Source organism: Mytilus edulis, chromosome 11 (genome assembly GCF_963676685.1).
Source record: "Mytilus edulis chromosome 11, xbMytEdul2.2, whole genome shotgun sequence".
Taxonomy (NCBI): domain Eukaryota; kingdom Metazoa; phylum Mollusca; class Bivalvia; order Mytilida; family Mytilidae; genus Mytilus; species Mytilus edulis.
In genome coordinates this window covers 81,975,804-82,264,161 of record NC_092354.1, presented here as the reverse complement: position 1 = coordinate 82,264,161, position 288,358 = coordinate 81,975,804, and the positions used below count along the sequence as shown (strand labels likewise).

The 288,358-nt window shown below is 32.9% G+C and overlaps 7 protein-coding genes and 2 long non-coding RNA genes across 11 annotated transcripts in view; 7 read left to right on the top strand and 2 right to left on the bottom strand.

Annotated features, from left to right (window-relative positions):
• Positions 1-35,391, top strand: part of LOC139496437 (uncharacterized) — a 292,128-nt gene extending 256,737 nt beyond the window's left edge. The window contains exon 6 of the long non-coding RNA XR_011657660.1: positions 35,321-35,391. This is a non-coding gene — a long non-coding RNA (uncharacterized lncRNA). The remainder of the gene's footprint in view (positions 1-35,320) is intronic.
• LOC139495346 (putative nuclease HARBI1) lies at positions 2,510-5,586 on the top strand. Its single transcript, XM_071283650.1, has 2 exons — positions 2,510-3,047; positions 5,222-5,586. The coding sequence occupies exons 1-2, from the start codon at positions 2,510-2,512 to the stop codon at positions 5,584-5,586; spliced, it is 903 nt and encodes a 300-aa protein (XP_071139751.1).
• LOC139496436 (uncharacterized) lies at positions 29,264-33,652 on the top strand. Its single transcript, XM_071285032.1, has 5 exons — positions 29,264-29,393; positions 32,646-32,735; positions 32,993-33,052; positions 33,301-33,366; positions 33,618-33,652. The coding sequence occupies exons 1-5, from the start codon at positions 29,330-29,332 to the stop codon at positions 33,638-33,640; spliced, it is 303 nt and encodes a 100-aa protein (XP_071141133.1). The 5' UTR covers positions 29,264-29,329; the 3' UTR covers positions 33,641-33,652.
• Positions 35,392-65,069: 29,678 nt separating the features above from the next.
• LOC139496422 (uncharacterized) lies at positions 65,070-69,918 on the top strand. The gene is made up of 3 exons (XR_011657654.1): positions 65,070-65,203; positions 67,487-67,621; positions 69,811-69,918. It is a non-coding gene; the product is annotated as an uncharacterized lncRNA (long non-coding RNA).
• A 14,564-nt stretch (positions 69,919-84,482) lies between these two features.
• On the bottom strand, positions 84,483-223,848 carry LOC139496420 (myosin-10-like). Its single transcript, XM_071285013.1, has 45 exons — positions 223,712-223,848; positions 218,638-218,895; positions 215,691-215,771; positions 214,369-214,413; positions 213,563-213,646; positions 212,183-212,379; positions 211,618-211,641; positions 206,696-206,725; positions 204,332-204,417; positions 203,033-203,133; positions 201,488-201,667; positions 199,893-199,916; positions 197,245-197,311; positions 195,199-195,305; positions 158,491-158,601; positions 155,441-155,515; positions 154,251-154,274; positions 144,945-145,022; positions 144,245-144,260; positions 141,209-141,369; positions 140,598-140,651; positions 138,948-139,064; positions 137,830-137,949; positions 132,064-132,270; positions 128,646-128,726; positions 126,057-126,077; positions 124,276-124,299; positions 118,068-118,332; positions 111,029-111,101; positions 109,990-110,093; positions 109,609-109,716; positions 109,183-109,235; positions 108,551-108,723; positions 107,871-108,039; positions 104,634-104,741; positions 104,142-104,244; positions 103,418-103,494; positions 101,519-101,661; positions 99,671-99,830; positions 97,615-97,728; positions 93,496-93,611; positions 92,298-92,428; positions 90,457-90,627; positions 85,177-86,146; positions 84,483-85,142 (listed from the first exon to the last, which is right to left on the bottom strand). Exons 2-44 carry the CDS (start codon positions 218,803-218,805, stop codon positions 86,082-86,084), a joined length of 4,416 nt encoding a protein of 1,471 aa, XP_071141114.1. The 5' UTR covers positions 218,806-218,895; positions 223,712-223,848; the 3' UTR covers positions 84,483-85,142; positions 85,177-86,081.
• LOC139496421 (histone H2A.V-like) lies at positions 113,594-115,209 on the top strand. The gene is made up of 2 exons (XM_071285014.1): positions 113,594-113,765; positions 114,666-115,209. Exons 1-2 carry the CDS (start codon positions 113,693-113,695, stop codon positions 114,977-114,979), a joined length of 387 nt encoding a protein of 128 aa, XP_071141115.1. The 5' UTR covers positions 113,594-113,692; the 3' UTR covers positions 114,980-115,209.
• Positions 223,849-227,964: 4,116 nt separating the features above from the next.
• Positions 227,965-228,528, top strand: LOC139495004 (histone H2A-like). Its single transcript, XM_071283119.1, has one exon. It carries the CDS (start codon positions 228,070-228,072, stop codon positions 228,472-228,474), a length of 405 nt encoding a protein of 134 aa, XP_071139220.1. The 5' UTR covers positions 227,965-228,069; the 3' UTR covers positions 228,475-228,528.
• Positions 228,529-233,014: 4,486 nt separating this feature from the next.
• On the bottom strand, positions 233,015-261,112 carry LOC139496419 (atos homolog protein A-like). Of its 3 annotated transcripts, none has more exons than XR_011657653.1 (12): positions 260,763-261,112; positions 258,618-258,787; positions 257,557-257,753; positions 255,648-255,782; positions 252,216-254,187; positions 251,256-251,372; positions 249,916-249,992; positions 248,637-248,757; positions 246,874-247,032; positions 243,477-243,545; positions 238,118-239,206; positions 233,015-235,559 (listed from the first exon to the last, which is right to left on the bottom strand). XR_011657653.1 is itself a non-coding variant. In XM_071285011.1 (12 exons), the coding sequence occupies exons 1-12, from the start codon at positions 260,776-260,778 to the stop codon at positions 235,092-235,094; spliced, it is 3,357 nt and encodes a 1,118-aa protein (XP_071141112.1). In that variant the 5' UTR covers positions 260,779-261,112; the 3' UTR covers positions 233,015-235,091. The 3 variants fall into 3 exon arrangements, 2 of the variants coding, with proteins under 2 accessions (XP_071141112.1, XP_071141113.1); XM_071285011.1 differs by having other exon boundaries at positions 233,015-235,248; positions 239,040-239,206; XM_071285012.1 differs by lacking the exon at positions 233,015-235,559 and adding an exon at positions 237,983-238,048 and having other exon boundaries at positions 239,040-239,206.
• A 4,384-nt stretch (positions 261,113-265,496) lies between these two features.
• LOC139495003 (perlucin-like protein) lies at positions 265,497-271,830 on the top strand. The gene is made up of 4 exons (XM_071283118.1): positions 265,497-265,787; positions 267,117-267,211; positions 268,742-268,829; positions 271,298-271,830. Exons 1-4 carry the CDS (start codon positions 265,565-265,567, stop codon positions 271,513-271,515), a joined length of 624 nt encoding a protein of 207 aa, XP_071139219.1. The 5' UTR covers positions 265,497-265,564; the 3' UTR covers positions 271,516-271,830.
• Positions 271,831-288,358: the final 16,528 nt, after the last annotated feature.

The following is a 288,358-nucleotide window of genomic DNA, read 5'->3' as shown; positions in this document are numbered from 1 at the left end:
TTCATTAAGTAACACGGACACATTTTAAAGTAATAAACGATATTAACTTGGGATGCAATTGATAAGTTTTCCTATTTGTTACCTGACCATCAATATCTGATGCAGATACCTTGAAGGTAGAAGTTTCTCATTCCTTTACAAAAGTTGAACTTGGATATATTTGAAAAATGTCCTCCATTGTTTATTACAGATCCATTTTTTTTACTTGCACTAACAGTTATATATTTGTTGCTTTTATTTTCAGATCCATATTTGTTACATATACTAACAGGTCCATATTTGTTACATGTACTACCAGATCCATTTTCAACATATACTTACAGATTTATATTTTTTACATGTACTTCTGGTTCATATCTGTTACCTGTACTACATGGTACTACCAGATCCATGTGTTTAACCTGTACTAACACATCCATATAATCATTCGTCGACTCATTTTAGACAAGGCTAGACTATGTGTTTTTGTCTCAAACAGAAAGTATTGCATTTGGGTCACTGTTGTTTTGATGTTTTAGTAATATGAAGAATTGTATTTTCAATACTTATACATATACTCCAGATGCCACTATTTATAACTAGGATTGATGATCACTTTCATGATGATTTGAAATTTGTTATTTTATTTTAGAAAATGCTGTACATGTCTTTGGATCCTTGTGTAGAATTTAAAAATATTTATAAAAGTATTTGGTATACTGTGCCCATAAAGCTTAGCAATATGGCTTCATTCAATACCAATACTGATCATACATGAGGTAACTGCTGAACTTATACCCTGATATATAACGTTTAATGCGCCATTTTCTACAAAGAAAAGTCTGTACAAAGTCAGGAATATGGCAGTTGGTATCCATTCGTTTGATGTGTTTGGGCTCTTTATTTTGTCATTTCATTAGGGACTTTACTTTTTTTGAATTAAGGAATGACTGTAATATTTTATCTGTCTATGAAGACATAACATTAAAAGTAGGTGCACACTGGATAACGCGCGTAGCGGGTTAGTTTACAGTGTGCACCGCATCTGTTATGTTTTTTCGAATAGACAGAAAAAATATTACAGTCATTTCTTATAATTTAATTCTAAATTCTATTTTTAACCTTAGAAAACCATGCAAAAACGTTGATGACATCACGGTCACATGACTTAATTATGTTTATGGGCTGATAACAAAATAACGTCAGCCAATCAGAAGACGCGTTACATCCAACATTAAATAATTTTTCCTAGGAGTTCAGTATTTTTGTGATTCTAATTTTTTTGGAACCAATACATTTTTTGTAAAACCTGCAATTGACTACATTTCCGACATTTTCAGTAAAATCAATAGATAACCAGACTACATTAAGCTTTTCAAAGTATTTTATCAAAACACATCTTTAGAAATTTAGATAAACAATCTGTGTTCATATACATTATCTTTAAATCATTTGTCTTTGTTTCGTTTAGTGTCATATTAACAAAGACTCGAGAGGCGTTGAAATATCATTAAGGAGATGAATAGTATTTGTCAAGCAGTAATGTGAAAGGTGATCACTTTAGATTATTTGTACAAATGATACATTTTTGTAGTACTAAACATTTTAAATGTCTAGTCGTAAGCCTTTATTTTGTCATTTTAAACAAAAACAATAAATACACAAATAGATATTTGGCCACAACTTCTTTTTCCTGATAAAAAAAAACATGAAAGGGACACAATTTCACATTTATATACAAGGGTCTGCGATTGTTTAAGTTTCTATTTTACATATGGGATGTGTTATCATTCTATTGGCAGGGCACGTGCGAAGCTTGGATTATATATGAAACTACATGAGTCCCGAAAACATGTATCTGATTACCTAGTCTTGTTATGTTAAACTTTTGGACAGATAACTAGTGTACTGACAGAGTAGTTCGCTAACTAAATTAATTGAGTGAATGCCCAAATCTTCAAAAGTAGAGGGGCATATTGTTTTGTGTATGTGCATCAGTTCTTACATCCATCTGTTCTTCCGTCAATCAATTTGTCCGTCCATCTGTTCGACCATTTGTCCTTCTGCTCCGCTTCAGTTTGAGTTTTTAATCAAAGCCGTTGATGATGGAGTTAAAGTTCAATGAACTTGCCACTTCGTAAACATGTTGCCTATGATATGTTTTTTCAAATTGCAATGCCAAATTAGGTTTTGATCCCAGTATCTTAGTCCACTAAACATAGAAAAAAAAAGTGCGAATGTGAACTATGGTCAAATTCTTGTTTTTCTATTTTACATGCACTTGATGCATAGTTAAATATTCTTGACAATAATTCCATATTGATCAGGGATCTGTTGTTCAACTTGTCGTTAGTGCTAACGACTCGTTTAAATTTCTTAATCATTCGATTAAAATTAATCATATGATTAGTGTGTTGTTCAACTTGTCGTTAATTTTAACGCGTCGTTAAAAATCCTTACACTGTCGTTAAACTTAATCGATCTCTTTGAGGTGTATTAAATCTTAATTATATGATTAAGATATCAAAAAATGGCTGCCATTGATATGTTTCTACCAAGAGTTAGGAGAGAAAAGCATTACAGAGGTTTTAATCCATTGATAAAAGATTTTTGTGATGAGGAACTACGACAAAGGTACAGGTTTGGACGAGAAAGCATTGAATTTATAGCCAATAAGTTGAGAGCAGACTTGAAAAGAAATGCGAGAAAAAGAACAGCCTTGTCAGTTGTAGAGCAAGTCATGATTGCCCTTCGTTTTTATGGGAGTGGAAGCCAGCTGCAAGTGGTCGGAGATACTATGGGCTATGACAAGTCTACTGTGTCACAAGTAGTCAGAGATGTTACCGACGCCTTGGTAGATAGGAAAGACCAGAACATAAAATGGCCTACAGAAAGACAGAAAAATATAAACAAACGTGCTTTTTATGAACAAGCTGGGTTTCCTAATGTTATTGGGTGTATAGATGGGACACATGTACATATACAAGCACCTACCGAAGATGAACCTGCTTATGTGAACAGGAAAGGGTTTCACAGTATGAATGTCCAGGTTATTTGTGATTCTCAAGGTACGTTTGTTTTTTTTCCTGCGTTCATATTCGAGGACGATAGAAAATCTGGTTCCTTCAGCTATTTCTTATCCTTGATCGACAAGGTACAGAGAATAAGTCTTCATAAGAACGACAACTCAAATGGAAGGTAGACAAAATCGTCCTTACATTTCAACTATCAATTCGCCCCACTCTTAAACAGTATGTCATTCGGCAATTAAACGTGATGATATAATCACTAGACTGATAATATATACTTCATAGGAATAAATTTCTTTTTATATTGTATAGCTACGTTTGGACGTTTTTATAAACAGTTCACATTTTTTTCTAAAGTACGAGGTGACCCTTCCCATTTTCTTGTAAAGTCAGATATTGGGTTTATTATAATACATCTATAAACTGTTGATAATTACAGAAGTTATTACCTTTTTTTTAATTTGACACCCCCCCCCCCCCCCCCCCTCACACACACTTTTGAAAAGATATGACATGAGCCAGAAATAGGCAGTACTGTTCAGCTTTAAAAAAAAAACAAGCAATCATGTTGAAAACGGAACTGACAGATCGACGTTTCGCGCTTAACTTTTAGACCACCTTATTATTACATGTCAACTATATAAGATATCATTAGTCCAGAGACACACAATAAACATGCCGTACCTTGAAAAATAATGGTTTAGTTTGGTGAGTTGTTACTTGGATGTTGGCACTCATACCAAATCTTTATATATCTATATGATGCACTTGTACAAAATATACCTTTAGCAGGTGCGTGAAATAATCTTACAGTACAAGGCTGTATGTCAGATCGCCACCTACAGCACTAAAACTGGAATTATTAAAAATGCTTCAGCGAAATTACTGCCCTGACAAAAACTAGTTTAATTACCTTGAAACAAGATCAAGTTCGCCCTAACAAATACAATACATACAATAAACGACCGTTGTTCACTAATCTTACCAAAATACTGTAGCACGCTCCACCGAAATAACTGAAAACTCACCCGATCTATGATATATTTAATATATATATATATTATGAAACAATATCACGCATGCTTACTTTTTGCAAATACTCCTGTAGCTACCAACACTTCATAATAAATTGCTTACCAGAAAACATGCTATCACAGGTACATCCCACCGAACTTTTGACAAGTTATGTTAAAAAAATTGTATGCTTGTTTCTACTAGACCTTCCGATATTATGGTGCAGTCAGTTTTTATCAAATAAATTACTTTGAATCGACAACGGAATAAACAAGGAGTAATGCTAAAATCGTGAAAATTGAACTTGACCTGTAACTTGTTATGATAAAAATAATTATACCAAATATCAATCAATATTTTTAACATGTTTAAGCATAAAGAAAAAAATGGAAAACTTATTTGTACGAGTGACGAATGGACAGACGGACATACAGAGTGCAAACCCAAAGTCCTATTTGACTTCGTCGGTAGGGGACTAAAACAGTTTTAGAAAAGTTGTGAACCAAAACTAACGTCTGCGAAAAGTCAAACGTTTGATACTGACAAATACTCTGGGTGCTCATTTATAAAATTGAGAAAAATCAGCGGGCTGATATAAAAAAGAAGATGTGGTATGATTGCCAATGAGACAACTGTCCACACACAAGAGACCAAAATAAAACAGACATTAACAACTATATGTCATCGTACGGCCTTCAATAATGAACAAAGCCCATATCGTATAGTCAGCTACAAAAACACACTACTTTGCGAGACTCCAGACAACACTGGCGATGTGTCAGAAGATTCTCCTTCCAGGAGTAAACAATGCTGTCATTCGAACAGAAAATTTCTCAGCCAGTTTATTGATGTCCCTCTTATACCATAATGGTCGATCTTGTAAAGTAGTCAGAGGCGGATTTAAGGGGGGCGCCCAGGGGGCCCGGGCCCCACCGCCTTTTTGGGAAAAAAATTGGTTGCTTATATAGGGAATCATTGGAGCGTGACTGGAGCGGGCCCCCTCTTAGGTTAGTCAGTGGGCCCCCACTTATGAAAATTTATGGATCCGCCACTGGTAGTCGCCTATACAACAACGGACAATGAAAAAGCTTGTCAGTGCAGTACCCCATAAAAATACCTTTAACACAAACGTTTTTTAAGCTGAACATTGTGTCAAACGTTTAGAATATTTTAAACTTCAACCATGCGTTTAATTACAGGAATAATAACGAATGTGAATGCAAAATGGCCTGGATCTGCACATGATGCCCATGTTTTTAGAACGTTAGCAGTTGGAAGGTATCTTGAAGATAACTATCAAGGCATTGAACAAGGACTGTTGTTGGGTGATAGCGGATATCCATGCAGACCTTTCCTGCTTACACCACACAGGCAACCAGCAAACAGAAAGCAGGAACGCTTTAACAGAAGTCATTGTTCTACCAGCTCTACAGTAGAAAGAGTATTTGGAATTTGGAAAAAAAGGTTCCACGTATTAGGGTCAGAGGTAATTCATCTCTTTACTACTTCAATAAGTTTACAGATCAATACTATAGGTGATTTCCCCAAAACTGCAATAGACTAGTAATAGGGAAACATTAGTGGACCACCTAAAACGCTACCACAAAAAAAAGTCAGTGTTCCATTGTTCCGCTATATAGGTCAGGGGCACATCCAGGATTTTAAAGATAGGGAGTTCAGTCTTGCGTTTTCGAGCTGCAGAGCCAGTAGAAAGGAGTAGGTCCGGTAAGGACCGATTTTGGCCTCAAATTTCAGATTCATCTGACGAAAGATTTTGACCACTTTTTAAACACTTAAGTGTCTATTTTATTTGATTCAATTAGTTTATGTGAAAGATTTTTACTGATTTTGTCATTAAAAACGATCCGATTCAAGCTCAAATATGAAAAAGCTACCAAACATGCCAAAAAATGCCATTTTTCAGATGGTTTTTGTCAAAAATGAAAGTGGCCGCATCCGTGTTCATCCTCAACCTTTATATATGTTATGTATTATCATAAAATACAACTTACATTTTAAAATTAAGGATGAATACGAATGCGGCCACTTTCGTTTTACACGAAAACCGTCTAAAATTTAACTAAAATGCTAGAATTGGGAAGCTTTCAGTGATTTAGCATGACTTAATGGATCTTGTACCCGATATATGTGCATTGTATTGTCAAAAACAGCCCATATTTAAGTAACAGAAGCATTCTACTGTTCAATTAATAAATAAAAGTTTACATTTTAACAATTTTGTAAAACTGCTATATTTTGGGGCCAAAAAGGGGTCTTACCGGACCTACTCCTTTAATTTTGAGTTAAAAATTATCGAAATATTCTTTATTAAGCTGAGGACATTCCATGATTAACAAATTTAAGGGGGACGCCCACTAGTTGCGCCTCCGCCTTAATTCCTCCCCAATTCAGTCATTATGCCGGTACAATTGTAGCCTCTAGCTGTTGTCATGCATGTCATGTTAGTTTAACACAATGTGTTTACAGTAAATGATTGAATGGTATGGTTTCAAATGCTCTAAAACTCCTGGTATGTGTTGTTGTCTCCTTGACTTTTGTATTATAAATGTCTTAAGCTATTGTTTAATGGCAATAATTCGAGGCCAAAAATGAAAGGAAAAAATAATCCAAAATCTGGGTCATAACATGGAATATGCTGCTACAAATTCATTTATTACATTAAATTGTCTTAAAGGAGTAATTTTAAGCTTGCATATGATTTTAAAAAAGGAGCAAAAAACTGCCTTTTTCTGTTTCTATTTTTTCAATTGTTTATTCAATGGAGTATAAAACTTATTTGAAAAAGTTTATGTGCATTTCAGATAAGAATTAATTGTCCTTTTAGCACTTGGGCTTGTAATTCACGGATGTCATCGCTACTGGTTTTGCGTTTTCTGGTTGTTATCAGTACATGGCTATAATCAACAACTGCAGTCTTAGTTGATACTGGTTTACTGGGTAAAGTTGTTGGAACAGAAGCAGCTGATGTTGACGGCTTAGGGCTTGGCGTGTCAGTGGTGTCGGTGGTTGGACTGGCTAAAGGAGTTGTAAACAAGTCATCATCACTTTGACTTGTATTGTGTGTTCCTCAAAATGAAGTAATACAAATTTTAGTATATACATTATTGTACCTAAATAAAAATTTCCAGATCAGACAGGAAAAAAAGTGACAAAAGTAAAGATAAATAAATAGAATAAGAATAAGAATAAGAATAAGAATATTTTATTATTCTAATCAAGGGCCCTTGATGGACAGCATAACATGTACACATAGAACAATACATCATGATTTGTAACAGAAAAACTCTTTTATATAATAAAATGAAATATTTTTATAATTAATAAGAGTTCTTCCTCTTTGTACTGGTTATCTTCTGTCATGTACATATTTGTTTTAAATCACATTTAATTATTTACGATTGATATGTATGTAAGATTGGATGTGTTGTTAGTGTGGTTGAACTTTGTAATTTTTATGATTTATATACTCTTTATAGGCCTTTTTATTAGGAATAAATATATTGAATGTGTACGGCCGGTATCCATCAGTGGGATACTGAGATATTATTTTATCTTGCTTAATTTGTTTGTACATATTTAGAAGCACATTTGGGTTTTTTCAGAGAGAATAGAAATACCAATAGGTTTAAGTTTCGGTATACATATATATAATTGGTTAATGTTATTTATTTTCCTCCATGTCTTATATTGTTTCATATAAACTCCTGAAATCGGCGTTTCAGAGTAAATACTGAATTACACGGTATTTGTTTTCCTCATTTTGATGGCCGTTTGGTTAACATATAACACATTTTCTGATTAAAATGTTTTCTTTTTTTTTTTATTTGAAAGAATAAATACAAATGAACGATAAAAGTGCGTGTGCGTTAAAATAGGGTACGAGTTGGCAAAGGTACGAGTTGGCAATGTGGTATGAATCCGATTGGTCCAAGCATTCCCGGGTACCAGATTTTAGAACAGCAGCAGAAAACACATACCGGCGCACGTTTTAAAGCTGTGAATAAATATGAGGAACTGAGGAGTCCTGACATATAAACCCCTCTTAAGTATGTTTGATGTCCCATTAGAAGTGTGCACAGTTCGTATTCATGCATTGATTGGCAAATTCAGTTTAATTTCAGCGACCATGCTTGCGTTATATAAATAGAAATTCCAGACGGGGTGAAGGTCGTACATTTATCAAAAAAGACTAGGGGTTTGCCGGTATACAACTTTTGCAGACGGCGAAATGTTTATGTTTATATTTGATGAAAGTTAATACAAAACTATCATTAAAATTCAATAGTTATGGAAACTCTTAACTTTAACGTTATTTACCGGAAATAAATATGTCTGTTTCAAGTCGTCCATCAATTCTCGTGACGCTTGAACTGTCCTTCATCAAATCGATCAAAGCCTCAAATTGTGGAGGGATAGGCTTAGGTGGTGGACCCCCTCCTGTTTTTGAAACTTCCCTCCTTTGCTCCGTGAAAGCTTTCTTTGCTTTTGAAACAGTGTTCCTCCTTTTATCCCTTATCTCATTTCCAGTTCTGTAGGGAACACCTAGGGAGTTTACTTTGACTGCAATACCATCCCAAATCTTTTTTCTTTTTTTATTTGTAATCTCATTACTATGTAATGAGTAACCAGGGTTTGAGATACACTCCCCTTCGGGTCGTGCACTATTGTCTCTCACCCTGGCTACTATTTTCGCATATTCAATGTTAAACACAACATTATTACAATAATGTTGGCCTCGGTGAATATCATATCTTCGGGTTCATAAATCATTGTATCAACCTCATCAAAAGTCAACAATTGCATTCTTATATGACTTTTTATCCTTCTTTAATATTCTAGTATTTGCTCAAGATAATTCCTAAAATTGCTATTTGTTTTTGTATTATTAAACATCATAAGCTTCTTTTGCATGCAGTTAATAATTTTCAGAAGTCTAAATTATCAATAATTTTATTTAAAACAAATATGCCCAAAAAAACAAACAAGAAGAGAACAAATACACCGAAAACGAGGAGAAAATGAAAAAAAAAACGGGAATTAGCTTGACGTTGTGGTGCTAAACACCAATATACAGTACTGAACCAGTCAATGTTTTATATATGCCTTATCATGTATCCGTGACGTAGTACACAGAACACATGATTCCCAACTCTTCACCTTTAACCACATGTATTGACATTATTGATTGCATTGATTATTTCTATTATTACTGTATTTTATGTATAATTGCTGTATCACCTGAATAAACCCTGGTGAATTTCATATTTATTGTTCTTATATTATCAATTATATGCTCGGATCACATGAACAACGTCATAAATCGACGCCATTGACGTTACCTTGGAACATTTATATTCAGGTACATGGACGATAGTCCAAGTCTTATATTAACCTCTCGTGATTTTTATCGTAATCTCAAGTTCCCTCAGACTGGTGAAAGAAGTCTGTAATTATACAGTTATAATAGTAATCTCAAGTTCCCTCAGACTGGTGAAGGAAGTCTGCAATTATACAGAGTGTTATAATAGTAATCTCAAGTTCCCTCAGACTGGTGAAGGAAGTCTGCAATTATACAGAGTGTTATAATAGTAATCTCAAGTTCCCTCAGACTGGTGAAAGAAGTCTGCAATTATACAGTTATAATAGTAATCTCAAGTTCCCTCAGACTGGTGAAAGAAGTCTGCAATTATACAGAGTGTTATAATAGTAATCTCAAGTTCCCTCAGACTGGTGAAAGAAGTCTGCAATTATACAGAGTGTTATAATAGTAATCTCAAGTTCCCTCAGACTGGTGAAAAAAGTCTGTAATTATACAGTTATAATAGTAATCTCAAATTCCCTCAGACTGGTGAAAGATGTCTGCAATTATACAGAGTGTTATAATAGTAATCTCAAGTTCCCTCAGACTGGTGAAAGAAGTCTGTAATTATACAGTTATAATAGTAATCTCAAGTTCCCTCAGACTGGTGAAAGATGTCTGCAATTATACAGAGTGTTATAATAGTAATCTCAAGTTCCCTCAGACTGGTGAAAGAAGTCTGCAATTATACACAGTGTTATAATAGTAATCTCAAGTTCCCTCAGACTGGTGAAAGAAGTTTGCAATTATACAGAGTGTTATAATAGTAATCTCAAGTTCCCTCAGACTGGTGAAAAAAGTCTGCAATTAAACAGAGTGTTATAATAGTAATCTCAAGTTCCCTCAGACTGGTGAAAGAAGTCTGTAATTATACAGTTATAAAAGTATTCTCAAGTTCCCTCAGACTGGTGAAAGATGTCTGCAATTATACAGAGTGTTATAATAGTAATCTCAAGTTCCCTCAGACTGGTGAAAGAAGTCTGTAATTATACAGTTATAATAGTAATCTCAAGTTCCCTCAGACTGGTGAAAGAAGTCTGTAATTACACAGTTATACATGTAATAGTAATCTCAAGTTCCCTCAGACTGGTGAAAGAAGTCTGCAATTATACAGTTATAAAAGTAATCTCAAGTTCCCTCAGACTGGTGAAAGATGTCTGCAATTATACAGAGTGTTAAAATAGTAATCTCAAGTTCCCTCAGACTGGTGAAAGAAGTCTGCAATTATACAGAGTGTTATAATAGTAATCTAAAGTTCCCTCAGACTGGTGAAAGAAGTCTGCAATTATACACAGTGTTATAATAGTAATCTCAAGTTCCCTCAGACTGGTGAAGGAAGTCTGCAATTATACAGAGTGTTATAATAGTAATCTCAAGTTCCCTTAGACTGGTGAAAGAAGTCTGCAATTATACAGTTTTAATAGTAATCTCAAGTTCCCTCAGACTGGTGAAAGAAGTCTGTAATTATACAGAGTGTTATAATAGTAATCTCAAGTTCCCTCAAACTGTTGAAAGAAGTTTGCAATTATACAATGTGTTAAAATAGTAATCTCAAGTTCCCTCAGACTGGTGAAAGAAGTCTGCAATTATACAGTTTTAATAGTAATCTCAAGTTCCCTCAGACTGGTGAAAGAAGTCTGTAATTATACACAGTGTTATAATAGTAATCTCAAGTTCCCTCAGACTGGTGAAAGAAGTCTGCAATTATACAGTTTTAATAGTAATCTCAAGTTCCCTCAGACTGGTGAAAGAAGTCTGCAATTATACAGAGTGTTATAATAGTAATCTCAAGTTCCCTCAAACTGTTGAAAGAAGTTTGCAATTATACAATGTGTTAAAATAGTAATCTCAAGTTCCCTCAGACTGGTGAAAGAAGTCTGCAATTATACAGTTTTAATAGTAATCTCAAGTTCCCTCAGACTGGTGAAAGAAGTCTGTAATTATACACAGTGTTATAATAGTAATCTCAAGTTCCCTCAGACTGGTGAAAGAAGTCTGCAATTATACAGAGTGTTATAATAGTAATCTAAAGTTCACTCAGACTGGTGAAAGGAGTCTGCAATTATACAGAGTGTTATAATAGTAATCTCAAGTTCCCTCAGACTGGTGAAAAAAGTCTGCAATTATACAGTTTTAATAGTAATCTCAAGTTCCCTCAGACTGGTGAAAGAAGTCTGTAATTATACAGAGTGTTATATATAGTAATCTCAAGTTCCCTCAGACTGGTGAAAGAAGTCTGCAATTATACAGTTTTAATAGTAATCTCAAGTTCCCTCTGACTGGTGAAAGAAGTCTGTAATTATACAGAGTGTTATAATAGTAATCTCAAGTTCCCTCAGACTGGTGAAAGAAGTTTTGAATTATACAGAGTGTTATAATAGTAATAGCAAGTTCCCTCTGACTGGTGAAAGAAGTTTTGAATTATACAGAGTGTTATAATAGTAATCTCAAGTTCCCACAAACTGTTGAAAGAAGTTTGCAATTATACACAGTGTTATAATAGTAATCTCAAGTTCCCTCTGACTGGTGAAAAAGTCTGCAATTATACAGAGTGTTATAATAGTAATCTCAAGTTCCATCAGACTGGTGAAAGAAGTCTGCAATTATACAGAGTTTTATAATAGTAATCTCAAGTTCCCTCAGACTGGTGAAAGAAGTCTGCAATTATACAGAGTGTTATAATAGAAATCTCAAGTTCCCTCAGACTGGTGAAAGAAGTCTGCGATTATACAGAGTGTTATAATAGTAATCTCAAGTTCCCTCAGACTGGTGAAAGAAGTCTGCAATTATACAGAGTGTTATAATAGTAATCTCAAGTTCCCTCAGACTGGTGAAAGAAGTCTGCAATTATACAGTTTTAATAGTAATCTAATCCAATGAGACAACTCTCCATACAAATAACAATTTAAAAAGTAATCCATTATGGGTTAAAGTACAAGTTCCCTCAGACTGGTGAAAGAACTCTGCAATTATACAGAGTGTTATAATAGTAATCTCAAGTTCCCTCAGACTGGTGAAAGAAGTCTGCAATTATACACAGTGTTATAATAGTAATCTCAAGTTCCCTCAGACTGGTGAAAGAAGTCTGCAATTATACAGAGTGTTAAAATAGTAATCTCAAGTTCCCTCAGACTGGTGAAAGAAGTCTGCAATTATACAGTTATAATAACAATTTAATTTAGTTGGTTTACACTCTTTTCAAGCCAGTTCACATTGGAAAAGATGAAAAAGAGAAAAGATCTTTTCTAAATCTTTCCTTTGCCAACAAAGGTCTCGATGGAGTCAACCTAGACAATATCCTTCATCATAAATTAGTTCAATCGAAAATACCTCCTTATTTCGAAGACCAGTCTGTACCAATAATTTCTTATACCTATACCAAACCTATTGCAACAAAAAATTTCAATTACAAACGCGTTTTGCAGAATCTCGATATTGACGACTTCAAGTCTAAACCTCCTGATTGCACTTGTGCTAGTTCCCAATTCTCATATAATTCTGCTGGCCACGTTATTACCGGTGACCTTAACATTGTTAATTACACTTTTCTACGAAATGTGTTATCGAAAGGTCCGAAATATCGATGAAATTTTGATGGATTCAGTCGAGGATTATGCCAGGCAATGGGCTAAACGTGAAAAGGAAGACGTAGACACTCTATCCGAATGGATTAAGGCAGTGAGGTCGTTAATACAAATCAGAATTAAGAAACTGAATGGGTCCATCAATGCCCATGCTACGTCAATCTTTAAAGACCCAAATGTTGCTAAGCACTTATCCGACCTCCATGATACATATGTTGTTGTCCCCGCAGACAAAGCCCCAAATAACATCGTTTTTGTCTGTAAAAGTCACTACATTAATTGCTTGATAAACGAATTAGGTATAGACAATTCATTTGGAAACTCAACATATACCCTCACGACACTTACCAAAGAGGAAATCCTGGATAATCATAGGTCTGTTCTTTGTTCCTTTGGTATTTCAACCAAAGATGAAGAACTGGATTTTCCATCACTGTATTGGATACCTAAACTACATAAGTGTCCTTACAAACAACGGTATATTGCTGGGTCTTCCAAGTGCTCCACGAAAACTCTTTCTAAATTATTAACATCTATTTTATCAGCAATCAAAGACGGGCTGCAAAGTTATTGTGAAACTGCCTATTCTAGAGGTGGCGTGAATCAGATGTGGATACTTAAAAATTCCAAAGATCTTTTAGAGTACATACAATCTAACTCTCTTTCATCTTGTAACAGTATTAAAACATTTGACTTTTCTGCTCTTTACACAAGTATTCCACATTCCAAACTAAAAGACAAATTGAAAGAGTTGGTATTACTTTGCTTCATAAAAAAGAATGGCCAACGTAGATACAAGTATCTTGTCTTAGGGAGGGATAAATCATACTTTGTTAAGAATCACTCTGATTCAAACAAAAAATTCTCTGAAACCGATATTATTAAGATGCTTGATTTCTTGATTGACAACATATTTGTAACGTTCGGAGGACGTGTTTTTCAACAGACTGTCGGCATCCCAATGGGAACAAATTGTGCCTCTACTTGCCGACTTGTTGCTTTATTATTATGAGGCTGACTTCATGCAGGAACTTCTTAGGAAGAAAGATAAGAAGTTAACAATATCCTTTAACTCTACTTTTCGCTATATAGATGACGTTCTTTCACTTAACAATTCAAAATTTGGTGACTATGTGGAACGTATCTATCCCATCGAATTGGAGATAAAGGATACTACAGATACAGTTAGGTCGGCTTCATATCTTGACTTACATCTAGAAATTGACAATGAGGGTCGGTTGAAAACAAAACTTTACGACAAAAGAGATGATTTCAGCTTTCCAATTGTGAACTTTCCATTTCTAAGTAGCAACATTCCAGAAGCACCTGCATACGGGGTATATATCTCCCAATTGATATGATATTCCCGTGTTTGCATTTCCTATCATGATTTTCTTGATAGAGGGTTACTGCTCACAAGGAAGCTATTAAACCAAGAGTTCCAAATGGTGAAGTTGAAATCATCCCTTCGTAAATTTTACGGACGCCATCACGAGTTGGTTGATCGTTATGGAATAACCGTTTCACAAATGATATCGGATATGTTCCTAACGTCGTAACTACAATCCCCTTCTCTTTCATGAATGTAACCTACCGAATTAGACTATTTACCGGATTTGTAATCACATAAGCAACACGACGGGTGCCACATGTGGAGCAGGATCTGCTTACCCTTCCGGAGCACCTGAGATCACCCCTAGTTTTTGGTGGGGTTCGTGTTGTTTATTCTTTAGTGTTCTATGTTGTGTCATGTGTACTATTGTTTTTCTGTTTGTCTTTTTCATTTTTAGCCATGGCGTTGGCAGTTTGTTTTAGATTTATGAGTTTGACTGACCCTTCGATATCTTTCGTCCCTTTTTTATAAGTAGTTGCCTTTATGTTGGTTTTCTAGGCTTTTATGATGGTTTATCGTTATCCATAATGAAGCACCTATTTATGTTGGAAAACACATCTTAAAGTTAGCCAAGGCCTTTACGATGAAAATGGTACCTTGTATAGACCAATAATATGATCAGTTTGGTCCCTAGGGTGAAAATATCCGGGGTTGGTATGGTAAATATTGGCGTGTGGCTATCCAAATTGGGGGTAGTGGTCGATTAAATATTGTTTTGGCTTACGTTCACATATTTTACTATAAATAAAGATTCAGACATGTAGTAGACACCCTACGCATTAATTTTAGCTATAATATACCCCAGTGGCATACCTGAGCGGTGGTGGGGGAAGATGGTCACTCTTATGGGTAGTTGCCTTTATATTGGTTTTCTAGGCTTTTATGATGGTTTATCGTGTTTTCTCCATAATAAAGCACCTATTTATGTTGGAAAACACAGATTAAAGTTAGCCAAGGCCTTAACAATGAAAATGACACATTGTATAGACCAATTATATGCTCAGTCTGGTCCCTAGGGTGAAAATATCCGAGGTTGGTATGGTCAATATTGGCGTGTGGCTATTGGGGGAAGTGGTCGATTAAATATTTGTTTGGCTTACGTTCACATATTTGAAGTAAAGATTCATAATATACCCCAATGGCCATGCTTGGGCGGTGCTTGGGGAAGATATTCACTCTTATGGTTACATTTTTGTAGTTGCCTTTATGTTTGTTTTCCAGGCGTTTATGTAGATCGTATTACCCACTCAAAGGGTTTTTCAAAAGGGTCTTTAACGTATAGATAGCGTGAAACTCTCACTACACCAGGCATCGGATATACGACATTTCTTTTTTTTTTCGACCGAACGAAGCTGCGTATTTATACATTTGAACAGCTAAATCGGACGCATCCTTTAGCAATCTAGGGTATACAGTCTGACGGGAGAGGTCCAGAGATGTCAATATTCCTATACCCAAGTCAATCATTTGGTTTTGAGATAAAATAGATATAGGAAGATGTGGTGTGAGTGCCAATGAGACAACTCTCCATACAAATAACAATTTAAAAAGTAAACCATTATAGGTTAAAGTACGGCCTTCAACACGGAGCCTTGGCTCACACCGAACAACAAGCTATAAAGGGCCCCAAAATTACTAGTGTAAAACCATTCAAACGGGAAAACCAACGGTCTTATCTATATAAACAAAACGAGAAACGAAAAACACGTATATATTACATAAACAAACGACAACTACTGTACATCAGATTCCTGACTTAGGACATGTGCAAACATTTGCAGCGGGATTAAACGTTTTAATGGATCCAAACCTTCTCCCTTTTTCTGAAACAATACCATAGCATCACAACAAAGAAAAACATACGATAAAATATCAATTGGCAGACTTAAAAAGTATATATTAATGCGACAGCAACCCAACGACACAGAAAAATTCAAATATTAAGAGTCAATATAGTGTTTTGTTATAGAAAGATGTGTATACAGAATAATAAGCTCAAATCGTCCCATGACTTAAACAGATGCTCCGCAGGGCGCAGCTAAATACGACCACAGAGGTCGAACCCAACAGTTGAAGCAAGTATGGACACAACATTTAAGCTTGATACAGCTCTTAATTTGGATTGTGATTAAATAGTTGACACAACATAGGTTTCTGACACAAAATGAATGTGGTCTAAGATTTTAAACTTAAAAACTTAAAACTTTTAAATTGGACATTTACCTGTGATGGTCAAATATCCAAAATATAAATACATGGTTAGAATCAGCATATCATAGAACCCCAAGAATTCACTTTTTGATGAAATTAAATAATGTTCAATTTTAGAATTTTAGACCTCAATGTGGACCAATTTGATAACCGGGCCCAAATATTTAAAATCTTAATACATGGTTAGATTCAGCATATTGAAGAACCCCATATATTCATTTTTTGTTGAAATCAAACAAAGTTTTTTTACCCTTTGGACCTCAATGTAGACCAATTTAAAAACGGGACAATAGTGTGCAATTGAATATTTCTTGCTATTGCGCAATATTGTGCAATTAGATATGTCTTGCTATTGCGCAATACTGTGCAATTGAAGATGTCTTGCTATTGCAAAATACTGTGCAATTGAAGATTTCTTGCTATTACGCAATACTGTGCAATTGAAAATTTCATCCTATTGCACAATACTGTGCAATTGAAAATTTCTTGCTATTGCACAATACTGTGCAAATAAAAATTTCTTGCTATTGCACAATACTTAAAAAATAATTTTGGACCCCGATTTGGACCAACTTGAAAACTGGGACCATAATCAAAAATCTAAGTGCATGTTTAGATTCAGCATATCAAAGAACCCCAATAATTCAATTTTTGTTAAAATCAAGCTATGTTTAATTTTGGACCCTTTGGACCTTAATGTAGACCAATTTTAAAACAGGACCAAAAATGAAGAATCTGAATACACGGTTAGATTTGGCATATCAAAGAACCGCATTAATTTATTTTTTGATGAAATCAAACAAAGTTTAAATTTGAACCCTTTTGGCCCCTAATTCGTTTGGACAAAAAACTCCTTAAATCAATTCCAAACCTTCCTTTTGAGGTCATAAACCTTGTGTTAAAATTTCATAGATTTCTGACTATTAACTTATACTAAAGTCATTGTGCAAAAACCAAGAAAAATGCTTATTTGGGATCTGTTTTTGGCCCCTAATTCCTGCACTGTTGGGACTAAAACTTCCAAAATCAATCCCAACCTTCCTTTTATGGTCATAAACCTTGTGTTTAAATTTCATAGATTTATATTTTACTCTTACTAAAGTTAGAGTGCGAAAACCAAATGTCTTCGGGGTCGTCGTCACCAACATTATACCAATATACGACCAACAATTTTTTTAATTTTTGCGGTAGTATAAAAATACAGAGTTAATATAATACTATTTACCGTCAAAGGTATCCCCAAAGGCACATTGCTTAGATATTAATTACCGTTAAAGATATCCCAACAGGCACAAGTGTTTGGTTGAAATATTACCTGCCCTTTTTTAACTTCGATCAGTGGAAATAAATGGAAGTGTAATATAGACCAGCAGAAGAAAAACACTTCCTTAACGATAACAAAAATGATGATAATGAATGACGTCCCGCGGCAACTTAAATGAATATTCAGGACGATTGTGCATGAATACAAAATGTAGAATATGAGTATTAACCCTGCTTGTACTAGACCGACACGCTCAGTCGGTGTTTTAACGCATAAGTTCAAAAGAAATTAGTTCGTAGTAAGAACAGTCACCCTACCTGAAAACATATCTGACTCCGAGCCAGCAAGTAAGTACTCTTAAATGCCGCTAGTTTAGCGTTGAAACAGCAAATACCAAAAATAATGTTAAAGTCTTTGTTTGACCCGGTCGGGATTCGAACCAAGCGAGCTAAACGTATCTAACCTAAATCAGATGCGTGAAATGATATTTGAAACTACACGTAAATATGAATGACCGACTTCAGAATAGATTTCATGGATCAGTGCTCTCTGCAAATTAGAAACTCTTGCGCCAATTATATAAGGGGCGTGAACTGTGGATTCATTTTTACTCGTTGATTACCAATTTTCGTGGGTTTCGTGGGTACAGGTTAACCACGAAATCAAATGTTCAACGAAATACATATTTTTAATAGGCTTAGTATACAGAGATTGTCAAAACCACGAAATCAAATATCCACGAATATGCAAGTTTTCAGCAATCCACGATAATTGATACCCACGAAAATAAATGAATCCACAGTATGTAGCCGGTCATGGCCAGCTGTTGCGAATTTCTCCGCTTATTATATATACCCTCTAATTTCAGTTGTATTCCAAGTTTCACGTCCAACCTAACTGTCGACTTCTTATTGCAAGACCTACCTATTGTATTTAAACATTGTATGTTCTCGTTATGAACATGCATGAACTATTTGCCACTGGACGTAAAGCAAACAATAATCAATCAACTCCATAAATTATTCCATGTATATAGTACACGAAGACAAGATTCTATAATGTTATAACGGAACATTTCCATTTAAATCACTCAATAATAGTGCATTTTTTTATGGTTTTAAAATTTATTAATGACTACATAACAATGACGAACGACTAAAATGAACGTGGTTTTTTTCTTTCATATAGTACAGTGTATTTCAATTTAAGAATGATGACCAGCCTATATATATCTCATCTATACACGTTTTGATCGAGCCACTCAATCCTACATAACTTGATGCTAAAGATGTTACATTTGGGCTATCTAATACGATTTTATTCACTGGAGTTTAAATGCAAAGTTTATATATCAATAAAAACACGCTTTATTAATAAATTGGACTGAACTGACAACTCTTATTATTTCGTTTTCTCATGTAACGTAGTATGGGAAAATTACAGAATCCAAACCAAAAGGAACATTTACCCGAACATTGTGAAGGACCTTATGCATCTAGGTCTGTTCGATTAGAAGTTGTGAAACAAGCTGTTAAAATAGCTAATTGTATGAACAGTTTACTAACTGTTTTCATTTGGTCTGGTCTTTACGAATCTATTATATGATTACTGATAGATTAAAAACATCAAATATACATATCAAGAATTTTTGTGCAAAACATTCACTGGTCAGTTGTAAATGAGTTCTGTATAAAGTTTTGATTTCCTCATTAATAAAATGTAAAATCGTAATAATGAAAATTTGGAATAAAAATATAGATTTACCCCTTAATTTTATAAAACTATCCTATGATGTTATTGTATTGCTAAAAATATAAGTAATTAATAGTTGTAATGCCATTTAATCGGGCCGTTTTCAATGCAATAAGGTAACTGTTATTTGTCTATATCAGTCTGAGTACTGTTTAACTATCATTTGAGTTGACATATTTAGACTCGTCCAATTCAGGGGAATAAACCTTCTGCAAGTGTTTTTGTGTGTGCTTTTCTTGTGTTTTTGACGGTTTGTAACTTGTAAGTCAGTAAAAGTTCAATGATTAAGTTAATATTGACAGTAAAAGACCTCCTAACAAAAAGGGCTGTTCAATAAAATGTCAACATCCCTTTTTGATCAATGTGAAATAGTTACATGGAATTTCAGAGAGAAGCAATAGTATTGGCACACATTTATTGTTTCAGTTCCAGCTGAAGTCCGTCTCCGGTTGCGGGATTTTCTCGCTGTGTTGAAGACCCGTTGGTGGCCTTTGACTTTTTTCTTCTCTTTGATCGGGTTGTTGTCCTTTTGACACATTCCCCGTTTTCGTTCTCGATTCTACATACTTAATATGCAACTGCATATTTAGACAGAGAACATGCAACAACGGTTTGATCTAGGCACTAACATTTAAATCAATGGATGAGCAGATTACGTTTTAGTCATGCATCTTTATGAAGTGCCAGTCTTTGTAATGACCGAAAACAACCCACAGACCTAACCTTTCTATTTTGAAGTTACTCTCCTCCTGAGTTAGAAATGGTAGGTCTTTCGTTTCTGGTTGTCTGGAAATTCACGAAATCTCTAGATAACTTTTGGTTAGAATGATAGAAAATTACATAGTAAGCTCCCCCTTTATTTGTTAATTTCTAGTGCATTTCAACCAAATTATGTCTTGAATTACCAGAACAGGAAAAGGAAATGAATGTCATATTCGTGCACCATTATACAAATTGAACATAAATAAATGTAAGTGTTAACGACCTTGACTGGCTTTTCAGCCCTCACACGGTAGGCTCGGTGCCGGAAGGCGTTTTGTGAGCTCTGTCATATTTTGATGCGTAGGGTCAGGAACAGGTGAGGACGCCATATATAGGCCACCATCTTGGTTTTGGTGAGTTGTTTTTCTTTTGTTGACTATTTTGCTGTTTCTTTTACTTTACAACGGCTGTTTTCAGGGGCAGGTTGATCAGCTGGGCATCCCGCTAACCACAGCGATGTGTTGTTGGTAGATGAATCATTGACTCTGTAGTAAATGACTGCAACCTGCAAGAAGCTAAATACACATAGCCCTCGGACGTCTTGACAGCATATGACATTCACCCATCCACAATTGATTTCAGAGTGTCGCTACCGCGGGTCTACTAGTAAGGTAACATCATAAGCTAGTTTGTCGTTGAACAATCTGACCAGCGTAACATGTTGTAGCCCACAGGTAATTAGGAGCTGATCCAGCACGTCCTTTCAGCTGTAAGGACTGAGACGTGTCAACTTGAGTGGATTTTTGTTTGCCTTGTTTTCACCACTGCCTGATTATTAGACAAATTGGTACTTAACTCTGTTATTATATACTCGATTATCATTTGTTTTCTATGAAAACATTTTCACTTTTAACTCTTTCGGGCATAATGGTTGACGTACGTTGCGCACTTTTGTCATGTTTGTGTCTAGACAACTTATAATTGTATACATGGCAAAATTATTTTCAACAGTTGTTACAAAAGTACGTAGGACATTTACAAATTGACTAATTAATTCATTAAAATTACAAGGAAGCAACGCCATTTTCGTAATTTATTCAGCATTAACGTATGCATCTGTCACTATAAACATGAAACAGTGGATAACATATTTCACAATACATAAAATCCATATTTCAGTTTTATACTAGTCTTGTTCTCTTCTTTGACACCAGGGAGGTATTGCTACAAAGAATCGACGGATATAAGGAAAAATTACATAGATTCACGTCAATTAATTGTGGTCTGTGAATAAGAGGTTCATTTGAAATCAATGTAAATACAAACTGTTTAAAAATACTCCTCTGTAAAATTAAAAATTCGAATAATATAAAATTACAGAGAAATGTAGCTCGACAATAACATATACTTCAAGACAGTAAGCTTACAAAGAAAAGTGTATCCTATGCATTCATGATCATGGGTTATAAGATTATGTTTAAGTCATACCAGTAAACTGTAGGAGAAGTTATGATTAAGTCTTGTTTTGACCCCTTGAAGTGAAAAATTAGTATCTTTTATCAGTCTATCTAATACACTCCAACGCCATTCTTCGTTTATCATAAGACATAATCTCGAACATCAGTATATATTATTGATTTATGTCTTACAAATCGCTTTTAAGGTGGTATGGGAGTATAAATTTTAAATGAAAGAATTTGTTTTTACTTTGTCAAAATGTAGTATATATTGCGGTATGTTCATAAATATAACAAACAAGATAGGTCACCGAGCATTTTCTCAAGCTATAAGTTGTGACAAAGTGACACATTTTGTATGGATTATACAGGAAAAACATCATTATGTGATTAGAACTAAACTAAATGAAAGAATTGTAAAATAAAATACGAAAAGATAACTTTTAGAAAATGCTTTGTGAATATCAAAAGAAAAGATAGGGTCACCGTACGTTTTTTGTTTCCGACTAAAATATAATATAGCAAAATTTCATGTAGATTCCTTCAGAAAATGCACTAGTTCAGAGTAACCTCCACTTAACCTGTTCGCGCTATGTTTTTGGGCAACTATCTTGCGTAAAGTATTGAATCTTTGACATTTGTTTACGTACAGAAGTCGTTGAAGGCAAATAGCACATATTTCCACCAACTATACCATAATGGCAACTTTACTGTTTCTATCAGACTAAGGCCATTGCTTTGACACCAAAACTACATCCTATTAGCCCATAAAAAAGTTTCCACACGACCTTTTTCGCAAGAACTTTGTATTTTTTCATTTTTTTTCCGCAAGTCACGTGACTTTTGGACAGTTAACACGTGACTTCAAAAGACAAAATTTCTGATATATTAATTGTTTTGAAATATTTGATTATTTATCTTTCAACTGGACCCAAAACGATCTTTGTTTGAGCTTCATTGCGAATTCTATATGCGATTGAACTTTGATAGTGTCTTTTCATAAGGTTACGTCCAATTTGGCGGAATGTGAAGGGGTTAAAATACCAATTTAAAAACATTAAAAATCAATTAAAAATATCTCTACGCTTGTAAAAATATTAATATTTATAAGTTAAAATCTTAAAAATATATTTTTTTAAATGAAAATTCACATCAGTTATCTGCATTCCTCATCAAATTTTGCTAATTTCATTGAATATCTGGACCTTAGGTTCTCTGTTATTTAAAATCCAAGATGGAGAAATACAATACTACCTTAGGGTTTCACATTCTTATATTTTGTGCAAAACATCAAAACCTGAAAACAAAGTCTTGTATTTATTTCTTGTCATGAATACTTAGATTTGTACGTGCTGTCAAATTTCGAATGCATATTTAGACAGTTAACATGCAACAACGGTTCGCTCTAGGTATTAACATTAAAATCCATAGATATTCCTATTTGTAGTTATTTTCTGTCAGAACGATGGGTCTATTTTTTTTTTTAAACAACCCGGGCTAATCCATAGATAAGCAAATTAAGTTTTAGTCATCACTGGCGTCAACGTGATGATCGTAACTGCAGTTACGATCATCCAAATATGGTGGACACAAATATAGAGAAATTTTATAAGGCTGATTTCTCCACTTTAACAGGTTATTTTCAGATATGTATTATTTCAAGAAACATCTTTATAAGCATTGCAAATGAAATATGTTTTCGGACTGGATGGAAAAGCAACAAGAAGAATGAAAATCGAGATACAAAAAATCACAATGATGATCGTAAATTTTATTTATTTTTATAAACAATGATCGTAACTTGTACTTAAGATGATCGTAACTGTCTGTTCCAACGAAGCATTTTCTGATAAATAAGGACAAATAAAGCTGTCTAGTATGCGACAAAACGTACGTTATCAGTTGATATTGTGATAATAATGAGGAACGATCACTGAGGGGAGGATAACGTCCTATTGGTAAGTGCACAAATGATTATGACTTCGCGAGATTTGGTATTTCTTATTTATCTAGTTCAATATTAAAATGCATCGGGGTTTAACAGCTTTATATTGATTTCATATATTTTATATAAATAAGGTATTGGACAGTTCATATTAATGACCAGTTTGTTAAAATTGAGGATTTTTTTTCTACACTTTATAAGGACAATAGTAACTTTCGGGGATCTGGTATTTTTGGGGAATTCAGACTTTATAGTTTCTTTTATTAACAGATTTACGATTTTTAAGGGAGAGGTTGGAAAAATAAAGCATTAAGAAGTGAAATCATATCTGTTGAATAATAAAAAAAAACAACAGTGAAACCGTCAATAAAGGGAGCTACTATTTGATTTTTATTTTGGGGGAGGGGCTAGGATGCATAATTTTGTCCTGCATTTTTTTTGTTGAACTCTCTATCCTGTGTTTTTATTTTTACTCTATTCGGTCCTCCTTTTTTTCATCCTGATTTAATTTACATAAATTGTCATACGGCCTTTTTTTACTCAAATCTCATGTCCTGCCTTTTTCCAAACATTCCCCCTTATGGTAGATCCCTTATTGATATGTTTGGTTCAACACAACTTCTGCGACCTACTTCAATGATACATGTCATATACCGTATAAATGTAATAAGTTGTAGCTTGAAAAATCTAACATGAACGTGTATACCATCTATTTTAACTTTTCCTTCTTTACATAAATAGTCAACCCATGGTAAATATAGGCAACAGTAGTTCAGCGGCGTATCCAGAGATTTTCAAAAAGGGATTGGGGGCTGGCTGCCTAAGAGTAGGCCCGCTACAGTCATGCTTCATTGATTCCCTATACAATCAACCAAATTTCCCACAAAAAGGTGATGCGAGCACCTTGACCCTCCCTCGAAGTCCACCTCTGTAGTCTTCCAATTTTTAATAGTCATAGTTTGATTAAGAAAAACCAAGACCAGGTAACAATTTAAAACCGATAGAAAGTCATCAAAAAAATGTAACTTCATGCCCTCCTTTACTTTATTCAGTGAAAGTTTTGGTCTGTATTCTTAAACTGTATTATGAGAATGATATTTATATCAACTTCATGTCCACGTAAATTCATTTTTAATGTTAACTTAATTACTTATAAACAAATAATGTTGGGGACATTTGCGTATAAGTCTGCTAATCCCCCTTATGTCATTTCTTTTTAGAATAGCGGTTTTCATTTATTCTTTATTTGATTTTAAAATAATGTTTTTTTTTTATCGTGACTGCTAAATAGTGTGTTCATTTAATAGAAAAAAACATTCGTAAATTTTGAGTTACGATCATCTTTTTATAAAAACAAGTCGAAGTTACGATCATCTGTAGACGAAGTTACGATCATCATCGTGATTTTTTGAATCTCGATTTTCGTTCTTCTGGTTGTTTTTCTGTAACTTATGAAAAACGCATTCAACGGCAATGCTTATAACGATTTTTCTTGATATAAAACAAATCTGAAAATAAGCTGTTAAAGTGGAGAAATCAGCCTTCTAAAATATCCCTATATTTGTGTCCGCCATATTGGGATGATCGTAACTGCAGTTACGATCATCACGTTGACGCCAGTGAGTCATGCATCAAATTGTACTGACTCTGTCATTATATACTCGATTATCATTTGTTTTATATCTTCTCAATCGGAAAATATTTTCACGTTAAACTCTTTCGATCATGAAGGTTTACGTACCTTGATCACCTTTGTTAATTTTTGTGTCTAACAACATCATATTATTGTATAGATGATAAAGTAATTTTCAAACAGTTGTTTCAAAAGTACGTATGAAGTTTAAAAATTGACTAAAAGTCCAAGGGGGCAGTGAACTAATGGTTAGTTACTCAACTTTTATATATGCATCTAACTATTACACATCAGACAGTATATATTAAAGTTCTTATTGATTAAATGTTCAAGGAATAAGTTGTTGTAACACAAGTGTCTGGAATGTATTTAAATTCACTAATAAAATCATTAAAAGTACAAGGCACCTTCAACCTATTGGTAAGTTATTCAACTTATATGTATGCATCTGTTGCTACGTACATACATCATTCTCTACAAATACATACAATCTATATTTTGAGATTTACACTTGTGTTTTTCTCTTATTTGACACAACGGAAGTTATGCTACAACGAATCAACGAATATATGACAAAATTACAAAGATCCACGTCAATTAATTTGGCTCTGTGAATAGTATTTCATTACAAAATCAACGCAAATAAAGACTGTTAAAAATATCATCCCCTCAAAAAGAAATATAGAATAATATGAAATTACCTCGATAAGTAGAGGGACAAGGACATAGATTACAAGACATCGAACATACCAAAAAAGGTTTACCGTAGGCATTCAAAATCATGAGTGCTCCGAGATACCGAAGGGAAAGTTGAGATAAGATCATTCAGTGACCCTTGAAGTTAAAATCAAAATGTATTATAAATCTTGCTAATACATTGCAATGGCATCCTTCATATGTTCATTTGATATAAATCTGTCAAATATCAGTATCTATATTTGTGCATTTACTCTAACATATTACCATAAAGGCTTCAAACGTCTTACATTTTGTGCAAAACACAAAAACTGTCAATCAGTCTTATATGGGTTTTTTTCTTGTGATCATGATCATGATTATATAGATTATGTTAAAAAAAGAGCCCAAGAAAAGAAAAAAATGAAATTGTCACAAACATGTCTTGAAACGTGAATCTTTACCATGAAGCCTGTGTGTCTATATTTAAAATTATTTACCATTTCTGTATACACCATTCTTCTATTACTTTTATCAGACATATGGATAAACCTATCAAAGATCGTCAGATGCGCGTTTCGTCTACATAAGACCCATCAGGGACGCTCGAAAGAGTATAAAATTGCATTGCTATACGACGTGTCTCGGTATTTTGAACATTGATGTATTTTTTTTTATGTTTCTGTTATGGTTTCGGTTGAATAATGTGTTAGGTCTTATCGTTTGTAGTTCAACTGTTTAATAAAATAGCCTTTAAATGCCATCATTGTCATGAAATGACAAGTATTGTGAAAATAATTGTGTAAAGTTCGTGATTTAATGTTCGTTACGTAAGTGCGTCACTGTTTGTGATGTCCTGTGGTGTCTGTCGTTGTTGTTGTTGTTCTGCGGTTTGCATGTTATGTAGACTATTATATTATTTGTGTCTGCGTTTCTCTGTGATGAGTGTTTTTGCGTGGGTTTGTGCTGTATTTCCGTCACGTAGTGTTGTCATTTTAGCGATATGTTTTAACATTGTCATATAAGCGGGAGGTTTGGCTTGCCATACAACCAGGTTCAACCCAACATTTGTTTTTAAAATGTAGTGTACCAAGTAAGGAATATGGCAGGTTGTTTTCAAATAGTTCGTTTCTTTGTATGTTTGCGTTTGTTTTTGTTGCACTTCAGTGTTATTGTTGTTCCTTTGTCTTCCTCTTATAGTTGATGTTTCCCCTCGGTTTTAGTTTGTAACCCGGATTGGTTTTCTCTCTATCGATTTATGACTGTTGTCTTTATTTAGGCATTTAAAATCATAGGTGATCCGATTCTGTGTAACGTATATACCATAGGGGAATTTATTGCCTTAATATACAAATTATTATGAATTTAGCTAATACTATAAGTTATATGGTTCGCTACTGACCCCCTACGGATCCATAGAGGGTAAATAAAACTCGGAGGCCGAATCCCCTATGGATTTTATGGTCCGTAGGGGGTCAGTAGTTAACCGTATAACGAATTTATCGCACGCTGGACTTTTTCTGCTGCGTTATGTTGAAAAATAAACAATGAAACACAACAATATTAATAGATGACGTCACCATTAACGCGTCATGAACCCCCTTTAAAATTTACTAACCCCCAACATGATATTTTTGAATTGTGTCTTACAAATTGTCATTACGGCTTCATTCTTCTTACATTTTGTGCAAAGCAGCGAAACCTGCCAAAATCATCTGATATTCATTTCTTGTCATTAATATTTAAATTAAAGTAAACTCATTTTAACCTTGGGATAACGATGTGTGAAAAGGGATTTTACAAACATGTCTAGGAAGTGTGAAAAATTACCAATACAATCAAAGTCCCTACTGGGAAGCCCGTGCATTTTTATTTCAGATTATCGATTTTCGATATACACAATCCTTTTATCACTTATATCAGACATATTAATAAACTCATCAATGTGTGTAAAATTCTTCAATTTCAAGAGCTTTTAGTAAGATGTTTTAACGTTTTTATAAACATGATACATTGACATTCACTTCCTTTCAAATCTATACATTTTCCATGTATGTGATAAAATATTAAACAATCCTTTGCATACTATATCACACTGGTTCCCTGGACGTGTAATATTACAAAATGTGTTTTTGTGATCTTAATCAGAGTTAAGATATGCCCCTGTTTTGCGAGAATATTGTCCGATATATTATTTAAACCATTCATTTGTGGTACAATATGGATACGCAATAGAAATGTTTGTATCTGCAGCTAGACAATCGGCGAAACTGGTTGAAATTTCATTTCAAGTAAGATTATTGAAACCTTATAAAAGTATATCAGTATCATAAATTTGAAAATGATACAATAATAAACGTAAAACACTTGAAAATATTCAAGAGTATCTGATTAAAAGCTATATTTTACATATATTTACTGAAAAAATATCTAATATTTGATTAAAAATAGTAAAATATAATGAAAATGATGGCATTATCATGTGGTCTTAGTATACCGAAGTAATATGTAACTATAACTATTGTGTTTATTATAGACAAACACATTGAAAAGATGACAGTTACCATATTTTAATAAACATTTTTTTTTTCCTTTTGCTGTTTAATTAACCTTTGATCTTTTGCAATTACTGTTAACACTGAGGTTCTGATTTCGAACCCCTAACGTGGCAAGTGCGCTCGACTAAAATCTTAATTATTGACTATGGTTGTCATTTTTCCTGCGGAAGGTCTTTGGTTCTCTCCGAGCACCCTGGCAACCGCAACCCATAATAATTGACCATCATGAAATATCACAATAGTGCTGAGAGGCGTTAAACACCAATCAATCAAGAAATATGTGAAGTCGAAAGTAAATCACACGGAATTTGTATGGAGAGTTGTCTCATTGACAATCATACTATGTATCCTTCTTTTGTATTGTGACTAAAATCGTATGAAGTTACCAATTTCATTTAAAGATTTTATTATAATTGTGTAGTTTTCCTATATTTTCAGTTACGATTAAAACTGTCACCTAACTTTGACTTTGTCTACTTTCGTTTTGTAAACATATGTAGCATTGTTAACGAGAGAAAGACTAGTGTTCCACTTGAATAAACAATGAACAAAAACCGAAAATCGTTTTAACAACAAATAAGATTGTCAAACTCTGTCAATATGAATGTAATTATCTGATTGGTCGTCATGTATTATATTTTAATGTTTCTTAAACAATACGTCATGTACCACATGATTTAACTATACATATATACTGCTGTCAGTTGATACAAATCATAAATGTTTTAAATTGAATAAGTAAAAGCGTTAACGATGAAATCATTAATTCTTATCATAGCAGTTCTTATTGGGATGTTATTTGTTCCAGCGATAGAAAGTAAGTTTTTAATCTGTTCGTATACATTTCCAGAAAAATCACGGAAAACATGGAAAAGGCAAAGATTTAAAATCAACTCAACGTAAGAAGCTTGTAAGTTTTGTGTAAAGATGGATAGCCGGAGGAAAAGCTTTCTATCCAAATAAATTGAATTTCAATGCCTCCACCAAGTCAGGAATATGGCAGTTGTTTCCTCCTTATATGAGATGTGGATTTTGCCAATTGTACAGGACTTTCCTTTTTCAATTTGCTCGGATTTCGGTATTTTTGGTGTTTTAGTTTTTATGAAACATGAGACATTACAAAATACAGAATCAGATATCATGAATATTAAGAAACACTTTTTAAATTTATGAAGTTATAATGAAATAAGAAAATATATTACAATTGATATGGTTAAGAATGTTCGCTGTACTTGATTTTGAGTTTTTGCCTTGTATTCCAAATTCTCTTGTTATGTCTATGTAGTGCTTTTAAAAAAAATGCCCCTTCTTTAGTCTGCATAGGTTTATAACATATAGTTTAAAATCCATATTTGAAAATCTTATAAAATTCTTTTTATTTTTTCATAGTTTTTGAAAGAAAAAAGGTGCCAATGGGAAATGTATTAAACATTTAAAGAAAATCATTTCCAGCCAAATTCAAAGGTTAATATCTCGAAAACAAGCACAAGGACCCTTCATTTTTTCTTATTTTTAGTTCCTTTATTTTAATTCTATTAATTCATAACAGTCTTTAAAAAAGCTTGTTAAATTGAAACAGAGTACCAAACATACTTAATGAAATGTTGCTAAAGTTTTTGTACATAAACAGAGTGTTTTCCATTGTTTCCAAGATCTAAAATATTCTATCCAACAATGGAGGCAATGAGTTGTTAGATCTACTTTTGAATATAAAGTATTTTAATGGAAACACAATATTTGTTTTACTACCAGACACAGCAAGCATTTATTTCATTTGTGATAAAAGACAGCCATATAATTATTTCTAATCTAACCCAGTCTGTTATGGATAGCCAGAACATTATATTCCAAAAACACGTAAAATATTTTTTCTCTGATTTCTAAACAAAAAAGTGCATAGTCTTGCATATAAATAAAAATAAATTACATGGTAGAATTTTATGTACATGCGAATGTCTGCTCATGAAATAACAGGCATTGGTAAGGGGAGGGTGGAGGACTCACAAATATGTTAAACCCCGCCACATTATCTATGAGCCTCTCTAAATTCAGGAGCCTGTAGTACAGCGGTGGTCGTTGGTTAATGTTTGTAATATTTGTTTTTGTTTGTTTTTTTGTTAAAATTAGGCCGTTTATACTATTCAATTGAATTGTTTCATATTTTTCATCTCAGGCCCTTTTATAGCTGACCCTATGGTATCTTTTTTTTTCCTCCTTGTTGAAGGCCATACGGTTGCCTATAATTGCTTACATCCATTTCATTTAATCTCTGGTGGATAATTATCTCATAGGCAATTATACCACATCTCACTATCTTTAAGTTTAGTTTAAACATATTCTATTTGGTGAATTAAAGCAAAATGGATTATACACAATTAAATCATACTTATGAAGTCTTCTCCATAATACATTATAAATAAACACAATTATAGTATAATGAGCATGCATTTAAAGCAAACAGTTTATAGAATATAAATACAAGCTTTCATAGGTAAAAAAAAGAAGAAAGGGAGAGAGAAAAAGAAAAAGAAAGTTTGAAAAGTCATATAATTCTGTGATGAAGACGTGGGTGTTGATGATTATGTTAATGATGTTACGTGTCATTATCAATAACACTTTATGAAGGTAAAAAAAATCTGTTTGACCTTTTGATGAAATATTTAATATGTTTTTGAAAATTGAATATTTTGTTCTTTCGAAAGTTCCAAAATTCCGCAAATTAATAGTTTTGTATCTAAAACAAAGTTTTCGGAAAGCCAGTTAAGATTTTCTACATCAAGTTTATTTGGGACAAACGAAGAAGTAATGATGGACATTCTCAATATCTGATCCACATTGGCAAGAAGGATCATTTATAATACTAGCTCGAAAAAGGTCATAATTTAAGAATAAAGTGGAGCATCGCAATTGCGTTACGATAATATTCAATTTCCTCGGGCCGAACAACAAAAAAAACGTTTCAACTATACTTAGTAGACCATCGTTCTTCAATTCTTTCTTAAATTTAGAAATTGAGTCGACACTGCGAATTTTTGGGTCAAATTTATTCTACCCACGTATTGTAGAGCGATAAGCCGATTCAGTATCAAGGGAAAGTCTACAAAATGCAACAATAATAGCATGACAATTTCGCTACGGATAGTGGGTTGTACTTTGACAACAATAATAGCATGACAATTTCGCTACGGATAGTGGGTTGTACTTTGACAACAATAATAGCATGACAATTTCGCTACGGATAGTGGGTTGTACTTTGACAACAATAATAGCATGACAATTTCGCTACGGATAGTGGGTTGTACTTTGCACACATTGAGGTACAACAATAATAGCATGACAATTTCGCTACGGATAGTGGGTTGTACTTTGACAACAATAATAGCATGACAATTTCGCTACGGATAGTGGGTTGCACTTTGCACACATTGAGATACAAGAGTTTTATTATTATTATTAATTTTAAGTGTATACAGTGTAGTGATGGTTCAGTAATTACCACAATGTATTGATGGTTCAGTAATTACCACAATGTATTGTTTTTTTAGAAAACCAGAAGTCCTTTATATGGAGGGGATATTTTTTATAAAATTTAAATCGATAATCTGCATATTAGAAAGTAGTTCCCAATTAACACATGAAGACATAGTCACTTTTTTATAATCCTACAAAAATAATGTATAGAAAAGTAATAGTTGTTGTTCTATTGAGATTTATCTACCAATTAATTTTCAATATTGTCGGGTATAGAACTGGCATCTATCTTACTTTTAAATTTATTTGGAATTGCAGTTACAATATCATAAAACTCCACGATATAAATATTGATAAAAAAAATTTAACTTATCATACATTCTATGAAAATTAGGCATGAATCAATATATTGTAATGGTAACATTTTGGAACTTTTCTAAAATGTTTGCTCGTTAGAATTACATTTGGCTCATTATACCTGTATTGGTGAAATTTTAAAATTGTTATAATAATAATTTAATCTTAATACAATCTTAATAATTTAAATAGAAAAATATTTGACATTGAAATAATGATATTTGAATTATTGTATTTCAAGGTTGGGGTGGAAGAAGATATTATGGAGGAACCCGTTGGCCAACAGCAACCCCTGCCGCAAACCCTGCCGCAGCTGCTGCCGCCTTTCTTAGTATGTTTATTAAAATGATATTCATATAATAATATTTGTAGTGTTAACATTTTAAATTGTTAGAATAATTGTTCAATCTGTATTATTTTGATGGCAATTTATTTGCCCAATTAGAGTTTTGTTAGAAATATTATATTTTTTTCAAATGGTAACATTTTGAAATTGTTAAAATAAGAGTTCAATCTTGATACAATCTTTACAGTTTAATGAATTTTTTTGTCCTTGTGAAAAAAATAATGGCATTTTTCTATTTCAAGGAAATGGTAGAAGAAGAACTTTAGCTGCAGCCTGTGTCGCAGCCGCTACCGCTGCTCAAAGTATGATTAGTAAAATGATATCTAAATCGTAATATTTGTTTTAATAACATTTTGAAATTAGTACAATAATAGTTTAATCTTAATAACTTCAATGCTAAAACTTTCACTCTACTAGAATTATTTTTGAAATTTAATATTTTTATAATGATAACATTTCGAAATTGTGTGAACAATAGTTTAATCTTCATAGATTTAATGACAAAATGTTTGATATTGTAAGACTGATATTGAAAATATTCTCTTTGAAGGTGTGTGTCTTCCAAATGCGTTGGCAGTAACCCCTGCCTGTGCCGCAGCCGATTTACGTGCTCAAAGTATGAATATTAAAATGATATTTGAATCGTAATGTTTCTTGCAATAACATTTTAAAATTGTTACTAGTTCAATCTTTATAATTGCAATGCTAAAATGTTTGCCCTATTAGAATTATGTTTGAAATGTTATATTTCTATTGGTAACATAATAAAATTGTTAAAAAAATAGATAAATCTTCATAAAATATCTATAGATTTAATGAAAAATGATTGACGTTTTAAGAATGATATTTGAAAATTTCTATTTGAAGCTGTTTGTGGAACAAGAATTTAAGCTGGTTTCAAGGTATGTTTATTCAAATAATATTTGAATCGTACAATTGATAATGGAAATGGGGAATGTGTCAAAGAGACAACAACCAGACCAAAGAGCATAAGGCCGAAGACCACCAACATACTTAACACAATGCATATGTCTGAGGAAATTAAATTCATTTAAATTGTACAATTAAATAAAATATCCATATGAATACATTGTACAAGTATGATTTACAATAACCAGTAATTACTATTACTTTTTGTAGAAAATAAGATGCACACACATGAAAGCAAGGTCCAAAATTTAGAAAATGACCTTGTCATTTGACCTTGACACCATTATTCTTAAGGTGGACCAATGACCCAAAATCAAAATACCCGGATGGACCGAATCCATAATGCACCATTTGTGTTGATTATGAAAGAAGAGGACCATAGAATAAATGTATAAAAACTATGGAGTTATTAAATAGAATAAATGTGTAAAGACTATGGAGTTATTAAATGTATAAAAAATATTAAATTAAAGTAGAGGGCCATAGAATAAATGTGTAAAAACTATGGAGTTATTAAATGTATAAAAAATATTAAATTAAAGTAGAGGACCATAGAATAAATGTGTAAAAACTATGGAGTTATTAAATGTATAAAAAAAATATTAAATTAAAGTAGAGGACCATAAAATAAATGTGTAAAAACTATGGAGCTATTAAATGTATAAAAACTATGGAGTTATTAAATGTATAAAAAATATTAAATTAAAGTAGAGGACCATAGAATAAATGTGTAAAAACTATGGAGTTATTAAATGTATAAAAAATATTAAATTAACGTAGAGGACCATAGAATAAATGTGTAAAAACTATGGAGTTATTAAATGTATAAAAAATATTAAATTAAAGTAGAGGACCATAGAATAAATGTGTAAAAACTATGGAGTTATTAAATGTATAAAAAATATTAAATTAAAGTAGAGGATCATAGAATAAATGTGTAAAAACTATGGAGTTATTAAATGTATAAAAAATATTAAATTTTCAAAGAACTTATTGTGTGAAAAAAGGGACTCTTTACCGCGAGGAACCGCATCACGAAATGATTTTCGGGATGTGGTAATTTACAGAAAAATGAATCACACTTCGTACCCCGAACATTTAACCACACATGTGAAAATGTCTCAGCTTCGAAACGAGCTATCATACATATCCAAGTTTACAATATGGACTGAGCTAACAGAAGAAAATGTTAACATTAACGCCTATGGAAAATTCATTAAGCATACTGACCCAGATCTCTATCACTTACGCTTCATGGGTGTATATACCACTCATGTCAAATACTAAAGGGGAAATAACTGTCATATAGAGTCTCGTTATCGTTTCCACTAAAATTTGATAAAAACATTTTGAAAATTTAACGAACCATTTGTGAAAATAAATTTGTCGATTTCTTTAACGGTTACGGACTTAAACTGCCTTGTTGTTAACAAAACAAAACATGATCATACACCAACTTTGAATACATCTATCCGACCTTGTTTTCTATATGCATTAAAAGAGTAAGTCCAGTCCTTTACCAGTAACACTTAATATGTTCTAAAGCTTAATATGTCCTAAAACTTAATTTGTTGATTTAAATTTATGAAAATTATAGCATCTCCATACATATAACTCATATCTTATTTCGTTCATTGCAGGTTTGCCTAATCACCATGACGATAATGAAAAGACAAGAAGAACATATCGTTATAATAAATCTCAAACAAAAATGTATACTTGTAAAGCATTATTTTCTGCCAAATCCCATTTCATCCGAATCTTTGTCTACTGATTTAATCGGGACTAAATAATGAGGAGTTGGACAGGGGTAAGGGGACGTGGGAATGACGGGGAAGAATGTAAGAGATTGTAAAGAGGGGTTTGGATATTCACAAACATGTCCAATCCTGCCTAGTTCGACATGTGGCTGTGAAAAAATCATTAGCATGATTTCATGCATGATTTCATGCTGCAATCAGGTTGTCGTTTTCTTGTTTTGTACTATATTTGCTTTTCGTTTATTTTGTACATAAATCTATGACACGCCGTTGATTTGGTCGTTTGAGATTGTTTCCATTTGTCATGTCGGATCCTTTCATAGCTTGTAATGTGATATGAGTTTTTTCTTATAGTGAAATGCCATTGGTGTGATGTATATTTGCGTCTATGTCATTCATGTCTCTAGTGGATACTTGCAACATTCGTTATAATACCACATCTTCTTATTTTGATTGTATAAGTATGTGACTGGCCATTTGTCTGGACCATGACAATCATATTTAATAAAACTACAGTTTTTAATATTCACCAGCACTATATACATGCATCGATCAACGTTCACCCATATACCATTTTTTCAGAACATTATATGTAATAAAAACATTGGCATGAAGCTGTGGTTATTGGTTTTCTCAGATGTTTGTTCCTGTTAGTTCCTGTTCATTGACTTAAGGTCACCTTAATTTGTGGATTTTAATATAGCATATGTATGTAATATTTGTGTCTGTCTATTCAAAACAACCTAAAAAATATGGTGAACACTTTTTAATAACCAGTATTCTAAATAAACTTTTATTTACACACTTTGATGATATTAATGTTTTAATATACCATACGTTTTGCAAATTGCACCCTCACAAGTCATGTTATTTGTTTTCAGATGCGTCTTAGACTCTTTATAGAATCATAGGTGTAACGGCTCAGGAGAAAGTTTAATTTTGCAACCACGTGCGGAAGGTCAGAAGTGGTTTTCCCAACTAACAAGCCTAAGACTGATATTCATTATATAAATAAAATACCCTTGAATGGAACGATAAATACAAAAAATAAAGAATTATATTAAACGGTAAATTATGACGTTGTGATTTGTTTAACGCCGTCACGTGGTGACCCCTCTATGGATCCGTTTGGGGTTAATAAAGTTCATATATGGTTCATGCCGTCGCGTCTACTGTTTATGGTGGCGTCATCTATTGATGCTGGTGTATTTCATAATTTGTTTTCTTCAAATCGCATCAAAAAAGTCCTTCGTGCGATAAATTAGTTAAATGGTTCACTTCTCAACTCATAAGGACCATAGAGGGTAAGTGAAATCCAAATGAGATTCGGCCTTACGCCTCACCCCCTATTGATTTTCATAACCCTTATGGATCAGAACGGGGTCAGTAGCAAATCATAACACTTATAGTAGGTGGTATATTTTTTTTTCTAGTGATGTGTATATAACCATTTTTAAATGGCAATCGCCAATGGCAGTCAGCAGGGTTAAAGAACATCAGTTGTTCGACCTGTTAGTCAAATGCGTTTTGTTTAAATATACTTTTTCACTTTTTTTGTCTTTTGGAAAATGTTGTTTGTGCTGTTTAGACCCTTCTACATCGAAATTTGTTTTACATGCACACGTATAAAAATTGCGTTTTTTTATCCAACGCAATCATATGTTTGAACGTAGTTTTCAATTTAAAGTCGTTTATATTTTTTCGTTTGGGCTTGTATCATATTTTCCCTCCGGTTTATAAGATCCGTTCATCCTATATTGACTCTTAAAATTCAAGAGTCTATCTAAAATTGAGGGTACATTTTATATGGCCTTCCAAATACCGTTTCGATCCTAACATCACTGAAGAGACATTTATTGTCGAAATCCGGATCTGGTGTACAAAACAAATATTGACACCTTATCTTTGTGGCATAACATCGTGGTCACAAGTTAATTGTTTTCTGTTTAGTATTACATTTACATTAAGATCCATTTTTTTACATCTTGTGATCAATTTTATTTGGTAATCGCCAATGACAGTCAGCAGGGTTAAAGAACATCAGTTGTTCGACCTGTTAGTCAAATGCGTTTTGTTTAAATAGACTTCTTCACTTTTCTGGTCTTTTGGAAAATGTTGTTCGTGCTGTATTTAGACCCTTCTACAACGAAATTTGTTTTACATGCACACGTATAAAAATTGCGGTTTTTATCCAACGCAATCATAGGTTTGAACGTAGTTTTCAATTTAGACTCGTTTATATCATAGCCACAAACATATTGAGCTTAAATATCTTTTGACTGTTCTTTCTTGTTGCCTTTTTGGTGAAACAAGTATGTTGAACCTCAAGTTTTTATAAGACCGTGTACATTTACACCAAAAATATTTTAAATTTTTGTTGTCAATATCATAATTAGAAATTATTCTGTAATTCATAGTTATTCTATAAAAATACTCAAATTTTCTCATTTAAATTTTAACATCAACATTAAAATTCGCATTTGGAACAGATATAATACTTTTATGACAGATGTTATGAATTCGGAATCAAATAATTCTTGTTGCATATCATTTTCATTTCTTACCATTAATATGAAAAATTACAATTGAAAATGAACTTATACAGAATTTGTTTTCCTATTTTACATGCAATTTCAAACAAGTTGCATTTATACGGGTTTTTTTAATTTCTCTTCAAAGACTTTAATAGAAAAAAGAAATCCCCTGTTATACAACATTTTTCATGTGTTTTAAAAAAATTAAAACTTACAAGATAACCATTACATTGCTTATTTTAGTTTTCAACTCAAAAACAAAACTCAGATTAAAAGAAGTCCGTATAAACTCATCGTTTTAATTGACAGTCTATAGAAAAAAAAATCCATAGAAAACTTCAAAGACTAGAATTCTATAAATAGATTAGACATTCTATAAAATAGAAAGTAGTCAACATTAAATAATGAATAATCAAGTAGGCTCCCTGAAATAATTAATAATCAATGCAATCAGTAAATCACTTGGTCAACAAAATATTGCAATCGGCATTTAAAAACTAATGAAATTCTGCTCACCATCTAATGTAAAGTTGGATATAAAGTTTTAAATGTATATAAGTTTTCTACAGATATATACTGTTGATTCATATAGAAAACATTTAATATTTACCTGTGTAATACATTATAATTATATAGGTTAAAAGGGGCATGGTATTGTTTCCTAGTCCATAGGAATAATGATAGCCTTTTTTGGATTTTCACCATTTTCAAACTCTACATACACATTAAACTGAAGTACTTCAAATTTAATATTAAGAAATGAATTGGAATATGTATCATGACCGTTTACTTTTGTTGCTGTCTTCGTATACATAAGGCCATTAGTGCTTTTAAGACCTTTATCATGCAGAGAATACAAAATTTTCATATATTTAATTTTTTTACATGCATGTAAAATTATTTTATATTTTTCTACTCCCACTTAGTCTTGCATCGGACATTAGCCAAATAAATTGTGATTGATAATCTAAATTGTGAAATTTTTTTTAACTTTTATCTAAGTTGGAAATAATGGAAAAATATGAACATATTAGTAAAAAATGGAGTTCATCTTCCACTTCTTTTTAACAAAGATTACACATTATATCCCTTGCAAGAAGTCCCATGTATCTACCTCTCTCTATTTCTAGATCATGATTACTACTTCTGAATGTTGTCATCTAAATTTTCCCATTCCTATTGCGTATAGACAAATAAGGTTTAAAATTAATATTTCTCTTAAAAAGTATGTATGTTCTATGTTTATTTTCGAATGGCATATTTTTTCTGTCATCGTTTAAAGATTAATACCACAACTTATTCATGTTATTATACTTTAATTTTAGTTTGTTTAAAATATGTATGGTTTCATTACACTTTTTCTCCACCGCCGGGTCAACTTTAGCTACTCCCAGTTGAATATCTGTGCCATTTAAAGGTTGCGGTATACTGATTTTTAAGATATATGATTTGCAACAAATGGCAAAATCGAAAGCTCAATAACATATAATTCCTAACTTGGTACAGGCATTTCCGTATGTAGAAAATAATGTGGAAAAAAAGAATTCTATACTTGTTTTTCTATGTTTTGTTAACAATTTTAATTTGTATTTTTTGTATATATAATATATATACATGTGTGTTAGATGGCAAGATAGATAGATGAATAGAGAGATATATAGATAGAAACATTTACAAAAATAGAATGATTTTTTTATTGTCATTATGGTACTCAGTACTTTTCAGTATACTATTCTTGTTCAGATTTATTTGATACCACATAGTTGTGTGAGAGGTTTAGCTAGCTATAAAACCAGGTTTAATCAACCATGGTCTAAACAGGAAATGCTTATACCTAGTCAGGAATATGACAGGGTTTTGCCGTTCGTTAGATGTGTTTGGACCGTTTGATTTTGTAATTTTATAAAATCATACAATATATACATTGTACAATCAAGATGTAGTGTAAACAATAAAAGTCTTGCTAACTCAAAATTACAAGTGAATCAAATAATGTCAAAACCTTTAATTTTCACCATTTTAGATAATAATAAATTATCTTAATTTGTCTTTTAGTTGCTTTTTAATTTGTTATCTTTTATTATCTGATTTGCTACTAAACTGGCTAGAATATCTTTATATTGTAATCTGTTGTATTTAATACTAGGACAAATATCTTCAAATATGGCACAAAATGATTTTATATTCGATATATAATTTTAATATAATTTTTTATCATACTGAGAAGGTCATATGGTTTTTTTTTTATCAATATGAAATGAAAAAGATGTTTTAGATTTTAAGCATTGATTAATATTTTAAGAAGTTGATCAATTCAAATTCATATAATTTGTAAGCCGAAGGTACTTTTTTAAGTTATAAAAGCAAACATACTTTTTAAAAAAATGAAACAACATGAACTCCATATTGTAAATTACACCCATATAAGCATCTATTATTTTTATAATGCTATTGGCATTGACATACATAATACACACACATGTTAATAAGATTAGCTTATAATAATAAACAAAACAAAAGCCATATCTGTATATATAACTTTAAAAGTTAAAAAAATATATATACTAAAAACCATCCACAAAGTGTGCTGAACATAGTTTTATATTAAAACAAAAACAAAAATTCTACACAATATTACCCTTATATATATACTCTTATATTATTAGAGTAAGAAGAAGAAGAAGAAGAAGAAGAAGAAGAAGAAGAAGAAGAAGAAGAAGAAGAAGAAGACGTCACCACCAATTAATAACTGGGCCACACTATGATTTCCAATTAATTGTTTTTCCGATTTAAAAAAAAGTTTTTCTTGTTTTACAATTACTAGGTGCATTAGCAGATTAGTACACTATGGTATAAATAAAGTCATTTATTTCAATATTGACTTGTATGAATCTACACTCTAAGTCTTTATATTGGTCAATAATCTTATAGGTAAATTTGTGTTTTATGCATATTGTGGTGCTGAACACCAATATACATTACTGAACCAGCCCATGTTTTATATGTGCTTTATCGTGTATCCGTGACGTAGTACACAGAACACTGATTCCGAACTCTTCACCTGAACCTCATGTATTGACATTATTGATTATATGCTCGGATCACAACATTGGCGTCGTCGACATCTCGAATCTGTTGATTTTGAAACTACCGCTCTGCACGGTACGTTTCACACCATTTGCCTTCAATTATTGCAAATTATAGCAAGGCTATATTTTAAATTAAAACCTCCATCAATTTTGGGAAGTTTTAGTACTTTTTCAGGCAGTACTACACATCATATTCACTGTTTGAAATGTATGCTTGTCTAGTTTCTCGTTTTAGTGAGTCGCCGTTTTGAATAGCCATTAGCTGTATCTTGTCCAAATTGAGCAGGACGGAAGTTGGACTTCTGCGCATGCTCTGACAGAACTACTATACAGGCATCGTGGTTAACTACAAACACCGTTTCGTGCACAACTACAGTACAGACATCGTGGTTTACTACAAACACCGTTTCGTGCACAACTACAGTCCAGGCATCGTGGTTGATAACAACACCGTTTCGTGAACAAATACAGTACAGGCATCGTGGTTGATGACAAGCACCGTTTCGTGCACAAATAAAGTACAGGCATAGACAAAATACTCACGAAACAGTTTACTAGTAGTTTGAAATAACAACCATAACAAACCACACAATTAAACCAAATTTTTAGAATGTCAAAACTTATTTTACTTATGAATGCCACCTTGGATCAACTTCAATCAGTTGAGGGTATAGACAATGCAATGGCCATACAGATACTTGAGGTTAGAGATGCCTCACATTTCATAGACTTTAATGCAGTGTCCGGCATTACTGGTGTGCCAAAATCAACTTTAAAGAAATATTTCATTGAACCTGGCATGTTATTCTTATACCAGAAACTGCACAATGAGATAGCAGAAAATAGACAGGAACTCAAGCAGGATATTGCTAATGTCACATCAGGACTCCATGAGGTAAACAAGAAAGCCTCCCAAATTGACAACATGACGGAGACGTTTGATGATTTATGTGCTCGCATGACTAAAATGGAGCAAACTCAATTAATGGGGTCAACCATTCAGTTTAAAAACCCACTGCCATTATTGCAGGATGATCATCATGAACAGGCTGAACAATCAGAGAAGAAATTTGGTGCTTTTGGCGCGACAATTGATACTTTGATAGCCCAGAAAAACCAGCAGGTTGAGGAAAAATTTGGAACTTAACCCAAAACATTTAGTACCCCAGCTAGTTCAGCAACATATCCAGATTTTTCCCAAGCTTCATTCAGCATGGACAATTGGACAATCAGTCTAAAGATGGACAGGGGCCTTTGGTCTCCACTTCAAATACTTCAACTAATGAAATACATACAAATGTATCGCAGGGTTACACTGGACAGGGGACTTTGGCCCCATCGTCGTTTTATAACCCAATCATAGTTCAAGGTTCCGCGATACCTAACAAACCACCATTTTAGTCTTACAATGTTCCACCACCGGGAGTACAACAAAATAATGGATCGACTGTACCGTCTACTGCAGTTTTCCATCCAGGTTCAAGTAAAGACACTTCAAACATTCCTTCAATCCCAGTACATTGGAATACTCCAGTAGTTATGCCTTCCCATGTACAGTCTGTGAACAACACTTCTGATCAGACCAAAAGTGAAGCTACATACGAAAGGCACAGAGGCAGGGACAGAAAGCGCTGCCAGAGGGAATCCTCTTCATCAAGTGATGAATCGAAAGACAGGGAATCATCCCGTTGGAAGGAGTTTCATGCTCGAGAACGAAGCAAAAGTCCACAACTGCCGAAGATGCCAGTCTTTACTGGTTCTGGTAATCTATCTTGGGAAGCTTTTGTCTACCAGTTTGAAAGAGCTGCAAATCGCCGTAACTGGGATGACGCAACGAAAACGTACCGTTTTCTAGATTGTTTGTCTGAAGTTGCACTTGAATATGCCCGACGATCGCATATATCAAGATATGACGATTTGCGGAAATATATGAAAAGGCGATTTAGTAAGAAGGAGGAGAAGCTTCTGCAGCAAGAAGACAGCTACAGTACATCAGGCAGTTGGACGGAGAGACAATAGAGGAATATGCAGAGCGAGTTCATTTCTTGACAATGAATGAGTATTACCGAAGCAACAATGACATCATTGGTCAAATAGGTACTGAAGCGTTCCTGCGGGGATGTCAGGAGAAGGAGGCAGCCCGGATCGTTATAGAGAAAAATCACAGAACTATAAACGAATCACTGAAATGGATCAAGTCTTCATTAACTAATCAGAAAGCCATTTATGGAGCCCGGAAGTCTTATTCTCAGTTATATACCCAACGACAAGTTACCTTTTCTGATGTTGGTAATTCTGATCATTCTCCGCAGAGGCCCTCGGCCTTGCAATACAATCAGAGGTTTGATAAAGAAGATGGATCTTTAAAATCTAATATTGAAGACTTAGTGTCTATAATTGGTTAGCTATTAAAAGATAGAAGGAGTAACATATCTACAACCCAACCATTGTCACAATCAAATTTCCGGAGTCCTCAGAATTCACGTTTTCCGTCACCACAAAGAAGACCTAAACCTTATGAAGAGCAGCCCAACATATCACTATCTTTCCAGAGAACCTCGTCCTCGCATACACCAGAAGATCAATATTTGAACTAGACAGGGTCAGGTCATTAGGCTCACTTCTGACCCTCGAGAAAGAGAGCCCACAAGAGCTCGTTGTTAAGACTGTAGGTATATGTGGTCTGATATTTGCAGTAAATTATATATCAGTCCAGAACAGAATTGACACTGTTGCTATATCTTTACTCAGCAGATCATGTATTTTAAACACTCCTATAAACCGTGAACATGTACTTATTAAGGGAATTCGACCTCAACCAGTTAGTTGCAACTTTGTCACAAACACTACCATTTCAATAGGACATATCACTACGCATTTAGATGTGTGTATGATATATATGACCGAAACTAGACTTGATATTTTGAAAGCGTGCACTGCAGTATTGGACTTGGTGCACACATCTGATAACCGTAAAATACATGGAAAGGAAGTCTTCCAATAGAGATCTTTAGAGGCCCCAGGTCCCACAGAATCCTCTTTTACTGCTTTAATTTCAGCAGCAATTGACCTTAAATTGATCACTTCATATAGAAGTCGACCACATCCGTGTTTTGTGTGTGGATTAGTAACACAGGTCAAAATGAGTTGCCAAAGACAACTTTGTCGTGGTATTTTGAACCACACACGACCTGCTGGAGCTGTGAAGTTCGGACAGGTACTTTGACCCACCAACATGCAATGGAACATAGAGAAGAACGTTCCGTATTTGACGAAGACCATATACTTCGTTGGTGCCAGCTTCTGCTGGGTTCACTCCATCAAATTAGCATCATACTATTAGAATATTCCACTCTTGAAGATCTCTTGGATTACATTTTACAGAGAGAACTTTACACTTTCATGAAGTGCCAATTGTAACCTCGAGAATTTCCGTTCGTACGCTATCACGTAAACTACCCGTGGAACCTACCAGTGATTGCCATTGCCTTGAGTTGTTCTATGAATATTCCGTTTTCTGTGTTAATGTTAACAGTTAATGACAGTGTATAACATATCTGTTAGATTCCAAACTAAGGATGTATACCAGTATAATAGTTTCCAGCGTCTTACTCGTCATCTTGTTATTTCGTTTATAGAATTACGTTACTTTGTCGAACTATATAATATACCGTATTATATTATGTTTCCAGAGAGGAAAAAACATATCTTATTGTTAAGTCCGTTTATTTTGTGTCTTTAATGAACTATGAAACTTAACTGGTATCTAACATGTTTAAAGGAATATAGAACTTTTATGATGTGGATTTATTCATGAACTTTTGTGCAACTGTATGTGTAAAATGATACCACGTGTATTCCGAAATTACTATATGGATAACTTTCACAGACAGTGCGTTATTTCTAGTCGTTTTGTTTACCCCTGGTCTGGTTCTACTGAGATGGGGAGATTGTGGTGCTGAACACCAATATACAGTACTGAACCAGCCCATGTTTTATATGTGCCTTATCATGTATCCGTGACGTAGTACACAGATCAGTGATTCCGAACTCTTCACCTGAACCACATGTATTGACATTATTAAGTATATGCTCTGATCACAACAATATAGCCACCCCTCTAGCATTACTTAACCCGTTACTTAAAATTAATTCACATTATACTTCATGTTTTAGTGTTGATTCTAAGGCATAAGTAAATGAGTTTCTTGTAAATGTTGTAGAAATACTATTGTATTATTTTTTGTTCATAAACCCATTTTATAATTTTATTTCTTTTTGAAAATTTTTGTAACCCGTTAGTATTTACAGTGCAGACATGGATACAGTTTTTATGCATCTTATTGTATCAATTTCATAAAGTTGAGTTATTAATAAGGATTGAACATATAAATGTAATTGAATTAAGATTATTATTGTAAATTCTGTTCTTATTGAAAGCAGGTTAAACCCGTAAGAACGCATACATTCAAATTAAAGATTTTATCTGTATGAATATAAGACGTTGTGGGTTGAGTTCCAATGAGACAACTTTCCAACCAAGTCACAATTTATAAAGGTAAACCATTATATATCAAAGTACAGTCTTCTATAGCTTTATTTTTTTTTTAAAATGACGTTTTTTATACATGTTAAATTCCTTATTTTATAACATTTATATACATTCATAATTTTCATTACTATTAATGTGTAAACTTTACACAACATCTAATACACATGAAATAAGTTATATCAAAATAAGATACAAGGTATTGGTAATTAAAATAGGCTTCAAAAACTCAGCAATGCTGTCAAAAAGCAATTATGATTAGATTGATGTTTTAGTATATTGAAAGGGGAATATTTAAATGATAATGTTGTCCATGATTTGGAGCTATGTCATTCGAAACTTCAATAAAATATCCTTAAATATATAGTTATCCTTTAGAAAGATACATTTTTACTGTGTTTTTTGTCACGCTAAGAGGACAAGTATCGACTGTTAACCTCTACAAGAAATTAGCATGTTCGTATCAAACAGTGTAATTGCTAAACAAAGATCGGTAAAGTAAATCCGTATTTGCAGATGGCAGATCTATAAGTACTGTGTTCAATTTCGTTTCGCTTTTCCGAATAATCTCTCTTTACAATCGCTCAAAACAAAGCAATTTGAAGGCGAAATATACGTGTATGCCTACATGTAATAGGCTGACCAAACGTAAAAGTCCATTATCATTGGTATAAACCAAATAATAGAACATTTATCTAACACTATATAAATTAGGTACGTCCAAATCCGCCTGTCTTGACTGAATGAAATATCTATATATGTGACGGGCGAACATAGTTAGTCATTATCTATATATGTGACGGACAAACATAGTTAGTCATTATCTGTATATGTGACGGGCGAACGGAGTTAGTCATTATCTATATATGTGACGGGCAAACATAGTTAGTCATTATCTATATATGTGACGGGCGAACATAGTTAGTCATTATCTATATATGTGACGGGCGGACATAGTTAGTCATTATCTATATATGAGACGGGCGAACATAGTAAGTCATTATCCATATCAGTGAAAGTCGAACATACTTAGTCATTATCTATTTATGTGACGGGCACACATAGTTAGTCATTATCTATATATGTGACGGTCGAACATAGTAAGTCATTATCTATTTATGTGACAGGCGAACATAGTTAGTCATTATCCATATCAGTGAAAGTCGAACATACTAAGTCATTATCTATATATGTGACATGCAAACATAGTTTGTCATTTTCTACATATGTGACGGACAAACATAGTAAGTCATTAACCATATATGCGACGGGCGAACATAGTTAGTTATTATATATGTATGTGACGGGCGAACATAGTTTGTCATTATCTATATATGTGACGGGCGAACATAGTAAGTCATTATCAATATCAGTGAAAGTCGAACATACTAAGTCATTATCTACATATGTGACAGGCAAACATAGTTACTCATTATCTATGTATGTGACGGGCGAACATAGTTAGTCATTATCTATATATGTGACGGGCGAACATAATAAGTCTATATCTATATATGTGACGGGCGAAAATATTTTTGTCATTATCTATATATGTGACGGGCGAACATAGTAAGTCATTATCTGTATATGTGACGGGCGAACATAGTAAGTCATTATCTATATATGTGACGGGCGAACATGATAAGTCATTATCTACACATGTGACGGGCGAACATAGTAAGTCATTATCCATATCAGTGAAAGTCAAACATACTAAGTCATTATCTACATATGTGACGGACAAACATAGTTAGTCATAATACATATCTCTATCACGTGACTAGAGGTAAAAAAAATCGACATTTGCATATATAAAAATTCCATCTTCATGCCTTATACATCATGTCCTGTGTTATGACGCTTGATTAAAACTGACGAGGAAAGGTAACACCCGGCGACCGAAAGCCTTATTATTTTGGAAGCCAAGGTGGTCGAGTGATCTAACGCATCAGATACAGTGCTGTCGATTTTGTGCTGTCGATATTTCAGTAGCATGAGTTCGAATCCCGGCGAGGGGAGAACAAAAAAATTGCGAAAGCAAATTGACAGATCTTACATTATTGGGCTGATGTTTAGACGAGTTGTATAAATATGTGACCAGATGTAATGATACTTAATACATGTTTAATGTGACCACAGGTAACCAAAATCAACAACTGTGTAAGGTGACCCAATGAAACAAAAGTAAACATATGTGTTAAGTGATCTGAGGAAAACCAGGTCAACATGTTTATAAGGTCAACACTAAGATCAATATTGCTCTTAGGTGACTAAAAGTTTAGCATCTTAGTCGAATGACAAGAGTTAGCTAAAGTCAGTACCTATCATGGTTGTCTATGTTAGGTGACCAGAGCTAACGAAAGTCAGTACCTATCATGGTTGTCTATGTTAGGTGACCAGAGCTAACGAAAGTCAGTACCTATCATGGTTGTCTATGTTAGGTGACCAGAGCTAACGAAAGTCAGTACCTATCATGGTTGTCTATGTTAGGTGACCAGAGCTAACGAAAGTCAGTACCTATCATGGTTGTCTATGTTAGGTGACCAGAGCTAACGAAAGTCAGTACCTATCATGGTTGTCTATGTTAGGTGACCAGAGCTAACGAAAGTCAGTACCTATCATGGTTGTCTATGTTAGGTGACCAGAGCTAACGAAAGTCAGTACCAATCATGGTTGTCTATGTTAGGTGACCAGAGCTAACGAAAGTCAGTACCAATCATGGTTGTCTATGTTAGGTGACCAGAGCTAACGAAAGTCAGTACCTATCATGGTTGTCTATGTTAGGTAACCAGAGCTAACGAAAGTCAGTACCTATCATTTTGGTCAATGTTAGGTGAACACAGGTAACCAAAGTCGAAACTTGTTTTAGGTGAATAATAGTAACCAAAATCATATTCTTTTCATTTATCTTAATTTATTTTTTTTACTGTTTTATATCGAAATATCAGTGTCCTCTGTTACAAATTCGAATGTACTTATTTTACACCGACAGCTATTTGCTTTTAATTCTTCAGAAAATGCAATTAAATTTGCAATAAAAAAAAAACATATTAAATTTGTCCTAATTGAAGCCTGTACTAGTCTACTTTCTACAAGTCTTTCAAGTTTGATAGTTGATGAATGTTTTTTGTCTACCGCTCATCCAAAGCGTGTCAGTTTAAAACGCAGTATACAAAATTAAATATTATTTATGATTTTGATGAGTATGAATAAAAAGATGCGGTATGGTACATCTATGATAAACAGGCAATATTGATATTATTCAAATCATGAAATTTCTAGTTTAAACAAGTTTAAACTGAACCAAAACGAAAACGTGCGTATTAATTGATGCAGAAAACTTTAATTTCCAATTAAAAAATAAAACTTCTTCACCATTTATTCATTTGCCAGCAAAAGAAGACAACGTTTATAACGCGTTAGTGAAATAACTTCTAATTGTACTTTCATTTGTAGGAACTTAAGTTGGTAGTTTCGGATAATTTTATAGAAATAACAATAATGGTGAGTTTGAATTTAGGACAAAAGTCCATGGGATAATGTGCAATTCGATAAAAGTTTAAGACAAAAGCCCATGGGATAATGTGCAATTCGGTAAAAGTTTAAGACGAAAGCCCATGGGATGATGTGCAATTCGATAAAAGTTTAAGACAAAAGCCCATGGGATAATGTGCAATTCGGTAAAAGTTTAAGACGAAAGCCCATGAGATTATGTGGAATTTCGGTAAAAGTTTAAGACATAATTACACCTTATGTAAGAATCCTGGGTTTTGATTGGTTAATAGCCAGTGTATTTTTCACCAATTTACTGTTATCAAATGAATATCGTTCATTTTTAACGCCGCCGGGGTATTTGCTAAAAGGATATGCCTTTTTTACCCTCTCTGCCGTGGTATTTGCCAAAAAATACTCTATCCGACTGGACGCTTGTAACGTCACGATCATCAATGCGTTTTAGTACATTAACATTCGGTGTAATTAAACAGATATATCATGTTATTGAGGGGTATTTGCGAAAAATACCCCTCCTTAACATGATATATCTGTTCAAAATACCATGGGATAATGTACAATTCGGTAAAAGTTTAAGACAAAATCCCATGAGATAATGTGCAATTCGGTAAAAGTTTAAGACAATAGCCCATGGGATGATGTCCAATTCGGTAAAAGTTTAAGACGAAAGCCCATGGGATAATGTGGAATTCGGTAAAAGTTTAAGACAAAAGCCCATGAGATAATGTGCAATTCGGTAAAAGTTTAAGACAATAGCCCCTGGGATGATGTGGAATTCGGTAAAAGTTTAAGACGAAAGCCCATGGGATAATGTGGAATTCGGTAAAAGTTTAAGACAAAAGCCCATGGGATAATGTACAATTCGGTAAAAGTTTAAGACAAAAGCCCATGGGATAATGTGCAATTCGGTAAAAGTTTAAGACGAAAGCCCATGAGATTATGTGGAATTTCGGTAAAAGTTTAAGACAAAATACCATGAGATAATGTACAATTCGGTAAAAGTTTAAGACAAAATCCCATGAGATAATGTGCAATTCGGTAAAAGTTTAAGACAATAGCCCATGGGATGATGTCCAATTCGGTAAAAGTTTAAGACGAAAGCCCATGGGATAATGTACAATTCGGTAAAAGTTTAAGACAAAAGCCCATGAGATAATGTGCAATTCGGTAAAAGTTTAAGACAAAAGCCCATGGGATAATGTGCAACTCGGTAAAATTTTAAGACAAAAGCCCATGGGATAATGTATTATGGCTGTATAAATTTAAGACATTAGCCCATGGGATAATGTGCAATTCGGAATAAATTTAAGGCTATAGCCCATACGATAGTGTACTATGGCGGTATAGATTTAAGACATTAGCCCATACGATAGTGTACTATGGTGCATGGTTTGAATTTAAGATAATTGCCCACGGGTTTATGTACTACGGCGGTTCGAATTAAAGAAAAAATTTAAGTTACAACAGCCACTGGATAATGTATTATGGCGCTTCGAATTAAAGATAACAGCCACTGGATAATGTATTATGGCGGTTCGAATTAAAGAAAAAATTTAAGATAACAGCCACTGGATAATGTATTATGGCGGTTCGAATTAAAGAAAAAATTTAAGATAACAGCCACTGGATAATGTATTATGGCGGTTCGAATTTAAGATAACAGCCCCTGAATAATGTATTATGGCGCTTCGAATTTAAGATAACAATCACTGGATAATGTATTATTGCGGTTCGAATTTAAGATAACAGCCCCTGAATAATGTATTATGGCGTTTCGAGTTTAAGATAACAGTCACTGGATAATGTATTATTGCGGTTCGAATTTAAGATAACAGCCCCGGGATAATGTATTATGGCGGTTCGAATTTAAGATAACAGCCCCTGGATAATGTATTATGGCGGTTCGAATTTAAGATAACAGCCCCTGGATAATGTATTATGGTGGTTCGAATTTAAGATAACAGCCCCTAATGTTCTATGTCAGTTTCAGATGGTTTGACTGGGTGTCGGGTGTGGCTGCTTAGTAATACACTAGCTGTCTGACTGGGTTAAGGGTGTGGCTGCTATACACTAGCTGTCTGACTGGGTTTCGGGTGTGGCTGCTTAGTAATACACTAGCTGTCTGACTGGGTTAAGGGGTGTGGCTGCTTAGTAATACACTAGCTGACTGACTGGGTTAAGGGGTGTGGCTGCTTAGTAATACACTAGCTGTCTGACTAGGTTAAGGGGTGTGGCTGCTTAGTAATACACTAGCTGTCTGAGTTTAGGGGTGTGGCTGCTTAGTAATACACTGTTTGACTGGGTTGAAGGGTGTGGCTGCTTAGTAATACACTGTCTGACTGGGTTTAGGGGTGTGGCTGCTTAGTAATACACTGTTTGACTGGGTTGAAGGGTGTGGCTGCTTAGTAATACACTGTCTGACTGGGTTGAAGTGTGTGGCTGCTTAGTAATACACTGTTTGACTGGGTTGAAGGGTGTGGCTGCTTAGTAATACACTAGCTGTCTGACTGGGTTGAAGGGTGTGGCTGCTTAGTTTATACACTAGCTGTCTGACTTGGTTTAGGGGTGTGACTGCTTAGTAATACGCTGTCTGACTGGGTTGAGGGGTGTGGCTGCTTAGTAATACACTGGTTGACTGGGTTGAAGGGTGTGGCTGCTTAGTAATATACTGTCTGACTGGGTTAAGGGGTGTGGCTGCTTAGTAATTCACTGTATGACTGGGTTTAGGGGTATGGCTGCTTAGTAATACACTGTCTGTCTTGGTTTCGGATGTGGCTGCTAAGTAATACACTGTCTGACTGGGTTTAAGGCCGTAGCTGCTTAGTAAAACACTGTCTCACTGGGTTTCGGGTATGGCCGCTTAGTAATACATTGTCTGACTGGGTTGAAGGGGTGTGGCTGCTTAGTAATACACTGTCTGACTGGGTTGAAGAGTGTGGCTGCTTAGTTTATACACTAGCTGTCTGACTTGGTTTAGGGGTTTGACTGCTTAGTAATACGCTGTCTGACTGGGTTTAGGGGTGTGGCTGCTTAGTAATACACTGGTTGACTGGGTTGAAGGGTGTGGCTGCTTAGTAATACACTGTCTGACTGGGTTTAGGGGTATGGCTGCTTAGTAATACACTGTCTGTCTTGGTTTCGGATGTGGCTGCTAAGTAATACACTGTCTGACTGGGTTTAAGGCCGTAGCTGCTTAGTAAAACACTGTCTCACTGGGTTTCGGGTATGACAGCTTAGTAATACACTGTCTGACTGGGTTTCTGATGTGGCTGCTTAGTAATACACTGTTTGACTGGGTTGAAGGGTGTGGCTGCTAAGTAATACACTGTCTGACTGGGTTAAGGGGTGTGGCTGCTTAGTAATACACTGTTTGACTGGGTTGAAGGGTATGGCTGCTTAGTAATACACTGTCTGACTGGGTTAAGGGGTGTGGCTGCTTAGTAATACACTGTCTTACTGGGTTTAGGGGTATGGCTGCTTAGTAATACACTGTCTGACTGGGTTTCGTGTGTGGCTGCTTGTAGTTATACATTCTTTGATTTTGTTCCCGCTTTTTAATTAAAAAATTATCAAAAAACTATTATGAGATCCAAATAGCGCCTAGAAATTAATTAGACCTACTTTATCAAATTACCACTATGCTAATTCACTTAGACATGGAATGTAAATCTAAGTTATTAGATGCTTCTGGTGAACCAAATGTTACTGGATTGTATTTTAGAGAAGTAAAATATAGTTGATGCATTGTCAAATTATTAATAGGATGAAATAATCAAAATAAAAAAAATAAGTGGTTTGATGAGTACAAAATATATGTTATTGAGACAAAATTACATAAAAAACAATATTTCGGATATTAACAATCAGTAAATAGATTTCACGAGCTAGTACAATTAGTTTCGACATTTTTGGTTTGCTAAGTTAGAGATACCAAACTTTTAAAATATAATATTTCAGAGACAGGATTTTTCCGTTGAATTCTTGACAGAAACCGCGCCATAAGAAAACACGGATTAAAATTCAAGGATCACATGGCATAATATGTATTACAATCAACCGTAAATGTCCTTTCCTCTTTTCATGTTACAGTAATTCATTAACTTGCAACGGCACCTCATATGTTTGTACATTGAATATTGTCCTATTAAAACTCTGTTTTACTAGCTAACAACTTCCCAAACAATAGACATTCAACCATTTGCTTTACGATGAATTTTTGGGGTTCGAGCAATGATATTACATAGTCCTTTAGATTTTAAAATGGCAAATTTTAAAACGGCAAAGTTCTCTGTTTTTGGCTTTATTAGATATTAGATTGAAATTTTGTTTTTGCACGGGACGCATTTTACGTCTGCAATTGACTCAGCAGTGACGCTCAAATAAAAAAGATAAAAAGGCCATATAAGCGACATTTATACTCTGAGAGTCTTGAAAGAGTTATAATATAGACGTTCTGGTTTCTCTTAGAGTGTCTAAAAAGCGAAACACAAATATAATATGACGAAACGAAATATACAGGGCGAAATTTTTACTACACATTAATTTGCTTATTCCATGGCTCAATCTGTTTAAAAAGAAATCATAAATTTTGTTGTCATTATGAACTGAAAATCTTTCTACCGAAAAGTAAAAATTGTAAGTTATGTAACTAGTTGTTTGAAAACATGTTTAATATGAAATAACATTACACTGAATCGGGGGGTGTTGCTGCTTAGTTATTTACTGGTTGGTAATTGATTTTATCTGGTTGATCCCTACATTAGTAAACATTGAACAGTTTAAGTAAAAAGATGTTCAGTAAAATGTACTCTAAGAGACAATTGGTTTTGGAACCTAAACTTTAAATGCAATTTTTTTACATTATTTTTAGTTTAGTTCATATTTTATGCTGTACATAATGTTTATTTATCTTATGTAAAGATGATGTCTTATTTTACAATGTACCAATTTTAAGTCTGAAAATGTTTTATGAATATATTTACTTGTCTGTATATATTCATTGCATATGTTGTTAGACGACTTTGTGGATACCCCGTCCGCAAGTGCCCCCGTTGTAATGGGTAGTTTCTAAATAAATATATATATATACACTAAACCTGTGTCTCAAACATGGGTAATACATTACACTAAACCTGTATCTCAAACATGGGTAAAACATTACACTAAACCTGTATCTCAAACATGGGTAATACATTACACTAAACCTGTATCTCAAACATGGGTAATACATTACACTAAACCTGTATCTCAAACATGGATAAAACATTACACTAAACCTGTATCTCAAACATGGGTAATACATTACACTAAACCTGTATCTCAAACATGGGTAATACATTACACTAAACCTGTATCTCAAACATGGGTAATACATTACACTAAACCTGTATCTCAAACATGGGTAATACATTACACTAAACCTGTATCTCAAACATGGGTAATACATTACACTAAACCTGTATCTCAAACATGGATAATACATTACACTAAACCTGTATCTCCTTCTGTCAGATATCTAACATTATGTTGTCAAAGCTATCAATAATACGGTAGATATTACTTTAAATCTCTGCGATATTTTTATAATTTTTATATTAAATAAAGCAACAAAAAAAACACATCAATTTTGTGTTCAGACTATTTATTATGTAACTTGATGTGGGATTGTATAAGAAGTTTACGTGTACTAATCAGTTTGTTAAATAAACCAAAAAATATAGATATAAATACTGTGAACGAAATTAAGGTTTAATAAAGCATAACACATTAAGTTTGTGTTCAGACGATATATTATATAATTTGATAAGATATGGTGAGGTGGGACTGTTAAAAATACAATTTGATTGTTTTTTTTTACCCAGTCTGTTACACAAACATAAAAGATAGATCACTTATTATAGAACACCTGATGGGATGAACCTCGTTATTTTCCTAAGGTGTATTCAGCACTTAAAAACCAAGGCATCCATATTAGGCCAATTAAAATTAATTGATAGATTTTCATCCCCGCCCGCCCCTCTGAAATCGTCCCGCCCCAAATTTTTTTATTTTATAAAATTTACGATTTCCGGATTTCGTTCATTCCCGTTACCGGTAACCGTTAAAATTTCGTTTCATCCTCAAAGCTTCCTGTTTCAAATTTCGGTTTTGAACAAAAATGATTAAGTCGACCTTTCCGCTGCTCTATGATGACAACATCCTCTTCCGAGAGTAAAGGTTGATAACGAGAATGACGTGAAATATTGGTGTTACGAAAAACACGCTGTTTCCAAGACTGCAAATCGCGGTATGTCACAAATTTCTGTGATTACGGAAAACTGCGGACTTTTTTATTTATGCAATGACTTTGTCTCAGGAAATTTAAACTGTAAATGATACCCAAAGCGCAAGATTCGTGGAAACCATTGATACAGAAAACATGACTGGATTAAAGATATTGAAACACAAGCACAAACTTGTCAGATTTATGACCGTTTATTGAATTTAAAAAGTCGACTAACATATGCATTTTATTTATGCAAGCCCTTTGATTTCACCCATGGCTGTCTTTTTATGTTGACAAACAGCTAATGTCCCAATGCACCCAAAAAGAGTCATTAAACAACAACTTTTTTTTATTATAAAGTTCATGTTTTACATAATAATTATATTTTCATCTTGCATATAAAGTACCAACCCTATTATTTTCAACACTCTCTGAGTTTTCATTTTATTCTGTACTCATAATAATTGTGTTGCATACCAATGCATATGCTTCATTTTATGGGAATACAAACCATTGTTTAGAAACCCAAATACATTTGGTGTAGGTAGTCTAACTGAAGAGAGTATTTCTCACACGTTTTTGAAGCGGCAATTAGATATATTCATTTAAGGATTGGAAAAATTATGTAAGATTCCTCATACTTGTGTATATAAAAAAGAAGATGTGGTATGATTGCCAATGAGACAACTACATGTATCCACAAAAGACCAAAATGACACAGACATTAACAACTATAAGTCACTGTACGGCCTTAACAATACATGATATAAGCTTATTATTACACTTGCATATATGAAGAACTCGTCACAAAACATGCAAAAGGGTTTCATATGAAATAAAATTTAAAAAATAAAATCCTCCCACCCGCCCCTTTTTTTTCAAAAATTTGGATGAAAATCTACTAATTAATTTTAGTTGGCCTTATATTTTTGAATTATTTATGTGCGTCAAGACAGAGGAAAAGGGTGATAGGAAAATGGCTAAAATAAATAAGCAATAATCATAAGGTAAGCAGACTCACCTCGTATTTGCCATAGCAAATAATCGAAACAAGTACTCTAAAAAAAAGTTGAACAAAATAACTTTTCCTTGTTCCTTGATCTCCTCTGTCACTTTTAAAGATATACATAAAAGAACTAGTGCAAAAGTTTGCCTAATTGTGATTAAGATACGATACAGTTGGTAAGAAACAAACCAATGACATCTTATAAAAGATATTGGAACTGAATTGATTCAATTTAAGACTAATTGTTAATTACTCCAACTTGGTACATGATAAAGCCATAGGATCTTTGCAAACTGTTAGTTGACATGTGACAATATCAACCGAAAGTGACCTTGAGTAAACCGAAAGTAGCTATGTTTGCACTCATTTTATGGAAAAGTTCCTAGAAACTAAATATTTTTTCTAAATATGCAGAGATAAACCTTTCATTTGAGATCGGAAGTGAATTTCACATAACCGGAAGTACCTATTAATAAATATCTCCCGTATTACAGGCAAAAATATATAGAAACCACATATTTGTGGAATCAGAGTAAATAAACTATCATGTGAGACAAGAAGTGACATTTTTAAACCGGAAGTTGACAATTATCTTCCTTATTTCAGGCAAAAAATGTATAGAAACACTTATTTATTCAATAAGTTTGACGAAATCTATGCTTGGACGTCAAAAGTAACTTTGAGTAAGCTTTAACTACTCATCAATAATTTATGAAAGACCATTAATTGTTCTCTCAACAATTGGTTCTTGGTTTTAATTGTTTCCTTTCAGTAAGATTATTCTCGCAGAATATCTAGCATTAAGGTTATTCTCTCAAAATATCGTGCAGTAAGGCAGAATTGCAGTGTTCAAAAGTTGTTCTGACATGTTTATATTTCTATTTTCAATGAAAACTATTAATTCTCATTATTATGTAAAAAAAAATAATATGACAAACCTTGTGAACTTTAGATAGACAATGTTCATAAAGAATAAACTCATCATTGATGGTCACTTTGCATTAATATCTTTTGGATCTATCACATGTATATACTTTCCAGTAAACCTCTGACATTTTCGAATGGTAAAAAGTGCTGACTATTGAGCTGGTGATCCCCTCGGGGAATAAAAACTCTACCAGCAGTGGCTTCGATCCAGTGGTTGTAAATAAAATCATCATAGATACCAGGATTAGAAGTCCTAAAGTTTTGCCAAATACAGTTAAAGATTTATGAAAGATTTATATCTGAGATAGAAAATTCATAGTATTTCAAAATGATTGGGTTTTTTTTCACAATACTATGCATTTTCACAGATAAGCTGCACATACACACATCCAAGTATTCGTTAATGTACTGCACATTCTTTTGGTAAATGGTTTTTCGTATAAAGGATTTTTGTTTGTTAATTGCAGGTCAATACGTCAGTACAGCTGGTGATATGCGTACTTGCCATTGTAACTATCGAGTTATGTTCAGGTATGATACTTGTATAAACTATCGAGTTATGTTTAGGTATGATGCTAGTATTAACTATCGAGTTATGTCAAAGGGGCACTAGCTACGAAATATCTAAAAATCTATAGTATGATTTGTTTTTGTCCAATCAACAATTAAAGTGAAATAATGAAATAATAATTCGCTTTTAGCAGCCAAAATGGTTCAATTTTGCCTAATTAGGCTAAATAACAATAATAATGAATTATTCACTTGCAAGTGAACATTGTACGTGTACTGGTTATTTAAAGGAAAAGAATGTCAACATTGAAAGTGAAACAAAGGTAAATCATTTGATGACTGATTCGATCCACAAAAAATCTTTCTTATACAGGTAAAACGATGAGAAACATATATGTTTAACCCATAAAATAAAATTAAACAGACCTATTAAAATCCAACAGCACGAGTTGGCTTAATCTATTCATATCTATATTTATGTTTACATCGCTTATACCGTATTCTGAGGTCAACTTGATATTTAATTAGATGGAGTCTACACTAAAATACAAGCGAAACGAAATTTATTTGTTCGACCCTTTGCTCTGTAATTTGTTTACTTTACACTTTTAATAGTTTGGAAAAATGTTTTACATTGTTATAAATAAAATATGAGAATTTGAGTCAAATTGGTGACCATGAATTTGACAGCTAGTGCCCTTTAAAGGTATGATGTTTGTATAAACTATCGAGTTATGTTCAGGTATGAAGTTTGTATAAACTATCGAGTAAAGTTCAGGTGTGATGGTTGTATTAACTATCGAGTTATGTTCAGGTATGATGTTTGTATTAACAATCGAGTTATGTTCAGTTATGATGGTTGTATTAACTATCGAGTTATGTTCAGGTATGATGTTTGTTTTAACTATCGAGTTACGTTCAGGTATGATGGTTGTATTAACTATCAAGTTATGTTCAGGTATGATGTTTGTATAAACTATCGAGTTATGTTCAGGTATGAAGTTTGTATAAACTATCGAGTAAAGTTCAGGTGTGATGGTTGTATTAACTATCGAGTTATGTTCAGGTATGATGTTTGTATTAACAATCGAGTTATGTTCAGTTATGATGGTTGTATTAACTATCGAGTTATGTTCAGGTATGATGTTTGTTTTAACTATCGAGTTACGTTCAGGTATGATGGTTGTATTAACTATCAAGTTATGTTCAGGTATGATGTTTGTATTAACTATCAAGTTATGTTCAGGTATGATGTTTGTATTAACTATCGAGTTATGTTCAAGTATGATGGTTGTATTAACTATCGAGTTATGTCCAGGTATGATGTTTGTATTAACTATCAAGTTATGTTCAGGTATGATGTTTGTATTAACTATCAAGTTATGTTCAGGTATGATGGTTGTATTAACTATCGAGTTATGTTCAGGTATGATGGTTGTATTAACTATCGAGTTATGTTAAGGTATAATGGTTGTATCAGTTATCTCATATTTACCTTCTTTTTAAAAAATGATCGGAGAAATTATTGAAATTTCCAGATGCATTTGTATACATTTTAGTTCATTTGTATTGTTCCAACAATACTTACATGGACTTTACTTCTTTTTGATAAATGAGTATCATCTTAAATATATATATATTATTTCTAGCTTTTGTGAGTTGTAATTGTAACAGTTTAGTTGTATTTTTTTCCTTATATTCTTTTTTATTATTTTGAATGGTCAAACTGTTGAACCTAATCAAATAAGTACAGCACTTTTCTCGTCCTATTCTATTACAAAACGATACATGAAAACTCACAAAGTTGCAGTTTGCTTTTAACTTATTATAGCTGCAAACATTGAATGCACAGTAGTGAGTCCTGTCCTAACAGTAATGAATGCACAGTATTTGACTGAGAATGTTTTCTTTATTATAGCTGCAAACATTGATGAGTCCTGTCCTAACAGTAATGAATGCACAGTATTTGACTGAGAATGTTTTCTTTATTATAGCTGCAAACATTAGTGAGTTCTGTCCTAACAGTAATGAATGCACAGTATTTGACTGAGAATGTTTTCTTTATTATAGCTGCAAACATTGGTGAGTCCTGTCCTAACAGTAATGAATGCACAGTATTTGACTGAGAATGTTTTCTTTATTATAGCTGCAAACATTGGTGAGTTCTGTCCTAACAGTAATGAATGCACAGTATTTGACTGAGAATGTTTTCTTTATTATAGCTGCAAACATTGGTGAGTTCTGTCCTAACAGTAAAGAATGCACAGTATTTGACTGAGAATGTTTTCTTTATTATAGCTGCAAACATTGGTGAGTCCTGTCCTAAAAGTAATGAATGCACAGTATTTGACTGAGAATGTTTTCTTTATTATAGCTGCATACATTAGTGAGTCCTGTCCTAACAGTAATGAATGCACAGTATTTGACTGAGAATGTTTTCTTTATTATAGCTGCAAACATTGGTGAGTCCTGTCCTAACAGTAATGAATGCACAGTATTTGACTGAGAATGTTTTCTTTATTATAGCTGAAAACATTGGTGAGTCCTGTCCTAACAGTAATGAATGCACAGTATTTGACTGAGAATGTTTTCTTTATTTAAGCTGCAAACATTGGTGAGTCCTGTCCTAACAGTAATGAATGCACAGTATTTGACTGAGAATGTTTTCTTTATTATAGCTGCAAACATTAGTGAGTCCTGTCCTAACAGTAATGAATGCACAGTATTTGACTGAGAATGTTTTCTTTATTATAGCTGCAAACATTAGTGAGTTCTGTCCTAACAGTAATGAATGCACAGTATTTGACTGAGAATGTTTTCTTTATTATAGCTGCAAACATTGGTGAGTCCTGTCCTAACAGTAATGAATGCACAGTATTTGACTGAGAATGTTTTCTTTATTATAGCTGCAAACATTGGTGAGTTCTGTCCTAACAGTAATGAATGCACAGTATTTGACTGAGAATGTTTTCTTTATTATAGCTGCAAACATTGGTGAGTTCTGTCCTAACAGTAAAGAATGCACAGTATTTGACTGAGAATGTTTTCTTTATTATAGCTGCAAACATTGGTGAGTCCTGTCCTAAAAGTAATGAATGCACAGTATTTGACTGAGAATGTTTTCTTTATTATAGCTGCATACATTAGTGAGTCCTGTCCTAACAGTAATGAATGCACAGTATTTGACTGAGAATGTTTTCTTTATTATAGCTGCAAACATTGGTGAGTCCTGTCCTAACAGTAATGAATGCACAGTATTTGACTGAGAATGTTTTCTTTATTATAGCTGAAAACATTGGTGAGTCCTGTCCTAACAGTAATGAATGCACAGTATTTGACTGAGAATGTTTTCTTTATTTAAGCTGCAAACATTGGTGAGTCCTGTCCTAACAGTAATGAATGCACAGTATTTGACTGAGAATGTTTTCTTTATTATAGCTGCAAACATTGGTGAGTCCTGTCCTAAAAGTAATGAATGCACAGTATTTGCCTGAGAATGTTTTCTTTATTATAGCTGCAAACATTGGTGAGTTCTGTCCTAACAGTAAAGAATGCACAGTATTTGACTGAGAATGTTTTCTTTATTATAGCTGCAAACATTGGTGAGTCCTGTCCTAAAAGTAATGAATGCACAGTATTTGACTGAGAATGTTTTCTTTATTATAGCTGCATACATTAGTGAGTCCTGTCCTAACAGTAATGAATGCACAGTATTTGACTGAGAATGTTTTCTTTATTATAGCTGCAAACATTAGTGAGTCCTGTCATAACAGTAATGAATGCACAGTATTTGACTGAGAATGTTTTCTTTATTATAGCTGCAAACATTGGTGAGTCCTGTCCTAACAGTAATGAATGCACAGTATTTGACTGAGAATGTTTTCTTTATTATAGCTGAAAACATTGGTGAGTCCTGTCCTAACAGTAATGAATGCACAGTATTTGACTGAGAATGTTTTCTTTATTTAAGCTGCAAACATTGGTGAGTCCTGTCCTAACAGTAATGAATGCACAGTATTTGACTGAGAATGTTTTCTTTATTATAGCTGCAAACATTGGTGAGTCCTGTCCTAAAAGTAATGAATGCACAGTATTTGCCTGAGAATGTTTTCTTTATTATAGCTGCATACATTGGTGAGTCCTGTCCTAAAAGTAATGAATGCACAGTATTTGCCTGAGAATGTTTTCTTTATTATAGCTGCAAACATTGGTGAGTCCTGTCCTAACAGTAATGAATGCACAGTATTTGACTGAGAATGTTTTCTTTATTATAGCTGCAAACATTGGTGAGTCCTGTCCTAACAGTAATGAATGCACAGTATTTGACTGAGAATGTTTTCTTTATTATAGCTGCAAACATTGGTGAGTCCTGTCCTAACAGTAATGAATGCACAGTATTTGACTGAGAATGTTTTCTTTATTATAGCTGCAAACATTGGTGAGTCCTGTCCTAACAGTAATGAATGCACAGTATTTGACTGAGAATGTTTTCTTTATTATAGCTGCAAACATTGGTGAGTTCTGTCCTAACAGTAATGAATGCACAGTATTTGACTGAGAATGTTTTCTTTATTATAGCTGCAAACATTAGTGAGTTCTGTCCTAACAGTAATGAATGCACAGTATTTGACTGAGAATGTTTTCTTTATTATAGCTGCAAACATTGGTGAGTCCTGTCCTAACAGTAATGAATGCACAGTATTTGACTGAGAATGTTTTCTTTATTATAGCTGCAAACATTGGTGAGTCATGTCCTAACAGTAATGAATGCACAGTATTTGACTGAGAATGTTTTCTTTATTATAGCTGCAAACATTGGTGAGTCCTGTCCTAACAGTAATGAATGCACAGTATTTGACTGAGAATGTTTTCTTTATTATAGCTGCAAACATTAGTGAGTCCTGTCCTAACAGTAATGAATGCACAGTATTTGACTGAGAATGTTTTCTTTATTATAGCTGCAAACATTAGTGAGTCCTGTCCTAACAGTAATGAATGCACAGTATTTGACTGAGAATGTTTTCTTTATTATAGCTGCAAACATTAGTGAGTCCTGTCCTAACAGTAATGAATGCACAGTATTTGACTGAGAATGTTTTCTTTATTATAGCTGCAAACATTAGTGAGTCCTGTCCTAACAGTAATGAATGCACAGTATTTGACTGAGAATGTTTTCTTTATTATAGCTGCAAACATTGGTGAGTTCTGTCCTAACAGTAATGAATGCACAGTATTTGACTGAGAATGTTTTCTTTATTATAGCTGCAAACATTAGTGAGTCCTGTCCTAACAGTAATGAATGCACAGTATTTGACTGAGAATGTTTTCTTTATTATAGCTGCATACATTGGTGAGTCCTGTCCTAACAGTAATGAATGCACAGTATTTGACTGAGATTGTTTTCTTTATTATAGCTGCATACATTAGTGAGTCCTGTCCTAACAGTAATGAATGCACAGTATTTGACTGAGAATGTTTTCTTTATTATAGCTGCATACAGTAGTGAGTCCTGTCCTAACAGTAATGAATGCACAGTATTTGACTGAGAATGTTTTCTTTATTATAGCTGCAAACATTAGTGAGTCCTGTCCTAACAGTAATGAATGCACAGTATTTGACTGAGAATGTTTTCTTTATTATAGCTGCAATTATTGGTGGGTCCTGTCCTAACAGTAATGAATGCACAGTATTTGACTGAGAATGTTTTCTTTATTATAGCTGCAAACATTGGTGAGTCCTGTCCTAACAGTAATGAATGCACAGTATTTGACTGAGAATGTTTTCTTTATTATAGCTGCATACATTAGTGAGTCCTGTCATAACAGTAATGAATGCACAGTATTTGACTGAGAATGTTTTCTTTATTATAGCTGCAAACATTGGTGAGTCCTGTCCTAAAAGTAATGAATGCACAGTATTTGACTGAGAATGTTTTCTTTATTATAGCTGCAAACATTGGTGAGTTCTGTCCTTACAGTAATGAATGCACAGTATTTGACTGAGAATGTTTTCTTTATTATAGCTGCAAACATTAGTGAGTCCTGTCCTAACAGTAATGAATGCACAGTATTTGACTGAGAATGTTTTCTTTATTATAGCTGCAAACATTGGTGAGTCCTGTCCTAAAAGTAATGAATGCACAGTATTTGACTGAGAATGTTTTCTTTATTATAGCTGCAAACATTGGTGAGTTCTGTCCTAACAGTAATGAATGCACAGTATTTGACTGAGAATGTTTTCTTTATTATAGCTGCAAACATTAGTGAGTCCTGTCCTAACAGTAATGAATGCACAGTATTTGACTGAGAATGTTTTCTTTATTATAGCTGCATACATTAGTGAGTCCTGTCCTAACAGTAATGAATGCACAGTATTTGACTGAGAATGTTTTCTTTATTATAGCTGCAAACATTAGTGAGTCCTGTCCTAACAGTAATGAATGCACAGTATTTGACTGAGAATGTTTTCTTTATTATAGCTGCAATTATTGGTGGGTCCTGTCCTAACAGTAATGAATGCACAGTATTTGACTGAGAATGTTTTCTTTATTATAGCTGCAAACATTGGTGAGTCCTGTCTTAACAGTAATGAATGCACAGTATTTGACTGAGAATGTTTTCTTTATTATAGCTGCAAACATTGGTGAGTCCTGTCCTAACAGTAATGAATGCACAGTATTTGACTGAGAATGTTTTCTTTATTATAGCTGCAAACATTGGTGAGTCCTGTCCTAACAGTAATGAATGCACAGTATTTGACTGAGAATGTTTTCTTTATTATATCTGCAAACATTGGTGAGTCCTGTCCTAACAGTAATGAATGCACAGTATTTGACTGGGAATGTTTTCTTTATTATAGCTGCAAACATTGGTGAGTCCTGTCCTAACAGTAATGAATGCACAGTATTTGACTGAGAATGTTTTCTTTATTATAGCTGCAAACATTGGTGAGTCCTGTCCTAACAGTAATGAATGCACAGTATTTGCCTGAGAATGTTTTCTTTATTATAGCTGCAAACATTGGTGAGTCCTGTCCTAACAGTAATGAATGCACAGTATTTGACTGAGAATGTTTTCTTTATTATAGCTGCAAACATTGGTGAGTTCTGTCCTAAAAGTAATGAATGCACAGTATTTGACTGAGAATGTTTTCTTTATTATAGCTGCAAACATTGGTGAGTCCTGTCCTAACAGTAATGAATGCACAGTATTTGACTGAGAATGTTTTCTTTATTATAGCTGCATACATTGGTGGGTCCTGTGCTGTGGATAGTAACTGCACCGACACAATAACTGACTCCGAATGTTCAAATGGTGCATGTAAATGTATCGATGCAACACATTACAACTTTACTAACACATGTGTAAAAAGTAAGTGGCGCTCTTATCAATTTTATAAAAAAAAGTAAGTGGCACTCTTGTCAATTTTATGAAGAAAAAAAAGTAAGTGGCACTCTTATCAATTTTATAGAACAAGTAAGTGGCACTCTTTATCAATTTTATAGAAAATAAAATAAGTGGCACTCTTATCAATTTTATAAAAAAAAAAGGAAATGCCACTATTATCAATTTGATAAAAAAAAAAAAGTAAGTTGCACTCTTTTCAATTTTATACAATTTATGTAAGTGGCACTCTTATAAATTTAAAAAAAAGTAAGTGGCACTCTTATCAATTTTATAAAACTTTTCTGCTTTGAAATGCTTCAATGAACCAACTTTTACGGTAGAAGAGACAATTTCTCCTTATTATTTTGTTATCATAAAGTTTATCAAGAAAGCCATTCAACCAAGGCATCTGGTAAAATTAAAGTAGTCCTATTGAAATGTTTACGAAGCCATTTAACCAAGGCAAATATTACGAGTTAAAGTAGTCTCGTTGAACTGTTTACGAAGCCTTTTAACCAAGGCATCTCGTAAAGTTGAAGTAGTTACTTAACGTTGAACTTTTTACGAACGCCATATCTGTGTAATAATCCGTACCATTTGCTTTTTACTACTCAGCTATCCCTTCCGATTTGACTTTCCATGGGCATGACTTGATATAAACATGTGCACCCCTCTAAAACACCTGCTGTCAAATCAAGTTTTGTTGGATATTCTTTTATACGCAGTGTGTAGTGGGCTGTTCATTATCCACGAGTTTGAATAGATTACATGGGGCCTATCGATGGGTTCTTGTTATCCACAAGTTTGAATAGATTTCATGGGGCCTATCGATGGGTTCGTGTTATCCACAAGTTTGAATAGATTACATGGGGCATATCGATGGATTCTTGTTATCCACGAGTTTGAATAGATTTCATGGGTCCTATCGATGGGTTCTTGTTATCCACAAGTTTGAATAAATTACTTGGGGCCTATCGATGGGTTCTTGTTATCCACGAGTTTGAATAGATTACATGGGGCCTATCGATGGGTTCTTGTTATCCACAAGTTTGAATAGATTACATGGGGCCTATCGATGGGTTCTTTTTATCCACAAGTTTGAATAGATTACATGCCTATCGATGGGTTCTTGTTATCCACTAGTTTGAATAGATTACATGGGGCATATCGATGGGTTCTTGTTATCCACTAGTTTGAATAGATTTCATGGGTCCTATCGATGGGTTCTTGTTATCCACAAGTTTGAATAGATTTCATGGGTCCTATCGATGGGTTCTTGTTATCCACAAGTTTGAATAAATTACTTAGGGCCTATCGATGGGTTCTTGTTATCCACGAGTTTGAATAGATTACATGGGGCCTATCGATGGGTTCTTGTTATCCACAAGTTTGAATAGATTACATGGGGCCTATCGATGGGTTCTTTTTATCCACAAGTTTCAATAAATTACATGGGGCCTATCGATGGGTTCTTGTTATCCACAAGTTTGAATAGTTTACATGGGGCCTATCGATGGGTTCTTTTTATCCACAAGTTTGAATAGATTACATGGGGCCTATCGATGGGTTCTTGTTATCCACAAGTTTGAATAGATTACATGGGGCATATCGATGGGTTCTTGTTATCCACGAGTTTGAATAGATTACATGGGGCCTATCGATGGGTTCTTGTTATCCACGAGTTTGAATAGATTACATGAGGCCTATCGATGGGTTCTTGTTATCCACAAGTTTGAATAGATTACATGGGGCATATCGATGGGTTCTTGTTATCCACGAGTCTGAATAGATTACAAGGGGCATATCGATGGGTTCTTGTTATCCACGAGTTTGAAAAGATTACATGGGACCTATCGATGGGTTCTTGTTATCCACGAGTTTCAATAAATAATACGGGGCCTAAAGATGGGTTATCCACAAGTTTCAATAAATAATACGGGGCTTAACGATGGGTTCTTGTTATCCACGAGTTTCAATAAACTATACGGGGCTAACGATGGGTTCTTGTTATCCACGAGTTTTTATAGATAATACGGGGCCTAACGATGGGTTCTTGTTATTCACGAGTTTAATTTCAAAATGCCACTACGCCTCCAACAACCCCGTCCCAAAAAAAACAAGACGAAAAATTCTTCAAATTTTTTTACAATCAAATTGAGTGTTCGCTAATACTGAGAGCCGTTGATTGAAAAAATGTAAAAATCAAGATAAGGTTTTGAAAAGCTTTAATTTAATGCATGTTTAAAGAAATTATGGTTTTACTTTCAGAGGGAAACCATGGTGGAGCATGTAATCAAGATGTAGGAGATGGCACGTGCTTACACTCTCTAAGATGTACAACCAACACGTGTCAATGTGATAAACCTCATCTCGAGTTCTTTTCTAATAACTTGTGTATCCCAAGTAAGATATCTTTGTTTATATTGTCATTTTCTGGATGTAAATAAAATGTTCAGCGTTAAGCCGTGTATCAAAGTCTGTCACGTGTTTTAAAGTATTTGACGAATATCAAAGTAGTTGACGTGTATCAAAGTCTGTCACGTGTTTTAAAGTATTTGACGAATATCAAAGTAGTTGACGTGTATCAAAGTCTGTCACGTGTTTCAAAGTATTTTTACGTGTATCAAAGTATAATTTAACGTGTATCAAAGCATTTTACGTGTATCAAAGTCTGTTAAATAACAGCATCTTCAACATAGACAGAAAATAAAATAAAAAAAAAAACATCTTCAACATAGACGGAATGTAAAATAACGTTTTAAGTGTTTAAATTTCACGGTAGGTATAGTGTCTGGCTATGATTTTTCGAGTGATAAAACATGCGATAATTTCAATTAACTGCTATTTCGTAATTCTAATAGGTTTTTTTACATTTCTACCCATCTTATATTGAATACTATACATGTCTTGATCAACAAAGAAGCACAATTCCTTGCATTTAAACAAATAATTCAGTGTTTGTTATTGTCCGGGTTTTTTCGAGAGCAACTTTGAAATAAATGTTTGTAAACAATGGTCCGAGTTTTTTTTACAGAAAATTTGAATAAGAAAAAAGGTATTCTAGACTTTAAACTTTTGTTTCTTTCTAGTTTATAACTGTTATTAACTGACGAAAAATATCATATATTCCCAATAAACCATCAAAAACATATTGAAATGTTTATTGGTCGTTAAGAATCTAAGTGAAGCAATGCTTGATTAACGCTAGAGAAAGAGTTACACGGATTCAGATGTTTGGCGAGAAAGTTAGTAGCCGGGTCGAAGATTATAGGGGTGATCGTAAGGGTTACATTTAGAGACCACCCCTATGAAGGGAATAATTTATTCGACCACGGGTACATAAGAGAATAAGAACAGCAATCGAGGTTGAGCTGTCATCATTAAACAGTGTTTTTTTTACTATCAATGTGGAACCTCGAGGTTACATTATAGTACAAAAAATCCACTGAAAACGTTGAATTTAAATCAGTGATATGAACCTGTAAATCTTATATTATAAGACTCATGTTTTTTCAAACATAATACGTTGATCATTTCTATTTAAGATGATTTTGATAAACTTCACATTAGGTAATTTGTCACGTATATTGATTACATTATATCGAGTTGTCCCAACGATACACTTGTCGGTGTGATCGATCATACAAATTTAACGACATTTATATAGACAACAATACCCAACTTTGAAAAATTCTTGTGACGGAACTACATATCGGGACACGTTAAAATTTGGATACTCTGAAAGCTACATTATCAAGGTTTGATATATAAAAAAAAGAAAAGAAAAAAAAAAGAAAAATATGCAGTCAAGATTGGCAGTTTTTTTTACACCCTATGTTGAACAATAAATTGTGAAAAGGCTTAGCTTGGCAACTAAAAATTCATATATGAACAAATTCAACTTTAAAATATAGTTAACTTTTATTGGTTGTATAAAAGTTATATTATGGTTTGTGTCTTAGGAGGTATTCCTCCCTATGCATATCGAATTTTGTGTGTTAATTGTATTTCCTTTTTTTTTACCTTTTCCATCTCTTTCATAAAGAAGAGTCACTTTTCTAATTTGTTCTAGTGTCACTGGAAATCCCATTGTAATGTACATGCAATTTAGAAGATGTGAGAAAAAGAATATATACAAATGAACGATTTTGTTTATAAAATGCAAGTGTTAATACACCATTGAAAGTACATAATTTGAACCTTTATTGAATAGTTTTTAAACGTAAATACACTTACACATAACATTTTTAGCTATGAGAAAAATGGCTTTATTCTGTATTTTAGAATAAAAGCATTTTAAGGCTAAATTTTACTTTTTTAACGAAAAACAATGTCAGAATAATAATATCTTTTTATCACAAATACTAACATACCTTGTATATCAAACTCAAGCTTCTATATCACACCTTGTCAGAAAGGAAGTATGTTTGTTAACAATTTCTATCATATTCACTCGAAAAAAAGTGGTCACACTCGAAAAAGCCCGATCAAATCACTCGAAAAACCACGATCCTAGCCGGACACTACACCTACCGTGATTTCAGAGATTGTATTGGACGGACCCTATACTGTTTTAACTTTTTACGTTTTAGAGATTGTATTGGACGGAAACTGTTTCCCTGGTCGTACTGGTCAGTGCTTAGACGACAAAACTTTAAAAAAAAAAAAAAGAAGAGTACTAACTGAATGATAACACAGGTTATTGCTTTATGAGCTCACCTGGCCTAAAAGGCCAAGTGAGCTTTTCTCATCACTTGGCGTCCGGCGTCCGTCGTCGTCCGTCGGCGTCCGGCGTCCGTCGTCGTCCGTCGGCGTCCGGCGTCCGTCGTCGTACGTCGTCGTCCGTAAACTTTTAGAAAAATCTTCTCCTCTGAAACTACTGGGCCAAATTAAACCAAACTTGGCCACAATCATCATTGGGGTATCTAGTTTAAAAAATGTGTCCGGTGACCCGGCATGCCATCCAAGATGGCCGCCACGGCTAAAAATAGAACATAGGGGTAAAATGCAGTTTTTGGCTTATAACTCAAAAACCAAAGCATTTAGAGCAAATCTGACATGGGTAAATTTGTTTATCAGTTCAAGATCTATCTGCCCTGAAGTTTTTAGATGAATCGGACAACCCGTTGTTGGGTTGCTGACCCTGAATTGTTAGTTTTAAGGAAATTTTGCTGTTTTTGGTCATTATCTTGAATATTATTATTGATAGAGATAAACTGTAAACAACAATAATGTTCAGCAAAGTAAAATCTACAAATAAGTCAACATGACCGAAATGGTCAATTGACCCCCTTATATATAGGAGTTATTGTTCTTTATAGTCAATTTTTAACAATTTTCATAAAATTTGTAAATTTTTCCTATATATTTTCCACTGAAACTAATGGGCCAAATTCATTATAGATAGAGATAATTTTAAGCAGCAAGAATGTTCAGTAAAGTAAGATGTACAAACACATCACCATCACCAAAACACAATTTTGTCATGAATTTATCTGCTTCCTTTAATATTCACATAGACCAAGGTGAGCGACACAGGCTCTTTAGAGCCTCTAGTTTTTTTATTTCCTGCACTTCACTTGAATAATACAAAATTTGAATCAAAGATATAAAGAAACCCATTATCATTTCCAGTTTGATGAAATTATAGCAATGATATATACGAATATAAACAGAAATGATATCTATAGGATTACCATAAAACATCTAATATACCGCTTTGTATTCACAGTTGGTATCTATATATATATGATCACTTGAATGCATTGATATCTTGAATACATTGATAACTTGAATACATTGATAACTTGAATACAAATAAATTGAATACATTCATAACTTGAATACATTGATATTTTAAATACATTGATAACTTAAATACATTGATAACTTGAATACATTGATAACATGAATACATTGATAAATTGAATACAAATAAACTGAATACATTGACAACTTGAATACATTGATATTTTGAATACATTGATAACTTGAATACATTGATAACTTGAATACATTGATATTTTGAATACATTGATAACTTGAATACATTAGTAAATTGAATACATTGATAACTTGAATACATTGATAACTTGAATATATTTGTAAATTGAATACATTGGTAAATTGAATACATTGATAACTTTACTAGATTGATAACTTGAACACATTGATATTTTGAAAACATTGATAACTTGAAAACATTAATAACTTCAATACACTTATAAACTTGAATACACTTATAACTTGATTACACTGATAACTTGAAAACATTGGTAAATTGAATACATTGATAACTTGAATACATTGATAACTTGAATACAATGAAAACTTTAATACATTGATAACTTGAATCTATTGATAACTTGAATACATTGATAACTTGAATACAAATAAATTGAATACATTCATAACTTGAATACATTGATATTTTAAATACATTGATAACTTAAATACATTGATAACTTGAATGCATTGATATCTTGAATACATTGATAACTTGAATACATTGATAAATTGAATACATTGATAACTTGAATACAAATAAATTGAATACATTCATAACTTGAATACATTGATATTTTAAATACATTGATAACTTAAATACATTGATAACTTGAATACATTGATAACATGAATACATTGATAAATTGAATACAAATAAACTGAATACATTGACAACTTGAATACATTGATATTTTGAATACATTGATAACTTGAATACATTGATAACTTGAATACATTGATATTTTGAATACATTGATAACTTGAATACATTAGTAAATTGAATACATTGATAACTTGAATACATTGATAACTTGAATATATTGGTAAATTGAATACATTGGTAAATTGAATACATTGATAACTTGACTAGATTGATAACTTGAACACATTGATATTTTGAAAACATTGATAACTTGAAAACATTAATAACTTCAATACACTTATAAACTTGAATACACTTATAACTTGATTACACTGATAACTTGAAAACATTGGTAAATTGAATACATTGATAACTTGAATACATTGATAACTTGAATACATTGATAACTTGAATACAATGAAAACTTTAATACATTGATAACTTGAATCTATTGATAACTTGAATACATTGATAACTTGAATACACTGATTACTTGAATACATTGATAATTTGATCAAATTGATAACTTGAATACAGGGATAACTGGAATGCATAGATAGCTAGAATACATTAATAGCTTGAATACATTGATAACTTGAAAACACTTATAACTTGAAAACATTGATAACTTGAACACATTGATAACTTGAACACATTGATAACTTGAACACATTGATAACTTGAATACGTTGATAACTTGAATACATTGATAGCTTGAATGCATTGAAAGCTTGAATACATTGATAACTTGAATAGATTGTAAAGTTTTAACTCGTTTCTTTCTTTTTATTTAGGTCATGGAGTGCGAGGGATTTCACCAAATCTGCTTTTATCTGTTGTCTGTGTTATTGTTACTGTCGTATACAAGATCCTGAAATAGACCGGCTTCTAGAACTTTATAAAAGTGTTAAATGTCGTATACAAGATCCTGAAATAGACCGGCTTCTAGAACTTTATAATAGTGTTAAATGTCGTATACAAGATCCTGAAATAGACCGGCTTCTAAAACTTTATAATAGTGTTAAATGTCGTATACAAAATCCTGAAATAGACCGGCTTGTAGAACTTTATAATAGTGTTAAATGTCGTATACAAGATCCTGAAATAGACCGGCTTCTAGAACTTTATAATAGTGTTAAATGTCGTATACAAAATCCTGAAATAGACCGGCTTCTAAAACTTTATAATAGTGTTAAATGTCGTATACAAAATCATGAAATAGACCGGCTTCTAGAACTTTATAATAGTGTTAAATGTCGTATACAAAATCATGAAATAGACCGGCTTCTAGAACTTTATAATAGTGTTAAATGTCGTATACAAGATCCTGAAATAGACCGGCTTCTAAAACTTTATAATAGTGTTAAATGTCGTATACAAAATCCTGAAATAGACCGGCTTCTAAAACTTTATAATAGTGTTAAATGTCGTATACAAAATCATGAAATAGACCGGCTTGTAGAACTTTATAATAGTGTTAAATGTCGTATACAAGATCCTGAAATAGACCGGCTTCTAAAACTTTATAATAGTGTTAAATGTCGTATACAAGATCCTGAAATAGACCGGCTTGTAGAACTTTATAATAGTGTTAAATGTCGTATACAAATCCTGAAATAGACCGGCTTCTAGAACTTTATAATAGTGTTAAATGTCGTATACAAGATCCTGAAATAGACCGGCTTCTAAAACTTTATAATAGTGTTAAATGTCGTATACAAGATCCTGAAATAGACCGGCTTCTAGAACTTTATAATAGTGTTTACTCAAACTGTTTACTTTATTATTAATTAGTTTCAACTATATAAAAATTAGAACATGTGGTAGGATTGCTTGTGAGACAATTATTTGCTAGTTCTTTTTTGTGACATGTAAAAGTTAAGGATGTTCGCTACTCTGTTTCAAAATAACAAGCTTTTTAAAAGACTGTTATAAATAAATAAATTATAAATGAAGGAACTAAAAAAGCAGAAAAAGTTAAGGGTCCATGTGTTTTCAAGATATAAAAGTAATTGGAAATTGGCGGGAAATAATTTTCTCTAGACTATTCATACATTTAACATTGGCATCGTTCTTCTTTCCAAAATTTTGAAAAAAATAACAAAAATTTTATAGAAATATATGGCTTTTTTAAACTATAAGTTATGAAATTATGAAAAGAAAAGTAAAGGTAAGTGATTAATTATTTTAATGGTATTACATGGATAAAACCAGAGTTATCCGAATATCTGACACAAATTCAAAAATAAGAGGAAAGAAACGGTGTATTAGGAGGGATTCATATAAACTCTTTTCATCAAATGGAAATACTATGTTTGAAACATGTTTATTTTTCCTTTTTGACTGTTTGTATTTGTATTTTTTTTATTCCTGATTTTGTCTGAAATGTTTTATTTGGCTGTTTGCATTTGGTTTTTTCTATCCATGATTTTGTCTGAAATAATATTTTATTTAGCTGTTTGTATTTGTTTTTTTTCTATCCATGATTTTGTCTGAAATGTTTTATTTGATTGTTATTTATATTTCCCCCGGGCCTATTGCTTCCCTCTTACATTTTGTAGAATCAAATTAAAATATTAATTTTGTTCTGTTTTGTTTGCCATACTATGTCAAATCGCCGTCTTAACGGTAGTCACGTCAACTTCGTGTGTAGGTAAAGGTGATATCTATGGTGAGCCTGCTTGCTAGCTGAACCATTAAGTTATCATAATGTAAGGTATATATACTACCCTCGATTCGGAGTAGCCTCATTCTACAGACAGAAAGATTGGTTATATGTCAGCCTAGTCCACTCTTAAAGGAGGGTAGTTTACCTAACAAAATAATGTATAGTGGCACGTCACTTCACCTTGTATTGTGATGAAAATAGTTTACCTGTTTTTATGCCCCATTTATGGGCATTGTGTTTTCTAGTCTGTGCGTCTGTTCGTTCGTTCGTCCGTCTGTTCGTACGTTTATCCGTCTGTTCTTTCACTCGTCCGTCCGTCTGTTCCGCTTCAGGTTAAAGTTTTTGGTCGAGGTAGTTTTTGATGGAGTTGAAGTCCAATCAACTTGAAACTTATTAAACATGTTCCCTATGATATGATCTTTCTAATTTTAATGACAAATTAGAGATTTTATCCCATTTTCATGGTCCACTGAACATAGAAAATGATAGTGCGGATGGGGCATCTGTGTACTTGGGACACATTCTTGTTTTATTAGGTTTCAACTTATTATGACTCTTATCAAGTTAAAACATTGTTGTGCGAACTCGTTTAGATTGAAAATTGAACAGTTGTCTACGTTCAGTTCTGTTTTGTTTACATTACTATTCAAATTTATAATACTTAGAACAAGGAACGGACAGGTTGTGGTTAGAAAACCCTGAAATATTCTGTAGTTGTAAAAATAGGGGCCGTCATTCAAACGTTTTAGCAATAAGGGTTAGATATTCTATAATCACTCATAGGAACAAGATATTTAATATCGTCCAATGTACAAGTAAATGGTATGGTCCAAAATCTAGTATAAAACCAGATGCGCTGTCAGAAAAAGAGTCGCTTATTGGATAGTTAAGACCTCTTGAAGTAGCAAGAAGGTAATTATTTCATTTATAAAGGATTAGATAGATTGTGAATAAGAATTTATCTGTTGACCTGAGGATATTAAAAGTGCAACATACGCACCGGGTAATAGGTGCATAGGCGATTTTGCGGTTATAGTGCACAGGTAAACAAGTGCACAAGTAAGGCATAAACCAAAGAGTGCACAGGCGGAACAGGACATATAGTGCTCAAGAATAGCAGCGCACAGGTAGAATACACAAAAATTTTTGATAGTGCAAAGAAATGATTGCTACTGGACAAAAAATGTATGTGCAAAGACAACAACACGTCCCACACATTGCTGTTTGGCGACAGAGGCCAAACATAACAAGTTAAAGATAGATATCTAAGAGACGGAGCATCTTCCAATATCCAAAGGTAAATTCTGGTACAATACCCATAAGTCACTACACCGAGTACGTGACAGCGGTGGGATATTGGTAAGTTTATCGATACTTGTTTGAATATGGGCGATTTTCAACAGCATATAAGTATGTTTGAGGAAGATGTAAAGCATAAGATAGAGAAGTTGAGACAAGCTCAAAATTCCAGGCTTTTTGACACCTCAACACTCTACACAAAAAGAGCAACATAGAAACCTGACAGATTCCAGAATTGTTCAGAAGAGGTGCACGGATTTCGGCGATGTCACAGAGCGCACAGCCCAAAAACAGCTTCAACGAGCTGGTGATGCTCCAACATTGTTTGGATCTTACGCAAGTGAGCACGAACAGGGAGTCCGTTCTAAACAATTGCAATAAACAGCAACTAGCGCCGCGCCCGGGGCCAGTAGTGGAGTTTCTTTGGATATTTCTTCTATCCTCAGATATAACCAAAAGAATGCAAGACAGCTTGTCAATAACCAGGGAAAAGTGCACACGCCTAGAAAGAATACTAGGAGAGAAATCAAACTGGACAATTATGATGGGTCTGGCGAATGGGTTGATTCTAAATAGCACTTTGAAGCATGTGCTTTCATTAATAGTTTGAACGAATATGAACAGGGGCTTTACCTTGCCGCTGCCTCTCGCGGGCACGCACAGAGTGTCTCTAGCGATTAACCAACTGATAAGAGACCTTATTGAAATCATTAGAAGAGCGAGCGTATGGCTCCTCAAAATCAGAACGAACTTTACAGAGTTCAGTTAAAGGAGAAACACCATCGCGCAAGTGAAACCTTTGCCCTAACTAGGACAAACTATACGGCGATTAGTAAACAGATCATACCCGCTAGCACCCACTGAAGTCAAAGAAACATTATTAAAGGATTTTTTCTTACTAGATGCATTGCACAATAGTGAGATGAGGATAAAAAAATAAACAATCCAGAACGCAAAACATAAACCTAACAATCAAACTTGAGGCGTTCTGCAAAGAAGAGAAAATACAAGATTTTGTAAAAACTCATCTGGGGGCTACACATGCAGATACTAGTTCACAAGAATTATCTAAGGACGATAAGTTTACAGAAATAAGGGATTCGTTTACATATCAATTAGAATCACTTCGAATGGAGTTAAATGAATTCAAAAAGAGTGGTCAATATTTCACCGATCTGGAATGGAAACGGAATCAGCAATTTTAAAACATGGATTTTTTAAACGAGAAAGTAGGCTACAAAAACAAGGCGGCAATGGCAACGGTCAATACAGGAACATGATAGTGGCTCTGCAAGGCCAGTACATTCTCAAACAAGAAGACAGCGGAGAAAACAAATCAATTGATGCCCAAAATAACTATATGAAAGAAGCAGGGGCATATATAGACGTAGTTATAGGACATATAAAGTCAAGTTTTCTCGTAGACACAGGAGCCACTGTCATTTTTATATCAAATAAACTATTTAGTAGTTTGAAAAAGGAAAAGATGCAAAAGCTCAATCAAGTGGTTCAAACTATTAAACCAGCAAACAGAACTGAACTGAACGTTGCCGGACAAGGAGAATTTCACATCTGGATTGATCAAAATGTATACTTAGCAGAGGCAGTAGTAGAAAGTAAAATCACAAAAATACTAAACTTAGAGGGAAATCTAATCGGAAAGTCCATAATCACATGGCAAAATCAAAATAACAAAACAGCGGATCTTGCTTTAGATGGTATAATTGGTTTAGATTTTCTCAAGAAAAATAGATAGCTGACTACTTTACAAGAATAAATATGGTTTGCTATAATCAGGTGATACCACTGAACCTCACTGGACAGCTTTGTTGTTATAGAGTATCATTAGTTGGAGATACATGTATACAGCTAGGTACAGAAGCTTTGGTCCGAGGTCACATTAAAGAATATCCGTCAACAAAGAATGAAGTAGGCTTAGAAATCATTGAACCCTATGACAAATTCATAGCAAAGGACAGCGCCTTAATGGCTAGAACTTTAGTGAAAGTATCAAAAACCGTACCACTACGCTTTTAGAATGTATTGGATGTAGTGAAGATAATTAGAGCTGGGACAATTATATAAATAAAATATCCTACAGGCAAACAATATTAGTAGGTTATGCTAAGATTGCATGGTTCATGGACAAGATTATCTATAAAACATAAAATATCCTATAGGCAATAATATTAGTAGGTTTTGCTAAGATTGGTTCATGGACACGATTATTTATAAAATACCACTGAACTTGACAGGACAGCTTTATTGTTATAGTGTGTCAGTAGTTGAAGATACATGTATACAGCCAGGTACATAAGCTTTGGTCCGAGGTCACATTGACGAAAATCTGTCAACAACGAATGAAGTAGGCTTAGGAATCATTGAACCATGTGACAACTTCATAGTAAAGTAAAGCGACTTAATGACCAGAACTTTAGTGAAAGCATCAGAAACCGTACCACTACGCTTTATGAACGTATCGAATGAAGTGAAGATAATTAGAGCTGGGACAATGGTCGGAAATATAAGACCTGTCAAAGACGTGATAAGCGACGACAAAAATATTACTGTTATACAAAAGGATCCGGATCTAAGAATTGCATTACAAAAATTACTGAATAATAACAGCAGAAATCTTAGCCAGGAGCAAAAGTGAGGAGTTGAAAATCTTTTAGATGAATACAAGAATCTTTTTGCAGCAGGGGCTTAGGTAGAACTAACTTGGTGCGCCATATCATAAATACATAAATACAGGAAATAATGCACCAGTAAAACAAACGCCTCGCCGCACACCTATTTATATGCTAGAGGAAGTCGATAGGCATATCAATGACATGCTAGAACGCGAAGTAATTAGTCATCCGAGATAGTACTGGTAAAGAAAAAGGATGGTGCTACACGCTTTTGCATTGATTATCGCAAGGTTAACGATTGAACAGTAAAAGACGCATACCCATTAGCCCGCATCGACGACTCATTGGAGCAATTGTCCGGAACTAAAGGGTTCTCTACTTTAGACCTGTGTTCGGGTTACTGGAAGGTGGCAATGGATGAGAAAACTGCATTTACCACCCGACAGGAACTGTTTCAATTTCGACAGGTAACATTTGGACTGGCCTGCGCATCAGCAACCTTCGAAAGATTGATGAAAAGGTATTGGCGGGACTACAGTGGAGTACATGTCTAGTTTATCTGGAAGATATAATTGTAGTTGGAATCTCCCTTTGAGGAGATGCTCAAGAGTCTTTGATCGGGTTTTGATCGGCTGAAGGGGGCTTGCCTAAAGCTTAAGTCCAAAAAGTACACACTATTTGCACAGCAAGTTAACTTTCTGCAAAAATCGTCAAATGTCTCCATCAACTTATAGAAAAAGGACGGAAGTAATTATGGACATAAGAATGTCAGGAAGCTTTCGAAGCCTTGAAATAAAAGCTAACTAAAACTCCCATTCTCGCTCATCCAGACTTATAAAGAACCTTTAGCCTAGACACAGACGCGAGTAATAACCCTATCGGAGCTGTGCTATCACAGGCATTTGATGGTAACAGAAGTTATAACGCGTTTCGGTATACCTACTGTAGTTCACTCTGACCAAGGTGCGCAATTAGAAAGCAAAGTGTAACAAAACACATGGTTATTTGGAACAGTAGTTTATTAAAGCCCGTCTGGACCAGTGTCCATAACGGACGGTCTCCCCATAGCGTAAAATACATAAGTATATATACAGAATATAAACAGTGTCAAGGTTTCTATTAATTTGACCATTATAGTCTTAAATCAAAAGATACAGGGATGAATATCTATTAAGTTGACTCTTATTGGCATGTTTTGACCAACCTGGAAATTGATGTTTGAAAAATACACGTATGTTCAGTGTTTTATTTAATTGTTATTGCTACATGTCACCATCTGGTCTGCATGTAAACATGTTATATGCAACGTAGCGGTCAATTATACAACCTTTTACAAGGTCATGATTTTCTTAAAAGATATTCCCCTGTATTTTATTTATTCAATTTATTAAACATTTTGAGAATATATAATCATGAATATAAATATAAATATAAATATATACTATATATATTTATATATATATTTTAAGCCCATCATATTGTCACAAAAGGACATTGATTTATGTATAAATGTCATATAGTTAAATTTCTTTTATTATCTGTTTTGACATCGGACTCTTAACTGTTTTTAAACTGAATTTACTGTGCGTAGTACTTTGTGTTTTTTAATTCAACGATGGCTAGAGGTGTTGGTGGAGGGTTGAGATTTCACAAAACATGTTTAACCCCGCCCTCTGTCCCATGTCAGCAGTTACTGGCCTTTATAAGTCTTGTATCATTTTTAATTTTAGTTTCTTTTATATATTTTGATGTTTAGTATGTCGTCTTTATCCGGCACTGTACTCGCTGAAGCACGCCTCCGGGTGCGGCAGTTTCTCGCTGTTTTCAAGACCCATTGGTGGCCTTCGACTGTTTTCAGAACTTTGGTTATGTTCTATTTTGTTGGTCCACAGAATTTAAAAAAAATATATATATACGATTCAAAAATGAACTACAAATCGATTGGTGCAAAGACAGTCCTTAGCAACCGTGCTAGTTTTAAACATATTTCCTGTGGAATTTGATTTTAAGCGAAGAAATCGAAATATTCAGTGTTGTTATAGTATGTCGCCACAACTTTTTCGCTTTAATGCCATTTTTCTGTATAGTGTCGTAACAAATTCTTGAATTTTTATCATCCATTTTCCTAATGATTACAAATGCCCAAGGGTAAAAATATTCCTGAGGAAAAAACTGATTAATCATAAAGGACATTTTGCCGCCAAAAAGTAGCAAGTAGGCAAATATATGTACTGCAAGAGAAAGGTAACTGTAGGCTTTAACTCCATCTTTTCCATATAGTACAATATTTAGCAGCTTTTCGTAATGCTTGTATTGTTCTAATTTGCTTACAGAATCAAATTTCTAGTTTCAATTTTGTCCATATTAACACAGACAGAATGATTTTATGTTAACTGGCGTCAAACCCTTTCCCTAACCTGAAATAGTGGTGTAACAGAACACAGACAGAATGATTTTATGTTTACTGGCGTCAAACCATTTCCCTAACCTGTAACACTGGTGTAACAGAACACAGACAGAATGATGTTATGTTTACTGGCGTCAAACCATTTCCCTAAACTGGAACAGTGGTGTAACAGAACACAGACAGAATGATGTTATGTTTACTGGCGTCAAACCCTTTCCCTAACCTGAAATAGTGGTGTAACAGAACACAGACAGAATGATTTTATATTTACTGGCGTCAAACCCTTTCCCTAACCTGAAACAGTGGTATAACAGAACACAGACAGAATGTTTTTATGTTTACTGGCGTCAAACCCTTTCCCTAACCTGAAACAGTGGTGTAACAGAACACAGACAGAATGATTTTATATTTACTGGCGTCAAACCCTTTCCCTAACCTGAAACAGTGGTATAACAGAACACAGACAGAATGATTTTATGTTTACTGGCGTCAAACCCTTTCCCTAACCCGGAACAGTGGTGTAACAGAACAAGATAAGATCTATAAAAATAAATGGAAAACATATTTTTAGGTATATGTTGGAGGAAGGGAACACGTTTTTATACTTAAAAACATACTATATGTTCCTGTCCCCCAAGCCAGGAGCCTGTAATTCCGTGGCTGTCGTTTGTTTCTGTACATCATATTTGTTTTTCGTTTATTGTTGAATTGGTTTACATTTTTCTTTGTGTGGCTTTATAAAATGGAAAACAACACGTTTTGTAATTTATTGCGTCCGAAGCGCTTTTCTGGATTTACCTTCATCAGGAACGATCAAAGCCAAACATTTGAAATCCGAAGATGTTTAATATACGGTATGAGTTTTTGCTTATTGTGAAGCCGCACAGTGACCTTTCGTTGTTAAATTTTACGTCATATGATCTCGGTTGTCTCATTTGGCAATCATACACATTGTTTTTCTAACTATCATTCCAGTTTTCCTTTACATCATACAAGAAACAGAGAAAACCATAAAAAAAGTATCGTTGACCATTTAACCATGAACATTAGTACAATTGAAGATGAAAATCATCTAAAATATAAAGATTCATAAAAATGCATGTATTTAACTCTGCCTCTGCAGCCAGATTGTTATCTTTATGTCTCGATTTTGTCTACTTTTGAGACAAATACCAGTGTGAATGATCAGGAGTGTACACGCTGAAACGGCTCATAACTTATCATGGAATGATCAGGAGTGTACACGCTGAAACGTCTCACCTGTCTAACTTATCATGGAATGATCAGGAGTGTACACGCTGAAACGTCTCACCTGTCTAACTTATCATGGAATGAACAGGAGTGTACACGCTGAAACGTCTCACCTGTCTAACTTATCATGGAATGAACAGGAGTGTACACGCTGAAACGTCTCACCTGTCTAACTTATCATGGAATAAACAGGAGTGTACACGCTGATACGTCTCACCTGTCTAACTTATCATGGAATGATCAGGAGTGTACACGCTGATACGTCTCACCTGTCTAACTTATCATGGAATGATCAGGAGTGTACACGCTGAAACGTCTCACCTGTCTAACTTATCATGGAATGAACAGGAGTGTACACGCTGAAACGTCTCACCTGTCTAACTTATCATGGAATGAACAGGAGTGTACACGCTGATACGTCTCACCTGTCTAACTTATCATGGAATAAACAGGAGTGTACACGCTGAAACGTCTCACCTGTCTAACTTATCATGGAATGATCAGGAGTGTACACGCTGATACGTCTCACCTGTCTAACTTATCATGGAATGATCAGGAGTGTACACGCTGAAACGTCTCACCTGTCTAACTTATCATGGAATGATCAGGAGTGTACACGCTGAAACGTCTCACCTGTCTAACTTATCATGGAATGAACAGGAGTGTACACGCTGATACGTCTCACCTGTCTAACTTATCATGGAATGAACAGGAGTGTACACGCTGATACGTCTCACCTGTCTAACTTATCATGGAATAAACAGGAGTGTACACGCTGATACGTCTCACCTGTCTAACTTATCATGGAATGATCAGGAGTGTACACGCTGAAACGTCTCACCTGTCTAACTTATCATGGAATGAACAGGAGTGTACACGCTGATACGTCTCACCTGTCTAACTTATCATGGAATGATCAGGAGTGTACACGCTGATACGTCTCACCTGTCTAACTTATCATGGAATGAACAGGAGTGTACACGCTGAAACGTCTCACCTGTCTAACTTATCATGGAATGAACAGGAGTGTACACGCTGAAACGTCTCACCTGTCTAACTTATCATGGAATAAACAGGAGTGTACACGCTGATACGTCTCACCTGTCTAACTTATCATGGAATGAACAGGAGTGTACACGCTGAAACGTCTCACCTGTCTAACTTATCATGGAATGAACAGGAGTGTACACGCTGAAACGTCTCACCTGTCTAACTTATCATGGAATGAACAGGAGTGTACACGCTGATACGTCTCACCTGTCTAACTTATCATGGAATAAACAGGAGTGTACACGCTGATACGTCTCACCTGTCTAACTTATCATGGAATTCATGAGGAAGGTCTGTAATATGAAGATTTTACTACAATTATCGCATATACTTAGCATATTTCTATGAAAACAAGGTCACAGTCAGTCTGATGAACTCTGCCAGACAGAAATGTACACTACCATTTGTAGTCCGTTATGCTCTAATATACAAGGATACATTGAATAGCTTATTGAAACATACATTTGTATAACGATAGTTATTAGAACATACTTTTTTGTATTGTGATAGATGATTTTGTGTATTGTCTTTTGTCCCTTTCTGTATAATAAAACACAAACTGACTGGATTTTTTTGTGGAATAGTAAGCTTATTGTTCCATATTGTAAAACTAAGATATGTGACAGTTTTCTCTACTGAATTGTTTTGCATCAGTCATTTCGAGACCTTTTAAAGCGGACTATCTGGCATGGGCATTGCTCATTGTTGAAGACAGTATGGTGACCTATAGTTGTTCTGACTCCTATGATTTGGTGTCTAGTTAAGAGTTGTCTGATTGGCAATTACAGCACATCTTCTTTCTTTTTTTATATATATATACACCTAATATAGTGGTATTATTGTTAATAGTACCTGAGAAACAGATAAAAAAAACACAATATCTTAACATTGACCAATGAACCATGATAATTAGGTCAAAGTCATATAACCCTGCAAGACAGACTTGTACACCTTACAACTTTTCCACCATTATAGCTGACCTATTGCTTATAACTGATTAACTGACAAAATTTATGATAACTTATCTTAGAGCAATGAACCATGAAAATGAGGTCAGATCATATGAACCCTTACCATGCAGACCTTCAAAACTCATGATTGTTCCATAAACCAAATATAATTGAACTATTGCTTATAATATCTGGGAAAAGTATACCAAACCACAAAAGCTAAACAATTGTCCAATGAACCATAACTAGAGGGTCCAAAAAGTCTGTGTCGCTCACCTGATATTTTTGTTTAAAATCCAAGCACCAAATATAAGGCCTCTTTTTCTTATAGTATCAAAGAAATAAACATGGCATACAAAACGTTACTGATTTTATTTACAATAAATTGGTAAATATTCAATAAAATATCACAGGTTTTAGCTCAAAACAAAACAAGGGGTTCACAGGTACTATGTCATTGTAAGTCAAGAATGCAATTGTTTTAAGAATATAGTTTGGTAAATTTCAGATTAGAGGGGTCCTCATTACTGCAATTATTTAGACCCTTCTTCTAAATTTTTAATGTTTTTGGTCTATTTTTTCTCCAGTCATTTTTAAAGAAATCCAAATTCTCTCTTTTGTTAATATCCATTTGTCTACATTGTGTAAACTCAATCTAGGCCTTATTTATATAATTCTTTATAAGATTCTATAATTTCTTCTCAATTTTTTGGACAATTAGAAACAGAATTCAACATTATCAGAAAAAAGTATCAAATGTTGTAGTTTTGATTTTTTCAAGTTTAGATTTGACATTCCATCAATGTTGTTATGGTTGATAAATTCAATGACATATTTAAGAATAGACCACTTTCGAGTTATTTCCTTCACTGGAAAAATTTCGTCAAATTTGTGGGCCTTTATTACATGTATGTCATTTATCAGATAAAGGGGATCGCATGTATCCCTGCTCTATTAAAGTTCATCAAGCGTCTTTGTGTTCCTCATTATGCAGTATTATACTAGAATCATTTTTTTCTATAAATACTTTATCACAATTCCCTTATGATACCAATGCTGAAAAATGTAACATAATAACTTTTTCAACCTATTGCTCAACATAGGAACAAAAGTAAACACTCACCCTGTTCACTAAAACCAAAGTTTTTGACAGATATGCAACAAACTCGAAAGTTGTCTATTCACAGGCTTTTCATTATATAATATATTGCAAATAATCTGAAATTACCAACATTCTAAAGTCTAAAAGTACCAATGAACCTTCAGTAAAGCACTTAAAATATATGAAAAAAAATCTTAAAATATATAACTCTCTAAAATAAAATTCTAGCAAAAAAACATTTGATATCATAAAACATATCTTTGGACGGATTTTTTATAATCTAATTCTTCTTTTAATATAAAATATCACTACTCTGACCAATAAACATAAAGTTAACAAAAAATACAGGAGTTTGTTCATAAAATAATGCAAAAAAAATATAGGGTTTTTTTTGCTGGTCTTTTTATAGTGCATCATAATAAATAAGAATATATAATGTTACTATTGTTCTTTTTATAGATTACAGCCAAAATTACAATTGGGTAAAGAAGTGCAAAGGGAAGTAATTACAAGAATAAACACTCCTCTGCTTCTTACTTTCACTTTCACTTCTTTTTTAGCAAAGTTTCTAACAATAATATGTTTTTTACTTTTACATCTAATAGAAACAAATCTTTTTAAATTACCTCTTAAAAGAGGCAATACAATTTTCAAATATTCTGCATATATTTGAATAAAAATTTATCGAAATTTAAGACAGTAGTAATAATGCACTAAATACTTAAAGATTCTAAATTTAGACTTTTATAAAAAGTAAATTTACTTCTTTTATCATTAAGTCTATAATTCAATATATCTCACTTTTGTAAATGCATTTTACAACTATTAATAAAGTCAGTTCAAAGGAAAGTAATTCATTTTAAAGGGGAGACAACTTCTAGCACTTGTGGTTGAAGAGAGGCTGTAGATATATTCGTCTCTGAAAAATAAAACAAAATAAAATAATTAGTATTTTTCTAAATCTATGCTGTTTCTTATATCACCATAAATTAATAGTTGCAATGAATTACTGTGATTTCCTTGTGAAATAAAAAACAGATCTAGTGTTGTTGATGACATCACATCAAAACAAATTGTGTGATATAGTTCACACATCCTCAGTCAATGTAATGGAATTAATGCAACTGTCATACAAGTGAGAGGCTTACGATACCACATGTGGAGCAGGATCTGCTTATCCTTCGGCAGCACCTGGGATCACCCCTAGTTTTTGGTGGGGTTCGTGTTGCTTATTCTCTAGTTTTTAATGTTGTGCATGGATGATTCCACTATAAAATTTAGGGCCGCTGAGCGGCCCCAAAAAAATGTACATGAAAATGAATTCCCAATTCAGGGAAATAAAATATAAAAATCGATATTTCCGGAAAAGTTTCTGTCACCGATTAAGGCAACTATAATTTTTCATAGTTTGTTGTCAAAACGTTTTAAAATCCGGATAAGAATGCTGTTTACGATCGCATCTTAGTAACAACGATTTAATTATGTCAACATGTGGGAAACAATTTTAGCAGCCAATACAATTAATTAATATGTTATGGGAGTATTGGATCTTGTAAAAGCAGATCGCCCAGCAGGTTGATAAAAATGGGTGTCAAAGCAGACTTCGGCAGAGAGAAAATTCAAATTTTGATATAACATTGATGGATAAGGTTTAATGGACGCCGAAGATGATCCAAATAATTTTAAAGAACTCTGGTTCAATGCTTTAAATATCTTATCAATCAAGTATATGAACCTTTGTAATTGCTTTTCTGAATTCGACAATTGACCAGTTCAATTTGAAATCCATTTGAATTCAGGTAAATTTATAGAGATGACCTGCTGTTGAAAAAATACCTGATGAATGTTTTTTTTCAGTGGTTTATTTTAGCTGAAATATATGTTTTTATAATAGGTCTATTATAGCTAAGATGATAGACTAGTGCATCATGTTCAATGATATTCATGTAATAACAGTAGCCCATCCAGAATTATTCAAAATGTTACAACTTACATGAACATCAGTGTACCGGCATGACAGGTTAAACTTAATAATATACATTTTCCGTTTTTCAGGAAAATAATGTTATTTCGTCTTAGATTTTATTCTTAAAAAATTCCCAATTAGAATAAAAATTCCCAATTTGATGTTCAAGGGACCCATTTGAAAACACCTGGAATCATCCCTGGTTGTGTCATGTGTACTATTGTTTGTCGGTTTGTCTTTTTTTATTTTTAGCCATGGCGTTGTCAGTTTATTTTCGATTTATGAGTTTGACTGTTCCTCCGGTATTTTTCATCCCTCTTTTAGCTAGCTATAATACCAGGTCTAATCAACCATTTTTTTAAATTATGCGCTATGCATAACCAGACGAGAAGAATGGAAACAGGCCAACAATTTTAATATTACACTTATAACAAACAAACTAAGTGTATACAAACCTGTTAAGGAGGCTCCTGGGTATAAATCAAAATGTTTTTTCTAATATAGGATTTCGCTATATTTTTTTATAAATGAACTTTATCATATACTTAAAAGAAAAATGAAAAATAATAAAATGGGGTCACCGTTCATTTAAGGGCATACGATACAGTTTTGATCCTGTATTTACAAGTTCGTGAAAATTTGCATATAGGCTATTTTTTACCTGATTAAATCAAATATGTAATAAAAAATATACCTTCATGTGCTACTTTTTGAGTAAAATGAGGTCGAAATTTTGTATATTTGCTCAAAATTCAGATTTGTGGCCGTAATTTCTTTTTCGAAAGAAAGACATAACTTTTTTGTTATAAAAGATAAACACAAATTGTTTTTTGTTAAATAATCAGTAATTTCTGTATTTTATAAGTATCCTAAAAAATTATGCATTTTTTATTCAGAAATAACTCATATTTATCAAATGTTCATGAATTGAGGAAAGTACATCATTTTTTGCTGCATGTTTATCAAAATTAAAAAAAATCCTCTATTTACAGTTTTATAAAATTTGGGTCTGACACATAATCTCCCTGCAAAATGAAACAAATTGCTGTTTTGAAAAATAGGGGTCCATGAACTCGTTTTCAAATTAAATCAGTTTGAATGATAAAAATCAGTCGAAAAATGCATCTTTTCCCCGATATGTCACAGTTTGACGTCGCGAAAATAACATTTTACGTTAGCAACGTCATTACCTCCCCTGTAACTGTATCGTATGCCCTTAAGCTCACAATCTGCCTCTGGAAGAAGCATACATTTTTGTTAATGTCCTTTTTTTCTGTTGAACTAATAGGAGAAATAGAGGTAATATCGAAATATATCAATAACCTAATTACAGAAATCGCTTAAATTTTACAATTATTTAGTTTATGTACAGCTTATATGAAAACAATAATAAACTAGAGGCTCTAAAGAGCCTGTGTCGCTCACCTTGGTCTATGTGAATATTAAACAATGGACACAGATGGATTCATGACAAAATTGTGTTTTGGTGATGGTGATGTGTATGTACATCTTACTTTACTGAACATTCTTGCGGCTAACAATTATTTCTATCTATATTGAACTTGGCCCAGAAGTTTCAGTGGAAAATGTTAGTAAAAATTTAGAAGTTTTATGAAAATTGTTAAAAATTGACTATAAAGGGCAATAACTCCTAAAGGGGTCAACTGACCATTTCGGTCATGTTGACTTATTTGTAAATCTTACTATGCTGAACATTATTGCAGTTTACAGTTTATCTCTATCTATAATAATATTCAAGGTAATAACCAAAAACAGCAAAATTTCCTTAAAATTACCAATTCAGGGGCAGCAACCCAACAACGGGTTGTCCGATTCATCTGACAATTTCAGGGCAGATAGATCTTGACCTGATAAACAATTTAACTACATGTCAGATTTGCTCTAAATGCTTTGGTTTTTGAGTTATAAGCCAAAAACTGCATTTAACCCCTATGTTCTATTTTTAGCCATGGCGGCCATCTTGGTTGGTTGGCCGGGTCACGCAACACAATTTTTAAACTAGATACCCCAAAGATGACTGTGGCCAAGTTTGGATTAATTTGGCCCAGTAGTTTCAGAGGAGAAGATTTTTGTAAAAGATTACTAAGATTTACGAAAAATGGTTAAAAATTGACTATAAAGGGCAATAACTCATAAAGGGGTCAACTGACCATTTCGGTCATGTTAACTTATATGTAAATCTTACTTTACTGAACATTATTGCAGTTTACAGTTTATCTCTATCTTTAATAGTATTCAAGATAATAACCAAAAACAGCAAAATTTCCTTAAAATTACCAATTCAGGGGCAGCAACCCAACAAGGGGTTGTCCGATTCATCTGAAAATTTCAGGGCAGATAGATCTTGACCTGATAAACAATTGTACCCAGATGTCAGATTTGCTCTAAATGCTTTGGTTTTTGAGTTATAAGCCAAAAACTGCATTTTACCCCTATGGTCTATTTTTAGCCATGGTGGCCATCTTGGTTGGTTGGCGGGGTCAAGCCACACATTTTTTTAAACTAGATACCCCAATGATGATTGTGGCCAAGTTTGGATAAATTTGGCCCAGTAGTTTCAGAGGAGAAGATTTTTGTAAAAGTTAACGACGACGGACGCAGGACGACGGACGCAAAGTGATGGGAAAAGCTCACTTGGCCCTTCGGGCCAGGTGAGCTAAAAATATAGGTCACCGATGAGTTAAAATGATATTTCAAATTTGATGCCAAAAAATGGCATTTTTGCACCAAAGGGAGATAATTTGGAGCTTTTGCAATGATATAAACATTTTAAAAGTCATTTGGGGCCGAACCGAATCGATTTTTTGGATTGATTTTTTTACCATATCATAAAGTAATAACTAATAGTGTAATAAATAAAATTTGCAATGAAAAAATAAAGGTTAAATTTTTTGCTGAAATTTTTGTACCCACGAGCCACCTTCACACTAAACAGTTAAAAATAGCCATGGGTTTTAAGTGAGCAACCTTCTAACACTAAACAGTTAAAAATAGCCATGGGTTTTAAGTGAGCAACCTTCTAACACTAAACAGTTAAAAATAGCCATGGGTTTTAAGTGAGCAACCAGATTTTCAAGGGTTACAAGTTTTGCAGTTACTCTGAAAGTAGTCTAATACCTTTTTTTTTCTTTTTGTATTATTATATGTGAACTAAATCAAAATAAAACTTTCGTATTCGTATGAAAAGAAGGGAATCAGGCTATCAAGTTTTGTATCAGACTAATTACTAAGTGTCTACCAACCTTCTGGTGAATGTCTGCCTCTTGAGCCACCAGATATTGGAGGCAGGGGTGGTGTACTGTTTATTGCTCGACCAACATCTCCATCTGACATACGTACACGTTTCTGTACTGACGGTGATGGTGTATATTGATGTGCTGTCGGTGATGATGGCGGTACATTGTCTTTAACACCTATAATAATACACACAAGTTAATTACAACATACACATATTATGGTATACTTAAGAAATAATTCATGGAAGCCATAGATTTGTTGGAAATTTACACATGGCCTGGGCCATGATATTTGAATTTTATCCTGAGTGTTAGCCAGGGATAAAATTAACGAATATCACGGCCCAGGCCATGTGTAAATTCACAACAAATCTATGGCTTCCATGAATTATTTTGATTCTAATAGGACAAATAAGTTCATTCAAATACTGAAGCAAGGGTGGGTATGCTGTGTGTGTAGCTGTTCTTAATACATCTTGTTAGATAAAGCTCAAATATTCTCATAAATCTTTAGCTTGCATTGATTATTTCATTAATAACCGCTAGAAAAAATATGTTTAATTCTCAAACCCAATATTTTCAATTTTTTATTTACATGTTTTCTTATAAACTACCGTCAAATCCAAACTTGGCATTTCAAAATGAAGGAGCTGCCATGTTGACTCGCTGAAATCAAATGGAAAAGCAAAACAAAACCTACCTCATAATTCCATTTTATTCCAATATTATACGAAGTTCGATGGTTACAAAAAAGTTTATATTTTTGTGACATTGACTTAATATTGTTTTTATACTGCAACTTAAATTAGTATATTGATAGCTTTTAAATCGTAGCATAAATATCAAGCTTATTTTCATCCCTTAATGAACCCCTGATTGTAGAGAAAGTGTTCCATGATGAAATTGACATTGCACAAAATATAGCTGTGTTACTATATTTAGGAAATAAACAAAACTAGTTGCAATATATTAGTTCTTTTTATTATGCATCCGAATAAGAATAAAAGTTCTTATGTCTTTTGTTTTATTTAATGAATGGCTATTATCTATTTTGAATTTATTGAACCATAAAACTAATTTTTGACTCTTCACATTGAATAATCCACGAAGCGGATTATGTAAAATGTGAAGAGTCAAAAATTAGTTTTATGGTTCAATAAAATCAAAATAAATTATTGCCATTCATTATAAATAAATTTCTATCAAAAAAAAGGCTAAAAGAACTTTTTAAATTATTTATATTAACAATAACAACGTTCACACATGTTGGCGTATGAATACACAACGTCAGAGTGGGCGTGTCTCCATCAAAATTGACAACATTATAAATAAAACTAATAATTTTAACCAATCAGAAGACAGTAAAAATATCAAATTTATTTATTACAATTTCTAATACAATAAAATTGGCAAAGCGTTTGCAAAGTAGGTTCAAATACATGTGGATTTACGTGGGAGGTATATTGTAACGTCCATTATTATGTATATCTCTGAGTCTGCGCTAAGTATAGATATATCAAGATTTTTCACACAGTGTTGTTTACAAAGCAAAAGAAGCACGTCATATTAGAATGTAGATTCATTATTATTCGTTGGATTACAGTTTTTCATGGATTTCGTGGGTACAAGCGAACCTTTTAAAAAATTTAAATCAATGTATTTTTTTTTTTATATAGGCTTGTACGCAGACTTTAGCATGTTTGGCAATACCACGAAATTGAAATATCCACCATGCATGCAAGAAAACTTATTCCAGTAGTATCTAATCTGCATTCACATACATTTTTTTGTACATCCAAAATTTACTTTTAATTCATAAAAAAGTTTGTTTTGAAATAATGACTTACTAGAGAAAGTTGATGGTCTAACTTGTCCAGGCGCTGGTGCTGGACGATTGACAGTCACATACGATCGTAAATTGTTCTGTGATGCATTAACAAGTCTGTCGTCTGACACGCCAGGGGAGGTAATTCTGGTACTGAAAATAGTAATGGAAATAACAATTGTTAATGTTTTCTCCTACTTTTTAGTGTCCAAGGTATGGCACTTTTTTTTATGTAGGTATGTGTAACTCAATCTTTGGACTATTTTGTTTGTCTAATCTTTATCCACAAGGGGTTTGTTTGTCCTTCAGCAATTATCGACCGTTTGTTTGTCCTTCAACAGTTATTGACCGTTTGTTTGTCCTTCATCAATTATTGACCGTTTGTTTGTCCTTCAGCAATTATTGACCAGTTTGTTTGTCCTTCAACAATTATTGACCAGTTTGTTTGTCCTTCAGCAATTATTGACCGTTTGTTTGTCCTTCAACAATTATTGACCGTTTGTTTGTCCTTCAGCAATTATCGACCGTTTGTTTGTCCTTCAGCAATTATCGACCGTTTGTTTGTCCTTCAGCAATTATTGACCGTTTGTTTGTCCTTCAGCAATTATTGACCGTTTGTTTGTCCTTCAGCAATTATTGACCGTTTGTTTGTCCTTCAGCAATTATTGGCCTGAGATTGTAACCCCTTGGTATGTGGATTTGTCTGGTAAAAATAGTTATCAATTCTTTTTATATTAACCAGATTTTATTTTACAAATATGTCAACTGCAACTTCAATAGTGTGAAAACAGTCCTACATCTTTTCAGGACTTCCAACAGTTTAGAGCTTTGTTTCTGTCTATTATTCAAGACTGTCTAGATGACCTATAAACTGAGTTTGTTGTGAGAGTTCTGCCTTATTGTGTTTTACCCCCATTTATTAGCTCCTATTATTTGTAAGTAATTTTTTAAGTAATTCCTTTATTAATTTGCTAAAATTAAACATTAATAATAACCTTTGACCATAAAATATCAGGAGTCGATTTCACAAAAAAAACTTACGACTAAGATTTATCGTAAGTATACTAGTTTGTTCATGACTTAAGAGTAATCTTAGTCGTAAGTTTTTTTGTGAAATCGACTCCACAGAAACTCCCCTTATTGTATTCTGACCAATCAGTATCCTGTTTAGATACCAACTATTTTATTCTTACCAATCAATATCAGGTTAAGTAACCTACCTAATATTATTCTGACCAATCATCATTCTATTTATATCTAATTCTAATATTCTAGGTGTGTTCATCATATTTGGATTTTGAAGGTCGTCAATGGCCCGTACCTGGGAAGAACCAATCTGAAAAACAAGACAGATATGAAATTTTCTATGTTTCATGAAAAGGCATCTGTATTAACTTCTTTAATCAGATGAACAAAGGCAAGAGGACTGATATTGATTGTGGCCTGGTATAGCACACTTTACTATGTACTGTTCAATTTATCATAAATAAAACAATCTCAAATAATTCAATCCCTCTCAGTGTCCTGATTTTCTTCCACATGAGGATGTAGCCAACATAGATCAGCGGAATATAACGACTGCATTATTCAGGTTAAGATAAACAAGAGGTATTCCAAACAGTTTATGAAATATGAAATTAAAGTGATATGTGTTTATTGATTGATTGTTCCTTCCTTAATGTCCAGTGGCAATTATTTGATGCATATTTAGAACAATATACACAATATGTAGGTTCTGCTAATGTAGTCTTACCAGGATCAATGGTCCAAAATTTATAAAGGATACTTAGGGGTCAAATTAGTGTTGGTCCGAGGTCTGGGGCTAGACTTTTTTAGGAGGGGACTTTTCATTTCAAATTACAAAAGTCAATGACCTACTATTCTTTATAGTGATGATGTACACAGGACTATTGAGGTTTTTATCGAGGACCTTTCACTGAAAATTTGAAATGGTCCTGGACCTTTCTTTATTTAAATCAAATTTATATCCCTGGGAAATAAGGGTGTGCTGGAAGAAAAGGGGGGTGAAAATTTCAAATGGTTCTGGACTTTTCTTTATTTAAAGCAAATTTATATACCCGTGAAATAAGGGTATGCTGGATGGAGAAGGGGGTGAAAATGTCCAATGGTCCTGGACTTTTCTTTATTTAAAGCAAATTTATATACCCGTGAAATAAGGGTATGCTGGATGGAGAGGGGGGTGAAAATTTCAAATGGTTCTAGACCTTTCTTTATTTAAAGCAAATTTATATACCTGGGAGAGAAGGGTGTGCTGGATGGAAAGGCAGGCCAGAAATTTTGCTTTGCCACAGGCCACTGACAAATTCATAAGAAATTTGTAGCAAGTAGACTTTAAGATACAGATAGCATGGAACTCAGTAAACACAATGCATCAATTAGACATCTGCATTCTGACCAAATATCACTGCATGTTTATACATAGTGCACAGCCAAACAGATGACCCCCATTAGCAAGTGTTTAACTGCTGATAATACAAGATAAGTCCTTGTCACTTTATTTCTCTACCCCCATCCAATCTATGGGTGATATGTACTATGCCATAAAGGTACATGATAAGGGGTCTGTATACCTCAGGCCCCCTTTTGAGTGATACGTGCTATGTCTTAAGGATACATGATAAAGGGTCTGTATACCTCATTCCAATCATTGAGTGACACAGTACGCCCAGAGAGTATGTAATCGCGAACTCTAATCACCGATTTCCGAGTGTAGCGGTGTGACACCGCGAATCACGGATCAAGTGCTATGTCTTAAAGGCACACATAAAGGGGTCAGTATACCACAGTTCTCCCTTTGGTAGGTATGTGCTATGTTTTAAGGGCACATGATAAAGGGTCTGTATACCCCAGTTCTTCCTTTTGAGTGATATGTGCTATGTCTTAAGGGCACATGATAAAGGGTCTGTATACCCCAGTTCTCCCTTTTGAGTGATATGTGCTATGTCTTAAGGGCACATGATAAAGGGTCTGTATACCCCAGTCCCCCTTTTGAGTGATATGTGCTATGTCTCAAGGGTACATGATCAGGGGTCTGTATTCCCCAGTCCAATCTTTGGGTGATATGTGCTATGTCTAAAACTCAGATACACAATAAGGGGTCTGTGATATTGGTTTTAGAGGGACATCAATAGCATACAATTCAAACAGTGTTACTGGCTAAATATGTGAGATAAATACCAATTCATACCTGTGTGTTGTATTATTTCTTTTCAATTTTTATAACATACCATTGGATTAGATGGATTATTATGAATAAATCCCCAGATTAGACAATTATAAATCCCGACAGGATTAAGATTTAAACTTTTGTTTACATGTTATGCAATCAATTACATGAGTAAAGTAGTTAAGGTGGAGAATTAAAACAATGGACTTATGTACATTTAACTTGCAGAATTAGATTAAACAGCAATAAAGGTCAAGTTACATTAAATGAGCCATGTCATAGATTTTGGTAGAATTTGGTAAAAAAAACTTTGGCTCTCGAAGCAATATCTGAAAATTGTTTAAATAATGATTGCATTTATATTTTTTATTATATGAAAAATTACTGATTTAATTACACCTTATGTAAGAATCCGGGGTTTTGATTGGTTAATAGCCAGTGTATTTTTCACCAATTTACTGTTATCAAATGAATATCGTTCATTTTTAACGCCGCCGGGGTATTTGCTAAAAGGATATGCCTTTTTTACCCTCTCTGCCGTGGTATTTGCCAAAAAATACTCTATCCGACTGGACGCTTGTAACGTCACGATCATCAATGCGTTTTAGTACATTAACATTCGGTGTAATTAAACAGATATATCATGTTATTGAGGGGTATTTGCGAAAAATACCAGTCTTGAGAATGAATTTCCCTCGCCTTACGGCTCGTGAAATTTAACATTCTCTCGACTGGTATTTTTCGCAAATACCCCTCCTTAACATGATATATCTGTTCAGAATTCTTTCAAAATAGGCATGGTTTGTGAAACAACTGTATTTACAAGGTGTAACCTATAATACACAGCCAAGGTTATATATAAGATCTTATATACCTATATGGAGTTATTTTCTTTCAGAACGACAGGTCATTCTTTTTCAGAATCAACCCGGACAATACCATGTTTCAATGAAATATGCTCAAAGGCATAAAATAATGACCTAAAATGCAATCTATAATTTACTTCAAAATTTTATTCGTTTGATAGTTTTTTGTTGCCGATTTGGAAATTAATTTTTTAAAGTTTAATCGATGATAGTTGTAAAAGAAACCTTCATTGCCCTCATTTTAATTTTAGAAACAAATAACGTGAAATGATCAACTAATAAGATAATAATTCTATTGAATAACATTAACGTAACTCAGAAAAGGGTCGGGTGCGGAGGGTATATAATTATATTCTGATTATCTGTTAATAAAATGTATTGCTTTTCAAAAGACAATCTTTCTGAATTTTTCATTCGATTCAATTAAAATTGTTAAAAAAATAACCACTTTTCCGCGATAGAAATGACATTACAAATAGAAAAAAAATATACCCCTCCCCCTTTTCCATAAACTAAGTGGTACAATAAATTACTTACAATGTGTCTTGTATTTGTCATACACCGTTATCGGATGGTAACAATACATTTGTGTCGTACTTCATGCAGTTACAGTAATATTTTTATTGTGTATGGATAATATTTTTTCAAGGTTTATATCTAGATTCATTAGTGAGTTTTATTTCACATTCTAAATGAGCCTTAGGGCGTATTAAAACATGAACGCATTAGAACACTTTAGTGTTGTCGGTAAAATAGGATACTAACTTTTGCAAATCTTTATAAAAAAATAAAAAACATTTGACGGTATATAAGTCAGATAATGCATATTTTGAGGTTTTTCTTGTCGTAGAACACACATCGGGGTGCTCTACGACAAGAAAAACCTTAAAATATGCATTATCTATAACTTATCAAAATCTGTGACATATCCCACTTATTGTTTCTGGACCTTAAACACTAGGGATTATTATTATACCAACTGCAAAAATCGGCCGGTGAGCTAAAAAGGGAAAGTAGGAGGGGATTCCTGGTAAGATTAAATCTTATACACGCAAAATAAAGGTCCAATACTGTCGTCCTGAAAAAAGTCCTTTATCCCCTCAAAAAATGGTTTCCTCAAATATGTGTTAACAAGAAATCTTAAGGAAAGGATAACACATTGTCTAAGACACAGCTCTGTGTTATATGGTTAATACTCTTCTTTCAGGGTTTGAAATAGAGATATATTGTTTAATTTTACTATGCCATGATCTAGATTTCTTTATTCTATAATCTCTAAGACTTACATTCCACGTAGATCTTGGTACAGAGCCTACCCAGACCATTCCTGCCCCTGTTATACCACTATCGTCTCCCACTAGAGGGCGCAGTGGTTCCGGACGGACCTCTTCTTCTGGTGCCTGAAATGTATTTATATCTTTACTGTTATAATCTGACTGAAATGTATTTATATCTTTACTGTTATAATCAATCTGTAACCCTTTCGACAATCAGTATTGTGTTTCATTTTACAATATGGTGAATGTTTAACAAAACATTATATTAATACCCAAAATTGACAACAACACTTCGAATGGTCTGCAATTTTATTTGCTATGGTCTACATGTTTCGCCTGCAAGGCAGGCTTCATCATGGTCCTGATGAAGCCTGCTTTGCAGGCGAAACATGTAGACCATAGCAAATAAAATTGCAGACCATTCGAAGTGTGACCATGATGAAGCCTGCCTTGCAGGCGAAACATGTAGACCATAGCAAATAAAATTGCAGACCATTCGAAGTGTTGTTGTCAATTTTGGGTATTATTTTAATGTTGCATTTATTTGCATGATTTGACAACCCTGCATACCAAGGTATTCACTTCAGGGACTCTAACGAAATGATTCACACAGGCGTTGGTTCACCAGATGGAGTTTAAAACATTATATTGTATTTAGCTGGGCAAGTTAAAAATTTGAGTTGGAGTTATCTTCCTTCGTTCATGAATGTTAACCTATTTTTATAACTAATTTATACACCATGCATACTTATTTAATTTTTTGATAAACAAGAGTGCACACACTGAAATGTCTCGCCTTCTTTACTAATCATTGATATTATGTTGAAAGTCCTAAGTATAAAGCTTTATTACAACTGTCACATAAACTTAACATTAACCAAGATAGCTAAACAAAGACCAATAAACCATGAAAATGAGGTCAAGGTCAGATGAACCATGCCAGGCAGACATGTACAGCTAACAAAGCTTCCATACAACAAATATAGTTGACCTATTACTTATAATTTAAGAAAAATAGACCAAAACACAAAAACTTAACACTGTGCATTGAACCGTGCAATTGAGGTCATGGTCAAATAAACCTGCGGGACTGACATATAGATCATAATATATTTCCATACACCAAATATAGCTGACCTTTGGCATATAATATTAGATAAAAAGACCAAAACTTAAAAACTTAACTTTGACCACTGAACCATGAAAATGAGGTCAAGGTCAGATGACATCTGCCCGCTAGACATGCACACCTTACAATCATTCCATACAACAAATATAGTAGACCTATTGCATAAAGTATGAGAAAAACAGACCAAAACACAAAAACTTAACTATAACCACTGAACCATGAAAATGAGGTCAAGGTCAGATGACACCTGCCAGTTGGACATGTACACCTTCCAGTCCTTCCATACACCAAATATACTAGCCCTATTGCTTATAGTATCTGAGATATGGACTTGACCACCAAAACTTAACCTTGTTCACTGATCCATGAAATGAGGTCGAGGACAAGTGAAAACTGTCTTACGGGCATGAGGACCTTGCAAGGTATGCACATACCAAATATAGTTGTCCTAGTATATAGTTATATAGTTATCCTATTACTTATAATAAGAGAGAATTCAACATTACAAAAATTCTGAACTTTTTTTTCAAGTGGTCACTGAACCATGAAAATGAGGTCAAGGACATTGGACATGTGACTGACGGAAACTTCGTAACATGAGGCATCTATATACAAAGTATGAAGCATCCAGGTCTTTCACCTTCTAAAATATAAACCTTTTAAGAAGTTAGCTAACGCCGCCGCCGTAGCCGCCGCCGCCGGATCACTATCCCTATGTCGAGCTTTGTGCAACAAAAGTTGCAGGCTCGACAAAAATTGTTTTTTGTCACATATGATAATTCTGAAACTTAATTATCAGGATATAATAGGAGCAATCTTTCCCCAAAAAAAGCAATATTAAGAGAATACATTAGGGAAAGACCAAATAAAGAGACAAACCTACAGGTCATACTCTGTTGACATTAGCTTAGATGAGGGATAGTTAACTACATTTACCTGCATTAGGCTAGAACTAACATGTCCCCTTGTAAGGCCCCTGATATTAGATGCTGGTGTTGGTGCAGGTGCAAACGAGCTGATCTCTCTTGCGGGAGATATGTTTCTCTGTGGTCTCATCGGGCGGGCAAGTTTTCCTGCATATCTCTCTTTGATGTCTCTAAAATAAAATTATGTTAACAATAAACATTATGGTTCTGATCTGATAATCCACAAAAGCAGATTTTTTAAATATTTCAAATTCAACAATATAACATGATTTTTCCCTATAAGTACAAGCAGACAGGAACTAAACAATAAAACTAAACCAAAAGATATACTACCCTAAACATTAGACAAGTCTATACAAAACTATACAAAATCAAACTCACATTGAGTCTTAAAGATTCCTAAAAAAAAATATAGTGAAAATAAATTAGTAAATTACATTCATAAGTCAGAAAATATTATATGGTTAGCATGGGAATTGATTAAAAACAACTTTGCGTTAACAGTGGTAAGGTAATTCATTAAAACATAGTTGTGATGTAACTTGATCAAACAGTGACATAGACAACCTTCAAACAGGTAACTAAATAACTCAAGGTCAAACAAAATAATGCCAAGGTCGAGAACTCAGATTGTGATTAGGTGCTGATATCACGTCATCATTTAAAACATGTTATTATTTCACTATCAGAATTATCATATATTTCCTTTTGTGACCTTGACATTTTATTAGGGTTAAATGTGAATTCTGGTTTTACCGTAAGTAATCTGGTATGTTTATTGTATCCCTTCAAAAAGAAAATATAACAAACATAGTAAATTATCTCCCTTTCTATAAGAATAAATTATCTCCCTTTCTATAAGAATAAAATTGTTCTTATACAAACTCTGAACAAATTGTCCTGTTTTGCAATAATAATCTGTAAACAATGTGGTTTTGTAAAACAAAAGTTTTGTAACAAAATTTTATTTTAATACAAGTGTGTGAACTTCTCATAATTTATCTTAGATCATATTACTGACCAAATCATTTGAGAGTTTTTAACATGGAGGTAGATATGCATTTGCCTTGTTTTTCAAACAGGAAAATTAAGCTTCAGAAACGATTTTAATTGATTTTCACTAAATATATTTGACTATACTATTATTTATAACTCACACAGATGAATCCTATAATAGGTGACAGTTCCCATATCTTTGATTTTCATGAAAACATCATTGCAAAGATTTCTTTAGTTTATCACATGTCTGGTAAACTGACATAAGGCATGGAAAGCAGATCCAAATCGAAAGTCTCAGGGCTCTCGGTCAGAAAACTTTACTTAGCACTTGGAGTACAAAATAAGTGCTCGAAACACAAAATCCAGTATTTTGATTGGTTGATACTTGAGTCTGAGTACAAAAATTGTACTCGAAAGTTTTATGACCGCAAGGCCTGAAATATCTTTTGTGGTAGAAGAGAATATCAAAATAAAACACTGTCTGCACCAGAGACAGATTTAAGTGGAGGTGGCCAAGTCCCCTTTTGGAGCTACAATTATGGCTCATGCAGACTTTTAAATCTATTCCACTCCAAATGCTGTCTAATCTAGGGCCCCAAGCTGCCTAATTTAAAAATCCTGGATCTGCATCTGTGCAGAAATTCTAGAAACTGTCTGCATGTTGAAAAGTATGCTCTCTTAAGCATGAATATCAATAATCGCCCAACTTTATACTTACCCTTGATTGAGTACATGAGTTTAATGGGAAATATTCTTGACTTACCTCCCCTTGAACAAGTTCATGGGTTTAATAACAGATTCCAGAATTACCTCCCCTTGAATGAGTACATGGGTTTAATAAAGAAGATTTCTGACTTACCTCCCCTTGAATGAGTACATGGGTTTAATAAGGAAGATTCCAGACTGTTGTTCTATATTCTCTAATGTCTCCATTAATATGTTAGCAAATCGTAGTCTGTCATTGCCCATGTGGTCCATACCATCAGCCCATTGTTTGGCCCTCTAAAATATAAAAAATAAATACCCGTTAAGAGATATTTGTTTATAAACTAATAAATGATAAACCAGTATTCATGTATGTAAACAAAAACGAATTCCAAATTTTATTTAAAAGGCTGGTATTATAGATATATGCATGCAAGGTGCGTTCAACTGGGATTAGCTGCATAAAGAATTTGGCACCGAGACAAGTTAAAAGAAATCATAACAAGAATGTGTCCATAGTACACGGATGCCCCACTCCCATTATCATTTTCTATGTTCAGTGGACCGTGAAATTGGGATAAAAAATATAATTTGGCATTTAAATTAGAAAGATCATAACCTAAGGAACATGTGTACAAAGTTTCAAGTTGATTGGACTTCAACTAAATCAAAAACTACCTTGACCAAAAACTTTAACCTGAAACTTGCACTATCATTTTCTATGTTCAGTGGACCATGACATTGGGGTCAAAAGTCTAATTTAGCAATTAAATTAGAAAGATCATATCAAAGGGAACATGTGTTCTAAGTTTAAAGTTGATTGGACTTCAACTTCATCAAAAACTACCTTGACCAAAAACTTTAACCTGAAACTTGCACTATCATTTTCTATGTTCAGTGGACCGAGACATTGGGGTCAAAAGTCTAATTTGGCAATCAAATTAGAAAGATCATATCAAAGGGAACATGTGTACTAAGTTTGAAGTTGATTGGACTTCAACTTCATCAAAAACTACCTTGACCAAAAACTTAAACCTGAACGAACGAACGAACGGACGGAATGACAGACGGATGGAAGGACAGACAGACGGAAGGACAGATGGACGCACAGACCAGAAAACATAATGCCCCTCTACTATCGTAGGTGGGGCATAAAAAAGGTATCTGAGATTATGATACTTCAGTTTGAATGCTATCAAATATCACTAAAAAAATGGAGAATGAGTCCATGGGACACAAATGATGCCACTGCTTGCATATAACGTTATAAAGGGACACACAATGTAACTCAAGAAAAGAAAAAGTTATGTCACCTAAATTCAAACTTGTTCTGAGTTGTGTATTAATAAGCATTGTGTATAAGTTTAATAACAGTTGTTTGAGGCACACTTGAGTTAGAGAATGGGAACCAATTACAGAACTTATGTACATATAATTTTTCCCATTCTGCGCTTGATCCCAATGGGACTGGTGAAAATGACAAACTACTACCTTAATTTACATTCTAATAGGACGTTCTTCTATAGCTTTGGATACAAAGCCATGTTCTCATTCCAATAAAACATCAGCTGCATGTGATTGAATTGAAATTGCAGTGTCAAGATGAATTTTGAACAAGGCCAGAGATCAAAATAGACCTTTTTGTTGGTGCTGCTGGCTAGGAAATTAAGATTAAATGTGTCTGTTCTTTTTTTATTGTTATTTGTTCTTTGTTAAACTGTCCATTTTCTATAACGTTTTTGGTTTTTCAAATCAAAATAACGTCATTTCGAGCATTTATTATAGGTCCACTTTGAAGTAAAAAAGTTCAAAATATTCCTATTAGAATTGAAATAATTATTTCATGCAATGCTCTACGCTCATTTTAACATGGGTAGGCATTATATACATTTAACACCTTGCTAACGCTCTAAATTAAGATATTGACAAATATAATGCCTAGCCATGTTACAATGAGCACAGATCATGGCATGAAAGAATTATTTCTTGAGCATAAAGCATGACATAAAAGAATTATTTCTTAAGTATAAATATATATACTCTGATATCTTACCTTATTCTGAAAGTTTTCCATCTTATCCAAAACTTCAAACACATTCTCATCTAAACTCTTACTCTTCTTTACATTCTCTGAAATATAAATATTGTAAAAGTGTACATAAATTCCTCAATGAAATACAATAGAAATATATAATATATCAACACTTTCAATCAAACCTTCTATAAGGTCACTTTTATTGAATGAAAAACTGTGAGCGAGCTTATATAAAAGAAAAAGTGGTATGAGTGCCTAACGGACAACTCTCCATCAACGTCAAATGTATAAAAGGTTAACAATTACAGCCTTCGACACGAAGCTTTGGCTTACACAGAACAGTTAGCTATAAAGGACCCCATAATAACTAGTGTAAAAAAAATCAAACAGGAACCACCAGTCTATTCTATAAAAAGAAGTAAGAAACAGTTATGAAAAACACCAACAAAGGACAACCCCTAAACTTGACATGATAAAGACAACTGGCTATTGTTGAAGACAGTAGGTTGACCTCTAAAATTCTTACTTTGTTTTTTTTTAGTGTTGCTACTGGTTGGTTGACTTGAGGACTATTACCACTTAATAAAAAACTTCTTATTCACTGTGATAATTACTAGCTCATGTATGTAAATGACTATTTTGTATGGTAAAAATAAAGAGAAATTCTGATATTGCTTCTATAGAAGGTGATCCAATTTACCAAGTGCCTATCCTGGTAACCATAGTAGATTTTCTCCCTTACCTTCTATTTCCTTCATTCTACAATGATGTACATATTTTCTTACAAGATGAGCTAATCTTTTGGCAGGTATACTGACATAATCCTCCATTTTGGACACAGCATCCTGAGAAAAAAATAATATTCAAAACTGAGTAATTTTTAAAGTTAAAACGCATATACATATGCTTTATTTCCAATTATGATATAAATATGAAATTGAAAAAATTATCTGTATTTAGTTAGATCACTAAACTAATATCTAATGTAAATTCAGAAATTATTGCATGCATATATCATGTATATTATTGCAATTTTGTCATTTTGGACTTAAATGCGATTTTAAGTTTTGCCATATTGAGAAAAATCCTGTCTAATTTATATAAAAAATTTCAAAATGTGAGTTTAAATTATTGTGACTATAACCTTGTCACATTTTTCGCAATAATTTCTGAATTTACAGTATTTTCCATGTGTTGAAAAATAAGAGTTTATCATCAAAGGGACATAACTCACTTTATACTGATCTGGATCCAGTTTCTGGTCATTGACAGCTCTCTTCATTATTTTGGCATTTCTTTCAGAATCCAGTCTAGTAAACATGATAGCTGACTCTGCTTGTCCCTAAAATAATTTAAAAAAAAACTTTATTAACATAGGCAAAACAAGAATGTGTCCATAATGAATGGATGCCCCAATTGCACTATCATCTTGTATGTTCAGTGGACTGTGAAATTGGGGTCAAAACTCTTATTTGCCATTACAGTTAGAAAGCCCATTTCATAAGGAACTTGTGTACCAAGTGTCAATTTTGATTGGACTTCAACTTCATCAAAAATTACCTTGACCAAAAACTTTAATCAAAACTTCAACCTGAAGCGGGGCAGATTGATGGTTGAATAGACAAACAGACCAAAAATTCATAATGGCCATCATTGCTGCATAAAAAGCCACCTCAATAACTAGAGGCTCTAAAGAGCCTGTGTCGCTCACCTTGGTCTATGTGAATATTAAACAAAGGAAGCAGATGGATTCATGACAAAATTGTGTTTTGGTGATGGTGATGTGTTTGTACATCTTACTTTACTGAACATTCTTGCTACTTACAATTATCTCTATCTATAATGAACTTGGCCCAGTAGTTTCAGTGGAAAATGTTAGTTAAAATTTACAAATTTTATGAAAATTGTTAAAAATTGACTATAAAGGACAATAACTCCTTAGGGGTCAATTGACCATTTCCGTCATGTTGACTTATTTGTAAATCTTACTTTGCTTAACATTATTGATGTTTACAGTTTATCTCTATCTATAATAATATTCAAGATAATAACCAAAAACAGCAAAATTTCCTTAAAATTACCAATTCAGGGGCAGCAACCCAATTACAACAGGTTGTCAGATTCATCTGAAAATTTCAGGGCAGATAGATGTTGACCTGATAAACAATTTTATTCCATGTCAGATTTGCTCTAAAGGCTGCAGTTTCAGAGTTTTAAGCCAAAATCTACATTTCACCCCTATGTTCTATTTTTAGCAATGGCGGCCATCTTGGTTGGTTAGCCAGGTCACGGGACACAATTTTTAAACTAGATACCCCAATGATGATTGAGGCTAAGTTTGGTTTAATTTGGCCCAGTAGTTTCAGAGGAGAAGATTTTTGTAAAAGATAACTAAGATTTACGAAAAATGGTTAAAAATTGACTATAAAGGGCAATAACTCCTAAAGAAATCAACAGACCATTTTGGTCTTGTTGACTTGTTTGTAGATCTTACTTTGCTGAACATTTTTGCTGTTTACAGTTTATCTCTATCTATAATAATATTCAAGATAATAACCAAAAACAGCAAAATGTCCTTAAAATTACCAATTCAGGGGCAGCAACCTATCAACGGGTTGTCCAATTCATCTCAAAATTTCAGGGCAGATAGATCTTGACCTGATAAACAATTTTACCCGATGTCAGATTTGCTCTGAATGCTTTGGTTTTTGAGTGATAAGCCAAAAACTGCATTTTACCCCTATGTTCTATTTTTAGCCATGGCGGCCATCTTGGTTGGTTGACCAGGTCACCGGACACAATTTTTTAACTAGATACCCTAATGATGATTGTGGTCAAGTTTGGTTTAATTTGGCCAAGTAGTTTCAGAGGAGAAGATTTTTGTAAAAGATGACTTAGATTTACGTAAAATGGTTAAAAATTGACTATAAAGGGCAATAACACCTAAAGGGGTCAACAGACCATTTTGGTCATGTTGACTTATTTGTAGATCTTACTTTACTGAACATTTTTGCTGTGTACAGTTTATCTCTATCTATGATAATATTCAAGATAATAACCAAAAACAGCAAAATTTCCTTAAAATTACCAATTCAGGGGCAGCAACCTATCAACGGGTTGTCCGATTCATCTCAAAATTTCAGGGCAGATAGATCTTGACCTGATTAACAATTTTACCCCATGTCAGATTTGCTCTAAATGCTTTGGTTTTTGAGTTATAAGCCAAAAACTGCATTTTACCCCTATGTTCTATTTTTAGCCATGGCGGCCATCTTGGTTGGTTGGCCGAGTCACCGGACACAATTTTTAAACTAGATACCCTAATAATGATTGTGGCCAAGTTTGGTAAAAATTGGCCCAGTAGTTTCAGAGGAGAAGATTTTTGTAAAAGTTAACGATGGACGACGACGACGACGGACGACGGACGACGGACGCCAAGTGATGAGAAAAGCTCACTTGGCCCTTTGGGCCAGGTGAGCTAAAAAGGAAGAAAGACATCTGCACATAGACCATGCTCAACTCACAGTATCACTTTTTTGTGTTCATGATCAGTAAAATCTGGCTCAAAACTCTAATTTAGAATATATTTTAAATACTGTAAATTCAGATTTTTTTTGTAATATTTTCATTATCGCAACAGGATAAGTTCTAGATCAGCTCCTACAATTGCTTTGTTTTCATGGTTCTCAAAAGAAAAAGCAGAGATGTATTGTGCTTGGATAAGCATATCTAAGATTGTTTGTTTAAAATTTGTGCTCATTACACCAAATGGTTTATTTCTAAGCCTTAAACGTGTACTTAAAAGTTTTATGACTACACAGCTACTTTTGCATAGGTACTATTTCTGTACTGAAAATCTGTAGTACTTGAAATTTACTTTTAATATTCAGTACTATTTTGTTACTTTAAAATTATTGTAATATTAAGGTACCTGTATTTTACAGTACTTAATTTGTACTTGAAATTTAGGTACTACAGATATTTGGTTACGACCGTTACATTTTCAGCATTTTGAAAGTTTTTCTATTTCAAATCTCTTAAAATTATGATTTTCAAACATGAAATATTGTTTCTGTACCAAAATATTTAGTACAAATCAAGTACTGTAAAATACAAGTACCTAAATATTACAATAATTTTAAAGTAAAGAAATAGTACTAAATATCAAAAGTAAATTTCCAGTACTACATATTTTAGTACAGAAATAGTACCTATGCAAAAGTAGCTGTGTACAAGGCAAGACCTAAATCAAATAAAAAACTTTTCAGGGTTATTTATCAACATGAATTTAAGTATATTTGAGGATAATAAAAATCAAACTATACAAAGATCCAAGTTCTGATTGTAGCTCATTAATTGTGTCAAACATTTCAATGGGATGTGGCTAGATCAAGAACTTGTTTGTATAGGATAAACATTTCTAGGTTAATAATTGTTGTACTTCATTAATTGTATTCTCCATTTCACTTACCTGGGGCGTGGCCAAGTCAGAACTTTGTCTTATACGACTAGCAGACCTTCCCAGGTTACCAAGTTCTCTTTGTAGTTCATTGATCGTATCCTGCATTTCCATCATAACAACTGTGTTATGTCGGATCTGTTCTTCATGTTTCTTTGATTCACCCTCAAACTGTTTTTGTCTGGGGATAAAAGTGAATAAATAAGTTATCTCCCTTAGAGGTTTCTGTTTGAGGAGACATTATTTTAAACATTACAACAAATATTTTTGTCAAGGAAAATATTCAATACAAGAGTTATCCCACTCATGCTATCCACTTTATTATTTTCTGTTCAGATATATTTCAATAATATAGAAACCTCAAACTTTTTTGCCAAAAATTACATGCAAGTTAGCTCCCCTTGAACAAATAATATTTTTAATGACAATATTTTGTCTACATCTCTTGAAACTGTTTTTAGTGAAAAAATAAAATTAAGAAATTAATATCCCCTAGACCAATAAAAGTCTGAGTAGAAATTTTACTTCATATAGACATAAAAAGTTTTTCTGTCAAATATTTGTAAAATTTTAAGAGTTACTTCCCCTTAACCAAGAGAAAACGTAATTACACCTTTCTTTATTTTGATTCTCTTATTTTTTTAAAACATTTTTGACTATTTACTAAGATTTAAATACAGTGATTCACTTACAGTTTTGTATAATTATCTTGTAATTCATTTAGAAGACCTTTATCTAGCCCTGGACTAGCGACAGAAGATACACGACTCTGACGTAAAGCTCCTCTGAGGGAATCGCCTGATTTTTCTCTCGTCATTGGTTTTGTTCCCTCTCTAGATATCATCATAGAAGATACTACTGGCTCCTGTAATAAAATAAAGTACAACTGAGGATTAAGTTCATAGATTCAAAATTATTTTTTTGATTTTAAGAAAAATTCGGAATTATGATTTCTAATCAAAGAATTTCATACTATTTTATCTAAAATACTGTAACTACAGAAATTGTTGTATGCATTATTTGTTAATGATTGTTGTAAATAAGTGTGCTAGTTCAATTATTGAAATGCTATTGAACTTCAAAATAGGAGTTGTTCTGGCTTTTTTTTTTACCAAAATATGTTCGTCATAATTTTTACAATAAAAAACATTAGGCTTTTTTGTAGGGTCACAAAGGTCATCTAAGAAAAACTCTCACCAAAATGTATCTTAGCTGTAGAGTATATTGAGTACTTCTTTAAATGTTTTATAAGAAATTCTAAAAATATACTTCGACTTCGTATTTACAGAGGTTAAAGACTGAGGTCTATATATGAAAAACATACCCTCTCTTCTGTATATAAAATACTGCCTAAAACTGCTATTATCTCTTCAAATACTGAAAAAGAATAATTTACAATAAGTAATACTGGTAACATAAGAATACTGAGGTTTCATTTATTTTTGTGAATTGAGGAAAATTTATATTTTTGCGGATTAATGAAAATTTGTATTTTTGTAAATTAATGAAAATTTGTATTTTTGTGAATTAAGGAAAACTTGTATTTTTGCCATTGTATCCACTTTTGGCAACACTCCCACATATCCTCTCAGAAATATCACAATAATAAGTATTTCATATTAATCTCTCCATCTGAGGTTCTCTACCCCTCCCCACATCCTCTGAGAAAACAACAATTGTATGCATTAAATTTTACTCAGACAGCATTTGCAGTTATCTACCCCTTCTACCCACTTATCAAAAAACTTACAGTAATAAGCGTTCGAGGTCATCATCTCCACTTGTGGTTCCAGTTTGTCATCTCTATCAAATCTAGCGGTCTCTAAATCAGTTAATACTTGACTAGCTTGTAACATTTCTGGAAATATATAGTATTTATCTCCCTTTAACTAGTCATAAAAATATAATGGAGCTACCCCCCTTTAACCGTATGTAAATAAAAATAAAATGTATACAATCACATCAATACAAATAGTTTTTAATGTTTTAATAAGAGATCAGTCTAATGCAAATAAAATGAAGTTTTAATAAAAGCCTTTGATTTTTGTTATGTATAAATATAGTCCTTTAGGATTTATAGTGTATAAATTGCTAATTTTTTTTCATAAACGCTATGTTTACCCTCACATACCTTTATCCAGTAATATTTTACTAAGAGCATCCCTGAAGCTTATAATACTGTCGTAAGTCTTTAGATATTCTTGTATAACTGGGTCATCAGGTTTAGTTGAATACCTGAAATAAAAGGTCATCATGTTTGTAATAATCGTAATCAGTACCTGAAATAAAAGAAGTTTATAAAATCACAAACAATGGTTATAATTTTGTGGATTGAGAAAAAATCGTATTTTTGTGGGTATTTGATTTCTTTGGGAGTCAGAATGCAAACATGAAAAAAACATTTGCTTCATTGAACATTTATGTAATTTACCCAATATCCACAAAAATTGGTACTACACCAATAATGATTTCGCAGTAAATCTTTTTCTTTAAATCCTAAAATCAACCCTGGCTTGCAAAAGTTAGATTACGTAAGCCAGTCAATTTTGAGACCCAGGAAACCTCAATTTTCAGATGTTGATGTCACTCTAAGATTTTGTTCCATTATTGTTGTGAAAAAGATTATATCTAAAGAAAGACAACTCATTTTATCATTTTTCTTATTGAAAATTGGAACATCCCCTTAGATCCTTATTTGCACCAGACGTGTGTTTTTTTCTACAAGACATATTAGTGAAGCTTGAATAATCAAGAATGTGTCCATAGTACACGGATGCCCCAATCGCACAATCATTTTACATGTTCAGTGGACCGTGAAAGTGGGGTCAATACATTAATTTGGCATTAAAATTAGAAAGATCATATCATCGGGAACATGTGTACTAAGTTTCAAGTTGATTGGACTTCAACTTCATCAAAAACTACCTTGACCAAAAACTTTAAACCTGAAGTGGGACGAACAGACGAATGGAGGCACGGACAAAGAAACGGACGGAGGGAAGAACGAACGGAGGCACAGACCAGAAAACATAATGCCCCCCTACTATCGTAGGTGGGGCATGAAAAAAACTGATTATGTGATTTCTTGGACACCCCCATGAGAGGCCTCAAATATAAGATATTATTATAGAGAATGAGAACTGTCAACAATTCATCATGCCTCAACTTACCTTGTAATAGAATCTCTTTTTTCTAGAGGAGGAGAAGTAGCCACATCCATTGTCGCCTCTCGACTTCTTCCTTCTAAAAATAAACAAAAAACTTCCAATATAACTTGGGATCATTTCTATATAGGAACTTAAAGATATTAAGAGAACATATAAATCAGATAGTAACTTAACATACAAAATAAATAAAAGACATCAACAATATCTGTTGCTGAACCCTAAAAATGTTCAATGTTAAAATTCAATTGACCTAATTTTGTACGGATAAAAAAAGTATAGATTATCGGGGTTTTCTACACATTGATATTGTCAGCCGCGAGCCACAATGTGAACCTTTTTGGCGAGTTTCACATAAATTGGGTCGAGCGGCTGATATTTGATGATATCTATAGGAAGAAAAGTCCATTATCTTTTTATCATTCTATTACTGTTTTTATCCCACTTCCTAAGACAATTTAAGCTTGACGAAAGCAAGCTTGATAACATCTCCTCTCACATTGTGACATCGCTGATAATGCCTGGTCTTGTTTTGAAGCCTTGATATGAGAAATACAGAACGACAGAGCAGGTTGATATAGGCGTAGGGAGGGACAATCATTCATTGATATTAACTGGTGCTATCTTTTAAGGTTAAAAGTTGTGACATCATTGATACAAGGATAAAACAACAAACAAATCATATTTCAAATTGTCTTACTCATAGGACAAAAAGTCATATTTTAATTATATATTGGGAAGTTTCATTTAGGTGGGGCAGGGTGTATGGTGGTCTGATCCTGGATTATGCTTATTGCTATGTCAATATGTATTTTGCAGTTATTGTGCATAAGTGTGAGCCACCAATTTAATATAAATGTTTGCCTATAAAAATAAATAAATTCAAAAATATTTCTTATATAATTATTAGTTTATCACCAAATTTATACTCAAAATAAGTAAACTTGTTTTTTGTTCTTCCATTTTAATTATCTTAAATTAATAAATTACAACCATGAATTTATTCTAAAAAGATGCATAGACAATTTAATAGATGTCTCTTCGAGCAGAAGTTAAGCTATAGGACAGACGTAAATTTAGTTGCATTTTGTTCAATTATGTCAATTATTTTCTTCTTATAAATTAGAGACATATATTTCTTTTCCAAAACAATAAGCCAGGTCCAATATTTTGTTTTTCATGTGAGCAGAACAGAATGTGAACTTTGTTGTAAATTTTTTCAATATTTGCTGCTTTTGAAGTAGAAAGCAGTGGCCATGTTTATGTAGGTGAACGGATAGAAAGTCACAGACAGAAAGTCACAATTCAGTTTTGAGATTATTTTTCTTTGAATAATGAAACACTAATTTTGAAAATATTTTTTTTAATTTTTTTCATGAACTATCATATATAATGCAACTTTTTAATTAAAATGTATTCAATAAATAGCAATTATGCCTAAATGATTGTTATAAAAACAAAATGTCAAAGTGGCTTTGAACTTAAATGGCTTCCTAAAATGTGCCAAGGAATGTATCCTTTGCATGATTAAAATTGAATAAATTTTCATTTACCAAGGCAATAATTATTTATGAACAATATCCTAAACTTAGAAATAAATATATCTAATAAAAAGAAAATATTTCATGATCTTTCTCTTAAATATTCAACAATGGTCAAACAGATATTTGTGACTTTTTGTCCTATCAAATTTGTGACTTTTTGTCCTGTGACATTCTGTACATTTACTGTTTATGTAGCATAGAAAGTCACTGCACATATGTCACAATTTAGATGATCGCTTCTCTGGTGAACAAGTAACTTTTAATAGTTCATAATATTTACTATCAAATAAGAACTAGCAATCTCCATAATTTCTTTGGTTAAATTTTTTGAAAATATTTTTCATTTATAATAACTTATGTTTATATGATCCAAATTTTATACATCATCATTTGACAACACTAAAGAACAATTTCCTAAAACTTGTAAAAGCTTATTTTGAAATATTTCTTTTTAACTGTTGAATAAGTGTAAAATTTCAGTGTTTATATTTTCACCTTATAATTAATGGGATGAAAAAAAATCAGTTTTTTTTTTATAAACGAAAGTAATTCATTTTATTTAATACAAAATACAATCTTGAAATATAAATACATGCAAATATTTAACATGGAAATGAATTTTAAAAATTTAATAAGAATTGAAAAATATTTTTCACACATTTTTTTGATTGCTACTTATAATTTTACATCTGGTTAAAAAAAAATATTATGCAATTAGACTAATTAAAGGATTAAAATTGATTAGACCAAGCTTCAAAGACAAGCTGAGGGACAATTAAACATTTACAAGGGCTTCTGTTAATTGTCAACTTTGACCCCTGAGTGCTTTATGGCTTGGGTATTTCCTGGGGTTGAGTTAGGTAATGTCATTACTATAATTACATTCAATTGACAGAGATGCCATGTCAAGATCACTCAAGCTTGTATGACAAGTTTCTAATTGGTCAACAACTCCATTAACTCCTCCCTTATCTGAAATCTATCCAATGAATAAAAAGTAAAATAGACTGATCCATCGAAATGGGACTGACCTGAGTTGTGTCTGATGTAATAATAAATACCCAAATTTACGGTGTGGTCAGTGTAGAATTTAGCGGACACACAAAAGCACAACAAATACACAACAATGGCTGGCGGTAAAGCAGGAAAAGATTCAGGAAAGGCTAAAGCAAAAGCTGTCTCCAGATCTCAAAGAGCAGGTTAGCTTTCATTATCAATATAGTAAATTGCTTTTTATTTTATGAATGGAAATTATGTATTTTTAACTAGGGGCGTTTAACTAGCACAAGCTATTATCGTAGAAAAAGCTTCTTTTCCCGCCAAAATAGACACATGATGCACAAATTCGGCGCTTGTTGTTTACACACTATTTTTATTGCAAATTTGTTTAAATATGTAGAAAAATTATTGTGTGTAAAAGTATTCTATTATGTATCTGTCAAAGATCATTTATTAATTCGTTTCCTACACTTTAAGTCCTTTGAAATTCAAAAAACTATTATGCAAAGGTCATAGAGTTCATCTGTATATTTCATTATTAAAAGTAAATTTAATAAAAGTTTCTTTAGTGCTTACATATATAAAGAAACACAAACACACAATCATTGTAAATTATAATATATGTTTATGCCCCAGGGACACCTATATAAAGTATGAAATTTGACCTAAATAACTTGTGTGTAAATAGTCACACAAAATGAACTTGAATGTGTACAGTCTGGTAGACGTTTTTGTGTACATAAAGAATTAACTAACTGTTATTCTAAAATTAAACTAATATCTCAATAAACAAAAACAATAATCTGCAAGAAAAACCTACGATTTGAAATAAAAGGTTAAAATTTTAGATTTTTTTTCTCCCAAATTCATGGATATTTAAATTTAATAGAGATGAAAAGAATTAAAAGAATTACAACACTGACATTGTGTAAACTGGATTTTTGCACAAGTACAAATGTAACTTATAATTTCTTTGAGAAGAATTTAATGTAAGGCAAAATATTACTCCAATATAATATAAATTTGTACTTAATTAATTAAACATGTGTAGAATTTTAGTACCAACTTAATAACTGAAATATTAAAATTGTATATTTCAGGTCTACAGTTCCCGGTTGGACGTATCCACAGACATCTTAAACACAGAACAACTAGTCATGGGCGTGTCGGTGCCACAGCTGCCGTCTACAGTGCCGCCATCTTGGAATACCTGACCGCTGAAGTTTTGGAGTTGGCAGGTAACGCCAGTAAAGATTTGAAAGTAAAGAGAATCACCCCCCGTCATTTACAGCTTGCCATTAGAGGAGATGAAGAATTAGACTCTCTCATCAAAGCCACCATTGCAGGAGGTGGTGTCATCCCACATATCCATAAATCTCTTATCGGAAAGAAGGGTCCACAAGGAAAGGCATAATTGTGTTTATATCGATGACTTTTACGGCAGCTTTTACAAACATCTCATTGACAGTGCTCAATACTTTTCATCAAACATTGGAATAACTTTTCTTCATTTTAAACTTATCATCGAACAAAATGTGATTTTAACAAACCTTACGGGTAAAAACACACAGAAGGTTATAGACAATTAGTAAAATGCAGTTCATTATCATCTATGTTTTTATTGAAATAAAATTTTTAAAATGTTTTATTTTTAATCAATTTATTGAAGTTATAATATATGTTGTATGAATGCCAATGAGACAACGCTCCACAAGAGTTCAAATGACACATAAATAAACTGTAGGTCACATGAAGTCAGTTAATTGTAAAAAAAAAACAAGTTTTGTGCCAATTGTTTTTGATGGTGTCTTGTTGACATACTAGCTTACTTTTATCTGATACTGTTGTTCATTATTGAAGGTTGGGTACAAATGTCAATAAGACAACAACCCAACAGATTACAAATATATTTAATTAGCTACGATAAGCCATCTTACATTCTTCAAACAAGCAAATAATTCACCAATTGAGCTACATGTATTAACTTCACCAACATAAAAAAACGTTAACAACAATTGCAATAAAAAAACAAGACCACTGACACAAACAACAAATTACTTGTGTTCAAGTGTGATTGCCAATGAGAATTATTCACTTATTAGTCCTCTAACAGTGAAGTGGAACGGGATCTTGGGTTAACACTCTGTTTTCACACTTTCTTGCTTAAAGTTGTTGATTTGATATTTGGTGTATTGTTATATCAAAACAAATTGCAGTTCAAATTTGAATTTGTTTGGGTCAGATGATTTTCTGCAAAGTTATGGTCCTTGAAAACTGGTAAATTCAATACTCTTTTTTTGTCGTGCTTGAAAATATTGAATTAATCTAGAATTGTGTTCCAATGTAATAATCCTGTAGGGGGACTAATCACTGGTAGCAATGTCTCACAGAATGCTTGTTATATTTATGGCCAGGTTATTGAACTAAAATATACTTCATTATTTCTCCTCTTGGTAAATAACTTGATTTGTTTAAGTCATTGGACAAATAACTATCTAGTGAGAACATGGAACCAGCTGTTTTGAAAATGACCAAAACTATTAAACAAAAGGTACTACAGTTGTAATTGCTCTAAAAAGTGTCAATGTTTGAACAACTCTTCTCTTCAATGACCATTCACACGATAAATAACAATTACCATAGATTGAATGTAGGTAAAAACTAAATCAACAAAACTACTATACTATAAAAATTCAAAACAGAAAGTCTCTTAATAAATGACAATATCAAAAGCTTAAACAAATGGAATACTGTCCTTCCTGACTAATGGTTCAGATGTTTTCTTATAGAAAATGGTGGATTAAACAAGGTTTTATAGGTCGCCAAACCTCTCACTTGTAACTTATAATTAACCACCTTCAACAATGAGAATTGATTTCAACATAATTTGAATAATGACCAGAAAAGCAGAGTATTGATAATCTTTGACTATCTTTAAAGTTTCAAGTTTATATCACTGTTTTATTATACACAAAACATAGTGCACTGAGCATAACATGCTAAGCAGTCTACCTATATCGAATTATAAAAATTAAAATTATAAATGTAACATACATGTTAACTCGAATAATTCAAGCCCTTTCCGTGTCCGATTTTCTCCCACACGAGGGCTTGAACTCCTTGTGATCATTGGCCGCGTCGCCTGCTCTCTGTGAGAGAGAGCCAATCAGCGGCGATCAGGATATGAGTCTGCGCAACTCTCTTGAAATTGTCTTAACAAACACGTGTGTTCAATTAACACAAATCCGATAATAATTAATTAACATCAATTAACATTAGTTTACATCATTTATCATCAATTAACATCCGGAACTCCTCCTTTAGCTGCCAATTTAAATCAAAATTCCCATATTGCAAAGCGGTGTGAATTTTCCGGTTGACGGTCTTGATCGAGGAAGACGTTCAGGCGTTAATGTAGCCTTCGTAGATCAGCGGAATATAACGACTGAATTATTCGGGTTACATACATGTACTCAGATTCTCAAGCTGCAAAAATGACACAAATATCAATGCTTTCAGGTTGCATTTTATAACTACAGCTGTTTCAAAAACCATGCCTGTTTGGGGTCACAGATAAATATTTTGTTTATGTACTGGTTCCAATGTATGAAATCTGTGGAAAACCTAAGTCAATGTAGGGGTAGTACAGAATTTCAGTGTAACATCCAAGTCTTAGCAGTTTGGGCATATACAAAACATGTAAAAGTTGAAAACATGTCGCACAGCACTACATTTTGACCTTTGAAAAAATAGTAGTGCATGTGAACTTTCCATAAAAAGATATAATTTTTTTCTAACAAAACATCATAAAGAAAGTGGAAGTCTAAGCTGTAAGGTGAAGTTCCTATTGGAAATTGCATGCACATAAAAACAACCTTCATTGTTTAGATAATATTTATAATTAGAGTTATCTTCCTTTATCCATAATTTGGAGTTGACAAAACATCTGATATATCTCCAGTTCATTGTAAGACCTATTACAGTGTTAAAACTTTAGATTCCAGAGCAAACTGCAATTTTCCCCTTCAGAGATTACATACACTTTTCAGAGTTGGTAGTCTCTGGTGTTATTCAGTATTTTTAGTGAATAAGTCAAATTTTGTATTTATTATTCATATAAAGAAAACTGTTACTGTGAGTGTCACAGTTGTCTTGTGGAAGCATGCTCGTCTCCAATGAATGTGGTCTACAAATAGGTCTCAGCCTTGTAAAACCAAAGACTTTAAAATTTGTATTATGCTTATCTGCTTAGGAAAATATTTAGTGTGGAAATATATTTTGTGGAATGAGCAAAACTTGGGTTCTTGTGGATATTTAATTTGATAGTTTTTGCAATCACTGCATACATTGTCTATAGAAAATTGTAATTCATTAAACATTTGAATTTGTGGTTTACCTTTACCCACTAAGATTGGAGTCTAATGTACAGTTTAACAATTCAAAGGGAGACAACTGATCTTTAAAATCATCACTTTAAAATAATTCAAAGGGGGATAACTCACCTTTAAAATCATCAGGCAGGGCCACATCATCATCTTCATCCTCGATCAGTTGATCTTCCTCCAGGGACCTTGGCGAAGGTATAGAAATGGCGGGAGTATTTGACCTCCTTTCTTCAACAGCATGGCGAGTTTCCTCTAATTTAGCTTTATACTGACTCCGTAAAGAGGCTCGGCTAAGGGCTGATGATTCTCTGACAGACTCTGGGGATTCTGCTTTTGTTTGTACAGACTGTGGTTGTTGTTGTGGAGGTGGAGAGGTCTGGGTCTAAAATGTAAATATGGACGTCATGGTTGTCATGGTTTCGTTTTCCTTCATGATTTCTTAGGATGCTTTAGTAATCAAGTTAGAAACTTGACCATATTGTATATTTTTGAAAAGATCAAAACATTTTATATCGAGATACAATTTAAAAAAAACATCTAAATAGATTTTGACACTATTTAATTTGAACATCTCACTCTTTCAAAGAGGACTAAAATAACAAAATATAATATTCTGAATCCTTATCTAAGTTAAATTGATATAAATACAACATCAATCAAGGTAAAGTTTTACATATACAGTATATGTAAATGATTTTCATGACCCACATTTCAAACATGCAACAAAATAATCAAGAAATCACTTCTGACCTCTGGAACATAATTCACAAATAACCTAAAAATTGTATAAAATACATACATTTTATCACACAAGGCCACTTGTATGACATATTTTAAATCATAACAGATATTAGTTCATGCACACACCACTTCATCAAACATTAATAGGTAATATTTGTCATCACAAGCAAAAAAATAATCAAGTTTTTCACTTTTCTTAAACAAAACAAACAACCTACCATACCTAGATAAACATACTAATAGGGGTTAAGCTTTCAAAAATTACCAGTCATCTCATTGGTATTAATAAAACCCCCTGAATCATTTCTTAATTTACAGTACTACAAGATATTTGTGTACATCCATTCATCCCTAGGATCTCTGGAGGAACCCGTGTAAGTTTCTCAGGGGTTCCATTTCCTATATGAATGGTGATAGGATGTGCCCCTGGAATAGGTCACCTTTTCAAGCTTGTCAATATGTGAATAGGCCTGGGTATACTATCACAAATAAATGATAAGGTCAATAAAGTTCCCATAATTCGTCTGTAATCTTTCTTGTTGCAACTACAACAATATGGGAAAAGGTAACATTTTTACTTATGCAATATATAAAATGGTATACCATTTTGAAATTTGAATTATATATGAAAAGGTGAGGTAATAGAAACTTAGCGGCACCCCCCTTACAATTAAGTATTGAAGTGGCCCCCTGGGGTCAGTTTAGAATATCAAAAGTAAGGCTGAGATCTCAGATCCTTTTAATTGTTATAAGTAGCATAATTAATAGGAATGTAAAAAGTGAACAAGATATTTACAATATTGATAAAATTTGGGCATTCGTTGGTGACAATCACAGGTTAAAGATTAAAGTGAGGTGAGGATTCAATGTCAAACTTGTGAAGGTTAAAGGGTCATCCAATTCAATATCTCAATGTCAAAATAATTTTAACTAAAACACATTTAATAACATTTTACAGTGTAAGCTTAGGTTCAAACTATCAGTGAAGGTCAAATATCTGCAACTGCAAGACACAATACTCATTATCAATACTTGTGCAGTTTAATTTAAAGAACATTATTTTCAAGGTGAAGATTGAAGGTCAAATTCAAGTGACAAAGGTCAAATGTCATCCAATACCTCCATGTCATGATAATCAAATGTTTGAACATCAACGCCCCTTGACCTTAGTATTTTGGTGTGCTTCCTTGAATCTGGTTTGATCTTTGGTAAAAAAGAGGTCAATGTATTCATTCGAGACATTGTTCCCATTGTAGCCTCTGTGTCAAAGGTCGTGTCCCTGTCGTCTAGGTAGGAAACCATTCGCTGTGGTGCAGAAGGTGGTTTGTATTTGTCTATTGAAGAGCAGGTAGTTTCTCCGATGAAAGGTCGTTGTGACTGAGACGATGTAAGAACGCCACCTAGTTGTGGCAGAGATTTCAAACTATGGTGAGATAACTCTTGCAGGAACGCTGTCATATGCTACAGAGATTGAGAAAAACAACTGTAAACTAGTGATTCTAGAGTAGTTTTAAGAAGAAATGTTTTATTTTCATATAACTTTCAATGATTATGATTTTTTCTATCTAATAATATGACAAGATGAATAGATAATGAATACAATGAATGTATGAACAACAATAAGTGGAAAGATATAATACTAAAGTAAAGAATAATGTGCATGATTTTTTTCTACAATTGTTATAACATTTTTATACATCTTTAATTTAAAGTTTATTGCCTATTTGACTAATAAAGAGAAAAAAGTTGAAATAAAAGTACAATTTATATATAAATGAAAAATTCAGTGTGCTTATGTTTCAGGTCAAAAATTAGGATGAAGGATGAAAACTTGTTAGTAAACAGAATATTACAGATTAGGATTTGAGGAAGAACCACATAACAGGAGATCTCATGTATTTAGTCCAGTCAAACTAAGATTAGGCAATGAAACAGAAACCAAAAGGTTTATTAAGCAATATGCATTTTTTAATCTTTTTTGATGAAAATGTTATATATGAATTATGAATCTAAAATTTAGGATATTTAGGATTGGAACAAGTGAGAAACATGATATGATGGTAAACAGGGAGTCATATAACAGTTATGGTGAATGAGGCTGGAAAAAGTGTCAACACGAACAGGATGTAAAATCTGTTGTCATGGTTACAAAAGTGTCAATGCAAACAGGAAGTGATGTCAATGTAAACCTCTTAGTATAACGATTAGAACAACAGGAATGATGTCATTTCTGAACAAACCTGGTTTTCGACCGACATTTTGGTTATAGGTCTGAGGAACTCGGCTCCAGTATTATACGCTGACATATTATCATCCAAACTATACTCGTCCTCGCCGTGACTCATATCAGACATAGCTCTGGAATTCAGGACAGCAAATGTGTCAAATATACTATCTGGTAACAGACCAAGGTGTAGTGATTCCTCTGTCAACTGACTAGCCAATGAAATCATTGTAAGTGTCCTTTCTAGCTGCTGATTGGATAGATTTTCTTGATCTTCGTTTATCTGTTGTAATGCCATTCTTACTGAGTCTAATGCCCTTGTTTGGTATGAGGATAATTTTTCGTGAGTAATCATCTGATTTACATTGTCTAAAGCCTCGGCCTGATTTTGAGGTAGAGTTTTGATGGATACCTCTGGAGAGGTGTAAGGTTTCTGTTGAGATAGTGATTTCACAGGAGAGGTGTAAGGTTTTTGTGGTGTTAATTCTTCTTCTTCTTCTTCGAGCCATTCAGCTCTGGATAAGGCAACTTTTCTGATAGAATCAGCACTTCTAGGGGATGTCTCAAAATTGTCAGGTGACATTTGATGATACTTTGGAGATGTTCCCCTCCTGGATGATGCATCACTTTTGGCTGATCTATCACGTGAAGCCAAATGTGTTTCTCCTCTTGGAGTATTCCATGCTGACCTTGAATGACCTCCATCTTGCTGTGGAGGTGATGATCTGGTATTAATGTGTGGTGACCTTGTAACTGACCTTGGATTTGACCTAGAATTAATACTTCTACTACCATCTGACAGTGGTGACCCAGAATTTGAACTATGACCTTCAGAGATTTCCTCAATAGCATATGCTGACGACAGAGGGTGTAATGATTGTGCATTTTCTACTTTGTCAGAACTTCCTGGTCTTGGTGACCTTGACCTCGATCCTCCTGACCTTGTCCGTAATAAGCCTTTCTATTAATTAAAACAACAATATATATGAAATAATAAAAATCAAATTTCCATGCTTGTTAAAAAAAGATATGGTAAAATTGGAATTAAGACAACTATCTAAATGACGTAGATGACAGCAACAAAAGATAATGTACATCCTTTAACAATGAGCAAAACCCTTACAGTGTTAAAGACCCCAAAATGACGTAGATTACAGCAACTAAAGATCATGTACATCCTTTAACAATGAGCAAAACCCTTACAGTGTTAAAGACCCCAAAATGACGTAGATTACAGCAACTAAAGATCATGTACATCCTTTAACAATGAGCAAAACCCTTACAGTGTTAAAGACCCCAAAATGACGTAGATTACAGCAACTAAAGATCATGTACATCCTTTAACAATGAGCAAAACCCTTACAGTGTTAAAGACCCCAAAATGACGTAGATTACAGCAACTAAAGATCATGTACATCCTTTAACAATGAGCAAAACCCTTACAGTGTTAAAGACCCCAAAATGACGTAGATTACAGCAACTAAAGATCATGTACATCCTTTAACAATGAGCAAAACCCTTACAGTGTTAAAGACCCCAAAATGACGTAGATTACAGCAACTAAAGATCATGTACATCCTTTAACAATGAGCAAAACCCTTACAGTGTTAAAGACCCCAAAATGACGTAGATTACAGCAACTAAAGATCATGTACATCCTTTAACAATGAGCAAAACCCTTACAGTGTTAAAGACCCCAAAATGGCAAAATATAAGATCATTTAAAGTCTTTAGTTTATTTAAAAATTAAATGTATTGGCCACGTTTTATTAGCTTGATTGATTGTTTGTTAAATGCTTAATATTGATTAGCAGTTGGTATAACCTTGAGGTTGAAGAAAGGTCAACTCATAATAGAAAATTTAACAAGCATTTACTTAAAGCACATGCATACCGCGGTAAGTATAAATTAATTGATTTGGTTTATAGATGTAACTTTTAGGGAATATTTTATTATTGATAAGCTAATGTTTATAACTGGAGGTTAAGTTTTATATTTGTTTTAAACATTACTTTCATAGGTACCCAGGGCACTTTTAGGGAATATTCTATTATTGATAAGCTAATGTTTATAACTGGAGGTTAAGTTTTATATTTGTTTTAAACATAACTTTCATAGGTACCCAGGGCACTTTTAGAGAATATTTTATTATTGATAAGCTAATGTTTATAACTGGAGGTTAAGTTTTATATTTGTATTAAACATAACCTTCAGAGTTACCCTTCCAGGGCCTCAATCCTACCTTTTGACTTATGAATACCTGCAACCTCTGAACCTGAGTAAATTCAAATCAAAATAAGAAATAAAAAAACATTTTCCAAAGGATATATTTAAAAAACGTCTTACTGCATATTCTCTTATTAAAGATTTGTGACATGTTCCTGTTATATCCTTCATCAGGTAAGTAATAGACTAAAAGTTTAAATGGCCAAAAGTTTTAAAAGACAGCAAAAAAAATAAAAGGGCTGAAATGGTTTTCATGTCAACTTTGCCTGAGGAAGTCATTACCTTAGTTGTTGTATATAACATGGTGGAGGACCTAGGCTCTCAGTAGTAAAACAGTACACTTGAGCTGTAAAAAAACTTTGCTGGAAACACCAATTTCATTGATTGGTTAATTTCTGTCTAATTATGTGTTTGATACAAACATGATAATCATTCACATCTTTATTATGACCACCAGGCTTTAGTGTTTTCTATCTAGATTTGATACTGGCAACAATATTCATGCATTAATGGTTATCATGTCCTTCCAATACCCTATACAAGTCCAAAATCACTGCAGGCATTAAAGGCAAGAATACTGTAAGCTTAAGCCTCACATCAACATTAATCACTAAAAACCAATTATATTCTCCTTTGACATCAATCTCAATCAATTCTAACCTCTTCAAAATTAAAATCGTATGCTGAAGCATTTAAAAACCAACAATAAACTATATTCCATGTGTTACCTTTATACAAATGAGTTATCTCCCCTTGAAGCAGATTTTTATGAGGTTAATCACAATAACAAAATCTTAACTTTTCCAAATACAGTGAAATATTACCATACTTTTTGCAAAGATAAGTGTATATAATTAAAATAGACATTATTTTTTGCTTAATTTAAATTGGTTGACATGTAAGCTATTTTCTTGCTGCAAACAAATTTTCTTTTCCAGCAATTTATTAGACAAACATCATTAAGAAGGCATGCAAGCAACAACTTAACAGCAACTTTAAGTGAAATAGATTTCTATATTTTTGCCATAAAGGGAGATAACTCTGTGACAGTGAATAACCTATACCAAAGGGCCATTACTCCGTTTCGGAGTTCTGGACTCAAAACTGTCCCCAAAAACAAACACATGTTTGTACCTGTCTACTAAAATTGACCTGGATCTAGTTTAAATAAAGGAAATATCATTAAAAAATAAAATCTTGGAACTAAAAAAATTGCTTCATCTTATCAAGTCTCTAAACTAGTACAGATTTTATTTACATTCCTGGTTTTGGTCAGGGATCTTTTAAATTAAAGAAATTGATTGTCTTGTCAAGTCAACTAGCACAGATGCTATTTATATTCCTGGTTTTTGGTCAGGGCTAGACAGCACATTTTTAAAGTCCTCACTAATATCAGCCCTCCATTTCTATGGTCGCTGGTTGTGTAAAACTTAAATTTACTTAAACTGATACAGCATTGTAACAGATTTTTCCGTAGCAAATTTGCTGTATTTTGTTATATCTAATATAGCAGAGTTAACTTAAGCTCTGCATCAACAAAACGTCTTATATCTGACAAACAAACAAGTAAACAAACACAAACAACAAACAAACACACACACTCTCTCACTACCTGTCTGTGTAGAGCATCATTCTGTGAAGAATAATTAACAAATATACAAATATACCCTTATGAAATAACTGAAAAAAACTCCAGTAATCTCCCTTTCCATACAAAAATGTGTAAAATATTCTGTGAAAAATAATAAACGGAATATACATGGATTGGTTTGTGTTAACATAACCCATGTGAAGAACTGAAAAAAAACTCCAGTTATCTCCCTTTCTATACAAAAATGTGTAAAATATTCTGTGAAAAATAATAAACGGAATATACATGGCTTGGTTTGTGTAAACATAACCCATGTGAAGAACTGAAAAAAAATCCAGTTATCTCCCTTTCTATAAAAAAATGTGTAAAACAAAAATGATAAAACATCCAACGACTAAAACAACACTGAAGAAGGCATTTATAACACACACATGCAGAAATACTGTAAATTTATTATCATTTGTGGGGTTCTAATTTTCATGAATTTTGTGGAAATAGATGTAACAACCAATTTAAGGCTTTAGCTAATAGCACACATTTCCTAGAGGTCAGTGTTATAAAGACAGATAATTTCTTAACCAGAATATTAAGTTTTACGACGAAAATAAATATATATTTTTCTATTATTGAAAATTGGTACCCATGAAAGAAATAAATCCCCAATAATGTCAATATCACTAATATGTACAAATAATGACAGTTTTATACATCAACTAAAGCCATTTACAATAGTTTTTAGACCATAATATATGACCTTTGGATTTTTGGCCCTGTAAATTTAACAAAGTTCTTAATAAAGAAAGTTACTCTGAAATTTTTTATTTGACTGAGTTAAATGGTTGGTAAATTTAATTATTTATAGATATATTGAGTTCCAAAATCCAATTTAGCCGACAATTACAAGTTTTTAAAATGGCATGTAAGCTCTCTTCCAATACACCTTATCGCTATTTGTCCGCCATTACTGGACATTACAAAGGTTCCTGTAAAATTTTGACATCATAATACAGTGTACAAAATATCTGACTCCACAATGGAAAAGTGATTGTTGTAGGATGCCAATAGTTCAAGCAGTACAGATCCTCAGGTCAAGCAGGAATAGCGATAAGTGGACAATTTGAGTTTGCATTAAAGTTAAAAACTAAGAACCAAGTATGTTTTCTTATCAGTTGATCACCAGTAAATGTGCATAGCTGTTGTAATGGTAACAGTTGATAAAATTGAGAATAGAAATGGTGAATGTGTCAAAGAGACAACAACCCAATAAAAGAGTAGACAACACATAAATAAAAAAAAAAAAAATGACAACATTTACTACATATACCTGATGATCTACAAGGGTAGTCTGTAATGGTAAAATAAAACTTATAATATATCATGATAATCACTAAATATGTTTCTTTGGCAAAATTGTGATTTGTAAAACTTGAGGAGCAGGATCTGTCTTCCTGGATACCGTAAAGTCAGAAATTATTGTGTGCATTTATAGTTGGGATTTAGTTATTTTAGACTAAAATGTGATCTTAATTTTGATATATTAAGAGAAATCCTGATGAATTCATATAGAAAATTTCAATATATGAGTATAAATTATTTCGTTAAAAACCCTGCTGCATTTTAAGCAATAATAACTAGATGCTCTAAAGAGCATGTGTCGCTCACCTTGGTCTATGTGCATATTAAACAAAGGACACAAATGGATTCATGACAAAATTGTATTTTGGTGATGGTGATGTGTTTGAAGTTCTTACTTTACTGAACGATTTTGCTTCTTACAATTATATCTATAATGAACTTTGCCCATTAGTAACAGAGAATTATATTTGGTAAAAATTTACATAAATTTACCAAATTAATGAAAATTGTTAAAAAAATGACTATAAAGGGCAATAACTCCTTAAGGGGTCAATTGACCATTTAGGTCATGTTGACTTATTTGTAGATCTTACTTTGCTGAACATTATTGCTGTTTAAAGTTTATCGCTATCTATAATAGTATTCAAGATAACCAAAAACGGCAAAATTTCTTTAAAAATTACCAATTGGAGGGCAGCAACCCAACAACCAGTTGTCCAATTCATCTGAAAAATTCAGGGCAGATAGATATTGTCTTGATTAACAAATTTAACTTCTTGTCAGATTTGCTCTAGATGCTTTGGTTTCATAGTTATAAGCCAAAAACTGCATTTTACCCCTATGTTCTATTTTTAGCTGTGGCGGCCATCTTGGTTGAATGGCCAGGTCATCGGACACATTTTTCAAACTAGATACCCAAAGATGATTGTGGCCTAGTAGTTTCAGTGGAGATTTTGTAAAAGATTACTTAGATTTATGAAAAATGGTTAAAGATTGACTATAAAGGGCAATAACTCCTAAAGGGGTCAACTGACCATTTTGGTCATGTTGACTTATTTGTAGATCTTACTTTGCTGAACATTATTGCTGTTTACAATTTATCTCTATCTATAATAATATTCAAGATAATAACCAAAAACAGCAAAATTTCCTCAAAATTACCAATTCAGGGGCAGCAACCCAACAACCGATTGACCGATTCATCTGAAAATTTCAGGGCAGATAGATCTTGACCTGATAAACATTTTTATCTCTGTCAGATTTCCTCAAAATGCTTTGGTTTTTGAGTTATAAGCCAAAAACTGCATTTTACACCTATGTTCTATTTTTAGCGGTGGCGGCCATCTTGGTTGGTTGACCAGGTCACGCCACACATTTTTTAAACTAGATACCCCAAAGATGATTGTGGCCAAGTTTGGATTAATTTGGCCCAGTAGTTTCAGAGGAGAAGATTTTTGTAAAAGATTACTTTAATTTACGAAAAATGGTTAAAAATTGACTATAAAGGGCAATAACTCCTAAACGGGTCAACTGACCATTTTGGTCATGTTGACTTATTTGTAGATCTTACTTTGCTGAACATTATTGCTGTTTACAGTTTATCACTATCTATAATAATATTCAAGATAATAACCAAAAACAGCAAAATTTCCTCAAAATTACCAATTCAGGGGCAGCAACCCAACAACCGATTGACTGATTCATCTGAAAATTTCAGGGCAGATAGATCTTGACCTGGTAAACATTTTTACCCCATGTCAGATTTCCTCAAAATGCTTTGGTTTTTGAGTTATAAGCCAAAAACTGCATTTTACCCCTATGTTCTATTTTTAGCCGTGGCAGCCATCTTGGTTGGTTGACCGGGTCACGCCACACATTTTTAAAACTAGATACCACAATGATGATTGTGGCCAAGTTTGGTTTGATTTGGCTCAGTAGTTTCAGAGGAGAAGATTTTTGTAAAAGCTAACGCCGGACGACGACGGACGACGGACGCAAAGTGATGAGAAAAGCTCACTTGGCCCTTTGGGCCAGGTGAGCTAAAAACATCACAATAATTTCTGAATTTACAGTATATATAAGTTCATTGCAAGTTTTTGGTGGAATTTTGTCACACAGTCTTTAGCTGTTCATGTTATTTTTTGTCAACAGTTATTGGTCCTTTATTTGCCATGGGATTGTAACTATTGTTGGATTTTCTTTAAATTTCTTTTGAAAGATGAAAGTTAATATCATCAATATCTAAATTGATCTCAATTTTGTCACTCGAATTGTAACAACATATTAAAATTTTTAAATCTATGAACAGTCCATGAGTTAAAATATGGATGCATCTGGAAACACCATTTTTCAATCTTTCAAGAACCATAACTCCTGAACGGTGAAAGTGAAAATCGTCAATATTAACCTTGACCTCCATTTTGTCCTAACTAACAACATATTAAAATTTGAATGTAGAACAGTTCATGAGTAAATGCATGGATATTTTTTAGCAAGTGCGCCTGCCCACCCGCCATACATTTCCAAATCAATAACCGATTGAGTAGAATTAAATTACCTTGTCCACCACTTCCACACCATCTTCGACAGCAGGTGGTGCTGACATTGCTCCTGTGATGCGGGAGTTCATTTCTTGGACCTGAAAAAGAAACGTAATATAATAAAATTTAATGTACAAGTAGTATCTAAATGTATGTAAAGGCAGAAAAAAAGTGTGTAAAAAGCTATTAAGAAATAAAAGTTGGAAAAAAGGTTTAAAGGAGAAAAAAAAGTATGCAAACAAGACTTCATAATATTCTTACTTTGTTGACAATTTAAATTTGTTAAAAACCAGTATATCTACAAAATTCTAGAAAAAATTGGTATCCAATGATTGATGAAAAAAATACAGTAATTTTAATAACACTACAACAATTTCCAATTATAGTATATGCCTCCTTGTTTAACTTCTATTAATATGTGTGAATGTCTTTAAAAACTTGAATTCTTACAAAATAACCAATTGAAAAAAACAATTTTTTAAAGATATAAAGATATATTTAACACCATTGTCATTGAACCATCATATACCTGTCTTAGTATTTTGTCAGTGTATTTAAAACACTATTTGTTTTTCTATTATATTCTAAAATGATACACAAGATGTAGAAACAATGAAGCTACAAGGGTCTGGATAGGAGGGGTGTTAAATACAAAGGGGGGTTCTTAAAAGATTTTTGACCATTATTTTCTTTTTTTCTTTTTTTTTTTTTGCCAATTAATTATTACTTTTACTTGTTCAGCCCATTGTTGACTTTTTAAAATGCTTCTGTATTTTATATTTTATTTGTCCATTTTTTTCTATTCTTCTTTTTTCATTCCTTATACATGTATTCTAAAAATATTTTGGTCCATTATTCTCTATATTTTAATGGTTTGTCCCATTTCTCTCCATTTTTTACCATATATATTTTTTTTTTGTATTTTATAAACCCCATCCAGACCATCAGCTACATGTATATTGTTCAGAGAACATTATGACTATTCATAAAATGTTTTATACATTTAAACTGTTGTAAAAAAGTTAAGTTGAATTGTCTCAGTCATCTATTGGTTGAATAAATTTGTACTAGCAAACATTTTTTTTTTAACACATTCTTTTTTTTGGTTGATTGTTGTGGTTTTTAAGAAAAATAATGGTGGACAATTAATATCTTTCAAACAAAGAACTAGAACAATCCTAAAAGGATTGTATAATTAAGAAGATGTGGTATGAGTGAATGCCAATGAGACAACTCTCCTTCCAGTGTGTGTCAAAAGTATTGGTCCATTTCACCTTTAAAATCTTAGACAAATTACAGAATTTGAAGATGAAACTAAATGTGAAAAGGAAAGAAGAAAAATTATTACACACCTACAGCAATAATTAAACACATATTACATTTGTGTGTTATGTACATTACAGTGAATTATAACACACACACAAATTCAATGCTGAAATAAAACAGTTAAAGTTCTTGGATCATGTGACATATCTAAAATATTCAAGTGACTTTTGGTTAGAGCAATAATAATTAAATATGTGATTCTGTAAAAACAATTCCAGTGAGAGTTACACAATCTGTTGTCTCAAACCTGTTCTTTGATCATGTGACATGTTTATAATCATGTGACTTTTGGTTAGACCAATAATAATTAAATACGTGATTCTGTAAAACAATTCCAGTGAGAGTTACACAATCTGTTGTCTCAAACCTGTTCTTTGATCATGTGACATGTTTATAATCATGTGACTATTGGTTAGACCAATGATAATTAAGTATGTGATTCTGTAAAACAATTCCAGTGAGAGTTACACAATCTGTTGTCTCAAACCTGTTTAGAATAAGTAGGGGCAGTTTTTCTTCCACTTAATGGTTCATCATCTAAGTTACGACTACGTTTTAATATTTGAGATTTTCCACGACTTTGTACTTGACGATGAAAATCATCACCAATATCTTCATCGGAATCTTCAGCAGGGAAAATATCTGTGATGTTCGATGTTCTTGATACCAATGAGCCACGCCTTGAATCGATCAATGGCAATTTTTCTACGTCTTCTTTAAGAGGGGAGTTTCGTCGAGATTTGGACTGAATTAGTTCATCTTCTTCTGCTAGAAAAGAACTTTTACGTGATGTGACCTTTTCCACCTCATTGGGGTTAAGTGAACTGCGTCGAGATTTTGATCCATCAGCCTCTTCAACCTTCAATGAACTGCTATTTGTTCTCCCGTCTTCACCCTTCAGTGAACTTCTACGGGATTTACCGTCTCGATTTGAGCTGTGCTTTGTTGATGACCTACTTTTTTGTCCAGATTTTAATCGGGCTTCCTCAGAACTTAATCTTGATGATTTTTGTGATTCAGGTTTTTCCACTTCATTTAAAGACCCTCTAGTCGACAAACTCTTTCGGGACATAGATGAACGATTTCTAGAATTCCTCGACTTCAAGCTTTTCTGTGACACTGATGCCTCCTGTGATGATTTATGATCGTCTGTATATATTTCTACATCTGCATCAAGGTCAACTTCTTCTCTTTCGTCAAAGTCATTGCCATGGGAAACGTCAGAGACAATCTGATCACTTTGCTCTGATTTGATCCTATTCCTCGGCTCTGACGAAATCCTCTCCTTTGGAGTACGCTCACTCTCAGGACGTCTAAGTTCACTACGTGATCTGTAACTCTGTTTAGACCTCATTTTAAGATCAGGACTATCAAAGACCTCTGTATTACGTGTATCTTCGCTGCTTAATTTCAACCAAGGCGCTATATCTGAGTCCAGCTCACTGACAGATTCTGAATTTTGCCTCTGGGACTTTTGAACAAAGGAGAAAAATATAAAAATAAAAAATTGGGGAAAACGCACATGATTGTGTACAAATGATGGCTTCTTTATCACAACTCTTAGTACAATAAAACAATTTGTACAATATTAAGGAAGTGTTGTCTGCCATGTATAAAGGGAGATTACTCTCTTTTAATACCTACCAATAATTGTTGCCATACCTCACTTTATTCTATGGTTAAATGCAACACTTTTCGTTATTGCATACAATCTGGAAATCTTTGTAATATAACTTCATTCTTGTTTGAATCTATAATATCCATGTCACTTAATTGGACCATTTATAAGAATTCAAAAAAATTCAATCCCCTTAAAAAGTATACAGACCTAGACTTTATTTCCGAGGCCTACATTATTGGCTGCTCAGTCCAAAAACTGTCATGTGGCATTTAATTTAATGTACCAGTTTTTATTTCATGTGACAAAAAATCTACATGGCATAATAAAAGACCCACATTACACCATGAAACAAAACAAAATACATCTGAATAAATCTTTCTATACAAAAACAATCTGATATTGATGATTTAAAAAATAACACAAGAAAAAAAAAGTCATAGTTCAAGATACGAAAAAATTGAGAAACACCAAAGGTCAATGATTATTACCTTGGCATCATCTGTCTGCTGCAGAAGTCTGGATAATTCTGGTTCTGTATGTTCCTCTGAGGGACGTTCTGCTGCTTCAGGTTCTTTCTGTGTCTGTGTGTCTGATGAAACAGACTTCCTGTCACCTGCTTCATCTGGTGATTTCTTTCTTGAAGGTCGTGTAACAGCTTTGACAATGTCAGTACGCTTACCCTCCTCCTCATCTTCCTGCAAATTGTGGGAAATAAAAAATACAATGCATGATGAGATACATCTAAATATGTAAAGATAAGAGATATTAATCTTACCTACTATACATTTCTAGGAATATGATTGGTTAAAAGCGTCCTCGTGGAGACCATGTATATTTGATATTAGGTTATTAGGGAGGCTGGGCTTATTTCATGCACGGTTAGTAGTGGTGTTACGTCCCTTTATATTCCATATTAGGTAAAAGGGAGGCTGGGCTTATTTCATACATGGTTAGTAGTGGTGTTACTTCCCTTTATACAAATAAAACAGGACTGAGAAAAAAATCCTGAAAGTTTCAACAGACGAAGAAATTGATGATTAAGATGGAAATAAATTCATAAAATGCATTTAAACCTAACAAGTTGTTATTGTTTGGCATCTGTTAATGGAAGTAGCTAGTTTCTTAATGCTAACAGTATCGAAGACTAAAATGTTCATTTTGATAGGTCACTAGTCTAAATTTCACATGTTAATTAAGATAGTCGGTAAGATAATTTCGTTACATAGTGTACCAGTGACGTAATACGGTAAATATGGGGTCAGTAAATTCCATATGGGGATTCGAGCTTCGCTCTCACCCCATATGGAATTTACTGACCCCATATATACCGTATTAGGTCACTTGCACACTATGTAACTAATATTACTTTTGGTAAAACCAAAAATCAAGCATCTAGGAAAATACAATTGTTCCTCAAATCAATGAAAAATCGTTCCCCAGAAAATTAATGAATTCATATATCTTGTTTTTCTCAACCAAACCTTCTGAAATTTACAAATATGTGATACATGAATGTTTTATGTGAAATTTGATATCATATATGGCATTTGATTTTATGTATGCTAAGATTACCTTTGAAATTTTCTGTCCCTTTAATAGAAATTTAGAATCTTTTATGGCCGGATACATAGTTACTTAACTAATTGTAAATATATAAGATTCCCTTTCAATATTCCATTTATAAGAATTGATGATACATAGTAAACCCGTTGTAAGGTATTGAAATTTTAAAAATCACTTTCAATATTCTTTTTGTACGAATCAGTGTCCAGGAATAACATCACAACATATCACTTTTTGAAAAGAATTAAAAGCTGCCTTGCAATAATGCTCATTCTCCTATCCAAGACAAGTATCCAAAAGGCGGCCCAAGAAAATTATCCCAATCGGAGAAAAAAATAAATCTTACGTTGAAAATATTGTTTGATCTGATAGCAAAATCAAAGATATGATAAATCGAAATGGAATAAATTTTATATTTCTCGATCCACATATAATATTTTTTTATCACTGCTATTCTTTAGAGATCTAAAGATTCCGAGTGCAGGTTTACTTTGTTCGAAGAGTGTTAATTCCTAGATCATACAAACATTTATCACATATTAAATCGTCCAATGAACCGTGAAATTGTCTTTTTATCAGCAGTTCTTTGATACATAATCCAGTGAATCTATAAAATTAATCATCAATATTTTTACTAATTTTAAATCCTGATTTTTTCCTAATTTGAAATCCTGATTTTAAAGTCAATTTTTTGTCTGAATATCTACTATTGAAATCAAATTAAATTTCAAACTTGAAGCTGATGCAGCGTTTCTGTATTAAACAAATACTAATAAATCGTTCCAGCTTGATGTACTAAACATGAAACACCGGTAGTTACAAATAAAAAACACAAGTTCAAAATTTTTCGTTGATATTTTTTCAAGATTAAATCCTTTTATCACAAACAAATGAATAGTTCCAACAAAAATCTTGAAATGGTTGAATTTTAGATCGGCTCTATATAATTCTAAATAAAATAAGATATTTCTAAAACACCTTTCCAACAAAAATAATTAAATGAGAATATATATCAGACCATTAATTTCCTTAACACAATATTTATATAAATGTGATAAGACAGCCGAGGACACTGGAGATTTTAGACAATATTCATTTAAAACTTTGTATATCTTTTATTCTATTGTAAAAACAAATTAAACTGTTGAATTAGTTGTGATCAACTTGTCCAACTTGATTGGGGTACTTAAAGGGAATATTAAATCTTTTATTAAATTATTTATATGGATTTTATAAAAAGTTATGAAGTTAATAATTTTAATTAAATCTAAAAATACACTGATGTTTCTTCAATTGTATAATAATATCAAAATTGTCCCCTATTTTTAACATTATACATTTCATATCCTGACATTAAAATAAATTCCCCTGTTTTAAACCCTCCTTATTTTCAACACTTTAATAACTGTATACAGACTGTTTCATACTATATATTGATACGAATCTGTATGCAGTGTAGCATACATCGACAGTTTTAATAGATTCCACATTGACAATATAACCATAATACTGTGGATTCATTTATTATAGGGGGTACCAATTTTCGTGGATTAGGAAAAACTTACATGTTCGTGGACATTTAATTTTGTGGTTTTGATGAAGTCTGCACAGAGGCGGATTTAGCAGGGGGGGGAGGCCTTTTGTTGAAAAATTTTGGTTATCACTGAAGCTGGACGGGAACCGGCTCCCTCTTAGTCAGCCATTGGGCCCCCACTTATGAAAATTTCTGGATCCGCCACTGCTGCATACAAGCCTATAGAAAATTTGTCATTCATTGAACATTTAATTTCGTCGTTCAACTGTACCCACAAAATCCATGAAAATTGGTATTCAACGAAGAAGAATAATGAGTCCACAGTATATAATTAAAAGTTTTTATTCAGAGTCGAACAAAAGCCTTTAAAGCTAAACTTCAGGCTTCTTTTTTTCTGACGTTTGAATTGTTTTACATTTGTCATTTAGTGGCCTTTTAAAGCAGACTATGAGGTATTGGTTTAGCTCAGTGTTGAAGGCTTTTTGATGACATATAGTTGTTATCTCCAGTATGTCATTTGGTCTGTGGTGGAAAGTTATCTCATTGGCAATCATACCAGATCTTCTTATTTTTATATAAAGGCTCCCAAGAGCCTTTATAATTGCCAAACTGGTAAATGAATTTATCCCTATCTGGTCATTTATCAATTCAGTAAAATAGAAATAGATGTATAAGGCCAACTAAAATTAATTAGTAGATTTTCATCCAAATTTTTGAAAAAAATGGGGCGGGTGGGAGGATTTTACATTTTAATTTTTATTCCTTATGAAACCCTCTTGTGACGTGTTCTTCATATATATGCAAGTATAATAAGCTAATATCATGTATATACATGTATATGAAATCGTACATCACTTTTCAAATCTTAAATAAAAATCTCTGATTGGCAACCACTGTAAGTGTTCTACATGTAACTGCTGCTTTAGAAACCTATTTTTAGTAAACAGCAAAATTATAGAGAAATGCTCTCTTCAGTTGGACTACCTACACTAAATTTATTTGTCTTTCTAAGCAATGTTTTGTTTTGTCTCCATAAAATGAAACAAATATGCATTGGTATGCAACAAAAGAATTACGAGTACAGAATAAAATGAAAACTCAAACAGTTTTGAAAAAAATAGGATTGGTACGTGCTTTTATGATTCTTCTTAAAGATACAAATACAATTTAATTAATATGTAAAACATAAACTTAACAAAAAGAGAAGAAGTTGTTAAATGATTCTATTGAGAGAAATGGCTAAGAAGGTGTTTGCTGTTTGTCAACAAAAAAGAAAAAAAAATTAGCCATGAGTAATCTTTTAACTCAATATACTGTCATAAATCTAACAAGTTCGTGCTTGTGTCAATTTATTTTAATTATGTTTTTGCACCAATGTATTTCACAATTCTTGTTCTTTGGATATAATTCACAGTCTAAGATTCCTGCCACAAAGTGATTTTATCAATAATTTTCTAATCAGAGAAATTTGTGTCATGTCGCGATTTGCGCTCATAATGACACAGCGTTTTACTTGTAACCTGATTATTTCATGCCCTTTTCGTAATCATTCTCTATTCTCGGTAAATGATTTTGTTCTGAAGAGCTGCAGAATAATTTTAAATTACTTGAAGAAATGCGAAAATCGAAATTTGAAATAGGAAGTTTTGAAGGAAACGAAATTTTTTTATGGTTACCAGAAACGGAAATGAACATTATCCATGTTATCAGGAAATCGTAAATTTCGAAAAATAAAAAAAAAATCGGGGAGGGACTATTTCAGAGGGGCGGGCGGGGATGAAAATCTATCAATTAATTTTAATTGGCCTTTCATTGATCATTACAAATCTTAATTTCAATTCACCAATAATTTTTTTTTGTTAAAAGCAGAATCTGATTAAGATAATTCTAATTTATCCCTTTTCTGTACCCCTTTCCTAATAAGTAATATTTTCACAGCTTTAATTGATAACACAATGCTATCTTGTTATCCAATAATCCATAATAAAATTACACATTATTACACATATGTGTACATTTAAACAGACAATACAAACATAATCTAGACCTTGCTAAATAAATAGTATTTTATCCTGCAGACAAAAGGTCTGTCCAATAACTTACAGAGATGTCTTAATTTAATTTATACAAATATAAGTATTAGAAGAATTTAATATGCACCATAACTGCAAAGGCAATCTGACTCGTCAACAAATCCAATAAAAGAATAGAGTTCCAACGTATCCTTTTTTTTTAGGTATACAAGGTTTATAATTAAAAGAGGTTTTTTTTTCATTTTTTTTCTTTAAATTTTTTTTACAAGTATCTTACAGAAATGAAGACTTGAAAGCAAATACAATGACATTTCCAATTTAATTAATATTTCCAAGGGCCATAACTCCTTTTAAAATATGTGATTGGCACTGATTTTTTTGCTTGTTCAAAACATTGCTTATAAAAAAGCAAATCGTTACAGCCAAATTTCTCAAAATCTGCATCATAATATATTTCCATACACCAGATAAACTTGACCCATATAGTATTAGAAAACAAGAATGTGTCCATAGTACAAGGATGTCCCACTCACACTTTCATTTTCCATGTTCAGTAGACCTTGAAATTTGGGTCAAAACTTTAATTTGGCAATTAAATTAGAAAGATCACATCACAGGAAACATGTGTACTAAGTTTCAAGTTGATTGGACTTTGACTTCATCAAAAACTACCTTCACCAAAAACTTTAACCAGAAGCGGGACGAACGGACAAACAGACGATTGAACGAACAGACGGACGGACGGAGGCACAGACCAGAAAAACATAATGCCCCTTTACTATCATAGGTGGGGCATAAAAAGACAATGAGGTCATGCCAGTTGGATATGTACAGTCCTTCCATACACCAAATGTAGGAGACCTATTGCATATAGTATCTGAAATATGGACTTGACCACAAAAACTAAACCTTGTTCACTGAACCATGAAAATGAGGTCAAGGACAATGAACATGTGACAATAATGAACAAAAGTCACAGGCTCAACAAAAAAACATCAATACATTGTAAAAACATTAGTGATAACAACTTTAAACTTCAAGAGAGATTCACGTAATTAAAAATCCCTCCCTTTTGTTACTTTTTCTATTAGTTGTCTTCTCAAAAAAGGGAGATAACTACTTACCAATCTTTCCTGTTCATTGATGAATTCCTCAAGTTGTGACATGGCAGTATCAGCCTCTTTCTCAGCTTCAGTCTGTAATTTCTGGGCCTGTTCTACTTGGTCTATGAGAAGTTTTCTTTCCTAAAGAAAAATAATATATTCTGAGTGAATTCTATTTGTAAGGGAGATAAGGGAGATAACTCTGAACTTTAAAAAATAAATTGTTACGTCAATGAGGAATCGGGACAAGGCAAAGATTTTTATGGAAGTTTAACTCATATCAACATGTGATCTATAAATTTTAAAAAGCCAGAGCATACTAGAAATTATTTTGTGCATTTATTTTTCCAATTTGCTATAAAAATTGAACTGCAAGTTTCCATTTTTGGGACACAATTATCATACTTCATAATAATAACATCTCAAATATTCTCTATGTACAGTCTTGAAATACTATGTAAAGGTATATTTAAATCAAATATTCTTTCTTGTTTTTTTGTTGAAAAAATTAAGGTCTATTGTAGTCATTAACTTACAGATTCCCATTTATTTTTATGTTCCTTGAACAGATGTTTTAGATTATTGACTTACAGATTCCCATTTATTTTATGTTCCTTGAACTGATGTTTTAGATTATTAACTTACAGATTCCCATTTATTTTTATGTTCCTTGAACTGATGTTTTAGATTATTAACTTACAGATTCCCATTTATTTTTATGTTCCTGGAACTGATGTTTTAGATTATTGACTTACGGATTCCCATTTATTTTTATGTTCCTGGAACTGATGTTTTAGATTATTGACTTACGAATTCCCATTTATTTTTATGTTCCTGGAACTGATGTTTTAGATTATTGACTTACGGATTCCCATTTATTTTTATGTTCCTGGAACTGATGTTTTAGATTATTGACTTACGGATTCCCATTTATTTTTATGTTCCTGGAACTGATGTTTTAGATTATCGACTTACGGATTCCCATTTATTTTATGTTCCTTGAACAGATGTTTTAGATTATTGACTTACGGATTCCCATTTATTTTTATGTTCCTGGAACTGATGTTTTAGATTATTGACTTACTGATTCCCATTTATTTTTATGTTCCTGGAACTGATGTTTTAAATTATTGACTTACGGATTCCCATTTATTTTTATGTTCCTGGAACTGATGTTTTAGATTGTTGACTTTCCTCTGTGTTTTAGCCACAGTCACTTCCAGCTGATCTTCAAGTTCCTCCAATCTTTCCTTAGTCTACAAAATAATAACAGAGTTATCTCTCTTTAACCAGAAAAAATATAATATTTACTGCAGTTTTGTCATTTGTTTCTACAATTAAAATAAGCCTCACACAAAAAAATACAATAAATAATTAGTTCTTATTCAAATTTTATTTAACAATTACAGTTTACTCATATCAACTGGTGCCTTCCAATTTTCTCTCAGTTAATATGTTTACACATACAGTGGACTCATTATTTTTCATTGGATACCAATTTTCTTGGGTTTCTTGGATACAGTTGAACCACAAATTCATATGTTCAACGAATAAACAATTCAAATATTCAACGAATAACAAATTCAATATATCCTCAAAAATGCAAGTTTTACTCAATCCACTTATTTGGGCGCTTTTAGGGTTCCTTATCCCTTATCTGATCGAACCAAAACTCCAAAAGTCAATCCTAACCTTCCTATTGTGGTCATTAACCTTATGTTTAAATTTCATAGATTTCTATTCACTTATACTTAAGTTATCGTGCGAAAACTAAGAGAAATGCTTATTTGGACCCTTTTTTGGCCCCTAATTCCTTAACTAATTTGACCACAACCCCTAAAATAAATCCCAACCTTCCTTCTTCTTTTAATAATTTATAGAGATCCATTCACTAAAACTAAAGTTATTGTCCGGAAACTAAATGCGTTTTCGGACGACGCAGATGACAACATCATACCATTATACGACGCAAAATTTTATATATTTTTCCTGGATAGAGGATCAATGGTATGTTGCTTAATTACTTAGTTTTACCAAAGTCTCCATGCAAGCCAATAGAAACTATGTTCTTTAATTGTTCAACATATTATTCCATTGTTTTACCAAAGTTTCCATGCAAGCCAATAGAAACTATGTTCTTTAATTGTTCAACATATTATTCCATTGTTTTACCAAAGTCTCCATGCAAGCCCATAGAAACTATGTTCTTTAATTGTTCAACATATGAGCTGCGTCAGATAGAAATCAACCTTATGCAAGTGTATGTAAAAGTGTTCATGTATAAGACTATGACTGATTTTGGAACATTTATATACGAAATACAATGAAATAAAAGATAAAGTTTGGTCCGTTTTATACCATTCGATTAACAATTCAACTTGCAAACAATCCCAGGCTTTTCGTTGCAATTTTTTTTTAAATCCGAAAAAGGTTAACAGATGTATTGATGTTGATTTGTATAAGGTCTATCCGACGCAGCTCATATTATTCCATTGTTCACAAATACTCAAGAAATCTACAAAAAAATTGTATCCCATGAAAATAATGAATCAACAATGATATAAATAAATATCAAGCTTGAATTGGTTGAAAATACGACTGATTGTACAACAGGGGTTGGTTTCTAAGTTTCTAATATTACCATCATAATATTATGAGTGCTCAGCCAATTGAGTTCTCAACGGGGTGAATAAGTTAATGAATTTTGGAATTTTTCACTGTTATTAGACATAAGACTGTCAATGATAATTGAGAATTATGCTGTAAGAAAGAGTGGTATTTAGACGTACCAGTTTTCTATACTGTATATATCTACTCTGCATCTGCTCCAAAGGAAGAGTAGCCTGCAAAATAGTAATTAATAAATCAATAATCTATTTCTAAAAGTTGTTAACCATAGACAATTAAAAAAACGAATCTTTTCAATACATTTTTACAGTGGATGACCTTAAGGACATGATCTTCAGGTTCATTCATTATTGATTGTTACAAATTCATTACTTCAATCAATACTCGCGAAAATATTTTTCTATGAACATAGATAAATAATATAAAAATGTTTTGTGATGAGAAATATATATAAGTTTTAAAAAAAAATGCACACTTCAGAAAAATTGTGTTTTCAGATGAATATCACTTAATGCTTGTTATATATGAATTTCATCAATACATTTACATTCATTTAATAGTTGGAGAAATAAAGATTCCACAACTACAACCAGTGTGATACAATATCCATCTCCTCTAACCCCCACCCCAGTATCAGTATCCCTACCCAAGCATTATTATCTTTGAGGTCATACTGATCTGTAAATTCAGTAACTTCTCCCTCCCGTAACGGTTCCAGGGACCCACGACCCCCCTCCCCCTCTCTCCCCAACCCCAGTATCAGTATCCTTACCCAAGCATCATTATCCTTGAGGTCATACTGGTCTGTAAATTCAGTAACTTCTCCCTCCCGTAACGGTTCCAGGGAGGATTTATTTTTCTTACTCTGTCTCGTCTCTACATGGGCTGTATTAGGGTCACCACCTTCATCCTGCATTGAAGTATCGGCCAAATCTACAGAAACAAAATCAGGTTAGAGTTATCTCCCTTTAATTTAAATTATTGTGTGCATTTATTTGTCATTTTTGACTACAATGTGATTTTGATTTTTGCAGTGTTGAGAAAAATCCTGTTTTAATTCATATAAAAAATTTCAAAAAGCAAATTTATAGTTTAGCGATTATAATCCTGTAGCATTTTTTGCAATAATAAAAAAAATATACTATTTTCTGAATTTACAGTATTCAGGTATTTGAAATTAAAATCGATCATGATATTTTTCTTGAAATTGTAGTTTTGCTTTTTTAGCAGAGCAATTTATGGTTATTCCTTTTTTATAAAAGGTTTCTGTTGTACTGAACGGACATAAAACTGTAATACCAAGGAGGTTATATTAGAAGGAGAGAGGACAAAAGACGATAATTACACATCAAATGTTACCGACTTTTCTGTAAGTGTCACAGAGGGAGATTTTGTCCTAATTACATACCGAGTAAGAACGGAAACACCCGAGGTGTCATAAACTGACTGGAAATATAATTATTGACATATTAATACGATTTTTTGTGATATTTTTTATTAAGTAATTAAAAATTAAAATTTTATGTTAAAAGTTAACTTCTAACCAATAGAAATGAAACGAATATCTGTCTCATTGCCGTCAATGTTAATACCAACAGAAAGCACTTTTACATTGTTCCCGATAAATTTCTCTATGTTTCAATTGCAAATATTCTTTCCGGTCGTTACCAGTCACCGTAACTAAAGTACTTTGCATATTCGTATATTTTCTATATTATTACCTGCCAATTCTCATCAACAGGAATTGACAGGTGAAGCGAAAATCTTTGTTTAAAGCAATGTAGTGTTGAATAAAAATCGCACACTAACTTTCCTTTAAACCCTCATAACTTTGTCATTCCTTTTTCTTTTTTCACGGTAGACGGACGATTGATTTTGAAATTGCGCGTCCAATCTTTTTCCATATCATAAACACCTATACACTGCATTGTTACCAAAAATACACCTGAACTCTTATGACCCACTCACTGATAACAACCACGTGACATATGCGATTTATCTATTAGCCCGAACTGCTGCGGTAACAGCCCGGTACATCAGAGGGCCATGTCAAGTGGGTGATAAACATGTCGGTTTCTTTATATTTTTATCATTTTTCTCTGATTGAACTGCTATCCTGGGGATGTTAATTTTGTATCAAGCAGAGGGTTCACTCTCCTTCTAATATAACCTCCTTGGTAATACTAAATGAATGTTTTCTAAATGTTTAAATAAAGTTATCCAACGTGCCACATTCTTTAACTTGCTGTCAAAAGTCGAGATCCTGTAGTTTAGTGGTTGTCCATAGGTTCATGTCTCTTGTATTTTGTTTTTGTAAATTAGTTTTGTAATAAATAAGGCCTTTATTTCTTATTTTTTATGTCAGGATCTTTCATAGCCTACTATACAGTATGGGTTTTTCTCATTGTTAAAGGCCATACAAGGACCTATAATTGCTTGTATCTACTTTTGTCTTTGGTGGATAGATTTCTCATTGGCAATTCTAATATGACGTGCTTCTTTCGCTTTGTAAACAACACCGTGATAAAATTCTCGATATATCTATACTTAGCGCAGACTCCAAGATGTACACGAATGGCTGTTTAGATATGCCTCCCACGTAAATCCACATGTATCGTAACCTATGTGTAAACGGTTGTGGATTTCGCTGTGTTAACAATTACAATTGAATAAAACCATATAGAACATTTATTCTGATTCTGACGCATAACAAAAAGAATTTACACATTAGAGAACGGAAAAACGGACAAAAACAAAATAAATTAAAATTCCGCGAAATTCCAGTAATGATTTTGGCGCATTAACGTCATTTCAAAACATGACGTCATACGAATGAAAACGTCAAAGCTGAAGGTTTTTCTATTGCGTTTACCTTCTAAACTCGAATACAATTGCATTAAAATAAAGTATTGAGGTAGGTGTTGCTTGTTTTCTGTTCTATTGCATTATTCGCACATTTACTGATTTCAGCAAGTCAACATGGCGGCTCCTTGGTTACAACATGTCAACAGTGAATTTGAATGTAGCTTACGATAAAAAATGTAAATTTAAAATTGCAAATGTTGGGTTTACTGAGAAGTAAATAAAGTAATCACATTTTGTTTTCTAGCGGTTAGTTACGAAATCAATCATGCATGTTTATTAGATTTGTTTTACATTTATCGAACAGTGGGTAAAATAGAACAGCCACACACACGGTATACCCATCATCGCTTCAGTTTTTTAATGATCGTATTTGTCCTATTAGAATCGAAATAATTCATGGAAGCCATAGATTTGTTGTAAATTTACACATGGCCTGGGCCGTGATATTCGTTAATTTTATCCCTCGCTAACGCTCAGGATAAAATTCGAATATCACGGCCCAGGCCATGTGTAAATTTCCAACAAATCTATGGCTTCCATGAATTATTTCTTAATCAAACCACATCTCCTTGTTATATTGACCTTTGATTGTGTATGACTGTCTGTGTAGACATATTTTTTTAAATTCTGGTTTTACCTCACTTTATTCTGCGAGTATGCTAGAAAGGTATTTGCAGAAACACTTTAACCACAGGAATCACTAGCATCCCTGGATACCAACTTATTTTGATGAAAATTTAATTTTGGACTCCAACTAAGCTTAAGGCCATTGATGAAGACAGAAACTGATCTTTTGCAATTTTCTTCATTTTTTAGTTATTATTCAAGTTTGACATTTACTGACACTTTCCCTTTCTATCTGTCAAAAATCATGAAAAAGAAAATACTAATTGAAAATTGGTTGGTTCAATGATTTGTAAACACCTATTTTTTTATTACTCACCTTTCCCAGATTTTCCCTAAAATTAAAAAAAAAATTGTAATTTTAATGAGTGAGAAATTAAAATATACAATTTTCTCTATACAATTACAATTTTCTCTATACAATTAGAAAAATTTTAACGCTGCACAGGTTCTTTGTTCAAGTGATTTTTCCAGAAATTTTCCACAGTTTATAAACAAGCATAATTTAGATTCTATACATTTTTGAAAAAACTATTAAAGAAAACAAAAAAAACCTGATCAATTGCAGTTAATCAATACATATAGATTGTACCTTTACTTTAGTATGATGCAAAATTTCTCCAGTTCAAATTTGAATATATTTATTTCTTATAAAATTGATTTCATATAGAAATTATTCTACATCATCATCATCATGGTTTCCATAAGGGACGACATCAAAAGTTCAATGTAGGATAAAAAAACTTAATTCATATAGTTTTTCACTGACCCCCTAACTTAATTTGGGAAAAATTGATTGACCAATAAGGATATATAAATAATCGATGTAAATTAAACAAAACTTGCAGCAATTATGACCGCCACCCCAAAACTATTTGAATTAAGTATTTTATCCTTCATTTATTTTTTGATGTCGTCCCTAAGGAAGTAAAAGTGATGTTTTTAATGATAATCTCAATCCACAAAATAAAGGAAATTTAAAACATAATTTCTGGTTAAACATCTAATCCTGAACTTACATCACGTTTAGGAGACTTTGTAGGGAGTTGTTTCCCTTTACTAGACTGTCTACTGTTCTTTGTGCTAGGTCTACTGTCCTGAAATGAATAAATTTACAATATAAGTCATGGTATTCATTATGCTTCACTTGTAACTATTTTATCATTCAATCGCGTAGTGGAATTAACTATTTGTGGATTTTTATAAATTCTATAAATAACTTTTGGACTATTTTCAATCTCGGTCTATTTCTGAAATTTATTCTTACATATTTTTGATTTTATAACCCTATATGCTAACATTGCCTATATAAATTTTAAAATTGTTTGTATGCACATTGAACAACAAATCTATGTGACGTATAAAATTTTCTGACATCATGCAGACACACAAATCAATGAATGTGTTTGTAGATAGATGTTTTTGTGTTCTGTTAAATTATTCCTTTTAAAATTGTTATACGATGATGACCCATATTTTGACTATTTTATTTATTGTTTGTTTCATTAACCAGTTTTAATCCACCATTTTCTACATTTGAAAATGCCTCTACCAAGTCAGGAATATGACAGTTCTTGTCCATTCGTTTTTGATGTGTTTTGTTATTTGATTTTGCCATGTATGAGTCCTTCTTTTCTGTATTCTTTATTTTATTGATCTGTTTTTCCGCATTCTTAATTTTTTGGGTTATAATTTTTCTGTAGATTTGACGACATCATTATCTATCCTACCATGGATTCATTTATTTCGTTGGATACTAATTTTCATGGATTTCGTGGCAACAGACTGGAACCATAAATTTAAATGTCCAACGAAATACAAGTTTTCAAAAGGATTGTATGCAGACTTGGCAAAGACCACCAATTTAAATATCAACGAATATGCAAGTTTTCCTCAAGCCATGAAAATTGGAACCCTCGAAAATAAATCAAACCACAGTATCTGTGGACTATCGGATAGAAAATGTTCTTCATACAATGATAGAACATAGCCTGCTTCACTAATATCAATAATTATAATTACATAACAAAATTTATACATTACTCAAAATTTCTGTTATTTATATGAAAGAGTTTGTAAATTATAAATTGAATTTATTCCAACTGAGAATGTAGAAAAGTGAATGTCCACATGGCAAGTAAATACAGATAAGTCAGAAGAAAAATTAAAATGCTGTAAATAATCTATTATACATAAAAAATCAATGTTTAGTCTCAATTAACCAATATTTAGCTAAATCTCAATGATGAAAAAGACCCCTGTCTCTCATATGTTATTTAGGGGAAACTGTATTGTAATTTAAGCTCTGATTGCATCAGTTGGTGATTTGATGGTAGCAAATTAAGTATACTGGCAAAGCGTTAGTGCATGGAGCCAGTAGACGGGTATTTGTGACCTTCAAATCACAAATTGGTGCTGTCGGAGCTTAAAATATAATATTATTATCTCCTTTCTAATAAAACCGATAGAAAAAAATGTCAAAGCATTTAAAATCTGTCATACATCCTCTGTGCTTGCAAGTATATTTTCATAGCATCAATTGTGAATTAATGCAATGAAAATTGGTGACGTCATCCAATCAAATTGAACATTACAAATGATGTTGCATTTTTCTCTTATCTGTTCAGTTCCAGTGGAGAACAACTATCTCTCTTCCGTTAAGCGTTAATCAATTACAGATCAGATTTATACTTTAATTAATATCCCTAATTAAAATTTACACTAACATGAACCTTGACAATATTAGGTTTACTATTAGCTTTCATTGTAAAATCTCTTTTCTGATTTATAATGTAATCAAGTTACACTTAAACAAGAACTTTGTTACCAAGGTGATAAGAATTAATCTTTAAACAAACCAAAATCACCGGTTATAATTTGATAGAATTTACTCTAAACCAAAACCACTGCTTATTCTGCTTTGTCATGACGGTCTTTGGTTATTTTAAAATCATCTATCATTAAAATAATAATAAAGAAAACGTCCGCCACATATAATTGTAAACCAACTACTTTCTAATTTGATCATGATATGAAAATGCTGTACGTAACTGTCCGTATTATGCTGGATACAAAAATAAAATTAAGAAAAAACCACAAGAACCTTTATAACCAAATTTCTTTCTAATTTGACTTTAATATAAAATCACTGGCGTACCGTCCAAGAGTAATAACGCTCATCATCTTCAAACTAAAATTTTAAGGATAAATCATAAAACAGATTAGTGTGTCTTTCTATGTTGTGATGTTATAACATTATTGTTTCAGGTTAGGGTGAAGGTTGGTACCTATTAAAACTTTAAATCTGCTGCATTTGTTTGCACCTGTCCTAAGTCGGGAACCTGATAGTTATTGTTTGTTGAAGGCAAAAGTATGTCTTTGTGATGAAGAACAACTATAAAAGCTCTATTCAATCATCCCATTTAAATCTCTATATAGTTATTAGGAAGATGTGGTATGACAGCCTCAATGGAGACAATTAGAACTATCCATCCAAGTCACAATGTGTTTATCCTACTTCCATTTATTGGTTGCTTTCTCAGGCTAATATACCACGCATCTACTTTTATTATTGGGTTGCTGTCTCAGGCTAATATACTACTTTTATTATTGGTTGCTGTCTCAGGCTAATATACTACTTTTATTATTGGTTGCTGTCTCAGGCTAATATACTACTTTTATTATTGGGTTGCTGTCTTAGGCTAATATACTACTTTTATTATTGGGTTGCTGTCTCAGGCTAATATACTACTTTTATTATTGGGTTGCTGTCTCATTGACGAATGCTGCATGTCTATTTTCATAAATATTATCAAACAAACTCTATGCATTATTTAAAAGGTACCAAAACTTTCTCAATTAAATAAGTTGCCGCGTTATAGCCTTTTTGTGCTAATGCGGCGTAAAGCAACCAACAATCAATCAATTAAATAAGACCATACTTTGAGTAACGATCATACCATTGTATCAATCATTATCCTCCTACTGAATTCAAACTATTTATAATAATACAATGAATAAATGATCAACAAATTTCCAGTGTAAAAATTATCAATTTTAAAATAAACCCCAGTCATTCTACAATAAACATCCATCAGAACTAACTCATTTAAAACTGATTTTAATGGAAAAATGAATAAATGATCACCAAAAGTTTGATAATAAAATTGATCAATTTTAGAATAAACCCCAGTCGTCCTACAATAAAGCTCATTTCAACAAAATCATCAACAAAATTCCATAATAAAATTGAAAAATCTCAAATTAAACCCCAGTCTTCCAATTAAGCCTAAATCAGAAATCTAGAATATCAAGCTGTTTTTTCGGTGGATTGATTCCCAATAATCCTGTGTAAAGTACACAATCTCTACTAAATAAAACAAGTTTCTTTGATGTACGATAATAATGGCCCAGCGGTAAAATCATTACTTTTAAATGGATAACGGTAAAATCATTAATTTTGAATGGATAACGTGAAAACAGCATCAATACAATAATTATTTGTCTGTTTTAACGTAGAAATCAATGATTAATCAAATTGTCGATTAACATAAAACAGGCGTGCATTTCTCATTTCAATTTCATCTTGTATGACTTTTATTACAATGATTCAATCTGGACTATCATTTGTTTGCACCTGTCCTAAGTCAGGAACCTGTTGTTCAGTAGTTGTTGTTTGTTGATGTGGTTCAAAAGTGTTTCACGTTTCTTGTTTTTTATATAGATTAGAACGTTGGTTTTCCCATTTGAATGGTTTAACATTAGTCATGTCTGGGACCCTTTATAGCTTGCTGTTTGAAGTGAGCAAAGGCTCTGAGTTGAAGACCGTTCTATGACCTATAATGGTTTACATTTATAAATTGTGACTTTGATGGAGAGTTGGCGGGTATTCCACATCTTCTTATATCTATCATTAAGGATGTACTTAGGTGAAATTAAATAAATCAAGAATCTAAAATTGGTTAACAATCGAAATAAGATAAAAATATTGATAGGTCATGGATCTCCTTTTCGAGATATTTGATATTTTAAATATAGCGGGAAAAGGATGAATCAGACTTATACCTTATATTTGCATTTTTATTATTTGGGTCTCAAATCAAAAGAAAGAAAATCAACAATTTGCTATAATTTTGGTAAATGACCTATTATGATCGAGCTATTAAATCTTGTATGTTAAGGGGCAAAATATTTTACGTTGTATTGTATGGAAAAACACCAAGGAGTCCGAACATTTGGCACAAAACCTCACCTAAGTACATCCTTAAATTTAAAATAATTTCAATGTGGACATTAATTATTTATTATAATCAATAAAATCAAGACTATCAAATTGATAATGACAATGAAATTGCTACAGCATACAATAATAATAAAGCAAAAATAATCATAAAAAAGCTTCATCAAACTGCGAATGATCTCACAATAGTTACACCCCCCTCCCCCAGCCTTTTTACACCGCTCCTCAATACTTAAGTATTCTAAGTTTGGGTCACTATTTTGAATTGGGACTTTTGTGTATAACATTGCTCAATAAACAACTGCGCCATGAGCGCATGATAAGCCCGACGTCTGATGTGGAAGTCTTATGCAATAATCATAAATAGTTTCTGAGAAAGTTTTAAGCAATAACCATATATTGTTTTAGAGACACGGCGGGACATGTGAAACCCCCACCCTGTTTTTTTTTACAAAAAACTAAATATTACCAAAATAAAATTTTGAATCAAAACCAAAAAGTATACAGATCTTTAGATTAATATAATAAAGAAGTGTGTAAAGTTTTAAGCAATAATCATAACTTATTTTTGAGATACAGCGCGACATGTAAAAAAACCTCCCCTGTTTTACAAAATACTCAATAACTCAAAAATAAAATTTTGAATACTGAGTAATCACCAAAAAGTATACAGATCTTTAGATTAATATAACAAAGACATGTGTAAAGTTTTAAGCAATAATCATAAATAGTTTTTGAGATATGGCGTGACATGTAAAAAAAACCTCCCCCCTTTTTTACAAAATACTCTATAACTCAAAAATGAAATTTTGAATCAACTCCAAAAAGTATACAGATATTGAGATTAATATAACTAAGAAGTGTTTAAAGTTTTAAGTCATAATCAAGAATCGTTTTTGAGATACAGTGCGACATTTGAAAAAAACACACCCCTGTTTTAGTTATAAAGTGCCGTAACTCAAAAAGTTTTAATCTTATTTTCACCAAAAAGTATACAGATCATTTGACCATCATAAGAAACAACTATATTAAGTTTCATAAAATTTGGATAAGTCCCGTCAAAACGTTGACGGGCGTATAAAAACCCTCCACTGTTTAACAAAATACTCAATAACTCCAAAAGAAAGTTTTGAATCATCACCAAAAAGTATACAGATCTTTAGATTAATATAACAAAAAAGTGTGTAAAGTTTTAAGCAATAATCATAAATTGTTTTTGAGATACAGCACAACATGTAAGAAAAAAAAACCTCCCCCTTTTTAACAAAATACTCAATAACTCAAAATGAAATTTTGAATCATCACCAAAAAGTATACAGATCTTTAGATTAATATAACAAAGACATGTGTAAAGTTTTAAGCAATAATCATAAATCGTTTTTGAGATATGGTGCGACATGTAAAAAAACCCTCCCCCTTTTTTTACAAAATACTCAATAACTCAAAAATAAAATTTTGAATCATCACCAAAAAGTATACAAATATTAAGATTAATATAACTAAGAAGTGTTTAAAGTTTTAAGCCATAATCAAGAATCGTTTTTGAGATACGGTGCGACATGTGAAAAAAACACCCCCCTGTTTTAGTTACAAAGTGCCGTAACTCAAAAAGTTTTAATCTTATTTTCACCAAAAAGTATACAGATCATTTGACCATCATAAGAAACAACTGTGTTAAGTTTCATGAAATTTGGATAAGTCGTTCTCAAGTTACGGTGCGACATGTTTAAGCCGGACAGACGGACGGACGGACGGACACCGGACATTTGTATACCATAATACGTCCTGTCAAAATTTTGACGGGCGTATACAAACGCTGTTTCAATGAGAACTTATCAAAATCTAAATCAAACAAGTAATAAAAACATTTGGTTTGAGTATTGCTATTTTGACTTATTTGTAGATTCTTGTCTTAATGACCAATGGGGACAGTTTCCTTCTGACTGCTAGGATGGGGACAGTTTCCTTCTGACTGCTAGGATGGGGACAGTTTCCTTCTGACTGCTAGGATAAATGAGTTAAAATCATAAAAATTATATATTTTTTAGGGAGGGTTTCTAGAATTAGACAAATGTTAAAAAAAATATGTCAAGAACCTGGCACTGTATTAACGACATTGTCAGTTCAAAGATGCAGGGACGCAGTTGGACTATATAAACACAAATTTTATTTAATAAATCAGTGTATAGTAAAACGAATTTTTTTCTAGTTGTGAAAATGATACAAATCAAACAAATTGTTGATAACAAAAAAATGAGATTAATAACCTGGTACCCCTACCTTTATCTTGGTAACAGTCAGTTTGACCTTCTTTCCTTGTGTTGACATGGTAACAGAATTTGTCTGTCGTTATATATTTCAATAACAAATATCAAACATAAAAGGTACACAACTTAATTCCATTTGTCAAGCAATTTAGAAAGCACAAAAATAAAATCTATGTATGATTTCGATCTAGTAGTTTCCTACTAATATCCAATTAATTCTGGCGTAATTTTTGTCTTCATTGTTATAATCCATGCCAATATTTCAGGATAATAGAACTGCATTGAGAGTCTTTTAGCACCTTTAAAACTGTGTCAATCAAATATCTAGGATCTGAATAAGTCTGTCTGCTGTAAAGTACTAGATAAAAACTAAGTTCTATTGACAAGGTTTGTTTATTCGTAATTCCTAACAAAATTGTCAAAACATTTGTCTTCCGATTATTTTAAAAATATAATTTTTTCCACAGATTTGAATTAATTTCTCTGTTTATAAGTTAACGAAAAATTGTCCATCTTTTTTTTCAACAAATAGAACAGATTGAAAGATGACAGGTTCGCAGTTAATTAAAGTTTTCAAAATATTGATCATGAACAATGGATTAACTACGGTAACAAAAACTGAATTCTGCACAAAAATGTCTTATTTTCTTTAACACAGCTACTTTAACTCGTCACTTAATATAAAACGTTGCTTTTCTGAATACCACTCTCGCTCTGAATACCAGAACAGGGATGTCACGATATCTTCGTCAAAATCAGTCATGATGCTTCTCAAATGTAACAATTTTATCATGCAACAAGTTTTATCTATCAAGATATATATGGTTATATCATCATTATAAAAATATTGTTTTACACAAATCTATTGTAAAATCTATGGTGAGAGTGAAATTTGCACAAATCTATCGTAAAACCTATTGTGAGAGTGAAATATTTCCTATTCCTTCCATCTAGTATCTATTTCCTGAACAAGAAGGTGATATAACAGGTTATATAATGTATAATGTATCACATTTAAAAAATGACAAATTAAGATTCTAATGTTCGCCAATCACGAGAAACTTAAATTCCTCAAGTCTTTATTTACAATGAATATAAAATTGTACTCAGATTTAATTAAAAATCGAACTTTCTTCACATCAAAGAATATTTCCCTGAATAATCAATCCTTGATTGAACCTTTAATTATTTCACATTATTTTTTTCTTCTAAAATCGAAGGAAAATGACGGTAATAAAAAATTTCCACTCTGTATTATTACAATAAATCACTATATATAGATTTTTTTCCCCCCCGACTTTTTTCCTGATTGACCTGCTGACCTCTAATGACCAGGTTAATAATGTTCTCCGATAGCAACGATTAACGGTAAAGAATTTCCTCATAACGCAATATTCCAAACAGTTTCCTGTTTATATGTAACCTCCAACTGTTCCTAAAACTTCAGGACAACTTTTTATTGATAATGTAATTACAAGGAAATCATTTCAATTTTGTAAAAAAAATTAACAATTTCCATATGTTTTGAATTTTCTTTATTCTTAACACTCCTCTGTTATTGATAATGTTTTATTTTTTAAATATATTTAATTTGAATTTCAGATTTCAACAGTAGCTGTTAAAAATCCATTCATACAACTTTATGAAAAAATACTTTTTGTGTTAACTCCTGCCATCTAACAAATCATATTTCTTAATACAATTTCAATTTTTTTTTAAATTCTATTCACTTCTTCATTCCAATAGTTTGTTCCCATATCATATTCGAAATTTTCAGTTTTACAGAACACATTTTACATGAAAATTAATAAAAATCCATCTGATTTTGTTTTACTGTCTAATGATTGAGGTTTCTAAGTAACGTTGAATACTCAAACATCAATATTTATTTGTCTTCCAAAAAGCTTTTTAAACGAATCATTTCCTGTTAATTATCGTCACTTAATAATTCAATTTGTGATGAAACTAAAACTGTTTCTACATTCATAACAAACTCATTGAATTCTCCCTCCCGTCCAATAATCGAACTTGTCGAGAGAAATGATTTAATACCGATCAGTAAACGTTACTAAATCTATTGTCAAGAGATAAAAGCCATTTTCTACACGAACTTGAATTAATCAAATATTAACTCTGTCTCTTTTCTAATTAATATTTGTTTGATTGGAACCAGTATAAAAAGTCTGTTTAATGTAACTGTCATTCAAGGGGAATTACTCAAGGGCGACCATTAGAACTAGTCACAGAAAGATAAAGTCTGTTACATGAAACTGACAGTAAAAGGAAAAAACTCAATGGTGTGCATATTAGAATTGCATGGTCTGACACAGAAAGAAAGAGTCTGTTTGATGTAACTGTCAGTAAAGGGGAATTACTTAGGAGACCAGGAACCCATATTAAGAGCCATTTTAAATTTACTGAGTCAAGGGGAATAACTGGAATTACCTGATAGAAACATTCACAGAAAGAGGAAAAAAGAATGGACACAGTGGAATGTCTTGCTTTGTAATTGATCAACAAATTAATGAAATTATAAAAGATTGTGAGGTCATGGGCAAAAACAATTGACAATCCTAAATTCGGGTTATAAACAATAGATATTTGATAGTTATAAAGAATCAGACTGTATCCCTTCTACAAGGGCAGCAATCCCTAAAGTTTTGGGATGATCTTGGTCATCAAAAAATATGTTACAATGTATCAACATTTACATGCTACTTTAAAAATGCGTGAAAATAAGTGTAAGCAACAAAAATTCCTTAAAAAGTAAAATTACAATAATCAACAAAAATAACACATTGTTTACATTGGATACCTACTCTATTGTGCTTCCTTCCTCTCCACTGAAGCATGAAAATAAACTACAGTTATCTCCCTTTCACTTATTTGTAATTATTATGATTTAGATCATGATCAACCTAAGCTTTGCTGAGACGGGAGTCAGGCTGTAATTTTTTTTCATTTTCAGCGATGTGTCACAATATTGTTTGAATTAGAACTTGAGGCTCTGAAGAGCGTGAGTTGATCACTTTGGTCAGAAACCTTGCATGTCGAATAAAGGACATTCTCCAAAATTGATAATGATAATAGACCTCATGACAAAAGTCTTAATTATAAATCTTAATTTTTCTCCATCTTCCTTCAGTTTTCCCCAAAACAAAAGAGGATAAACAAAATCCTTATTTCAGGGCAATCACACCGATGAAGAGTGAGTCTTCTAACTGTATGGGCAAAATTTGACTTTTTAAGACCCTTCACCATTTTGGTGATAAAACATACAAAAACATTAGGCAGTTTTTTGCACAGTATTAACACACACATAGTTATACTTTAGTAATCAGTGTTTCTTACTACAACCTCAATTTAGAGCTATACTTTAGTAATCAGTGTTTCTTACTACAACCTCAATGTAGAGCTATACTTTAGCAAGATTGTTTCAGAAAGTAATCTGTGAAGACCTACATAGCTACTTTTGCATAGGTACTAATTCTGTACTAAAAATATGTAGTACTGAAATTTATTTTTAATATTTAGTACTATTTCTTTACTTTAAAATTATTGTAATATTTAGGTACTTGTATTTTGCAGTACTTGATTTGTACTAAATATTTTGGTACAGAAATAATACAATATTCCATGTTTGAAAATCATAATTTTAAGAGATTTGAAATAGAAAAACTTTCAAAATGCTGAAAATGTAACGGTAGTAACCAAAAATCTGTAGTACCTAAATTTCAAGTACAAATTAATTAAGTACTGTAAAATACAGGTACCTAAATATTACAATAAATTTAAAGTAACAAAATAGTACTGAATATTAAAAGTAAATTTCCAGTACTACAAATTTTTAGTAGAGAAATAGTACCTATGCAAAAGTAGCTGTGTAGCTCATACAGACTCATAAAACACACTGAAAGTTTCAATATGGACATTCCATGCCACAGCCTCCCCATTTTCCCAGTCACCCCTTGGCACCCAAACACACACATTTTCTAACTATATCACAAACCTGCTGTGAATTGAGTCTAGAAGGATCCTCGTCTAAGTCCGCTAGCTCACTATTTCTCGTCTCAGCAGAGGCAGCCTGAAATTATTCAAATAAATTAGTAACCATGGAGAACATTATAAATAAATGGAGAGGTAATTAAAAAACATTTTCAGCTAAATATAAAGAAAACATTTTGTTTCAAATTTTTATATTTATTGAATAATCTGAAAAATAAATTTACAAATTTTTTTCAAGAGTTATCCTTCTTTAGTAGTAAATAATATCAGAAAATAAGAATTTTCTTAGAAATGATAAGTTTATTATAAATATTTGCAAAATATACTGAATATAGAAATATAATAAGCATATAGAATATGAAATTGAAATAAAATATAATGCATTGGACTGTTATTAGTAGTTTTGTAATTAAAACAAGGATTTATTTTAATCTGGAATCATTTTGAATTCTGAAAAATTGATAAGAAATGTATGATGAAAGCTAACCCAACTATGGCGGATTCAGCCATGGTTCAATTTTCTTTAACTTTTTTTTCCAGTATGAACTAACTAACCTATTTAAGCCATGCAGATATATAGTTACCCTACTTTAAATTGGGTTAGTTTACATTATACTTTTTTTTATCAATTTTCAAAAAGTACAAATTATTCTAGATTAAAATAATTAAATTAATTGATTTAAAAGTCAATATTTCATACAAGTATTTCTTATGAAAAGTGTATGCATTTGAATATATAAATATATATATATTTATAATGTAGCATTTATACTTCTTAAGTTACAATAAAAAAAATTATGAAAAAGATATATAAAATTATAAAATACAGAGTAAAAGGGGTCCAATTAGAAGACATGTTTTTATATTGGAAGCTGAGATATCCTGTAACACCAATTTCCAAATATTATTATGACTTTTGAAGACAAAGAATCATTATAAGGATGTTGAACTGATCACATATTATTAAAACAAACACCTTAAGATGTAAATTCTAAATTTGTCTAATGGCCTGACTCTTGAGTATAGATCAGTTGTACAGTGACCTAAAACTTTTAACTTCTATGTCATTTATTCTTTAGTATAAAAGGTCTCATTGGTAATCATGCCTCATCTTCTTATTTGTATATTCAACAGGCATACTGAATAACCACATTCAGCAGGCATACTGAATAACCACATTCAGCAGGCATACTGAATAACCACATTCAGCAGGCATATACTGAATAACCACATTCAGCAGGCATACTGAATAACCACATTCAGCAGGCATACTGAATAACCACATTCAGCAGGCATATACTGAATAACCACATTCAGAAGCATTTCTAAAAGTTATGGAGTGAATCAACATTAAATACATCCATAATGAATTAACTATAAGAAGATGTAGTATAGGGCACTGATACTTAAAAGAATAGTTTTGTCTCCTGGTAAAGTTACTACAATTACTGATATTAATTGCATGTTTTGATATAATATATAGTTTCAAGCTGAACGAATAATAAAAACAATTCTAGTAAGTGTCACACCAAACAGTTAGCATATAAAAAGGGGAGGTAAATCAGTTTGGATTAGCTTGTAGAGAGGGGAGATAAATCAATTCGGATTAGGACAACACCAAGCATTATTTTCACTGTCTTTGTCAAGTAATAACAAAATTCATTTTAATTTATAAATCTTAGTAAAACCAACATGTGTTTGGACAGAGCTTTATATAATTTAATGGGTGAAGGACCATGTAACTTCCATTATTCATAAATTTCTAATCAACAAACCACACACTTTGTTGATGTGACTGACTATTACAGAGGTTAATAATCCTAAAAATTGGTGGATGAGTTTAATAAAACTTTATTCTGTGTGTAGCAATCGTTTTATTTTTTTATCAGTACACAGACCTCACAGTGATATGAATGGCATGAGGAATTAATTCTAAATAATACCTATTATAAAGTTAGATTTTAAATCAATATTCTATTCAGACATGCCTTTTTCTTGTAGCTCACTAATAATTTGCATTTTTAAGAGACAATTCATGGTGTAAAACAGGATAAATTCTTAATACTTAAAATCCACTTTCCATAAATAATGTAAAATACATGTTGCCTGATACAACACTTAACAATATCAAACAATTATTCTGACAGATTTCCAATATGGGGAAATGTAGTTAAAAACACAGAGAGATTATTTCAACTCCATTGACAAGTTATATTTGATGTTGTTTATCCATAATAATGTAATTTAGTTCACTTTTTCCCTTGTTAACTTTATCACTAGGAACAATACGATCAGATCCATTGAATTATTTACACAAAGGGCAGATAACTAGGATTTTACATGTTGCTATGCATTTCACATTTATTTACAATCTACAAATGCAAATTTACAATCAAGGTTTTTTTTACGAGAGTGGTTGATTATATGAACCTATCCAAATTTGCAATTCAAATATAAAAAGGTATAAAATTGAAATAGAATACAATAACAGATCCCTGCTGACTGGTGCTTCTTGTCTTATTTAAATAGGGTACAATTTCCCCAGGCTAAGTCATACTATAAATAGAACATATGTTTCTCCATTTCTTAGTCTTTAAGTAAAATGTGTCCCTTAACGTCTTTATAATTAAAGGCTTTGAAGAAAGAAATGCTTCATTTAGCTATCTCGATTTTTTGAGTCAGGTCCTTATAATATTACATTATATCTTTATGCTGTTAACCAACTTATTTTCCAGGATATTTTATTTCGAGTGTAAAAATACCCTTTTCCAGTAAACTTCTCGGCTATCCAATTTCACAATTTTCTAATTAATTTGATGTCTTTTAACAATGTTTAATAAGGAAAGTCCAAATTCTACATAATAGCAACGATTTATATTCACGTTATTTTTCTACTCGTGAAAGTCAAAAAAAATAATTGCTTGTGAAAATAAGTTGGTTAATACAGTTTCACTGTTTCATACAAATTAGTAGACAGAATTTGATGTGCTGGAGATTATTATTATGCAGCAGACAGATTTAAATGCTTGGTGTTGTCAGGTGAAGATAACCTACTCGGAGCTGTAATTCTATCAGATTATGACGGAGGCTATCAGCCTCTTCTTCAGCAGTTTTCGCAGCCTGCTCAGCTTCCTCTATTTTTTTCTGTATTTCGCCACTTTCTGCCTGTTAAAGCAAAGTTAGTTATGCTTCCTTCAAATCAACATAAATAACAAAAACCCTTGAAACTAACACTAACAAACCAGGTTCAAGGTTCATTACCATGACAACAACACATCAAATAGTACAACTGGGAATAATTTCACAAAAAATCTTACAACAAAAATACTTGTAAATTATGAACAGTTTAGTGTAATAATTTACGATCAACTATTGTCATAACATTATTTTGTGAAAAAAAGAAAAATGTTAAAGGAGTTGATGCAATAACCATTTAAATGGCTGCAATCAGTTTATTCTGGATCAATCTAAGGGGAGATAATCTTCCCAATGCCAAGATCTACTAATAATACTGTAAATTGAGAAACTATTCATTATGTCCAAAAACATAATCTAGATTGGTTGGTAACAAAATGTAAAGCTCATCACCATTACAGTTTTAATTTCAAAGCTTAAGAGGCTTTTGGTTTAAAAGAAAGATCATGATCTCCTCCAGGCATTTGATCTATAAGAAAGATCTCCTCTGTTTAAAGAATTAACCACTTTTTTACCAGTTGTTTATGGTGGTTATCCAATCAGCTGGGGGAAGATAAGCAAAAGAGCCAGTAAAGTAAATATTAATTTGTTAGATAGCTTGAACTGCAAATTTCTCAGACCTGTTTGTTTTCCCTTTCAAAGGATTACAATCTTTTTATCAAATCTAGAGATAATGCTAACAGACCAGAGAACTCATCAGTTCTCCATCTAGGAAAGCTAATTCTAGTGGATAAATGTTGATGTTGCAAAACACATTATTAGTAGCTATTTTGAATATCCATACAAACCTTCATTTCTTCAACTCTGAGCCCTGATTGGTTAGCATAAATTAAAAGCCAAGTTCTCATTGGCTTATTCACTCACCATTTGAAGAAAGAAGAACAATGATTGGTTAGTTGTCTTACCTGTATCTGTATGATGTGGTAACTTGGTGGGTTTATATCAATGGCTTGCCTTAGATCCATATACTGAACTAACTGCACAGCCATTTTGCACTTTAAGATTCTTATCCAATCAAATCACAAGTTTAATGAACAATCATCCAATCAAATTCAACACACAGAATTCATTTTTTTCTTTTTTGCATAAATTGGTTTATAACTCCTTCATGTCATATTATGCTCTTTTTTGGCACTCTGTTTCTCAAGCAACTTTGAGTATGTGAAATATGTATAAGTTATAAGTTGTAAGAATTTGAGTTTATGTCTGAGATAAATAATGTCAAAATGTCATCTAAACATAGGTCATCAAAGTATCATCACAGAAAATCTCTTTTATCAGAAGTTTGTGAAATCTTCAGTGTGACAAAGCACTACAATGTAAAAATGGGGTTAAAGTTCACAAAGTTATAAGTATAATCAATACTTTTTTTAAAAATTTATGACTTATCAAATTCAATTTTTAAATATGATACATTTTGGACTTTAATATTGTATTGTGTTAGCACAGAACATTTATTTTTTTCTTATAATTTAACTACCCTTTTTATGATAAAATCTTGTAGCTGTTCAAAAATATTCTTTATAATCTAAAAATTGTATGCACTCTTTTAATTAATCTGGCTTGAAATATTTTAATATCACGCATTAAACCCCTGTCATTTATAAGTTAAATAATGAAAAATTCTAATCGTCAAAAAGTCCTTCATTTAAAATTTTCTTTATTATATTTTAGAATATTTTAGAAGTAAAATGAAAAGTGAAGGTTACTTTTGAGATAAAAACTATCTTCAAGACTGAAGTCCCCTACTCTGGATAGAGTCTTTTGTATTCTTAATGAGGTATTATATAAGATTGCTTATAGATTCAGTAATCTTGAACTACATAACATTTGTATAGTTAATGTGGTATTTTTTTAAATAGTTTAACTCACAGATTCAGTAATCTTGAACTGCATAACATTTTTATATTTAATGAGGTATTTCATTAGATTAACTCACAGATTCAGTAATCTTGAACTGCATAACATTTTTATATTTAATGAGGTATTTTATTAGATTAACTCACAGATTCAGTAATCTGGAACTGCATAACATTTTTATATTTAATGAGGTATTTTATTAGATTAACTCACAGATTCAGTAATCTTGAACTGGGTAATATTTGTATACTTAATGTGGTATTTTGATGAACTCACAGATTTGGTAATCTTGAACTTCATAACATTTGTATATATAATGTGGTATGTACATGTATTTTAATAGACATTAACTCACAGATCTAGGAATCTTGAACAGAATACTTTTTATCAAGATAGATGGTATTTTTACATCACACACATGCTCAAATAAAGAATTTTTGAGAATATTTTCTTCTGTACAATACAAGAATACTTTTACAAATACAGGTTATCCAAAATATCTATATATACAGATCAAACTTGCTTATCTCATAATTCATTGATATTGAAATAAACTGCCTCAACTCCACCTCAAATAAACACTTTCTCACTCATTCTAATTGTTATATCATAGTACAATAAAATGTACTTATTTGTCCAATGAGTATTTTTTTCCAAGGAACATTGTGTTTTTAAGTCTGTTAGATCTATTGATAATATGTCATTCCACTATTGGTGATTAATAGAGCCTAGATATAATATGAAATCATGTCTAACTGTTTTAGGAACCAGAGGTCAGGTTTTATTTTGTATTCTTGGGTTGCTGACCCTTGGCGTGAACACTAAATTACCTTTAAATCATTAAACAAATTCATACCAAATCACCCCCTTATATAATAATCAATACATTTTCAAATAAGGCACTCTATCAGCCTACCCCAAGCAAATTGACCCCTAACGGTAAATAATTCACTGCCATGTTTATAATAAGACCAAGTCTGTCTTTATTCTTCCTATCTTAAATCAACACAATTTAAAGTGCTATTTCAACTAAATTTTATGTAGAGACATAATCTACCTTAGAAGAAATTCTCCCTGACAAAGTTCACCGTTAGACGTTTGTAGAGTAAGGTGTTATGTCAATAGATAACTATTTAAATCACAGTTTAATTTTAAAAAACAATATTTGTAGACTTAAGATCTGGCTAATAAATCAACATCTAAAGAGCTTACATGGAAATCCTTAGGGACAGGTGCAATTTAGACCTACATACATGTATATAGCAGACCTACATACAATTCAGTACAAAAACGTCATAGGGGCAAGTACATAATAAAGTCCTTAAGAACCATGTAACGGACAGTCACAAGGACAGTTAGAGGTTGGCTTAATATTAGCAACATCAATGGGACATACAACTGAACAACTTTCCCATAGAAAGGAATTTAAAGGGAGGTTACTCAGTCAGTGAAATTAATAATTAAACTTACAACTTTCCCCTATAAAGGAAATCAAATGTTGGTTACTTAGCCAGTGAACCGTGAATAACTGAACTTTCCCATAGATTACATCACAGCTCCTTTGTTCTAACAGGGATGATCTGAGCCGGATCACTCCTACCAGGTCACCCCAGTTTGAGTTTCTTTGTTATGCATGCTTTTCTTTGTTCTGTAACATTTTGGCGGGAATGTCAATTGTACTATAAAACTTATAATTAATTATACGGAAAAGACTATCAATCAAAATTCATGTAGAAAAAATCCAGTGTATATGCTGGGATTCGAACTCAAGACCTTTAGCATATCAAGCCACCACACATACCACTTCACCAGGACAACTGGATACAACCCATCAGTAATTTAACCTACTTAAAGGAAGCAAGATATTTTCATTTGTGGGGGCGAGTTGGCAGACCTTTATTCAGTGGGGTTTAGACCCTGTTCGTTAATAAGCCAGTTGTCAGACTGATTGTTCAATTTGATTTTTCACTTTTTCAAAAGTGGGGCCAGTCGTAAACAAGAGTGGGGGGATGTAGTGTGGGCCAATTGGCCAGTGGGGCGAGTTAACATTGTTTGATACATCTACTCGGGGGTCATAAAGGGTATATATATATACATCATATAGTAATATATAAAGTATAGGTTAATGGTTGTGTGGCATTCTAAACTAGATTTTATGAATTGTAAATAGTTTTTCGTCTAATCTAATCCAGCTGGAATGTAAAATAGTTATCCCATATCGGACTTGGTGTGTCAGTGTTAGATCACCCTCTGGCCTCCGGCCATCGGGTGATCTTACGCTGACACACGGCATCCTCGTGAGATAACTATTAACTAGAGACTCTGAAGAGCCTGTGTCGCTCACCTTGGTCTATATGCATATCAAACAAAGGACACAGATGGATTCATGTCAAAATTGTGTTTTGGTGATGGTGATGTGTTTGAAGTTCTTACTTTACTGAATGTTCTTGCTACTTACAATTATCTCTATCTATAATGAATGTTGTCCATTAGTAACAGAGGAAATTATTTTGTAAAGATTTACAAAAATTTACCAAATTAATGAAAATTGTTAAAAATTGAATATAAAGGGCAATAAACTCCTAAAGGGGTCAATTGACCATTTTGGTCATGTAGACTTATTTGTAGATCTTACTTTGCTGAACATTATTGCTGTTTACAGTTTTTCTCTATCAATAATAGCATTCAAGATAATAACCAAAAACGGCAAAATTTCGTTTAAAATTACCAATTGGGGGGCAGTAACCCAACACCCGGTTGTCCAATTCATCTGAAAATTTCAGGGCAGATAGATATTGACTTGATAAACAATTTAACCCCTTGTCAGATTTGCTCTAAATGCTTTTGTTTCAGAGTTAAAAGCCAAAATCTACATTTTACCCCTATTTTAATTTTAACCATGGTGGCAATCTTGATTGGTTGGCTGGATCCTCAGGCTGGATCACTGGACACATTTTTTAAACTAGATACCCCAATGATGATTTCGGCCAAGTTTGGTTAAGAGGAGAAGATTTTTGTAAAAGTTACGACGACGCCGGACGCAAAGTGATGAGAAAAGCTCACTTGGTCCTTTGGGCCAGGTGAGCTAAAAATCAATCAAACCCAGTGAACCATTTGGTGTATGTAATTATAAATTGGTCTTTACAATGATATGATGAATACAGGAAAGAAAATTAAATAAGTCCATTTAACAAATGGTTGAACTTACAATATTCTATAATTGATGAAGATAATGATTTTCTACCTGATTATTCAATACTAACTGACCAGCAATCAGGTGACAGATTGGTACATTTTGTAATACAAAAACCAATGGATGACAACAGTCTCTTTTCCAATTATTTGTTTTGAAAATCAGTAGCTGATCCAGGGGAGGGGAGTTTTGGGGGTTGGACCCTTTTTTGGGGTGACAATCAATGCATTTGAATGGGGATGTATGGTTGGAACCCCCTTTATCCTAGGTTTTTTTTTAAAATGGCTCAGGATCTGCACCTGAAGGTTCAATCTTAGGCTTAGAGATAACTTTCAGACACTACATAAAATCTCTAAAATTACATGACTTAAAGTATAAATTGCATTGTCTCAAACAAGTTGGAATAGGGTTGACTTGTTTAAATAAGTCAGTAGATCTAAAACCACATTTTTTGGTACTTTCTGTCTATTTAATCATTACAGAATAGAATAGATTAAGAAACCACAATCCAACATTATGAGCCAATATAATACTTCCATGGTTAAGTTGAGCATCAAATAGGTTATTTTGAAAAGCCTTTAATACTCTCTAATTAAAATCAAATTAATTCTATAAGACTGAGGCAACTGAATGGTGTGAGAACTTGACGAATGTCAAATCAATAAGGTCACTAAGCCATAAATGTTAAAACTAAATAAGTGTTTATTTTCTGGTTCAAACTACAGCTTGTACAGTGGAACTATGAAAATCAAATTTTGTTTCTTTCTTAATATATCTAAACGGATAAGATAATAATGTGAACCCCTATAAGAGAGCCAGAGGTGAAAGATAACAAAGGGATATTCATGAGGGACGAAAGATACCAAAGGGACAGTCAAACTCATAAATCTAAAACAAACTGACAACGCTATGGCTAAAAATGAAAAAGACAAACCGACAAACAATAGTACACATGACACAACATAGAAAACTAAAGAATAAACAACACGAACCCCACCAAAAACTAGGGGTGATCTCAGGTGCTCCGGAAGGGTAAGCAGATCCTGCTCCACATGTGGCACCTGTCGTGTTGCTTATGTGATTACAAATCCGGTAAATAGTCTAATTCGGTAGGTCACGTTCATGAAAGGGAAGGGGATTGTAGTTACGACGTAAGGAACATATCCGATATCATTTGTGAAACGGTTATTCCATAACGGTCAACCAACTCGTGATGGCGTTTAAACTGACATAAGTTCAAAACAGATTGACAATGCAATGGCTAAAAATGACCCACAGAAAACAGGGTGTGATATCTGGTTCTCGTTATGTCACCTTAAGCCTTCAACGATGAGCAAAACTCTTTCTGTACAGTCAGCTATAAAAAGCCAAGACATGATCAGAAATGTGAAACAATTCAAATGTGAAATACTGATCTATATGGTACTGTGGTATGTACTGTAGTACATTCATATCTTTTAATTGATTTCTCTGATGAAATACTGGTAATTTCTAACTAATTGAAAAACAGAATTTTTTCTTAATCAATTCCAAGGTTTAATTCCGAAAAGTGCATTTAGTAATGATTTTGTCTATTTGTAGAGAGTTACATAACCTAATATCTAAACTAGAACTTAAGCTATAGATTCTCAGGATAGATTTCAATATCTGATTTCATCCCTATCCAGCTGGTTATTCTAACAAAATAACATTTTAATTATTTAGGGTTTACTAATCTAAAAATAACCTTTAAAATAGCAGTACAGTCATTTGAGAAAATCATAACTATCAACATTATATTGGTTTTATATTCTGCTGTGACCCAACTTTTCCAGGATGCTCACAAACATCTTAAAACCCTTTGGTTCTCCTGTTTGAATGGTTTTACACTAGTCATTTTTTGGTCCTTTATAGCTTGCTGTTTGGTGTGAGCCAATTAAGGCTTTGTGTTGAAGACCTAACTTTGACCTATAATGGTTTACTTTAACAAAATGTGACTTGGATGTCTCATTGACACTCATACCACATCTTTCTTTTTTTTTTTATCTATTTACCTTGCTGAGATACAACCGATTATTTCATTTTAATCTCCTTTTTCCTAAAACATATCTATGCTAACCCTCAATTGTAAAATTACCAACTTTTTTGAACAGTTTCTTTTTGATTGAACTATCAGTTTATATAATTAGTTATCAAGGGTACCAGGATATATAAGAGTTATGTCCCCTTACATCTGATAGAGGTAACCATAGAAATTGTCTTCTACAGTTTACAGGGCAGTGGGTAATAATAATATATATCATCCTCTAAGACCCTACACCTAATTATCACGGCTGCTCGGTCGCTCCATAATTCTTGTATCAAGGCTTCAAAACATGACCAGGCATTATCAGCCACGTCACAATATGAGAGGAGAAGTTATCAACAACTTCACAATGTAAGAGGAGACGTTATCAAGTTTGCTTTCTTCAAGCCTAAAACTGTTTTAGGAAGAGGGAAAAGACCAGTAATAGAACGATGAAAAGATCATTTGGTTTTCTTCTTATAGATATCGTAAAATATCAGCCGCTGGACATATTGTGAAACTTTTTAGCTGCGCTCACCCACCAAAAAAGGTTCACACTGATATTTTAAGATATCAATGTGTAGAAAACCCAATAATCTATACATCAGTAGTTAAACAGTTTATATAAGAGTTATGACCCTTACATCTGAGAGGTAACCATGGAAATGGTTTCCTACAGTTTACAGGGCAGGAGGTAATAATTGTGTGTCAAGAGTTTAAACTGTCACCATTTAAATAATTTGATATTCTTTTAAAAGTAATAAAATTAAATACGTGTATAATTTATTCATTAGTTTTAAATGGGCCTGAAACTGCTGTGTTTATTTTAGGTTTATAATTAGTGTTTATAAAATGTGTCTTTGACATTTAAAACCACTTACTGGGTAACTTTATAATGGTCTACTAATTACCATTGTAATTAAATCAGACAGTAGAATATTTAATGATTTAAATGGGGGGAAAATGTCTCTTTGTCAATATACTGTATGTGTATTGACAATAAATGGTTCCGTGTTAACCTTTTTGTTAGTGTGTGATCTAGCAGAAAATACTAAGTTTCTTGAGAATAAAATAAAGAATGGAAATGGGGAATGTGTCAAAGAGACAACAACCCGACCATAGAGAAGACAACTTTATTTAAATTAACTGCATAATACTCATTCTTTCCACGTCTTACAGGCTTTACAAAAATCAGAAATGATGGAGATTAAAATAAAATTTCAATTATGCATTTTTGAAAAATAAACAGCAACCATGACAGGCCGATGTAAAGAATATTTATAAGGCCATGTCAGTTTATCACATCAGGTTTTATGCATATAATTAACAACACAAAAACTATATTGTCATGGAATTTTCTCTTTCAGTTTACTTTTTGAAAGTAATAAAAGAACCATAGAAAAACAGACTAAATAATTATAAAGAGCATGAAAATGACAAATTAAAATTAAAAAGTATGACGACCACTGATCAATGTCTTTTGTACTTATCACTTTCTTTTTCGGACAAAAAGCTGTCGCTGAGTAAAAGATTCGGCGGAAAAAAATTGTTATTGTGTTTGCTTTTATAAAATTTTAATCATTTATATTCTATCGTCAAAGCGTATTCTTTCTTTAATTATTGGGAACGAACGAACATTATATATATGGTCTACATGTAAATGATTCAATACAAAAGCATTAGATTAATAATTTATCTTTAGTATTGGTAAATTTTATTTGCATTGAAAACTTATACAAATAATCAGAGAAATAATAAATAAAAATTGTCCATTGACTAGCCCGTTGGTGAAATCGTTTATTTACATGACATAATCAGTGAAAAGGAGAGTACATTCAAATATTCTCAAACAACAATTAATCTCCAAAAAGTTTTTGTAAGAGTAGGCTCTTGAATAAAGTACAAATAATATTTTGTTGTCAAACCTTGGGTCTACATTTTATTGAATACATAGTAAAAAAAAAATGCACTTGTGTAATTGTATAAATTGATTTCATAACAGAAAATGTAAAAAATGCAGAAATTAGATTTACAATTTTCAATAAATTTTAAATGCATATTGTTTTAGTAATCAATATTGATATATTTATGGTTTTAAGGTACAAAGATAAAAATTATTACGCAATGGAAAGCAATTCACATTTTTTTGGAGAATTATCTCAGGGTTTGTGATATTGTTATATGAAGAGCAAATATGTCACACTACAATTCCAGTAGGTCCCAACCCAGGATAAAGGGCAGGGGTGTGTGTGTGTATTCCAACTATATGTCCCCATTCAAATTCATTGATCGTCCAAAAAAAGGGGGTTCTAACCCCTGCAAAACCTCCCTGGATCTGCCACTGCTAGTTTAAATAACCTTTTTGATTTTATTTAGGGCAAACCCTGCAATGCAATCTGACAACAAACTCACCCATAATTAAAAACATATAATATTGATATATAAATACTCCACATACCAATATTGTCCTATACATTAAAGCTCCCCTTAGATTTTGAAGAGATTAGTTCTAGTGTGGGGGATAGGATTTCCCACTGATTTCTGACAGATTATTAGTGGTAGCTCGGATAGTATTACAAGGGTCCTACTATCAAGGGAGAAATCATTAGGTCACCTTTATCTTATCCAGTTGATCTAGGGCAGAGATGGTATAGGGGGATATTTAAAAAAAAAACTTTAGATATATCAAAATGACAATGCAGATCTTGTCTTGTGAAATTCATTGGAAAAAACTTAGTCCTGTTATGAACTTCTTTTAAAGTCATTATTGTGTTTAATTAGGTTTTTGAAAGGCCTCTAAGGAAATGACCAGATTGTTTCAAGGAGGAGTGCACTCCTGGTGAAAAGTTTGTAAATCATTTTGGGAAGTTTATACCCTTGAGCAAAACAAGTACAATGTATTCTTGCAGGGGGACAGTTTGCTGCCATGGTAAAAAGTTAAAATTTCTCTTTGTTATTTTCTAAACTCCTTTTATCTTATATATGTAGGGCCAATTTCAATAAATGGAGACTGTAAAAAAGAAGATGTGGTATGATTGCCAATGAGACAACTCTCAACAAGAGACCAAAATGACACAGAAATTAACAACTGTAGGTCACCGTACGGCCTTCAAGCCCATACCACATAGTCAGCTATAAAAGACCCTGAAATGACAATGTAAAACAATTCAAACGAGAAATGTGTCTATGAGTCAACATAATGCCCTGCAGAAATGATAAATTCAGCAGTTTGTATGTTTACAAAGGGGCATTTCTCATGAACATTAAAAGTGGAAAGTAGGGGCAGACAGCACAGACAAGGGTTTCTTATTAACACTTAAAGCCATATCCACTAGGACAGGGGCATAGAAGTGGCCCATGGAATTAAGTTGGGACAGACATGAGGGACAGGGGTTACTTATTAACACTTAAAGCCATATCAACTAGGACAGGGGCATAAAAGTGGCTCATGGAATTAAGTTGGGACAGACGGGACGGACAAGGGTTACATTTAACACTCAATGCCCCTTCCACTCCGGTAGGGGAATAAAAATGGCTTAAATTAGTTATTTTACAGAATATGATTTTAAAGGATCATTTCAGGTGCTAGAAACTTTTGGTTGTTGAGTATATCAAGTCTATATGATTAATAATGACATGACAACCATATACTATAATAATACCAAGTGATCTTTTTAATTCTGAAAGCTGATACCTCAGTCTTTTATAAACCAAGGACAACTTGGCTACTCCATTTAAAGTATGATATTATAAAATGATCTAACAAGACTTAGTTTGTATCTTTGTGTAACATGTCAATAGACCAAGGACAAAGCAAAGATTCTAAGTCAGAAAAATATATCTAAAGTCAATAACAGAATATAAAACTTTCAATAGATATTTTAAATTGATTATGATTTTCTTATAAGGTTCAAGAGATTTGTAATTTGTAAATTAGCACCATGCCAACTCTTATTATTATTATGCTGTTTTAAAAATATTGGATCACATCAGGGTCCAGTTGTTCAAAAGTGTCGTTAAATTTAACGATGATTTATAGCCTAACGAGTCGTTAAATCTTAACGCAGTCGCTGAACTAATCAATGCGTTAAATATTGTTGTTAAAAAAATGTTAGAGACAATGTTAGTTAACGCAGTGTTAAAATTTAACGATGTCATGTGATTAAAAAATTAAAATTCCCACAATTATTTGAAATTGGTGTCAAGGTTTCAAAATATTGCGGATTTGTTTGTGGGTACCAATAATTTATGGTTGTAGGAAAACTTTCAAATTGGTGGATATCGCATTTTGTCGTTTTTTCAATCTCTGCATTATCCCCATAGCTCATAGAAAATTTGTTGAACATTTGAATTTGTAGTTTAAACACGAAATCCATGAAAATCAGTATCCAATGAATAAAAATGAATCCACAGTGGCCTTGAGGAACCACCGCTTTATAGTAAAATTTCTGTTTCAAACTACATCTCAAAACATCAAAATATCAGACAACTTTCAGAAAAAACAAAGATTATACGAACAAGTAAAGATCACTATATGACCTTTATCAATGAGCAAACATTTGTTTTACTATACTACAACCATACTGAATCTGTGAGATTTTATCTATACTGAATCTGTGAGATTTTATCTATACTGAATCTGTGAGATTTTATCTATACTGAATCTGTGAGATTTTATCTATACTGAATCTGTGAGTTTTTTTTATCTATACTGAATCTGTGAGTTTTTGCCTATTTATTACTGAATCTGTGAGTTTTTACCTATTATTACTGAATCTGTGAGTTTTTATATATACTGAATCTGTCAGGTTTAATCCTTATTTATCTTTATTACAATCACATCCTATTTTATGTAAAATTTGTGATTTTTAAACAATTTTCCTGAATTTCAAACATTTTATTATTCATTTCATAGATACATTTAATACCATTTATTATCAATTTCATTATTTTTTTTCATTTCAAATATTTCTTGTTTTTATAAGAATAACTTTTCCTACATCTTACATTTTAATAAATTTTTCAATATTTTGTCCTACAATTGACCTTTGGTCATTTTATTTACCTTATTGTTTTTACCTGTTGTCCTGTATCAGTCACGCTTCACTGAACACAAAATCTTATCCAATACACAATTCTCTTATTTCCATGAATATTTTATCCATTTATCAGAACTAAAATCCAATTATTCTCTAAATCCACAATGAAATCTTCTTTTCCAAAAGTACGCAAAAAGGTACACCATAGAAATCCAATATCTGATCCGTGTCAAAATTCCAATCTTTCACAAAAGATAATAATTTTGCATAAAAATGCAAACAGATCGTTCATAATATTATTAAAAATAGATCGTTCAAGTAGTCACTGATTAAAACAGAAGACTTGGTCACAAGAATGTTTGTATAAAGCCACTTATAACTGACAAATTATAAATCTTCATTGATCTAAAGATTTTAACATACGGACAATCTTAATGTGTTTTTGTATCGGATTAAGATACAATGATTTAATCGATGACACCGTCACATGCAAACTCACTCCGATCAAATTGCTCTTTCTATTAGTGGCTGTTCCACAGACAATAGTACCCGCTGATACAAGGATCTTAATTAACAACTCTGAGATCTTTTATGCTTGGCTGCATTCATGTCTTTTCGATAACTGTTAAAATTATGAAAAAAAAATCTTTAAAGTTAATCAAATTGATTATTAAAGGCTAAAAATCAAATTTAAACGGACTATACTATTTCACTTTATTTATTAATAACGATAAAATTCAATGAAGTTTTCTAATGGTCAAACTATAAAGTAAATTCAATATTTGGTTGTCAAGTGTCAACGATGGGATTATCTTCACAGAATCAGTGCTTTTGTTTGTCGTCTATTGATAAAAACCAAGACTTTTAAGATTTGGTTAAATAAAACTAAGTTAATGAGGCGAATCCAATTAAAATGTGCTACAATCACGTAACGAGAGAAGGATTCATTGATTAAGCAATCACTACAAGTACAAATGGAAAGACAAGAACTTATTTGCATAAATATAAAATCGTTATTGTATATTGTTATTGCATTAATAAACTTGATTCTGACTCGGTCAATTACTCAGAGAAATTTTACAGAAATTAATTTGATGACTTTAGTTCAATTAATGATGAATTCATTCAATGACTTTAACCATAACTTCTGCTCTTAGCAACCAAGCATGTAAAAGATTAAGATCTATATTTAGCCCATGCTGAATGTTTTTCTTTCTAATAATAATTTTTGCATCAAAATATGTTTCACTTAGTAACCAAAATTTTCAAATCTGCAATATTTGTTGAGCACTTTTTCTGTGAAAAAAATCTATCTAATAAGTCCCTGCTTAGTGTCTATTCAATTAGTCAGTAACTATGGCTTTGACAAAATGTCAGTCAATCAACCAATTTTCTTAAATTTGAACAGAAATAAAAAAAATGATCTATAAAAAAATAGTTCAATTTCCAATGAATGCTGACAAACTATCAAATAACAAACCTTATACAAACACGAGGTAATCCCAGTGTCAATACATTGTAATCCTAAAGTCTGGGGGGTGATAATGACACGCTATTTAAGTCTTCTTTGTCTTATAAAGCATCAGTTATGCAAATCTCAATTTTTATAATCCAAGTTAAGAATTTTACACATTCATTATCAGCCAGATTTTTGTTTTTGAACTGTTTATGCAAATTTAACTTTAAAGTTGTAGGTAAACCTAATAGCTTGGTAATCGTTCTCTCTCTAAATGCATTAATCATACGAAAGGACAATTTGTATAGGAATTATTCCAAGTAAACTTCAACACTAGTCTGATGTAAACGGCTGATTATTACAGCATATAGTCATTTATAATATTAGGTAATCACTGTCTTCAATACCACTATATCTATAGACTAACAAATCTTGATTCCGTAATATTTGCACTTAATTCTATAAGCTCTGCACTTAATTTCCAAAATCTCCAATTTTACTACAAATTCTTTGCAATAACTCTTAAGGATTGTTTAAGTAGTACTTTTGTTAATAAAATGAACACCAATAGAGATTCAATTCAAATGTATCTTTGCTACAATCCTGAACATCTACCCATGGTTAATAGAACCACTTCTATTTATTTGGTCTTCCCTTTAAAGACGTAAATCTATGCATCTCTTCCCTCACTCAGGGTTAATACTGATATTTATTTATATCCTCCTCCCTCAAGGCCTTACTTAGATTGTACACAGTAAGAATTATAGCTATACCCTCTTTCCCCTAGGCTATTCTGGGACTCTAAATTAAAGATTGAACACCAATATTTATCTTGAACTTGTCTCGTTACGACTCAAATCGTCCTCCCAAATTATCTTGTAGTTTGGTTGTGATTTATTCTTATTTAAATTAGTATTTAATTTAACATGTAAACACACAGTAAAGGTATATTCAAATTATTCTTTAAATATTTGTTGTTTGTTACAATAGATATTTGATACCTTATAGAAATCACAAATCAGTCAAGGCATATACAACATGTATTGATTTCTTACTGAATATCATTGTGATAATGACGTGGGGTACACAAAAAAGGGGGAGGGCCACTTTTATTGACTGAATGGAATATATCATTGTGATAATGACGTGGGGTACACAAAAAGGGGGAGGGCGACTCTTATTTACTGAATGGAATATATCATTGTGATGATAGTGTATGGTACACAAAAAGGGGGAGGGCGACTCTTATTTACTGAATGGAATATATCATTGTGAAAATAGCCTGGGGTACACAAAAAAGGGGGAGGGCGACTTTTATTTACTGAATGGAATATACCATTGTGATAATAGCCTGGGGTACACAAAAAGGGGGAGGGCCACTTTTATTTACTGAATGGAATATATCATTTTGATGATAGCCTGGGGTACACAAAAAGGGGGAGGGCAACTCTTATTTACTGAATGGAATATATCATTGTGATGATAGTGTGGGGTATACAAAAAGGGGGAGGGCGACTTTTATTTACTGAATGGAATATATCATTGTGATAATGACGTGGGGTATACAAAAAGGGGGAGGGCGACTTTTATTTACTGAATGGAATATATCATTGTGATAATGACGTGGGGTATACAAAAAGGGGGAGGGCGACTTTTATTTACTGAATGGAATATATCATTGTGATGATAGCCTGGGGTACACAAAAAGGGGGAGGGCGACTCTTATTTACTGAATGGAATATATCATTGTGATAATGACGTGGGGTACACAAAAAGGGGGAGGGCCACTTTTATTTACTGAATGGAATATATCATTGTGATAATGACGTGGGGTACACAAAAAGGGGGAGGGCAACTTTTATTTACTGAATGGAATATATCATTGTGATAATAGTGTGGGTTACACAAAAAGGGTGAGGGCGACTTTTATTTACTGAATGGAATATATCATTGTGATGATAGTGTGGGGTACACAAAAAGGGGGAGGGCGACTTTTATTTACTGAATAGAATATATCATTTTGATAATGACGTGGGGGTACACAAAAAGGGGGAGGGTGACTTTTATTTACTGAATGGAATATATCATTGTGATGATAGCCTGGGGTACACAAAAAGGGGGAGGGCGACTCTTATTTACTGAATGGAATATATCATTGTGATAATGACGTGGGGTACACAAAAAGGGGGAGGGCTACTTTTATTTACTGAATGGAATAAATCATTGTGATAAAGACGTGGGGTACACAAAAAGGGGGAGGGCGACTTTTATTTACTGAATGGAATATATCATTGTGATAATGATGTGGGGTAAGCTTAGGGTACACAAAAAAGGGGGAGTCCTTCTTTTATTTACTAAATGGAATATATCATTGGTAAGATTATTAAACATTGTGCTGATCTAATATAATCACACGTCTGAAAACCACATAAGGTTTCCCAACAATGTACCTTAGAAGTTTTAAATAGACAGTTACAGATTAATCTTTAGTCCATTAAATCCATTCAAATAATATCAAAAGGGTCATACGTTTAATGTGATTAACTAAGTATTATCTTTTTCCCAAATATAGTTATCTCCCCTTAATGACTTTATACTGAAATCTTAAAGGGGCACTAGCTGTCAAATTCCTGGTCACCGATTTGACTCAAATTTTCATATTTGATTTATAATAGTGTAAAACATTTATCCAAACTACCAAAAGTCTAAAATAAACAGTTTACAGAGCATGGGGTAGATAATATGTAGGTTTGTTTCGTGTGTATTTTAGTCCAGACGCCATCTAATTAACTATCATTTGACCTAAGATGACCATATAAGCGATGTAAACATAAATAAAGATGTGCAGATTAAACCACCACGTGCAATTGGATTTTTTTAGGTCTGTTTGAGTTTATTTTATCGATTAAAAATATATGTTTCTCATTGTTTTAACTGTATAAGAATGATTTTATATGGATCGAATCAGTATTCAAATGATTTACCGTAGTTTCACTTTCATTGTTGACATTCTTTTTCTTTAAATAACCAGTACACGTACAATGCATGCGTTGTCAATCTCTAGCAAGTGGTTAAATTGAGTTCACATGAATACGGATTTAATGAGGTCGACTAATTCACTTGCAAGTGAATGAGTAATTATTAATGTTTCTTAGCTTAATTTGACAAAATTGAACCATTTTGGCTGCCAAAAGCGAATTATTATTTCACTATTTTACTTTCATTAATGATTGAACAAAAAAAATCTTACTTTAGTTTTTTATATATCTCGTAGCTAGTGCCCCTTTAAGTGATATAAAAAAAAACAAAAAAATCCAAAAAACAAAAACAATTGCTATGTAATATGTAAACAGCAATTTTTGTTTGAATTGTTTGACATTTGACAATTTGGGGCCTTTTAAAGCCAACTATTGGGTTCTTGAAGCTGACTATGTGGTATTGGCTTTGCTCATTGTTGAAGGCCATACAGTTTCTGATTTTTATGTCATTTGGTCTCTTGTAGAGAGTTCTCTCATTGGCAATCATACCACATCTTCTTTTTTTATCTTTAGGTTTTTTTTTGGGTGTATAATTGCTGTCTTATTGACATATAACCGAACAATTTCTTTACCAAATAATTAACATCAACAGAATCCATACAATTAAGGTTAATACCCGTGATTAATAAAAAAAAATATATCAATGATACACTGCTACTATGGAATCGTTCTAATATTGGGATTACGGGCATCCTTCATTTATTGATTACCGATATTTAATATAAAACACAGACTTAATAACGGGATTCTAATAACATAGCGTGCACAAGTGCTATGCAATGATACAATTTAAATTACATATTGTTAACATTACGTAAGTATCCAAGCTGAATGATATTATCAATAATATTACAAATTTTTATGACTTTTTTTTTTAATTTCAAAAGGTTTTGACAAGTTGTTATTAAACAGAAGTGCAATATATTTTTTCATTTCTAGTTCGATTTTAATAATAGTTATTTTTACCATTTTAATTTTGTTTGATAAAAAAAAGTAATTTGAAATCCTCTGAGTTTTTAAAACATTTTAGGTACGTTTTATGCTCATATTTGAACAAGATTGTCATGTTAAACACCACTGTTACTGATAGATTTAAAACTTTTCAAAGAATATTTTTATCTAACATCTCAATAAAGTTTGAAAAGTGCAATTTATAGTATAGTACTTTTAACAAACAGGCTTCCAATCATAGTACTGAGTTATCATATCAGCCCTGTACAATACCCTTGGCAGACTTCATTACGACAAGCCCTGTACAATACCCTTGGCTGACTTCATTACTACAAGCCCTGTACAATACCCTTGGCTGACTTCATTACTACAAGCCCTGTACAATACCCTTGGCTGACTTCATTACTACAAGCCCTGTACAATACCCTTGGCTGACTTCATTACTACAAGCCCTGTACAATAATACCCTTGGCTGACTTCATTACTACAACCCTGTACAATACCCTTGGCTGACTTCATTACTACAAGCCCTGTACAATAATACCCTTGGCTGACTTCATTACTACAAGCCCTGTACAATAATACCCTTGGCTGACTTCATTACTACAAGCCCTGTACAATACCCTTGGCTGACTTCATTACGACAAGCCCTGTACAATACCCTTGGCTGACTTCATTACGACAAGCCCTGTACAATACCCTTGGCTGACTTCATTACTACAAGCCCTGTACAATACCCTTGGCTGACTTCATTACTACAAGCCCTGTACAATACCCTTGGCTGACTTCATTATTACAAGCCCTGTACAATAATACCCTTGGCTGACTTCATAATACTACAAGCCCTGTACAATAATACCCTTGGCTGACTTCATTACTACAAGCCCTGTACAATACCCTTGGCTGACTTCATTACTACAAGCCCTGTACAATACCCTTGGCTGACTTCATTACGACAAGCCCTGTGCAATACCCTTGGCTGACTTCATTACTACAAGTCCTGTAAAATACCCTTGGCTAACTTCATTACTACAAGCCCTGTACAATACCCTTGGCTGACTTCATTACTACAAGCCCTGTACAATACCCTTGGCTAACTTCATTACTACAAGCCCTGTACAATACCCTTGGCTGACTTCATTACTACAAGCCCTGTACAATACCCTTGGCTGACTTCATTACTACAAGCCCTGTACAATAATACCCTTGGCTGACTTCATTACTACAAGCCCTGTACAATACCCTTGGATGACTTCATTACTACAAGCCCTGTACAATACCCTTGGCTGACTTCATTACTACAAGCCCTGTACAATAATACCCTTGGCTGACTTCATTACTACAACCCTGTACAATACCCTTGGCTGACTTCATTACTACAAGCCCTGTACAATAATACCCTTGGCTGACTTCATTACTACAAGCCCTGTACAATAATACCCTTGGCTGACTTCATTACTACAAGCCCTGTACAATACCCTTGGCTGACTTCATTACTACAAGCCCTGTACAATACCCTTGGCTGACTTCATTACGACAAGCCCTGTACAATACCCTTGGCTGACTTCATTACTACAAGCCCTGTACAATACCCTTGGCTGACTTCATTACTACAAGCCCTGTACAATACCCTTGGCTGACTTCATTACTACAAGCCCTGTACAATAATACCCTTGGCTGACTTCATTACTACAAGCCCTGTACAATAATACCCTTGGCTGACTTCATTACTACAAGCCCTGTACAATACCCTTGGCTGACTTCATTACTACAAGCCCTGTACAATACCCTTGGCTGACTTCATTACGACAAGCCCTGTGCAATACCCTTGGCTGACTTCATTACTACAAGTCCTGTACAATACCCTTGGCTGACTTCATTACTACAAGCCCTGTACAATACTCTTGGCTGACTTCATTACGACAATCCCTGTACAATACCCTTGGCTGACTTCATTACTACAAGCCCTGTACAATACCCTTGGCTGACTTCATTACTACAAGCCCTGTACAATAATACCCTTGGCTGACTTCATTACTACAAGCCCTGTACAATACCCTTGGCTGACTTCATTACTACAAGCCCTGTACAATACCCTTGGCTGACTTCATTACTACAAGCCCTGTACAATACCCTTGGCTGACTTCATTACTACAAGCCCTGTACAATACCCTTGGCTGACTTCATTACTACAAGCCCTGTACAATACCCTTGGCTGACTTCATTACTACAGTTATATAACATTAAGCACAGTATGATTCCTTTAATTGGCTTAGTTCTTCATCATATTTATCCTATGTGGCCCACTACAATGTCCTTGTATGATCTCAATAATACAGTCATCATACTTAGCCCCCTACAATCTCATTGTTTGATCTCAATAATACAGTCATCATACTTAGCCCCCTACAATGTCCTTGGCTGATCTCTATAATACAGACATCATATTTAGCCCACTACAATACCCTTGGCTGATTTCAATAATACAGTCATCATATTTAGTCCACTACAATGTCCTTTGTCTGATCTCAATAATACAGTCATCATACTTATAAAAAAGAAGATATGGGATGATTGCCAATGAGACAACTGTCCACAAGAGACCAAAATGACACAGACATTAACAACTAAAGGTCACCGTACGGCCTTCAACAATGAGCAAAGCCCATACCGCATAGTCAGCTATAAAAGGCCCTGATAAGACAAATGTAAAATAATTCAAAGGAGAAAACTAACGGACTTATTTATATAAAACAATTAATGAAAAACAAATATGTAACACATAAACAAACGACAACCACTGATTTACAGGCTCCTGACTTGGGACAGACACATACTTAAATAATGTGGCGGGGTTAAACATGTTAGCGGGATCCCAGCCCTCCCCCTAACCTGGGACAGTGGTATAATAGTACAACATAAGAACAAACTATAAAAATCAGTTGAAAAAGGCTTAACTCCTCAGATGGACAAAAATTGATCTCAATAATACAGTCATCATACTTAGCCCACTACAATGTCCTTGTCTGATCTCAATAATACAGTCATCATACTTAGCCCACTACAATGTCCTTGTCTGATCTCAATAATACAGTCATCATACTTAGCCCACTACAATGTCCTTGTCTGATCTCAATAATACAGTCATCATACTTAGCCCACTACAATGTCCTTGTCTGATCTCAATAATACAGTCATCATACTTAGCCCCCTACAATGTCCTTGTCTGATCTCAATAATACAGTCATCATACTTAGCCCCCTACAATGTCCTTGTTTGATCTCAATAAAACAGTCATCATATTCAGCCCACTACAATGTCCTTGACTAATCTCAATTATACAGTCATCATACTTAGCCCACTACAATGTCCTTGACTAATCTCAATAATACAGTCATCATACTTAGCCCCCTACAATGTCCTTGTCTGATCTCAATAATACAGTCATCATATTTAGCCTACTACAATGTCCTTGTCTGATCTCAATAATACAGTCATCATACTTAGCCCCCTACAATGTCCTTGTATGATCTCAATAATACAGTCATCATATTTAGCCTACTACAATGTCCTTGTCTGATTTCCATAATACAGTCATCATATTCAGCCCACTACAATACCCTTTGCTGATCTCAATAAAACAGTCATCATATTAAGTCCACTACAATGCCCTTGACTAATGTCAATAATACAGTCATCATATTTAGCCCATTCTTATGCCATTGGGCCTGATCTCTATCAAACAGTCATATAAAATTATCCCGCGATAAATAACCCTGTAGCCATATTTTTATGGTCAAAGTTTTATTTATTGTTGATATATCACAAACAAAGTAACAAAGCTCTACTGAGGTTTTAAAATCGACATGATAAAATACTGTTCAGAATTAACAGTATAACTAATCCTGATTGGTCATAATGTGAACCAAACAATTAGTATCTTAGATCCCCCATAAATTCTTCCAATTATCAAAGGCAAAATATTTAATTTTCCTCTGCCTTAAACAGGGAACTCGGAAATCATTTATAAATTGTGATGATGCAATGTATTTTTCAAGTGCAACATTAATAGGCAGTGAACAGATAAAACAACAACAAACCTATAGTTTTTGGTCTAAATTATATTAAACTAATTATTTTTTTAATTCTAATAAAATGTCATTTTGAAAATCCAATATTTAAAATCTGACTCAAAACGACTACTTATTGCTGCCTATGGTAGAAACTATTGCAATCTTAAAATAAAGCATGTTTTCCTAAATAAGCATGAGTTATCTCCCATTGTATATAATACAATCTAAATAAGCATGAGTTATCTCCCATTGTATAAGCATGAGTTATCTCCCATTGTATATAATACAATCTAAATAAGCATGAGTTATCTCCCATTGTATATAATACAATTATTTTACTACAGTCTACTCTATCTCTTAAATCTTTTTCTCCACAGACATTTAATTTTACTTTTTCTTTATTGTATTTCTGTAATCTATTGTTAACTTTAAATTCCCATCAAACATCAAAAGAAGAAAATACTACAGTTTCACCCCTATCTTGTGCCCCCTAGCTTGTGCCCCTAGCTTTTGTGCTGATGATAAGCGATAAAGCAGTTAACACACAAGTGTCCTAACTTTTACCCATAATTTAATGTCCTCCCACTGCTGAAAGAAAAGATGTTCGGTGTCTTTTAAAAGGACCATAGAATAGTACAAGTTTGATTGTCTATAAAACAGCTGAAAGCTGATAATTAAGACCTATGAAACTGGAAACAATTTTCTCTTACTCTTCTGTATTTTGAAGGCGCTCACAGCTTTGTTTGACTGTAAAAATGTTCTGCCTATTCTATCAAGAACAAGTAGAAAAATATTATTGACTTTTCACGATAACTCCTGATTGATGAAATGAAAAACCTCAATATACAACTTGACCTCCATTTTGCCATAAGTAACAACAAATTAAAATTCAAAAAGCATTACGGGTACTTGAATGGTTAATAAATCATTGCGCAGAAAAGACGTAAAGTTCAATTTTTAAAATATATCAGGGACATAACTCTTAAAAGACAAAACCCTTATTGTTCAGTTCCATTCCTTCTACAATCAACATTTTAGAGAAGTCCACCACACAGACAAACCCTATGATTAAGTGACTGTGAACCAACCTTATTGTTCAGTTCCATTCCTTCTACAATCAACATTTTAGAGAAGTCCACCACGCGGACTCGTGGAATGGAGGGTATAAATGTCTCTTCTGTCGGCTCTCGTTTAAATCTTTCTAATGATAGTTCTGGTTTAAATCTTTCTTCACTAAGTTCCCTTTTAAAATTTTCTTCCTTTAATTCTTGTTTTAACCTTTCTTCCATTAATCTTTCTTCTGTAAGTTCTCGTTTAAACTTTTCTTCAATAAGCTTTTCTTCAGGCGTTAGTTCTCGTTTAATCTTTTCTCCTGTTGGATCCATCTTATTGTAATATTTTTTCCCGTACTTTTTTGTGGGTAATCCAAAATGAGACTTAACCCTAGAACGTTTTTCATTTACTGTATTTCCATAACTACTCATTTCACGATTTATTAACTTTCCTGCTTACAAAATTCTCAATGTTAAATAATATATACTAAGTTGTTTAAAAATCACTTATTGAGACATAAATATTCCATCAAAAATTAAAAAATTATACCAACATCAACAATTTAACCGCACTTGGTTTGTGATGATTATGGTAATATCTTAGAAATAATGTGTTACATTAAAGTGCACTTCCTTTAAATAAGTGAACTTTCAAAACTGTATGCATTTCTAAGAGACATATTCTAAACTTTATATCCATTGAAATATTTCAAGAAAAGTTCTCTAACAATTTTTTTTTTATACAAATAACCCTTTTTAAAACCTATTTTCATGTATGAATTATTAATTCTAATTAAATTACCAAATAATGAATATTTGCTAAATCAATAGCCCATTACCTTCCCTAATATAAGTTGTAAATATCAAAATCTATATGTTCATTGTTCTCTATATTTACTTACTAGTAAATAAAACTTAGTTGAAATATTTTATTCTGTATTTCAAATATTCCTAATTTTTTTCCAATACATTGCACAAAAGGAAACTGGAATAACAACCCATTAATGTTACAATTAAAAGGAAGATAGTAATAAAAGAGTCATCACCAAGTATAATGGGGTTTCTAATGACCCCTAAGATGAACATTTCAGCAAAAAATTATTGTCAAAGCAGTTTAATATAGTTTCTAATGACCCCTAAGGTGGACAAATAATTTATTGTCTGAACCAGTTTAATATAGTTTCTAATGATCCCTAGGGTGGACAAATAATTTATTGTCTGAACAAGTTTAATATAGTTTCTAATGACCCCTAAGGTGGACAAATAATTTATTGTCTGAACCAGTTTAATAGAGTTTCTAATGACCCCCAGGGTGAACAAATAATTTATTGTCTGAACCAGTTTAATATAGTTTCTAATGACCCATAAGGTGGACAAATAATTTATTGTCTGAACCAGTTTAATATAGTTTCTAATGACCCCTAAGGTGGACAAATAATTTATTGTCTGAACCAGTTTAATAGAGTTTCTAATGACCCCTAGGGTGGATAAATAATTTATTGTCTGAACCAGTTTAATATAGTTTCTAATGACCCCTAAAGTGGACAAATAATTTATTGTCTGAACCAGTTTAATATAGTTTCTAATGACCCCTAGGGTGGACAAATAATTTATTGTCTGAACCAGTTTAATATAGTTTCTAATGACCCCTAAGGTGGACAAATAATTTATTGTCTGAACCAGTTTAATAGAGTTTCTAATGACCCCTAGGGTGGACAAATAATTTATTGTCTGAACCAGTTTAATATAGTTTCTAATGACCCCTAAGGTGGACAAATAATTTATTGTCTGAACCCGTTTAATATAGTTTCTAATGACCCCTAAGGTGGACAAATAATCTATTGTCTGAACCAGTTTAATATAGTTTCTAATGACCCCTAAGGTGGACAAATAATTTATTGTCTGAACCAGTTTAATATAGTTTCTAATGACCCCTAAAGTGGACAAATAATTTATTGTCTGAACCAGTTTAATATAGTTTCTAATGACCCCTAGGGTGGACAAATAATTTATTGTCTGAACCAGTTTAATATAGTTTCTAATGACCCCTAAGGTGGACAAATAATTTATTGTCTGAACCAGTTTAATAGAGTTTCTAATGACCCCTAGGGTGGACAAATAATTTATTGTCTGAACCAGTTTAATATAGTTTCTAATGACCCCTAAGGTGGACAAATAATTTATTGTCTGAACCCGTTTAATATAGTTTCTAATGACCCCTAAGGTGGACAAATAATCTATTGTCTGAACCAGTTTAATATAGTTTCTAATGACCCCTAAGGTGGACAAATAATTTATTGTCTGAACCAGTTTAATATAGTTTCTAATGACCCCCAGGGTGGACAAATAATCTATTGTCTGAACCAGTTTAATATAGTTTCTAATGACCCCTAAGGTGGACAAATAATTTATTGTCTGAACCAGTTTAATATAGTTTCTAATGACCCCTAAGGTGGACAGATAATTATTGTCTGATTGATACACACAATATAAAAATAGGAAGGTGATTGCCAAAAAGAGACAACTCTCCACCAGAGATCAAACAACTTAATAATTAACAACTATAGGTCACTGTACAGCTTTCAACATTGTGCAATAGCAAGTTCTCTACTTTTTTGGTCTATATTTGACCATTTAACTTAATTTCATATATTAAAAGTTATTAATTTTTAAAAAGAAACAAGTCCATTTCACGAAAAAGAAAAAGAAAAATATGAAGTTGCTAACACTTCCAACATACATGATTATGTCCACTACATAATGTACTTATTTTTTATTTTTGACACAATGAAAAATAATATTGTCCATAATGAAAGCATGGTTTCTAGAATATTTTTAATATTGCTAGTAAATCTTTAAGGATTTCAAAATCATGTAAGGGGAAACAACTCCTTTCAAGTAAAACACCTCAACTATTTCTTCACAACTTGGAGAGACCTGATTGTTACATACTGTAAGTCAATGTAATAATTTAAAATTTTAATATGTACAATGGGAGGCAACTCTGATTAAACCTAATTGATAATGGCTTGCTGTTGCAGTTGTTCCCCTTGTTTCATAAATGTTGGTTTCGGATTACAAAGTGCTTTTTCAAAGAAGACTTATATTATGTTTTTCATTTCTACATATGTTTGACTCTCAATAAAATATAATGAAAAAAAGAAAATCTCCAAAGAAATCTAGAGGGGGTTTCATTGGGGGGTTCCAATCTCGGATCCCGCTTACTGTTCAGATTCCCGTATCCCGCTTACACTATGTACGTAAGCAATTCTCATTTTTTTGTCATTTCCCGGGTCCCGCAAGACCTCATTTCCCGTTTTCACGACACAATAATTTGACTTTCACGTGTCACGCTTACAAAAAATCGACAATCCCGTGTCATCCTTAGACCCCAATGAGACCCACTCTAGAGGATAACGTTTTCTCTATTTTCACCATGCAAAACTATTCTGATCAACTGTCCAACTTGAGACCTCAGTCCAAGTAATTCAAACATAAACCAAAGCTTGTTTGTGCTGGTGTACATCAAAAGCATCATTGTAATTCAGCTTCAAGCATTGTGTTCAAATTTGATAAATAATATTCTTGTAAATTGCATACAATTTCATATAATTTCAATTAAAAATCTTTTTTTTTTTTATAAATTCACTACAAAAAAACAAAAATCTCAATCTACGATTGTTTTTAGTTATTTTTTTTATTGTTTTGTGTCCCATTGTAGTGTTTTCCTAATGTTGATTTGTGATTACTACCAATTTTCATCGTTTTGGTGGGTATATGTAAATGACCAATTTAAAGGTCCAATTTTCATTGTTTTGGAGGGTATACATAAATAACCAACTTAAAGGTCCAATTTTCCAAAGATGTATGATGATTTTGTATCTTCCGTTAGATTGTTTACATTAGTTACAGTCGGCAGAAGCCTTAATTTATATATTTGTATAATACTTTAATAAACGTATAAAATAATAAGATGTTTCGCGTGGTAAATTTTGGGTCAGGTCAAATGTGAAAGGGTGTTCCAAAGGAAACTGTCCAAATGAGTAACGAGACATTTCGGTAGAACACCCCTCATTCAAGAATAGTACGGCTATCTTTGGGGTATATAAGGAGGAGCGAATCCTAGCTTTTGGTCATTTGTCTGATGCTACGAAGACCATGGCCATGATATGTAAGGTACGAGATAATTAGAGAAAGGATATTTGAGATCGTTGTCTCTTATATAAATCTATTACTAAGTGTAATAAAGAACAGGTTGGTGCCTGTTAATATTCTCTAATATATGTAGTTTATTGAATAAATGCACTTTTGTACCCCAATATAGAATTGCATTCATGATTCGAATGCAACAAAGAACAAGGTTGGTGCCTGTTCTTTAGTCTTGTTCAACTGTAGTTTGTCAAGTATGACGTTAACCGTACAGAACAAGTATGGATCTGTGTGACCAACTTGTAGGGTACCACAATGTACCATTAAGACAAGTCGTAGCTTGAAGAGTACCATCATGTATAGGACAAGTATGGATCTGTGTGACCAACTTGTAGGGTACCACAATGTACCATTAAGACAAGTCGTAGCTTGAAGGGTACCATCATGTATAGGACAAGTATGGATCTGTGTGACCAACTTGTAAGGTGCAAAATAGTTCCAAGAGAACAAGGACAAGTGCCAGTCTGTGTGACCAACTTGTAAGGTACATAATTGTGCCAGGAGGACAAGTTTGTTCCGGACCCAGGACAAATTTGTAATAGTACAAATTTGTACCAGTTGTATATATTTAAAGTAGAATGATTGTAGATAGTTTATGAGAACACAAAGAGCTGTTGTACATATTTTGGTTCATTGACGTTAATTTATGAATAAAGTTGAATTGTTATATATTTTGTAAATAGAACATTTTGGATCCAGTATCAAACTGGTAACGGACTTATTTTAAAATAGAAACAGACACACTTACCCTGTGTACACGTTACAGATGTATATGCAGACCTCAGCATAACCACAAAATTTAATATCAATGAAAATAACATTACTCCTCAATATAGTATTATCTGCTGACTTTAAGATCCTCATTAATTGAAAAGGAATGTCAGTCGTCCTGCCTCCACAATAATAAACAAGAAGTCAAGGTATAACCAAGGTCATCAAGTAACCTTACAGCTCATTATACCAACTTCACCTTTTCTTTGGCTACATGACCTTGTCTGACCTCAGAAGGGTTCAAACACATCACCTTGAGCTTCAAATCCTTATCAGAAGTGAAGTGAAGGCATGATATTGCACAAACTTTATAACATATAATGAACATATACTTTGAGTTAACCAAACTTTAATGAGTACAAATAAAGGTGACAAGAGTGGTTAAATGAGTGAATAACCTTTGGTTTGTTGACCTTTCTAGAAGTTATAGTGAAGAATTTTTGTTCTCTTGATCTTGTTAAAAGCTGTTTATAACATATGACCTATTGACCTTATCGCATGTAAAATCAGTGACCTTGACATATAACTACATTCTCACATTTCAATTTATCATCAGAACACCCTGTAGTCTCTCATTATCTACAAATCTGCTCAATGACCTATTGACCTACTGACCCTGTCTCATGTAAAACCATTGACCTTGACATATAAATACATTCTCACCTTTTCATTTATCATCAGAACACCTTGTAGTCTCTCGTTATCTACAAATCTGCTCATGACCTATTGACCTTGTCTTATGTTAAACCAGTGACCTTGACATATAAATACATTCTCACCTTTTCATTTATCATCAGAACACCCTGTGGTCTCTCATTATCTACAAGTCTGCTCATGACCTATTGACCTTGTCTTATGTAAAACCATTGACCTTGAAATATAAATACATTCTCACCTTTTCATTTATCATCAGAACACCTTGTAGTCTCTCGTTATCTACAAATCTGCTCATGACCTATTGACCTTGTCTTATGTTAAACCAGTGACCTTGACATATAAATACATTCTCACCTTTTCATTTATCATCAGAACACCCTGTGGTCTCTCATTATCTACAAATCTGCTCATGACCTATTGACCTTGTCTCATGTAAAACCAGTGACCTTGACATATAAATACATTCTCACCTTTTCATTTATCATCAGAACACCCTGTAGTCTCTCATTATCTACAAATCTGCTCATCTTGAAACTTTGCAGTGTTGATTCATGTAATGTTATGGTGTCCAATCAGGAACTTTGACGTGTCAAAGCATGAAAATTTACATTGACGAATCACTAAACTATAAAAATTATAAACTTTGCTGTGTCAAATTACTCCACTTTGTAGTGTTGAATCACCTTAAGTTTTCAATTTTGAATCATGAAACATTGCAGTATTATTTTATGAATAAATAACAATTTAGTGCTGAATTCTCATATCACAAATTGTTATAGCAAAATATATTGCTGTCAATATAAATTCCCACAAATGAAATCTGTCACTTTGAAAAAATTGTCACTATTCTAACATTGCTGCTTTACACTTTTGATCAATGTAATTTTGTTGTAATTAAAAAACTTCATTTTTTTTACTATTAACATCCTTAATATAGTATCAGACTATATTGTTGGCTCTGACAATTTACAAATGAGATCCATGTAAATTTCACTTTCTACTGCAAGTTTCCGTCCAATTCAAATACAATCACTTTTTATCCATTTGTCTGACATTTAGAATGCATAACAAACATTTTAGTCTGTACGAAATCATATACACAGAATATCTTCTTTTTAGGCTTGCAATTTTACAGGGTTGAAAACAAATAAATTTCTAACACAATAGTTTTTATCGGCTTCAATCAGTGTAAAAATAGGTGACTGCGTAAATTTTTTCATACTCAATGAAAAATAAAAACAATGGTAGGGAAAATAAAACTATTACATAACTTCAAGATAACTTTTTTTGATTACCGTCGATCTTGAAAAATTGACCACACGTAACAAAATAATTGAAATTGTTTCTAAAATTTGTAACTTTATCAATTTCATTTGCCTTAATTAATCTAGTTTGAACAATTAAGATAAGATTTGAAATGTTAAATCGTTTTAGATTGTTTAAGGACTAATTCATAATAAATCTTTCTCCCATTATATTCGACAATAAAAAAAAATCTTTCGGTTAAAGTTTGTTTTCAGCTTTGTCTAAAATGTTAACTACACATGTCAAACACACATGTCAAGTTTGAATTTAGAATCCATGTAAAAACTACAAATAAAATCAATGGAAACTATTTTTGTGTTTTAGCAATTTATTTTTTAATTGACTTTCAAAATTTTTAATTCTATTAAAAATACATACTAGTTGTGTCAAGATTTTTTCATTCCTTGCCCATAAAATACATTAGTCAGTTAAAAAAGCACCAATTTCTAAATATCAGAAAATCCTATCATAAAAGAATTCTGGGAGACGCTGCGAAAGTTAATAATTCTAATATTAACCCTCACGACGTCACTATATAAATAGTTCCGTTACTATGAATATAATAACAGAAATTCTTTAATTGTCAGTAATTATCTACAGTCGTTTGGAAACTGGTTGTTATTTTCTTTAAGACAACAAGGCTGACATATCTAAACATTAATTTGACTCTCGTAATTATTGAGTTTCGCTGATAATTTGTTACAGTTTCCTACGTTATTTCACTTAAATGTCTCTTAAAATGCAAAGTCAACACTATACCAAGCCAGAATTACGATAATTAACTATTCAACCTAAAATCAACACTATACCGAGTTCTATTACAATAATTAACTATTTAAGGGGGTCATTATTTCATAAAAGTATTGAATTTTTCTGTTATTTGCTACTTTTTTTCCCGTAAAATAATTAAATATTTTCAATTTTAGATGTCAAATGTCAATGCTGAAACAAATCTAAACATTGATACGAATCAGATTTATATCAGTATTTTGTCAAAAAGGGAATCAGTTTAAATGGCATCCAAACAAAATGAAAATCAAAGTTACAATGCCATTATATCAAAATGATTCATTGATTAACAGAATTGTTTGCAGCAAGTCCAGAGGCAGTGATTTCATGTATATTCAGAAATGAAAAGTGTAACAACAATAATCTTTCTGTGGTTTTTCTGACGTATTCCATTAATGTTTTTCCTTTTCTTCCAGGCATCAAAGAGAATTAATGAGCATCAAGGAGCTTTAATGAGCATCAAGAAGCATTTCTGAGCATCACAGAGCATTAATGAGCATTTCTGAGCATCAGAGAGCATTAATGAGCAACCTGCATCTAAAAGCATCAATGAGAATCTAATAGCTGCCAGTGAAAATCTCTTTAAAGTTCCTCCTAAATTTTCATTCTTAAAACTTTTATAATCACATGAAATATATCCCAATTGAAATAAATAATCTAATGATATAAGAACTTTATGTGTATCCAATATACGATGCTTTCAACAGAAATCTAAAAAAAAAAATGTTTTCAAATGAAATTCCTCCAATTCGCACTTTTTCTATCCTACAATCCAGTCCAAGCATTCAATTATCTAGTGTGATTCTCACTCATAAAAATATCAGATGTATTGAAGCTCTTCCTAAACACATCTTTTATTTAATTCTGTCAGTATTCATATCAACAAGAAATTCATTTTTGTCGCTTGTTGACAGTTTTTCAGAAAATACATTGCTAAAAATTCACGATAAAGATAATCAAAAATTTCGTTCATTTTTTATCAATTTTTTTGGCAGTTTAATCGCCTATGTTTACCAAGAGAAAATCCTCCACTCTAGAAGTAAGACAAACTTTTCACTTCAAACCAAAACCTTTCAATTTGTCACGATGTCTGTTTAAATATACAAACCCCTCAAACTTATCATTAGGACAAGTCGATAGTATTTCTTTGTTGTACACTTTAATTTATAATGAGGGCAAGTTAAGATTTCTAAAATTTCATAAATTGATCTGATAGGAGAGTTTACAATTTCTAACAATTTTGGCAAGACATGAGCTATGGGTCAACCGGACAGCAACCAAATGACGCAAAAAAATCCAACCGAAATTACATGAAGATTTTTTTGGTACACTTCAATTTAAATCTAAAATATTGTGCACTATATCACAAAACTACGACTAGGAATGTGAATGTATCAGAGACAACAACCCGACAAAAGAGCAGAAAACAGCCAAAGACAACAAATGGGTCTTCAACATAGCAAGAAAATCTGGCACCAACAGGCCGTCTTCAGCTTGCCCGTAAACCAAAGAGACAGCAACCCAAACAAAGAACAGCACAAGGACACCAAAGGGTCTTGTTTTTTTAGTACTTTTCTCATTTTTTATACAAAAAAATAGTTAACATTATAAGGGTTTTTCTTAAATTTAATAAGATGTGAGTTTTACTTAAATTCCAATCTAAAATATGTTGAATTCAAGCACAAATTTTCAGTTGCTAAAGTGCATTTTTCTCAGTGTATCCTGCAATTAATAATATTCATTTATAGTGCATTGGATAACAAGTTATTGCAACTTGTATTAATCTCTTTATATATTGAGGGTGCAAGTGCTGCCTTGAAGCAGCATAAGCCTGCTCTTTTTTAAAATCTACAAGGGTGTCTTTTACATGCAAGAGATATTGCTCTCTCTCTCTTAATATATGTCAGCCATTTATCATCCCCTTCCAACGGACAATCCTTTCTCAAGACCATACTCGCAAATGGTGTCAAGGAAGAGCCGAAAATTCAGTCCCTGTAATTATCTCTTGGAAACAGGGATTGTACCATGAACATTGGTGTTAGTAGTCTGATGCACTTATACCAATACAACATGGCTCTCCTAAAATCAACTTATACCAATACAACATGGCTCTCCTTAAATCAACTTATACCAATACAACATGGCTCTCCTAAAATCAACTTATACCATACAACATGGCTCTCCTTAAATCAACTTATACCAATACAACATGGCTCTCCTAAAATCAACTTATACCATACAACATGGCTCTCCTTAAATCAACTTATACCAATACAACATGGCTCTCCTAAAATCAACTTATACCAATACAACATGGCTCTCCTAAAATCAACTTATACCAATACAACATGGCTCTCCTAAAATCAACTTATACCATACAACATGGCTCTCCTTAAATCAACTTATACCAATACAACATGGCTCTCCTAAAATCAACTTATACCAATACAACATGGCTCTCCTTAAATCAACTTATACCAATACAACATGGCTCTCCTAAAATCAACTTATACCATACAACATGGCTCTCCTTAAATCAACTTATACCAATACAACATGGCTCTCCTAAAATCAACTTATACCAATACAACATGGCTCTCCTAAAATCAACTTATACCAATACAACATGGCTCTCCTTAAATCAACTTATACCAATACAACATGGCTCTCCTAAAATCAACTTATACCAATACAACATGGTTCTCCTAAAATCAACTTATACCAATACAACATGGCTCTCCTTAAATCAACTTATACCAATACAACATGGCTCTCCTAAAATCAACTTATACCAATACAACATGGCTCTCCTAAAATCAACTTATACCAATACAACATGGCTCTCCTAAAATCAACTTATACCAATACAACATGGCTCTCCTAAAATCAACTTATACCAATACAACATGGCTCTCCTAAAATCAACTTATACCAATACAACATGGTTCTCCTAAAATCAACTTATACCAATACAACATGGCTCTCCTAAAATCAACTTATACCAATACAACATGGCTCTCCTAAAATCAACTTATACCAATACAACATGGCTCTCCTAAAATCAACTTAGCAACCAGAGAATTTCATGTTTCCTTGTAATAACAAACAATTCTTTGAGAGTGGCCTATAAAATTTGACACAATTGTAATTTCTGTATATATTTTTTGTTAGATTATTTATTAATTGAAATGGTTCATTATTATTCAATGATCTGAAACATATCAATACAGGGGTAATAGATCAACTTACAACTTTTAATTAAATTTATGACTGACAGGGTCAAATTACATTTTTATACTTCTTTAAATTGTTAACTTTCTTATACTCAATATAAGAAAAAAAAAAGGTATAATATTGTACACTTATTGTCTGAATGCAAATCCCTTGCTATATATATAAAAATAAGAAAATGTGGTATGATTTCAAATGTGACAACTATCCACCAAAGACAAAATGAGGTTCATGATGTTAAATTGGATGTTCATCAATATATATATTACATATCCAATACTTCATATTTGAATATATATCCACGTACGCTATATATTGGAAATTGATATAGGGTTTGAGCAGTTTAACTCTCAGGAATAGCCAGTTAAATCATCTGAAATTCAGTAAGTCAAGATTTAATTATATCTTGAATTGGGAACATACAGACACATTATTTTCACAGGACTTTGGATTTGGCATTTATGTTCTTTGGAATTCAAAATGAGACCCACCTTCCTTTCATAAAAAGTGTTTTTTTTTGTAAATGAAAATCTTACTACATGTATTTCAAAATAGACAATTTGAAAGATCATTATATTTCTCTTCCATATCTTGATTATATAATGAAATCCTTTGCAATCATTGCTAATCTCTATTCATTCCAAGACAAAAGAATTCCACTTTATCAAAGTTCTTCAACAAATCTGTAATGACACACAAGTGTCAAATCGTAAAACTTTTAACAAATCTTAAACAAAATCTAAAGTAGATTGTTTACTTTCAGTTTAAAAATGAAAGTAGCATGTTTACATAAAGATGTTCATTTCAAGTGATTTAGTGAGAATTTCTATCAATTAAAGATTAAAACAGACCTCCTGGGTTTGAATTCCAAATAAACATTTAAAAGATGAACTAAAATCAAATAAAAGAATTTGAAACCACTACTAGTATAAAGGAATCCTATATTCCATATTATATTAAACATCAAATTCATGAAACAATCATATAATCGATAATTCAATCAAAAAACATTTGAAAGTTAAAAAATGGGCTTCTGATCTGACCTACAACAAAATAAATTCAAATTGAAGGTAAACAAGTTTTTACATTTTATTTTTTATGATAGAAAAATTACATAATGGATTGTGGAACTCATTGTATGTATACATTCATCTAATGTGTTTTGTAATATAACATTTATGTCTTTTTACTATCATTATTTTATAGCTAATTTTGGTTTTGGCATCAATACTTTAATCATGAACTCAAATTGTTGAATCCAATTTCCATTTTGCTCACTGCTATAATCAACTTACATTTTGCTCACTGCTATAATCAACTTACATTTTGCAACTTACATTTTGTTCACTGCTATAATTAACTTACATTTTGCTCACTGCTATAATCAACTTACATTTTGTTCACTGCTATAATCAACTTACATTTTGTTCACTGCTATAGTTAACTTACATTTTGTTCACTGCCATTATCAGTGATGAACTCACATTTTGTTCACTCTGGGACTAATACATTGAAATGTATCATTCAGCAATGAACACATCATTTCATCTATTATTAACCCTTACCATGCTGAATTGTTTTTCAGGTATCATTTACTGTATGCTGAATTGTTTTCAGAAAATGTTTGTAATATCATCACTTTTTTTTAATATGTCATGATTCATAAGGCTTGATGGCAAATAACTTCATGTTTGGTCAAGTACTAGAAAAATTGAACACCATTATTTTTTTTACTTATTTGTACATTTTGAAAAAAAAATGGTTGCCATGGTAACAGTTCAATGATTAAAATTATTATTTTTTCAACATTTGCATAGTTTCATGTGTTATAATGTTGTAGTTTTGTTAACAGAAAAAAAAGCAAATTTTGTTACCAATGTAACGAGTGATGAACTTTACATCTTGTCTATAGACAGCTTACATTTTATAAATAATTACAGGATTAAGTATATATAGCTGTCAAAAAACAGTAAAGGGAGTTAACTGATGAGTTGTTGAGTGATGAACTTTACATTTTGTTCACAGACAGCTTACATTTTATAAATTATTACAGGAGGTTCAGATCTATACAGGTAATCATAAAAATATATATCTGTCACAAAACAGTAAAGGGAGGACACTGATGTGTTGTTGTCATCTATTAAGGACATATAAGAAATTCTGTTGACTCATTTATTTTTGTGGGTACCAATTTTCGTAAATTTGAGGAAAAGTAACATTATTCATGGATATTTAGTTTCGTTGATTTGCTAAAGTGAGCATATAAGCTTATGGAATATTTTTCATTGTTTTTTCACTTATACCCACAAAGTCCACGAAAATTGGTATACAACAAATAATAATAAATCCACAGTTCATAAGAACTATCATTAACAATACAATGGAGTCTGGCTCTTACTTACAAAAGTGAACAATCGAAATTTAATGAGGACAAATACTCAAAGCTTATAACTTAATGTGAGGAAAACAAAGAAAATCTACATATCAAACAAGCACATGAAAATAGCTTAATATTAAAGACAAGGGGACATAATCTAGACTTCAGTAAATATAGCATTACATACATACAAAGGGAGACAAGTCATGCAAACATATACAACTAATTTGACTTTTACTTTACATAGAGCCAATAATATATAAATCATGCTAACAAATTTGTAACTACTGGCTATTACATTTAATACATACAAAACATAGAACTACAACATGCAAAACAGCCTTTACCAACAGTACCTTAATGCCAGAAAAGGGGGAGATAATCTACTCTCAAACTGAATACAGCGAGGGAGATAATCTACTCTCAAACTGAATACAGCAAGGGAGATAATCTACTCTCAAACTGAATACAGCAAGGGAGATAATCTACTCTCAAACTGAATACACAAGGGAGACAACTTACCTTGGCTTTCTTCAGTTCTTCCTCATATTCATTCTTCATTGCGTCTACTTCAGCAGCATGAGCTTGAGTTATGGCTACAATCTGTGTCTCATGGAACTTCTCTATCTCTATCAAATAAAACTCAAACTTAGTACACATGTACTAAAAGCTTTACCTATCAGTAGTTATTACTAACAATTTTATAGGATCTTGTTCAGAAGAATCACCTTACAATAGTCAGAAATGCTTAGTTTAAAAAAATGATGAAAGTGAGGTTTCATATCGCTTTAAATGAAAAAAGGTACAAAGCCATAACAAATCACTGGCCAATAAAGAACAAAACAATTTACAAAGAAAATACATATATTATAAAAAAATTGTTTTATCAATTATCAAAGTATACCCAGGCTGTCATTATAGATATTTAAATAACATACCCCCACTTCTTCTGTTTTAGATTTAAATAACATACCTCCACTTCTTCTGTTTTAGATTTAAATAACCTACCCCTCTAAACTTCTTCTGTTTTAGATTTAAATAACCTACCCCTCTTAACTTCTTCTGTTTTAGATTTATATAACCTACCCCTCTTAACTTCTTCTGTTTTAGATTAAAATAACCTACCCCTCTTAACTTCTTGTGTTTTAGATTAAAATAACCTACCCCTCTTAACTTCTTCTGTTTTAGATTTATATAACCTTCCCCTCTTAACTTCTTCTGTTTTAGATTAAAATAACCTACCCCTCTTAACTTCTTCTGTTTTAGATTTATATAACCTACCCCTCTTAACTTCTTCTGTTTTAGATCTAAATAACCTACCCCTCTTAACTTCTTCTGTTTTAGATTAAATAACCTACCCCTCTTAACTTCTTCTGTTTTAGATTAAATAACCTACCCCTCTTAACTTCTTCTGTTTTAGATCTAAATAACCTACCCCTCTTAACTTCTTCTGTTTTAGATTAAATAACCTACCCCTCTTAACTTCTTCTGTTTTAGATTAAAACAACCTACCCCTCTAAACTTCTTCTGTTTTAGATTAAAACAACCTACCCCTCTTAACTTCTTCTGTTTTAGATTAAAACAACCTACCCCTCTTAACTTCTTCTGTTTCAGATTAAAATAACCTACCCCTCTTAACTTCATCTGTTTTAGATTTATATAACTTACCCCTCTTAACTTCTTCTGTTTTAGATCTAAATAACCTACCCCTCTAAACTTCTTCTGTTTTAGATTAAAATAACCTACCCCTCTTTAACTTCTTCTGTTTTAGATTTATATAACCTACCCCTCTTAACTTCTTCTGTTTTAGATCTAAATAACCTACCCCTCTTAACTTCTTCTGTTTTAGATTAAATAACCTACCCCTCTTAACTTCTTCTGTTTTAGATTAAAACAACCTACCCCTCTTAACTTCTTCTGTTTTAGATTAAAACAACCTACCCCTCTTAACTTCTTCTGTTTTAGATTAAAACAACCTACCCCTCTTAACTTCTTCTGTTTTAGATTAAAATAACCTACCCCTCTTAACTTCTTCTGTTTTAGATTTATATAACCTACCCCTCTTAACTTCTTCTGTTTTAGATCTAAATAACCAACCCCTCTTAACTTCTTCTGTTTTAGATTTAAATAACCTACATGTTTAACCCCGCCACATTATTTATGTATGTGCCTGTCCCAAGTCAGGAGCCTGTATATTCAGTGGTTGTCGTTTGTTTATGTGTTACATATTTGTTTTTCGTTCATTTTTTTTACAATAATAAGGTTGTTAGTTTTCTCGTTTGAATTGTTTTACATTGTCTTATCGGGGCCTTTTATAGCTGACTATGCGGTATGGGCTTTGCTCATTGTTGAAGGCCGTACGGTGACCTATAGTTGTTAATGTCTGTGTCATTTTGGTCTTTTGTGGATAGTTGTCTCATTGGCAATCATACCACATCTTCTTTTTTATACCCCTCTTAACTTCTTCTGTTTTAGATTTAAATAACCTACCCCTCTAAACTTCTTCTGTTTTAGATTTAAATAACCTAACCCTCTTAACTTCTTCTGTTTTAGATTTAAATAACCTACCCCTCTTAACTTCTTCTGTTTTAGATTTATTCTTGTCAACAGTCTCCTGAAGTTCCTGTATCTTTTTCTGAAAATGAAGAACATCAAATCTTGTTACTATAAATCATTTTGATTGGTAACATCATCCTCAACAATGGAAAGTCAACCGATGGAATGACCTTATCTTCATTTTTCACAACTTGACTATCATTTTGCATAGATTATAGTATTCTGGGATGTATTTCCTAATTGCACAGTTTGGTTCTCATTTTGTCAGCTTATATGAAATAACCCACAATCCTTTGCATTTCTTAAAATTTAAAACACCCTATCTTGTAACCACAGTTCTTAAGAATTTGGACAAATGCCAGGGTGATCACATTTTTTTTTTTGTTAGTAATATATCTGTTTTCTGTTTGAATTATGTATATCCAATAACTATTTATACATAAATGCTTGCATAAATACATTCTTCCTAAACGACTACAAAATATACTTAACAAGTGAAAGTATTTAGGCAAAAAAAGTTTATCCTATAATTTTACCCGAAATCAGCCTGCGATAAATCCATAATAATACATATACTTTGTGCATTCAAAACTTTTTTCTAAATACTGCAAGAATATATGTATTTTTACATTTGTACTTAACACTGGTATTTCGGTATATACTTACGTTTTTTACATCTCTTTTTGGTCAGTGATGCTAGTGCAAAATGTTGTTTTGCTTGTTCTACTGTTTTATATTTATTTTTTTGGAGAGGAGGATGTTTTAGGGTATGGGGTTCTTTGTACGTCTACACTACACATCAAACAGATTAAATTAAACTGTGATGATTGACAACAAGTACCAACAATTAGTCATCTTTTCTCCATATTGCTTAGTTTGACAATTTTATCTTAAGGGGGTACCCAACACCTTAACTAAAATTAATTTGGTTCGTTTATTTTTCTTCAAATTTTGACAAAATATTTACTTTGATGCTTTGACAAAAATTTAAACCAACCGTTTTATCAGAAAAATTACACTGGTTATATAGGAGTTTGACGAACACTTATTTTGATCATTGAGAAGCTTAATATTCCCTTAACAACACAACGTCATTAAAACGTTCTGCTGATTTTATAGAGTTATCTCCCTGTAGTGTTAGGTACCACCTTAAAATAAACCAATTTTCAAGACGTTTTAGCCATTGGCCCTCTTCAGTTTTTTTATTTTTCTTCTCAACTACATGGTAAACATACCTATTAGAATTTTTGAAACAATGAATTCTACCTTACATAACTAGGTGCAATCTACATCTACGACACGTTTGTTCTGACTATATACATGACAAAGAATTACAATAATTATAGAAATGTTACGAAAAGGTGGCGAAATATACAAATAGACAGACAAGACAGTCTGAGCAGAATTCTGATTCTCAGACAGAGGCTTTATTACTATGACAACAAGCTCTGCAACACTAGAACATATATATATATGAAGAAAAGGTGGCAGCATTTGGGCCTACCGTTTGTAATAACTGTGGATTCAATTATTTTCTTGGGTATCAATTTTCGTGGATTGAGTTCAGCTATACCCACAAAACCAGTAAAATTGGTATCCAACAAAAGAAGAATCTACAGTATGAACTAAGTAAGTTGAAAATAAATGGGGAGTTGATGAGCATTACTATAATTTTGTCTTGTTGCAGAGTTGATGTCCGATAAATCAATGAGTGAAGCCTCAGTTTGACATCAGAATAAGCCATGCGTTACCTTAGAGAATCCTAATGAAGCAAATAAATAAATAAAGGGAGGTAAATGAATACAGGCATGCAGTTTGTATCAGATAAGCAGCTTGTTAATGGCTATTTTTATTTAAATTCCTCTAACATTTTTAATGTTTCCTTTTTAAAAAAACATGGCATCTTAGCAATCTCCAGCTATGCATGTATTAAGCACTTTTAATTTAAAAAAATCTTTTTAAATCTGAATTCAGTCACTGCAATTGAGCCACAACAATAAAACAGAAGCATGTATTTTATAAAATTAATCCTCATCCTTAAACACATTCCGATAAGTTGGAATCCATTTAATATTCAAATATTCCTGGTCTCAGAACTCTTTGATTTAACATTAAAATCTTGTTAATCTGGCAGGCTTTAGATAATCTGCACTTAACTAATGTCTTAAGATAAACTTTCAGTTAGAAGAATTTGTACCTAACTAACATCCTTAGATAAGCTTTCAGTTAGGAGAATGATTTCTTAACTATCATCTTTAGATAAACTTTAAGTTGGGAGAATTTGTATTTAACTAACATCCTAAGATAAACCTCAAGTTAGGAGAATCTGTGTTTAACTAATGTATCAAGATAAGCTATAAGTTAGGATAATTTGAACTTAACTAATGTAATAAGATAAGCTTTAAGTTAGGAGAATCTGTACTGAACTAATGTCTTATAAGCTTTAAGTTAGGAGAATCTGTACTTAACTAATGTCATAAGGTTTAGGCTAGGAGAATCTGTACTAAGTTAGGAGAATCTGTACTTAACTAATGTTTAAAGATAAGCTTTAAGTTAGGAGAATCTGTACTTAACTCATGTCTTACGATAAGCTTCTGGTAAGGAGAATCTGTACACAATGTTTTAGGGCAAGCTCTAGGTTAGGAGAATTTATACTTTACCTTTGCTGTGAGTGCCTCCATTGACTAGCATTAATGTAACAAATGTATAACATGTTATCATGAAATCATATCCTTCATTAAATTTAATTAAAATGCTTTGTCAGCCCTTAAGGGTAAAAATTGCTTTTATTTTGTGATGGCATTAACCTATATCTTAAATTTGACGTTCCTTTGTTTTATTTTGTGTTGATTAGGCCAACTAAAATTAATTAGTAGATTTTTTGAAAAAAATAGGGCGAGTGGGAGGATTTCATTTCTATAAATTTTATTTCATATGAAACCTTCTTGTCACCAGTTCTTCATACCACCGGGGTATAAACAAGTGTAAAATAAGCATATACATGCCGTTGAAGGAATCATATATAATTTTTCAAACTCTTAAATAAATATCTCAAGACAAAGTCATTGTATTATATTATAAATTTTAAAAAACACGGTATTCTACTGAATCATTTGTGACATACCAAAATTTGCATTCTTGGACACAGCGTTTTACTCGTAACTTGTTTATTCCATGCCCTTCTCGTAATCAATCTCTATTCTTCGGTAGATGCTGTTGTCATCATAGAGCAGCACAATATGTCGACTTAATCATTTTCGTTAGATTACTTGAAGAAATAACAAAACCCAAATTTGAAACAGGAAGTTTTGAATGAAACGAAATCGATGGTTCCCGGTAACGGTCATGAATGAAATCCAGAAATAGTAATTTTTTTTAAATTAAAAAAAAACGAGGCGGGACGACTTCAGAGGGGCGGGCAGGGATGAAAATCTATCAATTAATCTTAATTGGCCTTAACCCTAGAAGTTATATATACATAAGGGTTTTGGTTCCATGAATGCAATCTTTTACCCCAAAAAAACCTTTACCTAATCCAGCAAGAAAATTAAAACAATTTCTATCATATTTCCTCTATGTCACATTTCTAAACTAGCTACTTTAGGTCAACAATTGTAAATGGAAAAATAATTTTCATTATTTAGCCACACAATGTTATAAATAACTTTCACAGACAGTGCAAATTACATTTAAATAAAGAAAGGTAATTTTCAATCATTTAAGTATAAGAACTTGACAAGCAATACAAAAATTTCATATTAGATGAAATTTTACAAAAACACTTATTAAATTGATAAACACAATCCTATCACTTCAAAGGGAGATAATTCATAATGTAAAGTTTGACTGCAATTTCTAATTGGAGAATCATAATATTTAATATAGGCAGTTACAGTTATTTTGAGTGTAAGGATTATTATAAATTTGTATGAAAGAAGGAGAAAATTTGGTATCTAAAGGGGGACAATCAATAACTAATACTTAGAATGGAAGGGAGATAATAACTGTGATGCAAGGGAGTTAAGTTATATTGAATTTGAAACAAAAAACTCACCAAAAAAGAAACGTAATAATTTTACATTTAAGGGAGAAAATAATTTTGTATGAAAGGAGCAATTTCCCAACTGTGTGAGGGCTGAAAAGCAAGTCAGAGGCGTTAAACATTTTAAATAGTATTGAAGGGGAGATAATAAATTTTGTATTAAAGGGGAGATAATAATTTTTGTATTAAAGGGGAGATAACTTCAGTACAAACCTGTGTCTCCTGATATTGATCAGATATTTGATTAGCTTGAATGTCTTTCAACATATCATTTTGAGAGAGTTCATTTTCTGCTCTATTCAGTTTTCTTTGTAAATCTTTCATGAAATTCTTGCGTTTCTCAAGGTCCTCTTTCATGACGGCATTTTCAATCTCTAATTCCGTCACATTTTTCTGTTAGTAGAGAAAAGCATGAAAAGAAAAGCAGCTACAGAAAAAGTTTCAAATATTACATCTGTTTATTCTATAATGGCAAAGGTCAAATGATAATCACAAAGGTTAAATGATAATGGCAAAGGTCAAATGATAATCACAAAGGTTAAATGATAATGGCAAAGGTCAAATTATAATGGCAAAGGTAAAATAATAATGTTAAAGGTCAAATTATAATGTCAAAGGTCAAATTATAATGCCAAAGGTCAAATGGTAATGTAAAAGGTCAAATAATAATAGCAAAGGTCAAATATGATGACAAAGGTTAAATGAAAATCTGTCAACTATTTCCTCTAGTAAGTAAGTACAGTTCATTGTCATATGGTCAAATAAACAGACTTATAGGACTTACATAGTAACTGCCCATCATTTTATAAAGTAAAACTTTTTTCTTTTTAAAGTTGCCATTATAGAATATATAAGATAATTTGTTAGTACAGCACAAAATATATTTCTATTCAAACAAAAATCAACCTGAAAAGAAAATCTACTGAATTAAGCATACATATATATATTTGTATAAAGTGAAAATATATATGAAATATAAGTGCAAATTAATAAAAGATAAAGAATAAACACACAATTTGAAAATTCTAATTCAAGAAAGAAAGCTACACAAGAAATCACACACCATGCTAAAAATTAGGTTTGTTTCTTATACATTAATATTAAATTAAATGTTATGTATGTAAACCGCAAGCAGAAAGACAATAGCTTTAAAATGGCTTTGAAAAAAAACATGGGGGAGAAGAAACTTTTATAATGGCCTTTAGAAACACATTTATATAAATATCTACTTTTTTGACATGACTACTGTATGTGTATATAAAGTAAAAAGTATAATATGTGAAATATATATACGCTGTGCTTTTACACTGGGAAACCATAAATCTATGCTATACTATAAAAATACTTCTTTTACTGGGTATATATAGAACTGTATTTATAACCTGTTACACATGACAACATGTGAAAATGTCTATAAAAATAATGTAAAAATGCTTTGACTATATATAATCAGATGGCAAAATATTAGACTATGTCTGTTTTGAGTTTTGTGCCATAGAATAGATATATGGTATGGGTTTGATGGGATGGAAAATCTGTTCTATAATGAGCCAGAAAATAGAGTCTCTCAATACCAGCCTCCTCTGTTAATTTGGCAACTGAATATTACCTAGTACCAACCTATTCTGTTACCTTGACAACTCATTATTACCTACTACAAGGCTACTCTGTTACCTTGGCAACTCATTATTACCTAGTACCAGGTTACTCTGTTACCTTGGCAACTCAATATTACCTAGTACCAGGTTACTCTGTTACCTTAGCGATCTCTGCTGCAGTTTTATACTTTTGAGACTCCAGATTTTTATTCTCTAACATCTTCAATAAATCCTGGTATTTTGACTCTTTGTCTTCCAAATCTGTAAATAAAACAGAAATTTGTCCAATGCCATATTTATAGGTTATCTCTGGTTTTGAAATGGAGAGGTAGCACAATACACAATGATGATTGATTGATTAATTGATTGGAGGTTAAATCCAACAATATTGTATAACTTTTAAATTGTTAAAAAAACATCTAAATACAGAACACTGAACTTAAATTAGATGTAAAGGGAGTGAGATCACTAAACATGTTTAACCAAGCAGCATTATAATATTGCCCCTGTCAGGAGCCTCTGACCTTTGTAAGTCTTGTATGTATTTATAGTTCATTTATATGTTTAGGAGTTTAGTACGAAGTCAATTTTCACTGAACTAGTACACATTTTTGTTTACCTCCAGGTGAGGGTTTTCTTGCTGTGTTGAAGATCCATTAGTGGCCATCAGATGTTTTTTTTACTCTTTGGTCAGGTTGTTGTCCCTTTGACAAATTCCCTATGTTCCTTCTCTATTTATTTATCTAAACTCACCTAGCTGTAAGTTCTAGTGTTTTTCTGAGAGAGTTCAGGCTGTATAGATTTCAGACTCACCTAGCTGTAAGTTCTAGTGTTTTTCTGAGAAAGTTCAGGCTGCATAGATTTCAGACTCACCTAGCTGTAAGTTATGGAGTTTTCTGAGAGAGTTCAGGCTGTATAGATTTCAGACTCACCTAGCTGTGAGTTATCGAGTTTTCTGAGAGAATTCAGGCTGTATAGATTTCAGACTCACCTAGCTGTAAGTTATGGAGTTTCCTGAGAGAGTTCAGGCTGTATAGATTTCAGACTCACCTAGCTGTAAGTTATTGAGTTTTCTGAGAGAGTTCAGGCTGTATAGATTTCAGACTCACCTAGCTGTAAGTTATTGAGTTTTCTGAGAGAGTTCTGGCTTTATAGATTTCACTCACCTAGCTGTAAGTTATGGAGTTTTCTGAGAGTTCAGGCTGTATAGATTTCAGACTCACCTAGCTGTAAGTTATTGAGTTTTCTGAGAGAGTTCAGGCTGTATAGATTTCAGACTCACCTAGCTGTAAGTTATGGAGTTTTCTGAGAGAGTTCAGACTGTATAGATTTCAGACTCACCTAGCTTAGAGTTATGGAGTTTTCTGAGAGAATTCAGGCTGTGTGGATTTCAGAATCACCTAGCTGTAAGTTATGGAGTTTTCTGACAGAGTTCAGGCTGTATAGATTTCAGACTCACCTAGCTGTAAGTTATGGAGTTTTTCAGACAGAGAACCCAGGTCTTCCTTTGCCTTTTCTAAAGCTTTCTCTAACTTCTTTTTACCTCTGTAAAAATCGTCATAATCAAATTACACCATGTGTACTATCAATCTAAATCAATAGAATATTAGCAAAAGTTTCTAAAACTGAATTCATGCAGTAATATCAATGTTATATTCTTTACAACTTAAGGAAAGAAATTTCCATTGAAGTAAATCTTATTATTATGAAAACATTAAATAAATGTACAATAAAATTTAAAAAAAAAGTTATGAGATAAGCACATTTATAATATAGTGTAGTATATATATGAAATTATAGATCATTTGATCATGGACTATTGAAGTAACATATTTCTATCGGTGAAATCGGAATCATCAGCATAAATTGGATAGTGACATGATCAAAAGACAACATTAACAAATTTTACTGACAATTTTGCTTTGTTGCTATTGATGGATAGCAGAATTAATACAAGAATACAAGCATACCTCTACTCGCAATTTAGTGTATTTGAAACTGTGAATGCAATTAAGTTAATTTGTTCAGTAGTTATTCATAAAAATGTGACAAAACTATTTCTTTTCATTCAATATGTAGAAAAATTTGAAGCGCCAACAAACTTCTCTCTGATGCCAAAAATTTGGAATCCTAGGGAGATAAACTCCACTTTGTGTGGTGTTTGAAAAAGCCGATGATCTTTGTTGGGTAGTGATCCTAACACAATTATATTCAAAGCCACTGATGATGAAACCAGTATGCATACCTAATCTCATGTACTAACATTGGTGTACAGAAAAACAAGAATAATATTCTTGTATTTTGAGAAAAAAATAAAATCGTGAAAATGCCACTTATCTGATCCTGTCTATTCAAATGTCAACAACAGCTCTATAAATTTCAAGACTAAGTTTTATGTGTTTTATTATAAATATTCAAGCAACCTGTCAATACAAACTCTTGTATGTATGCATGTTATCATAATTTCAACAAGTATAAAAAAAAAAGTCAGCAAGAAAATTCAAATGTATCAATTAAACTAGAAAATTGGTGAATAACTACCAAAAAATAAGGTGAAGCAATTGTAAAAACAGAAATTTTTTAAGAGGGGTTCTAGAGAGTTCCAAAAAGGCATTGCATATTTTTCATCCACACAAAATTCAAATGAAAGGGTTGGAACATCTAGAAACTCCCCTCTATATTGCTCTGCCATTGTGATAGTCATAAAGCTAAGTAAAAATAGGGAAAGTTTTGTGGTTTTTAAATAAAGATAAAAGCATAAAAAATAATCACATCTAAAATCATTATTATCAAAATCAAAATCTACATTATACATCATCAGGGCCTGTAAAGTTGTCTATTAGCAATTAGGTAAAAACAGATTAAAACAAATATTAAATCATTGCACACATAACTTAAAATGTCCTGTAAAGGGAGGTAAGTCTGTGAACACAGCTACCACCAACCAAACCACTCATACAATAATGTAAACTTACACCTAAAAAATAGTCCTAAACCTGAAATTATATTATCTTGGACAATAATAAATTTCCAACTAACATTTAACAGGTGAATTTAAACTTGTGTCATGTGTTTTCCCAAAATATTTAAACAATCACCTCCGTATAGAATAAAAATATATATATACAAATTCAGTCAAAAATACCCCAAAATGTTCAATAGGCCATATACATATTACTGACTTTATATTCAGGAGAAACCATTTTTTGACAGAGTAACTGCTCTGTGGTACTTAGTCAAGTTAGAAGAAAAATCAAGCTTAATGCAATTTGGTGAAACAATTACTTGTTTTCTGATGTTTTTATACTGTATTTTTTTCCCAAAATTGAAAAGATTATAAGCTTCATTTTATTTCTTTTAGCTGCTTCACTTGACCATGTACCAGAATTGTATTTTAAGATCGGACGGCATCAGTTGGTGATTTGATGGTAGCAAATTAAGTTTACTGGCCACACATTAGCGTTAGCAACCATCAAATCACCAATTGATGCCATTGGAGCTTAAAATACAATATTGTTATCTCCATTTTAATGAAACTGATAAAAAACAACTTTAAAACAAAAATTTAAAATCTGTCATATGTTGTCAGCGCTTATGCGAACATTTTCATAGCATCAATTGTGAATTAATGCCATGATAAATTAGTGACGTTATGCAATCGAAATGAACGTTACAAAAGATGTTGCATTAGAATGTCCAGTATCACAGAAAAAGTATCTTGTCGAAAAATTATACTCTCCTGAATCAAAGATAAAGTCGTTAATATAAAAAAGTGTATGAGTGCTTTGCCCTAAAACCTGTATAACCAAAGATGTAAACCTACAGTTTAAAGGACACCAATGGAATATGTACACTGAAATGTCAAAGTAAACTTAAGTAAGAAAGATAACTCATGTACACTGAAATGTCAAAGTAAACTTAAGTAAGAAAGATAACTCATGTACACTGAAATGTCATAGTAAACTTAAGTAAGAAAGACAACTCTGACAATCTTAGGATTGGTGAAAACTAAAACCAATACACATGTAACATGAAAATAAGAAGATCTGGTATGCTTGCCAATGAGATGTTACATTCCACAAGAGTCAAGTTTATATTACACACAATTACAAAAACTTTAACAATCCAACAAAACAGCAAAAAAAAATCAAAAATGTCCTGACTGGACAATCATAATTATAAACAAAAAAATAGTGTTTGCATGATTCTTTCATGTCTGCTTTTCATATGGTTCCTGAAAACAAAATTCCATGCTTGATAACAAAACATAACTATATCAGTAGTAAGATGTAAGTAATAAACTAATGATTTGTATGATTCATATTAAAGATTGTATCTAACGTGTGTAAGGTAGTTATAATGGTGAAGATTTCTGTAAAAGAAAATTATTGAAAACTATAGTCAAATGTGATGTATATTCAAGCATGTGAGTTGTACATGCAACAAAACGTTTCTGTGATCCAGACTTACTCATTCATAAAACTTAAACTTCTCCTAAAAAGTAAAACCTTCATTTATAAAACTTAAACTTCTCCAAAAAAAGTAAAACCTTCATTTATAAAACTTAAACTTCTCCTTAAAAGTAAAACCTTCATTTATAAAACTTAAACTTCTCCTTAAAAGTAAAACCTTCATTTATAAAACTTAAACTTCTCCTTAAAAGTAAAACCTTCATTCATAAAACTTAAAACTTCTCCTAAAAAGTAAAATCTTCATTCATAAAACTTAAACTTCTCCTAAAAAGTAAAACCTTCATTCATAAAACTTAAACTTCTCCTAAAAAGTAAAACCTTCATTCATAAAACTTAAAACTTCTGCTAAAAAGTAAAACCTTTATTCATAAAACTTAAACTTCTGCTAAAAAGTAAAACCTTCATTCATAAAACTTAAACTTCTCCTAAAAAGTAAAACCTTCATTCATAAAACTTAAACTTCTCCTAAAAAGTAAAAACTTCATTCATAAAACTTAAACTTCTGCTAAAAAGTAAAACCTTCATTCATAAAACTTAAACTTCTCCTAAAAAGTAAAACCTTCATTCATAAAACTTAAACTTCTCCTAAAAAGTAAAACCTTCATTCATAAAACTTAAACTTCTTCTAAAAAGTAAAACCGTCATTCATAAAACTTAAACTTCTTCTTAAAAGTAAAACCTTCATTCATAAAACTTAAACTTCTTCTAAAAAGTAAAACCTTCATTCATAAAACTTAAACTTCTCCTAAAAAGTAAAACCTTCATTCATAAAACTTAAACTTCTGCTAAAAAGTAAAACCTTCATTCATAAAACTTAAACTTCTTCTAAAAAGTAAAACCTTCATTCATAAAACTTAAACTTCTCCTAAAAAGTAAAACCTTCATTCATAAAACTTAAACTTCTGCTAAAAAGTAAAACCTTCATTCATAAAACTTAAACTTCTGCTAAAAAGTAAAACCTTCATTCATAAAACTTAAAATTCTCCTAAAAAGTAAAACCTTCATTCATAAAACTTAAACTTCTGCTAAAAAGTAAAACCTTCATTCATAAAACTTAAACTAAATATTCATATAACATAGCATTTATATCTTTGCAAACAACTGTTTAAAATATTTATATATATTATAGCTCGTGATCTTATGCCATTTCAGCCGTCCATGGCAGAAAAAATACCTTTTGAGATGTCCCACCTTAAAGTGGACTTGCCATTGCACACGTTCATGGCAGAAAAAACATTGAGATGAGCTATTTTAAAAAATTGGACTAACCATGTCACTCTTTTATTTCAGACACAACTTTGAGATGTCCCGCATGTCCCTTCTTAAAAAGTAGATTTGCCATTACTTTTTTTAATCATATTTTTTTAAACTTGATAACACAATATTTTCAAAAATTAAGAAACACTTTTTTTATCAATTTAAAATTTCAACTGAATGTTATGTGAAATTTGAGTGGACATGAGTCGGCTCTCTACGGTGGACATGTTAAGTAAGCTTAATCCTTACGAGATGTTATATATGTCTACAAGGAGAAAGTTCTAATTAATTTGACCTCAGAATTATATATTGAAGGTCATCCCACTTTTATATAAAATTATATGAAAAAGATATACATCAAATATATATACACACATAAACCATTCATGCTGGTAACAGTATATTTAACGGGAAATGAATCTGATGGGCTTTTCAGTATGAAATTGATAAAATCCTGAACTTCCTGAGACTTTGCAAGATTGATAGATTTTGAAAGCGTCTAACTGCAAAACCATTGAGAATTTTCAATAAATAAACCACATTATAACAAACATTTAACAAATAAAAGTTTTATTTTATAGTAGATATACTATGTCATATAAAATTACCAGTATAAGTGTGATTAATTTGATGCAAATGTTTTATGTTGGTTTGTGAAATTCACGGTGACTGAGAATGCCATCATCACCATTTTTGTATTATCCGGGGATCCTGTTTGCATTCTGTACCCTTCTGTGATGAAATGAAAAGGATTATGAAAATTTGAAGTGACAGAAATCAAGTTTGATGCACTGGTCTCACTCATTACGTCATTTAATGGCATTTATTGATATTATTAAGATAAAAGCGATCATGTATTTTACACATGTCCCTTTCCATGTTGTGTAATTTATTTACTATGACCAGACAATGAAATACTATATTAGGTAGTGTCAAGTCCTGTCAGTATATATGTTCCTCATTCAGTCGCGGATCTAGAGAGGGGGTTGGGGGTTGGAACACCCTTTTTTTTTGACAATCAATGGATTTGAATTGGGACATGTGGTTGGAACACCCCCCCCCCCCCTCTTTATCCTGGGTTAGGAATCACCCCCTTTTTAAAATAGCTGGATCCGCTCCTGTGATTCACATAGCCCAAACCTGTCTTACAGAGCAGCAAGAACAGAAATCTACTATATATATATAAATTAAAATAATATCATTTAATAGAAATGGTTACTCAAAAGGCAATAGACAAAACCAAATATCAAAACTTAAATTAAAAGCAACAGCATAAAATAAAATGAAGCTTGTCTAGGTTATAATGCCTAATAAATTTCCATCATGCAATATTTTCTAATCTCTGCCTAAGAAATATATGCAAATATTTTCCCCTATTGCAATTTCTATCTATTTTTTTATTCTAAATATTATGCAAATTAATTCCCATCATGCAATATTTTCTAATATCTGCCTAGTATGTAATATGCAAATAAGTTCCCAGCATGCAATTCCAATCTAATTTTATTCTAAATGAATATGCAAATCATTTCCCATCATGCAATATTATATCCTATTTGTGATGATACTTACTCTTTTAACCTTGAAAATTTATAAAATGTAAAAAAGCTTAATATGATATCAAAATACATAACTATAATGTTATCTTACTATTGAGGGTCACCATGGGGGATACAAATGACCTCTATCAACATGTTTCAAATGTCTGCATCTTGCTATAACATGTATCGTGTATTCGGTTTTTTTCATGGGTACCAATTTTCACGGATATTTGATTTTTTGGTTTTGCAATTCACCGTTCCAGAATCTAATGCATTCTTGGTAGTATTTTCAAAAGCGTACACCAAAATGTCGCGATTGGTTTAAAACGCTCTAAACAATGAAAATTGAGCCAATAACGTTACGTTATTTTCATTTTGGTGTACGAACAATGAGATTACCCATAGTCCTTTAGATTCTGAAAAGGCGAATTGCAACAAACTGCATACAAGCCTTTAGATTTTTTGTAACTATGCAAAATATTTAAGTTCACGAAATTAGTATCCAATGAAAAATATTTAATCAACAGAAACTGGCATAAATGCATGAATACAGTGGAGTCATTTATTTTTCATGGATACCAATTACAATAGATTGTTGAAAAATGTATTTAATTTTGTGGTTTTGCTGAATACAAACTTATATTAAATTTTGAAATTTTTTGAATATTTAAATTCATTGTTTCCCCGGCTCCTATACCAAAGAAATCCACAAAACTTGGTATCCCATGATTAACATTGAATCCACAGTTAAGTATGAAAAAACATATGCCATACAAAAGCTCTTTGGTGTCCATGTTACCTCACAAATGCCTGCAGTACAATTGTAAATTCATATAAAAAAAGCTCTATGCAAAAGAATCTTTCAAAGGTGCACTGAAGAAATCTTTTTTTGGAGATAACGTAAAGCTTTGAAAAAGCCCAAAAATGTTAGAGAAAAAAATATCGGAAGACATAATAATTGTTTAGTAAAGAATTTGTATTAACATACTTCTCCAATTTGCTGAAAAATAAGTTAGAACTGTTTATAAAAAACCTGAGATATTGTTATACAGTGAAACCTGACTAAACCGATTACTGTATAAACAGAAAACTTGTATAGACCAAAAACCTGTATAGACCAAAAATGATTATAAGCACTGTCATATCAAATTATGTGTGTTGTGAACCTGATAAAACGGAACATCAACAAAAACCGAACAAAATCTGAAATCCCAAAGAATTTCAGTTTAAACAGGTTTCACTGTACCTGGAAATTATAATCTGTAAAGCACTCGCAAACTGTAGTATTTGTCAACAATTAGTTTTATGCATAGTAATTGTGGTGTATTTTTCAAATAGTAAAATATGTGTAAAAAACAAGGGTGAATCAAGGTCAAACAATCACATGACTAACTCAGCCATTGATAGGACAAAACTTGTCATGTGACTGCATCAGGAGACAAAGTGAATCAAGGTCACACAATCACACGACTTACTTTGCATCTACAAATGCTAATGCTCTAGTAGGGAAAAACAGCTTATATTAACAACATGCATTGCAATAATAAAATCAATGGGTTATTACAGTAGAAAATGTAATAATTATATTGTGTAACTTTTTATCACTCTACTCGACTGAGAAAAAACATTATTACTCAAGTATGTTGAGCTAGATGAAAACCATTAAAATATCAAAGCAAAATTCTAGAGACATAAGGTATAAAACACCATTTTTAATTGGATGAAGACAACCATAAATTCCAAACTTGACAGTCAGAGTTATTGGCAACAATGCTGCACAATTTACAGACAACACTAACAAGATATTTGGAATGTTTAATTTGCACATTTGAGAGTATTCTAATGTATTATCATAGGAATAACAGTACTGTATTTCATTCAGCCATCATCAATTTCATAAATAACTTTTTTATGAAATCTGCTAAGCATTGACAGTAAAACTATATTTGTGACTATCAAATCCCAAATTGACAGTGGCAACTCTTCAAATACAGTACCGTTATTCCTGAACTTGAGTAAATAAGCGACAAACCAACTTACTTGCTTGATGCTTTGTTTATTGCATAATTTGACAGCCAATTAACCATCTCCTGGTTAATCTCTCCCAAACGATTGGCTAGATCTTCTGCTTTATTCAAAGACTGGTCTATATTCTCAGCAGCATCGTCCAGATCTAGATCTGGTGTCTTAGGGAACCAGTCTTCCTCTTCAACACTTTTGGAATTCTCCATGAAGAACTGTAAAATAAGTTTATTGCTGTGGATTCATTCATTTTGGTGCATGCTAATTTTGGTGTATAACCGTAAGGAACAATTCAATGTATGTAGATATATGATTATATGCTTTAGTCAACATCAACATACAATATTTTATAAATAAGGCCGTTAGTTTTCTCGTTTGAATTGTTTTACTTTGTCATTTCAGGGCCTTTTATAGCGGACTATGCAGTATGGGATTTACTCATTGTTGAAGGCTGTACAGGGACCTATAGTTGTTAATGTCTGTGTTAATGTCTGTGTCATTTTGGTCTCTTGTGTCTCATTGGCAATCATACCACATCTTCTTTTTTTTATATATACAAGCCTATAGAAAATAAGTACCTTGTTGAAAACTTATATCTAAAGATTGATTAAGGCAATACAGTTTTTTCTAATGAGTGTTTTTCTATTTTCAGTTTTAGTTGTTAAAAGTGGTGTTCATCAGAAGAAGAAAAAAACACAATAATCAAAATAAACTGAGTTATCTCCCTTGTATCACAGTTGGTAAGAGCTGTCGTGTAGACATCCAAATAGAAAACTGCATTTCACTTTCTCAATGATGTGGGTGGTAAAGGGTTATTTTCGTACAATGTGTTTTGCCATTTTTATTTCACAAGCAGCCGTGAAAAAGGTTCGTTATTCACCTTGTTTCATGAAATCGGGAAAAAGATCAACGTGCAAGAAATTTTTAATTGTTCGTTCATCGTGAAATGGCAATTCTATTTCATGTTCTTCCGTGCAGATACCCCCCCTTTATGCCCCTCAATGATGTGTGTGTGTGTTTGGTGTAAACTTTGAGAATAACTATAATGCTTAAGAAAACAATATATGCATTAAATGCTGTATCATGAACTAAACACAAACAAGATCTAAAAGGTAAAATTTTTATGTCTTTTTACTAATTTGAAAATCTCATAGAAAATTGAAACAATTCAAATACTAGCCAGACATTAACTTCTATGTCATTAGTATAAGTTGGTCTATGGTGAGGTTTGTCTGATTAAAAATCATATACAACATTTCATATTTTATACAACTATTCTTTTAATGCATTTAGTTTCAAAGAAGCTACATGTTTTTCAAGTTCGAGAAAGAATTGAACATGGCAAGATAGAAAATTACAAATTTATTTTGAGATAAATTAAATAAATAAAATGTTTACCTCGTTCACATGTTGTAGAAGTTTCAACCTCTGGCCACAAACATTCTCATAACCAACAATAAATATGGTCAGTCCTTGTTGATACTGAAATTATAATCAAAGCACTGTAAGCACAGTAAGCGCTGTAGGCAGTTAACCAAAAACTATAAAAATTATATTGAGGCAAAAAAAGATAATAGAGAATAATGTACAAAAGGGAACTAACTTATAGAAAAAATGAATCATAATTTCTTGTTGAAATGCACATCTACTAAGTATGTCCTAGTTATCAACAAATTTTCATGAAATTATGTTGTGTGGTTTTAGAGGACTGAAAAAGACAAGAACAAGACTTATGGATCTATAAAGACCGCCTGAAGGACAGACTGACAGACAGGTAAAAAACATTATACCTTACACAATTTTGTTGCAAAGTTGCATGGGGTTAAAAAACCAACAGAGAAAAAAGGGCCAAAAAATTGAGCAGAAGAGGCAAAATTGGTCTTGGACCTTCTAGTTCAGAGGACTTGTAATGACAAGATGACAAGAACAAGACTGAGTATTGGACAAACTTACAGACAGGTCAAAAACATTTTACCCTATGCAACTTTGTTGCAAAGTTGCATGGGGTAAAAAAAAATTAGAAAAATGGGACAAAAAAAATAATTAAAAGAGGTAAAAAAAAAAGTCATGGAATTCTAGTTCTGAAAGTTAATTTCAAACAACCCACTAATCGATTTCCAAAGAAGACCATTAATTTGTAAATTCAAAAAGTCCTTTAATCTCTGAAATCCCTGGAAATATAAGATGACAGACAGCATACATACCTTTCTCTTCTTGATCTGATCTTTCATTATCTCTTCAAGTTCATTCTATAAAACACATTTATTATAAAAAAATTATGCAAAACAAGGACAAAATATTTACTCTAAGGGGAAAACTGTTGATATATTATTTTAAAGGATGCGTTTCAGAAATGCGATTCACTTGATACAAATTTTCTGCATACAAGGAATTTTTTAACTAAAAGTTCTTTGAGGTAAGAACTCTCCCCTTCAATTTGGTCAATCATTATGAACTCTAATGCAACATCGTTTTGTAAAGTTCATTTTGATTGGATACCTTCACTAATTCTCTTGGCATCAATTCGCAATTGATGCTATTAAAATGTATGCGCAAGGGCAGACAACATATGACAGAATTTAATGTATGTTTTCAATCAGTTTCATTATAATGGAGAAAACAAAATTGTTACGTAGGGTTTCGGCAAACTAACATATTCTTTTATATGGCCCTACTTACCTTAAAACATTGACAAAATATTTATTCAAAAGGGAAAACACTGATCTGTTGATTTGTTATTTCAGGGCTTGTGTTTCATATCATGATTTGATTGCATAGATACAAGTGATCTTCACAACTGAAGGCTTTTTTAGGTAAGAAGTCTTCTCTAAGAATGTGTAAGTTGATTATTATTGAATATCTGTGTTACAGTTGACCATAGATATCTCCTGTTTGTCACAATCCAGTCCTCTTTGTTCATCACTTGTTGTGACTTTCCATACAGGGGGTTATTTTGCGGTTGTAAAATTTGTGATTTTCATTGAATAAGGTATATGAAATGTTTTGGCAGATTCAAATATTTTATCAATAACTTTGCATGAGTCGTTTTAAATTTGCGAGATTTATTTTGGCGATTTTGTTCTATTCATGACAATAATCAAAAATTTGAATCCGCAAAAAAAAACTAGCTATCCAGTTTTATTTCTAGACATGGGCAACAACAAGGGTGTCTCTAGAGAGCAGGAAGTATTTACCCTTCCTGAGCACCTGACTTAAATCTTGTTCTGGTAATGATTGTAATCTCAGTTTTTTGTGTAGGGTTTCAATTTAAACATTATAATTTATTTATAGTGGATTTGAAAGCAAGGTTTGCAACTTATATTAATCCCTTTCCATTTTGCAGGTGCGAGTGCTGCCTTGTAGCGGTATTAGCCTGCTCTTTTTCGAAATCTACAAGGGTTTTTTTTTACGTTCAAGAGATATATTTAGTGGATTGTTTTCTTTTTCTTTTCAGCAGAGATGGTGTTCATCTATAGTTTGGATTATGTATTCTAATCATGTAAATATTGTACAATTGAAAACTTACAATATCATTTACATATTCCATATTAGCACTGTGTTGGGTCTGGAAGATTAACTCCATACTGTTCTCATATGAATCATAGATCTAAAAAGATAAAATTATATTTTACATAAGTATGGCATGTGTGCACAGATAGTATAACGGAATATTATGAACAACATTTTATTTCCAATTTTTCCAATTTTCTATTTGTTCATTTATAATAATTTGTTTCATTACATATTTAATGTTTGCCCTCTGTTCTTTTTCTTCGTTCAAAATCATGCTTGCTATTTGGTGCGATCCAAAACTCCTTGTTGAAGGCAATACTTTGACCTCTACTATAATTGTTTACTTTTGCATATTGTGACTTGGATGGAGAGTTATCTCCTTGATACTCATACTACATCTTCTTATATCTATATGGGTTGTGTTCTTCTTACAATATATTTGTCTATCCCAAATTCATGTATTTGGTTTTCATGTTATATTTGTTATTCTCGTGGTGTTTTGTCTGATGCTTGGTCCGTTTCTGTGTGTGTTACGTTTCGGTGTTATGTTGTTGTTCTCCTTTTATATTTAATGCGTTTCCTTGGTTTTAGTTTGTTACCCCGATTTTGTTTTTTGTCCATGGATTTATGAGTTTTGAACAGCGGTATACTACTGTTGCCTTTATTGTATGATGGTATGATACTCAACCCCTAACGCGAGGTTTTGTACTTGATTATCATATGATGAAAACATAATCTTTCAATCAGTTTAATTGAGATCTGGAGTTGGCATGTCAGTAACTGCTTGTAGTCCTTTTTAAATTTATGTATCATTGCAATTGTCATTTTGTTTATTTTCTTTTGTTACCTATTCTGACATTGGGACTTTTTTTACACTGAATTTCACTGTGCATATTGCTATGTGTCTCTTTATTTTACATTGATTTGAGGTATAGGGGGGGGGTCACAAAAAATGTTTAACCCCGCCACATTTTCTCGCCTTTCCCAAGTCAGGAACCTCTGGCCTTTGTTAGTCTTTTGTACTTTTTAATTTTAGTTCATTTATATGTTTTGGAGTTTAGTGGAAAGTCCATTTATATGTTTTGGAGTTTAGTGGGAAGTCCATTTATATGTTTTGGAGTTTAGTGGGAAGTCCATTTATATGTTTTGGAGTTTAGTGGGAAGTCCATTTATATGTTTTGGAGTTTAGTGGGAAGTCCATTTATATGTTTTAGAGTTTAGTGGGAAGTCCATTTATATGTTTTGGAGTTTAGTGGGAAGTCCATTTATATGTTTTGGAGTTTAGCGGGAAGTCACTAAACTAGTACTCAATTTGACACAAACATTTGTATCATTAAGTAGTTTTTAAACTTCTGGTCAAATGAAGTTCAAATGTTAGATTAGGGTGTTATATCAGTAATGGCACAGTGTGCTTCCATCTATAATCCATGTAAATATGTACACATGTCAGGGATCAACCAGATTAAATTCATAATCTATTCTGCCTGCAATATTAATCAGATTAAAAGTAATCTCAATTAATCCCATTAGATAACCTTTGGCAGCTCTATGGTTTGTTTATTGGTATCAGTCAAATTGACGACCTGTTGTTTTCCTTAATTGCGACACTTACAATAAGAAAAACAACCAAAAACTGACCAAAAAAGACTCATTTTTTTGCAAGAGTTATCTCCCCTTCCAATGTTAATTTCCATAGGAAATTGAAAATGCTGATTTTGAGTTTTCCTCAAGTTAGATTTTATGGGACTAATTTTTTGTGTATATAAAGGGCATACTGCTATAGATTGGATCTAAAACATTTTCTGTTGCAATTAGTTTGAGGTTAAATCTTAGTTTGACTGGACTACAATACTCAGGTCTGGCATAAATTTGAGTCAGCTTTCTGGATGCAAGATTTTAATTTTGGCAAGGCAAGTGCATCATGACACTTGTTTGTTCCTATTCCTATGAATACTACCCTTCATGATTTCTCAATGAAATGTAAGATATCAACTAATATGAGTAGTCTGGGATCCTTGTCCAATCTCCCCTACCAATCTACTGTCAAGGAGTAGTCTGAGATCCTTGTCCAATCTCCCCTACCAATCTACTGTCAAGGAGTAGTCTGAGATCCTTGTCCAATCTCCCCTACCAATCTACTGTCAAGGAGTAGTCTGAGATCCTTGTCCAATCTCCCCTACCCATCTACTGTCAAGGAGTAGTCTGGGATCCTTGTCCAATCTCCCCTACCCTCTACTGTCAAGGAGTAGTCTGAGATCCTTGTCCAATCTCCCCTACCAATCTACTGTCAAGGAGTAGTCTGAGATCCTTGTCCAATCTCCCCTACCAATCTACTGTCAAGGAGTAGTCTGAGATCCTTGTCCAATCTCCCCTACCAATCTACTGTCAAGGAGTAGTCTGAGATCCTTGTCCAATCTCCCCTACCCATCTACTGTCAAGGAGTAGTCTGAGATCCTTGTCCAATCTCCCCTACCCATCTACTGTCAAAGAGTAGTCTGGGATCCTTGTCCAATCTCCCCTACCAATCTACTGTCAAGGAGTAGTCTGAGATCCTTGTCCAATCTCCCCTACTCATCTACTGTCAAGGAGTAGTCTGAGATCCTTGTCCAATCTCCCCTACCCATCTACTGTCAAGGAGTAGTCTGGGATCCTTGTCCAATCTCCCCTACCCATCTACTGTCAAGCAGTCAGCTAGGATTCCAAGCTACCACCATGAGCTGTGTTTAAATATTTTATTTTTGTCTCTATTCAGTCCTGTTGGTTTTTTTATTAGTTTATCCTGACTTTTTTTAACATTAATTGTCATCCGCCCGCCATTTTTTTTATGCAAAGTGTCTCATCTTGCCTTCTTTTCTAACTTAAAACTCCTGACCTGCCTATTTTTTTTTAAATTTCATCCGCCCCCCCCCCCCCCCCAATAAAATTCAAATGGTAGCTTCTTAAATACTAGGTGTACTTACATGTTCTACTCTTTCTAAAACTTTCTCTAACTCTTCCCTGGTTTCATCAGCGATTCGTTGGGCTACAGACCGAGCATTTTTATCTAAGACAGCCTGAGCAGGAGAATCTCCTCTGTCATAATCCCCCTTATCCATCAGGGATATACTCCCCACGTAATTCATCGACATATTGGCAAGATTATCTGGCCCTCGGCTTCAACTGGCAAGATTATCTGTTCATCAGCTTCAACTGGCAAGAGCTTCAGTTCCTCAGCTAAACTGGCAAATAAATAATAAAATTATTATCATACACTGTTCATATACTGTCAATATTTTCTGTCCCTCACCTGCAACTGACAGCATTATCTGTCCCTCAACATCAACTGGCAAATAAAAAATTAAATTATTATCATACAGTTTTCATACTGGCAATACTTTCAGTCCCTCAACTGCAACTGGCAAATACAAAAATTAAATTATTATCCTATCTGTCGGCATCCCAATGGGAACAAACTGTGCCCCTCTACTTGCCGACTTGTTTCTTTATTATTATGAGGCTGACTTCATGCAGGAACTTCTTAGGAAGAAAGATAAGAAGTTAGCAAATATCCTTTAACTCTACTTTCCGCTATATAGATGACGTTCTTTCACTAAACAATTCAAAATTTGGTGACTATGTGGAACGCATCTATCCCATCGAATTGGAGATAAAGGATACTACAGATACAGTTAAGTCGGCTTCATATCTTGACTTTCATCTAGAAATTGACAATGAGGGTCAGTTGAAAACAAAACTTTACGACAAAAGAGATGATTTCAGCTTTCCAAATGTGAACTTTCCATTTCTAAGTAGCAACATTCCAGCAGCACCTGCATACGGGGTATATATCTCCCAATTGATACGATATTCCCATGCTTGCATTTCCTATCATGATTTTCTTGATAGAGGGTTACTGCTCACAAGGAAGCTATTAAACCAAGAGTTCCAAATGGTGAAGTTGAAATCATCCCTTCGTAAATTTTACGGATGCCATCACGAGTTGGTTGACCGTTATGGAATAACCGTTTCACAAATTATATCGGATATGTTCCTTACGTCGTAACTACAATTCCCTTCCCTTTCATGAATGTGACCTACCGAATTTGACTATTTACCGGATTTGTAATCACATAAGCAACACGACGGGTGCCACATGTGGAGCAGGATCTGCTTACCCTTCCGGAGCACCTGAGATCACCCCTAGTTTTTGGTGGGGTTCGTGTTGTTTATTCTTTAGTTTTCTATGTTGTGTCATGTGTACTATTGTTTTTCTGTTTGTCTTTTTCATTTTTAGCCATGGCGTTGTCAGTTTGTTTTAGATTTATGAGTTTGACTGTCCCTTTGGTATCTTTCATCCCTCTTCTTTTACTTGCAAATTAAAAATAAAACAAGTGAAACTGCGAGCTACTGCTCACTGATGATACCCCTGCCGCAAGTGGATAATATTAATAGTGTAAAAATATGGAAGTGTTCGGTAAACAGGAAGTTGTCGAGTGATGAATCTGAAAACGCATCACACGGTATACCTGACTTATATAAATCCTGAAACCAAATTTCAGAAATCCTTGTATTGTAGTTCCTGAGAAAAATGTGACGAAAATTTTCAACTTGGCTATCATGTGTAAAATCATACAAGTGTTCGGTAAACAGGAAGTTGTCCAGTGATGAATCTGAAAATGCATCACACGGTATAGCTGACTTATATAAATCCTGAAACCAAATTTCAGAAATCCTTGTATTGTAGTTCCTGAGAAAAATGTGACGAAAATTTTCAACTTGGCTATCATGTGTAAAATCAGACAAGTGTTTGGTAAACAGGAAGTTGTCAAGTGATGAATCTGAAAACGCATCACACGGTATGGCTGACATATATAAATATTGATACCAAATTACAGAAAGGGTGGATGTGTAGTTCCTGAGAAAAATGTGACGAAAGTTTCATGGGACGGACGGACTGATGGACGGACTGACGGACGGACTGACAGACAAAGGTAAAACAGTATACCCCCCCTTTTTTAAAGCGGGGGTATAATTATTTAATATTATTATACAGTATTCATACTGGCAATATTTTCTGTCCCGCAACTGCAACTGGCAAATAAAAAATTAAATTATTGTCATACTGGCAATATTTTCATAATCTCCTGTTTTTAAATAACCAAAACACAAAAAATTATAAACATTGAACCATGAAAATAATGTCAAGGTCAGATGACACCTGCTGGTTGGACATGTACCCATACACCAAATATACTAAACCTAGGCTATTGCTTATAGTATTTGATATATATGGACTTGACCTTTACTGATATTAGGCTGTTAGTTTTCTCGTTTGAATTGTTTTACATTGTCATTTCGGGTCCTTTTATAGCTTACTATGTGGTATCCCAATAATGGGAGAGTTGTCTCATTGGCAATCATACCACATCTTCTATTTTTATATTGACGTCATCTTGCCACTAAAAAAAGAAATGAGGTTGAGTTCAGATGAAAACTGTGACACAAGGACCTTGCAAGGTCATGACTGTTCAGAAAGTCATAGAACAAGTCACAGTCATGACAGTTCATTAGCAAGAAATTTGAGAGCTTGGTTATTTCATCAATAATCATTTTCTATTTTTACAATTAATTTTGTTTAATTATAAAATTGTCTACCATAACATAAAATGTTGATGAAAAAAATATCCTGTTTATTTAAGAAAATATTGTCTCAAAAGTGAACTGTAACTTTTTGCTCTTTAGAATCCTTCAAAGTGACAGAATAAGCATAGATATAAGTAGAGAGGGTAAGAAATGAAATATTGTCCTGAATTCATGACCTGATTTATAAACATTTAAATAAAATTGAGAATGGAAATGGGGAATATGTCAAAGAGAAAACAACCCGACCAAAGAGCAGACAACAACAGAAGGTCACCAATGGGTCTTCAACGCAGCAACAACAAAATAAACACCTGGAGGTGGTCCTCAGATAGCCCCTTAATAAAATTGTGTACTTTTTCAGTAAAAATGGACGTCACACTAAACTCCAAAACTTATAAATGAACTAAATTCATATAAAAATACAAGACTTAAACAAAGGCTAGAGGCTCCTGACTTGGGACAGGAGCAAAAATGTAGCAGCTTATGTGAAGCATAAGTAAAATACGGAAAAAATGGAATTTTATTTTTACAAAATTTACTTCTTGATACTATCTTTAGATCATAAACAAGCTTCTGTCCAAGTTTGGTAGAAATCCAGTACAAAAATGTATAAAATTTCAAAAACTTTAACCACAGAGTGAATATTTGTGGACGCTGCCGACACAGACGAAGACGACACTGACGACGACAGAATGAAGGATCGCTATGTCTCGCTTTTTCGACTAAAGTTGAAGGCTCGACAAAAAACATATTTTAAGACTAATATCATTCAAGAAGACAGCTAGACTTCAAGGGTAAACACATTGAGATGGAGAATAGAAAAAAAACACATAAAAAAGACTGTTTTGTTTAAATCAGATGGTTACATTTATGACTAAAATCTTCCCAATGAGGTCTACTCTGACCAAAATTTCCCAATCACACTTATAGTATGAGTTTGCAACCCACAGGCACTTGTCTCAGATTTTTTTTTTATAAATAACACATTTAGAAGAAAAAAATCTGAAACAAGTGCCTGTGATCTGGGACTATTATACTAGGCACTGGCTATGGTTACATGGAAATGTAACAATAATAAAAATACATTGGAGACTAATTGCCGGAAGCAGGGTTGGGTAAGGAAGCAATTAACTATGAATGTAACAATAATTATTGAGTCTAACAGTTACATTGCGTTATTGTTACATTAGTTCTGAAATTTTAATATACGCTGGGGCTAGTTATATGTAATAGAATAAAACTTGACAACTTTTATTTGAATTTTACAAAATTGCATGCAATTTTACGGTTTCTACAAATCCAATATGTTGTTTTTGAGAGCATGTTTTAGTCCAAAGAATCCTGGTGAAACCAAGCAGCCATATGCACATCTGTATTTCATCCTGTACAATTCCATTCTGTATTATACTTTTTTGAAGTTAAAGAAACTTTCAATATATATTTTACTCTTGCAATCAAGGATTTGTATATAAAAATCTTTGTAGCAATGTTTATATTTTCGTCCAATTTTTTTGTTGGAAGCATATATTATATATATGTTTATAAGTTGTAATATGATTTCATTACCGTCAATTACTGATTTTATGTTCACCTCTGATTTCCATATCCAACTTAGCATAGCTTAAAATAAAAATACAAGCTAGTCAATGGTGAAGGCAATTTGCCGACATGTGGAAACTGGTGGAATAGTTTTTTTCATTTTCAGAGTCCAAATATTTTGTGATAGTAATTTCATTCTTATTGGCGAAAAAAAATAAAGCAACACAACTATAGAAGGTTTAAGTTTAATTAATCTAGCGTACATTGAAGTGTATTTAGGTAACAATAAGGCAATGTAACCGTAGACTCTGAAACTATTATTGTTACATTCGTAATTAAACTCTGTATTCCGGCAATTAGACTCCAATGTAACAATAATATTTTTATTATCGTTACATTTCCATGTAACCGTAGCCAGTTTCGTTATACTATTAATTAGTATAATAGTCCCAGCTGTGATGCACCACCATAATTATAGTGTTGATGTGTGCCTAGTATAAATAAGAAATTTCTATTGAAATTAATTGATTAGCTTCAACTCTTAAAAAACTTAGATTTGAAAGAAAACTGTGAACACATAAAGTGACATCTTTCAAAAGTATAAACCAAGGGAAATAACTCCATTATTTATTTATTTTTGACTTTACAAAAATTGTATCTGATTTAACATTAGTTTGATTAGATGGATGGAACTCTGAGACTTCTTTCTATTGAATTTAAATTGTTTTGCTTGAAATAAAAGCTACATGCAGGCTTTCATAGATCAAATTATAGATTGCACATCGATGTGCAGAATGTGAACTAAACACATTGACATTGTATTTCACATAATAAACGTCACAATTGGAAATCTATAATTGGGTCTTTACTTACAAATTTACACCACATTACAAACAAAAGGTTTGTTTGATCTGATAATTGATTCAGTCTTATATCAATAGCTTTGATCGATTTGTTTTCATTTCAATGCAATACACATTTCTATGATGCCGCCATCTTGATTGAAAGTTGTCACGTGATTTAGTTGCCAAACAACACGACGCTGAAACAGGTGCCCGTTATTTTATTTTTCGATGCCTTTTTTAAAAAATCAACATTTTATTTGAAAATTAATTTGTTATATTTGTGAAAAGACAAAATCATCACCAAAGACCATCATCAACTGCTGTGATTGCATTTAAATGTTTAAAACTTTCTCAACTCGTTGTCGATTATTTATATTTGCTTTAACTCATAATGATAAATAGATCTTAATAGATATGCATTTAATCTTTACTGAGGCTTTGAGACTTTGATCTTTTGATGCTGAGGTTTTTAAATGTGAAAAACATCAATTGTCAATTGTACCCGGCATTTTTTCGGTCAATTGCTCAAAAGACATATACATAAAATTGAATTGAATGGAATTGAATTGAATTGAATTGAGACTTTGATCTTTTGACGGTGAGGTTTTTAAATGTAAAAAAAACAACAATTGACAATTGTACCATTTTTTCCGGTCAATTGCCCGAAAGATATATATATATAAAATTGAATTGAATTGAATTGAATTGAATTGAATTGAATTGAATTGAATTGAATTGAATTGAATTGAATTGAATTGAATTGAATTGAATTGAATTGAATTGAATTGAATTGAATTGAATTGAATTGAATTGAATTGAATTGAATTGAATCAGATTCTGGGGTTGCAGAGTCTTAAACTCTTTTCAATATTTGAAATAAGTGTTTCCGCCAATCATATTATATGTCCTATATTGTCCTGTGACTTTCTGTCCGTTTACCATCTAAAAAGGGGGGGGGGGGACTTCAAAAATTTTCAAGTAGGGGTGAGCCGCTGAGACATCATGTACCCTATCCTTTTCATATATTTTGTTTATCATATATCAATGCACAAAAAAAGCAAACGTATCTTTACCTGAGGGCGTTGTTATCTTAATTTTTAACTTATATTTGATATATACCAGTATATGATAAACGGATAACGGGTTTTTTCATATTATTGCCCGTTTTTCTCTTCTTTTTTTTTTTTTGTAATTTATTTAGGACATTTTGCCCATTATTTTCTGCCCTACAAACCACACCCAGATCCTCATACATTATAATGGATTGATACGCTTTTGCCGAATGATCAGTGGCAAATATTTCATACCGTGGTATATTCGTGACTTTTTTGTCCTGTGACTTTCTGTACTACATTCATTCGTGACTTATTGATTCTGTCATGAAAGTGCTAATTCACAGTAAAACATGTTCTAAAATTTCCTATTGAGAATGGTTATGGTAGATGGCAAATGTAACGTTGCAAGAGAAAAAAAGAAAATGCTTACTTTGTAACTCTGGCGACATCGGAGATGAATTTCATTATATTTTTGTATGTTCTGTATTCAATGATGGTCGTAAACAGTTTTTGAGAAAAATACATACGAATTAACGAAATTAGTCATTGAAATTTAATGAACTGATGAATAGCAAAAATCTTTCTGGTCTTAACAACTTGTGCAAATTCATTAGACTAGTAAATATGCATGTAGACTCTCCTGGGTAATTCCTGTACTTGATATGGTTTAGTGTAATATACAAATGTATATACTGTAATTTATGATATTTGCCTCCCTTTTGCTTTCGTTTCTCTATTCCAATGACAATGTTATTTGGTTTGTTGGGAAAAAAAGATATTTATATAAATAAAAAAATCGGTACGGATATGCTTCATTGTGCAGTGTTCTTAGAGGCCCAAGAATAAAGCCTCCTGCGATACGAAATTTTTTAAAAACATGATTTTATTTTTTATCAAAATGCTTCAAAAGCATCAAATATAGCGATGAATTATATTTTTTTCATTAAGTACCAAATCATAATAAAGAAACGAATTTCAATGGGATATGACACCCTTGACCATGTTTGTCAGTTAAGTGAGCTTCGTGTTTTAATTGATTACATAATCGTTTAGACTATCAGTGGCTTAATTGTTACGAGTATCTTAATGCCGGTGGCATATGTGAAGTGATAATAAAATGTCTCCTGGCGGGCGGCCTCTGTGTAATATCAAACCACTAAACGTGATTACGTCATGGGGCCTTAACATGACACATCCGTGTCATTAGCTACCGCAGGAGATGACACTGTTAATTACACTCAGACACTGACCAGGATTATTACACCACGTCTATAAAAAATCACCTAGATCCCCGAGAATGATTTATGACATCTTACAGAATAAAGAAATAGATATGAAGATGTACAAATAGAGAGTGAAAATAAACCAAATATTAAGAACACCAAAATAAAACAAAATAACAAACAAAATAACAAACAAACCACAAAATTCCTCACGAAATTCTAGTTTTGAATGAGAATTTATTGTTATATCTGCGCCTGGGTATTTTCAACCTTGAAGTTTTCAAACAAAGTTTTTATTCACCAATTAACTTAATTGTTTCCTCGAGATTGTTTCGATATACAAACTTTGGAAACTTTAGCTACATATAGGTTAAACCATGGAAGTATTATATTGTCAATATAATACTTCCATGGTTAAACGAACATTGCATGTGTACTCGGTGAGAGCATGTGTATGGTAATAATAGTAGTTTCAGCTGTACATAGTGCATTAACAGAATAGGCATATCAATTAAGAACATGCATTTTTTTAAAACCCTATTTAAACCTGACATATAAACGTCTCTGTTTTTAAACTAATTGTATGGTTCAGTTGCAATTCACAATCAAAAATATGAACTCAAAAGAGAAATCACTATATTTTTCTTGACTGAATCTCAAGACAAAATTATCTATATTTTCAGAATACGTTTTATCACTGCTTAAATATTTGATAATCATGCAAGACTGAGGCTGCTGTTTTTATGAACACACAATTTTGTTTTTTTTAATATACTAGTTTGACCCGTTTGAGTGGTCGGTACATGATTTGATTTTGTGAAAATCGACCAGTGACGATTATTACTCAAACTGAAGAAAAAAATCCATGAACATTTGTCTATTACTTATGGGATACGTCTCCCAGTTTTTTAATACTAAAAGCTGAGACTACTATATCACATATAGAAGTCTCAGCTAAAAGCAATCAAAACTAATGAATGTACCACCATCATAAGCACAATTTTACGCATCACTAAGTTTATGTTTTCATTTAACAAATGAATTTTACATTTGTTTTATTTTGTGTAGATTTTTTACAGTTTTTTTTATTAGATATTGTGTTTTATTAGGATTTTGTACATTTAAGTATTGTCATTTGAACGTCCTTTAAACCTGGGACTATTTTACTACCAAGTTTATTTAAACTAAGAAATTATTGGCTTTGATTTCATCTCGGATATAAAAAGGTCGATACTGATATTCCAATATTTCTACACACCGGTCTGCCTTTAGCTAGAAATAAGCTATGAACTTGGCCCTGTGAACTGGGTTATCTGTTGTGGATTGCAGGAACACTATATATATATATATAGAAGATAGACGAAGAAGATCTATATTTTAGATTGTTGTTGTTGTTGTTGTTTGGGGGGGGGGGGTCATTGATTGCATGAATTAAGTCAAGAATATATTTAATCATTAGTGCTTACCAATAATTTGTTTGAATGTACCAAAAACTTACTTATATTTACAGAATACGCTAAGAATAAAGCTCCACTCCCTCCCCCCGCATAATAAAAATAAGGATAAATGGCAATCCTAATTAAAGAATATACTGAAGTGTTTAACGCATTTATAGCCGCTGAAAAATATTGTTTGCTCGTTTGATAGAAAAAGTTCATTTGCCATAACCTGTTATAACTTTTGTAAAATTTTTGTTTTTGTTTTGTATAAATATGTTAAATATGTTCATTTTGTTTTTTAAATTTTCTATAATTTAAAAGTGGACTTTGTAGTCGAATTTCATAGAAGGACAAAGTGGTTTTTGCTTCTATACCTTTTTTTTTTTTTTTTTTTATTATTTTACGATTACATAATATTCTGATAAGTGTTGTGGCGAATTCTTCAGATTAACAAGTGCGCTAGTCTAAACCAATCAATTACCGTAAAAAATGTCCAATAAGAAAACTGGTAAAATGACTAATCAGCGACGCCGTAACAGATTTAAACGTCCAATCAAAAATGAGCGAGGGATTAAACGAACCGATTAAATACCCACGTTTTCGCGGTTAAACCATTCATTCTCAAAAATCATTTGATCTACGTAAACGTATTTTTCATTACTGGTAAACATGTCTGGACGAGGAAAAGGAGGTAAATCCAAGGCAAAGGCAAAGACCAGGTCATCCAGGGCTGGACTTCAGTTCCCAGTCGGCAGAATTCATCGTCTGTTGAGGAAAGGAAACTATTCCGAAAGAGTTGGTGCTGGCGCTCCCGTATACCTCGCCGCCGTGTTGGAATATTTGGCAGCTGAAGTTTTGGAGTTGGCAGGAAATGCTGCCCGAGACAACAAGAAGGCCAGAATCGTCCCTCGTCATCTCCAGCTCGCCATCAGGAACGATGAAGAGTTGAACAAACTGTTGGGAGGAGTGACGATCGCACAGGGAGGTGTTTTACCAAACATCCAAGCTGTTCTTCTTCCCAAGAAGACTGGTGCCAAGGCAGCAGGAAAGTCCAGCCAATCCCAGGAGTACTAGAGAGTAGTTACAAGTGGGATCAAAATATCCCGGCCCTTTTAAGGGCCACCCAAATTTTACAAAAAGAATCTGAATTTGTTGTACATGATGGTTTTAAAGTTATTGTTGGAATGGATTATGTCCTTCATCAGGTTCGGAACAACCCCTCAATGTAAGGAATATCCACTTTTATAGGGGGTACATTTCAAGTAATAATTTATTTTTTTGTAAAATCCACTCTTGTTCAAATGAGCACATTTATTATTTGAAGAAACTTTTGCATCTGTATATATGGTTAAAACATGACCCAAGAATTTGGAAATAATTGGACCGCACATTTAGGAAATATAACGATTTCCCCCACGTTCAAGTTGAAACTAATCTTTTTTACAATGTTCAGTAGAATGACCACAATGTTTTGGGAACACGCTTCTTATTCTTCTGTCATGAAATCTAATATAAGGGTTGTAAATGGATATTTTTGTGCAAAAAATTGTCCCTTTTTATTTCAAGTGTTTTTGTGCTTTGACATTTTATTTCTAATTGCTCTTGTTTGCTTGATTTTGGTGCTTTGTGTTTCCTCTAATTTGTTTTTCATGTCGGTACTGTACTCCTTAACCTGTCCCTTATTTGTTTAAAAAAAAGTTAACCGGGAGTTCTTCAAAGCAAATTTTTATTTTCATTGCAACACTCTGTGATTGTTGTTTGTGGTCAGAAAGTCAAAACCAGAAAATATCCTTAAATTGTACCCTTGGTCTTGTAATTCACACATTTGTAAACTTTTCTTATTGATAAATTATCCTTTACTAATATTACCTATATTTAGAGCCTTGGTTGTGGGAGACTCATCCCCTACAACAACCCTTGGAAACGAATAATTTGAATTTTGTTTAGTAAAAACTGAGAGATGGCAATATTTTTCTTTCTCAATTGTATTGTTTCAATTCATCAATCACCATTTAAGTCCAGGTGTTGAACCATAATTGTCTTTTTTCTGTGTAATAATCACATATTGGGTCTATAAGCAACAGAGAATTTCATCATAGGATTTATAATTTACCCCAATTTTTAAGATACTAAGAGTTGTAACTCTGGAACAGTAAGTGACGAAAGCATCAAATCATAACCTCCTAGGTATGATAAAACCTCATAAATCTATCATAGCAGATGCACCTCCAATCAGTCTGTAAAATGATAGGGATATGTGTGAAGTTAATAACACTATTTTTAAAAAGATTCATGCTTTTCACATTCCCCATACCATTTCATGTATGTTTCAAAAAACATGTTTAACCCCGCGGCATTTTTGCACCTGTCCCAAGTCGGGAGCCTCTGGCCTTTTTTAGTCTTGTATGATTTTTAATTTTAGTTTCTTGTGTATAATTCGGAGTTTAGAATGACATCCATTATCATTGAACTAGTATAGATATTTATTTAGGGGCCACCTGAAGGACAATTCTGGGTGCAGGAGTTTCTCGCTGCATTGAACACCTATTGGTGACCTTCTGCTGTTGTTTTTTCTATGGTCGGGTTGTTGTCTCTTTGACACATTCCCCATTTCCATTCTCAATTTTATTGGAATGACAGCAAATCACACCCTATGTTGCAAATTAACTACACTTTCTTTATAAAAGTTTGGCATATTCTGTAATCAGTTGTTGTCGATGGTTCATGGTTGTAATTTTTGTTTTTTTATAAATTGTCTTGTTTTAAATTAGGACGCTCATTTTATAGTTTTAATTGTTTCAAATTTTGCATGTGTGGCCTTTATGGCTACCTATACAGTATGGGTTACCTCATTGAAGGCCATAACTGTTGCCTATAATTGCTTTCATCCCCTTCATTTCAACTCTGGTGGATAGTTGTCTCATTAGCAATTATTCCGTATCTTTTGTATTTTTATGGTCTCCTTTAAATTGTATCCCAATTTTTCAGGCTGTGGCTTTTATAATTTTCTAAAAAGTATGGATTTTGCTCATTGTTGAAGGTTGCACAGTGATCTGTCACTTAGAGATAATACAGAAAAAAATCTGTTGAATACAAAACACTTAGTTGAAAACTTTAAAAAGACATAATTTTTTTTGTCAAATTAAATCCCAAATTTTATACTCAGGACAATGAGAGGTTAACATATTGCAAAGACACTGGTCTATTGTTGAATATTATATTATGTCTGATGTATACCACACTTCTTTTTATTCAAATCCATGTCTATGTTTCAATAAATGTTCATTAGTGACTATCTGGTACGACAAGTAGTACAGGTAAAAATGTTCATTAGTGACTGTCTGGTACGACAAGGTGTACAGGTATAAATGTTCATTAGTGACTATCTGGTACGACAAGTAGTACAGGTATACATGTTCATTAATGACTGGTATATAAGTAGTACAGGTATAAATGTTCATTAGTGACTATCTGGTACGACAAGCAGTACAGGTATAAATGTTCATTAGTGACTATCTGGTACGACAAGTAGTACAGGTATACATGTTCATTAGTGACTGGTACGACAAGTAGTACAGGTATACATGTTCATTAGTGACTATCTGGTATGACAAGTAGTACAGGTATACATGTTCATTAGTGACTATCTGGTACGACAAGTAGTACAGGTATACATGTTCATTAGTGACTGGTACGACAAGTAGTACAGGTATACATGTTCATTAGTGACTATCTGGTATGACAAGTAGTACAGGTATACATGTTCATTAGTGACTATCTGGTATGACAAGTAGTACAGGTATACATGTTCATTAGTGACTATCTGGTATGACAAGTAGTACAGGTATAAATGTTCATTAGTGACTATCTGGTACGACAAGTAGTACAGGTATAAATGTTCATTAGTGACTGGTACGACAAGTAGTACAGGTATACATGGATAAATTTGAGCAGCTTCTTTAATTGAATGTTGGCCTCAATGTATCTATTGCAAATTTCCATCTGCACATTCAATGTTGATAATTTGTTCAAATGTTTGAGTGTCATTAAAGTGAGAAGTCATTATATAAATAAATATTGATATACATGTAAAACACTACTACCAGACTTAGTTCAGTCAAATAGGTTTGTACTACTACCAGACTTAGTTCAGTCAAATAGGTTTGTACTACTACCAGACTTAGTTCATCAGTCAAATAGGTTTGTACTACTACCAGACTTAGTTCATCAGTCAAATAGGTTTGTACTACTACCAGACTTAGTTCATCAGTCAAATAGGTTTGTACTACTACCAGACTTAGTTCATCAGTCAAATAGGTTTGTACTACTACCAGACTTAGTTCATCAGTCAAATAGGTTTGTACTACTACCAGGCTTAGTTCATCAGTCAAATAGGTTTGTACTACTACCAGGCTTAGTTCATCAGTCAAATAGGTTTGTACTACTACCAGACTTAGTTCATCAGTCGACTTAGTTCATCAGTCAAATAGGTTTGTACTACTACCAGACTTAGTTCATCAGTCAAATAGGTGTGTACTACTACCAGACTTAGTTCATCAGTCAAATAGGTTTGTACTACTACCAGACTTAGTTCATCAGTCAAATAGGTTTGTACTACTACCAGACTTAGTTCATCAGTCAAATAGGTTTGTACTACTACCAGACTTAGTTCATCAGTCAAATAGGTGTGTACTACTACCAGACTTAGTTCATCAGTCAAATAGGTTTGTACTACTACCAGACTTAGTTCATCAGTCAAATAGGTTTGTACTACTACCAGACTTAGTTCATCAGTCAAATAGGTTTGTACTACTACCAGGCTTAGTTCATCAGTCAAATAGGTTTGTACTACTACCAGACTTAGTTCATCAGTCAAATAGGTTTGTACTACTACCAGGCTTAGTTCATCAGTCAAATAGGTTTGTACTACTACCAGACTTAGTTCATCAGTCAAATAGGTTTGTACTACTACCAGGCTTAGTTCATCAGTCAAATAGGTTTGTACTACTACCAGACTTAGTTCATCAGTCGACTTAGTTCATCAGTCAAATAGGTTTGTACTACTACCAGACTTAGTTCATTAGTCAAATAGGTGTGTACTACTACCAGACTTAGTTCATCAGTCAAATAGGTGTGTACTACTACCAGACTTAGTTCATCAGTCAAATAGGTTTGTACTACTACCAGACTTAGTTCATCCGTCAAATAGGTTTGTACTACTACCAGACTTAGTTCATCAGTCAAATAGGTTTGTACTACTACCAGACTTAGTTCATCAGTCAAATAGGTTTGTACTACTACCAGGCTTAGTTCATCAGTCAAATAGGTTTGTACTACTACCAGACTTAGTTCATCAGTCGACTTAGTTCATCAGTCAAATAGGTTTGTACTACTACCAGACTTAGTTCATTAGTCAAATAGGTGTGTACTACTACCAGACTTAGTTCATCAGTCAAATAGGTGTGTACTACTACCAGACTTAGTTCATCAGTCAAATAGGTTTGTACTACTACCAGACTTAGTTCATCAGTCAAATAGGTTTGTCATCAATCAATTAATTTGCTATTTTTTTTCACTGATGTAATCAAATGATAAAGAAAGACAAGAATACAAGTTTTCTTTATATCATTTATTTGTATATATATGGTATATTATAACTACACACCTTAAAAAGCAAAACAAGAGTTATCTTTCTTAGATTGTTAAAAGAAGGACGAACGATACCAAAGGGACAGTCAAACTCATAAATGTGTTTTTAAAATGTCTTTCTTTCAAACCTTTCACTTTAATATATATAGGTTATTTTAAATAATTGACATTTTCAAATAATTCAAAATCATTTACTTTTCAACACTTATTCCATATCAATACCCGTAATTTTTAATTAAAGATGTACTTATGTGAGGTTTGGGAATTTGTGTCAAATGTTTCGACTCCTTGGTTTTTTTCCCTAGGATACAGAGTAAAATATTTTGCAACACAACACCCATTTTCTTTTCATATATGACTTCAATAGCTCATAAAAAGTTATTTACCAAAATTTAAACAGATTCTGGAATTTTTTCCCCTTGATTTGAGACCCAAATAATACCAATGCAAGTATAAGGTAAAGTTGGGAGTCATCCTTTTCCTGTTATATTTTAAAATTCAAATATCTCGGAAAGGAGCTCCTTAACCTATCAATATTTTTAGCTTAATTTGTTCCTTAACAAATGCTCTTTCAACTTACAAAATCAATTTAAAATCAAGATTTTTTAAATTTCATTTAAGTACATCCTTCAATTTGTTTAAAGAAGCTTGACTAGAATAGAGGACAGTAAAAAATATCATAACAAAATCATTTTATACACTGAAGAAATTTATATTTTATTCTCTTAGCGTCTACTGCATGGTTTCAACTGTCAAATAGTACTAAAAGAACTTACATCATAAGAATATTAATAATATACTTTAAACAGTGAAGTTAATCAAATTTATTGAAGATATTTAAATACTTATACAATCACACTCAAAGTATCAATATCTATTATAATCAATTCTTTACCAATATGAAAAATCTATACATTTTTCCTAAACATGAAACTCATTCACAATTCAAGGAAGATAACTCTGAGCAGTCAACAAAAATAAAACACACTAATAACTTAACAAGTATTCATTAACAATCACCATAGTAACAAGCATCTTAAACATATTTCCCATACTATTCATCAAAAAATTAAATATAATGTCAAGTGAAAGGTCAAGGTCATTAACAAGTTCTTCATATATAACATTATCTTTTTAAATTCTTAGCTATAAATGTTTTGACTCACAATAAAATGTTTAGTTTTGAATGGCTTTTATAGAAGCCTGTATGGTATGGTATGGTTTTACATTGTTGTGATGGCTGTACAGTTAAAATGCTTACATACACTTTATTTCAACTTTGGTGAAAAGTTGTGTTATAGGCAATTACTTTTCCTTATTATTAAATACATATTTTCATGTTTGACTGTTTTTAAGGCCTGGGCTTGTGGTTAATTGAAAAAGACCACATTTTTTAAGTCCAACAATTTACTGCAATATTCTTTATGAGTTCAGAACAACCAGTATTTAAAGCCTTATCATAAGGTAGAGACCTCACACGTCCATTATAAGAACTTATCACAATGTTGACCTATTAACTAAGAAAAGACTAGTTAGCTTATATCTATATCAATTATAATGGATTTTCAACAATAAATACAGATTAAGAACTTCTTTGATGTTTGGTCTAGTTACTGTTTAACTTGCATTAGTCTATACAAACAAAATCCTCCTATAAACCTATACATTTTCTGTATGAAGATTTGTACCATCTTTAAGACACTGACATTTTCATTTTATTACTCTTTGGTAGAAAAAATAGTGACAGTATTTTTACAAAACATCTATTTTGGTTAAATAATCAGGGTAAACAAAATTAGAGCATGACTTCTTGTGATAATGTCCTTGACCTTTCTAGCTTAACCTTGACCTTTATAGATCAATATAAAAAGAATGCATATATATATATAATAAATATTTCTGACAATAACTTTATCATTCTCATAAAATAAATAAATATAAATAATAACTCAATAAAATCAACAAATATTCACTCAGTCATTCCTGTATGTTCTTTGACAACCATTCAACAAAAATTCTAGGAAAACTAAATAAAATCTTCATCATCTTTTCGGAGAGAACTTTGGGTTTTGTGGTCCTTCTGTAAAAGATCGAAGTTCGTAGTTCGCAACCCTGGGGTCAAATTCAAATTTGTCTCTGGCAAAGATGAGTCTGATATCTGTGTGGAGATAAATCTTACCAGATCTACTGCTGGCAAATCTGTAAAACAGAAAGTAAGGTTCAAGGTTAAAGTTCATACAAGGTGGAGATAAATCTTACCAGATCTACTGCTAGCAAATCTGTAAAACAGAAAGTAAGGTTCAAGGTTAAAGTTCATACAAGGTGGAGATAAATCTTACCAGATCTACTGCTGGCAAATCTGTAAAACAGAAAGTAAGGTTCAAGGTTAAAGTTCATACAAGGTGGAGATAAATCTTGTCAGATCTACTGCTGGCAAATCTGTAAAACAGAAAGTAAGGTTCAAGGTTAAAGTTCATACAAGGTGGAGATAAATCTTACCAGATCTACTGCTAGCAAATCTGTAAAACAGAAAGTAAGGTTCAAGGTTAAAGTTCATACAAGGTGGAGATAAATCTTACCAGATCTACTGCTGGCAAATCTGTAAAACAGAAAGTAAGGTTCAAGGTTAAAGTTCATACAAGGTGGAGATAAATCTTGTCAGATCTACTGCTGGCAAATCTGTAAAACAGAAAGTAAGGTTCAAGGTTAAAGTTCATACAAGGTGGAGATAAATCTTACCAGATCTACTGCTAGCAAATCTGTAAAACAGAAAGTAAGGCTCAAGGTTAAAGTTCATACAAGGTGGAGATAAATCTTGCCAGATCTACTGCTAGCAAATCTGTAAAACAGAAAGTAAGGTTCAAGGTTAAAGTTCATACAAGATGGAGATAAATCTTGCCAGATCTACTGCTAGCAAATCTGTAAAACAGAAAGTAAGATTCAAGGTTAAAGTTCATACAAGGTGGAGATAAATCTGGCCAGATCTACTGCTAGCAAATCTGTAAAACAGAAAGTAAGGTTCAAGGTTAAAGTTCATACAAGGTGGAGATAAATCTTGCCAGATCTACTGCTGGCAAATCTGTAAAACAGAAAGTAAGGTTCAAGGTTAAAGTTCATACAAGGTGGAGATAAATCTTACCAGATCTACTGCTAGCAAATCTGTAAAACAGAAAGTAAGGTTCAAGGTTAAAGTTCATACAAGGTGGAGATAAATCTTACCAGATCTACTGCTGGCAAATCTGTAAAACAGAAAGTAAGGTTCAAGGTTAAAGTTCATACAAGGTGGAGATAAATCTTGTCAGATCTACTGCTGGCAAATCTGTAAAACAGAAAGTAAGGTTCAAGGTTAAAGTTCATACAAGGTGGAGATAAATCTTACCAGATCTACTGCTAGCAAATCTGTAAAACAGAAAGTAAGGTTCAAGGTTAAAGTTCATACAAGGTGGAGATAAATCTTACCAGATCTACTGCTGGCAAATCTGTAAAACAGAAAGTAAGGTTCAAGGTTAAAGTTCATACAAGGTGGAGATAAATCTTACCAGATCTACTGCTAGCAAATCTGTAAAACAGAAAGTAAGGTTCAAGGTTAAAGTTCATACAAGGTGGAGATAAATCTTACCAGATCTACTGCTGGCAAATCTGTAAAACAGAAAGTAAGGTTCAAGGTTAAAGTTCATACAAGGTGGAGATAAATCTTGTCAGATCTACTGCTGGCAAATCTGTAAAACAGAAAGTAAGGTTCAAGGTTAAAGTTCATACAAGGTGGAGATAAATCTTACCAGATCTACTGCTAGCAAATCTGTAAAACAGAAAGTAAGGTTCAAGGTTAAAGTTCATACAAGGTGGAGATAAATCTTACCAGATCTACTGCTGGCAAATCTGTAAAACAGAAAGTAAGGTTCAAGGTTAAAGTTCATACAAGGTGGAGATAAATCTTGTCAGATCTACTGCTGGCAAATCTGTAAAACAGAAAGTAAGGTTCAAGGTTAAAGTTCATACAAGGTGGAGATAAATCTTACCAGATCTACTGCTAGCAAATCTGTAAAACAGAAAGTAAGGTTCAAGGTTAAAGTTCATACAAGGTGGAGATAAATCTTGCCAGATCTACTGCTAGCAAATCTGTAAAACAGAAAGTAAGGTTCAAGGTTAAAGTTCATACAAGATGGAGATAAATCTTGCCAGATCTACTGCTAGCAAATCTGTAAAACAGAAAGTAAGATTCAAGGTTAAAGTTCATACAAGGTGGAGATAAATCTGGCCAGATCTACTGCTAGCAAATCTGTAAAACAGAAAGTAAGGTTCAAGGTTAAAGTTCATACAAGGTGGAGATAAATCTTGCCAGATCTACTGCTGGCAAATCTGTAAAACAGAAAGTAAGGTTCAAGGTTAAAGTTCATACAAGGTGGAGATAAATCTTGCCAGATCTACTGCTGGCAAATCTGTAAAACAGAAAGTAAGGTTCAAGGTTAAAGTTCATACAAGGTGGAGATAAATCTTGCCAGATCTACTGCTGGCAAATCTGTAAAACAGAAAGTAAGGTTCAAGGTTAAAGTTCATACAAGGTGGAGATAAATCTTGCCAGATCTACTGCTGGCAAATCTGTAAAACAGAAAGTAAGGTTCAAGGTTAAAGTTCATACAAGGTGGAGATAAATCTTGCCAGATCTACTGCTGGCAAATCTGTAAAACAGAAAGTAAGGTTCAAGGTTAAAGTTCATACAAGGTGGAGATAAATCTTGCCAGATCTACTGCTGGCAAATCTGTAAAACAGAAAGTAAGGTTCAAGGTTAAAGTTCATACAAGGTGGAGATAAATCTTGCCAGATCTACTGCTGGCAAATCTGTAAAACAGAAAGTAAGGTTCAAGGTTAAAGTTCATACAAGGTGGAGATAAATCTTGCCAGATCTACTGCTGGCAAATCTGTAAAACAGAAAGTAAGGTTCAAGGTTAAAGTTCATACAAGGTGGAGATAAATCTTGCCAGATCTACTGCTGGCAAATCTGTAAAACAGAAAGTAAGGTTCAAGGTTAAAGTTCATACAAGGTGGAGATAAATCTTGCCAGATCTACTGTTGGCAAATCTGTAAAACAGAAAGTAGAAGGTCAAAGTTCATACAAGGTAAACATAATTCTACAGATTTCCAAATATTTGTGGGACCAATTATGTGGATATTGTGGGATAGGTGATCCAGCTAATTTAGAGACTCAACAATTTCAAAATTTTACTTTCAATAGAAAGCAGTAGATAATGAAAACACAATACACAATACACATAAAAGATTTTTTTTTATAGACAGAAATAAGAATTAAGAAAAGCTTGAAATTGGAATTTCAGAACCAGTCATGACAATTAACTCTTTTAATCTTATGTTCAATTTATAGCATGGTGGCCATGCTAGTCGATTGACAAGAACAAAAAAGATATATCAGATACCCTAAGAATCATTCAGCACAAGATTCGTAAAAAATTGGTACAGAGGTTTTACATAGGACTATGTGAGATTAAAAATCCTTTAAAATCTGAAAAAAATAAATCAAGACTAAACACAGATTCCTTCAATTTGTTCAGAGCAGTAACAAATAGTTCAGGGAATCTTAAATAACTGATATAACAGTACACAGTGCATATCATTCAATACTTTGTTTTTGTCTGTAAATATCCAGTTCATTAAAGTATGAACAATGGAGTTAGATCTCTTTGTTTGGAAAAATGTGACTTATCTATTAGTTGTAATTAGTCTTTTGGTGTTATCTTGTTAGTAAAGTTGTCTAGGATATTGGTTTTCCTCATTATAGAATGGCTTCCAAAACCTTCGGCTGCATACATGGTGAATAGTCATCTCAATTGCAATCACATCACATCACACCTCCTTATATTTATACAAGAGTGTAGGTTGAAAATCCCTCACAAAATTTTTACTGCAAAAAGGTTTTAACTTTAACATTTTGACTCTTTAGTTTAATCTTACAAATATCCCATAATGCACTTTACCTGAGATGTATGAGATAACGTAGAAAAGTTGGTTCTGTACTATTTGTGTCTGCAGGCATGTAAACTGTTCTTTGTCTCAGAAACGTTTGACAGTTAGCTGGCATATCACTCATATCATACATAACAACAAACATCTTAACGACTGTCTTGTTTGGATTGAACAATGTCTAAAAAGAAAATATAATATAATATTAATAGGAAAAGAAAGGATGTGTATTGCAGTTGCATTCCAATGACATATTGTTTGACCTTATGCGAATTAACAATAACTTTTATACGTTCTTTTTGTTTTCAAACATTTCTTTAGAGCAACAAGAATCACACCCATTTTCTGATAACATACATAAATGGACAGCAGTCTTTTTTACGATGACAATTGTCGATTTCAAAACTTGAATGTGTATGATTGTGTAACAAAATCAACCATGGCAATTTCAGCATGCATGTTTAGCGAATGTCAAGTCTGAAGCGTAGGACAACTCGTACACTTCTGTTTCAAATTAAACAATGTCTTGTTATTTGTTTTTACTGTTGAAATTAGTTGTTATGTTAAAATAGATAATTATTCACCTTGAGCGATGTATTATTGCTGACCATTCAAGATTCTTTTTTTGCAAACCTGTCTTCAGCTGAATGTGTGTTTATAATATTACTACGCCAACCTCAAGGGATTTCAAATCGAAAATAAATGCAAATAAAATGCTATGCTGAGCGCAGCCTGATACAGAGGTTGAATCCTGAACAGTTGGGGCTAACTTGGACACAATATTCAAGCTTGATACTGTCTGCATTTGGATTGTGATAAAATTTTTGACAAAATATAGGTTTCTTACACAAAAAAAGTCAAGATTACTGTGCAATTAAAGATTTCTTCTTGAAACTTTTCAAAAATTTGAACCCCTTAAAAAAAATTGGAACACTCCCCACTGGAGTAATTACCCCCACACTCAATCCCAGCCTTTCCTTTCAGGGGTTAAAAAATATTTTACAGCTAACTAGCCCAGACTTATTGGCAGCAGGATTTTACTAGCCCTGTTGGAAGAACTGCTAGTCCATCAAAACTGACCTGCTAGCCCTAGTATGCCTTAAAAAGAGTTTGCTGCATAATACAAAGTGGGTGTCCTTTGTTTTGAAGGAGACATTAACACTGTATTTAATAATTTTTGTTGATCTGCTATTTATTCTTTTGGTGCATAACCTAACTTAGTTGTTCCGCCATTCAAAGCAGACTTTTTATTTGCGTGCTTGGGGCAACTAACGGCAATATTCACAGAGCATTGTCTGGTTTTTTTTCATCAGCAACAGCCAACCTTGCCAGGGGAATCACTGTGTCCCAGTTCTGCCAACTTTTCAGGAAGTGAATGTGTGATTTTTTGACCAAATTGTAAAGATCAAAGAGAAAAAACAATAGATCAAAGGAAAATGCCGCCAAATAAGCATGAACATGTGTGAGTCTCGCGCTAAAGACTTGGCAGCCCTTCTGTCCTGGACACTATTAATTTTTTTCCGCGGCTTTTCCCTGTCGTATTTGGCATTTTTGGGGGATGCATTTTCAGCCTCGTTACTCCTTTCACCTACCGTTTTTCGTTTTGAAACTGACGAAGTCCCTGGGGTTCCCGTACTTAAATATTAAAAAATATTTTGTTGCATGGTTTCGTGCTCAAGAGCTGTGCAACAAGACAGGTCAATACCAATCATTCATCATACCCCCAAATACCGTTAATTGAAAATCTCGGCACGATAAGCAATGTACAATACCCCAAGCCATGGTATTAGAAATCGATATTTAAAGTACGAGAATCGCAATCAACACATGATACCAGGCCACCAGACATGCCAGAGTAATTTGTTCTATTTTTAAAATATGTACAATAGGACCTGTACAAACCAGTTCAAATTTTTTGAATCCCAGATGATTTAATTGAATCGACTTGGTTAACATAGAATAGTGATGAAGGGATTTTTCACTTTCTATTTTGGAAACGTCAAGAATTTTTTGTTACTAGTCCGTCGGGCATATCGGATTACACATTTTAATTGCCCGAGGCGTAAATGATCTAGTCCCGGGCGTCGGGCTAGTGGATTTGTTAACCCCTGCCTTTGTAGTATGGAATCTTGTAGTACAATTTCAGAGAGATCCATACACTTTAACACAAGTTATTGTCTGGAAACTAGAAAAATGCTTGTTTTTTGGACCCTTATTCCTGCATTAATGGGTCAATTATCCCCAAACTCATTCCCAGCCTTTCTTTTGTGATATGAACCTTGTGGTACAATTTCAGAGGAACCAAACACTAACACAAAAGTTATTGTCCACAAACTACAACTAGAGGCTCTCAAGAGCCTGTGTCGCTCACCTTGGTCTATGTGCATATTAAACAATGGACACAGATAAATTCATGACATAATTGTGTTTTGGTGATGGTGATGTGTTTGTAGATCTTACATTACTGAACATTCTTGTTGCTACAATTATCTCTATCTATAATGAACTTGGCCCAGTAATTACAGTGGAAAATATTTTCTAAAAATTTACAAAAATTTATGAAAAATGCTAAAAATTAACTATAAAGGGCAATAACTCCTTAAGGGGTCAATTGACTATTTGTCATGAAACTTATTTGTTGATCTTGTTTTGCTGAACATTATTGCTGTTTACAGTTTATCTCTATCTATAATAATATTCAAGATAATAACAAAAAAACGGCAAAATTTCCTTAAAATTACCAATTCAGGGCAGTAACCTAACAACGGATTGTCCGATCCATGTGAAAATATCAGGGCAGATAGATCTTGACCTGATAGACAATTTAATCCTGTCAGATTTTCTCTAAATGCTTCGGTTTTTGAGTTATAAGCCAAAAACTGCATTTTACCCCCTATGTTCTATTTTCAGCCATGGCGGCCATCTTGGTTGGTTGGCCTGGTCACGCCACACATATTTAAACTAGATACCCCAATGATGATTGTGGCCAAGTTTGGATTAAATTGGCCCAGTAGTTTCAGAGGAGAAGATTTTAGTAAAAGATTTCAAAGATTTACGAAAAATGGTTAAAAATTGACTATAAATGTCAATAACTCCTAAAGGGGTCAACTGACCATTTTGGTAAGTTGACTTATTTGTAAATCTAACTTTGCTGAACATTATTGCTGTTAACAGTTTATCTCTACCTATAATAATATTCAAGATAATAACCAAAAACAGCAAAAATTCCCTAAAATTACCAATTCAGGGGCAGGAACTCAACAACGGGTTGAGGGATTCATCTGAAAATTTTAGGGCAGAAAGATCTCGACCTGATAAACAATTTTACCCCTGTCAGATTTGCTCTAAATGCTTAGGTTTTTGAGTTATAAGCCAAAAACTGCATTTTACCCCCTATGTTCTATTTTTAGCCATGGCGGCCATCTTGGTTGGTTGGCCGGGTCACGCCACACATTTTTCAAACTAAATACCCCAATGATGATTGTGGCCAAGTTTGGTTTAATTTGGCCTAGTAGTTTCAGAGGAGAAGATTTTTGTAAAAGTTAACGACGACGAACGATGACGGACGACAGACGACGGACGCCAAGTGATGGGAAAAGCTCACTTGGCCCTTCGGGCCAGGTGAGCTAAAAATGTTTGTTTTTGGTCCCTTTTTGGCCCTTAATTTCTAAACTTTAAGCACCATAACCCCCAAAATTGAAACATTGTGATACAATTTCACAGCAATTGAAAAACTTAAAACACAAGTTATTATCCTAAAAGTAGAAAAATGCTTGTTTGGGCCCCTAATTCATAAACAGGCTGGACCATCATCCCAAAAATCAATCCCAACCTTCCTTCGTGGTATTGAACCTTTTTATTAAATTTCATAGAGATCAATTCACTTAAACTTAAGTTATTGTCCGGAAACCAATTGTGTCTTCAGACGACGCAGACGACGACATCATACCATTATACGATCGCAAAATGTTTGCGGACGTATAAAAATGTGAGTTTTTGTGTCTTTCGAAACACAAACAATGAATATATAAAATTAATTTCAGGATAAAGACAATAACTGTTTAGTGTCTTTAAATATCAGCTGTATTTGTACTCGGCTCGAAACAGGAGTAACACCTGTTTCTTAGCCTGGTACAAATACAGCTGATATTTAAAGACACTAACCAGTTATTGTCTATTTATATATGTTGTTTGAACCAAAGAATCCTGTATTACAAAGTTAAATAAACTATTATATCGCAAGAGAAAATAATATATTATTGTGAGCAACTAAACCTGTTTCTGTGTTTGTTTTGTTTATAGCCTATTGAATTTAGAGTAGAAATACTTTAAATTCGGACAAGCAGGGCGAGGGAGAATTCAATACTCATGAAATACATTTCCTCTATCAATAAAAATCTGTTACAACAAAAATAACTGAATCCACTTTAACAAATCCTGTATAAACTTACAACTTGTACCGTTCCACAGGTGGGGATCTTATAGCCTTTCTTTCCAAGTGATTCTAGGTTTATGTGACCCTGAAAAATAAACATAAAATAAGGTTAAGATATATCCAAGGAATTCTAAGTTAATGTGACCCTAAAAAATAAACATACAATTAGGATGGGCTCTTATAGCCTTTTGTTCCAAGGGATTCTAGGTTAATGTGACCCTGAAAAATAAAATTAGGTTAAGATCTATCCTAGCTATTCTAGGTTGATGTGATCCTGAAAAATAAAACAATTAGGTTAGGATCTTAAAGACTTCTTCTAATGATTCTAGGTTAATGTGACCCTGAAAAAATAACACTATATTAGGCTGAAATCTAAAGATCCTGAAAAAACAACCATTCAAGGCCAAGTTGACAATTTTTTTAGGGGTACCAATCTGCTCTATCACCCTCTCAGCTAGGTGTTATTTAATTTATTATACTGAAAGTTCTGTCAGTATTGGTGTTTGGATTTTAAATTGAAATACTGAACTATAATGTCAGGTCCATAACAATGATACAGTTATTTGAAAAACAACAAAAGTGAAGCAAGATATTTTTTGGAAGCAAAACCACAAAATTAAATGTACTGCAAATAGGAAAATATAATTCAAATCTAATAATATACTCAATGTTATTCATTTATTTGTAGATAAAAAAAAAAAAAAACTTGAGGACAATAGTCATTTACTGTACTTTCATTTTTTTATTTAATATCGTCTCATGAACATCAACTAATACACCAATCTCAAGTTGTATATATATATAGATACTAGTTACACTGGTTGACATTTAATTTTCAGAGTCAAGAAATACCCATGATACCCTGCTCTGTTGATACACATGTACTTACTAAATATGGCGAGGGAGCATTGTCATCTGACAACTGGAAGAAGTAAGCTGTTACTGGCAGTGTACTTACTAAATATGGTGAGGGAGCATTGTCATCTGACAACTGGAAGAAGTAAGCTGTTACTGGTGGTGTACTTACTAAATATGGTGAGGGAGCATTGTCATCTGACAACTGGAAGAAGTAAGCTGTTACTGGTGGTGTACTTACTAAATATGGTGAGGGAGCATTGTCATCTGACAACAGGAAGAAGTAAGCTGTTACTGGCAGTGTACTTACTAAATATGGTGAGGTAGCATTGTCATCTGACAACTGGAAGAAGTAAGCTGTTACAGGCAGTGTACTTACTAAATATGAAGAGGGAGCATTGTCATCTGACAACTGGAAGAAGTAAGCTGTTACTGGCAGTGTACTTACTAAATATGGTGAGGGAGCATTGTCATCTGACAACTGGAAGAAGTAAGCTGTGACAGGCAGTGTACTTACTAAATATGGTGAGGGAGCATTGTCATCTGACAACTGGAAGAAGTAAGCTGTTACTGGCAGTGTACTTACTAAATATGGTGAGGGAGCATTGTCATCTGACAACTGGAAGAAGTAAGCTGTTACTGGTGGTGTACTTACTAAATATGGTGAGGGAGCATTGTCATCTGACAACTGGAAGAAGTAAGCTGTGACAGGCAGTGTACTTACTAAATATGGTGAGGGAGCATTGTCATCTGACAACTGGAAGAAGTAAGCTGTTACTGGCAGTGTACTTACTAAATATGGTGAGGGAGCATTGTCATCTGACAACTGGAAGAAGTAAGCTGTTACTGGCAGTGTACTTACTAAATATGGTGAGGGAGCATTGTCATCTGACAACTGGAAGAAGTAAGCTGTGACAGGCAGTGTACTTACTAAATATGGTGAGGGAGCGGTGTCATCTGACAACTGGAAGAAGTAAGCTGTTACTGGCAGTGTACTTACTAAATATGGTGAGGGAGCATTGTCATCTGACAACTGGAAGAAGTAAGCTGTTACTGGCAGTGTACTTACTAAATATGGTGAGGGAGCATTGTCATCTGACAACTGGAAGAAGTAAGCTGTTACTGGCAGTGTTCTTACTAAATATGGTGAGGGAGCATTGTCATCTTACAACTGGAAGAAGTAAGCTGTTACTGGCAGTGTACTTACTAAATATGGTGAGGGAGCATTGTCATCTGACAACTGGAAGAAGTAAGCTGTTACTGGTGGTGTACTTACTAAATATGGTGAGAGAGCATTGTCATCTGACAACTGGAAGAAGTAAGCTGTCACTGGCAGTGTACTTACTAAATATGGTGAGGGAGCATTGTCATCTGACAACTGGAAGAAGTAAGCTGTTACTGGCAGTGTACTTACTAAATATGGTGAGGGAGCATTGTCATCTGACAGCTGGAAGAAGTAAGCTGTGACTGGCAGTGTACTTACTAAATATGGTGAGGGAGCATTGTCATCTGACAGCTGGAAGAAGTAAGCTGTGACTGGCAGCAGGGTTGGCAAAGTATTACCCGCCCGGGCTGGGCAATACTCCCTGAAATGGGTATTACGGGCAATACTGGGCAATATGATGTTTTAAGCTTATTTCAACACAAAAGAGTAAAGACTTGTGTTAGTTTCATTGTGTTATAGCTAAATATATACATTTTGTACAGATAACCATTGAGAGTCATTGCTAGAAGATTGAAAATTCAGTTTCATTTTCTTCTCCACTAATTCTAAGAAAGCAGAATACAAGATTTGCACATTTTAGGATAACTTACTAGTTTCCTAGCATTGTTTCATTAATTCAAACTTTGCAAAAAAATACATTTTATTGCAGTGTGGTAAATTCAAATAGAAATACAATCATATTGCTAAATAAATACCCTACAGGGTCATGTCATTAACACTTATAGAAATGAAAAGGCTGATTATTGTTATATAAACATATCTGTGTTCTAATTTGAATAATTACTTACTAATTAGTGTTGTACATAGATATTATTTCAAAGGATTTTTTCTTACATGCAAATTATAATTCTTAATATTCATGATATTAGTTATATATCTTTGAAATAAATGATTTTTTTAGCTTTACTTGAATGTTAACAGTTGGACCAATCTAGAATGAAGGCCGAAGGGTGATTGAATAGATTTTTAGGATAATAATGGAGAAAGACTTTTTGCTATTTATATTTGTCTAATATGTCTTCTTGTACACTTGTCTCAGAGTTGCTAGAATAATACATTCTCAAATGTATACACTTGTATTTTAAGTCTCTTAAACAAGTATGAAACTTATTTATAAATCAAAATGTGTTTATAAATATCTTACATGTATTGCATTTGTGTTTAATCACTGAAGCCTCTTCAAAATTTAGGCCAGTATTTCATATTACCCAGTATTGCCCAGTATTACCCGGTAAAACCCAGCAAAACCCGGGTTTTCCCAGTATTTCCCACTGGGCTGGGCAATACTCATAAAACCCGGGTTTTTGTCAACCCTGACTGGCAGTGTACTTACTAAATATGGTGAGGGAGCATTGTCATCTGACAATTGGAAGAAGTAAGCTGTTACTGGCAGTGTGATATGTTTTGGACAGAAGCTTCCACCTGCACCAATCTCTGCAGTGAATCCTTCAACCACTCCTATTGGTTCTATTCTTCCATTCAAAACAGATTCCTGAAATGACGACATATTATGTTATATATATGTACTGTTAATACAAAGTTGTTTTTAGATGTAATATATATGTATTATGCAATGTTAATATCACAATATTCTAGATTTTTTTATCATTATAGATATAAAAAATGTATTCATTTTTTTTCACCAAGAAGAGTTCATGAGTTCTTGACTTTTTGATATTTTAAAAAGTTGCATGCATTAAATTCTGAATTATTTGATCTTAGTCATGTTAGTTAAGAAATTCACCATTCATTTTAAAATCACAGTGATAACTTTATATAAAAGAACTATAAACACAACATGGGTCTCTGCATTTATTATAAAATTGGAAAAAAGTCAAATATAATGAAAATGTTTAATACAATTGCATAAAATGTTATGAAAAAATAAACATAATGAAATAATTGATATTCATATCAAGCAAACCAGGTACTCCGCAGGGCGCAGCTTTATGCGACCCCAGTGGTTGAACCCTGAATAGTTGGGGCAAATTTGGTCACAATATTCAAGCTTGATTCTGTCTGAATTTGGATTGTGATCAAATTTTTGACATAATACAGGTTTTTGTCACAAAATTAATGTGCTCAAAGATCTTACAAATTTATTGCACAATACTGTGCAATTGAAGATTTCTTCTTGAAACTTCTTTGAAAAAAGAGGAAGCCCTTCAAAAAATGGTAAAAAAAAATCCACCCCCAACTTTTTGAACCCCCCTTGGAGCAATAACCCTTAAACTCAATCCCATGCTTTTCATTGCAGTATTGAACCTTGCAGTACAATTTCAGAAATCCATACACTTAAACACAAGTTATTGTCATGATTGTTTGGAAACTAGAAACATGCTTCTTTTTGGCCCCCAATTCCTACATATTTTGGGCAATTAACCCAAAACTTAATCCCAGCCTCCCCTTTGTTATATGGTACATTGTGGTACAATTTCAGAGAGATCCATACTATTACACATAAGTTATTGTCTTGAAACTAGAAAAAAAGCTTGTTTTTACCCCTTTTTGGCCTTAATTCCTAAACTTTGACTCCATAACCACTAAAATGAATCCAAACCTTTTACTTGTGGTATTAAACATTGCGGTATAATTTCAGAGCAATTGAAATACTTCTACACAAGTTATTATCCTGAAACTAGAAAAATGCTTGTTTTGGGCCCATAATTACTAATCGGGTGGGACCATCATCCCCAAAATCAATCCCAACCTTCCTTTGGTGGTATTGAACCTTCTGAAAAAATTTCATGAAAATCAATTCACTTAAACTAAAGTTATTATCCAGAAACCAATGTGTCTTCGGACGACGACGACGCAGACGACACAGATGACGACATCATACCATTATACAATCCAAAATTTTTTTTGGGGTCGTATAAAAACTGTGTTTTAAGAACATTCATATCAGATACCTCCATAGTACATTTCATATCAGATACCTCCATACTACATTTCATATGGATTAAACCTGTTTAAACAGTTATAAGAGTATTTTTTGCTCTCCCTGAAAAGTTCTCTTAAAACAGGCTTCACAGTATTGACAATCACAAAAGAAATCTTATTTTTGAAAAGCTAAGTATTGTCTGGAAATGTTACCTCAAAATTTCCCAGAAGGCAATTTGTTGAAGCAGGTGCACTTGTACTAAGAACTTTCTGAGATTCTTCATGGTCAGTAGAGCTCTCAGACTGCAAGGCTAATTTTGAGCAGGATAAAGCACTGAAAAGATACAAGTCAATTAAACAAATTATTAGCTTTAACAATACTTCTAAATGTTAGAATACACAAGGTTAATGAATATAACACTTAATAATGTTTCTGAAGCACGTTTTTTTCTGGATCTACCTTCGTCAGGAATGTTCAAACTCAAACATTATAAACTAAGGCTGCATATTTACACGAACACATGAATATATATATATGATCAACAGGCATGTTGTTCGGTGTGAGCCATTACTCCGTGTTGAAGGCCGTACATTGACCTATAATGACTTACTTTTTTTTTTCTTTTTTTTTTTTTTTTAAATTTTTATTTGGATGGAGAGTTGTCTCATTGGCACTCACACCACATCTTCCTATATCTATATTATATATAAAAAAAAATTCATCTAAGGTCATCTTTGTCTAAGTTATTTAAAATAGTAAAATATAATAGTTGAAGTACATATATTCTTGTCTGGCAATACATTTTTCACTTAAGCTAACAAATATGTGGTGTTAAGATTAGTAGCTTGACCTGGTAAACACCAATTAAAAATGCTATATATTTTTTTTTTATTATAGTGTTTAGTAAAGTATCTGTATTTTAGTGTTGGGTATTATAGTGTTACGAATCTTGTCAGTTGGACATGTACACCGTACATGTAGGTTGACCGTTATGGAATAACCCTTTCACAGATGATATTGGACATGTTTTTTATTTCGTAACTACAATATCCTTCCCTTTTCATGAATGTGACTTACCGAATAAGACTATATACCAGATTTGTAATAACATAAGCAACACGATGGGTCCCACATGTGGAGAAGGATCTGCTTACCCTTCCAGAGCACCTGATATCACCCCTTGTTATTGGTGGGGTTCGTGTTGCTTAGTCTTTAGTTTTCTATGTTGTGTCTTCTGTACTTTTATTTGTCAGTTTGTCTTTTTATTTTTAGCCATGGCATTGTCAGTTTATTTTCAATCTATGAGTTTGACTGTCACTCTGGTATCTTTCGCCCCTCTTGGACATGTACACCTTACAATCATTGTATATATCCAGCATTGTGGACCTTTAACATGTTGTATCTTAGACATGGATCATATATCTTAGAAAGAATGTTAATTTTAACCCTGGCTTGTATACCTTTATTTCGGTGTTTTTGGTATAAACTTACTTTTTGATAGCTTTGGTACTAATTAGAGTATTATCATAATCAAATCTGCCACCTGATGATTTTCTCTTTGTCGGTGCCTGTAAAAATCAAATTAAATATTATTTGCATTAACATCATAAAACATATATGTAAATGCTATTCTGATGTTATAAGGTAAATATGAATACAATATAAATTATTGTCAATATAATGCAATTTGATGCGACTGTCATACAAGTGAGAGGTTAAGCTAGCTTTAATCCACCATTTTCTTATATAAATATGTAGACCAAGTCAGGAATATGACAGTTGTTATCCATTCATTTGATGTGTTTGAGCTTTTGATTTGGCTATTTAATTACGGACTTTCCTTGTGGAATTTTCCTCAGAGTTGAGTTCAGTACTGTAAATTCAGAAATTATTGCCATTTTGTCATTATCGACTAAAATGCGATTTAAATTTTTGCAATATTGAGAAAATCCTGTTTAATTCATATAAAAAATTTCAAATTTGCGACTTTAAATTATTGCGATTATAATCCTGTTGCATTTTTTTGCAATAATAAAAACATCTTTTTTTACTTTTTATCATCAAGATACAATTTTCAAACTTAAAAGGCAAAGAGAACCAAGTTTTTTAAATATTAAAAATGTTACTATTGCGAGTAGGGAAAAGTTCTAGAGCACATTTATAATACAAAGGTTGAATGAACTGGAGCACCTTAGTTATACCTGGTTTTATGTGTGGTTTGTGTTGGTCAGTCTTCACCCTTAGTTTATCCCTGGTTTTATGGTTGGTCAGTGTTGGTCAGTCTTTACTTTTCTAATAATCAATAGTGTTTTGTATACCATGTATACTGTTGTTTGCCTTTTGGTCCATTTTCATTTTTGCCATGCATTGCCAATTTGTTATGACTAATTTTTTGCCATGCATTGCCAATTTTTTATGACTAATGAGTTTGAATGTCCTTTTGGTATTTTTGACTCTCTTTTTCAATTTATTTATTGAATCTTTTTTTAATACATGATATATATGGCAAACCCTTTTTTTCTCAATGATCTGCAGAATCTTTTTATTTAACATCTTAAGGCACGGTCACCATTTTCTAGGCTTTGTAAAAATGCCAAATGAAAAGAAAGCAAGACAATTTGAAGGTGCCATCATTATGACAAATACAGAAATTAGAACAGAGCATCAGGCTACTTACCAGACTAGACCTTGTTGGAAGCCCTGTTGCTGTGTTACCATGGATACTTACCGGACTAGACCTTGTTGGAAGCCCTGTTGCTGTGTTACCATGGATACTTACCGGACTAGACCTTGTTGGAAGCCCTGTTGCTGTGCTGAACATGGATACTTACCGGACTAGACCTTGTTGGAAGCCCTGTTGCTGTGCTGAACATCATACTGGAGCTCTTTCCCAGATTTCTCTGGAATATCATGATTTCTTCTTGGTTTGGCATAGAAATATCATCAGGCTGGAAAAACAAAACACTTACAACTCAAATTTTTGAACAAGCTTATTTTGATGTGAATTCTATTATCAAAGAAATGTAATTTCATTAATGAAATCTTATTGTCTTAAGGGATAGTAAATTTTTTTGGTCAGTGGCTAAATTTTTACAAATGTATCTATCTAATTGACTAGTTTAAAAATGGCTGCCATCATATAGGGAGAGTACTGAAAGTGGTGATAAGCATCAACAATCAAAGAAATCTTGTGTAATAAAAGAAACACCTTTTCTAAATAAAATAACTACATGTGTTCTTATTTACTTCTTTCTTTCTGTTTTTTTGCAACATTTCTTCAAGTAATTTATTGAAATAGCCTTGACCATGTTGACACTTGTATTTTTATCTATCTGATGAGTTAAGCTTTTTCAACTGATTTTTAAAGTTCGTTCTTATGTTGTACTGTTATACCACTGTCCCAGGTTAGGGGAGGGTTGGGATCCCGCTAACATGTTTAACCCCGCCACATTATTTATGTATGTGCCTGTCCCAAGTCATGTAATGCAATGATTGTCATTTGTTTATGTGTTACATATTTTTTTTTTTTTCATTTTTTATACATAAATTTGGCCGTTAGTTTTCTCGTTTGAATTGTTTTACATTGTCATTTCGGGGCCTTTTATAGTTTACTATGCGGTATGGGCTTTGCTCATTGTTGAAGGCCATACAGTGACCTATAGTTGTTAATTTCTGTGTCATTTTGGTATCTTGTGGAGAGTTGTCTCATTGGCAATCATACCACATCTTCTTTTTTATATTGACACACAAACTATTGAACATTTAGGAGACAGAAGTTTTACATGACTTACCCGTCCCATTTTGTTGAGTTCCTTTGTCATTAAATGTTTACACAATGTCTTCCCGAGCGCTAGTTTATCTTCTTTTTTCTTTTCTGAGGTTACCATTGTGACAGAGTTATTCTGTACCAACCCAACACATTTATTATCAGAAAGATGCAGCTTAGCTATTTCCTCTTCCAAAGAATCGTTAAGATCTCCGTCACTATTTGAGGTAGGTTTCACATCCTTTATTGATGGTGATGCATTATGGGTAAATTGTTTTTCATTTTTAAAATGATTGGCATTACATTCTGAAAGACTATTGGTTGGAGTAGAGTTATCACTAGATTCATCGTCTGTCAATGACAAACCATTAGGAGACCCGTCATGTGACCTGCAACCATGGTTACCATCATGTGATATACCTCTTTGGTGTCCATCATTAACAAGAGATAGAGAAAGTTTTTCAAAATCTGGTCCGGGTTCAGAAAGACTTTTAAACAAACGTTTGGCCACAGTTTCTCGACAACGAGACCCTGACTTAGGCCTATCACATTTGTCTGTAATATCTAGACTAGATTTTTGTACCGGTAACTTTGTAATTCCATCATGTAATATCGGACTCACTTTTTCTTGAAAGACTTTTTGTTTTTCCTGTGTTTTGTGGAATGTTGTAGATTTTGTATTTCCTCCACTATCACTAGTTCTGTCCTTGCCAGATATAATCCTGTCATCAATGTTCGTAACAACAGACGTTTTTTCAACTTGAGTAACATCATTTTGATTATCAATTTTATCACAACTTGTTTTCCCATCACTAGCCTCAATGTCATTTAAATGTTCACCTATGAAGAATTTACATTTGGTTAGAGGTATTGAACCAATACTGTCATGGATGACCTTGTCCGGGACTCGGTGAGAGAGACTAGCAAGGTACGACTCTAACTCCTCCGAATGGAGGGGTTTCATTAGATCTGACAAATCAGAATACATAATCTTATCTTCTACATTCTCAGCAAGGTCACTGAGGTCAATCTTACGTTTTTTGTAAGTTGTGTTTTGACTTTTAGAATTTGTAGTGAACAAGACTTTAGGGCTTGGAAGACGTTTAATCAGTGTATCTGGATCAGTAGGATGTTTGGAATGTGAGTCTCCTTTAAATGTAAGAGGTTTCACCTTCAGACTCTCCTTCAAAAGTTTTTTTGCATAACAAAAATGTGAAGCACCCTGGGATTGGTTACTGCTAGCACTGGGGCCAACTGTTTGCATAGAAATGTTTGACTCTTTCTTGAGATCTGTTACCATGGCAACGGAGGAGTTACACATTCTATCCTCTTCATTTGTTTTCAATTTTCTTCCAGAAGGAGGTTTGTGATAAAACAATTTTTGATCAGGTACAACTTGACCTTCAATTGATTGGTGACCTAACTTTGACCTTGGGATTGATTCTATACATCCATCATCTTCATCAGAAACTTTAGGAGATTTAGGTCGAGAAGGCAGACACAAATTATTATCTAATTTGTCAGACTTTTTATTTTTTGTTTGGTCTGATTGGTCAGATTTTTGATGTCCGTTATCTGATTTGTCAGATTTTGCATGTCCGTTATCTGATTGGTCGGATTTTTTATGTCTGTGATCTGATTGGTCAGATCTTGCATGTCCGTTATCTGATTGGTCAGATTTTTTACGTCTATGATGACTCTCCAATGACTTTAAGCTATATTGATCTAATCCTAAAGACTTTGAGGAGTGTGGTCTTTCTGACGGGGACTCATTTGTTGAAGTTCTATGTGAGGTTCTGGCTTTTGTAAACTTGTCCTGTTTCTTTTGTCGACCTTTACCACATTCTATGCAAGTAAGATGTGGCATATCTTGAGGACGTGGCAGTGATGCCACCGATACTTTCATTGTGGCATGTGTCATGTCTGATTGTGGAAAGTGGTGGACATTTGGAATGACTTTAAAGCTGTAATTGACGGTCTCTCCTGGTGCATACAACCTAAAAATATACCATGCTTACAGATCATCAAGTCACAATGTTTTGAGACAAGCTTATTTATAAGGTGATCATATTTTCACAATATTATCATACATATCTTGCATACTTTGACCTATAATGGTTTCCACCTACAAATTGTAGGTTATCCTGTTTGAATGCTTATATGTTCTTGTCATTTTAAGGGCCCTTTATAGCTTGCTGAAGATTGTACTTTGACCTATAATGGTTTACTTTTACAAATTGTGATTTGGATGGAGAGTTGACTAATTGGCTCTCAAACCACATCTTCTTATATCTATATATGATGTTCAGTGGTTGTCGTTTGTTGAAGTGGTTCATAAGTGTTTCTCATTTTTCTTATATAGATTTGACCATTGGTTTTTCGGTTTGAATGCTTTTTTACTCGTCATTTTAAGGGCTCTTTATAGCTTTGCTGTTTGGTGCTAGTCAAGGCTCCCTGAGGAAGTTTGTATTTTGACCTATAATGGTTTACTTTTACAAATTGTGATTTGGATGGAGAGTTGACTCATTGGCTCTCAAACCACATCTTCTTATATCTATATATGATGTTCAGTGGTTGTCGTTTGTTGAAGTGGTTCATAAGTGTTTCTCATTTTTTCTTATATAGATTTGACCACTGGTTTTTCGGTTTGAATGTTTTTTTACTTGTCATTTTAAGGGCCCTTTATAGCTTGCTGTTCTGTGAAAATTGTACTTTGACCTACAATGGTTTACTTTTACAAATTGTTACTTGGATGGAGAGTTGTCTAAGTGGCACTCACATCTTCTTATATCTATATGATTCATTACAGCTCCCCAGTACTAAATATCGAATTCAGAAAATTTTGCGTGTATTTAATATTGTGATTGTTGTATATACATGATAAATGTATTGAACAAAAACGTGAGATTAATTATAAAGTTTCCAGGGAATACTGCTTACAAACACTATCCTGTCTTCGTCCAATTTTTGCAAAAATAAAATCAATGCAAAAATTCTTACAGTTTGTCAGTAGAACTGTTTTTGATGGTTAAACACAAGAATGGTAAAATTTATGCTATTAAAATTGACTCATTGGCTCTCAAACCACATCTTCTTATATCTATATATGATGTTCAGCAAACATGATCTGTGTAATGTGGTAATAAACATTGTGTTTAAGATTCATAAAGTTAAGTTAAGTCAAACTAAAGTTAGAAAACAGGAAAGAAAAATTCAGCATTTTTTTATTTGTTAAGGGGTATAACTCTAGAATGGTAAAAGTGATGCCACCAATATTCAAACTTGATTTGTGTTTATACGCATTGCGTATAAGTTTCATAACATTTGGTTAAGGCAAACTTAAGTTAGAGAACCAAAATCCATAATAGACATACAGTCAGACAACTTAATTCATCCTCTGATACGACAGGGCATACAAATTGTAAAATTTGTCATTTAAGGGCAATAACTCCTTTACCTGTAAATAACTTCAAAAGGGAGACAACCTATACTAGAAATCATCCAGGAACTCAGCTGTGAAAAATGTAGATATGATCTGATAGCCTGGAGTAGAAATCTTCCTGTAACACAGCCAGATTCCGTCTTCTCCATTCTATAAATAGAAATAATCATATCAGTTGTTTGTGCCAACGACAGTAATCAATCAATATGGTTAAATAATAAAAAAATTTGTAAGGGTTCCGCGGAACCCAGTGTCTCGCCTATTTTTGCTGTAAATCACAGGCTCAACAACAATGAGGAAAAAAATCAATAAAAACATTCCTCTTGTTACTATTTTATGATTGTAAGAAAATCTAAGTCCATTTGAAAGTAAATTACAGAAAAAAACAGAGTAATCTTTTTACAAACTTTACTTCTGGATACAATCTTATGATCATAAATAAGGTTATTTCCAAGTTTGGTACAAACCCAGGATAGTTTAAGAAAGTTATTTAAATTTTAAAAACTTTAACCACAGAGTGAATGTAATGGTTCCCTGCAGAAAAAACTAAGTCCATTTATAAGTAAAATACGGAAAAAATTGAATTTTGTTTTTACAAAATTTTCTTCTGGATACTATCTTATGATCATAAACAAGCTTCTGTCCAAGTTTGGTACAAACCCAGGATAGTTAAAGAAAGTTATTAAAATTCTAAAAACTTTAACCACAGAGTGAATGTAATGTTTCCCCGCAAAAAAAACTAAGTCCATTTATAAGTAAAATACGGAAAAAATGGAATTTTATTTTTACAAAATTTACTTCTGGATATTATCTTATGATCATAAACAAGCTTCTGTCCAAGTTTGGTACAAACCCAGGATAGTTTGAGAAAGTTATTAAAATTCTAAAAACTTTAACCACAGAGTGAATGTTTTGTTTCCCCGCAGAAAAAACTAAGTCCATTTATAGTAAAATACGGAAAAAATGGAATTTTATTTTTACAAAATTTACTTCTGGATACTATCTTATGATCATAAACAAGCTTCTGTCAAAGTTTGGTAGAAATCCAGTATAGTTTAAGAAAGTTATTAAAATTTCAAAAACTTTAACCACAGAGTGAATATTTGTTGACGCCGCCGACGACGCCGACGACGACGGAATGTAGGATCGCTTAGTCTCGCTTTTTCGACTAAAGTCGAAGGCTCGACAAAAAGAAACAGAAATTTTATTCTGGCGAGTTTATTATTGACACCAGCAGAAATTGAGTATCATTAAAACTTCAGAGATTTTTGTTTACTGAATCATCTTATGTTATTGTTTTTTAATTTGTCTCATTAGTGTTTTGTTGTGACAACTGCAATCAATAATTCTCCTGTAAAGATGGTTTGTTCGATTTATACATAAATTTAAATAATCAGGTGAAATATCTGCCACAACCTTTAAGACAAGTGAGCAGATTGATATAGGTGAAGGGAATGACAATTATCATAGAATAGCTATTAAAAGAATTTAAATATAGAAAAATATTCAACAAGTGACCATACAACCCATTAATTCATAATTGCGCATAGCACACAATTTAATTATCAGTGTTGTTTGGTCACGAGTTGAATATTTTTTGATATTTGAATTCTTTGATTAGTTATTCTTTGTATTACATTGGCAAATGTTTTTTTTTTTTTTAAATTAAAGTAGAAAATGTAAGGAACTATATTTTTTCTATGCATTTACAACTTGTTTTGATGCGACTAAAGACAATTTCTGGACAACGCCTATTGTTGTATGACATCACAGACTCACAGGAGTGAAATAACCACATCTATTGCACATGGTGACATGTGAAATTATAATTTTTTATTTCACTGGGAAATCAATGTTATTCATTGCAACAAATGTAATAATACCCGTTATTTCTCCATAGTTACAGGTTTTATAGTGTTTATACCTTTTAGAGATTATCTGTACATCCCATCTTTCCAGCAGCATTGCTGTATCCTGGCAGGATACAGTGGCTCCCTCTACTGTTGAAGCCTCCAACTGACCATGATCACATTTGGGGAGTAGTAAAACATCCACTCGCATTGGAATTTTGTTTCTACACATCATCAGCATTTGTTTCCTAAGCTGGTCTGCTTTTCGACACTGAAATGATTGAAATATTTATAAATGGAATAAACCTAGCTTCACACACTGCCCTGACACTGCCGATAATAAAATTGAGAATGGAAATGGGGAATATGTCAAGGCAACAACAACACTACTTAAGAGCAGAAAACAGCTGTAGGCCATCAATGGGTCTTCAACGCAGCAAGAAAAACCTGCAACCAGATGTGGGCCTCTGCTGGCTCCTAAATAAAAATGTGTACTAGCTCAGTGAAGATGGACGTCACCAAACTCCAAGACTTATAAATGAACCAAAATAAAATAAAACAGCATACAAGACTAACAAAGGCCAGAGGCGGCAGGGTTAAACATGTTTTGTAAGATCTCAACCCTCCCCTATACCTTTAGCCATATAGAATTAAGAAACACACAGCAATACGCACAGAGACACAATTTGGTGGTAAACTTTGTAAGAACATTCATATTAATGTATTAGGCTGCCGGAGGCTAAAACAGCACCATGTACATGAATTCGAAGTACCTTGTACATTTGTCGGGAGTCAACACATGGCTTATTGATTCAAAATATTTCACCTCATTTCATTTTGAAGGAGCGCATGAAAGATGACATTTTATAAATACATAACAAACATAAAATATTGATTATGGATATATCATGTATAAAGAGTATCGTCTGAATACAGCTCTATGAGCTGTGCAGGTGATTTTTAAATTTGAAAGTATCATTGGTCCTGTTGACATTTGGTTTACTGTTTAGGTTGGATATTTTTCAGGATCATGGCTGTACGGATGGTAAAACTTATTGCCCCATCGCCAAGTGAGTGGGGCATAAATTACAGACCTAATTCACAATCACATTACACTAACTTGACTAAGTCTTACCTGCTCTCTATGTCTATCACAACTGTGACTCTGATCAAGGCTAGGACAATGTGGACCTTCAACTCTCCTTTTTGGAGATAGATCTGGTATCCTGCCTTCTGTTATCAACATTCCCATATCAACAAACAAATCAATCGGGTCACAAACACAGTCTTCCATGTCTTCTGATGCTAAAAATAGAAACAAATCAATCGGGTCACAAACACATGAAACACAGTCTTCCATGTCTTCTGATGCTAAAAATAAAAACATAAGTATATATCCTTCTTTCAACCCAAATTTAACAATAATTGTTCTACTACACATGTAAATATACAATGGGTCTTTTTGGCTGTCTTATAAATCTGCTTTTTAAACTCTACATGGATAACCTTTAACCCTCTTGCTGTGAGTTATTTTTCAAGGTTGCATTTTGTGTGACATCATGTTGCATGCACTAATGACCATTACATTTGGGAGCCATCGAAGAAAAATATTACACTATTTTATTTTCTGTCTTTTATTTGAACGAGGTACAGTAAGGCAGCAACCATTTGATTTTCTGGGCGGGGGGGGGGGGGGGGGGGAGGGGGAGGGGGGGCTATGGATTTTTTTGGAAAAAAAAGTTTGTTTCCAGTTTTTGGAGAAAAAAAATAATTGTTAACGTTGTTGACCCTGAGAAAAAAAAATTGTTTTTTTGTTTCGCCCTCAGCTGCCACTATATGTAATGCTAAAATTGAAAGAAAAAAGTTGTTGTCGACTTGCCCGTAAATTAAAACATGGACATTATGTCATGTACATGATGTATGTGTCCCTCCGGCACAGTCAGTGTGGACATTATGTCATGTATGTGTCCCTCCGGCACAGTCAGTGGGGACACATGTGTCTCCCGGCAGCAAGAGGGTTAACAGTTTCATTGATCCAGATATAAACAAGAATGTGTGTCCATAAGACATCCAACATGTCCAAGACACCATGCCTGCTCACAATATCACATTTCAATGTTTCAGTGTAAAAAGTTGATGTGACAAAAACCCAAAATCCATGCTCAGTCAACTATGATGAGTACAGACAAATGTCTAAACAAACTTATTCTATTATAAATTACGTATACACCTAAATAGTTTTCTAGTTTGAATTGATACCATTGACGGATCCCCTTTTTTTGGGCCGATCAATGCATTTGAATGGGAGCATATAGTTGGAACCCCCCTATACTCTCGGTTGGGAACCCCCCCTTTTTCAAATGGCTGGATCCGCCCCTGGATACATTAGTCAGTAATATGAAAATTGGCTATTGTATTACATTGTATTACTGTATCATTGAAAAAAAACTACACACCTTATTCTATTCATTTGTTATTTGATTCAATCTTGACATGGAGAAACATGCGAACATAAAGGGTCAAGTCGAATCAAGGTTGTGATTAAAGCAACACAACTGTGTCCTAGAGACTTATACATCAATTGATCCAAGGAACCATGCACTTCCTTCAGTTTTGGGCTCTCCTCTAAATTCCACTAATTCTGTTCTTTCATGTAAGACGAGAAGCACATTTCACCCGAAGTGTTTCTGGGTACAAAAATAGAATATTTTTTTTATCTTTTGTCAAAAATAAATCGTTAAATAGATCTGGAAAGCATCACTCGTAACCAGATAAGTTAAATAGGATACTGGATAATTTTTACATCTGTGTTTAAGTGTGTATGATTATCATGCTTATCACTGCAAGTTCCAGTGGATACCACAATATATACCATGAATACATTCATAAAGAAAATCTAGCTTATTTTCTTTTCTTACTCTACTTGTTGATTATAAAATAACAATCAAGATACAGTCATGAAATGATGATGAAAACAAAGAGTTCTAATTATAGTACACTATAAGTTGAGTTGTCATGTCGTTAACTGACTCATGAACACTTTTGAGTCACATTTTTTTCAAATCACAGAAAAACAGGGTCTTGTGAAAATATATGTTTTGTTGTTTTTAATGTGATTATATTTTGAAACCATAGAGTTCTCCTTTTCAAAAAAGATAGCTCAAACAGAACAAACACCTTTTTCCGGTTGATTGGTTTTAATTGCTGTAAAAACAGCTGTTTTGTACGGACCCATTTGTTATGCAGGAAATGACGACCCTCCCCGGGTTGAGTTACAAACCTGTCTCAGGCTTCATTGTCCGCCTTATCACCAAAAAACTTTTATCATCTCATAGCTTTATCCTTCATTTCCTTATCTGCATGAAAACGGGTCTTAAATTCGTCTAAATTTTCGATATTTCGAGGGTTTTTGACGTGTTTCGTCCGAGACATCTGTTGTGTTTACTTCGTCCGGAGGTCACGTGAACACTTTTCCGTAAACATTGAGAAATATAACTTGATACTTAAAAATAACGGCTATCTTGTAGAAAAATTAACTTTGTAGATATTTTTACATCCTATAAAGAAAAATCTTTTCGACAAATAAACGAACAAAGTCAAACGAATACAGGTGATTTTGACAACCAGAGTTCATTGAACTTTGACCTCGCGGTTGTTGAACTTTTACCCGTAGAAACGTATATCCGTAAAAGGTAACTGGTTTATTTTGTGGAAACTTAATTGAAATTTAGCTAGAATTAAAGAAACGAGAAAGTGCATATTTTTTTCTTTGTAAAACGAACAGAAATTTGATAAGCAACGAACGAATAAAAGGGAGTTAACCCATAGCCAATAAAGCGCGCGCTTTTTAAAGTTCTAAAAGTCTAAATTCTTTAAATTAATGATATCTTTTGAACGTCAAGAAACTTAAAAAGTAATATAGGGAGGTTCTATTTATTTTTCATTTTTCAATTTACGCAATCTTTGAGAATTAGAGTACTTTTTTCTGTAAACGGTAAATTCAAGACAACTTTTTCTAGCCTGCTTTCGACTCAGTAGTTACTGTACTGAAAATTATTCAGATGGACTTTTAAAATTTAGTAAAATAATGCTTATTGACATAATTTACCTCAGAAACAAAGTCTAGGGGACACAATTGTAATTCACGAAACTGACGCGAAATAATAAGTTCAAATTAATATGTCAGATAGAGCGAAATTTGACAGACATGGCGTCTTTTTCAATACTAGTATATAATTTATGATATTACATTAAATTCATGTCAACATCATGAAGGTGTTCTCGAGAAACACTCACTTGGGATATATATATATAAACATAAATGATGTGGAAAAGATGTAGGAATGGATTTTTTTGGTATAAAATATATGGGTAAAAAATATAGTATAGAACAAAATGTACTCATGGACAGCTGAATATTGAGAGCAAAACAAAAAACATGCACCTATAGGTTTATCTTAATAAACGACTCTAGGTAGCAAAACACACTTTTGTTTCTAGGTTTTTAATGAATGATTCTTCTTGTTAGTTGTTATTGACTTTGAACCGCTATATACCATGCATTTACTCCGGGTACTCTCAGAGCTGTACTTATACATGTTATATGTAGTTAAGTGGTTGGGATGTACAAGTACCCGTCCACGTTCGATCTGTGTTACTCCGGGTACTCTCAGAGCTGTACATATATGTAGTTAAGTGGCTGGGATGTACAAGTACCCGTCCACGTTCGCTCTGTGTTACTCTGTGTACTCTCAGAGCTGTACTTATATGTAGTTAAGTGGTTGGGATGTACAAGTACCCGTCCACGTTCGCTCTGTGTTACTCCGGGTACTCTCAGAGCTGTACTTATACGTAGTTAAGTGCTTGGGATGTACAAGTACCCGTCCACGTTCGCTCTGTGTTACTCCGGGTACTCTCAGAGCTGTACTTATACGTAGTTAAGTGCTTGGGATGTACAAGTACTCGGCCACGTTCGCTCTGGGTTACTCCGGGTACTCTCAGAGCTGTACTTATACGTAGTTAAGTGGTTGGGATGTACAAGTACCCGTCCACGTTCGCTCTGTGTTACTCCGGGTACTCTCAGAGCTGTACTTATATGTAGTTAAGTGCTTGGGATGTACAAGTACCCGTCCACGTTCGCTCTGTGTTACTCCGGGTACTCTCAGAGCTGTACTTATACGTAGTTAAGTGGTTGGGATGTACAAGTACCCGTCCACGTTCGCTCTGTGTTACTCCGGGTACTCTCAGAGCTGTACTTATACGTAGTTAAGTGGTTGGGATGTACAAGTACTCGGCCACGTTCGCTCTGTGTTACTCCGGGTACTCTCAGAGCTGTACTTATATGTAGTTAAGTGGTTGGGATGTACAAGTACCCGGCCACATTCGCTCTGTGTTACTCCGGGTACTCTCAGAGCTGTACTTATATGTAGTTAAGTGGTTGGGAAGTACAAGTACCCGGCCACATTCGCTCTGTGTTACTCCGGGTACTCTCAGTGCTGTACTTATATGTAGTTAAGTGGTTGGGATGTACAAGTAGCCGGCCACATTCGCTCTGTGTTACTCCGGGTACTCTCAGAGCTGTACTTATATGTAGTTAAGTGGTTGGGATGTACAAGTACCCGGCCACATTCGCTCTGTGTTACTCCGGGTACTCTCAGAGCTGTACTTATATGTAGTTAAGTGGTTGGGATGTACAAGTACCCGGCCACATTCGGTCTGTGTTACTCCGGGTACTCTCAGTGCTGTACTTATATGTAGTTAAGTGGTTGGGATGTACAAGTACCCGTCCACGTTCGCTCTGTGTTACTCCGGGTACTCTCAGAGCTGTACTTATACGTAGTTAAGTGGTTGGGATGTACAAGTACTCGGCCACGTTCGCTCTGTGTTACTCCGGGTACTCTCAGAGCTGTACTTATATGTAGTTAAGTGGTTGGGATGTACAAGTAGCCGGCCACATTCGCTCTGTGTTACTCCGGGTACTCTCAGAGCTGTACTTATATGTAGTTAAGTGGTTGGGATGTACAAGTACCCGGCCACATTCGCTCTGTGTTACTCCGGGTACTCTCAGAGCTGTACTTATATGTAGTTAAGTGGTTGGGATGTACAAGTACCCGGCCACATTCACTCTGTGTTTTTGTTTGATGTATTTCTACTTGTATCCATCTGATGAGTTAAGCCTTTTTCAACTGATTTGTATAGCTCGTTTTCATGTTGTACTGTTACACCACTGTCTTAGGTTAGGGGAGGGTTGGGATCCCGCTAACGTGTGACATGTTTCCCCCCGTCACATTCTGTATGTTTATGTGTCAGTCCCAAGTCAGGAGCCTGTAATTCAGTGGTTGTCATTTGTTACTGTGTTACATACTTGTTTTTTGTTCTCAGTTTTTTGTTAGTATTCTCGTTTGAATTGTTTTACATTTGTCAGTTCGGTGCCTTTTATAGCTTACTATGCGATATTGGCTTTGCTCATTGTTGAAGGCCGTACGGTGACCTCTAGTTGTTAATTTATGTGTCATTTAGTCTCTTGTGAAGCGTTGTCTCATTCTTAATCATGACACATCTTCTTTTTGTCAAGCCTTCGACTTTTGTCGAAAAAGCGAGACATAGCGATCCTACATTACGTCGGCGTCGTCGTCCACAAATATTCTCTCTGTGGTTAAAGTTTTTGAAATTTTAATAACTTTCTTAAGCTATCCTGGATTTGTACCAAACTTAGGCAGAAGCTTGCTTATGATCAAAAGATAGTATCCAGAAGTTAATTTTGTAAAAAAAAAAAGCATTTTGTCCGTATTTTACTTATAAATGGACTTAGTTTTTCTTCCAGTTAATATAACATTCACTCTGTGGTTAAAGTTTTTAAAATTTTAATAACTTTATTAAACTATCATGGATTTGTACCAAACTATGACAGAAGCTTGTTTATGATCATAAGATAGAATCCAGAAGTAAATTTTTGTAAAATTAAATTCCATTTTGTCCGTATTTTACTTATAAATGGACTTAGTTTTTTTGTCAGTTACCATTACATTCACTCTGTGAATAGAGTTTTTAAAATTTTAATAACTTTCTTAAACTATCCTGGATTTCTACCAAAATGGACAGAAGCTTGTTTATGATCATAAGATAGTATCCAGAAATTATTTTTTCCATTTTTTCCTTATGAATGGACTCAGTTTTTTCTGCCATGAAACATTACATATACTCTGTGGTTAAAGTTTTTGAAATTTTAATAACATTATAAAACTATCCAGGATTTCTACCAAACTTGGACAAAAGCTTGTTTATGATCAAAAGCTAGTATCTTGAAGGAAATTTGGTTAAAATTTTGTACTCGTTTTTTTCCGTATTTAACTTATAAATGGACTTAGTTTTTCTTCCAGTTAACATTGCATACAGTCTGCAGTTAGTTTTTAAAATATTTTTATGTAGTTAAGTGGCTGGGATGTACAAGTACCCGTCCACGTTCGCTCTGTGTTACTCTGTGTACTCTCAGAGCTGTACTTATATGTAGTTAAGTGGTTGGGATGTACAAGTACCCGTCCACGTTCGCTCTGTGTTACTCCGGGTATAAAAATATTTTTTTCATAAACTATCTTGGATTTTTACCAAACTTGGACAGAGAAGCTTCTTACAATCAAAAGATAGTATCAAGAGAAACATTTTTATCAAAAAATAATTCTTATTTTTGTTGAGCTTGCGATTAACAGCAAACGTAGGCGAGACACTGGTTCCGCGGAACCCTTACGATGTTTTTTTTTTATTATTGATGTTGTGTTTGTACACTTTTAAGGCGTTTATATATATATGCTGACTTCTATACACGTCATTTCAACGGTTTCAGGTGGGAAGTTGTCTGATCGACAAATAAACAACATCTCTTACTTTAATATATATTTTTCAAATAACGTAAAAACAAACAAGTAGAAACAGTCAATTATATTATGGAGGTATAAAACATTACATGTATGTAAAATCCAGTCAAACACGCAATATTTAAATTATTGATATTGATTTCTGACACGTACACATATTCCAAAGAAGAAGGAGCAGACGAAATCGTTTGGCGCCATTTGGAAGACTAAAATGAAGATCGTAATAATACTTCTGGAAATGTTCTGTATTGTCCTTGCTATGTCCTTGAAACAAAGAAGTGGTCAATTGAATGCCGGGAGTGGTAATCAATTACTATGGTACTTCCTTAACAAAGTAGAAAAACTTGACACAAAAATGGATAAGATTCAACAGGAGAATACTGAAATTAAAAGTAAACTAAATGGTTTACAAGCAGACGTTAGACTTTTAAAAGGTAAGATAATCCAGATACAACTTAGAATGGAAATGGGGAATGTGTCAATGAGACAACAACCCGACCAAAGAGCAGATATATAACAGCCGAAGTCCACCAATGGGTCTTCAATGCAGCGAGAAACCCGGAGGCGTGCTTCGGCTGGTCCCTAAACAAAAATGTTTACTAGTTCAGTAACAATGGACGTCATACTAAAGTCCGAAATATACACAAGAAACTAAAATTAAAAATTCATTCAAAATTAAGAAAGGCCAGACGCTCCTGACTTTGGACAGGCGTAAAAATGCGGCGGGGTTAAACATGTTGTATGATATCTCAACTCTCCCACTATACATCTAGCCTATATAGAAAAAACAATACGCACAGTAAACCTCAGTCCAAAAGAAACCCGAGTATGATGTCAGAGTGTTTACTATAGCTGAATTGAATCGTCATTGTATAACGATTGCGATTTAACTCTAAAATAACGATATTATAGATAACAACACTTTCAGACAAAACTATTAAACGATATTGGTATGTCGTATATGCAGATTTTAGAAATGATATAGTATGCAGTTTAATACTGCTGTATATCACATATTATTTCACAAGTAAAGCCATACAAGTAAAGGAAGACCCTGACCAGAACAAACTGACTAGAACTTCAATGAAAATTGTTCGTAGCAAAATCCCATGCTGTAGCTAAATGCAGACATTCTATTAAACACATTATTTCTAGCAATTTATAATAAGGAACAGACATACTGAAAAAATGGTCACGAACAATTTCATGAAATTTTATCTAAGAACCGTAAACATGTATATATCATTCACCCGCACCAAACCACGAACTAAGTCTGTAAATTCCCTTTTTTTCTGTTTATTTGCTGCACATGTTCTGTGATGATGTGCCATTGATGGATACTCCAAATAATCTGTTTTACTATTGCAAATATAAATGTCAGATTATCATCAAAATCAGCTACAGAACTAGCATAGACATATTTCGGAATGATGAAAAAAGAAACGAGTGCTTGAACGTTAGAGCATAAAGGCCTAAATTAATATATTGTTTGTTTCCCTAATCCCGACCCTGCCAAGCCAAGTAGGTCGGAAGGTAGGGAAATAATTTTTTGTTTTCCAAAAAGCTTGAACAACATTGGACGATCCTGCAAGGCTGAAAATCAGAAATGAATAAAATAATATTTGACTTAAATTTGACAATAAAATTTTATGAGTAGCACCAATTTTCCAGGGTCGGTTGGGATTGGGGAAACAAACAATGTTGTATTTGAGACCATATATAAATAAGAATACCAAATAAACTTTTTTTCTATATTTATGTAGATACGACCAAAAAGCTTTGTGACCACGGATGGTTTCAATTCAGGAATAACTGCTATTTATTTACATACACCAGTGTAACATGGGACCATGCAAGGGTGAATATTCTCTATTTCATACTTACGGATGTACTTAGGTGAGGTTTTGGAATACTAACCAAGTAAGAGTCAAATGTTCGGACTCCTTGGTTTTTTTCCATATAATACAAGGTAAAATATCCCCCCCCCCTTATAACACCTATGTATCTTTTAGCATAAGACTTAATGGCTCATAAAAGAGGGACGAAAGATACCAGAGGGACAGTCAAACTCAAACGAAAATAAACTGACAACACTTTGGCTAAAATTGGAAAAAGACAAACAGACAAACAAAAGTACACATGACACAACATAGAAAAAAAAAAGAATAAACAACACGAACCCCACCAAAAAACTAGGGGTGATTTCAGGTGCTCCGGAAGGATAAGCAGATCTAACCTCACATGTGACACCTGTCGTGTTACTTATGAGATTACAAATCCGGTAAATAGTCTTATTCGGTAGGTCATATTCATGAAAGGCAAGGGAATTGTAGTTACGACGTAAGGAACATATCCGATATCATTTGTGAAACGATTATTCCATAACGGTCAACCAATTCGTGATGGCGTCCGTAAAATTTACGTGATGATTTTAAATTCACCATTTGGAACTCTTGATTTAATAGCTTCCTTGTGAGGAACAACCCGCTATCAAGAAAATCATAATAGGAAATGCAAGCACGGGAATATCGTATCAATTGGGAAATAAACACCGTATGCAGGTGCTGCTGGAATGTTGCTACTTAGAAATGGAAAGTTCACAATTGGAAAGCTGAAATCATCTCTTTTGTCGTAAAGTTTTGTTTTCAATCGACCCTCATAGTCAATTTCTAGATGTATTATATCAAGATAAAAGGTCATTTGTAAAAATTTAAGCAGATTCCTGATTTTCTAATTTTGATTTGAGACCCAAATAATACCAATGCAAATATAAAGTAAAAGTCCGAGTCAACCTTTTCCCGCCATATTTATTAATCGAATACCTCGAAAAGGAGTTCCATGACCTATCAATATTTTAAGCTTATTTGTATCCTTAACTTATACTTTCCCAGCTGAATGTATCAATTTTGAGTTGTTGATTTATTTAATTTTACCTTAGATCACCTCAGTACATCCTTAAGTTATTATAAACAAAGTTTTATATTTTTGTATAATGTCTCATAGCCTTTCGCAAGTCAAGTGTCTTTTAAGAAATTTGAAAAACGGGGACACGAAGATAAGAATACTGAACACCAAGTATCGTCCAAATAATCCCACTTCGTATTCTGTAACGTTCTCCACTGAACATCGGTCATGTTTGGTAAATGTTCCCCACAGGTCGCCAGTAAAGTTTTTTTTAATGTCTTCGACGATTGCACACAATAGTATTCACGAACAGTGGATTTAATAGTTGATATGGGTCAGTACTGCTTTATAATCGATATTTTTTCCCGATTTTTCGTGATTAAGATTAAATGAAAAAAGAAAAAGAAAAAAAATGTTGACAATATTTAATCATATCCTGGATAACAAATTAAATGTTGTAAATAGTACTTATTCTGTTTTAAAGGATATGTGTAAATCAAAGAAAAGTAACTTGGTAAAAATAAACGACGCAGATGAAAATCGATGGTTAGGCACCAAAATTACAAATGCAGGTGAGTTAGATAACCCTAACCCTAACCCTATCCGAGAATATATCGCGGACTTTCATCTACCTATCGGACCCCTCAGGTCCATCTTGGTATTTGGTAGGTGTTATCTCTCCGATTCCCTCTAGCGATGTTCTGGCTTCTGTCTGATGGTTCTGGTCTACGCTGGCGGTGTCACATGATGGTATTACTTCAGCGGAGGTTACAGCAGAGCTTTTGGCCAACACCCACTGGTCATAACGCTTGGCTTCCCTCTTCTGGTGGATGGTGTTTTGTTCTTTTTCAGGGCCGGCTTGTGTTTACTGGAGGATGCCTCTATGCCTCTAGTTCTTTAGCCTTGTTCCATGTTAACCGAATTGTCACCTGGTCAGTACTGGCTGAAAATGTCTAGGCAGAGTCTTTTCCAGACACGTTTATGGCAGCCAATAAAGCGTTTAATTTATTTGGGAATTCAATAATGATTTGTCCAAGAAGCGTGTTGTGAGCTGTGATAATAGAAGTTACCCTTTTCACTATAGTCATTTAGGGAGGTACCATTTGATTTTTAGGGGGGGGGAGGGGGTAGGTTGAAATTTGAAAGAAAAAACAAAGGCTCTTGGCAAAAACATTAGCAGGATGACAATTAATATAATAAATAAGTCAAGATAAACTAATGGATGACAGAATAGAGTGAAAAATGAAAAGACAGGACAGATTACAACTAACAAAAAATTAAGGACAAAATTTTTCATACTCTAAATATCAAATGGTAGCTCCCTTAACTATACCTTTTGGTGTACGTGTATTGATGAATATTCTACTGTATGTGCCTGATCGCAATCATACCCTTCATGTTTGAATTTTGGCCTTGAGCATCACCGAAGAGACATTAATTACCGAAATGCGCATCTAGCGCATTAAAAACAATAAATACCGTATATGTTATTCTTACCAGATATTTACTTAAAAATAACGTGGTGTAACAACATCCCTGATTTAACAATTTACAAGTAATATATCATTACAGACAAGGTCATAACGAACAAGTTTTGACATACAGAAACCGTGAACTGGTGTCAAAGGGACATCACCGTCCATGTTCAACCGACCTATTGTATCAACTGATAATTTGTTCTCGTTCTGAAAATGCATATAACATATTTGCCACCGTACGTACAGCAATACACAATAAATCAACCATAAATCTCTCTGGTCTTAAAAATCTTTAGTAAGCATGATTTGTTTACAGTATAATTTGATATTCCTCCTGGTTCTTCTACCAAGTCAGATCTCTTCATTCCGATATAATTGATGATTTCATTTTCTAAATTGTGAACTTTCAATGCATTTCTTTGTAGAAACATTCCAGTAGCGCATGCATACGGATTAGATATCCCCATAGTTGACAGTATATCCAGTATTTCCTATCATGGTTTTCTTTATAGGGTGTAAATGCTCACAAGGAAGCTATCAATCAAAGAGTTCTAAGTGGTGAGGGTGAAATCATGCCTTAGTTAGATTTTTGGACGCCACCACGAGTTGGTTGACCGTTATAATTATATCTGTTTCATAGATTACGACGGATATGTTACAATTGTCTGAACTACAAAGCCGTCTTATTCTCCCGAAATGTGACCTACCAAATCAGACTTATCACAGGGTTTGCACTAAAATGAGCAAAACGATGGTTGCCACATGTGGAGCCGGATATGTTTTCCCTTCCGGAGTACCTCTATAAGACCAGTGTTACTCAGTCTTAAGTTTACTTTGTTGTATAGTTTATCTGTTGTTCTTTGTCTACTTTAGAAATGTCATTGTCAGTTTGTTTGGGAATTGTGGGTTTGAACGTCCCTTTGGTATCTTTTACCTCTCTTTTTACTAGGCCTGTTTGCTTACGTCTTGATCTTACGAGAAGTTGTGATTTATTTGTTGAATTTTTAAGAATTCCAGATATTCTCAATACGAATAATACCAACAGAAATGCTATTTGTTTTTTGCCATTTTGATAGATGTCATTGATGTGTTGGTTTAGGTGTCTCCAACACATGTTCAATCAAAACGACTGATTGATAATCAGGACTGTTTCCAGTGGCGGATTCGGGGGGTGTTGAAGTAATAAAATTAACAGTACCAATGTTCTTGCACCAGATGCGCATTTCGACAATACATGTCTCTTCAGTGATGCTCGTGGCCAAAATATTTGAAATCCAAAGCTTATATAAAAGATGAAGAGCTATAATCCAAAAGGTCCAAAAAGTATAGCCAAATACGTGAAAGGAATCAGAGCTTTGCATGAGGGAGGCGTCGCCACATGCTTTGATTGCAAATATTTGTTTTACCATTACCGACAAATACGCCGTCCTGACTTTTCTCGAATCCTTGGTTATTCCCAGATTTTTTTCGGCATACATTGACATTTTTTTTAAACTTTAGTTACGTATAATATCATATTGTTTATACAACACTCCGTACACAATATAGCCTTTTAATTGTAGGTAAAACACAGATTTGGTTAGGTGGAAGTGATCCAACTGGAAGAAATACTTGGATGTGGATTTCTGATTTCACAGAGTTGAATTACAAAAACTGGTCCCCTGGTAACCCAAGTTCGAACGACGAGCAATGCATGATGATGTATTCAAAATCATTTAAGTGGAATGACGGGGAATGTTACTCAAAGAGAGGCGGTTACATCTGTGAAAAACGTTTATAGATATCAGACAGGGAGCGACCATTTAATGTTCTGGAGCGGCAGGAGGATTTGAAAAATAAATAACTTATCTGTTGAGTAAGAACTGAGCCCATTTAGGATGAAAATAAAGATCATGCAACATAAAATGCTTGAAACAAAAGCATGCGTAGCAACATATGTAAATAAATGTGAAAGATGATAAAATCCTCCTCCCCAGAATATCAAATGGTAGTCCTTTAAATGGTCGATGCATTGGCTAGATTTCAGAACATTGTTTTAGTGTTATTCAGTGGCTCTTTAGATTTTATCTCAAATAATAAGCAAATTATAGTTTTATAAAGGATGTTTTAGTTATTTATTAAAGGTTGTAATGATTTGAATCGGGTATTAATTTTTAGAATTTAAAAACAGATTTAAGGGATATCTGCATTTACATTTCGTCGTTCTTTCAAAATTCACTAATGAGTGGTTCATTGATTTCTTTTAAATGTCTTGACCTTGAAACTTATCTTTAAAAAAATCTAGATCGATGATTCAAGATCATTTATGTTAATAAGGAAAAGTATAAGACCTAGCACTGTACCCTATAGATAGCCGCAAAACCATAGCTCTTAGGTCCTTTTGTTATGTTTTGACTATTTGTGGACCATCCGCAAATAGTCAAAAAATAACATAAGGACCAAGAGCTACGGTTCCGCAGCTACCCTGTAGATAAACCGGAGGATGTCCTTGATTATACATGCTGCATGTTAGCACATGAACTAAATGTTTGCATTTTATTTTCAGGACTGATTTAAAAAATAAATTTTTTTCAACGACACAATAGTCAGATTTTTACTTCTCAAACATTTCCTTCCCTTTATGTTTATTGACAAGCGGTTATCATTGTTTGATGGCTCTGGCAAACAGTAAATTTTATTGACAAGCTGTTATCATTGTATGATGGCTCTGGCAAATGGTTACTTTTATTAACAAGCTGTTATCATTGTATGATGGCTCTGGCAAGTGGTTAATTTTATTGACAAGGGATATCATTGTATGATGGCTCTGGTAAACGGTAAATTTTATTGACAAGCGGTCATCATTGTATGATGGTTCTGGCAAACGGTTAATTTTATTGACAAACGGTTATCATTGTATGATGGCTCTTGCAAACGGTTAATTTTATTGACAAGGGGTTATCATTGTATGGTGGCTCTTGCAAATGGTTAATTTGATTGACAAACGGTTATCATTGTTTGGTGGCTCTATCAAACGATTGATTTGATTGACAAGCGGTAATCATAATATGATGGCTCTTGCAAACGGTTAATTTTATTGACAAGCGTTTATCATTGTATGCTGACTCTTACAAACGGCTAATTTTATTGACAAACGGTTATCGTTGAATGATGGCTCTGGCAAACGGTTGATTTTATTGACATGCGTTTATTATTGTATGATGGCTCTGGCAAATAGTTAATTTTATCGACAAGCGGTTATCATTGTATGATGGCTCTGGCAAATTGTTAATTTTATTGACAAGCGGTTATTATTGCATGATGGCTCTTGCATACGGTTAATTTTATTGACAAGCGGTTACCATTGTATGGTGGCTCTTGCAAACGGTTAATTTTATTGACAAGCGGTTATCATTGTATGATGGCTCCTGCATACGGTTAATTTTTTATTGACAAGCGGTTATCATTGTATGATATCTCTGGCAAACAGTTAATTTTATTGACAAACGGTTATCGTTGAATGATGGCTCTGGCAAACGGTTAATGTTATTGACAAGCGGTTATCATTGAATGATGGCTCTGGTAAACGGTTAATTTTATTGACAAGCGGTAATCATTGTATGATGGCTCTTGCAAACGGTTAAATTTATTGACAAGCGGATATCATTGTATGGTGACTCTTACAAACGGTTTATTTTATTGACAAACGGTTATCGTTGAATGATGGCTCTGGCAAACGGTAAATTTTATTGACAACGGTTATCATTGTATAATGACTCTGGCAAATTGGTAATTTTATTGACAAGCGGTTATCATTGTATGATGGCTCTGGAAAATGGTTAATGTTATTGACAAGTGGTTATCATTGTATGATGGCTCTTGCAAACGGTTAATTTTATTGACAAGCGGTTATCATTGTATGGTGGCTCTGGCAAACGGTTATCATTGTATGCTGGCTCTTGCATACGTTTGATTTTTATTGACAAGCGGTTATCATTGTATGATGGCTCTTGCAAACGGTTAATTTTATTGACAAGCGGTTATCATTGTATGGTGGCTCTTGCAGACGCTTGAATTTCATTAACAATTGACAAGCGGTTATCATTGTATGGTGGCTCTTGCAGACGCTTGATTTCATTGACAAGCGGTTATTGTTGTATGATGGCTCGTGCAAACGGTTAATTTGATTGACAAGCGGTTATCATTGTATGATGGCTCTGGCAAACGGATAATTTTATTGACAAACGGTTATCGGTGAATGATGGCTCTGGCAAACGGTTAATTTTATTGACAAGCGGTAATCATTGTATGACGGCTCTGGTAAACGGTTAATTTTATTGACAAGTGGTTTTCATTGTATGATGGCTCTGCCCAAACGATTATTTTGTTATTGACAAACGGTTATCATTGTATGATGGCTCTGACAAACGGTTAATTTTGTTGACACTGCATCATTTGTAAGTTGTATATAGAAAGATAAATGTTTCTTCAAAATAATGATGACAAACCATTTGGTTACAGTATAACAGTTTTTGGCCTTAATACATTGTGTTAGATCAAATTTTTGAAAATTTAATAAAACATTAAAAAATTGTTTTTTTTTAAATATTTTGTGAAAAGGCAGAAATATGCATTAAGATAATCTACCCAAAATAATGTACAACGATGTGGAGCTAATTATGGTGAAAGAACTTTTAGGTAGTCTGGAACCTTGTGGAATTTTTTGCCTTTAAATTTGAAAGAAAGTCAAAGTGTAAATATCTTTAAAGCAAACTGTTAATCTTATCTCTTTATAAAAATAGATTTTTTTGTTGTTAAAATACTAGAACAGTTACTAAGTCTTTATTACTGTAGTCATATTTTTACATGTCAGTGGTATTTGGCTATCGGTACTATATATGGTGACCTATAGTTGTTAATGTCTGTGTCATTTTGGTCTTTTGTGGATAGTTGTCTCATTGACAATCATACCACATCTTCTTTTTTATATGTTACAGTAAATAGGTGAAATTAGGAATTACATGTAATTACTAAAATTTAGGCATTACATGTAATTCCCGATGCACTTAGTAAATACAAGTAATTCCTAAAACGGCCCAGTAATTACCAGTCATTACTAATTTTAAAATGAATTTTTACACCTATTTACTAACTGTTAAAACAATGTTGTAATATGGTCAACTGATCAAAAGTTTTGGTAATACTAGAAAATCAGTGAGTACTTTTAAAAAGTGATCAGCCTAAAATGTATCTTTTTGCTATAGGTGCATAAGCTTCGAGATTTAAAAAAAAATATATGATTTTTGTTGTTGTTAAATCATAAATGAAAATGGTATAGTAAAATTATATTTCACTTTCAGCAGCCTATCAGTTTCTATTTTGTTAAATAAGCTGAGAAACACGGTTGATGAGTTGTGCACTTGGAAGTTAATTATTGGACCTCATTGAATACATATTCATTTGACCTTCAATTCAACCCCTAGCTGGAGATGGGTAACCGATGTACTCAGCTATCAAAATTGTAAGGGTTTCACAGAACCCCGTGTCTCGCCTTCTTTTGTTGTGAGTCGCAGGGTCAACAAGAACAGGATTTTTTTTTTAATTTTCCTCTAGATACTATCTTTTGGCTAGTTCTGTAAGAAGCTGTCCAAATTTCGTAAAAATTCGGGATGGTTTATGAAATCCAATAAATGTTTTAAAAACTTTATCTGCAGAGTGTATGTTACGTAAACTGAAAAAAAACTAGTCCGTTTTTTATAAGTTATACGAAAAAAGGATTTTTTTTTACAAACTTTACTTCTGGATATTATCTTATGATCATAAACAAGCTTCTCTCCATGTTCGGTAGAAATCCAGGATATTTTGAGAAGGTTATTGAAATTTAAAAAGCTTCAACCACAGTGTTAATGTAATTGTTATCCGTCATAAAAACTAAGTCTATTTATAAGTAAAATACGGAAAAACTTGATTTTATTTTTACCAAATTTACTTTTTGAAATTGATCTTTTGATCACAAACACATGATAAATATAGATTCTACAACTGCATCGAGTGTAATACGATATTTATCCACTCGAGACAGTAGAAATCCAGGATAATTTAAGAAAGTTATAAAATTTTTAGAAAACTTGAGCCACAGAGTGAATATTTGTGGACGTCGCTGGCGGCGGAATTAAGGTTGGTTAGCTATGTCTCGCCTTTGCGACAAAAGTAACAGGCTCGACGAAAAGGAAAAGAATGCCAATATTGAAAGTCAAAGAAAAGGGATAGACCATTTAATTGACTTATTCAATCCACAAAATGATCATTCTTATAATACAGGTAGAAACGATAATAAAATTTTGTTGCAGGTATATAAACTTCAGTTTGGAGGTCTTGAAAAAAAGGGACACACAGAAACACGGAAATATGAACATGTGACTCCTAACGCCATCAATTTGTATAAATTTGCTTGTGAAGAATGTCATCTTCATCACAAATGTCTGACAAAAGAAGTCATAGTTAAACCTATTTTGTAAAAGAAATTTAACTCATGTCATTGGCAAAGTTGAAATGCAAAGTGTGCCTGATGGAGATTTGAATTTAACAAAATTATGAGATTTTTAGGAATTAAAATAATTTAACCAAATTTGACATAATCTAATGTATATCTTAACTAGAGGCTCTAAAGAGCCTGTGTCGCTCACCTTGGTCTATGTGAATATTATTATATGACAGTTCTTGTCCATTCGTTTTTGATGCGTTTTGTTATTTGATTTTGCCATGTGATTATGGACTTTCCGAATTGATTTTCCTCTAAGTTCAGTATTTTTGTGATTTTACTTTTTAAACAAAGGAAGAAGATGGATTCATGACAAAATTGTGTTTTGGTGATGATGATGTGTTTGTTCATCTTACTTTACTGAACATTCTTGCTGCTTACAATTATCTCTATCTATAATGAACTTGGCCCAGTAGTTTCAGTAAAAAATGTTAGTAAAAATTTACAAATTTTATGAAAATTGTTAAAAATTGACTATAAAGGACATTAACTCCTTAGGGGGTCAATTGACCATTTTGGTCATGTTGACTTATTTTTAGGTCTTATTTTGCTGTACTTTATTGCTGCTTATAGTTTATCTGTATCTGAAATAATATTCAAGATAATAACAGAAAACGGCAAAATTCCTTAAAATTACCAATTCAGGTTGTCCGATTCATCTGAAAATGTCAGGGCAGATAGATCTTAATCTGATAAACAATTTCACCGATTTGCACTAAATGCTTTGGTTTTTGAGTTATAAGCCAAAAACTGCATTTTACCCCTATGTTCTATTTTTAGCCATGGCGGCCATCTTGGTTTGTTGGACGGGTCACCGGACACATTTTTTAAACAAGATACCCCAAAGATGATTGTGGCCAAGTTTGGATTAATTTGGACCAGTAGTTTCAGGGGAGAAGAGTTTTGTAAAAGATTACTAAGATTTACGAAAAATGGTTAAAAATGGACTGAAAAGGGCAATAACTCTTAAAGGGGTCAACTGACCATTTCGGTCACTTGACTTGTTTGTAAATCTTACTTTGCTGAACATTATTGCTGTTTACAGTTTATCTCTATATATAATAATATTCAAGATAATAACCAAAAACAGCAAAATTTCCTTAAAATTACCAATTCAGGGGCAGCAACCCAACAACGGGTTGTCCGATTCATATGAAAATTTCAGGGCAGATAGATCTTGACCTGATAAACAATTTTACCCCGTCAGATTTGCTCTAATGCTTTGGTTTTTGAGTTATAAGCCAAAAACTGCATTTTACCCCTATGTTCTATTTTAGCCATGGCGGCCATCTTGGTTGGTTAAACTAGATACCCCAATGATGATAGTGGCCAAATTTGGTTTAATTTGGCCCAGTAGTTTCAGAGGAGAAGATTTTTGTAAAAGTTTAACGACGACAACGGACGACGGACGACGGACGCAAAGTGATGGGAAAAGCTTACTTGGCCCTTCGGGCCAGGTGAGCTAAAAAAGAGCTGGCTAAATTGGCTATAAACTTCTTAAAAATGTATTTCTCAATTTTGGATTGATATCATTGTCTTGTATGCTGAAAATGATTTTTAGGGAGTTTCAAAAATTATAAAACAACCATTTTCAAGTTTCAATTCACAAAAACTAAAGTGTATGCACTTTTAATGTGCCTTATAATCCTAAATCCTTAAGTAAGCCCTAAAAATCTCTACCCCTTTACTTTCTTATTTGATATCTTGAATTATGTCTTTAATTTTTTTTTTTTAAATATGAAGTTAGTAAATAGCTGTAAAAATGACAAAAAAAATCAGTAAATACCAGTAATCACTGAAACAACTAGTAAATACATGTAATTACTAAATTGACCAGTAATAACAGGTATTTATTGAAATGTTTAGTAATTACGTGTAATTCCTAATTTCACCTATTTACTGTAACATATATATGTGCAATCTTGTACAAATGTAGCGTAATAGCATTTTGTTTTGTTTATCTTTGTGTATGTATAACATATAAATATATCATGCAGATGAAGAAGGTCATGGAGTGGATTCACTGTTTTGTTATCTGTGTTACCTTCTGAACAAAGATAAAGAACTTTATGTAGAAATTGTTAGCAGTTATAGTCTAATATTAGCCCTGTACAGATAAACTACAAATAATTCTAATTTTTTTCTGAAGTTAGTCATTTCAAGATCCAACAGTAATGTCTGGTGTCAGTGATTTTGTAATAAAGACGCATAACAAACTTGTGGCACTTCGTAGCTTAGCTTTCTGTTCGTGATGGTTTGAGCCAAGGCTGAGGATAGGAATGTATATATCGGGAAAAAAAAAAAAATATAGATAAAAAGGAGAGGGAATATGTAAAGGGGGGGGGGGGAGGCATAAGCACCATACATCTCCCGGATCCGCCACTGGAAATGTCCTATAAGGAATATACCCTTCACATTTCACAGATCGACTTTAATCTGTTAGCACTGTTAATGTCAATTTCGAACTAAGAAATGCCATGCTAGAAATGGGAAATGCGAAATTAAAAGGGAGAAATGTCAACTTTGACACATTCCCCATTTCCATTCTATGTGGAAGATATTTGTCGTCAATTCTGACATAAGTCCACCAACGAATGGTGACTTTCATCCTTTAGGAAAATGTCAATCGCTATGGACAGTTTTCATGCTCATTTCAATCTTGATATTTCTCAGATCAAATTCGACAGTTCTTATGCAGTTAAAATGAAATAGAATGCGGATTCTCGACATCTTTTCATTACATAATGCTAATTATCGTTTTTCAGTTTCTTGCCGTAATCAAACACAGTAGGTGCATCTTTGTACAGCAGAATTTAATTGCTTTAGTTGAGCTGACTACGTTACACATCTCATTTTAAACTTAATTTGCTACAGTAAACTCTATAGGTTTTAATTTTAGCTTGTATGAATGTTAATTTATAAAATGTCTATGTTTTGAAGGGCTGCATCTTCCGTTGATTCAGACTCTACATCAGGTAGTACTTCCAAATATAAATCTATTTCGCATGTGGAATAAATGGCTGGTTTTTCCCTAAGATGGAGTAAAATGGAATGATAAGAATGCAAATATCCCGAGTCTCTGCGTTTTACACGAGATATACAGGGATGTGGTTCTCTATTTAGGTTTGTACAAGCAATAGGTTTTAGATATCCGGAACCACATTCATCTACTTGTGTATCAGGTATAACTTCGGAATGATTATCACGACAACACATATTGATAAGATGTTGTCATCGTAAATCTCACTATCATCTATAACATTGTAAACATTCTCTCCAATGCTCTGTTGATCTTCAGATTCACCAGCGATATTAGATGGTTCTAACTGCACCACAAAGGTCTTTGAACTGTTTGATCTGCGTTTGTATAAGTACACAAGTGCTACTGTCAAAAATGCGAACATAATGAAAAATATGGTAATCCTGGTTGAATATATTATCCTTTTTCTGTAGGATAATCCTAAAAATACAAAAACAATACAACACCCAAAAAAACCATGCTCTGGAATGTCCACCCCAAATTTGAAAAGCCAAGGATTTATTAGAACTTTTGAATATACCGAAATTATATTCGAAAATGTTTTGATACTGTACATTTTCTTTTACTTAAGTAATGTGCTTTTGTTCTCTCTACAACTATACAGAAATAAGTGTTTTCTGAACTTAGTTTTATTGTACATTCTTCTTTTATCTTTGTATGTAAAAAGTAAAATAACAAAAATACCGAACTCTGAGGAAAATTTTAGACGGGCAGTCCCTAAGCGAATTGCAAAATTAAAAGCTTAAACATCAAACGAATAAATAAGAACTGTCATATTCATACATAGACTTGCTACAGGCATTTTCTGATGTCGAAAATGGTAGATAAAACCTCTGTTTATAACTAGCTAAAACTCTCACTGTATGACAGTCGCATACAATTCCATTATATTGACAACGATGTGTGAACAAAACAAACAGACATAATAGGTAAAAATGTAAAAAATAGGGGTACAGCAACATAATGCATGTTAAACAAACATGTGTATACATGTATAAATCTTACGCGTATAGCCAAACAGTGGAAAATAAATCTCAAAACATATTCAACTGAACTTGCAAGCGAAATACAGGAAAGAAACTATCTTGACATACAACAGCTTGCAATTGTATTTCAAACATGGAAACATATGCAGATATAGGTTGCGCCAAACCAAACAGTTCCAATCTTAAACATGTTTTAATTGCATATCCGGCAATATTGCATTACAGATTTTGCAGATGCTGGAAATAAATTTTTGGATGTTTGTGATTCTTATTTTATTTCAACATTCAATTAGTTCACATTTATATTTGAAATTAGCGTTCTACAATATCTATATTTTGAAGTAAAGTTGGTAAAAAGTAAAATCACAAAAATACTGAACTAAAAAATCTAATCGAAAAGTCCATAATCACATGGCAAAAACAAATGACAAAACACATCAAAAACGAATGAACAAGAACTGTCATATTAATTCCTGACTTGTTATAGGCATTTTCAAATATAGAAAATGGTGGAATAAACCTGGTTTTCTAGCGCTAAACCTCTCACTTTGTTGACAGTCTCATCAAATTCCATTATATTTACAATGATGCGTAAATTAAACAGACATAATAAATAAAATAGTCAAAATATGGGTACAGCAGTCATCATCGTATAACAATTTTAAAAGGAACAATTAAACAGAACACGAAAACATATATCTACAAACACATTCATTGATTCGCGTGTCTGACGTCAGAAAATTTCATACGTCACATATTTTTGTCGTAAAATGGTTATACAAATAATTTTAAAATTTCACATGGGAAATGTTAGCATACAGGGTTGAAAAAATAAAAGTATGTAAGAATCAATAACAGAAATAGACCGATATTTAAAATAGTCCAAAAGCTCTATAGAATTTATAAGAATCCACAAATAGTTCATTCCATTACGCGATTGAATAATTTTGACGTTTGTGGTATTTTCTGATTCATAATAGAATTATATCATAATGACATATAATAGAACAATATCATACTGACGAGATCTTTTAAAGTACGGAGTCACATAATATGAACCAAAGAAACACAAAAAGTCGCATATACAAAACACACCAGCAAAAAATGAAAGATAATACAAACACATTGACGGGATGTTTGAGTACCGAGCCACGTTAAATGGATGTCACTTAAAACAATCCAACAGTAAAAGTAATATTATCAATAGAACAAAGACAAATGAAAGAACAATATAACACGTTGTTAAGATTATAAACAACACAAGTACACAGAATCTATACATCAAGACCATCATGTATTATTTGTGAAGTTGATACGGAAAATTTATCAACAAGGTCTTGGTACCTTCCGATGATCTGTTTTAAAAGGACGAGACGTTTTTTGACATATGCCTGCTTCGTCAACTTTCTGCTCAGACACTGATGACGTTTTACAAAGTCTAAGTAGGAGCTACAAGCTCGTGAATATCGAATAAGTTGGGAAATTTAATACCTGACTGGTCTTCAGTGACAGTTTACTGTTTCAGGGTTATAGGCACTAAGGAATAAAATGAAAAAAGCAGGCTTCGCATTTTGAAAATCTAATGTAACAGCAGTTTGAACATATCCGTCGTCATTTTTGATAACATAGAAGATTTCTTTTGGTACATTAAGACTTCACAATTTATTACCAATTTTTATGACAAAAAAACCCTAAAAACCAAGAAACAAACCCCCCCCCCCAAAAAAAAAAACCAAGCCAAAATATAATGATTTTGGAAATAGCATAGGCCTAATGCAAATCTATAGATCTTAAATAGTTTAAAATAAAACCGATAATATTGATACTCACAAAACATCCCTTAAATGCCGAGATGTAAGCATAAAACAGAACTATTAATAGTGTGAACTACAGAGCAATCGTTATGATCAGTCAGTATTGCATAATGAAAAAACATATGAAGATTATGTAAATCTGTAATGCTAGCCTTAAATAACAGATACATATACTGCTTTCCATACCAAAGCACATGCTTTCATCGCTTTGGATGCATCAAAACAAAAGGTATCCACCATTTAGCTTGTATGGGATCCTTTAGAATATAATCCAGGTTTACAAAAATAAAACCATGTTTAACACCCTTATTGTCAAAAATGCCAGTACAAAATCAGAAATTTTCATTTGTTCCGTTAATTAAATTTTTTATCAGTTTAAATGTATATCCCCCTTTTTAATTCATTTTGGAGATCTTTATTTTTCAAAGTCTTTTGTGTATTGCCCTATCTACATGTTTGTTGATTTAGTTTTTATATCTTCGTCGTTTTCCTATTTGTTCATGCAGCATACTTTTACTTTTAACCTTCAGACCTAAGGTCCTTGTGTTTCGTGTTTGTTTGGTTCCCACTGATGTATTATTATTCTTTGCATTTCCAAGTAAACCAGTTCAGCTGTACAAATATTTTCTCGGAATAATAGATATATTTTGTATTTGAATCTGAACAAAGTTTTGAAACAGGGCGATTTAAGAATGATAAGTTTTATAGTAACTCTTTCATCAAGCCTTTACCCGTCGTATTCCATTCAGTAGAGATAGTTTCCTTCGATGTTTTTGGTCTGTCAGTTGTGGACGGTGCACTGGACTCCGGAAAAGGCAAATTAGTGATCGTTCGACCTAGTCCAACATAGAAAATCAAATTTGAAAGTGTGAAGACACATATTATCTGAAATTCATTAAAACAGCTTTCTACATTTTCAAACCAATTGCTAAATTGAAAGAGTGTTTTGTAACAATGCCATCATTTAAAAGTTCAACTTAGACAGTTGTGAACAAACTCACACAGATATAATCATAGAGAGAATGCTTACTTTTCTGTTTGTTTAAGCGATTATTTGAAGTGCTAGAATGACAACTGTTGATAAGAAAAAGCAATATTATATCACTGTAGTCTTTTGTGGTTATGTTAAATAGTTGTCTTTTGTTAATGTGGCTCAGTGTTTCCCATTTCTCATTTTTTTTATATAGATTAGACCGTTGGTTCTCCCGATTGAATGGTTATACACTAGTAATTATTTTGGGACCCTTTATAGCTTACTGTTTGGTGTGAGCCCAGGCTCCGTGTTGAAGACCATACCTTGATCTATAATGGTTTATTTTTATAAATTGTGACATGGATAGAGAGTTGTCTCATTGGCACTCATACCACATCTTCCTTTATCTATAATGTTCAGCGTATTCTATTGTGTTTTGTTATGACTGAGTAAAATGGGCTGCAGGTTACTTTCTAATCGCATTTACAAAATGGAAAGAGGTACAACGTATTACGCTCGGAGCTATCAAGTCTTTTCCAATTCGACATTTACATTTTTTGTTTAAATGAGACATACCTTTGTGAATTAAGGCGACGGTAATATACCTTTGTTCATTTTCAATAAATAAATAAAGATAAGAAAATTCAAGGTAACAAACAAAAACTGAAAATCGCATAAACACCAAAACAGTAAAGATGGGATGCGTCGACGGGATTAACGAGACGCTAAAGATTACGAAATAACATTCCAACACAGAAGACGATAATAAAAAGACAATGTTTTGTCACCGGCCCGTTAAAAAATGAAAAAGAAATGCCAACAGCTGTATACTAAATAAGAAAGATAACATAAATACCGACTCCACAATTCAAATTAAAAGCTCAAATAAAACGCAACAAAGGAATCGATAACAACTGTCATATTACTGATTTTATACAGGCAAAACACAACACAGAAAACTAAAGACTGAGCAACATGTGCTCAATCATAACCCTTATAAGCACACTTTTGTTTAGGGACCAGCCGAGGAGCGTATCCGGGTGCAGGATTTTTCAATGGGTCGTTAAATTCATATATATGTCTAATATTTTGAGGGTTTTGACGCGTTTCATCCTAGGTTTCGTCAAGGGGTCACGTGAACACTATTCGTAATAAATTGATACTAACAATAACAGATATCTTAAAGAAATATTTTAACATCCTATGACAAAAAATCTTTTCTACATAAAAACGAAAAGTCAAACGAATAAACGTGAATTTGACAATCAGAGTTCCTTGAACTTTGAACTCACGGTTGTTGAACTGTTTATCCGTAGACACGTATATCCGTTAATACTCTAGTTCTAGTTCGACCTAGAATTCTCAGTGGGTCAAGAGGTAAATTAAAATTCATTCGAGAATATGCGAGACTTGGATGAACTTGGGGCAAAGTAATATATATATATCACCCATCAATATTTGATGTTAAGGACGCCTGTCCCTTTCCCGTTTACCTGTGAAGTCGTTGAGTTTCAAATGTTTTTTTGTTTTTGTTTTTGTCTATGTTTAATAAAGTCAAAAAAATATTGTGTAAAATTACGAGACCTAGTGTTTGAAAATTACGGGTGAAAATTGGGAAAGGAATTTGAAGGAAACTTAAAATTTACCTTGCAAATAACCAAAACAAAATGATTGATAAAGAAGGAATGAGGTCCTTCAAGTCCCTGGAAGCTGCTTAGAACTTTGAGGAAGTTTGTGTGCAGAAATAACATCTTTGGCAATTTAGAATAATTTCCGGATATATATGCTGACGAAATGGCATTAATTGCCAAAACAGAATATCATTTAACGGTGACACTTCATAAGTTATTCTCTTTGGATTGTGATAATTTACTTTTATCTATCCTGCAATTGGGTGTTCTACTATACACTATACTATCGCTATGCTGCATCTGTATACTATACAGATATCGCTTAAAAGCTCCACTCACTGCCGGACTGAGTATTTTATGAACCTGCGTGACCTCAGAATGTGTATTCATTGCAGTCACATTCCAATGACGTATCAATTGCGAATTAACGTTAACTTTTATCGTTCTGTTTGTTTTCAATTATTTCTTCAGAGCAATAAGAATCACACCAATTTTCTGATAACATACACACATGAACAGCAGTCTTTTCTACGATGACAACTATCGATTTCAAAACTTAAATGTGTATAAGTGTGTAACAAAAACAACTCACAATTTCACCATGCATGTTTAGTGAATGTTGAGTCTGAAGCGTAGGACAACTCGTACACTCCTGTTTCAAATTGAACAATGTTTTGTTATTTGTTTTTACTGTTGAAATTAGTTGTTATGTTATAATAGATAATTATTCACTTTGAGCGATGTATTATTGTTGACCATTCGATCGACATTCGTTTTTGCGAACCCGTCTTCAAATCTGAATGTGTGATTACTGTATCGTATTACTACACGGGCCTCAAGGGATTTCAAATCGAAAAAAAACTACAAAACATGTGTTTTTGTGTCTTTCAAAACACAAATAATATACAGAATTAATTGCAGGATAAAGACAATAACTGTTTAGTGTCTTTAAATATCAGCTGTATTTGTACTCGGCTCGCAACAGGTGTAATAGCTCGTTAAAAGCTCGCATACACCTGCTTGATTTCTTGATTGACAACATATTTGTTACGTTCGGAGGACGTGTTTTTCAACAGACTGTCGGCATTCCAATGGGAACAAACTGTGCCCCTCTACTCGCCGACTTGTTTCTTCATTATTATAAGGCTGACTTCATGCAGGAACTTCTTAGGAAGAAAGATAAGAAGTTAGCAATATCCTTTAACTCTACTTTCCGCTATAGATGATGTTCTTTCACTAAACAATTCAAAATTTGGTGACTATGTGGAACGCATCTATCCAATCGAACTAGAGATAAAGGATACTACAGATCTTGACTTACATCTAGAAATTGATGAGGGTCGGTTGAAAACAAAACTTTACGACAAAAGAGATGATTTCAGCTTTCCAATTATGAACTTTCGATTTCTAAGTAGCAACATTCCAGCAGCACCTGCATACGGGGTATATATCTCCCAATTGATACGATATTCCCGTGCTTGCATTTCCTATCATGATTTTCTCGATAGAGGTTTGCTGCTCACAAGGAAGCTATTAAACCAAGAGTTCCAAATGGTGAAGTTGAAATCATCCCTTCGTAAATTTTACGGACACCATCACGTGTTGGTTGACCGTGATGGAATAACCGTTTCACAAATGATATCGGATATGTTCCTTACGTCGTAACTACAATCCCCTTCCCTTTTATGAATATGACCTACCGAATTAGACTATTTACCGGATTTGTAATCACATAAGCAACACGACGGGTGCCACATGTGGAGCAGGATCTGCTTACCCTTCCGGAGCACCTGAGATCACCCCTAGTTATTGGTGGGGTTCGTGTTGTTTATTCTTTAGTTTTCTATGTTGTGTCGTGTGTACTATTGTTTTTCTGTTTGTCTTTTTCATTTTTAGCCATGGCGTTGTCAGTTTGTTTTAGATTTATGAGTTTGACTGTCCCTTTGGTATCTTTCGTGCCTCTTTTGTTTCCTAGCCTCGTAAAAATACAGCTGATATTTAAAGATATCAAACAGTTATTGTCTATGTATAATTTTTTGTCTCTGAGCACAGCCAGATACCTCTGCAGAGGTTGAACTCTGAACAGTGTCGGGCGGATATAGATAAGCAATTTAAACCTATGATTGTCATGTATAAAACGAAGCTTTTTGAAAAGTTGTTGCTGTCATAACACAAAGTTGATATCATGATATTATGCAAAGTATTCAATAAAATATAACAATGGCTTCATAAATTTTATGTTTTCAATATTATATAAATAGTCTGATTGTTTAAACTTGGAATAGTATTACGTTCCTTGTTCATCCCATAATAAATGGTTCCTATAAAAACAAACAGCTACAGGTCGTCTAATGTAGTTAAACTCTTATTAAAAAATCCACACATACTAATAAACTCGGATTGTTACATTTTTTGAACAAACAAGTGTAAAGTCCACGGACATTGATGACTGCATAAAAAACTTTAACCTCAGACAAAACCTGAATTTAACTGTTTTGAAAAAACGAAGTCCAATTAGTGATCTTTAGTAATAAAATAAGGAAAAATGAAAATAAATATCTGTAAAATTTTGACCTGGATACTGTATTTTGGTCATAGAGAAGCTTCTGTCACAATTTCCCGAAATTCCACTATGTTAGACAAAGGTTTAGATGTAAAACAACACTTAAACCACAGACTGAACCTAAATGCTGACGCAGTCGGTATTAACGCTGACGACGGAATTTTTGATCGCTAAGTCTTGCTTTCGCAAGCTTGACAAAAAGAAGGATGTATGTCCAAGGATCCAAGCAGGGAATTATTTCATCTTTGGGGGTATTTTTTTTCTAAATTAATTGTAATATAACAATATTTTTTCACATTTATTATCATTTTTCTACCTGAGTATTAACGTGAATTAAATTGCGCAAGCTTGACAAAAAGAAGGATGTATGTCCAAAGATGCAAGCAGGGAATTATTTCATCTTTGGGGGTATTTCTTTTCTAAATTAATTGTAATATAACAATATTTTTTCACATTAATTATCATTTTTCTACCTGAGTAGTAAAGTATACAACAGAACTATTTATTAAAAGCATGTAAGCAAATGCTAATTAAAAACTTTATATATATATGTGTGAAAATTTACTTTCTGAAAATATGAAAAAAATATTTAAAATATCTTTTATTTTGTTTAAAATCTTATAAAATCTCATTGAAATTAATTAGATATTCTGATAATATTATGTATGCTTCACGATAAGTAAAAAAAAAATGCTGAGCGACCCAGATGCCCCTCCTTTCAAAATTGTCAATATCTGATGCATTCGAATAACGCACAATACACCTTTATATAAATACAATACACGCATGCAATCAGGGTAGTATTTAGAACATATGTTTTAACGGTACCTAACTGTCAGAACATGATTATAATTATTAAGGGTATATTGATTGTGTCTAACAGTCGCCTGGTGAGATAACAAGTTTAAGGTAAAACTATATGATACAATATGGCCTAGGTGTTGATTGACTTTTATTTTTATGACCTAAGATATGGAAATGAAATAGCACCAGTAACCTTTTGAATATATCTGCTAAGTGAACATCACAGCATGGATATTTCCATTTTTGTGCAAAAGTTGACACTAAAAGTCAGGTGATATATCAAACTGTTTGT

What these genes read in the sequence shown, in the direction of transcription:
- LOC139495346 (XM_071283650.1), top strand. Translation starts at nt 2,510, where the DNA reads ATGGCTGCCATTGATATGTTTCTACCAAGAGTTAGGAGAGAAAAGCAT. An exon ending in GGTTATTTGTGATTCTCAAG is followed by an intron (nt 3,048 to 5,221) that starts GTACGTTTGTTT and finishes GTTTAATTACAG; the next exon opens with GAATAATAACGAATGTGAAT.
- LOC139496436 (XM_071285032.1), top strand. Translation starts at nt 29,330, where the DNA reads ATGAAATCATTAATTCTTATCATAGCAGTTCTTATTGGGATGTTATTT. An exon ending in AGCTGCTGCCGCCTTTCTTA is followed by an intron (nt 32,736 to 32,992) that starts GTATGTTTATTA and finishes TTCTATTTCAAG; the next exon opens with GAAATGGTAGAAGAAGAACT. An exon ending in AGCCGCTACCGCTGCTCAAA is followed by an intron (nt 33,053 to 33,300) that starts GTATGATTAGTA and finishes TTCTCTTTGAAG; the next exon opens with GTGTGTGTCTTCCAAATGCG.
- LOC139496421 (XM_071285014.1), top strand. Translation starts at nt 113,693, where the DNA reads ATGGCTGGCGGTAAAGCAGGAAAAGATTCAGGAAAGGCTAAAGCAAAA. An exon ending in CTCCAGATCTCAAAGAGCAG is followed by an intron (nt 113,766 to 114,665) that starts GTTAGCTTTCAT and finishes TGTATATTTCAG; the next exon opens with GTCTACAGTTCCCGGTTGGA.
- LOC139496420 (XM_071285013.1), bottom strand. Translation starts at nt 218,805, where the DNA reads ATGTCGATGAATTACGTGGGGAGTATATCCCTGATGGATAAGGGGGAT. An exon ending in ATCAATATCAGGAGACACAG is followed by an intron (nt 199,917 to 201,487) that starts GTTTGTACTGAA and finishes CATTAATGCTAG; the next exon opens with TCAATGGAGGCACTCACAGC. An exon ending in TCAAGGATAATGATGCTTGG is followed by an intron (nt 140,652 to 141,208) that starts GTAAGGATACTG and finishes ACTATTTTGCAG; the next exon opens with GCTACTCTTCCTTTGGAGCA.
- LOC139495004 (XM_071283119.1), top strand. Translation starts at nt 228,070, where the DNA reads ATGTCTGGACGAGGAAAAGGAGGTAAATCCAAGGCAAAGGCAAAGACC.
- LOC139496419 (XM_071285011.1), bottom strand. An exon ending in ATGCTCCCTCACCATATTTA is followed by an intron (nt 243,546 to 246,873) that starts GTAAGTACACTG and finishes TTTATTTTTCAG; the next exon opens with GGTCACATAAACCTAGAATC. An exon ending in CCTGTGGAACGGTACAAGTT is followed by an intron (nt 239,207 to 243,476) that starts GTAAGTTTATAC and finishes TTTTCTTTTTAG; the next exon opens with ACATTGTTCAATCCAAACAA.
- LOC139495003 (XM_071283118.1), top strand. Translation starts at nt 265,565, where the DNA reads ATGAAGATCGTAATAATACTTCTGGAAATGTTCTGTATTGTCCTTGCT. An exon ending in AGACGTTAGACTTTTAAAAG is followed by an intron (nt 265,788 to 267,116) that starts GTAAGATAATCC and finishes ATATTTATGTAG; the next exon opens with ATACGACCAAAAAGCTTTGT. An exon ending in TAACATGGGACCATGCAAGG is followed by an intron (nt 267,212 to 268,741) that starts GTGAATATTCTC and finishes TCTGTTTTAAAG; the next exon opens with GATATGTGTAAATCAAAGAA.